The following is a 243,793-nucleotide window of genomic DNA, read 5'->3' on the forward strand; positions in this document are numbered from 1 at the left end:
AGTTTTAGTCCAGTGGGTTCAGTTGCTGTAACCACAGGAAGTGTCAATGAGGTTATCTTGGAGGCCTCAAGCCATCATTTGGGAACTGTGGGACCTCTTTCTGCTAAGAATCGTGGCTTTACGTGCCCTCTGCTCTGGGCAGGAGAGTTTCCTTCTCGCTGTCCAAGCTCTTCTTGGATGGAGGCACTCAGCAGAGGAGACCTGAGCCGGCTGGCATGTGGCTGTTCCCATCCTGACTAACCTGTTCTCTCCCCACCCAGAGAAGCCCACATCCACTACCCATTTTCCACTGTATAAAACTGTGCCTGATGGTAGAAATCAGTTACGTGGGGAGCCATGTTTCTGCCTTTGGGTTGTCACCCTTTCAAGCATGGCTCTGTTGTTAACCAGCGTAGAAAATCATAAACCTCTGACCTTTGCTATAGCCATCATGTTTTGTACACACTCATCCATGCGAGGGAACCACTTAGCCTGTCTGTGGAAACTACAGTAGGCTCGTGGAGTCTGTGGGCCCCTAAGAGCTCCACTCACAGCAGCACATGTAGAGCAGTGTGTCCGTTTCTGTGCTTCTCAGACTAAGGTTGGGCCAACCAGCTTCCTTTCCTGGAAGGGTTCAAGAACTCTCTGTATCCCACATAATCACTGGGTCGTCTCAAAACGTCTGGTCCTTGATATGTGGCAGGAAGAAAGGGGAGAATAGGACCAACCAAGTCCCCTCACCTGGGAAAGTATAGATTTGTCGCCGTTTAATCCATCCCCAGAAATGGTGTATAAAACTGACAAATGCCAGTAAATGCCCGAAGTTAGAGCTATTATCATACAATAGTTTAAAAGCCATGCTTGGTGAAATCAAAATGCTACTTCCTCAGTTTCTTCCTTTATGAGACATAAACATAAATGACCTGGTCAGTAAAAAATACATTTAAATAACACTTCTGGGTTGTCAAAGTACTTTCACATGGGTCATCTTATTTGATCTTCAGACCTAGGAATGAATGAGGTTAAGTGACTTGCCCAGGTCAAACCTCCAGGCAGGACAAGAACCTGGGTCTTCCCACATGTCACCCACCCTGGAGGGCTCCAAGCCTGGAAACAATCAAGATGTGGGGAGACTGAACAATTGAAAGTTCCAGGGTAGGAAAAATACATTTCCCCCAAATGTTTATGGGTTTGATGGGCCTTCCTGACTCGGCTCGGCCCTCATGAGGACACGGTGGAGTGTTATGAGGCACTTGAAAAATCAAAGGACGTCTTCAGCTGTCCTGCCCAGCCCCATCGCCCCAGAGCAGCAAGGAAGTGTTGGGCTGCAGAGAGATGCCACCGAGGCTCCTGCAGGAAATCCACAACCGTTTTCAGAAAGAGTGGCTTTTGGAAAAACTCTGTTTAGCCTGCAGAGTTGGCATCAGGCTTGCCCACATTTACCAGATCCGTTCCCCAGATGCCCCCACTTTCTACTACCCCTGGAGCCTGCTGAGAGAGGATGTGAGCTCCATGTCACAGCTAGATGGCACGTCCCCTCCCAGATGGGACTTCTCCCTGGGGAATACCTAAGGCAGGATGTCAGAACTCGCTTCTCTGGCCCGACTTATGAAGCGCTGCTGGATTTCCCAGCAGCCACAACTGTCTTGACAGCCGCTCTCGGGACGCCATTCAGAATCCCGACCACGTAGGCCTCCGCCAGGTGAGTCGGGACGGTTTCCCAAGTGAATGAGTGATGAGCGGGGCACCGAGAAGGTGCTTACACACAGCCCGTCTGATGCTGCCCTCAGCCATCAGCACCTTGCTTGGCAGTTAGAAGGGAATTTGGGAGCAACAGATGTGCTTCCTTCTCAGTTTGGTCATCTGTCGTGGTCAAAACAAGCAAGCCTCAAGCCAGGGTTCCTAATACATTCTGTGGGGTTCGTTTGTCCCTGGAACGTGAGCTGTGGAGCGGTGTCCCAGCCCAGGCCTGTGCCTCTGCTATTGCGATTAAAAAAAAAAAAATGTTCAGAATAAAATTACAACATGTGATTAGGCAGCACCAAAATAGCCACACAGGCAGAACATTCATAGATAGCGACCCGGTGAGTTTTGCCCAAGGCTAGGGAGCAAGTCACAGAAGAGGTGAGGGAGGGTCTCTTAGTCCCCTTGCTTCAGAGAGCAAGCCCTTCTCTTCCAGCAAAGGATAGGAAAGGAAGTACGTCTGGGACTTCCCTGGTGGTCCAGTGGTTAGGACTCCATGCTTCCCCTGCAGGGGGCACGGGTTCAATCCCTGGTCAGAGAACTAAGATCCCGCATGCCACGCAGCGTGACCAACAAAAAAGAGGAAAGGAAGCACATCCGGCTTCTGCCCCGCCCAGCACACGAGGGGGGGTCCAGGGAAGCACCCCTTCCCTCCCTGCCTCACTTCATCACATCACAGCCGGCTCCATGTGGCTGCCCTCCCCGTGGGCCTGGTGCCAGCGGACAAGTTTGGGAATCAGTCGCTGCTAACTAAAGCCTCAGAGCAGAGTTGGAGTGTATGGCAGTAAATAATTTACCAGTTGTGGGATTTAGCGGAATTACACTGCCTGAGAGACCCTCTGAAGCCCTGGGAGAGCGGCCTCTCAGGCTCAGCTGCAGATGCGGGCCGGGCTGCCGGTCTCTCACGCACCTGGGGCCCAGGGAGGTGTCAGTGTGTGTGACAGGCCAGCCTCCCGCCCGGGGCCTGATACTGGCCCAGGGCATGCGCTCCCGCAGCTCCTTCTCTACCTCTTAGCATCTAACGCCTTGTCACAGGGTTCGGGCTTTCCACTTTGGGGGCTGCCTGAAGAATTTATCAACGTTTATCTATCAGAGCCTTCACCGTGGCTAGTGGCTAGAGAAAGTGGAAGATCAAAGGGGAGTTTCACTGTGATACGGGTTTGCACTTAGGCAGACCCAAGTCAGAGCCTTGTGTGGATTATCACGGCTCTATGCCCCTTGTGCTGGTCAGGCCTGACACATTAAAGGAAAATGGGAGATTTTCACCTGCCCCCCCAACTCTATTTTAATACTGTTAACGGCAGTCTGCCCTTCAGAGAAGACATTTCTACCAGAAATACAGGCAATAACTTTATTGGTGAATTTGTAATTATTTACCCCACCTTTTCTACTCTTAAGCATGGAGATCTTTCACAGAAATCAGAAAGTGAAATCGCAAAGTCTGTGTCCTTTGATTTGATGCTATTCACTTTGAACTGTCTGCTATGAAATGATTTGAAGAGAAGACCCCAGGGTTCTTGCCTCTCCCAGTGCAGCCGGTTCCATTAATACTTCCCAGCTGCCCTGACTTCTGACCTCATAGACAGAGAGCAGAACATCAGATTCCTCAGACTGAAAACACGAGGCGAGCTCCCAGCCCAAGCACCAAGACTGGGTGTCTCGAGGGGGTGCTGAGACTGCCATCCCTTGGCCCCTGATAGCCAAGGTGGCCCAGGCCAGCTGTGAGCAGCTTCTTCCGCTTCCCTCATCATTTCTTTAAGAGGTTTGGGAAGCGGTGGTCTAGGCTGGGAAACAGACCTGTCGCCTCAGGTCATTCTTAATCTGTCAGTACGTGAACTTAAATGGCTCTGTCAAAATTTAGAGGAGTGGAATCCATGAAGAACATTGCCTTTACAACTGACCCAAAGGAACTGGCCTTTCATTTTACTGGATTTCGTTCAATGGAATATTACTTGAAATTAGCAGGTCATTAACTGAGAACTGGAAATCTCCCTTTACCCAGGAGACTTTGAATTAGTGGCATTTGGAATAATGGGGTTTGACATGTATTAAAATTTCTACCAGGGGACTGTGCATTTTCATTAATCCTAGCAGGTCTGAGCTGAAAACAGAGAATTCTGTCAAGAATTGTAATGAAATTTCTTCCTCTTACTGGGTTAGGGAACCCTTCACTCTGACATGGCAAAAGATCTGGACTGTTGGGGCCTTTAGTCGAACTCATCCCTGGTCCCTCAAGGTAAGAGGAGCAAGGAGGGGACCCACAGAGGCTGAGGGATTCGCCCTCCAGCTCTGAGCATGGCCTGGCTGCCCTGTGGGAAAGCCGTTAGAGCAAAGAGCCATGAGCGCAGGGTTTGTAGCTGTTCTCAAGTGAACAGTAAGTGGCCAAACCTCAGCTGAAGTGAGAGAAAAGGAAATTTTTCCAAGACTGGCAAAGGAAAGAGCTTGTTTTATAAACAGGATCAGTGAATAGCTTGGTGGTTAAGAGCGAGGCTGTGACTCTGACTCCCTGGACTCCAATCCTGGCTCAAGCACAGGGCAGCTGTGTGACCTTGGGAAAAACTCCTTAACCTCCCTGTGCCTCGGTGGCCTTGTCTAGGAACTGAGGATAAAAGCCATGCCTGATTCCCTAGTATTGTGACAATTAATGATCTCCTACAAGTAAGCTCTTAGCACATAGTAAGTACTCAAAACGGATTTGCTATAGTAGCAATAATAACTATATCAATTACTCTTATTATTATATAATTATTAACATATTAACATTACATTACTATTAAATAATTGCCCTTATTCTTACTAAAAGAGAGAACAAGGAAAGGGGCTGGCCCTTTTCAGTTTTTTCATCCTCTTGATTCAGTGAAACTGTATTAGGCTCACTCTCCTCCTAAGGAATTGTTAGCTCCTGTCCCTAAACTGTGTTGCCTGATTCCTGGAGAAAGATGTGTGGGTGTCACTTGGGAATAGTCTGGCATGTTTATTAAATTCAAAACTGAACTTCACAGGTCCTGACTATGTTGGGCCAAACCCAGTCTGAACATTGTGTTTTGATGAAGATAATAAATGTCTAACACATCCTCAATGTACTTAGATAAATGGTAAACAAATGCATAGTAAAGAGCTTTATAATGAGGGTGGGGTTTCATTTTCAATCCAAACAAAACTGTGTTCCAGATTGAAGGTTTTCACTTCCTCAGGATTTTATGCATCAGTCCTTACCCGGGGCTTTTGTTGTTTTTCAGGTGCAATTGCTGGTATAGTTGATCAGCCAATGCAGAACTTCCAGAAAACATCGGAGGCTCATGGTTCAGCAGGACACAAGGCCAAGGGCGTTATCTCCGGCGTGGGGAAAGGAATCATGGGGGTGTTCACGAAGCCTATTGGAGGGGCTGCTGAGCTCGTGTCACAGACTGGCTATGGTGAGTCCTGGAGAACCAGCCAACTCAGACATCACCGATAAATTTGCGTTATTATACCAAGGTTTCCCTAAGATAATCTAGCCCCTCACATGACAGAGGAGTGAAAAATAAGATAGATAAATCTATAAATAAACAGTCCTTTTTCTTACTTCTTTATGCTTATTTACACAAAGAGTTGAATTGGACTATGACTAATAAATTACGATTATAAAGCCAGGAAGTCAATTAATAATTTCAGTCTATATAGGTCACAGAATCTTTTTACAGTCATTTAATAAAATCGACTTTAATGAATAGTAACCAGTTAGAGGTTGAGGGCAATAAATACAATATACTGAAGCAGAAAGTAGACTTACTTTTTCTGGTGAGCAATTTGAAAAGAAAAAAATAAGTTATAAAGCAGGAAGATATCTTTAAAAGACAATGCGTCTGTATTTGGAGAATGAGAGAGAGAGGAGCATGCGTGCATCGGTGGGTGCGTGCACATTTGCCCATGCAGCCTGGCGTCAGGCATGGCTTTCTCACCAGCAACTGTGCTGCTCTTGCAGCCAGGCCCAGTCTCCTGGCCAGTGTCAACAAAGGTGCATGATCTGCCACTGAAAACCCTTCCCTGAGCAGACAGGTGCGGAGAACTTGGACTCATGGAACTACTGCTTTAGGCTGGTGCCAGGCCTCTCCACGCACACACGTGCGCGCAGGAGCAGTGGATGCGTGGGAGAGGAAGTGCCTCCTCCTGTGCTAATTTTCTGCATTCTTGGCAGAGCACATTAAAGTGACTTTACAGAACTAGGCAACTGGAATTGTTACCTTTTTCTTTTTTTTGGCCGGACCTCGCGTCTTGCAGAATCTTAGTTCCCCGACCAGGGACTGAACACAGGGCCCTTGGCAGTGAAAGTGCAGAGTCCTAACCACTGGACCGCCAGGGACCCTGGAATTGTTAACCTTTTTACCTAAAATCGGTATCATCATTTTGGTCATGAAGTGGCTGGCTGGCTGGAACCACAAACTACGGGCAGGAGCTTTGCATCTGTATCTGCATCTGGCCATAAAGTCTGCAGGGTGCATTTGACTGCGGCCTCCTGCGCCTCACTAGGTCTGACAAGAGACAGCCCAGATTAGGGCATAAAACCCGTGTCTGAAAGGAAGAGAGTGGGAGACGAGTGCCCACACTCAGGCAACCATCCGGAGAGGCTCCTTTAAGAGACCACACAGACAGGAACATGTGTTCCTCTCGCTCTTCCCCTCACCTCCTCCCCCTCAAGTTCGGTCTCTCACTCCTTCTGTGAATGACATTTTCACTCACAGGGAAACTGACAAAAAGAACTACTGCAAATTATAACTGGACAAAGTTAAATGCTCCCTTATCAAATACTTAACACGTTAATAAAAACAGTGTTCCTTTTTGCTACAGACTGCAGTGAGGTAAAGTCAACCTATACTTCATAAATTTCTCTGGTCTTGAAAATGCCACTGTCCCTCACTGTGTTTCCCAAGGCTGAGGAACTCTCCCTTATGGAAGAGCACCTCAGAACAGAGCTTCACGTGGGCCTTGCTGGTTTCCATCATTCCTGTAAAACTTTTATTACTGCACTGAAGGTTTTACAAACCACTAACTCTTAGTCTAATGACTGTGCCTCGTTTATAAACATTTACAAGCCCTCAGAAAGCACACATGCTGTACCATCTCTGGTTCTGAAGAGTCTCTTTGGAGGACTGCATGGCTGCTGCTGGGTACCCTCGTTCGGTGCTGGCACCAGGGAGAGCATGTAATAAACCAGAGGCCCCAAGAGCACTCATAAATGTATATGGATTCATGTTTAACAGCTGGATTAAGTCACTTAAATACTGTATCTAGGCAAACCATGTGCCTTTGTGTGCATCTCTGCGTGTTGTTTTCTATTTCACCAGCCACAGCCCAGATACAGAAGTATTGTAATATTCAGCAAGGAAGTCAACTAACAATCTTGACTTTGTGTCACATAAATTGTAAATGATGTGTAAGCTATTGCTCCAGACTGATTACTCCCAGGAGCATTATGCATCCTCTAATTGCCAGTCTATGCTTGGACTGTAGCTCATTCATATTTCAGTTTGCAGCTAATATAAGATCACCAGGGTTAAGAGCATTGCAATGTTTAATGATTATCTATGTACTTGATTCCAAAGATGTGACATCATTTTGGATCTGTAGCATTTTATGGGTGGCTTTAAGCAGATGACATCACTGTAGCATGAAACTGTTTTCCAGAAAACAGCTAGTAAAACTCCCTTACTTCTCTTACCACAGGTATTTTACACGGAGCTGGACTTTCTCAGCTTCCCAAACAGCGCTATCAGCCAAGTGATCTGCATGCTGACCAAGCTCCAAACAGCCACGTCAAATACGTCTGGTAAAATTATCTAGACACTTGTTCAACTATACACGTGCACTGTATGTTATTAACAGGGCCTGGCTTGCTCTCAAGCTAACGGGACACACTTCCAGGGGAGCCCAAGAGGAGCAGCTGTTTTCGGGGAAAGGCTGCCATCCACAGATCTGGGCTGGCAGCAGGACGCCCCTGCCCCACACACACGTCCCACTCAGGGAAGGATGCGCACTGGCAGAGGTGCCCGGGCCTGCAAGAGGGCCTGAGATTCTCTATGGAGCCAGTATTCTAATTAGGGGTGACATTTCTAATGGGAAGAAAAGGAATTGCCAAAGCCAAGGGATATCTTTGTCTCCAGGAGGAGCTGGGTTCTGTTGACCAGAATCAGAATTAAAGTGACAATTACATTTTAAACTGAAATAAATAATCAGATTGGTGAGGGCCTTTGCCTTGGTACAAACAGTGAGCCCTGATAAGTGACCATCTTTTCTAAGCTGGCTTTGGCCTCATTTTTCTCCTTTGAAACAGGAAAATGCTTCAGTCTCTCGGCAGACCAGAAGTCCACATGGCCCTGGATGTGGTTCTGGTGAGGGGCTCGGGCCAGGAGCACGAAGGGTGCTTGCTGCTGACGTCAGAAGTGCTCTTCGTGGTGAGCGTCAGCGAGGACACCCAGCAGCAGGCCTTCCCTGTCACGGAGATCGACTGTGCGCAGGACAGCAAGCAAAGCAACCTGCTCATCGTGCAGCTTAAGCAGCCAAGAGTGGCCTGTGACGTAGAGGTACATTTCGGAAAACAGGGTGACCAGGGTTAGCTGCCGGCAAAGTTGAGACACAGGGTGACCGCAGGTACCAGGCATTTATGAGCCAGCAGCGTCTGGAGTGGATGCTGGAGACCAGGAGGGCTGCCAGGGGAAGGGGTGTGGGCAGCAAGGAGGCTGATGGACTCGGAGCTGGGGCTAAGCCACCATAGGAATTGAAGGTTGGCTGTCATGGAGCTGGGGTGCTGGAGCTCCAAAACAAGCAGGTCTGAAGAAGGGCCAGGACCAAGGCAGCAATTCTATGCAAATACTCCATGAAGGAGGCCTCTTGGTCTGAGCACAGAGCAGGCCCAAGTCTGCACGTGGCCTGGGAGTGACTGCAGCAGATCACTTTAGCAGGGACAGGAGAGGACCACCATAAAAGTGAGGGGTGTCATGAGGGAAACAAGGCACAAGCAGTAGGCCTGACCTTTGCAAGCTCACAAACCAGGAGGCCTGACTCACTCCCCTCCCTCATTCCCAACTCCTCAGAGTTCAGGGTCAAAATTTTGTCAACTCCCTCCCATCCCCTGCTCTATATTGTGTGGCTCTGTGTTCCCTTTCCAATAGGACGCTTTCCCATCCCCTAAGTACCACAAGGTGCCTCCTGGGGATGCTGCTCAGGCTCTTGGGGCAGCTCCCTGGCCACACAGCTCCTGAGATGTGCTGGCTGCTGGCTCCACATAAGTTGATGTAGAATGGATGTTCAGGTGGGGCATTCTGGGTGTCAGGGGTCAGACGTGAGCAGCAGTGCAGCCCGGGGTGAGCAGGTGCGCCCACTGCAAAACTGCTCTGCCTCTGCCCTCCCTGCTGACTGCCTGATCCATGGGGCCCTGAGAGTTGACCTCAGACACAGACATCTTTTTTTTCCCCACACAGCTTGATGGGGATGGATCAGAGGCAAGGTGTAGCCTGCCTAACTTAGGGTCTGAGTAGCCCCAGGAAAAGGACAGTAAACCTGCCTCCAGCAGGTCCTGCCTGATTCCTTCTTTCATTATTTTCCTCCTGGTATGGAAGCCTGCGTCTCCCTCACACCACTGTTTGCGTAAAATTATTTGAGAAGATGGAAGGTAGCCAACCACAACAACTCTGAGATTTCTCTAGTTTCTTGGATCGTAATCAGTCAGGCTTTAAGCTGGGGCTTGGCACTAAGACTACATTGCTGGTTCGAGTTGATGACTTTCTGGGAATAAACAGAGGTCAGATGTCCAGCCTGACTTTATTAGATCTGCCAAAATCTTCTGATCCAGATGACAATAAAGCAGCAGTGATCTGGCTACAGGCCTTGGCAGGGGATAGTATCATTATCTTCAAGTCCTTGGTTCTTAACGAGAAGCTCCCAAAGCCCTGAGGAATATCTGTGACCATTGTTATTCCTTAGTTGCTTGGGAAATATTTCAGATCTTAAACTATTGAGACTAGAGAATCATCTTTAGCTGTTAAACTGTCTTCAACTGTGATCCTTCTCTTTGGCTTTTCTGCTTGAGGAGGGGGTACTGTGGGGAATTACAGCTGGAGGGGAACAGACCTCAGTTTCTCCAGGGGTTACCGAGATGACAGGTGGAGTCACCCCTCCCCACCCCCGGAAGTTGCCATGGCTAATTGAGACCATGGGATCAGTGAGTGAGAGGCAGAAGCACTAACACTCCGGACGCCATGCTCACCACTCGTTTTCCATTGGTGTTCGGTGATAACAGGGTCGGGGTGAAGGGGTGGCTGAAACAGGCAGGAAGAGATGACAGAGCAGGAATACTGCAGGTTAGCTACTGAGCTTACACAGCAGCACCTGGCACTGGGCAGACCTGGGCAAACTGGTAGATACCAAGCATGCTTTCAGCCTCCAAGTTGCACTTTCTCACTGTCTGTTTCCTTTACCTCTAAACCCCAACTCCTTATTAACAAAAAGTAACTGCCCAATTAATCCTGTGTCCAAACCCTAACCTCCTCCCTCACCTCAATGGAGAGCCAAGCTGCAGAACAAAATGGTCTTTTTTTTTTGAGAGAGAGATAGTAGACCCTTCCTGAATAGTGCTATATATAATCCAGTGTATTTTCAAAATGGGAGTAGGGGAGTCACTCAGCAGTGCTGCCTGACACTGCATTTTCCTCAGTGGCCATACCTAACCTAATCCACAGATATTAAGCTGGGCTGGGAAGCCTACCCATTATCTTCCAGTGAAAACTAAAGAATAGTATTTTAAAATCTTTACATGAAATGGCTTTTCTGGGATTTTTGCTCTAGATGCTAGGAAACACAGCTCCTTTGAATTTTGGAAGGAATTAATTTGTAGATGACATCATTCGGTATATTCAAATATGGCAGGATTTTTTTAAAAACCAGCATTTGCTTTTCTTAGTTAAATGCAGCCATTTTTAGGGTAATAATTGCTTAATATGCCTGGCACATTATTGAAATCCCTTATGAGAGGCTCACAATGAGTCAGAAGGTCAATTTATTCCTTGGCCATGTTCCTTTCACAACACGGGTTTTCCTGTGCTGCTGTTCAGGAGGAGCAATTAAGACTCTTGTGTATTCAGAGCTTTCCAGCTGAATCCTGACCCCATCAAATGATATCATCAGAGCTCTGGCTTTTGCCTGGTGGTGCACAGCTTTCATCTGTCAGTGAATCTTTGGGGGCCTTTCTTTCCCAAGCTTAAAAATATGAGACTGAACTCTAATGGATGCCCTACTTATTCCTTATTTCTCTGGCAGGCAGACCTCTCTCTTTACCATCCCACTGGCTTTCTGCAGCTTTTAAGACACCCTTGGCTGCATCGTCTCTGTGCCCTACACAGAAATATATAAATTCTTTACTACGATTTCAAAACCTAAAAAGCCCTAATTAAAATGTTTATAATTCTCCCAGAGTGGTCTTCCCAACATTTGGTAGGTAAAGACCACTGAAAGGTCAGTGGCTACCTGATCCCCACAGGTCAGTGGCTTATACTGGAGACTTCCCACTCCACTCAATTTACACAGTAGATAGCTACAGCACTTCAGGATGGGAGGAATTTATAGCTCCACTTGCCTTTGATGGGTACTTTCTCAGAGAATCTCTCTTAAGAACTTAGGTAGTATATCTCAGTTCTCCTATTTGAGTTCCACTGAAGATGAGCCAGACTTTTATGAACCATAAATGTACTTTGCATCCTCCCTCTTTTCCATAAAAATTTCCCCTTCCTCTGCCCAGTTTATTTTCTCTGGCTTTAAATCCTAGTATTTATAAAAGCAGAAAATGTTACAGTTCAAAAGGTATTTGTTTTTCTAATGCTCTGTCCAAAGCCACTGGGTTTGAAAGAGGTAAAGAGGTTCTGTCTGGAGAGGTTTGCGGAGACAAGCAAACAGAGCTTTTATCTCAGAGTTTAACGTTGATTAGATTCAAGCAGAGGAAAGACTTTTCTCCTTTGTTCCTGGACTAGGCTAGTAAAGAGCCAGTGACAGATGTTTTGAGAGTTAATGAGTAAAATATTCTGAAATCGTCAACTTCAAACAAACATGGGAGTTTTACACAACACCAAATGCTTATTCGGTGGCTTTATTAGATAACCTAAAAGGCACAACATCCAATGTCTCAAGGCAAGAGAAGGAATGATTTTGTTATGGAAGTCTCCTTATGAGTGTTTGGCAACTAAAAAAATCTTTTTTTGGAACCCAGGTGGATGGAGTTCGAGAGAGACTATCAGAGCAACAGTATAACAGACTTGTGGACTATATCACAAAGACATCTTGTCACCTGGCCCCCAGCTGCTCTTCCATGCAGACACTATGCCCTGTGGTGACTGTGGAACCTCTCCCTTCCACTGTGAAAACATACCATTATATGGTTGAGCCACACTTTGGCCAAGTCTTCATCAGTAAATTTACCATGGTGAAAAATAAAGCCCTGAGGAAAGGGTTCCCTTGAGTCCCCTCTGAGGTGTTGATTCCTGCTTGTGCAATTTATTTCTGAAAAAGAAACCTAATGAGCTCTAACAACATCTAATGTGGACAAAACCCACTGTTCTATAGTTGTTATAGTAATTTCCTAGCCTCTTCCAAAACTAATTCAGGTTCTTCCTTTTTCCCACAACTAAGATACTTCAAAATTGAGTCATTGATTGATTAAAAAACCTATTCTTTTCCCATTTGGGGACAATGAACAGAATCCTATTATTAATCTTATCACGTGCAGAAAATCCTTTTTGCTGTTTGCTAAAATTTCGACTATAATTAGGCTCTGTTAACTCTAACACAAAACATGGTCAGGCCTCGGAAACAACAGATTAAAACTTCATCCCCAGTTGCATCTGTTTTTAGGCTGAGACAACTGCCTAATACCCTCATCTGCAGAGGTTCAGATTCTTTGTATGAAATTAAATGCTTAGGAGCTTACTGTTTAACTTGTTAATAAATTTGTTACTTAAATGTGATGCTCTTTCTTTAAGTGAATACATTCCTAAACCTTTATGGAAATTTACAAAACATTCTGATGACTGTCCAGGTACATTTTTGGAAAAAATGTTTTTTCTAGTTTGTTTTACTAGGCAAGCTTAGAGAATCTTTTGTCTACTGATAAAAACAGACCCCAGGTGCTCAGGTGAGTTTCTTAAGCAAAACACTACTGGGGAACTCCCACTACTGGATATTCTTGTGGAAGGACTCACCCTGATGCACTGACTGACAGACTCAAGAACCCAAACATTAACCTGAATAATAGTTTATTTTGCTGACTTGGCTTGATCAAGCATAAAGATATCCCCAGTAACTGACACTCTTTTGTATTTAAAGATGGATTTGGCTTAAGATCCTGGGTCACCAGGTACCACCTTTAATATTCAGTAAAAATTTGATACTCCAATTAAAACACATTTTTACTCATTACATCCAAACTTGGGCCTACAACCTGATACCTACAATTGGGAGATGCTAAGAAAATTCAGTTTCAAATGCCCACTTTTAACTTTCTTTAAACTTAATAAGCCTCACATGTTATTGGGCATAAGGAGTCACTGCATACTTGTTTGCTGTTGATGGAAATTCAGGCTGAATATGGAAAACATGGTTCCATCATTTGCTGTAATCATACTCATTTAGGAAAGTTTTGTCAACCTCGAGTAACTATTTTTAAGATTGTAAATATGTATTAAGTCGTATGGTAATTTTGCATACTACTTTAAGAATTGTTATATGATATTGTTTAAAATAAAAGGAATCCTTGAATTACTGATAACACATAAATGTGGGTTCTTAAAATGCAGCTTTTCACTGATACTTGGGTTTATTACAGTTTACATCATTGGAACTCAGGAATTTTGCGTGAGTTAAAAAGAAAATTTTTGTTAACATAATAAAAGAACTGGTGATTAAATTAGCTGTGGCTAAAATACACTTAATTCTTAAAGCTCTCTGTAGTATCACTTTGATCACAACAAAACCACAATTATTAAAGGGGAGAAAGGTCCTAAGACCTCCCTGAGAAAATGTTATTACCACACTTTAAATTAGCAGACATTACTCAATTGCAATTCCAATTAAATAACACAACTTTTTCTAGACTAGATGTATATTCCATATTGTACAGTTAGGTCTTCAATAAAGTAATACTGAGTAAAAAACCTTAAATTTTAATTACCTACTATTACATCTGTCCAGTGGTTGGATCCAGTAGGGCAATTCAGTGACAATGAAGTCCAAAGACGTTTTATTGGAAAGGCAAGTCTCTGTTCCTTTTAAGAGCCCACAGTATAGTAGTCATGTAGGCTCATGCAGACCCCTTAAACCCATGGCCCAGGCAGTTACCTCAGTGAAATGGACAAAATGTGAGGAATCAAAAATGTCCTAAAACAATGAAAATTTTAAAAAATATTGAAATCAGGTTATCGTCGTAAGATTCATAAAGTTAAAAATCCCTGACCAATTCTAATGCAAGTACCCTGAACTGTAAGTATCAGCAAGAGTAACTGCACAAAAATTTAGTGTCCACAGTATTTGTTAATCGTTTATTTATCACGAGAAACTATTCCTTAGCCCAGATATTAGTAGTTCATAGTGCAGGAACACAGGTAAGTGACACACTTCCATGGAACTCAACCCAAAGAAATTCTGTGGAGAAAAACAGAGTGGCCAAGTTAATGACAATCGTTCTCTTAATAGCTCACCACCCTGGAGAACCCCTGAGGTCTACTGCTACCAGTGGAAGCCACACTTTGATCACTCACCCTTAGCCCAGCAGCAGCCCTGTTCAGGCTGCCTGGGCTCCAGGTCCATTCTCCCCCATGCTCCCTAACCTCCCTGACCAGCCTCTTTTCCATTTGGGACATTCACACCTTACTTTGGGGTTTTTGCTTTTATTTACCAAATTCTGCTTTTTTTCTTCAAGTCCACCCCACTCTGTTCCCTTCTCATACCCGTACTGTTCTTAAAAACCAGTAGCCCATCTGTCCTAAACATTTCTATTCCTATCTCCAAATCTGTTCCTTTTTCTTGTTGTTTTTTAAACAATCAACTTCTTGTAAGTAAAAGGTAAAAAAAAATATTTTAAAAAATCAGCCTGTTAACATCTGATTATGAAATGCATACCCACTGTGGAAGTTTTGAAAATCTCAAAGGTACAAGAAAACAGCAATGTTAAGATTCCACACACAACCACTAATATTTTCTTGATCTTTTTACCTTCAGCCTTTTTTTCTGTGCACTCTTTAACATAGATCACCCTTTACAAAATACATTCTTAGTTTTCTATTCTACTAATTTCTGTTACTTTGTGATTACCAACTCTAAGGGACATAATAGTCCATGATATGAATGTCATAAATTCCTTATCAATTTTCCAACCACTGGGAATAAAGTTGTTTTTCTACTATTATGTATTATATATATTAAACTGTGGCATGTATCTATCTGACTCAGATACCTACTTAATATAAACTATAGAAATGGAATGTAATAGAATTGAATCTTATATTAAGCAAAAGTTATTCATAGTCAAAATTATCCTTAAATCTTTTAGAAAACTGATCTGAGTCCAGTACAGCAGGTCTCCCCCACACCCCAGATCTTGGGAAAGATCACACACACACACTCTCACACATACATACATATGGCAGTTGGAATGCTCCTTCAGGAACAGTCTGCCTGAAAAAAAAAATAGCACATTCACATTCCCCTTGTCACAGCAAACTCACACTGGGGTGGTAGACAGGATCTTTAACTCTACTTGAATTGTTCTACCTTACTATTTTGTTGAGCTTGAATGAAGTTAAATACATGAATTACAAGACTCCATAGTACAAACAGTTTCATCAGGTACTGGACACATGCTTTCAAGTCAATTTAACAGATGACCTTTCATCAGCACACAAGCCAGTCCTCTTCTAGACACAGAACCGTAATCACACTATCCATAAGGCAGTGGACCTTAACCACCCAAACCAGAATCTCTGGAAAGCCACCAAGTCACCTACGAACATCCAAATAACAAACTATAAAAGGTGTCCAAAACTTGTTTTTTAAAGCACTTCTAAAAATGTGATTTTCCTGATGCAAATCTAGCAGTAATAGCACAACATGCAAAATGATTCTGAACATAAAATTAACTTCATGTCAGCAAGATGGTGCAATAACGAAGCTCCATACCCCTACTCCCTGAGAGAAAAAGCAAAGACACATGGACCAAAGTGTCTTTGTGAGAACTGCAGAAATCAATTAAGCTGCAACAACCAAGCAAACACCTAATATGAAAAAGCTGCACTCAAAATGGCAGGAAATGTCATGCACTTTTTTCTCACCCTTGCCCCACCCCCTTCTCAATGCAGGAGTGTGGTCAGGAGGAAAGTGACCAATTTCTGACTCCTCCTTCAGGGCAGAAGGAAAAGAGAAGACCCTACATGCAATGTTCTAGCTTATTTGAGGGCTTCCCAAGGGACTGCTTCTATCTTTATCTCAGAGCACTGATGAGAATGGTGACAGAGTTTAACTAACTTATGAGACACCACCAAAAAGACCAACCTATGTACTCTGGAAGTGCGAGAAGGGGCAGAGAGTTTATTTGAAGAAATAATGGCCAAAACCGTCCCAAATTTGAGGAAAGAAATGGATATATAAATACAAGATGTTACTGGAAGTCAGATGAACCCAAAGAGACCCAACACCAAGACACAGTATAATCCAACTGTCAAAAACCAAAGACAATGGATCTTGGAAGCACCAAGAAAAAAATGATTCATTGCCTCTGTAAGATTATCAGTGGATTTCTCAGGAGAAACCTTGCAGGTCACAAGGATTTCAGATGGTAAATACAAAGTGCCCCCCCCCCCACACACACACAAATTACCAACCAAGAATACTATAACCAGCAAAAATGTCCTTCAAAAATCAGGAAGAAAATTAAGACATTCCTAGATTTTAAAAAAACCTAAAAGATAAGGAGTTCATTACTTCTAGATCTGCAATGAGAGTTCTTCAAGTTGCAACAAAATTACACTAGACAGGGACTTCCCTGGTGGCGCAGTGGTTAAGAATCCGCCTGCCAATGCAGGGGACACGAGTTGGATCCCTGGTCCGGGAAAATCCCACATGCTGCGGACCAACTAAGCCCGTGCACCACAACTACTGAGCCTGCGCTCTAGAGCCCGCAAGCCACAACTACTGAATCCCGTGCACCTACAGCTCACGCTCCGCAACAAGAGAAGCCACTGCAATGAGAAGCCCGAGCACCGCAACACGAAGAGTAGCCCCCCCTCACTGCCACTAGAGAAAGCACATGCGCAGCAACAAAGACCCAACACAGCCAAAAATAAATAATAAATAATAAATAAATTACACTAGGCAGTAACTCAAAAGCCATGTGGAAATATAGAGTTCACTGGCGAAGGCAAATATATGAATAAATATAAAAGCCAGTGTTGTAACTGTTTCATATCCCCACTTTTAATTTTGTAGGATTTAGAGACAAAAGCTCTAAAAAAAAAGAAATCTATGTTAATGGGTACACAATATCTAAAAATACAATTTGTGGCATTAGTAACAAAGTAGGGGAGCAGAGTTGTAAAAGAGAATTTTTGTATGTGATTGAAATAAGTTGTTACCACTTCAAAATAGATTATAACAATAGGTTGGTTTAAACTCCCCAAAAGTCATAGATCTGAGGAATGGATACAAAACAAGGTCCAACTGTGAGCTGTCTACAGGAGATTCACTTTAGATCCAAGGACACACATAGTTTAAAAGCTAAGGATGGAAAATGATTCCATACAAACAGCAATCAAGAGAGCACGAGTGGCTATACCATTAGCAGACAAAACAGACTTTAAGTCAAAAAATGTTACAAAGACAAAGGACATTATATAATGATTCACCAAGAAGACAGATTATAAATATCAATATATATGCACCAAACATCAGAGCTTTGAAATATATGAAGCAAATATGAAGCAAATGCTAACAGAATTGAAGGGAGAAATAGACAGATCTACAGTAATAGTGGGTGACTTAAAATACTTTCAATAATGGCTATAAGAACCAGACAGAAGATCATTAAGAAAATAAGTGGACTTGAACACTACAGACCAATCAGATATAAGAGACAAATACAGAACATTCTACCTAACATGAGAATACACATTTTTTTTCTCAAGTGCATATGGATTAATTTCCATGTTAGGCCATAAAACCAGACAACAGATTTTAAAATACTGAAGTCACATAAAGTATCTTTTCTGGTCACGAAAGATGAAACTAGAAATTTATACCAGAAGGAAAACAGAAAAATCCACAAATATGTTGAAATTAAACATACCCTCCAACAATCAGTGGGTCAAAGTGGATATCAGAAAAGAAATTTAGGACCTCCCTGGTGGTGCAGTGGTTAAGAATCTACCTGCCAATGCAGGGGACACAGGTTTGACCCCTGGTCCAGGAAGATCCCACATGCTGTGGAGCAACTAAGCCCATGCACCACAACTACTGAGCCCGTGCTCTAGAGCCTGTGAGCCACAGCTACTGAGCCCATGTGCTCTAGGATCCACATGCCACAACTACTGAGCCCACGTGCTGCAACTACTGAAGCCCACGCACTTAGAGCCCGTGCTCTGCAACGAGAAGCCACCGCTATGAGAAGCCCACACACCGCAACAAAGAGTAGCCCCCACTCGCCACAAATAGAGAAAGCCCACGCGCAGCAAAAAAGACCCAATGCAGACAAAAAATAAAGAATAAAGAAATTTAAAAAGAAGATCAAGTCAACAAGCTAAGTTTACACCTTAAAAAGGTAGAAAAAGGGGCTTCCCTGGTGGCGCTGTGGTTGAGAGTCCACCTGCCGATGCAGGGGACACAGGTTCGTGCCCTGGTCCAGGAAGATCCCACATGCCACGGAGCGGCTAGGCCCGTGAGCCGTGGCCGCTGAGCCTGCGCGCCTGGAGCCTGTGCTCTGCAAGGGGAGAGGCCGCAACAGTGAGAGGCCCGCATACCGCAAAAAAAAGGCAGAAAAATAAAAGCAAGCTAAACAAAAGCTAGCAGGAAATAAAGATTAAACAAAACAGGGAACAGAAAAACACTAGAGATACATCAACAAAATCAAAAGAGCTAGTTATTTGCAAAGATAACCAATATAACAAACCTTTAGTCAGACTAAGAAAAAAGAAGACTCAACTAAAAACAAATTAAAGAAGGGACATTATGTCACCAAATTAGGTCACCCACATGAAATGGAATAATTCCTATAAACACACAACCTACAAGAAACAGATTAACAGACTTATAACTAAGTAAGGAGATTAAATCAGCAATCAATAACCTCCCAACAAAGAAAAGCCCAGGATCAGATGGCTTCACAGGAAAATTCTACCAAACACCTAAAGAGTTAACACCAATCCTCCTCAAGCTCTTCCAAAAAACTGAAGGGGAGTGGGGGGGTGGGGAACATTTCCAAATTCACTCTATGTATTTTTTGTTTTCTATATATTTATATTAAGACATCTTAAACATTTCTGTATGATGGAGAGACTGCCCCCACCATGTTTTCCTGATCCTCTCACATGTCTCTTGTGGCCACATCTGACTCACTAACTCATTTAGGAATATAAAACATTCTATAAGACCAACATTACCCTGATATCAAAGTCAGACAAATATAACACAAGAAACTAGAGAGTAATATCCCAAATACAGATGCAAAAATCCTTCATAAAATACTAGCAAACAATTCAGCAGCTCATTAAAAGGATAACACACCATGACCAACGATGATTCAACATATGAAAATATACCACAGAGCCACATGATCTCAACTAATTCAGAAAACGCATCTGAAAATTTCAATACCTTTTCATGATTAAAAAAAATTCAAATAAAGAACAGAAAGAAACTACCTCAATAAAGGTGATACATGAGAAACCCACAGCTAATATACTCAATAGTGAAAAGCTTCTCCAGGGCTTCCCTGGTGGCGCAGTGGTTGAGAGTCTGCCTGACGATGCAGGGGACACGGGTTCGTGCCCCGGTCCAGGAAGATCCCACATGCCGCGGAGCAGCTAGGCCCGTGAGCCTGGCCTGCGTAATGCAAAAAAAAAAAAAAAAAAAAAAAAGCTTCTCCAAGGTCAGAAAAAAAACCCAACAAGGATGCCCATTCTTACCCCTTCTCTTCAACATAGTACTGGAAGTCCTAGTCAGAGCAATTAGGGAAGAAAAAGAAATAAAAGACATCCAAATTGGAAAGGAAGAAGTAAAACTATCTCTGCAGATGACCTGATCTTATATGCAGAAATCCCAAAAAGATTTCACACACACACACACAAAAAACTGTTAGAATAAATTTGGCAAAGCTGCAGGATACAAAATCAACGCACGAAATCAGCTGTGTTTCTAGATACTAACAATGAATAATCAGAAAAGCAAATTAAGGAAACAATCCCAATTACATTAGCATTAAAAAAAAAATACAATTCTTAGGAATACACTTCACCAAGGAGGCAAAAGACTTGTATACTGAAAGATACAAAACACTGCTGAAATTAAAGAAACAAATGGAAAGACATCCTGTGTTCATGTTCCCTTAACATCATATCCAAAAATTAACAGAATGGATCAAAGACCTAAAGGTAAGAGCTAATAAAACTATAAAACTTTCGCAGAAAATATAATACTTTACAACACTGGATTTGTCAATGATTTCTTAAACATGACACCAAAAGCACAGGCAACAAAAGAAAAACTACATAAATTAGACTCCATCAAAATTTCAAATGTCTGTGCATCAAAGGACACAACAGACTGAAAAGGCAATCCATAGAATGGGAGAAAATATCTAAATCATATCTGATAATGAGTTTTAAATAACTCCCACAACTCAACAAAAACAATCCAATTAAAAGTGGGCAAAGGACTTGAATAGACATTTCTCCAGAGAACATACACAAATGGCTAAAAAGCATGGGAAAAGATGCTCAACATCGTTAACCATTAGGGAAAAGCAAACGAAGACCAAAATAAAACAACACCTCACACCCATTTGGATGTCTATCAAAAAACCAGAAAACAAGTGTTCACAAGGATGTGGAGTAATTGGGACCCTTGTGAACAGAAGTTGGTGAAGTATAAAATGGTGCAGCCACTATGTAAAATAGTATGGCGGTTCCTTAAAAAATTAAAAACAGAACTACCATATGATTTAGCAACTCCACTTCTGAGTATATACTCAAAAAAGTATTAAAGCAGGGTATCAGAGATATCTGCACACAAAGCAGTAGCATTATTCACAGTAGCCAAAAGCAATCCAAGTATCCATTAACATGATTAAACAAAATGTGGTATATAGATAAAATTGACTACTTAGATGAAAAGAGTTCTGAAGACTGGCTGTACAACAATATAAATGTCCTTGACAATACTGAACTGTACACTTAAAAATAAAGACTGTATATTTTATATATATTGCCACAGTTAAAAAAGATTTTAAACAGTAATTTCAAATAACCATATTACCTTTATATTCCAAAATCACTTTGCACTCTGAAAGACACCAGCCTTCCTCATCTCCTCAAAATCTTTCATAGAATCATAATTTCTGTAGAAATCTGCATATGCCTTCTTTCTTGGTTCAGCCACAGCAAACTAAAAGGTAACGTATCACATTTAGGACTTTTCTTAATTATTAGAAACAGTATCTAAAGACAACATAAATCACCAAGTTTTTGTTCACCTTGAATCCTACTTATCTTGAATCGTATTATTAAGGCCCTTAAAGAGGTAATTAAGTTAAAATGAAGTCTTTAGTGTGGGTCCTAACCCAACATGACTAGCATCCTTAGAAGAGAAGAAAATTCAGACAGGAACAATGCTAACACACAGAGGACCATGTGATGAGAGGGAGAAGACAGGAATACAAAGCCAAGGAAAGAGGCCTCAGAAATCAACCCCACAGCCAACTTTTTTTTTGGCCGCGGCGCAGGGCATGCAGGATCTTATTTCCCCAACCAGGGATCGAACCAGTGCCTCCTGCAGTGGAAGCACGGAGTCTCAACCACTGGACTGCTGGGGAAGTCCCCCACAGCTATCTTGATCTTGGATTTTCAGCCTTGAAAAAAAAAAAAATCTCTATTGTGGAAGCCACCCAGTTTGTGGTATTTTGATATGGCAGCCCTAGCAAACCAAGACAGCTTCATTTAAAGATGGAGGACAAGCTACCTGGGGAATAAGGTACTTTCCTATCACACTGAGGTGGGTCAAGAAAGGGTAAGAGGAAAGGAGCACATTAAAGAGGGAATTTCTTTTAAAGACTCTAGGGACTTCCCTGGCGGTCCAGTGGTTAAGACTTCGCCTTCCAATGCAGGGGGTGCGGGTTCGATCCCTGGTTGGGGAGCTAAGATCCCACATGCCTCGTGGCCAAAAAACCAAAACATAAAACAGAAGCGGGGGCTTCCCTGGTGGCGCAGTGGTTGGGAGTCCGCCTGCCGATGCAGGGGACACAAGTTCGTGCCCCGGTCTGGGAAGATCCCACATGCCGCAGAGCGGCTGGGCCCGTGAGCCATGGCCAATGAGCCTGCGCGTCCGGAGCCTGTGCTCCGCAATGGGAGAGGCCACAAGAGTGAGAAGCCCGCGTACCGTAAAAAAAAAAAACAAAAAAAAAACAGAAGCGGTATTGTAACACGCTGAATAAAGAATTTTAAAATGGCCCACGTCAAAAAAAATCTTTAAAAAACAAAAGACTCTATATGTTTCTATGAAAATAAAATACATTTTCAAATTTAAAACACATTTTTGGACCATGAGCACAAAGTAAAAATAAAACATACATACCTTATAGAAAGCTGCAACTCCCAGGGAGACAATGAATGCTCCAACAATATGAAATCGCAGACGCTTGCCCAGAAGGCCACGCATCTGAGGTTTTGTCAAAGAACTGGAAGCCATGGTAGTTTTTCTCCTTGACAGCTAAAATAATAAGAGACAACTCTTAGAACATAAAATACCTAAAGAACTCTTCTGCATAATGCATTTTAGTACTCAGAGAGGCACAGGCAGGACAGTGGACCGACTCCTCTCCCAAACCCTAAGGTCTTTACTGGCTTCACGGTTTCATCTTCTCACACGGTGAACGACCACCCTAAATAAGCAAGATGATCGCAGCCCAACAGTAGTAACCAGGGAACAAGAACTACAAAAACCTCACCCAACTACAGGGAAGATTAGCAGCGGCTCTGGATGGGGAATCACAAGTGCAAACATTCCTAGCATTTACTCTACAAGCTTACTACCAATTCATTTCAGCCTGTGAGACAGCTGTTTTCCCATTTTATTGAGAAAACCGGGCTGCAGAAAGGTTACCGGACTATTTCAAGGTCACGCAATCAAAACTAACACTCGGGCGGGACCCCAGCACGTCCCGCAGGGCCCACTTTGTGACCCGGGCCTGAAAGCCGCCGCGCGCGGGCCGGCCTCCCGACCTTCGGCGAGCGCGGCCCGGGCAGGGTCGGAAAGGTCGTGGGCGCGCGCAGGGGGCTGCCGGGAGCCCACCCCTGCCCTCCTACCACAGGCCCGGTGACCCTCCTGCAGCTTCCCAACTCCAATCACAAACGCTACCACAAAGCTGACGCCCACTAAGAGCCGACGGTGCTCCAAGCCTCGGGAACGGATAAGGAAGAACCCACCTTCCCTTTTTGTAGGTAAAGACACTGGGACCAAACAGGTCAAAAGACGCAACCAAGGTCACGCTAAACGCGGTAAAAAAGCAGCGGCCACCGGGCCCGGGCCGGCTGTCTCAAAAGCCCGGGGGTCCCTCGAGGCCCCCTCAGCAAACCCGGCCCCCGTGGGACCCGCGCCGCCGGCCCGCCTCCCCTAAAAGGCCGCAACGCGGGCCTGCTGGGGTCGACGAGGGCGAGAGGTCCGAGGTTTTCCGCCCCAGAGATGCAGAGTAACGATTTAGCTCCAAGGTAGACCAACAGCAGGCAGCGGGAGGCGGCAAGTACGGGAATCCGAACGAGGAACACAAAACGCCCAAGACTCACCTCTACAACGACGCCCTTGGAGAAATGGACGGCGTTCCAGCAGCGCGCAGGCGCATAAATAGAGGGAACGGAGCGAGGATCCGGCTACGGTGGCCCAAAGAGTACAAAAGGCCTCCAGCGCACGTCCCGCCGTTCAGAGCTGAAGATAACCTGCGCATTTAGCCTCTTCTCTGTGTAACCTTGGATTCAGGGTTTGAACTTGTGAGTCAGTTTCCTTAGTCAAGTCGAGATATTGATCTTACTCATACACAGAGTTGATATGAACTTATTGGAGAATTCAAAGATTTTTAATATGTGAATTTTTTTTTTAATGTACCCTACAGATACAGCACAAATCATCCTGGGCATGGATTGCTCCAACTATGTGCACAAACCAACATTTTCATTATGACTATCCTTATGCATCTAGCCACTTGTTTGTGTAAAGAGTGAATAAGACAGCCAAGTTCCAGGAACTCACAGCCCAGCAGATGAGACAGACATAAACTGAGTAACATCAATCCCAAGCAGTAGGCGCTACCGTAGACACGTGACCCTGGTGCTGCAGAAGCAATTACCTGCTTGGAAAAGCTGAGCAAGTTTGGATGGAAGTATTTGTGTGGACTTTTAGTAAAAGACAAGTATTTTAAAGCAAGGCATGTGGAAGTTTATGGAAAGTAGTGTGTAAAGTAAGGCTCTTGTGCCTTAGGGTTGTCAGACTTGGTTTTTATTGAAATAACCTGGATTTGTACTGCATTATTCAACTCAGCAAGTACTGTGAAAGGTTCATAGGATACATGATATTGATTCAACATATATAGGTTGAGCAATTACTAGGTACCAGGCTCTGCTATTAGCAGGGAAGATCATCAAGGAGGTCACGGAGTCTTTGTCCTCATCTTGTTAACAGATGGCTCTGGGGAGTGAAACCTTTCAGCCACACAGAAATGGTGCTAATTGAAGATCAAAGTGGACTTGTACCTCAACAACACTTTTTTTCAGACTTCTTATTGTTGTCGAAGACAAGTTCGTGTGCCTGAGAAATGGTGAGACCAAACAAACTGAGATGTCAGAGTTTAGAGCAGAGAAAGGTTTATTGCAAGGGCCAACCAAGGAGAACAGGCAGCCCGTGCTCAAAAAAACCCGAATTCTTCAATGGTTTGGGAGGAAGAGTTTTTAAGGGCAAAATTTGGGGTGAGGGCTGCAGAGTATGTGACTTTCCTGTGATTGGCTGGTGGTGAAGAAACAAGGTGGTGTTCCGGGAATCTTATGCTCAGCCTGAAGTTACGTTCCTCCAGGAACTGAGTGGGGGCCTTAGTTCCTACCGAAGAACTCAAAGACATATTATATATCTGGGAGGTGAGTCTTAGAGAGTAAATACAGACCTCAAGTAACAGAACTAGAATTTAATATCCATTGAAACATAATCTTTTTCTTTCTAAAATTACCCTTTTACCAAATATAGCCGAATTAAGACTAATTTGTTTACCAAATAAGTCTGGTTAATTGGTCACATAGGGTTTTTTACACTGGCTGTACTGGAACTTTTCATAAGGAGTCTCAGACAACTTCTTTTTTTGAATTTTTGAATTTTATTTTATTGATTTTTTTATACAGCAGGTTCTTATTAATTATCTATTTTATACATATTAGTGTATATATGTCAATCCCAATCTCCCAGTTCATCACACCACCACCACCTGCCACACCACTTTCCCCCCTTGGTGTCCATATGTTTGTTCAGACAACTTTTAATAGGCCTCTCAAGGCCGGGAAAGTCATGCCAAGGACTTGCCATTAGATTCTGCCTGGGTGAACTTCTCTCCTCTAGAGTTCCCCAAAATATCAAGATTCCTGTACCTGCCAGGAGGCAGCCTTTCTTGTTCACCTGATAAGTCTGTTCAGAACCTAAGAGTTTCCGATTTCTGGATGGATCAGGTAGAGAGAAAAAATTAACGTTTTAGTTCTACTTACAGAGGGGTAATTTACCAAATTGCGTTGTCATAATTAGCATGAGGGGAAGGGTTTCCTTATATCTGGAAAACACAGATCAAAACCAATAATATTCCAGGGCTTCCCTGGTGGCGCAGTGGTTGAGAGTCCGTCTGCCGATGCAAGGGACGCGGGTTTGTGCCCCGGTCCGGGAAGATCCCACATGCCGCGGAGCGGCTGGGCCCGTGAGCCATGGCCGCTGAGCCTGCGCGTCCGGAGCCTGTGCTCCGCAACGGGAGAGGCCACAACAGTGAGAGGCCCGTGTACCGCAAAAATAATAATAATAATAAAAGAAATAAAAAACTGTTTGACTCAGGATCCAAATAAGGGCTACATGTTGCAACTGCTTGAAATGTCTTTTACTTCTATTTTAATTTATAGGTTTCCCCGTCTCTTTTTTTTAATTCTTGCAATTTATGTGATTTGTTTTGTTTTGTTTGTTTAGTGCAGTGGCTGTGTACCACTTAAAATCCTCTTGCAGTGAATTGTCCCATACCTGGGGGAACACTGACTCTCTGGTCAATAATTGTAATACACTAACGTTTTCAGCACATAGGAAACACTCATAAATATTTGTTGAGGGAGAGAAAGGAAGAGGAAGGAAGGTAGGGAGGGTTGGGAATAAGCCAGAGCTAGAGGCAATACTGGGCCCCCTCCCAGCCTAAGGGAGGCTTCATAAGGGACTCCTATGTTGGCTATCCCCACACAACTGACAATTTCCTTCCCAGATTAAGATTGTCAAGGCCTTCTCATAGCTTGCATGTCAAGATCATGCTCCTAACATAGGGAAAGAGCAAGTTCTAGTCTGCTCCAGTCTACCTTTTCAGTTTCTTGCCCAGAGTCACCTAATAAGGAAACTAATCCATGCTCATGGTTATAAAGTTCTCTCTCTTGATAAGCCCCACTGACATCCTTCTTTCCAGAAGTAATTACTTTGACCATTTCTTTGGTTGATTAGCTTTACATTTACGAATCATAGCTATCACTATGCAATCATATGCTATCATGTGAAAGCACTAATACTATTCTATCATCATGCAATAATGTGCTATCATATTATAGGGAAGGAAAACTTTTCCTTTCTTCCCTTCTATTGGCTGGTCTAATAATTAAATTGACATAAGACAAATTAACAGGAGAAACACAAATTTAATTTCATATGTATAGGAGCTCATAAAAAATATGTGACTCAAAGAAATGACCAAAGCAGGCAGCTTTTATACCTTTTAGACAAAGACAATAAATTTGTGAAGAACTGACAAGATAAAGAAAATTGGACTTGAGGTAGTAAATTAGTGAAGTATCAATAATAAGATTTGTTTATACAGCCTTCTAGAGAGTTCTAAATCCTCTACCTCTAGTGATAAGGATGTCTCTCTAGCTCCTGCTACAGGGAGGGTGCCTTTCACATGGGAGACTTATTTCCTGCTTTCAGAGGGATAAAGAAAAGTCAGCATGTCCTTCTTGCCCACCTGTTTCTTGAGTAACTTTAATTCAAAATAATCAATATGCCAAAGTGGTATATTTTGGGGTGGCATATTTGGCTCCCCTTCAGTATCATAGCATAACATGCTATCAAATAAATTTCTTGATCTATCAATATAAGACATTATCTATTAACTTCCTACTATGATAGATAAGCATTGAGCTCAGTTATATCTCCTTACTACCCCTCCTCTGCTTCTCCCAGTATCACCTTCTTAGTTACTCTACTGGTTACTAATAGATAAAAAATATATATGCCTCATTCCATGTGTTGAATGCTCTTGTCCCCTCTCCCCTTTTTTCATAATGTGTGTTTTAAGTTCCTCAAGCTGATTGTCCCCATCAGTGGTAACAATGATATTCTAAATGTTTGCCCTTAGTGAAAGAAATCTAAAAAGATAAGAAAAAGAAAAATTCTCATTCTTCCCAGAGGAGATATTAAGACTTTTTGAGACAAGGTATCTTATTTATTATGCCAGATAGGGCATGGTATGACCAGAACAATCAGTAGACCTTGCCATGGCCCAGGGGCTCAATGTCAGCCAGTCCTGCCTCTTCCCTGGAGGCTAGAGAAAAGCAGAAATCTTCTGCATCACAGAGCTCTTTCCTCAGAAGTGGTGACTTGATAACAGGCCCTATCTTACTTTCTTCAATGTGGAAATCTGTGTGAAAATAGATAATCCTATTCTGTTTTCTGTTACTAAAACTTTCCTTGTAAGTGATTTGTACAAACAAGTCTTAAGAACCATGATCTTTAAAGTTTATGTCCTGTGAGATGTAACCCTGACCCTTATAAGTCTGCAGTGATCATTGATTATCTTAATAAATTGGGGGACTTCCCTGGTGGCACAGTGGTTAAGAATCCACCTGCCAATGCAGGGGACATGGGTTCGAGCCCTGGTCCGGGAAGATCCCACATGCCACGGAGCGGCTGGGCCCGTGCACCGCAACTACAGAGCCTGCGTGCCACAACTACTGAAGCTCGCATGCCTAGAGTCCGTGCTCCGCAACAAGAGAAGCCACCGCAATGAGAAGCCCGCACACTGCAACGAAGAGTAACCCCCGCTCGCCGCAACTAGAGAAAGCCCGTGGGCATTAACGAAGACCCAACGCAGCCAAAAATAAATAAATTTATTAAAAAATAAAATAAAATAAAATAAATTGGGCCCTACTGCTAATACTTTAATTGATATCACTGTTTTCTGAAAGTGTAAACAACTAGGACACTTCTTTTACAAATTCCCTGCTCTTCCTTTATGCATGAAGGTAAAATTGATTCTATGTCTGTGCTGAAGTTTTATTCAAATAAAGAGTTTGAAAACTTTGTTTCACTTTAACTAAGTTGCATTAGTAACTTTAATATATTTTGACTTTTATTTCTGGGTCTATCAATTTTTAACAACACTTCTATACCCTTTTTAGATCATGATATTAATGATCCTACCCTTCCCTTCAGCTATCTTCATCCCCTCCTACCTCCCAAATCTTTTATAACCTATACTTTGGATGTGGGAAGGAATTCTGCCTGTAAGCATCTTTTGTTATTGTGATTATTAAAATTATGTTAAAATACACATAACATAAAATTTACCATCTTAGCCATTTTTAAATGTACAGTTCAGTAGTAGTAAGTATATTTACATTGTTTTGCAACCAGTCTCCAAAACCTTTTCGTCTTACAAGGCTGAAAATCCTCACCCATCAAACAACTCCCTATTCCACGCCCACTCCATCCCACATCACCCTACCCCTCCCTATAGCCCCGGGCAACCACCTGTTCTACTTTTCTGGGGGGATCTTAGTTCCCCCACCAGGGATTAAATCCACATCCTCAGCATGGAGTCCTATCCACTGGACCACCAGGGATTCCCCAACTGCTCTAGTTTCTAGCTCTATGAATTTGACTACTCTAAGTATCTCATATACGTAGAATCATACCGTGTTTGTCTCTTTCTGACTGTCTTACTTCACTTAGTATAATGTCCTCAAGGTTCATTCACGTTGTCAAATTTCCTTTCTTTCCTTTCTTTTTATGACCATTGTTCACATATACCACATTTTGTTTATATATTCATGGGTCTGTCAATGGACACTGAGGTTGTTTTCACCTTTGGCTATTGTGCACAATGCTGCTATGAACATGGGTGTATAGATATCAGTTTGAGACTCTAATTTCGATTCTTTTGTTTCCTGGGATCTCTCTCTCTCTCCCTCTCAGTTATAGATATAGATATATCTGAGGACACTCATTGTAAAGTTTTTAAAGTTGTTTTTTTCCATGAATCAACTCCTAGGGAGTAATTTTTGTTTTGTTTTTCTTTAATGTTGCACACTTCTAGCTCCGAAGATTTTCGGTTGCCCATGCATAGTTAAGAATGAGGCAATATAAAAGTTCACTGCCAGCTCTGTGTCCATGGCAGGGCTTGTCAACTGGCAGGTGTCACTTTAGGTGAGCAGACAGGGAGCAGCCATTAGGCTTTCATTTATAAAATTTAATGAGAAGGTCATGTGCTGATCAAGGCACTAATTCACATGCTCACTGCTCAGTCTCTCACCAGACAATTCTTTTCATTTCTTTTGTGTGTTGGTGTTTGGTTTTTGGTCTTATGAATTTGTTTAAATTCCTTTTCCCCCAACTTTATTGGGGTATAATTGACAAATAAAAATTGTATAAACTTAGGTTGTACAATGTGATTTTTTTTGTTCTTGTTAAAGTGTGCAATGTGATACTTTAATGTATGCATACACTGTGAAATTATATACAATGGAATATTATTCAGCCATAAAAAGGAAATCCCCCCCATTTGCAACAACACGGATAAACCTGGAGGGCATTATGCTAAGTGAAATAAGACAGACACAGAAAGACAAATATTGTATGATCTCATTTCTATGTGAAATCTAAAAAAAAGTCAAAGTCATAGAATCAGAGAGAAGAATGGTGGTTGCCAGGGGCTGAGGGGTGAAAATGGGGAAATGGGGAGATACAGTCAAATGGTTACAAACTTTCAGTTTGTACTAAGATGAATCAGTTCTGAGCATCTAATGTACAGCATGGTGACTATAGTTAACAATACTGTATTATGTTCTTGAAATTTACTGAGAGAGTGGATCTTAAGTGTTTTCACCACACACAAAAAAGAAACAAATGGCATCTTTCCATTTCTTTCGAAATGAAATCAATCAGTCAATCTTTCCCTCTCACTCTTGCTTTCTCTGTCTCTCTTTCTCCGCTTGGGGAGAATGGGTCCTTCTCTACAGAGATGCATGTGTGTTAAATGTTTTGCCTACAAACTTTACAGTAACTCTTCTATTTTCAGCCCCCATATTTTGCTGTCTCAGAAGACCTGGCACTTCTGAGTCCTCAGCCTCTCCAGGTTTATGAGAAGTAGTTGTACAGTCTCCTCAACTACAATATCCACCATGCCTTCTTTTAAGTGAGGTTTCTTCCTCTCTGCCTCATTAAGTATTTACCCCATCACCCACCTCAGTCTTAAGAAATTTGTTGAAACCTCTGGTCACCTGATGCCCTCTATTTATTTTTGCGGGTTTATAACTTTATCCTTTACAGTAGTTTTTAGGGGTTTGGAGGAAGAGGAGCTAAACACATGTGCTTAATCCACCATATAGAATTACAAGTCTGAAAGTGCTGTTTAGAAATCTTACCATTTCCAGTGCTTTTCTTCTTTCCTGCAGATGCAGGCTCCCATCTGGGATCATTTCTATCCAGTCCTGGGAACTTCCTAAGTATTTCCTGCACTGCAGGTCTACTGCCAACAAATTTCCTTAGCTTTTGTTTTTCTGAAAATGTCTATATTTAGCCATCATTCTTCTATTTTTAAAATTTTACTTTGAATTAATTTTAAGCTTACAGAAAATTGCAAGAATAGTACAAAGAACTCCCAAGTACTCTTCTTAACTGGTAACATTTAATTTTTAACCTTTTGCCACATTTGCTTAGTTATTCTATCTTTCTAATCTCCCTCTGTTCCTAGGTCTCTGTATATGTATATATATTATACATAACTTTTGATATTATACGTAATTTTGTATAATATAATTTTTTAACAATTTGAAAGTAAGCTGTAGATATAATGACCCAGATTCAGGGAATTAACACTGAAACAATACTACCGTCTAATCCACAGATCCCGCTCAAATTTCACTGATTGTCCTGACAATGTTCTTTACAAGTCTACAATCCAATCCAGGATCACATATCGCATTTAGTTATCATGTCCCTTTAATTTCCTTCAGTCTGGAAGATGGCCTCTTTGTCTTTCATGCCCTTGACATTTTTATTTATTTATTTATTTACTTACTTATTTATTTTTGTTTGCATTGCTGCGCACGGGCTTTCTCTATTTGTGGCGAGTGGGGGCTACTATTCCTTGCGATGCGCGGGCTTCTCATTACGGTGGCATCTCTTGCTGCGAAGCACCGGCTCTAGGTGCGCGGGCTTCAGTAGTTGTGGATTGCAGGCTCTAGAGTGCAGGCTCAGTAGTTGTGGCGCACGGGCTTAGCTGCTCTGCGGCATGTGGGATGTTCCCGGACCAGGGTTCAAACCCCTGTCCCCTGCATTGGCAGGCGGCTTCTTAACCACTGCGCCACCAGGGAAGCCCGCTCTTGACATTTTTTTTTTGAAAGTTTGATGTATTCTCATTTTTCAGGAGAGGTTTTTTGTTTGTTCGTTTGGCAGGAATAACACAGAAGTGATCATATGTCCTTCTCTGTGCATCCTTTCAGGAGGGGCACAATGTCAGCTGTCCTCATTTCTTGTAATGTTAACTTTTACTACTTGGTTAAGGTGGTGTATGTCCATAAATAGCCAAACAAAGTTGAAAAAGAAGGACAAAGATGGAGGATGCACACTTCCCAATTACAAAAATATGTGGTACTTGCATAAAGACAGACATATAGACCAATGCAATAGACTAGAGCACCGCTCCCCCCTAAAATCCCCTCACATATACAGTGAAATGACTTTCCATAAGGGTGCCAAGACCGTTCAATTTTGAAAGGACAGTCTTTTCAACAAATGGTGTTGGGAATATTGCAAAAAAAAAAAAAAGAATTTGGACCCTTTCCATATCTTTTACAAAAATTAACTCAAATTGAATCAAAGACCTAAAGGTAAGAGCTAAAACTATAAAACTCAGAAGAAAATACAAGAGAAGCTTCATGACATTGGATTTTGCAATGATTTCTTGGATATGACATCAAAAGCACAAGCAACAAAAGAAGAATTAGATAAAGCAGACTATATCAAAATTTCAAATTTGGGGCATCAAAAGACTCAATCAACAGAGTATAAGGCAACCTACAGAATAAGAGAAAATATTTGCAGATCCTATGTCTGATAAGCTGTTAGCCTCAGAATACATAAAGAACTCCAACAATTCAACAACAACAACAAAAAAAAAAACAAATTAAAAAATGGGCACAGAACTGGAATAGACATTTCTCCAAGAAGATGTCCAAATGGCCAATTAGATGCTCAACGTCACTAATCATTTGGGAAATTCAAGTCAAAACCACAATGAGATACCATTTCATACCCATCATGATGGATATTATTTTTTTTTAAATAGAAAATAACCAGTGTTGGGAAGGATGTGGAAAAATTGGAACTCTTCTGTCCTGTTGGTAAGAATATAAAATGTTGTAGTCACTATGGAAAATGGTATGGTATTTCCTCAAAAAAATAATTAAACATAGAATTACCATATGATGCCGCCAAAGTTTGGGGAATAGACTCTTGGATTCACATGACACACCTAAAGAAAGCACCAAATCTTGACTGGACCTGCACATAATCTGGTGAGCTGAAAGTAAGGATTTCCCAGAATTGAAGCAGATGACACCTGATGAGACAGCTTTCCCAACATTTCTGACCAGGCCTCTTGGAAGGTTGCCACCAAACCTTTGATAATGACATAACACTTCAGATCTCCAGCGTCTATAATCTGTTAACAGGACTTCAGATAAAAAGTGCCTGAGAGTCCTCCCTCCCACCTCTTCTTGCTACACAAATGTGATCTCAATAGGTTTCCAGTCTGTGTACTTTCCTTCTGACGTGAGACACTACACCCAGGAAAGATCCTTCCTGGCACTGAGGGACGAAAAGCCACTGAAACTGAAAACCTGACTCCTGATCAGTGATGCTTTCAGAGAAAGATCTTGATTAAAAGGGGGAAATGTAAAAAATTAATAAATAGAAACCTCAATTAAATAGAGCAAGGAGGGCTGAAGGGGAAGTTCTCACACCCTGTGATAATAGCAGAGCCCAACAGGAAGAAGAAAGACTCCTCTTCCTTCCTGGCAATAACTCAGCTAATGAAAAGCTATAGGGTCTTTGTTTACTATAGCCCTTCCAACCTCCTTTTCCCCTCTATAAAGGAGTTCTCCTTCCCTTACTGTGCGGGGACTTGCACATGGCTTGCCATGGTTGCAGACCCGAAATTGTAATTCTCTGCTGATGCTGAAAACCACCTCCTTTCTTTTTGCTGGAGAAATAAATGGCAGTCTATTTGCTTTAGGTCAAAAGATTAATAGTTGTTTATGGCAGAAGAGGAGGTCTGATACTAGTTACTTCATCATGTCCAGTGCCAGAAGTCCACAAATATTTCTTAGGTTCTTATAGCTCAATCTTATATTTATGCAGTAAAAAATTAAAGGTAAGCAAACCTATATGGTGTGATTTCCAGTTTAGTTCTGTGCAGGACAGGAAACATGTGCGATCCCTGTCTGCATGCTTCCTGTAACTTTAGTAATCTCAACTTGCACCGAGGATACAGAAAGGATGATTTATAAATTCATAAAAACAGAGCTAAAACTTCAAGAATCCACCTAAATCATACCCAAGTACCATTCAGCTTTTTATTTTAAGCCACTTAGATTTCAGGGTTTTTTATAATAGTATGGCCTGGCCTAGCTTGACCAATGTTCCAATCAAACAATATCATAAAATTATTTTTGACAAGTAAAATGGAAGCTATACAACATCCATATTGTTATCACCCATGAACAACAGTATCATGAGCATATGTATTAGTATTTAGATGAAAACTTATACCCATGCACACACACATATACATGAACATTTAACTTGCCATGCCATAAAGTACATCTCAGAGATCATTCAAAAAATAACTTCCACATTAAAAAAAAAAGACCTTCTCACTTCATTGGTTGAGAGTTCAAGTGGCTAATCAATTCTTACATGACCAAAAATACAAAAGTATAATCTAAGCATTGTATTATCAAAATATATTGTATCAATGTCAGTATCTTAAGGCCAAGTATACCCAAAGCCAAGCATCACATTTTAGAAAAATCAAATACTTCTAGAGAGATTATTCTACTTATCTGCCACAGAGGGATGAGACCTGCATTTACTACTTAAGCATCTATTCCGTTTCTAGGAAATAAGCAATGTTATTATTCATATCAAATGAGAAGACTAATCTGCTTCATATGAGGCTTGGACTTTAATTCTCCCTTGACACTGAGGCTAGGTGTATTAATGATAGTTGGACAGGCTCAAAAGGGAATTAATGCTGGAAGTCATCATGGTTTCATGATATAAGCTGTTAGCAGTGTAACCATGGATAAACTAACCTCTTTGTGCCCACGTTGTCTAATCGGTAAAATAATAACTTTTATTGATGGTTCTGGTTCTTGTAAGGAATGTAGAAAAAGCTGGTAATTAATAACCATTTAATAAATGTTTGCGAACATCATCATGGTCATTATCATCATAACTATAGTAAGGAAATTCAGATATTATTAGTGCTGACCACAACTTAGTCATTCACTTTGTACAAGAACGTGAACAAGAATGTAAGCAATAGGTTTTATCATTTTGGCCCTTTCTTTTTACCTCCTTTAGTAAAGTAGGAGTATTGCTATACGTGGCATACTGAGAATTGTGATATATGTTTTAAAAGTAGAAGTCAGGACTTCCCTGGTGGCACAGTGGTTAAGAATCTGCCTGCTAGGACAGGAATAAAGACACAGATCTAGAGAATGGACTTGAGGTCACGGGGAGGGGTTAAGGTAAGCTGGGACGAAGTAAGAGAGTGGCATGGACATATATACACTACCAAATGTAAAATAGATATCTAGTGGGAAACAGCCGCATAGCACAGGGAAATCAGCTCAGTGCTTTGTGACCACCTAGAGGGATGGGATAGGGAGGGTGGGAGGGAGACGCAAGAGGGAGGAGATATGGGGATATATGTCTATGTATAGCTGATTCACTCTGTTTTAAAGCAGAAACTAACACACCATTGTAAAAAAATTATACTCCAATAAAGATGTTAAAAAAAAAAAAAAGAATCTGCCTGCTAATTGCAGGGGACATTCGATCCCTGGTCCAGGATGATCCCACATGCCACGGAGCAACTAAGCCTGTGCACCACAACTACTGAGCCTGCTCTCTAGAGCCCTCAAGCCACAACTACTGAGCCCATGCACCACAGCTACTGAAGTCCACACGCTCTAGGGCCCGGATGCTGCAACTACTGAAGCCCATGTGCCTAAAGCCCGTGCTCCACAACAAGAGAAGCCACTGCAATGAGAAGCCCATACACTGCAATGAAGAACCAATGAAGCCAATAAATAAATAGATAGACAAATAAATAAATAATGTTAAAAAGTAGAAATCAAGGAATACATTTCTGAACCAGGTTTCTCTATATTTCAAAAGAAGCTTTCAGGTAAATATTAGAAAAATCAGAACACGCCATCTTGGAAGAGATATTTTTAAACTGTGAGGAAAACAGCCTTAAGCAAGCCACATACATTTTTAAACTGTTTTTTTTTCCTCATACATTTTTAAACTTGTTTTGGAACCAACTTGTCGTTCTTTTATGTTTGCACACACACACATTAGACGAAACACAGGGGCTATGTTAACACAAACACTGCCGTCAGAGCTCAAGGTAAATGTATTATAAATTAACTTTTCATTATTTAATCTTGGATCCCCAGGTTCTTGGAAGTATGGTGGAATCACATTCATCAAAATGTCTCAAGGGACACATAAAGCTTTCAAATTCGTGAGGATTTGGATAAGGTAACTTGGCAAACAGAGCTTGAACTTGGCAGTGTAGGTTGCTACATCTACAGCACAGATTCACAAAGTATCCTTTCCATCTCCTTTGGTTGATGACCAACTAACGTGGCCAAGTCAGCTCACTAAACAAGGGTGTTATATTCCAGGCACACTGAATTCAGAATTTCAAGAGTTGCTTGTTTTTCCTCTTTATCAGTTAGCTAGAGTTGGGGAAATCCAAAAATTGAAAATTTTTGTTTATTTTTTTTAAGGTCACACTGTCTTTTACCAAGAATCAAAAATTTAACTATAACCTCAGGAGCGACAAAGTATGGTGCTTATAAAACCATCCAGCTATTTCTTCAAAGGTTTTAAACCTACTAAAAGCCTGGACCCTACATGCTGCTCAAAAAAACACTGAATGGATTTGTACCGGCACCGTCACAAAATGGCATGCAAATAAAGTGACCCTAATTAGACTCAATAAAAAATATATGGCACTTTCTGGACCTGTTAAAAGCATAGTAGGCATATTAACACAAGTATTTTTAACTTTATTCAATTCCAACTAAAATATGATGGATATACCATAGCACTAACCAAGATTTTTCGAGAAGATGGTCACCAAAAAACCTTCTTCAAGCATAAAGCTGCAGATCAGAGCTGGGTTGCCAATACAGGATTCTCAGACAGGCCAAAGACCTATGGAACTGGAATTTCTCCCTTAAATTGGTCATTCTTAACGCATTCATAAGAGATTTACAAAGCCCATGGAATTGTCCATTTTATAAAGCTGGAATGCTGTTGGCTTAAGCATTACTTGGGACTTAAAAAAAAATCATAAAATAACCTGTTTTTACTTTATTGTTTTTTCTTGAAAAAAATCTAAGTAGGAAAAAGTAGATCTCATATTTCTGTTGCACTGAAAGGCTTGCGCTTCACGATTAATAGTATTGGCAGCAGATAGTGTAAACAGTCCTCCTTAAATGCATTTTGATTAAATGCATTTAGAGTTCCACTTAAGATGCATTTTGCCATGTTCAGTATGGTGCTAGACATGGGGTGGAAAAACAACAGATATTTTTCCAACCAGGAGGCATGAGATTGCTAAAATCCTCAGCCCCTACCACAACATTAATTAGTGTGTTTCACCAACCAAGGCTGTAAGATTTGTAAATGAAATTCTAGAAGGGGCATCAAGCTAAAACAGGATATGGAAGCCAAATGGAAAACATGAACCAATAAAAGAAAAAAGCTAAACTAGCTAGAAGTCTAAGTCTAGTCTTTGAAGTCAGTTCAAGTCCTGCATGCTTTAATTCTGATGTAATCTTAAAATGGTGGGTACAAACAAGAACTCAGAAACAGCTTTTGTAACTTTTGGACCAACTGCACATGAATCAGTTTGTTGATGGCTATAATGATTACACAGTGGTCTTTGCTGAATTACATCTGAATTAAAACCGTCATTCTCCTTAGGCTGAAATATAATAATGAATATTATCAACAAGGATAGCCATCCTGCAAACAATACACACCTCATGCTTACAAAAATTTTTACATAGTATATTACATTTTGTTGATATATCACATTATTTGTCTTAACAACAGTAATGCATAAGCTCTTACACGCTAGCACATTCTTCCTGTATGACAATGTGTTTGTTCCTTTTTTGTCCTGTCATTTGTCTCATTTCACATTCTAGTTAAAGAGATGATTGCTTTTCTGCATGAAAGAATATTTTTCTGAGACGAGAAAATTCTCTGGATTTAAAAAAACTATATTTCTGGCAAGATGGGAACTTCAAACACATATGGCATAAAAAGACTATGTCCATAATAGTTTTAGTGGACAAAAAAATTCTTCAAGTAGAAGCAAAATTGGATTAAGTGCACTTTTTCTTGTCTGCTAACAGCCTTAAAAATGAATAGTACACACACACACACACACAAAGGAAAATGATTTTTTTGTAACAATCCATTAAAATCCTCAGATGGAGTGTTATCAATATGTTGTAAAGTGCTTTTCATATTAGCCAAATTAATTATTCTTTGAAAGAAACGAAAGTTATTTTCTTTTGATGATAAGTGGAAAAGTTAACTACATAAACATTACTTTAACTTAAAAAGAAGGGCTTTTTGATAAAAACTTTATATACATAATTTCAGTACATTTTTTTAAAACATCTTTATTGGAGTATAATTGCTATACAATGGTGTGTTTTATAACAAAGTGAATCAGCTATACATATACCTATATATATATATACATATATCCTGATATCTCCTCGCTCTCCTCCCTCTTGCGTCTCCCTCCCACACTCCCTATCCCACCCCTCTAGATGGTCACAAAGCACCGAGCTGATCTCCCTGTGCTATGCAGCTGCTTCCCACTAGCTATCTATTTTACATTTGGTAGTATATATTAGTCCATGCCACTCTCTCACTTCGTCCCAGCTTATCCTTCCCCCTCCCCGTGTCCTCAAGTCCATTCTTTACAACTGCGTCATTATTACTGTCCTGCCCCTAGGTTCTTCATAACCAGCTTTTGTTTTTTAGATTCCATAAATATGTGTTAGCACACAGTATTTGTTTTTCTCTTTCTGACTTACTTCACTCTGTATGACAGACTCTAGGTCCATCCACCTCACTAAAAATGACTCAATTTCGTTTCTTATTACGGCTGAGTAATATTCCATTGTATATATGTGCCACATCTTCTTTATCCATTTATCTCTCTGGACACTTAGACGGATTCCATGTCCTGGTTATTCTATATAGAGCTGCAATGAACATTGTGGTACCTGACTCTTTTGAATTATGGTTTTCTCAGGGTATATGCACTGTAGTGGGAGTGCTGGGTGTATGGTAGTTCTATTTTTAGTATTTTAAGGAACTTCCATACTATTCTACAGGGTGGCTGTATCAATTTACATTCCCACCAACAGTGCAAGACGGTTCCCTTTACTCCACACCCTCTCCAGCATTTATTGTTTGTAGAATTTTGATGATGTCCATTCTGACTGGTGTGAGGTGATACCTCATTGTAGTTTTGATTTGCATTTCTCTAATGATTAATGATGTTGAGCATTCTTTCATGTGTTTGTTGGCAATCTGTATATCTTCTTTCAAGAAATGTCTATTTAGGTCTTCTGCCCATTTTTGGATTGGATTGTTTGTTTTTTTCATACTAAGCTGCATGAGCTGCTTGTAAATTTTGGAGATTAATTCTTTGTCATTTGCTTCATTTGCAAATATGTTTTCCCATTCTGAAGGTTCTTTTCGTCTTGTTTATGTTTTCCTTTGCTGTGCAAAAGCTTTTAAGTTTCATTAGGTCCCATTTGTTTCTTTTTACTGCCATTTCTCTAGGAGGTGGCTCAAAAAGAATCTTGCTGTGATTTATGTCATAGAGTGTTCTGCCTATGTTTTCCTCTAAGAGTTTTATAGTGTCTGGCCTTACATTTAGGTCTTTCATCCATTTTGAGTTTATTTCTGTGTATGGTGTTAGGAAGTGTTCTAGTTTCATTCTTTTACATGTAGCTGTCCAGTTTTCCCAGCACCACTTATTGAAGAGATTGTCTTTTCTCGATTGTATATCCTTGCCTCCTTCGTCATAGATTAGTTGACCATAGGTGTGTGGGTTTATCCTAGGCTTTCTATCTTGTTCCATTGATCTATGTCTCTGTTTCTGGGCCAGTACCACATTGTCTTGAATACTGTAGCTTTGTAGTATAGTCTGAAGTCAAGGAGCCTGATTCCTCCAGCTGCGTTTTTCTTTCTCAAGATTGCTTTGGCTATTCAGGGTCTTTTGTGTTTCCATACAAATTGTGAAATTTTTTGTCCTAGTTCTTTGAAAAATGGCATTGGTAGTTTGATGGGGATGGCATGGAATCTGTAGATTGCTTTGGGTAGTATAGTCATTTGCAAAATGTTGATTCTTCCAATCCAAGAACATGGTATATATCTCCATCTGTTTGTATCATCTTTAATTTCTTTCATCAGTGTCTTATAGTTTTCTGCATACAGGTCTTTTGTCTCCTTAGGTAGGTTTATTCCTAGGTATTTTATTCTTTTTGTTGCCATGGTAAATGGGAATGTTTTCTTAATTTCTCTTTCAGATTTTTCATCATTGGTGTATAGGAATGCAAGAGATTTCTGTGCATTAATTTTGTATCCTGCTACTTTACCAAATTCATTGATTAGCTCTAGTAGCTTTCTGGTAGCATCTTTAGGATTCTCTACATATAGTATCATGTCACCTGCAAACAGTGACAGATTGACTTCTTCTATTCCAATTTGGATTCCTTTTATTTCTTTTTCTTCTCTGATTGCTGTGGCTAAAACTCCCAAAACTATGTTTAACAATAGTGGTGAGAAAGGTTTCAGTTTTTCACCATTGAGAACAATGTCGGTTGTGGGTTTGTCATATATGGCCTTTATTATGTTGAGGTAAGTTCCCTCTATGCCTACTTTCTAGAGGGTTTTTATCATAACTGGGTGTTGAATTTTGTTGAAAGCTCTTTCTGCATCTATTGAGATGATCATATGGTTTTTATCCTTCAGTGAGTTAATATGGTGTATCACATTGATTAATTTGCATATATTGAAGAATCCTTGTATTCCTGGGATAAATTCCACTTGATCATGTTGTAGGACCCTTTTAATGTGCTGTTGGATTCTGTTTCTAGTATTTTGTTGAGGATTTTTGCATCTATGTTCATCAGTGATATTGGCCTGTAGTTTTTTTTGTGTGTGTGACAGCTTTGTCTGGTTTCGGAAACAGGGTGATGGTAGCCTTGTAGAATGAGTTGGGGAGTGCTCCTCCCTCTGCTATATTTTGGAAGAGTTTGAGAAGGATAGCTGTTAGCTCTTCTCTGAATGTTTGATGGAATTCGCCTGTGGAGCCATCTGGTCCTGGGCTTTTGTTTGTTGGAAGATTTTTAAACACAGTTTCAATTTCAGTGCTTGTGATTGGTCAGTTTATATTTTCTATTTCTGCCTGGTTCACTCTCAGAAGGTTGTGCTTTTCCAAGAATTTGTCCATTTCTTCCAGGTTGTCCATTTCATTGGCATATAGCTGCTTGCAGTAATCTCTCATGATCCTTTGTATTTCTGCAGTGTCAGTTGTTACTTCTCCCTTTTTATTTCTAATTCTATTGATTTTGTCTTCTTTTTTTTCTTGATGAATCTGGCTAATGGCTTATCAACTTTGTCTAACCTCTCAAAGAACAAGTTTATTGTTCTTTGCTATTGTTTCCTTCATTTGTTTTTCATTTATTTCTGATCTGATCTTTATGATTTCTTTCCTTCTGCTAACTTTGGGGTTTTTTGTTCTTCTTTCTCTAATAGCTTTAGGTGTAAAGTTAGATTGTTTATTTGAGATGTTTCTCATTTCTTGAGGTAGGATTGTATTGCTATAAACGTCCCTCTTAGAACTGCTTTTGCTGAATCCCATAGATTTTGGGTCGTCGTGTTTTCATTGTCATTTGTTTCTAAGTATTTTTTGGTTCCCTCTTTGATTTCTTCAGTGATCTCCTGGTTATTAAGTAGTGTATTGTTTAGCCTCCATGTGTTTGTATTTTTTACCAATTTTTCCTGTAATTGAGATATAGTCTCATAGCATTGCTGTCAGAAAATATACTTGATATGATTTGAATTTTCTTAAATTTACCAAGGCCTGATTTGTGACCCAAGATGTGATCTATCCTGGAGAATGTTTCATGAGCACTTGAGAAGAAAGTGTATTCTGTTATTTTTGGATGGAATATCCTATAAATATCAGTTAAGCCCATCTTGTTTAATGTGTCATCTAAAGCTTGTGTTTCCTTCTTTATTTTCATTTTGGATGATCTGTCCACTGGTGAAAGTTGGGTGTTAAAGTCCCCTACTATGATTGTGTTACTGTCAACTTCCCCTTTATGGCTGTTAGCATTTGCCTTATGTATTGAGGTGCTCCTATATTGAGTGTATAAATATTTACAATTGTTATATCTTCTTCTTGGATTGAGCCCTTGATCATTATGTAGTGTCCTTCTTTGTCTCTTGTAACAGTCTTTATTTTAAAGTCTATTTTTTCTGATATGAGAATTGCTACTTCAGCTTTATTTTGATTTCCATTTTCATGGAATATCTTTTTCCATCCCCTCACTTTCAGTGTGTATGTGTCCCTAGGTCTGAAGTGCGTCTCTTGTAGACAGTGTACATATGGGTCTTGTTTTTGTAAACATTCAGCCAGTCTATGTCTTTTGGTTGTAGTTTTTAATCCATTTACATTTAAGGTAATTATTGATATGTATATCCCTATTACCATTTTCTTAATTGTTTTGGGTTTGTTATTGTAGGTCTTTTCCTTCTCTTGTGTTTCCTGCCTAGAGAATTTCCTTTAGCATTTGTTGTAAAGCTTGTTTGGTGGTGCTGAATTCTCTTAGCTTTTGCTTGTCTGTAAAGGTTTTAATTTTCCTGTCGAATGTGAATGAGATCCTTGCTGCGTAGAGTAATCTTGGTTGTAGGTTCTTCCCTTTCATCACTTTAAATATGTCCTGCCTCTCCCTTCTTTTTTGCAGAGGTTCTGCTGAAAGATCAGCTGTTAACCTTGTGGGGATTCCCTTGTATGTTACTTATTGTTTTTCCCTTACTGCTTTTAGTATTTTTTCTTTGTATTTAATTTTTGATAGTTTGATTAGTATGTGTCTTGGCTTGTTTCTCCTTGGATTTATCCTGTATGGGACTCTCTGTGCTTCCTGGACTTGATTGACTATTTCCTTTCCCATATTAGGGAAGTTTTCTACTATAATCTCTTCAAATATTTTCTCATTCCCTTTCTTTTTCTCTTCTTCTTCTGGGACCCCTATAATTCGAATGTTGGTGCATTTAATGTTGTCCCAGAGGTCTCTGAGACTGTCCTCAATTCTTTTCATTCTTTTTTCTTTATTCTGCTCTGCAGTTGTTATTTCCACTATTTTATCTTCCAGGTCACTTATCTGTTCTTTTGCCTCAGTTATTCTGCTATTGATTCCTTCTAGAGAATTTTTAATTTCATTTATTGTGTTGTTCATCATTGTTTGTTTGCTCTTAATTCTTCTAGGTCCTTGTTAAACGTTTCTTGTATCTTCTCCATGCTATTTCCAAGAGGTTGGATCATCTTTACTGTCATTATTCTGAATTCTTTTTCAGGTAGACTGCCTATTTTCTCTTCATTTGTTTGATCTGGTGGGTTTTTACCTCTCTCCTTCATCTGCTGTGTATTTCTCTGTCTTCTCATTTTGCTTACTTACTGTGTTTCGGGTCTCCTTTTCACAGGCTGCAGGTTCATAGTTCCTATTGTTTTTGGTGTCTGCCCCCAGGGGGTAAGGATGGTTCAGTGGGTTGTTCAGGCTTTCTGGTAGAGGGGACTAGTGCCTGTGTTCTGGTGCATGAGACTGGATCTTGTCTTTCTGGTGGGCAGGACCTCGTCCGGTTTTTTGTTTTGGGGTGTCTGTGACCTTATTATGATTTTAGGCAACCTCTCTGCTAATTTGTGGGGTTGTGTTCCTGTCTTGCTAGTTGTTTGGCATAGGGTGTCCAGCACTGTAGCTTGCTGCTCATTGAGTGGAGCTGGGTCTTAGCGTTCAGATGGAGATCTCTTGGAGAGCTTTTGCCATTTGATATTATGTGGAGCCAGGAGGTCTCTGGTGGACCAATGTCCTGAACTCAGCTCTCCCACCTCAGAGTCACTGGCCTGACACCTGGCCAGAGCATGAAGACCCTGTCAGCCACACAGCTTTGGGGAAGTCTGAGGTCTTCTGCCAGCATTCAGTAGGTATTTTGTAGGGGTTGTTCCACATGTAGATGTATTTCTGATGTATTTGTGGGGAGGAAGGTGATTGCCACATCTTACTCCTCTGCCATCTTGAAGGTCTCCCTCTCTGAGATTTCTTTAGAGCTAAGTTCTGTAGGTCAGAAATACAGCATGGCCTGGCTAGGTTCTCTCCTCAGAGTATTGCAAGGTACAACTCTGGAGGCTGGGAAGTCCAAAATCAAGACATTCAGTGTCTGGTAAGAACTCACTTCTTGCTTTGTCCTCATGTAGTGGAAGGAGCCAATTTCAGTAGTTTTATGATGGAAACTGTATAGGTGGGTTTATGTTTATTTATAGAATCTATATGTGAATAACTAATAAGGGCTCCCAACTAAGCATGTTCAGTATTTTGACCACACACATTCAATTAATTTATTTTTAATTGAGCTATAGTAGATTTACAATGTTGTGTTAATTTCTGTTATACAGCAAAGTGATTCAATTATACATATATATCCTTTTTAAAATATTCTTTTCCATTATGGTTCATCATAGAATACTGAATATAGTTCCCTGTGCTATACAGTAGAATCTTGTTATTTATTCATTCTATATATATTAGCTTACACCTGCTAATTCCAAACTCCAACTCCATCCCTCCTCCACCCCCTTCCCCTTGGCAACCACAAATCTGTTCTCTCTGTCTGCAAGTCTGTTTTTGTTTTGTAGATAGCTTCATTTGTGTCATATTTTAGATTCCACATATAAGTGATATCATATGGTATTTGTCTTTCTCTTTCTGACTTACTTCACTTATTATGGTCATCTCTGGTTCCATCCATGTTGCTGCAAATGGCATTATTGGGTTCTTTTTATGCTGAGTAGTATTCCATTGCATATATATACCACAGCTTCTTTATCCATTCATCTGTTGATGGACATTTAGGTTGTTTCCATGTCTTGGCTATTGTGAATAGTGTTGCTATGCATATAGGATGCATGTATTTTTTTGAATTTGAGTTTTGTTTGGATTTTTGCCCAGGAGTGGGATTGCTGGATCATATGGTAATTCTATTTTTATTTTTTTGAGGAACCTCCATACTGTTTTCCATAATGGCTGCACCAATTTACATTCCCACAAACAGTGTAGGAGAGTTCCCTTTTCCCCACATCCTCTCCAGCACTTGTTATCTGTAGACTTTTTAGTGATGGTCATTCAGACCAGTGTGAGGTGGTACTTCATTCTAGATTTTTTGTTTGTTCTTCTAAAATTTTTATTGCAGTATAGTTGCTCTACAGTGTTGTGTTAGTTTCTACTGTATAGCAAACTGAAGCAGATATACATATACATATATCCCCTGTTTTTTGGATTTCCTTCCCATTTAGGTCACCACAGAGCATTGAATAGAATTCCCTGAGCTATACAGTAGGTTCTCATTCGTTATCTACTTTATACATAGTATCAGTAGTGTATATATGTCAATCCCAATCTCCCAATTCATCCCACCACCCCTCTTCCCCCATGCTATCCATACGTTTGTTCTCTATGTGTGTCTCTACTTCTGCTTTGTAAATAAGATCGTCTATACCAATTTTTTCAGATTCCACATATATGTGTTAATATATGATATTTGTTTTTCTGACTTACTTCACTCTGTATGACAGACTCTAGGTCCATCCACATCTCTACAAATGACCCAATTTTGTTCCTTTTTATGGCTGAGTAATATTCTATTGTACATATGTACCACATCTTCTTTATCCATTACTCTGTTGATGGACATCATAAAATCTACAAACAATAAATGTTGGAGACAGTGTGGAGAAAAGGGAACCCTCCTACACTGCTGGTGGGAATGTAAATTGATACAGCCACTATGGAGAACTATGGAGGTTCCTTAAAAAACTAAATATAGAACTACCATGTAACCCAGCAATATCACTACTGGGCATATACTCAGAGAAAACCATAATTCAAAAAGACACATGCATCCCAATGTTAATTGCAGCACTATTTACAATAGCCAGGACATGGAAGCAACCTCATTGTAGTTTTGATTTGCATTTCTCTAATAATTAGCAATGTTGAGCATCTTTTCATGTGACTATTGGCTATCTGTATTTCTTCTTTGGACAAATGTCTATTTAGGTCTTCTGTCCATTTTTTTGATTGGGTTGTTTGTTTTGTTGTTGTTGAGTTGTAGGTGCTGTTTGTATATTTTGGAAATGAAGCCCTTGTTGGTCGCATCGTTTGCAAATATTTTCTCCCATTCCATAGGTTGTATTTTTGTTTTGTTTATGGTTTCCTTTGCCATACAAAAGCTTGTCAGTTTGATTAGGTCCCATTTGTTTATTTTTGTTTTTACTTCTATTGCCTTAGGAGAGTGACCTAAGAAAACATTGGTACAATTTATATCAGAGAATGTTTTGCCTAAGATCACTTCTAGGGAGCTTTATGGTGTCATGCCTTATGTTTAAGTCTTTAAACCATTTTGAGTTAATTTTTGTGTATGGTGTGAGGCTGTGTTCTAACTTCACTGGTTTACATGCGAATGTCCAACTTTCCCAACACCACTTGCTGAAGAGACTGTCTTCTTCCCATTGTATATCCTGGCCTCCTTTGTCAAAGATTAATTGACCATAGGTGTGTGGGTTTATTTCTGGGCTCTCTATACCATGCCATTTTGATTACTATAGCTTTGTAGCATTGTCTGAAATCTGGGAGGGTTATGCCTCTTACTTTGTTCTTTTTCTTTAGGATTGCTTTGGAAATTCTGTTGTTTTTTTTAAAGGAATTTTTCCTGTAATTGATATCTATTCTCATAGGGTTCTGGTCAGAAAAGATGCTTGATACTATTTCAGTTTTCTTAGATTTACCAAGGGTTGATTTGTGACCCAGGATGTGATCTATCCTGGAGACTGTTCCCTGTGCACTTGAGATGAAAGTGTATTCTGCTGCACTTGGATGGAATGTCCTGAAGATATCTATTAAGTCCACTGGTCTAATGTGTCATTTTAGGCTTTCTTCTTCCCCCCTTTTTTTTTATACAGCAGGTCCTTATTAGTCATCAATTTTACACACATCAGTGTATACATGTCAATCCCAATCTCCCAATTCATCACACTCCCACCCCCACCCACCCGCAGCTTTCCCACCTTGGTGTCCATACGTTTGTTCTCTACATCTGTGTCTCAATTTCTGCCCTGCAAACTGGTTCATCTGTACCATTTTTCTAAGTTACACATATATGCATTAACATATGATATTTGTTTTTCTCTTTCTGACTTACTTCATTCTGTATGACAGTCTATAGATCCATCCACATCTCAACAAATGACCTAATTTCGTTCCTTTTTATGGCTGAATGATATTCCATTGTATATATGCACCACATCTTCTTTATTCATTCATCTGTCGATGGGCATTTAGGTTGCTTCCATTCCTGGCTATCGTAAATAGTGCTGCAATGAACGTTGGGGTGAATGTGTCTTTTTGAATTATGGTTTTCTCTGGGTATATGCCCAGTAGTGGGATTGCTGGATCATATGGTAATTCTATTCTTAGTTTTTTAAGGAACCTCCATACTGTTCTCTATAGTGGCTGTATCAGTTTACACTCCCACCAACACTGCAAGAGGGTACCATTTTCTCCACACCCTTGCCAGCATTTGTTGTTTGCAGATTTTCTGATAAAGCCCATTCTAACTGGAGTGAGGTGATACATCATTGTAGTTGTGATTTGCATTTCTCTAATAATTAGTGATGTTAGCGGCTTCTCATGTGCTTCTTAAAAATTTTAAGATTTTTCATTCTAGTTCTGTAAAAATTGCCATTGGTAATTTGACAGGGATCGCATTGAATCTGTAGATTCTCTCTCTCTTCTCCTTCTGGGACCGCTATAATGCGAATGTTGTTGCGTTTAATGTTGTCCCAGAGGTCTCTTAGGCTGTCTTCATTTCTTTTCATTCTTTTTTCTTTATTCTGTTCCACAGAATTGAATTCCACCATTCTGTCTTCCAGGTCACTTATCCATTCTGCTGCCTGTTATTCGGCTCTTGATTCCTTCTAGTGTAGTTTTCATTTCAGTTATTGTATTGTTCATCTCTGTTTGTTTGGTCTTTAGTTCTTCTAGGTCTTTGTTAAACATTTTTCCACCTTCTTGCTCTTTGCCTCCATTGTTTTTCTGAGGTCCAGGATCATCTTCATTATCATTATTCTGAATTCTTTTTCTGGAAGGTTCCCTATCTCCACTTCATTTAGTTGTTTTTCTGGGATTTTTTTCTTGTTCCTTCATCTGGTACATAGCTCTCTGCGTTTTCATCTTTCTATCTTTCTATGAATGTGGTTTTTGTTCCACAGGCTGCAGGATGGTAGTTCTTGTTGCTTCTGCTGTCTGCCATGTGGTGGATGAGGCTATCTAAGAGGCTTGTGCAGGTTTCCTGATGGGAGGGACTGGTGGAGGGTAGAGCTGGGTGTTGCTCTGGTGGGCAGAGCTCTGTAATATTTTAATCCATTTGACCTCTGATGGGTGGGGCCAGGTTCCTGCCCTGTTGGTTGTTTGGCATGAGGCAACACAACCCTGGATCCTACCTGGGCTCTTTGGTGGGGCTAGTGGCAGACTCTGGGAGGGCTCAAGCAAAGGAGTACTTCCCAGAACTTCTGCTGCCAGTGTCCTTTTCCCCACGGTGAGCCACAGCCACCCCCAGCCTCTGCAGGAGACCCTCCAACACTAGCAGGTAGGTCTGCTTCAATCTCCCCTGGGGTCACTGCTCCTTACCCTGAGTCCTGATGCACACACTATTTTGTGTGTGCCCTCCAAGAGTGGAGTCTCTTTTTCTCCCAGTCCTGTCAAAGTCCTGAAATCAAATCCCATTAGCCTTCAAAGTCTGATTCTCTAGGAATTCCTCCTCCCGTTGCCAGACCCCCAGGTTGGGAAGCCTCACGTGGGGCTCAGAACCTTCACTCCAGTGGGTGGACTTCTGTGGTACAAGTGTTCTCCAGTCTGTGAGTCACTGACCCAGCAGTTATGGGATTTGATTTTGCTGTGATTGCACCCCTCCTACCATCTCATTGTGGCTTCTGCTTTGTCTTTGGTTGTGGGGTATCTTTTTTGGTGAGTTCCAGTGTCTTCCTGTCGATGATTGTCCAGCAGCTATTTGTGATTCTGGTGTTCTCACAAGAGTAAGTGAGAGGACGTCCTACCACTCTGCCATCTTTGTTCAGCTCCAAGTCTTTCTTCTTTAAAGTGGCCATTATTTCTTAAATTGTTTTTCTGCACTTTTCTCTTCTTCCTTTTGGTGGCTCCTTTTATGTATGTTGTATACTTGATGGTGTTCCACAGTTCCCTGAGACTCTGGTAGTTTGTTTTCATTCTTTTTTGCTTTCTATCCTTATGATTGACTAATCTCTATTGATCTATCTTCAAGTTCATTGATTCTTTTCTCTGCCAGCACAGATCTGCTGTTGAACTCCCCTAGTGAATTTTTCTTTTCTGACATTTTCAACTCCCTGAATTTCCATTAAATTTTTTTTTCTTTTTATTGATATTCTTTATTTAATGAAGTATTGTCAGCAGTCCTTCCTTTACTTATTTAAAGTTTCCTTTAGTTATTTAAGCATGTTTATAATAGCTGATTAAAGTCTTAGTCTGTAGGTCTAATACCTGGGTCCTCTTAGAGACAGTTTCTATTGACTAGTTTTCTTCCTTTGTAGAGGTTATACTTTCCTTTTTCTTTGCATCTCTTGTACTTTTTGTTGAAAACTTGACATTTTAGATAATATATTGTAGAATCTCTGCATTGCAATTCACCCCCTATCCCAGGGGTTTGTTTTTGTTCTGTTTGTTAATTGCTTAGTGATTTACCTGGTCTAATTCTATAGAGGTTATCTCCCCTGCAGTGTGAAGCTACTTATGTCTCTGCTCATTGTTTTTACATTTATGCTTTGCTTCCTAGAGGTCACCACTGGGTCAGCACAACTTAGTGGTCAGCCAATGACTGGTCAGAAGTTGCACTTCAATACTTTGAGCTAGTAAGTTTTCCACTCGTTTCTGATGCATCAAAGTGTGGTTTAGGGACTGCATTCAAAGTTTACTTAGCCTCTAAGTTTGCTCCAACTCTTACTTTCTGAGTAAACAGGCCTCATATTCAACTAGAGATGGGTATTTAGCTAGGGTTCTTTCTGATCTCTCTTGAGCATGTGTGCAGCCTTCTACAAGCCCGCCAGCTTCCAAACCACCAGGAATATGTAAAATTTTATCAATGGCCATCATGGCTCTCTAATTCTGATTTTTATTATATTTCTGGCTGGTATGCTAGTATGTTGCTTGCCACAAACAGTGGCATGACCTCAGTCAAGCTATGAGATTGGCCTTCCTGGATGTTTGCTCTTGTTCTTGGATTATTCCACTGTATTGACAAAACTCCTGGGAATGAGTTTTTCTACATTCCAATCTAAATCAAATCACTGCCCTCTGGCAGCAAGGTTGCTGGTCCTATGGACTGTCCCACCCTAGTAGAACTACTACATTATGGAACAGGATTGGCAGAATGGAAGCAGGCTTAGATCAAAATTCCACAAACTCCCAACTATTCCTCTTGAGGTTCAGTAGTTTTTCCTGAATAATGTTTCTCAATTTATTATATATCTTTTTTCAATTTCTAGAATCTGAAGTAGTTGTTTTGACAATTTTGTCCAGTTTTATTGTTTCTTTTTGGTGAGATGATTTGCTAAACTTCTCACTCAGCCATTCTACAAGTCCTACCCTATCAACAAGTAATTTTTAAAAAGTTGCTAAACTTTTCTTAAACTTTTTTTTTTACCATATTTGAGACGTCAAAACTAAGTATATGCTTTCTAACATCTTCTGAAATTCCTACAGATAGGATAATAAAGAAGGTCAAAGAGAATAAACATATAATAGTAAGGTCAAAGAGAATAAGCATATAATAGTATTAAGGATTGGAAAGGAATTCATCTGTGGACCAGAGGTTTTAACAATATTTATAAGGGAGAAAGCTATTTGGATAATATTGACATATAAACCAGAGCATAGAAAAGAAACAGTATAATTATGATGGTTTGAAAGGGCAATACATAGTAGTCACAATTCATCTTCTTGGCTAGAAATGTGAAGATACCTTGTGCAATTGACTGGGTATTTATGTCCCCCCCCAAATTTATACTTTGAAAACTTAATTCCCAGTGTGATGGTACAGGAGTAGGGCCTTTGGGAGATTATTAGGTCATGAGGCTAGAGTCCTAATAAATGGTATTAGTGCCTTTACAAAATAGACCCCCAAAAGCTCCCTTCTCCTTTCTGCCATGTGCACAAAGAGCAAGAAGACAGTTATTTATATACCAAAAGTGGGTTCTCACCAGACATAGAAGCTGCTGGTGCCTTAATCTTGGACTTCTCAGCCTCCAGAACTGGCAGAAATAAATTTCTGTTGTTTACAAGCTAGCCAGTCAATGGTATTCTATTATAGAAGCCTGAACTAAGACACTTCGTTAGATCCTGATTCTATTCTATGGGAGAAACTCCCTTGTCTCTAGTCCTCTGGGGCTTGTGACTTTGCCTTCTGAGACAAATTTCCTTATCTATTTTCCTCTAGGCCACATCTGAAGTTGGAATTGGAAAGTGGGCCTCTTTGGAGGTTGTATAAATTTCACAGCCTGCTTTCTAATGCAAGTTTGGGGGCTGGTGGTTGTTTTATAGACTGAAAAATTACTGGCATTTTCAGGCCAGATTTGTGGTTTTGTTGAGAATACAATTCCATCAAAATTTAGTAAGCTTTCTATCTATTTACTACCAGTTGGTTCCATGTCAAAATTTCTTCTTGTCATGGTTCTTAAGCCTTCTAACTCTCTTATTTATTCACTTCTGTGCTTAGCAAATTTAATTCTCTGTTATTTTAACGGTGGCTATTTTAAGGTCATCTAAAACAACAGGCTGGATTAGGAAGGCATCACATCTACAGGGCCACCACAGTCCACATGAGAAGTCTTAATGAGCAATTTTTGAAAATGGTACTGACCAAAGTCTCTACTTTATGAGGCATAGCTGCAGTTGACTTTCCCAGCTTTGAGGGTCCAAATTATTAGATGTTATATTAGTTTAAATTGTAAGCCACAGTCAGAGAATGTGACTCCCTTAGTTTTCATTTTTACTTGTAAATGGGTTAATTCTTGCCTGATATATCTCTCATGATACCTTGCTAAAAGCAGCATGGAACAGTTAACACATAAACACACACCAACATTCTATCTTTTTGTTTTGTTTTGTTTTTTGGACCACTTCCTTTAGAAAACTATGGGTACAACAAGCACATGGTCGGCTCTCCACGTTATCAGCAGTAACAGGTTCACCAAATATTCTTCTATGACATTACAAATGTAACCACCTTTCTAACCTTCCATTATATGTTTCCTTGCTGCATAGTGACTGATTAATCAATGTCACATATTTTAGGTTTTTGTTATGGCAGTACTCTACTCTTGGTAGCAGTTTTTGTATCACTTAAGGTAAAGTATAAGCTGCTATAATAAAAAGGCACAAAATAAAGTTACTCAAATGAGATAGGGATTTTTCTCTCACCTAACAGTCCAGAGCAAGGCATCTCTTCTTCACGAGGTCATCCAGAGACACAGGCTATATAATTCCTTAGGAAGTTGCCCCATCTATACGGTGGGACCTTGTCAGCCAGCACTATAATTGTGATCCAGCTTACAAAAAGAGGAAAGAGAAAATGGTTGGCAAGCATTTTCATTCTTAAAAGACTTGAATGGATATTTCACACTTTTATTAGATACCCTTGGCCTGACATTGGTCAAATGGCCATATCTACTTCAAGGGAGACTGGGAAATGACAATTAATTCCAGTTAGGTAGTCATGGGCACAGCTAAAACTTGGTGATTCCATTATTAAGAGTAATGTGTTAGATAGATGTTGGGAAACAGCAAAGTATCACAGTGGGTTTGAGAAGGTTGATTACCACTTAACATGATATACTGTTGATTTTTTTTTTAAAAAAGGAGCACATACACATTAGTTTTATAAAAATTACTTTAAAGAAGATGTTTCTAAAATAATAGCTATTTCAGGTCAGGCCTACACCTTAGGCAACTGACTCTGGAAGAGAAAACGGTGTAGAATTTTATAAACTTTTAAAAAATTATATGATTTAGGTGTACAGAATTTTAATTTAATGTTGATATATACTACAAAGTGATCACCATCACAAGTCTAGTTGCCATCCATCACCATACAGTTGATCCCCTTCACCCACTTTGCCCACCTTCCAATCCCCTTTCCCTTTGGTAACTGTTAATCTGTTCTCTGTATCTATGAGTTGTTTTTGTTTTATTTTGTTTGCTCATTGTTTCTTTTTGGTTCCACATATGAGTGAAATCATATGGTATCTGTCTTTGTCTGACTTATTTCACTTAATACATTCAAGGTCCATCCATGTTGTCTCAAATGGCAGAATTTCATTCTTTTATGGCTGAATAGTATTCCATTGTGTATATATAAATATACACCATATCTTCTTTATCCATTCATCCATCGATGGATACTTTGGTTTTTTTCCATTTCTTGGCTATTGTAAATAATGCTGCAATGAACATAGGGAATATATTTTTCAAATTAGTGTTTTCATATTCTTCAGATATATACCTAGAAGTGGAATAGTGGGGTCATACAGTAGTTATATTCATAATCTTTTGAGGAATCTCCATACTGTTTTCCATAGTAGCTGCACCAATCTACAGTCCCACCAACAGTGTATAAGAGTTCCCTTTTCTCCACATCCTCTCCAACATGTGTTATTTCTTGTCTTTTTGGTAATAGCCATTCTATTGGTGTGAGGTGATACTTCATTGTGGTTTTGATTTGCATTTCCCTAATAATTAGTAATGTTGAACATCTTTCCATGTGCCTGTTGGTCATCTGTATGTCTTCTTTGGAAAAATGTCAATTCAGGTCCTCTGCCTATTTTAAAATCATGTTGTTTGCCTTTTTTGTTGAATTGTATGAATTCTTCATATATTTTGGATATTAACCCCTTATCAAATATATGATTTACAAATATCTTCTCTCTTTAAGTAGATTGTGGAGTCAGGTCCACAAAAACATGCTAAGATTGATGTCAAAGAAGATACTGCCTGTTTTCTTCTAGGAATTTTATGATTTTAGGTCTTACATTCAATACTTTAATTCATTTTGAGTTAATTCTTGTATGTGGTATAAGATAGTGATCCAGTTTTCCCAACACTATTTATTGAAAAGGCTGTTTTTTTGTCATTGTATATTCTTACTTCCCTTGTTGTAAATTAATTGTCCATATATGTGTGGATTTATATCTGGACTCTCTATTCTGTTCCATTGATCTGTGTGTCTGTTTTTGTGAGAGTACCATCTTGTTTTGATTATTGTAGCTTTGTAGTATAGCTTGAAATCAGGGAGCATGATGCCTCCTGTTTAGTTCTTTATTCTCAAGATTGTTTTGGCTATTTGGGTCTTTTGTGGTTCCACACAGATTTTAGGATTATTTGTTCTAGTTCTGTGAAATATGCCATTGGAATTTTGATAGGGAGTACACTGAATCTGTAGACTGTTTTAGGTACTATGGACATTTTAACAATATTAATTCTTCCAATGCATAAGCACAATATTTTTCCATTTATTTGTGTCTTCTTCAATTTCTTTCAGCAGTGTTGTATAGTTTTCAGTGAACATGTCCTTTACCTCCTTGCTTAAATTTATTCCTAGGTATTTTATTATTTTTGATGCAATTGTAAAAGGGATTGTTTTCTTAATTTCTCTTTCTGAAAGTTATTTATTAGTTTATGGAAAAATAAGAGATTTCTGTATATTGATATTGTATCCCGTGACTTTATTAAATTCACTAGTTACAACATTTTTCTTTCTTTTTTTTTTTTTGGTGGACTGTTTAGGGTTTTCTATATATAGTATCATGCCATAGGCAAAGAGAGAAAGTTTTACTTCTTCCTTTCCAATTTGGATTCCTTTATTTCTTTCTCTTACCTAATTGCTATGGCTAGAACCTCCACTACAAGATTGAATAAAAGTAGTGATAGTGGGTATCCTTGTCTTGGTCCTGATCTTAGAGGAAATGCTTTCAGCTTTTCACAGTTGTTGTGAAACTGTTGTGAGTATGTTGGCTGTGGATTTGTCACATATGGTCTTTATAATGCCGAGGTATGTACCCACTATACCCACTTTGTTGAGTGTTTTTTTTTTTAATCATAAATGGATGTTGAATTTTGTCAAATATTTTTTCTACATCTATTGAGATGATATGATTTTTATTCTTCATTTTGTTAATGTGATGTACCATGTTGATTGATTTGCAGATGTTGAGCCATCCTTGCATCCTTAGAATAAATCCCACTTGGTCATGGTGTATGATTGTTTTAATGTATTGTTGGATTTGGTTTATTAATATTTTGTTGAGGATTTTTGCATCTATGTTCAGCAAGGATATTGGCCTGTAATTTTCTTTTTTGGTCCTTTTGGTATCAGGGTAATGCTTGCTTTGTAAAATGTACTTGGATGTGTTCCTTCTGCTTCAATTTTTTTGGAACAGATTGAGGATAGATGTTAACTCTTCTTTGAGTGTTTTGTGGAATTCACCAGTGAAGTCATCTAGTCTGGGGATTTTCTTTGTTGGGAGAATTTTTATTACTGTTTCAACCTCCTTACTAGTAATCAATCTATTCATATTTTCTATTTATTCCTGAGTCTTGGAAGATTGTACATTTATAGGAGTTTATCTATTTCTTCTAGGTTATCCAATTTTTTGACATGAACTTGTTTATAGTAGTCTCTTATGATTCCTTGTATTTCTGCAGTATCAGTTGTAACTTCTTTCATCTCTAACTTTATTTATTTAAATCCTCTCTTTTTCTTGGTCAGTCTAGCTAAAGATTTGTCAATTTTTCCCCCAAAGAATCAGCTCTTAATTTAATCAATTTTTTCTACAGTTCTTTTTATTTGTTTTATACAGCAGGTTCTTATTAGTCATCAATTTTATACACATCAGTGTATACATGTCAATCTCAATCGCCCAATTATAGATTTTTAAAGTTTCTATTTTATTTATTTCTGCTCTGATCTTCATTATTTTCTCCTTCTACTAATCTTGGGTTTCATTTGTTCATCTTGTAGTTCCTTTAGGCATAAGGTCAGGTTAATTATTTGACATGTTTGTTGTTTCCTGAGGTAGGCTTGTATTGCTATAAACTTCCATCTTAGAACTACATTTGCTGTGTCCTATAGATGTTTGGTCATTGTGTTTCTATTTTCATTGACTCCAGGCATTTAAAAAATATTTCCTCTTTTGTTTCTTCAGTGACCCATTGCTTAGCCTCCACATGTTTTGTTTTGCTTTATTTTTGCATTTTTTCCTTGTAGTTGATTTCTAGTCTCATACAGTTGTTGGAAAAGATGCTTGATAGTATTTCAATTTTCTTAAGTTTATTGAGACTTGTTTTGTGGCCTATCATGTGATTTATCCTGGAGAATATTCCATATGCACTTGAGAAGAATGTATTCTGCACCTTTTGGGTGGGATGTTCTATATATCTATTAAGTCCATCTGATATCATGTGTCATTTAAGGTCAGTGTTTCATTATTGACAATCTGTTTGGTTGATCTGTACATTTTTGTTAGTGGAGTTAAAGTTGCCTGCTATTATTACGCTACTCTCAATTTCTCCCCTTATGTCTGTTAATATTTGCTTTATATATTTAGGTGTTCCTGTGTTGGGTGCATATATATTTACAATTATTATATCTTATTGTTGGGTTGGTCCCTTTATCATTATGTAATGTCCTTGTCTCTTGTTACAGACTCTGTTTTAAGGTCTATTTTGTCTGATATAAGTATTGCTACCCCAGCTTTCTTTTCGTTTCCATTTGAATGGAATATTTTTCCATCCCCTCACTTTCAGTTTATGTGTGTCTTTTGATCTAAGTGAGTCTCTTATAGGCAGCATTTATGTGCGTCTTGTTTTCTTGTATCCATTCAGCCACTCTATGGCTTTTGATTGGAACATTTAGTCCATTTACATTTAAAGTAATTTTTGACATCCTTATTGCCATTTTATTTGTTTTAGGATTGTTTTTGCTCTCTTTCCTTGTGATTTGATGACTATCTTTAGTGTTATGTTTGGATTCCTTTCTTTTTCTGGTATATCTATTACATATTTTTGGTTTGTGATTACCATGAGGTTTATGTGTGCATCCCTGAACTACTTATTGTGGATGTAGACAATTTTACTACTGTCTTTTAACCTTCCTACTACCTTATAAATTGCAGATCTAGTCCCTTTACTGTATGTTTGCCTTTACTAATGATATTGTGTGTTTGTAATTTTCATATTTCTAGTTGTGGCCTTTTCTTTTCCACTTAGAGAGGTCTCTTTAACATTTCTTGTAAAGTTGGTTTAGTGGTACTGAACTCTTTTAGGTTTCTATTATGAAACTCTTTATCTTTCTTTTAAATCTAAATGAAAGCCTTGCCAGTTAAAGTATACTTGGTTGTAGATTTTTTTGCCTTTCATCATTTTAAATATCATGTCTCTCCATTATAGCCTGCAAAGTTCCTGCTTAAAAGTCAGCTGAGAGTCTTATGGGAGTTCCCTTATTCATAACTAGTTGCTTTTTCCTTGTTGTTTCAAAAATTCTCTTTCATTTTTGCCATTCTGATTACAACTTGTCTTAGTGTAGATCTCTTTGGTTTCATTTTGTTTGAAACTCTCTGGACTTCCTGGACTTGGATATCTGTTTCCTTCCCCAGGTTAGGGAAGTTTACCATTATATATCTTCATAGAAGTTCTCTGCCCCTTTCTCTTTCTCTATTCTCTTTATGCACACTTATAATGCAAATGTTAGTACACGTGATGTTGTCCCAGACATCTCTTAAACTATCCTCAGTTTTAAAAATTCTTTTTTCTGTTCACCTTGGGTGATTTCCACCACTCTGTCTTCCAGTTTGCTGATTCTTTCTTCTGTATCATCTAATCTACTGTTGACTTCTAGTGTATTTTTTTCACTTATTGTATTTTTTGGTTCTGTTAGATTCTTCTTCATAATTTCTCTTCTTTGAAAATCCCACTGTGTTTTCCATTCTTTTCCCAAGTTTGGTAGGCAATTTTATGATCATTACCTTGAATTCTATATTGGGTGGATTGCTTATCATCACCTCATATAGTTCTTTTTCTGAGGTTATGTCTTGTTCCTCCTTTTGGAAGATATTCCTCTGTCTCCTCATTTTTCCCAATCCTCTCTGTTTATTTCTATTTTTAGGTTGGTCAGTTATATTTCCCAATATTGGAGAAGTGGTCTTATGTAGAAGTGGTCCTATGGGGCCCAGCAGAATGCTCCCCTCTGGTCATCAGTTATATGCTCTAGAAGAGCCCATGATGTGGGCTGTGTGTGCCCTTAGGTTGCAGTGGGGCTGACTACGCTGGGTGTCCTCATAGGCAGGGCTGGACCCTGGCTCAGCTGGCTGAGTCTGTGTCTTTTGAAGAGGCTGTTGGCCTACTGGAGGTCAGAACCTGGTCCTCATGCAGCTATCTACATGGCCTGAGGGGAGTTGAGGCTGGTACCGGCCTGCTGGTGGGCAGTGCTGGGTCCCTGTGTGGTTGACTGCTTGGCCTTGGGGGGACTTGATACTGGTGCCATCCTGCTGGTGGACATGTTAGCATCCAGTGCTACTAGGCTAGAGGGATTATTCCAAAGTGGCATTTGCCATCACCATTGTTATTGCAGTAAAATGATTACCACCAAATGGCTGCTGCCATGTTTCCATCCCCAAGGGGAGTCCGAGCCAACTCCTGCCTCTCCAGGATGTTGTCCATGATCAATAAATGGGTTGGACACAGGCTCCTTTCAAACTACTGCCTCCATGGTGGAACTCAGAGCCTGTGAGATTTTTTGCATGGCTTTAAGAATGGAGTCCCTTCCTGGGAAAGAAAAACAGGACTGGAGGGATCAGGCGCCCTGACTCCAGAGTATACTACAAAACTACAGTTATCAAAACAGTATGGTAGGGCTTCCCTGGTGGTGCACTGGTTGAGGGTCCACCTGCCGATGCAGGGAACACGGGTTCATGCCCCAGTCCAGGAGGATCCCACATGCCGCAGAGCAGCTGGGCCCATGAGCCATGGCCGCTGAGCCTGCGCATCCAGAGCCTGTGCTCCGCAACGGGAGAGGCCACAGCAGTGAGAGGTCCGCGTACTGCAGAAAAAACAAACAAACAAAAAAAACCACCAAAAACATTATGGTACTGGCACAAAAATAGAAATGTAGATCAATGGAAAAGGATAGAAAGCCTAGAAATAAACTCATGTACCTATGGTAAATTAACCTATAACAAAGGAGGCAAGAATATACAATGGAGAAAAGACAGTCTCTTCAATAAGTGGTGCTGGGAAAACCAGACAGGTACATGTAAAAGAATAAAATTATAACATTCTTTAACACAATACACAAAAATAAACTCAAAATGGATTAAAGACCTAAATGTAAGACTGAATATTATTAAACTCTTAGAGGAAAACATAGCTAGAACACTCTTTGACATAAACTGCAGCAATATCTTTTTGAATCCACCTCTTAATGAAAATAAAACAAAAATAAACAAATGGTACCCAATTAAACTTAAAAGCTTTTAGCACAGAAAAAGAAACCATAATCAAAACGAAAAGATAACCCACGTAATGGTAGAAAATATCTGCAAATGAAGCGACCAACAAGGGATTAATCTCCCAAATATACAAACAGCTCATGCAGCTCAATATCAAAAAAACAAACAACCCAATTAAAAATGGGCAGAAGACATAAATAGACACTTCTCCAAAGAAGACATACAGGTGGCCAAAAGGCACATGAAAAGATGTTCAACATCACTAATTATTAGAGAAATGCAAGTCAAAACTACAATGAGGTACCATCTCAGACCAGTCAGAATGGCCATCATCATAAAGCCTACAAACAATAAATGCTGGAGATGGTGTGGAGAAAAGGGAATCCTCCTACACTGTTGGAGGGAATGTAAATTGGTACAACCACTGTGTAGAACAGTATAAAGGTACCTTAAAAAACTAAAAATAGAACTACCATATGATCCAGCAGTCCCACTCCTGAGCATATATCCAAAGAAAACCATAATTCAAAAAGACACATGCACCCCAATGTTCATTGCAGCACTATTTACAATAGCTAAGACATGGAAGTAAGCTAAATGTACATCGACAGACGAATGGATAAAGAGGATGTGGTACATATATACAATGGAATATTACTCAGCCATAAAAATGAAATAATGTCATTTGCAGCAATATGGATGGACCTAGAGATTATCATACTAAGTGAAGTAAGTCAGAGGAAGACAAATATGATATCACTTATATGTGGATCTAAAAAAATGATACAAATGAACTTATTTACAAAACAGAAAGAGATTCACAGACTCTGAAAACACACTTATGGTTACCAAAGTGGAAAGGAGGGGTGTGGGAATAAATTAGGAGTTTGGGATTAACATATACACACTAAGACTTCCAAAAGTAATTATCGGGCTTCCCTGGTGATGCAGTGGTTGAGAGTCCGCCTGCCAATGCAGGGGACATGTGTTCGTGCCCCAGTCCGGGAAGATCCCACATGCCGCAGAGCAGTTGGGCCTGTGAGCCATGGCCGCTGAGCCTGTGCATCCGGAGCCTGTGCTCCACAACGTGAGAGGCCACAACAGTGAGAGGCCCATGTACCGCAAAAAAAAAAAAAAAAAAAAAAGTAATTGTCTTTTCTTTATGCTTCTTGACAAAAGCAAGCAGCATATCAGATGTAAACATATAGCACAGTTAGAATTTATTTAGTTATTTGTACAAATCCAAGGCAGATTTTTGTTTTGTTTGGTTTTGGTTTTGGCTGTGTTGGGCCTTCATTGCTGCATGTAGGCTTTCTCTAGTTGTGGCGAGTGGGGGCTACTCTTCATTGCGGTGCACAGGCTTCTTATTGTGGTGGCTTCTCATTGTGAACATGGGCTCTAGGCACACAGGCTTCAGTAGTTGTGGCACACAGGCTCAGTTGTCCTGTGGCATGTGGAGTCTTCCCAGACCAGGGCTCGAACCCGTGTCCCCTGCATTGGCAGGCAGGTTCTTAACCACTGTACCAGCAGGGAAGTCCCCCAAGACAGATTTAATGGCACTTTTAAGATTACCTAAAATATAGTATATGTTACATTAAATCTAAGTAAGGAATTTATTTTATGTTTTATTAATTCAATAAATATTGCCTGAGTATCTCCTTCAGGCATTATACTTCCAAAGATGATGTAAAAGGAGAAATTATTCAAGTGGATGTAATACACATATTCACTAAAACAAGTAAGTTGTCGTTAATTAGAAGGCACTGTTGGTAGTGTTATGGAGTTAGCAGGTGTGATACTTTATACAAAAACGATATGCTAGAGAACAAGAATTTGAAGATTCCATTGTAATTAGGGATTTCAAAAAGTAAAACATAAAAATATTCCAAAGTCTAAAGTAGTAGTTCTCAATTAGGGATGATTTGGCAATGTCTAGAGATAGTCTGGGTTGTCACAACTGGGGAGGTGCTACCAGCCCACTACTTCTACCTACTTCTACCAGTAGGTAGAAGCCAGGGATATTGTTAAACATCCTCCATTGCATAGAACAGCCCTTCACAGCAAAGAATTAGTTGGCCAAAAATGTCAACAGTGCCAAGGTTGAGAAACCCAGGTCTAAAGTGACGTAAGTGATTGAATGTGATTTCATAAGTATTAATTTATTCTCTGAAAGACACAATGACATGTAAGTGTATTTTCATAAATATGAAAAATGATGTAGTCAGAACAAACATAATATATTTTATACAACATAGACCCATTGCTGTGCATTTATAATTACAAAAATACCAATGGAAAAAAATTTTGAATAGCATTATATTGACTTTCTTAGATGAGCAGTGATTTTTACCTTCTGAAGATTTTACAATGCAGATATTTCTTTCATTTCTTCAGCAAATTTTTAAAGAACATCTATTTTCTAGATGTTCTATGTAAGATGCTGAAATTCAACTAACAGCTTTAATCGGAAACTAAACAGAAAATTACAATCAATGTGACTAGTGCTATTATAGAGTAATGAACAAGCTATAGTGTTAGGACAGAAGAGGGAGTGATAACTCATGTAGCTGTTCAAGAAATCTGGGGTAAGAGAAGAATATCAAAGATAGCATCCCAGAGGAACAAATGTCTGATCTGAATCAATGTTTATATCTGAAGATAGGAGGGCCTTATATGTATGTCATGCTAAATAAAAAACTTCTATTTTAGAGATACTAATTAAAACTCACATCCAAGGTGGTAAGAATCTGAAATAAGGCAGTCATCCAGTGGGGGGATGAGGGGAGGAGAAGGTGCACGGAAGATATGTTAAGAAGAATCAGTAGAACCAGTCAGAAGATACTTCCTGAGAACTAATATAAAGAAATTGACCCTAGTGGTAAAAAGTAAGACTAAACAATGCTGTGAGATGCTTTGAGGGTAAGCCAAAATGAACATGTAAATATTCATAATATAAAAATTTCCATCAACATATATATTTATTTATTGTGTCATTAATAATTAATTAGGAAATTAATTATTCTTAATTTTATTTTAAGAATAAAACTGACTATAGAATACTTTAAAATATTGGCATGAAGCTTCAGAGTCCCCATCCGACATGTAAAGAGCTTAGAAGTTATCATTACCACCCTCACAAAAAGAAAAAAACGAAACAAACTGAAAATCAAGAACTCTTCTTGTACCCTACTAACAACTGTGGTAACAGGGTAAACTGCTGCTCCTAAAACTGGAGAGGTAGACAGGCAGAAACAGAATCACAGCTTACCAGAAGCAGAAACCCAGGAGCAGAAGCCAGCAGCTGGACCTAATTTCAGTAGGAAAACTTTATTTATTTATTTAAATTTTTATTTTATTTTTTTATACAGCGGGTTCTAATTAGTCATCCATTTTACACACATCAGTGTATACATGTCAATCCCAATCTCCCAATTCATCATACGCCAACCCCCCCGACCCCCCCCCCCCCGCCGCTTTATCCCCTTGGTATCCATATGTTTTTTCTCTATTTCTGTGTCTCAATTTCTGCTCTGCAAACCTGTTCATCTGCACCATATTCTAGGTTCCACATATATGCGTTAATATATGATATTTGTTCTTCTTTTTCTGACTTACTTCACTCTGTATGACACTCTCTAGATGCATCCATGTCTCTACAAATGACCCAATTTCATTCCTTTTTATGGCTGAGTAATATTCCATTGTATACATGTACCACATCTTCTATATCCATTCATCTGTCGATGGGCATTTAGGTTGCTTCCATGACCTGACTATTGTAAACAGTGCTGCAATGATCATTGGGGCACATGTGTCTCTTTGAATTATAGTTTTCTCTGGCTATATGCCCAGTAGTGACATTGCTGGGTCATAGGGTAATTCTACTTTTAGTTTTGTAAGGAACCTCCATACTGTTCTCCATAGTGGCTGTATCAATGTACATTCCCACTAACAGTGCAAGACGGTTCCCTTTTCTCCACACCCTTTCCAGCATTTGTTGTTTGTAGATTTTCTAATGATGCCTATGCTAACTGGTGTGAGGTGATACTTGATTGTAGTTTGGATTTGCATTTCTCTAATAATTAGTGATGTTGAGCAGCTTTTCATGTGCTTCTTGGCCATCTGTATGTCTTCTTTGGAGAAAAGCCTATTTAGTTTTCTGCCCATTTTTGGATTGGATTGTTTTTTTTTTAATATTGAGCTGCATGAGCTGTTTATATAGTTTGGAGATTAATCCTTTGTCCGATGATTCATTCGCAAATATTTTCTCCCATTGAGGGTTGTCTTTTGGTCTTGTTTATGTTTTCCTTTGCTGTGCAAAAGCTTTTAAGTTTTATTAGGTCCCATTTGTTTACTTTTGTTTTTATTTCCATTACTCTAGGAGCTGGATCAAAAAATACATTGCTGTGATTTATGACAAAGAGATTTCTTCCCATGTTTTCCTCTAAGAGTTTTATAGTGCCCAGTCTTATATTTAGGTCTCTAATGCATTGTGAATTTATTTTTGTGTATGTTATTAAGGAGTGTTCTAATTCATTCTTTTACATGTAGCTGCCCAGTTTTCCCAGCACGACTTATTGAGGAGGCTGTCTTTCTCGCTTATATATCCAGGCCTCCTTTGTCATAGATTAGTTGACATAGGTGTGTAGGATTATCTATGGGCTTCCTATCCTGTTCCATTGATCTATATTTCTGTTTTTGTGCCAGCACCATATTGTCTTGATTACTGTAGCTTTGTAGTATAGTCTGAAGTCAGGGAGTCTGATTCTTCCAGCTCCGCTTTCTTCCCTCAAGACTGCTTTGGATATTGGGGGTCTTTTGAATCTCCATGCAAATTTTAAGATTTTTTTTCTTGTACTTCTGTTAAAAATGCCATTGGTAATTTGATAGGGACTGCAGTGAATCTGTAGATTGCTTTCAGTAGTATAGTCATTTTAACAATATTGATTTTTCCAATCTAAGAACATGGTATATCTCTCCATCTGTTGGTATCAGCTTTAATTTCTTTCATCAGTGTCTTACAGTTTTCTGCAGACAGGTCTTTTGTCTCCCTAGGTAGGTTTATTCCTAGGTATTTTATTCTTTTTGTTACAATGGTAAATGGGAGTGTTTCCTTAATTTCTCTTTCAGATTTTTCATCAGTAATGTATAGTAATGCAAGAGATTTCTGTGCATTAATTTTGTATCCTGAAACTTTACCAAATTCATTGATTAGCTCTTGTAGTTTTCTGGTGGCATTTTTAGGATTCTCTATGTATAGTATAATGTCAAATGTAAACAGTGACAGTTTTACTCGTTCTTTTCCAATTTGTATTACTTTTATTTCTTTTTCTTCTCTGATTGCCATGGCTAGGACTACCAAAACTATGTTGAATAATAGTGGTAAGAGTGGACATCCTTGTCTCGTTCCTGATCTTAGAGGAAATGCTTTCAGTTTTTCACCATTGAGAATGATGTTTGCTGTGGTTTTGTCATATATGGCTATCATTATGTTGAAGTAGGTTCCCTCTATGCCAATTTTCGGAGAGTATTTAGCATAAATGGTGGTTGAAATTTATCAAAAGTTTTTTCTGCATCTATTGAGATGATCATATGGTTTTTATTCTTCAACTTGTTAATATAGTGTTTCACATTGATTGTGTATATTGAAGAATCCTTGCATCCCTGGGATAAATCCCACTTGATCATGGTGTATGATCCTTTTCATGTGTTGTTGGATTCTGTTTGCTACTATTTTGCTGAGGATTTTTGCATCTATATTCATCAGTGATATTGGTCAGTAATTATTTTTTTTTGTCGTATCTTTGTCTGATTTTGGTATCAGGGTGAATGTGGCCTCATAGAATGAGTTTGGGAGTGTTCCTCCCTCTGCAATCTTTTGGAAGAATTTGAGAAGGATGGGTGTTGGCTCTTCTATAAATGTTTGATAGAATTCCCCTGTGAAGCCATCTGGTCCTGGACTTCTGTTTGTTGGAATATTTTTAAACACAGTTTCAAATTCTTCACTTGTGACTGGTTGGGTCATATTTTCTATTTCTTCCTGGTTCAGTCGTGGAAGGTTATACCTTTCTAAGAATTTTTCCATTTCTTCCAGGTTGTTCATTTTATTGGCATAGAGTTGCTTATAGTGGTCTCTTAGGATGCTTTGTATTTATGCAGTGTCTGTTGTAACTTCTACTTTTTGATTTCTAATTTTGATTTGAGTCCTCGCCCTCTTTTTCTTCATGAGTTTGGCTAATGGTTTATCAATTTTGTTTATCTTCTCAAAGAATCAGCTTTTGGTTTCTTGGTCTTTGCTATTGTTTCCTTTGTTCCTATTTCATTTCTTTCTGCTTGGATCTTTATGATTTCTTTCCTTCTGCTAACTTTGGGTTTTGTTTGTTCTTCTTTGTCTAGTTCCTTTAGGTGTATGGTTAGATTGTTTATTTGAATTTCTTTCTTGTTTCTTGAGGTAGGCTTGTATAGCTATACACTTCCCTCTTAGAAGCGCTTTTGCTGCATCCCATAGGTTTTGGATCATTGGGTTTTCATTTTCATTTGTCTCTAGGTATTTTTTGATTTTCTCTTTGATTCCTTCAGTGACCTCTTGGCTATCTAGTAACGTATTGTTTATCCTCCATATGTCTGTGTTTTTTACGTTTTTTCCCTTCTAATTGATTTCTAATCACAAAGTGTTGTTTGTGGTCAGAAAAGAGGCTTGATATAATTTCAATTTTCTTAAATTTTCCGGTGCTTGATTTGTAACCCAAGACGTGATCTATCCTGGAGAATGTTCCATGTGCAGTAGAGAAGAAAGTGTAATCGGACAACAGAGGTAAAAAGAACTGCCATCCTGCAGCCTGTGGAACAAAAACCACATTCACAGAAAGATAGACAAGATGAAAAGGCAGAGGACTATGTACCAGATGAAGGAACAAGAAAAAACCTCATAAAAACAACTAAATGAAGTGGAGATAGGCAACCTTCCAGAAAAAGAATTCAGAATAATGATAGTGAAGATGATCCAGGACCTTGGAAAAACAATGGAGGCAAAGATCCAGAAAATGCAAGAAATGTTTAACAAAGACCTAGAAGAATTAAAGAACAAAGAAACAGAGATGAACAATACAATAACTGAAATGAAAACTAAACTAGAAGGAATCAATAGCAGAAAACACTGAAGCAGAAGAAGGGATATGTGACCTGGAAGACAGAATGGTGGAATTCCCTGCTGTGGTACAGAATAAAGAAAAAAGAATGAAAAGAAATGAAGACAGCCTAAGAGACCTCTGGGACAACATTAAACGCAACAACATTCGCATTACAGGGGAACAAGAGAGAGAGAAAGGACCAGAGAAAACTTCCATAGAAAAGGAAAGGAAATAGCCACCCAAGTCCAGGAAGTGCATAGAGTCCCATACAGGATAAACCCAAGGAGAAACACACTGAGACACGTAATAATCAAATTTGCAAAAATTAAACACAAAGAAAAATTATTGAAAGCAGCAAGGGAAAAATGACAAATAACATACAAGGGAACTCCCATAAGGTTAACAGCTGATTTCTCAGCAGAAACTCTAGAAGCCAGAATGGACTGGCATGATATACTTAAAGTGATAAAAGGGAAGAACCTACAACCAAGATTACCTGGCAAGGATCTCATTCAGATTCGATGGAGAAATCAAAAGCTTTACAGACAAGCAAAAGGTAAGACAATTAAGCACCACCAAACCAGGTCTACAACAAATGCTAAAGGAATTTCTCTAAGTGGGAAACACAAGAGAAGACAAGGACCTACAAAAACAAACCCAAAACAATTAGGAAAATGGTTACAGGAACATACATATTAATAATTACGTTAAATGTGAATGGATTAAATGCTCCAACCAAAAGACACAGGCTTGCTGAATGGATACAAAAATAAGACCCATATATATGCTGTCTACAAGAGACCCACTTCAGACCTAGGGACACATACAGACTGAAAGTGAGGAGATGGAAAAAGTTATTCCATGCAAATGGAAATCAAAAGAAAGCTGGAATAGCAATACTCATATCAGACAAAATAGGCTTTAAAATAAAGACTACATAAGGCCACTGCTAACAGCTATAAAAGAGGAAATCGACAGTAACTCAATAATAGTGGGGGACTTTAACACTTCACTTACACTGATGGACAGATAATCCAAAATGAAAATAAATACGGAAACAGAAGCTTTAAATGACAGAAAAGACCAGATAGATTTAATTGATATTTATTGGACATTCCATACAAAAACAGCAGATTACACTTTCTTCTCAAGTGCGCATGGAACATTCTCCAGGATAGATCATATCTTGGCTCACAAATCAAGCCTCAGTAAGTTTAATAAAATTGAAATCATACCAAGCATCTTTTCTGACCACAAACAACACTTTGTGATTAGAAATCAATTAGAGGGGAAAAAACATAAAAAACACAAACACATGGAGGTTAAACAATACGTTACTAAATAACCAAGAGATCACTGAATAAATCAAAGAGGAAATCAAAAAATACCTAGAGACAAATGAAAATGAAAACCCAATGATCCAAAACCTATGGGATGCAGCAAAAGCACTTCTAAGAGGGAAGTGTATAGCTATACAAGCCTACCTCAAGAAACAAGAAAAAACCTCAAATAAACAATCTAACCATACACCTAAAGGAACTAGACAAAGAAGAACAAACAAAACCCAAGTTAGCAGAAGGAAAGAAATCATAAAGATCCGAGCAGAAAGAAATGAAATAGGAACAAAGGAAACAATAGCAAAGACCAGGAAACCAAAAGCTGATTCTTTGAGAAGATAAACAAAATTGATAAACCATTAGCCAGACTCATCAAGAATAAGATGGTGAGGACTCAAATCAAAATTAGAAATAAAAAGTAGAAGTTACAACAGACACTGCATAAATACAAATCATCCTAAGAGACCACTATAAGCAACTCTATGCCAATAAAATGAACAACCTGGAAGAAATGGAAAAATTCTTAGAAAGGTATAACCTTCCACGACTGAACCAGGAAGAAATAGAAAATATGACCCAACCAGTCACAAGTAAAGAATTTGAAACTGTGTTTAAAAATATTCCAACAAACAGAAGTCCAGGACCAGATGGCTTCACAGGGGAATTCTATCAAACATTTATAGAAGAGCCAACACCCATCCTTCTCAAATTCTTCCAAAAGATTGCAGAGGGAGGAACACTCCCAAACTCATTCTATGAGGCCACATTCACCCTGATACCAAAATCAGACAAAGATACGACAAAAAAAAATAATTACTGACCAATATCACTGATGAATATAGACGCAAAAATCCAGAACAAAGTAGTAGCAAACAGAATCCAACAACACATTAAAAGGATCATACACCATGATCAAGTGGGGTTTATCCCAGGGATGCAAGTATTCTCCAATATACGCAAATCAATCAATGTGATACACCATATCAACAAATTGAAGAAGAAAAACCATATGATCATCTCAATAGATGCAGAAAAATATTTTGACAAAATGCAATACCCATTTAAAATAAAAACTCTCCAGTAAGTGGGCATAGAGGGAACCTACCTCAACATAATAAAGGCCATATACGACAAACCCACAGCAAACATCATTCTCAATTGTGAAAAACTGAAAGCATTTCCTCTAAGATCAGGAACGAGACAAGGATGTCCACTCTTACCACTATTATTCAACATAGTTTTCAAAGTCCTAGCTACGGCAATCAGAAAAGAAAAAGGAATAAAAGTAATAAAAATTGGAAAAGAAGAAGTAAAACTATCACTGTTCTCAGATGACATTATACTATACATAGAGAATCCTAAAAATGCCACCAGGAAACTACTAGAGCTAACCAATGTATCTGGTAAAGTTGCAGGATACAAAATTAATGCACAGAAATCTCTTGAATTCCTACGCACTAATGATGAAAAATCTGAAAAAGAAATTAAGGAAACACTCCCATTTACCATGGCAACAAAAAGAATAAAATACCTAGGAATAAACCTACCTAGGGAGACAAAAGACCTGTACGCAGAAACCTATAAGACACTGATGAAAGAAATTAAAGATACCAACAGATGGAGAGACATACCATGTTCTTGGATTGGAAGAATCAATATTGTGCAAATGACTATACTACTGAAAGCAATCTACAGATTCACTGCAATCCCTATCAAATTACCAATGGCATTTTTTATGGAACTAGAACAAATCACCTTAAAATTTATGTGGAGACACAAAAGACTCTGAATAGCCAAAGCAGTCTTGAAGGAAAACAACGGAGCTGGAGGAATCAGACTCCCTAACTTCAGAGTATATTACAAAGCTACAGTAATCAAGACAATATGGTACTGGCACAAAAACAGAAACATAGATCAATGGAACAAGATAGAAAGCCCAGAGGTAAACCCACACATTTATGGTCAACTAATCTATGACAAAGGAGGCAAGGATATACAATGGAGAAAATACAGTGTCTGCAATAAGTGGTGCTGGGAAAAGTGGACAGCTACGTGTAAAAGAATGAATTAGAACACTCCCTAACATCATACACAAAAATAAACTCAAAGTGGATTAGACCTAAATGTAAGACCAGATACTATAAAACTCTTAGAGGAAAACATAGGAAGAACACTCTTTGACATAAATCACAGGAAGATCTTTTTTGATCCACCTCCTAGAGTAATGGAAATAAAAACAAAAATAAATAAATGGGACCTAATGAAACTTAAAAGCTTTTGCACAGCAAAGGAAACCATAAACAAGACGAAAAGGCAACCCACAGAATGGGAGAATATATTTGCAAATGAATCATTGGGCAAAGGATTAATCTCCAAAAATATAAATGGCTCATGCAGCTCAATATTAATGAAACAAACAACTCAATTCAAAAATAGGCAGAATACTTAAATAGACATTTCTCCATAGAAGACATACAGATGGCCAAGAAGCACATGAAAAGCTGCTCAACATCACTAATTATTAGAGAAATGCAAAGCAAAACTACAATGAGAGGGGCTACCCTGTTGGCGCAGTGGTTGAGAGTCCGCCTGCCGATGGAGGGGGCACAGGTTTGTGCCCCAGTCCGGGAGGATTCCACATGCCGTGGAGCGGCTAGGCCAGTGAGCCATGGGCGCTGAGCCTGCGCATCCGGAGCCTGTGCTCTGCAATGGGAGAGGCCACAAGAGTGAGAGGCCCGCGTACCACAAAACAAACAAACAAGCAAAAACTACAATGAGGTATCACTTCACACCAGTTAGAATGGGTATCATCAGAAAATCTACAAACAACAAATGCTGGCGAGGGTGTGGAGAAAAGGGAACCCTATTGCACTGTTGGTGGCAATGTAAATTGATACAGCCACTATGGAGAACAGTATGGATGTTCCTTAAAAACTAAAAATAGGGCTTCCCTGGTGGCGCAGGGTTTGAAAGTCCGCCTGTCGATGCAGGGGACATGGGTTCATGCCCTGGTCCAGGAAGATCCCACATGCCGCAGAGTGGCTGGGCCTGTGAGCCATGGCCACTGAGCCTGTGCGTCCGGAGCCTGTGCTCCACAACAGGAGAGGCCACAACAGTGAGAGGCCCGCATACTGAAAAAAACAAACAAACAAACAAAAAGTAGAATTACCATATGATCCAGCAATCCCACTACTGGGCATATACCCAGAGAAAACCATAATTCCAAAAGACACATGCACCCCAATGTTCATTGCAGCACTATTTACAATAGGCAAGTCATGGAAGCAACATAAATGCCCATCGACAGATGAATGGATAAAGAAGTTGTGGTACATATAAACAATGGAATATTACTCAGCCATATAAAGGAATGAAATTGAGTCATTTGTTGAAATGTGGATGGATCTAGAGACTGTCAAACAGAGTGAAGTAAGTCAGAAAGAGAAAAACAAGTATCGTATATTAATGCATGTATGTTGAACCTAGAAAAATGGTACAGATGAACCGGTTTGCAGGGAAGAAGTTGAGACAGAGATGTAGAGAACAAACGTATGGACACCAAGGGGGGAAAACCACGGTGGGTTTGGGATTGTTGTGTGCTCTATTGGGCGATTGGGAATGACATGTATACACTGATGTGAATAAAATTGATGACTAAGAAGAACCTACAGTATAAAAAAACATACAAACAAAAAGACAACTAGTGCTAAACTTTCTTTGGGTTATTTGTATGGAAATATGTTAATATAAATGTTTCAGACATTACATGAAATTTCTAAAAATCTTATATGTTCTGGTATAATGTTACAAGTCATAATTCTAGTTATTACTTTAAAATGTATATCTCAGAAATAACTACAAAAAGAAGAAGAAAGTGTAATCTGCTGTTTTTTGGTGGAATGTCCTATAAATATCAATTAAATCTATCTGGTCTATTGTGTCATTTAAAGCTTGTGTTTCCTCATTAATTTTCTGTTTGGATGTTCTGTCCATTGGTGCACGTGAGGTGTTAAAGTCCCCCACTATTATTGTGTTACTGTCAATTTCCTCTTTTATAGCTATTAGCAGTTGCCTTATGTATTGAGGTGTTCCTATGTTGGGCGCATACATATTTATAACTGTTATATCTTCTTGGATTGATCCCTTGAGCATTATGTAGTTTCCTTCTTTGTCTCTTGTAACATTCTTTGTTTTAGTCTATTTTATCTGAGTGTTGCTACTCCAGCTTTCTTTTGATTTCCATTTGCATGCAATATCTTTGTCCATCCCCTCACTTTCAGTCTCTATGTGTCCCTAGGTCTGAAGTGGGTCTCTTGTAGACAGCATATATATGGGTCTTGTTTGTGTATCCATTCGGCAAGCCTGTGTCTTTTGGTTGGAGCACTTAATCCATTCAGGTTTAAGGTAATTATTGATATGTATGTTGTGGTATGTATGTTGTGTACCTATGACCATTTTCTTTGTGTGATATGTATGTTGTGTACCTATGTGTGATATGTATGTTGTGTACCTATGACCATTTTCTTTGTGTGATATGTATGTTGTGTACCTATGTGTGATATGTATGTTGTGTACCTATGACCATTTTCTTAATTGTTTTGGGTTTGTTTTTGTAGGTCCTTTTCTTCTTTTGTGTTTCCCACTTAGAGAAGTTCCTTTAGCATTTGTTGTAGATCTGGTTTGGTGGTGCTGAATTCTCTTACCTTTTGTTTGTCTGTAAAGCTTTTGATTTCTCCATCGAATCTGAATGAGATCCTTGCCAGGTAATCTTGGTTGTAGGTTCTTCCCTTTTATCACTTTAAGTATATCATGCCAGTCCCTTCTGGCTTCTAGAGTTTCTGCTGAGAAATCAGCTGTTAACCTTATGGGAGCTCCCTTGTATGCTATTTGTCATTTTTCCCTTGCTGCTTTCAATAATTTTTCTTTGTGTTTAATTTTTGCCAATTTGATTATTAAGTGTCTCAGCATGTTTCTCCTTTGGTTTATCCTGTATGGGACTCTCTGTGCTTCCTGGACTTGGGTGGCTATTTCCTTTCCCATGTTAGGGAAGTTTTCAATTATAATCTCTTCAAATATTTTCTCTGGTCCTTTCTCTCTCTCTTGTTCTACTGGAACCCCTGTAATGCGAATGTTGTTGCATTTAATGTTGTCCCAGAGGTCTCTTAGGCTGTCTTCATTTCTTTTCATTCTTTTTTCTTTATTCTCTTCCGCAGCAGTGAATTTCACCACTCTGTGTTCCAGGTCACTTATCCGTTCTTCTGCCTCAGTTATTCTGCTATTGATTCCTTCTAGTTTAGTTTTCATTTCAGTTGTTGTATTGTTCATCTCTGTTTGTTCTTTAATTCTTCTAGGTCTTTGTTAAACATTTCTTGTATCTTCTCCATCTTTGCCTCCATTGTTTTTCTGAGGTCCTGGATCATCTTCACTATCATTATTCTGAATTCTTTTTCTGGAAGGTTGCCTTTCTCCACTTCATTTAGTTTTTTTGAGGTTTCTTCTTGTTCCTTCATCTGGTACATAGCTCACTGCCTTTTCATCTTGTCTATTTTTCTATGAATGTGGTTTTTGTTCCACAGGCTGCAGGATTGTTGTTCTTGTTGCTTCTGCTGTCTGCCCTCTGGTGGATGAGGCTATCTAAGGGGCTTGTGTAATTTTCCTGATGGGAGGGACTGGTGGTGGGTAGAGCTGGCTGTTGCTCTGGTGGGCAGAGCACAGTAAAACTTTAATCCGCTGGTCTTCTGATGGGTGGAACTGGGTTCCCTCCCTCTTGGTTGTTTGGCCTGAGGCAACCCAACACAAGCCTACCTGGGCTCTTTGATTTCGCTAATGGCAGACTCTGGGAGGGCTCACACCAAGGAGTACTTCCCAGAGCTTCTATTGCCAGTGTCCTTGTCATCACAGTGAGGTACAGCCTCCCCCTGCCTCTGCAGGAGACCCTCCAACACTAGCCAGTAGGTCTAGTTCCATCTCCTATGGGGTCACTGCTCCTTCCCCTGTGTCCCAGTGTGCACACTACTTTGTGTGTGCCCTACAAGAGTGGAGTCTCTGTTTCCCCAAGTTCTGTTGAAGTTCTACAATCAGATCCCACTAACCTTCAATGTCTGATTCTCTAGGAATTCTTCCTCCCGTTGCCGGACCCCCCAGGTTCAGAAGCCTGACGTGGGGCTCAGAACCTTCACTTCAGTGGGTGGACTTCTGTGGTATAAGTGTTCTCCAGTTTGTAAGTCACCCACCCAGCAGTTCTGGGATTTGATTTTATTGTGATTGCATCCCTCCTACCATCTCATTGTGGCTTCTCCTTTGTCTTTGCATGTGGGGTATCTTTTTTGGTGAGTTCCAGTGTCTTCTTGTTGATGATTGTTCAGCAGTTAGTTGTGATTCTGGTGTTCTCAAAAGAGGTAGTGAGAGCATGTCCTTCTAGTCTGCCATCTTGAGCCAATCTCCTCAGTAGGAAAACTTTAAATGGTAGTTGATGAATTTCTCAAGGCTCAGTGTAGAATAGCTTGAGAGTTAAAAATCCAAGGGGGCCCTTAGCTTCCATACCCTCCTCCCTGCCCCATCACCACATTCTTGAATTTTACTTCCAGGAGCTCCACTGGGTTCTCATTGTAAAGATCAGAGAAAAATCCCCTCCTGCTTCTGGTATGGGGAAGGATAGAGGAACCATATTGGAATACACCCAGAGTTCTCTGGTCTTCCTAACAAGGCCTGCCCTCAAGGGAAACTATTTTGCCAAAGTCTAACAGACTGTTGTTTTCCCATAGCCTAACTGACACGGGAGAAGGGAAATATCCAACTCAGGCTCACTAACGGACTGAGATCTACTCAGGGGACTAGAAAACACTTTTTATCTCACATTCTACTACCACATTAATAGTGCTCCTGTATAATAACAGGGATTACAGATAAAAGAACTGCAAACCTCAGACCCTATGAAGGAATCTCTAGGAAAACCCAAAACAACAGAGGAGATAAAAAATGAGAGGAAGTTTCAGCCACTAACACCACAGCTATAGCAAACATTAAATACAGCCTAACTCCTAGCTAGATAAACATAAAACCTCACACACTAAGTGCCCATATGCCTCAGTTCCTTTTACCTGATGCATCATATGTTACTTTCAACAAAATGCTATAAAGCATGCTAAAAGGCAAAAAAAAAAAAACCCACAGTATGAAGAGACAAAAAGCAAGCATCAGAATCAGACTCAGATATGGCAGAGATTTTGGAATTATCAGACCAGCAATTTATAATAACTATGATTAATATGCTAACAGATCTAATAAAAAAAGTGTACAATATGTAAGAACGTCTGAATAATGTAAGCAGAGAGATGGACATTCAAACAGAGAATCAAAAGGAAATGCTAGTAATTGAAAACACTGAAATAGAAATGAAGAATGCCTTGGATGGGTTCATCAATAGACTAGATACAGCTGTGGGAAGAATCAGTGAGCTTGAAAAGAGGTCAGTAGAAAATTCCAAAACTGAAATGCAAAGAGGAAAAAAGCAATGAAAGAGACAGAATAGAATATCCAAGAACTATGGGACAATTACAAAAGGTACAAGATATATGTAATAGAAATAGCGGAAGAAAAAAAAGAAAGGAACAGAGGAAATATTTGAAGTAATAATGACAGAGTTTTTCAAAATTAATGACAGACATGAAACTACTGATCCAGTAATCTCAGAGATCACAAGCAGGACATATACAAAAAAATCTACACCTAGACATATAGTATTTGAATTGTGGAAAATCAAAGATGAAGAGAAAATCTTGAAAGAAGCCGGGGGACAAGAAAAGAATTGCATTTGCCTTCTCTTCAGAAACCATGCAAGCAAGAAGAAAGTGAAGTATTTGAAGGGTTGAAAGAAAAAACCCCACTAACCTATAATTTTTTATCTGGTGAAATTATCCTTCAAAAGTTAAGGAGAAATAAAGATGTCCTAAGGCAAACAACAGACCTTCTTTGAAAGAAATTTTAAAAGAAGTTCTTCAGAGAGAAGGAAAATGGTATGTCAGAAACTCAGATCTACACAAAGAAGAAAAGACCATTAGAGAAGGAATAAATGAAGGTAAAATAATAACTTTTATTTTTCTTATTCTTTATTGACCTAGGAGAAAACAGTTTGCTCAAAATAATGACAGCAATAATGCATTCAGTGATTACAGCTTATGGATAAGTGAATTCATTGACAGCAATATGATAAGCGACAGGAGGGAGAAATTGGAAAATTCTGTTAAAAGGTACTTGCATTACCCATGAAGCAGCAGAGTATTATTTGAAAGTGGATTTTTATTAGCTGTAAATGTATATTGCAAACTCTAGGGGCAACCAACAAGAAAATTTTAAGAAGAAGTATAATTGATATGCTGAGAGAAAATGGAATCACATAAAATGATCAGTTAAAATCAAAAGAAGGCAGAAAAGGAATGCAATCAAAAAAAAAAAAAAAAACAAAGGCAATGAATGGAAAAGAGATTCAAACTTCTTGGCCAATATGGGGTATAGAGGAGTATGGGAGCAGAGGCAACTACAGGGTTCCAATGCTTTAAAAAAAAGTGTCCAAAAAACCACTGCTTTAGAAGAAAAATGATCTTTGAAGTGTGCCTCCTGATACTTCCCCTCTTTACAATGTCTAACTCTTTAGAGAATTAGGAATGGTAGTTCCTATTTTGAATATACTTTCTGGGATCATAATAAGGTGAAAGTCTAAGGCTTCCAACCTGCTAAGCCAGGTCACAGTCCTTGGAGCTTCTGAGTCCTGAGGCCAACAGATGGTGAAGGTTCATCCTCCCAGATCATTTACTTCAGATTCTCCTTTCCCTCCAGGAAAGAGGATAGGAGGATGTATGTCTGGGTTCTCTCTGCTATAAGTGTAACTCCAGTTAATAAGAGGACTTTTGCCTTTTAAAGGTCTTCTCTTGCTACCCTAACAGTTTATCTCAAAGAGTGGCTCTGTGGAATGCCCATATCACACACACAACTAGGATGTCCATTAAAGAGGGAGATTCCTGGGTTCTGCTCAAGAACTACTGAATCAGACTCTCAGAGAGTGAGCCCAGGAATCGGCATTGCTAGCAAATGTTACAGTGAGTCTTATGCACACTAAAGTCTGGTTCTCACTGCTTTAATACACGGTTTCTTTAGAGTCGGATAGGGATAGGGATAAGGTAGGGAAGGCTTTTCCCTCTATGTTTTGGGTCAATTTATTGCTAGGAATGTTAGTCCCCTAAGCACTTGCTGAATATACCTGCTAACCAAATACAGCTAACCCTTGAACAACACAGAGGGTAGGGGTACTGAACCCTTCACAAAGTTGAAAATCTGTGTATAACTTATAGTAAGCCCCTGTATCCACGGTTCCTCTGTATGCGCAGTTCTGCATCTGTGGATTCAACCAACCACAGATCTTGTAGTAATGTAATGTTTACTATTGAAAAATATCTGCATATAAGTGGACCTGTGCAGTTCAAACCTGTGTTGTGCAAGGGTCAACTGTATAGTGAGTGCTCAAGGAATATTTCTTGGAAGACTACTTGAGGAGCAAAACATAGTTCCTTAACGTGGGTGATAAGCAAAACATTTTGATTCTTCTAACCTAGATAGAAGTCATTTTATCCTAAATAAGTTAAAAAAATTTTATAGTCTTGTATGTCGTGTGTACAGAAGAGACGTCGTTTTCAAACTGTGAAAGTAAAACAAGCTAAACTTTATTTAGATGATAGGCTTGCTCTAAAGCAGACCGTCAAAAACTCACTTGAGCTTCCATGTTAGTTAAATTTGGTTTAAAGAATTCCTGCAAAAGAAGAAGAAGAAGAAATGATTGAAACATAAGCTGCTAGAGAAAATTTAAATCCCAACCAACAAAAACAGAAACATACACAGAGTTGTAAGAAGGATCAAAAAAGTTAACAAATGTGTCAGCACACCCTAAATGTTGGAGGGACTGTGAGGTTGGTCTATGGGGTGGGGGAACTGACAGAGGGCACAGTGAGTAGGATAAATCAGAAGAGAAAAAAGATGAGCAGGCTAAGAGCATAAAGGCCTGCTCATCAAACCCTCCCAAGAACCAGAAAATTAAGGATTTTCAGAAACAAAAATCTAAGCTACAAGATGGAAGATAAGAGAAAGGGGGCTTTTACAGGGTTCTTTAAGTATTAGGTCAATGGGTTACACATACATTACATTATACTAGTATACTACTCTGTAAGGGCATTGTTAAATTCTAACGCTAGTATCAAAACTGTATAATCACATCAGTATCTGTATGAGAGAAGGACCCCAGTTTGATTTTCAGTTCTTTCTTATATTCCCATCTTGGGAAAGTGGAACTTAGAAAAATTCAGCTTGGGAAACCTTGGGAAACTAAGCCCACTCTTCCATAAATGTTCTTTGTGGAAGAGAAGACTAGATAAGGAGCAGATAGAAGCAATCAATTATCATTCCCCAGGGGCCTTTCTATTCAGGAGACTGTGCCATTCAGAAGGGAGGCAAGGTGCTCCTAGCCATCAGTTTGTTACTGGAGAGTGTAAGTGTATGTGTGTGTGTGTGTGTGTGTGTGCACTGTGCAGGTGTGCACGTGCATTAGTGTGTGAGTCAGAGAGACATGGATGGGACTGATCAATTCAGTCTATGACTTATCTTGTACCTATCAGCAGCAGTGTATACACTTCCATGAGTGCTGTCACTCTGGAAATAGGATGTAGTGTTGGGTGTATGTCATAGTCTTTCCTCATCAGCAGAGGAGAAAAAAACAGAGACAGACGGAACACACACACTCTGAAATTCTCCTAACTTGGGAGTCAGAGCAGTTGGGAAGGAATCAGTCCTCATCCCTTCCTACCCTCTTCAGATGGCCAAGTGACAGGTAGAGTTCTAACAATAAGGAAGAAAGAACTGAAGATAGACTATCACATGAAACTCACTCTGAATGTTGTGGGAAGATATGGTCTTTTTCAAAGACAGCGGAAGCAGTAGACTTGAAATTTGTAAAAGATGGTGTGGCTGCACAAAAATAAGAGAAATAAGGGAAACAGTGAAGTAATAATTAACAAAGTCCCCTAATATTAATCTGTAATAGAAGATAACAAAGCAACCCTGTAAGCAAAGAGCAAAAATTACCTGCAAACAACTTTCTTTCTAGTTCTTCTTGAATTTTAAGAAGAATCCTTTCCTGTTCTAAGGCTTCTATGTACTTTGAGTAGAACCAGGTTGGCTAAGAAAACAATTTTCAAAATTAATTTTGGAAATATTTGCCCCAGTAAATAAACTGAAGGTAAGATAATATCAGCTCCCTCATTTAAACCATTTATGCTAGAAGAAAACATATAAAGAAATGTGCACATTTCAAAAATTTATATGAATTTTCATAAACAGAACTTACTGATTTAAACTTTTAACTGGGTACCAAAAATTATTACGGATCTACATTTATGTAGATATGTTTATGATGAAGTAAAGGGATTTTTCTATAGCCTTGACCTAAATTTTTAATAATTTAAATTTTGTTCTAGTTTTATTGAGATGTAATTGACATATAGCACTGTTTAAGTTAAAGGTGTACAATAATAATGATTTGACTTACACACATCATGAAATGATCACAAGAGGTTTGGAAAACACCTATCATCTCATATAAATATAATATTAAAGAAATAGAAAAAAGAATTTTTTCCTTATGATGAGAAGTCTTAGGATTTACTCTCTTAACAGTTTTCATTTGTAACATACAGCAGTGTTCACTATTTTTATCATGTTGTACATTACCTACTTAGTACTTACCTTATAACTGAAAACTTGTACTTTAGATTACATTCATCTAATTCACCCTCCCTCCACCCTCCACCTCTGGTAGCCACAAATCTGATCTCTTTTTCACCGAGTTTGTTTGTTTTGGAAGTATAATTGACCTACAACACCACGCTAGTTCCTGGTGCACAACACAGTGATTCCATATTTCTATATGTTAAAAATGATCACCATGATAAGTCTGGTTGTCATCTGTCACAATAAAGATATTACATAATTATTGACTATATTCCCACACTACACATTTCATACCTGTGACTCATTTATTTTGTAACTGAAAGTTCGTACCTCTCACTACCACTTACCTATTTCTCTCCTCCTACCAATACCCTCCCCTCTGGCACCTGTTTGTTCTCTGTATCTAAGACTGTTTCTGTTTGGTTCCGTTTGTTCATTTGTCTATCTCTGACTTATTTCACTTAGCGTAATACACCATAGGTCCATCATGTTATCACAAATGGCAGGATTTCATTCATTTTATGGCTGAGTAATATTCTGGTGTGTGTGTGTGTGTGTGTACCACTTCTTCTTTATCCATTCATATATTGATTGGCACTTAGGTTGCTTCCATATCTTGGCTACTGTAAATAATCTTGCAATGAACATAGGGGTGAATGTATCTTTTAGAACCGGTGTTTTTGTTTTCTTCACAAATACTCAGTAGTGGAACTGCTGGATTCTATGGTAGTTCTAGTTTTATGTTTTTGAGGACTCTCCGTACTGTTTTTCAGAGTGGTTACACCAATTTACATTCTCACCAACAGTGTACAAGTGTTACATTTTCTGCACATCCTTGAAAAACTTATTTGTTGTTTCTTGTTTTGTTTTTTAATTTACTTATTTTTTAACATCTTTCTTGGAGTACAATTGCTTTACAATGGTGTTAGTTTCTGCTGTATAACAAAGTGAATCAGCTAAATGTATACATATATCCCCATATCTCCTCCCACTTGCGTCTCCCTCCAACCCTCCCTATACCACCCCTCTAGGAGGACACAAAGTACCTAGCTGATATCCCTGTGCTATGCAGCTGCTTCCCACTAGCTAACTGTTTTACAATTGGTAATGTATATATGTCCATGCCACTCTCTCACTTCGTCCCAGATTACCCTTCCCCTTCCTCATGTCCTCAAGTCCATTATCTATTTCTGCGTCTTTATTCCTGTCCTGACCCTATGTTCTTCAGAACCATTTGTTTTCTTTTCCCTTTTTTTTAAAGAATCCATATATATGTGTTAACATATGGTATTTGTATTTATCTGACTTACTTCCGTCTGTATGACACTCTCTCGGTCCATCCAACTCACTGCAAATAACGCAATTTCAGTTCTTTTTATGGCTGAGTAATATTCCATTGTATATATGTGACACATCTTCTTTATCCATTCATGTGTTGATGGACACTTAGGTTGCTTACATGTCCTGGCTACTGTAAATAGTCCTGCAATGAACATTGTGCTACATGACTCTTTTTGACTTATGGTTTTCTCAGGGTATATGCCCAGTAGTGGGATTGCTGGGTCGTATGGTAGTTCTTTTTTAGTTTTTTAAGGAACCTCGATAATGTTCTCCATAGTGGCTGTATCAATTTACATTCCCAACAACAGTGCAAGAGGGTTCCCTTTTCTCCACACCCTCTCCAGCATTTATGTTTGTAGATTTCATGATGATGGCCATTCTGCCTGATGTGAGGTGATATCTCATTGTAGTTCTGATTTGCATTTCTCTAATGGTTAGAGATGTTGAGCATCCTGTCATGTGTATCTTGGCAATCTGTATATCTTCTATGGAGAAATGTCGATTTAGGTCTTCTGCCCATTTTTGGATTGGGTTGTTTGTTTCTTTGATATTGAGCTGCATGAGCTGCTTGTATATTTTGGAGATTAATCCTTTGTCAGTGGCTTGGTTTGCAAATGTTTTCTCCCATTCTGAGGGTTGTCTTTTCGTCTTGTATATAGTTTCCTTTGCTCTGCAAAGCTTTTAAGTTTCATAGGTTCCATTTGTTTATTTTTGTTTTTATTTCCATTTCTCTAAGAGGTGGGTCAAAAAGGATCTTGCTGTGATTTATGTCATAGAGTGTTCTGCCTATGTTTTCCTCTAAGAGTTTTATAGTGTCTGGCCTTACATTTAGGTCTTCAATCCATTTTGTGCATTTCTGTGTATGGTGTTAGGGAGTGTTCTAGTTTCATTCTTTTACATGTAGCTGTCCAGTTTTCCCAGCACCACTTATTGAAGAGGCTGTCTTTTCTCAAATGTATATTCTTGCCCCGTTTATCAAAGACAAGGTGACCATATGTGTGTGAGTTTATCTCTGGGCTTTCTATCCTTTTCCATCAATCTATATTTCTGTTTTTGTGCCAGTACCATACTGTCTTGATTACTGTAGCTTTAGAGTATACTCTGAAGTCAGGGAGCCTGGCTCCTCCAGCTCCATTTTTCTTTCTCAAGATTGTTTTGGCTATTCGGGGACTTTTGTATTTCCATACAAATTGTGAAATTTTTTGTCCCAGTTTTTTGAAAAATGCCATTGGTGGTTTGATAAGGATTGCATTGAATCTGTAGATTGTTTGGGTAGTATAGTCATTTTCACAATGTTGATTCTTCCAATCCAAGAACATGGTATATCTCTCCATCTGTTTCTATCATCTTTCATTTCTTTCAACAGTGTCTTATAGTTTTCTGCATACAGGTCTTTGTTTCCTTAGGTAGGTTTATTCCTAGGTATTTTATTCTTTTTGTTGCAATGGTAAATGGGAGTGTTTTCTTAATTTCTCTTTCAGGTTTTTCATCATTAGTGTATAGGAATGCAAGAGATTTCTGTGCATTAATTTTGTATCCTGCTACTTTACCAAATTCATTGATTAGCTCTAGTAGTTTTCTGGTGGCGTCTTTAGGATTCTCTATGTACAGCACCATGTCATCTGCAAACAGTGTCAGTTTTACTTCTTCTTTTCCAATTTGGATTCCTTTTATTTCTTTTTCTTCTCTGATATCTGTGGCTAAGACTTCCAAAACTATGTTGAATAATAGTGGTGAGAGTGGGCAACCTTGTCTTGTTCCTGACCTTAGTGGAAATAGTTTCAATTTTTCACCATTGAGAACGATGCTGGCTCTTGGTTTGTCATATATGGCCTTTATTACGTTGAGGTACGTTCCCTCTATGCCTACTTTCTGGATGGTGTTTTATCATAAATCGATGTTGAATTTTGTCAAAAGCTTTTTCTGCATCTATTGAGATGATCATATGGTTTTCATCCTTCAGTTTGGTAATATGGTGTATCACATTGATTGATTTGCGTATATTGATGAATCCTTGCACTTCTGGGATAAACCCTGCTTGATCATGGTTTATGATCCCTTTAATGTGCTGTTGGATTCTCTTTGCTAGTATTTTGTTGAGGATTTTTGCATCTATTTTCATCAGTGATATTGGCCTGTAGTTTTTTTTGTGACATCTTTGTCTGGTTTTGGTATCAGGGTGATGGTGGCCTAATAGAATGCGTTTCAGAGTGTTCCTCCCTCTGTTATATTTTGGAAGAGTTTGAGAAGGATAGGTGTTAGCTCTTCTCTAAATGTGAGATAGAATTCGCCTGTGAAGCAATCTGGTCCTGGGTTTTTGTTTGTTGGAAGATTTTGAATCACAGTTTCAATTTCAGTGCTTGTGTTTGGTCTGTTTATATTTTCTATTTCATCCTGTTTCAGTCTCAGAAGGTTGTGCTTTTCTAAGAATTTGTACATTTCTTCCATGTTGTCCATTTTATTGGCATAGAGTTGCTTGTAGTAATCTCTCATGATCCTTTGCATTCTGCTATCCATTGCTCTACAGAAGAAGTGATATCTTTCCTGCTTACCTGTTGGCCGTATGCTTGCTGGCCTAAACCTGGGTCACTGATTAAAGCAGCTGTTTTGATAGCAGATCCTGAAGTACTTGGATATTGTTTGATTCCATCCTGTAATTATATTAAATTAAATTATTCCAAAAAATGGGTAACACTATATTAACATAAACTTACAGTTCAGAAGTCATAACATCTTATGAAAAAATATTTTTTGGTAAGCACCACACCACAAGGTTTCATCAAGTCAATGTCATGAATATGACATATTCTACTGTTATGATCTTTAATTTCTTTCATACTAATATAAAAATATTAAAAAATAAATGAGAGAAATTATAAAGTAGAATGTAATAATCACCTCCAAATTCTAGCTTCCAAGAAAAACCACTACATTTTCATGAACATCCATCCAAACTTCTCACTAGACAAATGCTTAGATATAATCTATAACTTGAATATTGATATTTTATTAGCTAAATTTCATATAAATGGAATCACAGTATACAAACTTTTAAAATCTGCTTTTTCATGAAAAATATCATGAAAACATTTCTCTGTGAATAAATAAAGAACAGGAATATAAGGGCAGGGTCTTTGTATCATTCACCAAGTATGCCTACTGCAGAACACAGAGTATATACTTAAATATTTGTTGGATGATGGAATGCATAAATTACATCATCATTTTCACTGGATGAATGGTCTTTTTAAAAAAAATTATTTAATTTTATTTTTGGCTGTGTTGGGTCTTCATTGCTGCACACGGGCTTTCTCTAGTTGCAGCGAGCGGGGGTTACTCTTCCTTGCTGTGTGCGGGCTTCCCATTGCGGTGGCTTCTCTTGTTGTGGAACACGGGCTCTAGGCATGTGAGCTTCAGTAGTTGTGGCACGTGGGCTCAGTAGTTGTGGCTCTTGCGCTCTAGAGTGCAGGCTCAGTACTTGTGGCACATGGGCTTAGTTGCTCCGTGGCATGTGGGATCTTCCTGGACCAGGGCTTGAACCCGTGTTCCCTGCATTCGCAGGCAGATTCTTAAGCACTGTGCCATCATAGAAGACCTGAATGGTCTCATACACTCAAATATTTGTTGGATGATTAAAGAATAAACTACATTATCAGTTAAACAGGTGAATAATATTCTAGTAAAGGAATGTACCATAGATGATTTAACCAATACCTGCTATTAGAAATTTAAGTCATTAAAAATTTTTACTATTATAAACAATGCTGTATACAAACATCTTTCTGCACTTTAAAATTCTCTCCTTTAGAATAAATGTCTAGAAGTCTATCTGCCGGATTAAAAAGAATGAACATTTTAAACAATAAAAGTTGTCAAATTGCCCTTCAGAAACAAAGCACCATTTTACACTTTCTCCAATAATGCATGAATTTGCAGGCCTCTTCCTCATACCCTCAACCAACACTGGATATTTTCTTCTTTGCCAGTCTACATGTCTTTGGTTACTACTGAGGTTGAACACCTTTTAATGCCTTTTTTTTTTTCTTTTTCCGTTACGCGGGCCTCTCACTGTTGTGGCCTCTCCCGTTGCGGAGCACAGGCTCCGGACGCGCAGGCTCAGTGGCCATGGCTCACGGGCCTAGCCACTCCGCGGCATGTGGGATCTTCCCGGACCGGGGCACGAACCCGTGTCCCCTGCATCGGCAGGCAGACTCTCAACCACTGCGCCACCAGGGAAGCCCCCTTTTAATGCTTTTAATCATTTGTATTTCTTTTGAGAATTGCCTGTTGATGCCCTTTGCCCTATTTTTTTTTAAGAGTATTTATGATTTATTTTTATAACGTATCATACATTTTATGTTTTCCCAATTTGTCTTTTAACCTTGTTTTTTGCCATTTAAAATTTAAAAAATTTTACTGATCCTTTGTTAATGAATTTGCCACTGTTCATTTTAAGTATTTGATATTAAACTACATGAAAGTTTTCCATGAGATTGATTCTCCTGTCATAACTTTCTTCAGATTACCCAGTTTCATTTGATTCCTTTATAAGAATGAGAGATGAAGGATATAATTGATATTAGTATTTTTATTATAAAGAAGGCCAATTACTGCTACGATATTAAAAAGATAATAACTAACATTTACTTTATGACATGTATTACTCTTCACATACTATATTTAATTCTACCTTGTGATGTAATTTCTATTACTATTTTCATTTTCCTGAAAAAAAAAAGAGGTTTTTGGAAGTGAACTGGTTTCCCTGAGATATTAGAACTGATCGATGATAAGGCTAGGATTCAAAACCAGGCAGTCTGACTCTAGAAACTGCACTCCTAACCACTATACTATGTTATCTCAGATCAAATGATACCTTACAATTGTATAGTGGAATACCTTACATGTTCTTCTATTCATATCATTTCAATGAATCCCTCTCAAATCATATGAGATTAATATCATCACCATTAGGTGATAGATGAATTTGAGGTTAAGAGGGTTATGAGTCATGCCCATGGTTACCTAGGGAAATCCAATATTTTTCATAGTAAGTGATTTTTTTCAGAGGACACATTTTCACGTTACAAAAAAAATTATGAGTTTCCCATATTCACTTTTTCCAACATTTCCTCATATGTCTTTATTGACAATAAAATCCTGGAACAAATGTCGACTCTACTGGTCTTCCTTAGCTTACACTTTCTGTGTTAAAATAAATGCATGTGCAAAATTTGTAGTTACTAATAAGTGATGGCAATATGTTTATTGTGTAAAATAAGAATATTCAGAAGTAGAATTCCTATGTTTTCTTTAGGATTATTCACCCTACAAAACGAACGTCAACATTTGTACCTAACCCTATTAGCAGTTACCAGTTGACAGATATGGACAGATCAGAAGATCACTTAAGGACATTTGCATTTCCATAACTGAAGTATAATATGGACGATATAAAGATACATCTTGGATTTTCTGAAAAAGCAGCAATTTCAGATTTTCTCTACACTCATCACACTGTATATTTCAACTTTTGTTTCAGACAATATGTTTGTCATATATCTAAGCAAACTGAAAATACTTGGGATGACACTTAGAGAGCTGTGAAGTTCTTCCTAAGTGTTTAGGATACAGTAAGAGATCTTTATATCCTCCTTACTTCTATATCCTTTATTCAATAAGTATATATTTAGAACCATTTGTTAAAATCCTACTATTTAAGACTAACTCAAATTTACCTTTTCTTTGAGATCCTTTACCTTTCCCCCACAAATAATTCCTCATTTTCTGGGATTTCAGTTTTTGTTTATATTCTTTTCAGTTAAGTGTATGTGTGTATCTATCTATCCTTACACTATATATAAATTATATTCATATCCCTAGCATATGTAGTAGGGATCAATATGAATAGATGATCAATAAAACTCTATGTAGTAGATGATCAGTAAAAGTCTGGTGAAAGAAGCAGGAAAAGGATTAGGAGGGGAAGCTCTTTAGAGAGAATATTTAGGCCACATTAGTAGAAAATGCAGCAGACTCACGTGAGACTCATCTGATTGGTGAAGTTATTCATGTGCCACAGGTGGAATCAGAAAAGAGCTCCAAGCATACATGTTAGACAACATTCTAATTTTTTCTCCCTACATCAACCCTTCAAATATATTTCCTTCCTGAGCCTACCAACTTAGGATCACATTCAAGCAGCTCAGTCAGACATGGACTTGCCTCAGGGACTGGAGAAGGTAAATGAGAGGATTTTTATTCAGTGAACTCTGTTTTTTGTCAGATTACATAGATTGGGCCAGATGCATAGTTGGTTTGAGGGGGAAATCAGCTTTTGTATTATTTGATCTATCATTTATCACCTAAACCACTGGAAGGGAAATAACTGCAGAAATTGTTAAAATAAATAATCCAAAAATAATTATATTTAAGTTTAATAACATTTCATTTCCATACATGGGATATATATGTGTATATATTTGCTCCATGGTTAAAGAACTCAAAATACATCTACAAAAATATGTGAAGCCACACTGAAGAACTGATTCAGTAGAAGCAAGATTTTGCAGACACCTCTTCCTAGTTTCTCACTCTTATGTCTTCCCTGATTCTCATTCCCTGAGTGTACTGGAAATACCCTCAACCTCCGGATGATAGAATATATCAACCAAAGATAAGCTTCTGAAAATATGATAATTTTTTGTAGCACCATTCATATAAAAATGTTATATACTAAATACTTACAAAAACATTTATAACACTCACATAAGATATGAATAACAACAATACCACCAAAGCTTAAGAAATGCAATATCACCAGTATCTCTGCTCCCCTTTGTGTCACTCTCCAATCCCATCATCTATCTCCACCCAACCCATGAAGGTAACCGCTATACTGAATTTTTACGTTTATCATTCCTTTTTCTTATTTATAGTTTCCCACATTTGTACTGATTAGTTTTATATAAATTTTAACTTTATATAAGCAGAATTGACTGGTTCTATTCATTTGAAAATTTTCCACTCAACATTATGCTCCTGCTATACATCTATGTTTATTATTGTGGTTAGTTTATTTGTTTTCCATCACAGCACAGTATCCTACTACATGAATTTGCTTTTCCAGTCTCCTGTTAACAGACATTTGAATAGCTTCTGATTTTTTTGCTATAGAATGCCATGGGTGCTATAAACCATGTGCATGTCTCCTGATATCTGTGTCCATAAATTATTCAAGGAGATTTGATAAGTTGAAGGCTAAGTGCATCTTTTAATTTACTGGATAAAGTCAAATTGTTTTCTAAAGTGACTATCAATGTACAGTCCCATCCATAGTGTATAAGAGTTCTGATTGCTCCCTATTATTGGTGGTTGAGGAAAATATAAGACATTTCAAAATGAGCAGAAAATGGCAGGTGATATGCATATAAAACCATTACAAGAATAAAACAGAAAATGAGAACTCCAATATTTTAGCTGATGACACTACTGTCCAAGAAATCTAAGCATGAATCAGAGGAAAACTCTAACATAGGAGTCCAAAGTGGATAAAATATCCCTACACGAACATTTTCATATATGAAATACTCCAAATCATAAATGCAGAAACTCAGGAACACCAAATAGCCAAAGCAATCTTTTTTTTTTTACTTTATTTATTTTAAATATATTTATTCTTTTTGGCTGAGTTGGGTCTTTGTTGCTGCGCGCAGGCTTTCTCTAATTGCAGTGAGCGGTGGCTGCTCTTTGTTGCGGTGCATGGGTTTCTCATTGCAGTGGCTTCTCTTGTTCCGGAGCACAGGCTCTAGGAGTGTGGGCTTTCAGTAGTTGTGGCTCGCGGGCTTCAGTAGTTGTGGCTTGTGGGCTGTAGAGTGCAGGCTCAGTAGTTGTGGCACACAGGCTTAGCTGCTTCGCAGCATGTGGGATCTTCCCGGACCAGAGCTCAAACCCGTGTCCCCCGCATTGGCAGGCGGATTCTTAACCACTGCACTACCAGGGAGGTCCCCAAAACAATCTTGAGAAAGAAAAATGGAGCTGGAGGAGCCAGGCTCCCTGACTTCAGGCTATACTACAAAGCTACAGTAATCAAGACAGTATGGTACTGGCACAAAAACAGAAATACAGATCAATGGAACAGGATAGAAAGCCCAGAGATAAACCCACACACATATGGCCACCTTATCTTTGATAAACGAGGCAAGAATATACAATGGAGAAAAGACAGCCTCTTCAATAAGTGGTGCTGGGAAAACTGGACAGCTTAATGTAAAAGAATGAAATTAGAACACTCCCTAACACCATACACAAAAATAAACTGAAAATGGATTGAAGACCTAAATGTAAGGCCAGACACTATCAAACTCTTAGAGGAAAACATAGGCAGAACACTCTATGACATAAATCACAGCAAGATCCTTTTTGACCCACCTCTTAGAGAAATGGAAATAAAAACAAAAATAAACAAATGGGACCTAATGAAACTTCAAAGCTTTTGCACAGCAAAGGAAAGCATAAACAGGATGAAAAGACAACCCTCAGAATGGGAGAAAATATTTGCAAATGAAGCAACTGACAAAGGATTAATCTCCAAAATTTACAAGCAGCTTATGCAGCTCAATATCAAAAAAACCAAACAACCCAATCCAAAAATGGGCAAAAGACCTAAACAGACATTTCTCCAAAGAAGATATACAGATTGCCAACAAACACATGAAAGGATGTTCAATATCACTAATCATTAGAGAAATGCAAATCAAAACTACAATGAGGTATCACCTCACACCGGTCAGAATGGCCATCATCAAAAAATCTACAAACAATAAATGCTAGAGAGGGTGTGGAAAAAAGGGAACCCTCTTGCACTGTTGGTGGGAATGTAAATTGATACAACCACTATGGAGAACAATATCGAGGTTCCTTAAAAAACAACAAATATAACTACCATACAATCCAGCAATCCCAGTACTGGGCATATACCCTAAGAAAACCATAATTCAGAAAGAGTCATGTACCACAATGTTCACTGCAGCTCTATTTACAATAGCCAGGACATGGAAGTAACCTAAGTGTCCATCGACAGATGAATGGATAAAGAAGATGTGGCACATATATACAATGGAATATTAGCCATTAAAAAGAAACGAAATTGAGTTATTTGTAGTTAGGTGGATGGACCTAGAGTCTGTCACACAGAGTGAAGTAAGTCAGAAAGAGAAAAACAAATACCATATGCTAACACATATATATGGAATCTAATAAAAAAAAAAAGGGTTCTGAAGGACCTAGGGGCAGGACAGGAATAAAGATGCAGAAGTAGAGAATGGACTTGAGGACACTGGGAGGGGAAAGGTAAGCTGGGGTGAAGTAAGAGAGTGGCATTGACATATATACACTACCAAATGTAAAAGAGATAGCTAGTGGGAAGCAGCCACATAGCACAGGGAGATCAGCTCGGTGTTTTGTGACCACCTAGAGGGGTGGGATAGGGAGGGTGGGAGGGAGATGCAAGAGGGAGGAGATATGGGGATATATGTTTATGTATAGCTGTTTCATTTTGTTATAAAGCAGAAACTAACACACCACTGTAAAGCAATTATACGCCAATAAAGATGTTAAAAAAAAGAAACTCAGAACAGAAACAGATAAATTTTAAAAGCCAGTGTAAAATGACAGTTTACTGAACTTAAAAAAAGACTGAAAAAAATAAAAATCTCTCAGAAATGAAGCTATAAGGTACCCAAGGGTTCATGAATATCGATCATAAAGAAAGTGTATATATACATATATACACACACATATATAATATGAATATAAATTCCCCTCTTCCAAAGTTGGCAGAAGATATAAACATACAGACTCAAGAACTTGAGTAATGTTCAAACAGAATCAACCCAAAGAAATCTGCACAAGGCACATCATAATCAAAATTCTGAAAACTAAAGACAAAGAAAAGAATTTTGAAAGCAGTAAGTGAGAAACAGTACCTTACTTACAGGGAAAAAAGAAAGAAGAAAATAATAAATCTTGGAACATCAAAAAGGAAGAAAAATAGCAAGAGCAAAAGTAAGGGTAAATACAGTAGACTTTTCACCTTGAGTTTCCTGATTTATGTTTGATGGTTGAAGAAAAAATTATACAATTGTCTGATGTGGTTCTCAATATATGTTGAGAAATAGTTAGGATAATTATAAACAGGTGAGGGGAAAGAGACTTAAAGGGAGGTAGTTTCTAGACTCAATCTGGTAAAATGTCAACACCAATAGACTGCGATAAGTTATGCATGTATAATGTGATATCTAAAGCAACCACTGAAACATCCAAACAGAGATACAGCAAAATGAAATTCTAAGAAATGTTCAAGTAAATCCACAGGAATGCGAGACAAAGGAAATAGAACAAAAGAAACAGGGAACAAATAAAACAAAAAATAAAATGGCAGAGTTAAGAACTAACAAATCAATAATGACATTAAAGATACACAGACTAAATACACCAATTAAAAAACAGAAATTCGTAGAGTAGACTAAAAACAAAAACCAAACACCACCACGACACAACTATATGCTGTTTACAGGAAACTTAATTAAAATATAATGATGTAGGCAGTAAAGGAATGGAAAAATATACCATGTGAAAATCAAGATAGCAAGATGGTTCTGTAGCTTTGCAGAAGTTTGGCAGTTCCTCAAAAGGAGCCAACAATTCAACTTCTAGGTCCCAAGAAAAATAAAAACATGTCTATACATAAGGTTGTACAGAATGTTCATAGCAGCATTATTAATAATAGCCAAAAAGTACATTAACTGATGAATGGATAAGCAAACTGTAGTACAGCCATATAGTACAATATTAGTCGGCCGTAAGAAGAATAAAGTAGTGAAACATGCTACAAAATGGATGAACCTTGAAAATATCACGCTAAGTGAAAGAAGCCAGCCATGAAAGGCCACATGCTGTATGATTTAATTTACATGAAATGTCCAGATATAGAAAGTAGATTAGTGGCTTCCAGAGGCTGAGAGGGAAGGAGTAAAGGGGAGTGACTGCTAATGGGTACAGTTTCTTTTGGAGGTGATGAAAATGTTCTAAAATTAAGTAGTAGTGATGGTTGCACAACTCCGTAAATATACTAAAAGCACAAAATTGTATATTTTAACAGTGTGAATTTTATGGTATGTGAATTAAATTTCAGTAAAGCTATTATTAAATAAAAGCATGCAAATAAAAGAAGAAGAAGAAGGAGGAGGAGGAGGAGAAGAAGAAGGCAAGAGTGACTACATTAGCATTTTATTGTAATAGCCCAAAATAGAAACCAACTCAAATGTCCTCTAATGAGTGAATGGTTAAAATGTGGTACAATGTACCACAGAGCACTACTCAGCAGTTAAAGAGAACGAACTACGGATATACACAACAACGTGGATGGATCTCAAGGGTATTTATGTAGAGTGAAAACTGCCAGTCTCAAAGAGTCACATATTGTACGATTCTATTTATATAACATTCTCAAAACGACAAAATTTTCTAAATGGGGAACAGATCCATGGCTAACAGACATTATAATGGGTAATGGGATGGATATGACTTATAGTCACGAGGGACATCTTTGTGGTGCATCTTGAATATCGTTTTGGTTACTTGAATCTACATATGTGACAAAATGGCATAGAACTATACACACACCTTGTATCAATATCAATTTCCTGATTTTACTATTGTATATAGTTAATGTAAGGTGTAGCCACTGGGGGAAACTGGGTGATGGGTACATGGGACTTCTCTACTATCTTTGCAACTTCCTGTGAATGTTAATTATTTCAAAATAAAAATTTTTCTAAAAAATAATTTGGAATTTTAAATTTAAAAATATTATAGCAATAGCATTATTTTGAACATGAAATACTTTGGTATAAATTTCACAAAATATACTCAAGACCTGTCATTGAAAATGACAAATCATCGATGAGAGAAATGAAAGAATAACTAAACAGAGATAAACTGTGTTCACGGAGCAGAAGACACAGTATTGTTACGACATCAGTTCTCAAACTGACCTATATGTTCATTACAATCCTGATCAAAATATCTGAATAGTGAACATGTGGAAAGTTGTTCCACCTTACTAATAATTAGGTGAACGTAAATAAAGGCATCAGCATGACGACATACCACTTGTCATCAACAGACTGACAAAAATTTCAAAGTCTGAACAAACCAAATGGGGAGAAGTAGGAATATAGATTGACACACGCTCATACTCTCTTACTCAGCCATTCCAAAAACATTTTTATACATGTGAATATGAAGACGTTTACAGGAATGTTGTCTGCAGTGCTGTTTGCAATGGTAAAAATTGAAAAAACTCCAACAATAAAGAAATAGGGACTTCCCTGGTGGTGCAGTGGTTAAGAATCCGCCTGCCAATGCCGGGGACACGGGTTCGATCCCTGGTCCGGTAAGATCCCACATGCCGCGGAGCAACTAAATCTGTGCGCCACAACTACTGAGCCTGCGCTCTAGAGCCCGCGAGCCACAACTACTGAAACCCTCACACCTAGAGCCTGTGCTCGGCAACAAGAGAAGCCACCGCAATGAGGAACCCGCGCACCGCAACGAAGAGTAGCCCCCACTCACCACTACTAGAGAAAGGCCGTGTGCAGCAGTGAAGATCCAACGCAGCCAAAACTTAAAAAAAAAAGTTAAATAAAAATAGTATATTTATTCATATGATGGAAATGCAGCAATTAAACTGAATAAATGAGATCTAAGTAGAGCAGTGTGGGTAGAATTAAAAGACAAAATTGAATTTTAAATGCAAGATGTAGAAAGCACAATATGTGCTATGGAATGAATTGTGTCTCCTCAAATTCATATGTTGGTGCCCTAACTTCCACTGTGTCTGTATCATGAGATAGGGTTTTTAAGAGGTACTTAAGGTTAAATGAGGTCATAAAGGTAGGGTCCTAATCCAAAGAAACTGTGGCTTTATAAGAAGAGGAAGAGAGAGAGAACTCTTTTTCTCCCCAACTTGTGAGGACACAACAAGAAGGTGGCCATTTTCAAGCCAGGAGGAGAGGTCTCACCAAGAATCGTATTAGCTGGCACCTTGATCTGGGACTCTAGTCTCCAGAACTATGAGGAAATTAATTTCTGTTGTTTAAGCCATCCAGTCTCTGATATTTTGCTATGGTAGCCTGAGAAGACTAATAAAATATGGTACCATTACGTAAGTTAAAATACACACAAAACAGTCCTCTGGATTGTTTATGACTCCATACACCATATAAAACACTATCTTAAAAAGGAGCTGTGAGAACATACCCCAAACTTAATGGTTGCTCTTGGAGATGGGGAGGGTAATAGAACTCAGGGCTGGAGTTAAGAGAGTTTACTGTTCTGCAGTATTTCACTTCTTAAGGAAAAATGAAAAGCAAATGAGGAAAATGTTAACAGTGTTTATTTTGACCTGTGCAAATATGGGTGTTATAATTATATTACTTTTATATCTTTAGATCTTTTTTTTTTTTTTGCGGTACGCAGGCCTCTCTCACTGTTGTGGCCTCTCCAGTTGCGGAGCACAGGCTCCGGACGCGCAGGCTCAGCGGCCATGGCTCACGGGCCCAGCCGCTCCGCGGCATGTAGGATCCTCCTGGACCGGGGCACGAACCCGTGTCCCCTGCATCGGCAGGCGGACTCTCAACCACTGCGCCACCAGGGAAGCCCCTAGATTATCTTTTAAATTTCTTTTTAAAAACACAATAGGGATAAACTTACAAATAAGATGAAATATATTACTTGTTATCCCTTTTCAAGTCAAGGAAAATAGATAAATATAAAGACAGAGGAACTGATAAATGAATGGTCAGACTAAAAGACAAATAGGCAGGCTGGACAGTTTATGACTTACATTTGTAAATTTCACAGTCATATATCATTCTCTAATTTTAATATTGAAAATGCTGCCCCCAGTACATAGTATTTTTTCATTCATTCCCATATTTATTTGGTAAACAATAATTTATAATTGAGCATGTGCTGGATAGTGGTAGAACTGTTTAATAAGACAGATGGTATCTTTGAGGATCTCAGTCCAGTGAGAAAAACAAATGCAAAAATTTATTCACAAGACAATATAAAGTGTTCTCCAAGAGAGGTACATAGAAGAGATGACATTTGAGATAAATTTTTTAAAATTCAAAAACAAGTCTGAAACCTCTGACTGAAGCCTTTAAAAACCACTAAAATCTGTATTCTATAACTTCTCTGTATTTTTGCTCAGCCTAAATTCTTCTACACATATCACATAACTTTTAAAAGTCTGATTAAACCCAAAATGATTCTTGTCTCACCTTTGCAAATTTTTCGTCTTCCGTGACTACCGATTTTTTTTCTTGCTTCCTATATTCTTGTCTTCTCTCCAAAACACTCATAATTTTTTTATCAGTTAAGTTCTTCCTAAACTCACAAAACTGAGGCCAAAATTTAAACAGAACTCCAAAAATTGTCATCTGTATATAAAACAAAAGTATGTCTCAGATTACAGTTTTATACAAATGTACCAATTTAAACTCTAATTCACCATAATAATGGATTAACTATTCTATTCTTTAATATACAGCATGTTTCCTCCAACTTATTGTCTCCAGACATCTTGGTATAGTTTAGTTCAGCACATGCTTATCATCAATGTTATTTTACTACCAATGAGAAGTCTTTCTTTTAAGAAAAACATACTCTTAAATACAGTTAAAAGTCACTTTATGCTTTATGTTTCCCTATCCAGTTGATTGTATTAATAAAGAATCCATTAGGTCTTTTTAAATAAGAAATTTATGTTTTCTTTGAAAACATACACCAGTTGATCTGCCACACACTCTGCTGTTTTATGCAAGTATTCCAAATATTCAGTTCATCAAGGGGAACTCCTCTCCGGTCCCCTTTCCCTTCTTTTAGAGAAAGAAAATACCATTTTGCCTCTGGAAAAGCTCTTAAACAAAGCTGCAGATCTAAGAATAAATCTTGAGTAACTTTTAAATGATACAATCTCTCTTTTATGTGAGAGCAAGAAAAGTAACATTTAAAAAGCAGAGTGGTATCCTGCACAAATGCTTTCTTAGGACACTCTACATTAAGTGATTAATTGTGATATTTAAAGAGATAAGAATTGTTGCTCAAATTCCCATGCCAAGTTTTTCCATTAGTTCCAGAGGCATACATTACTTCCTAGAAGGTAGGACTTGCCACATCAGATCAAGTCCAACGTTTTGTTGCTGGGAATGGCCTATACCTAATGCCCTGGAGAAAAATGAACTAACCCATTAGGCTCTAAGCCAGCTCTTCAGGGGGAAAGTGGAATTTTTAAAAAGTAAATGCTGCAGTGACCAACAGCGTCCTGAATTGATATATTTCACGACTCCTCGTTTCTGTACGTGAGTATCATTAGTAAAACTATTTACTCCCTTTACAATACTATCTTGTCATTAAATTCTATAGCCTCTTGGGATTGTGAACACAAAAGCTAAACATACTTTATTTGATGAAGTGCAGGCTTTTAAAAAATTTTCATTTACATTTATCTGCCATGCATTTAATTAAGTAATCCCCTTCTCCAATGTTAAATGATCATGGTACTTTTTATATGCACTTTGTAAACTTAAATACTCCTCCACCTCTATTTACCAACTATATTGACCCTACTTCTCAGTTACCCCTCCAAAACCTGAGTCATTCCCAGCTCTCAAATATATTTATTTTCATTTAGAAGGCTTTCCAGTAAAAGTCACCCTATTAGGACACAATTTTTCAAGGTAGACATAAAAGTGCTCTATTTCTAAAAGTTGCAATTAAGGTTAATAACATACATGTTATTCATGAAAATTGTCCTGTACCTCCAAAACCTTAAAAGATAACCAAACTGTGGATAAGTAAATGTTTTAATAAATATAGAGCTACTTTGCTCACTGCCAGCAGATGGGCAATGCTCTAGTATGAGTGAGAAGGGTCAGTGAAAATATGGCTGGGTGATGAAAACTTTCAAGCTATTAGGAATGCAGATGGGGGACAGGCAGACGCTATATTGCAGCGGTCCCCAACCCCCGGGCCATGGACAGGACCGCACAGCAGGAGATGAGTGGCAGGTGAGCCAGCAAAACTTCATCTGTATTTACAGCCGCTCCCCATCATTCACAGTACTGCTTGAGCTCCGCCTACCGTCAGATCAGCTGCGGCATTAGATTCTCAAAGGAGCGTGACCCCTTACTGTGAACTGCGCATGTGAGGGATCTAGGTTGTGCGTTCTTTATGAGAATCTAATGCCTGATGATCTGAGGTGGAGCTTAGGCGGTGATGCTAGCACTGGGGAGTGGCTGCAAATACAGATTATCATTAGCAGAGAGGTTTGACTGCACAGAGACCATAATAAATCAACTGCTTGCAGATTCATATCGAAACCCTATCAGTGAGTAGCAAGTGAAAACAAGCTCAGGGTTCCCACTGATTCTGCATTATAGTGACTTGTATAATTATTTCATTATATATTCCAATGTAATAATAATACAAATAAAGTGCACAATAAATGTAATGTGCTTGAATCATCTCAAAACCATCCACGCACGCCCCCGCCCCCGGTCCGTGGAAAAACTGTCTTCCATGAAACCGGACCCTGGTGCCAAAAAGGTTGGGGACCACTGCTATAGTGAAAACAATACTAAAACAGGCATTTTTTACATTTATTATTCAGCCCTTTTGCTCAACTTTGCTCTCATGTCCAATTTGATCTATTCCTGTCATGATCCATCTATTCTCACATCACTCATTCATATGTTCAAAAATGTTACTGAGTGTCGCGCACCCAGGCCACAAAGGCAAATAAGAAACATTCCCTACGCTCAAAGACCTTACAGTCCGATGGGAAAGTGAAGCATGAGAATAGCCATTTTCAATTCTGTGTGATAAGTGTTCTGACAGGGACAAATACAAGATACAATAGAAGCATAAGAGAGAGAAGATGATACTGTAAAAAGCTCTGGAAGCAAGAAAGTAAGCCCTCTTTATGGAAGTACAAATATTTCAGTAAGACTGGGAGACAGATGGCAGGGAGTGGGAAGACATGTGGCTAGAGAAATATGTAGTAAGGAGCTTGGTCTTCATTCTGAAGACAATGGGGAGTAATTGAAATTGAAAGCAGAGGAGTGACATGATCAAATATACATTTTGAAAAGATGGATCTGTCTGCAGTGAGTTAAATGGTTTTGAGAGAGCCTAGAGGCAGGGAATTCTGGTAATCAATGTGAGACATTGCAGATGTGAACTGAGGTAGCAACATGGAGTTGGAGAAAAGTAGATAGAATAACAGATAAGAAGGAGACAAATGGATACATATTAGTGACTGAAGATCTCCAAAGGTAAGGAATGAAGGATAGGGAAGACATGAAGATGGCAACCAGATCTCTGGCTTGCATACCTGGGTAGGAGATATGCCATTCTCTGAGCTTCCTTACAGAACACAGAAACAATAGATTTGGTGAGGTAAGGCCCCTAAATATTTTCTTGTTTTCTGATACTCCAAAGTCCATATTTAAGATATGTTTGGGACTTTGTTTTGGGAAATCAGGTAGGAGGCCTAAACTAGAGGACTCCAATAAAGTTCACTGGCTGCAATCCCTGGACAGTGCAGTGGAACCAACCTACGTAAGCAGCTCCAGACATTCACCATCAGACTTGAGGCTAGACGGTCTCCCGGCTATCAGGAGACCTAGGCTAGGCTAAGTGATCTTTTAATTAACAGATGCTACAATTCTGACACCATGTTTTTTCTATTTCTCTCTAGCACATCCTCAATCATTCTTCTTTATTTTTGCCTATTCAATGCATAATTGGATTGTGAGTCTACTTTCAGTTCCTTTTAGGACTTAGAACACAGCTGGCTTGCAAATGAGTATTAAGGAATAATGGTCTTTTTCCATGCTCAAAGGCAATCATACCCTAAATCTCTGTTTCATATCACTTAAATTGTGACATGGCCTTCCCTATTACCCCTATTATTATGTATTTTTCTTAATCATTTTTCAGGAACATCACTAAAAGGCTTTTCAAAACGCAAATAAATTATGTTCAGCAAATCACTGTTTTCTATTATTTACCCTAAAAAGAAGTAACTTGAGTAGGTTAACAGCCATGATTTTCCTTTCATGAGCTTGTGTACTTTATGTTGGTTGGGTACTTAAATCTCCTCTCACTTATTTTATGAGCTATGTGAATATTCCAACCTTTAAAAATACACAAATCTTGGGACACACATTTTACACATTTTTGTGGTAGCAGACATTTTAAAAGGAAATATGAATGGTGGGAAAGGAAGGAGGAATTAGCTGTAGTTTTATAAGTTAGAAATAAAATGATAACCATGCAAAGTCAAAGTACAGAATTTAAATAATTGTATTTGCTGTATACTATCATGAACAAAATAGTAAGTTACTAGTTTCTATGTTCTGTGGCATATGCAATATTTTTTAAATTAAATAGAATAACCCAGGATTAGGAGGATTAGAGCCTTGCCAAATATGAATAATGCAAAAACTTTTAAAGAATATCTAGATTGTTTATCTATTTTAAAGTATGCTTACTACATGACCTGATTTCTTACCTGTGCCTCTCTAAATACATATGGTCCCAACTCCTTCCTGTGTTCAATAATCTTCTGGGCTTGCTCTAATGGAATGTCAATTTGTAAAGCTGGTGGAATACTGGAATTAATAAAGCAGTTGATAATAGTCATGATCTTCTTGTGGATGAGGGATTCACTACAATGAGAATGGCACAAGTCCTAAACAAGGAGGAAAGATAGAACAATATATGATTAATGCATTAATAGAATACTTTATAGAATGTGTCAATATGTCTGTCAGTAAATATATATATATATTTTAACTTCAGGTCAAGAGGTTACTAGGACATGTCAAGACTATCTTAAAAGATCATAGCTTTTATTTCACTTGGATTTGAAAAACCTAAGAAATTTTTTTCTTTATTGCTCCTACCCTGTGTCTTCATATCTATGTGTGTCTCACTGATAGCATCTAGTTCCATGTTTTTCCCACCTATTCTGTCAATCTCTGTCTTTTAAAGGAACCTAAGACTTTGATGCACATACCTTACGTAAATACGGGTTTCATTTAATCCTGATTGTTTCTTCTCCTGGCAAAGGAGCAGCTTTAGTGTCTACTTTGACTCATTTAACAAATTCATATTAAGTTCCTGCTACATGCCAGCTGAGCCCCAAGACACAGCACCTGTCCTGTAAAGCCTCAATATCTACTGGCATCATAAAAATCAGATCAGAAATTAATGAAAAAGAAATGAAGGAAACAATAGCAAAGATCAATAAAATTAAAAGCTGGTTCTTTGAGAAGATAAACAAAATTGATAAACCATTAGCCAGACTCATCAAGAAAAAAAGGGAGAAGACTCAAATCAACAGAATTACAAATGAAAAAGGAGAGGTAACAACTGACACTGCAGAAATACAAAGGATCATAAGAGATTGCTACAAGCAACTCTATGTCAATAAAATAGACAACCTGGAAGAAATGGAAAAATTCTTATAAAAGCACAACCTTCCGAGACTGAACCAGGAAGAAACAGAAAACATAAACAGACCAATCACAAGTAATGAAATTGAAACTGTGATTAAAAATCTTCCAACAAACAAAAGCCCAGGACCAGATGGCTTCACAGGTGAATTCTATCAAACATTTAGAGAAAAGCTAACACCTATCCTTCTCAAACTCTTCCAAAATATAGCAGAGGGAGGAACACTCCCAAACTCATTCTAGGGGGCCCCTATCACTCTGATACCAAAACTAGATAAAAGATGTTACAAAAAAAGAAAACTACAGGCCAATATCACTGATGAACATACATGCAAAAATCCTCAATAAAATACCAGTAAACAGAATCCAACAGCACATTAAAAGTATCATACACCATGATCAAGTGGGGTTTAGTCCAGGAATTCAAGGATTCTTCAATATACACAAATCAATCACTGTGATACACCATATTAACAAACTAAAGGATAAAACCCATAGGACAATCTCAATAGATGCAGAAAAAGCTTTTGCCAAAATTCAACACCCATTTATGATAAAAAGTCTCCAGAAAGTAGGCGTAGAGGGAACTTACCTCAACATAATAAAGGCCATATATGACAAACCCACAGCCAACATTTTTCTCAATGGTGAAAAACTGAAACCATTTCCTCTAAGATCAGGAAAAGACAAGGTTACCCATTCTCCCTGCTATTATTCAACACAGTTTTGGAAGTTTTAGCTACAGCAATCAGAGAAGAAAAAGAAATAAAAGGAATCCAAATCAGAAAAGAAGTAAAGCTATCAGTGTTTGCAGATGACATGATACTATACATAGAGAATCCTAAAGATGCTACCAGAAAACTACTAGAGCTAATCAATGAATTTGGTAAAGTAGCAGGATACAAAATTAATGCACAGAAATCTCTTGCATTCCTATACACTAATGATGAAAAACCTGAAAGAGAAATTAAGGAAACACTCCCCATTACCATTACAACAAAAAGAATAAAATAGCTGGAATAAACCTACTTAAGGAGACAAAAGACCTGTATGCAGAAAACTATAAGACACTGTTGAAAGAAATTAAAGATGATACAAACAGATGGAGACATATATACCATGTTCTCGGATTAGAAGAATCAACACTGTGAAAATGACTACCTACCCAAAACAATCTACAGATTTCATGAAATCCCTATCAAACTACCAATGGCATTTTTCACAGAACTAGAACAAAAAGTTTCACAATTTGTATGGAAACACAAAAGACCCCAAATAGCCAAAGCAATCTTGAGAAAGAAAAACGGAGCAGGAGGAATCAGGCTCCCTGACTTCAGACTATACCTCAAATCTACAGTAATCAAGACAGTATGGTACTGGCACAAAAGCAGAAATATAGATCAATGGAACAGGATAGAAAGCCCAGAGATAAACCCACGCACATATGGTCACCTTATCTTTGATAAAGGAAGCAAGAATATACAATGGAGAAAAGACAGCTTCTTCAATAAGTGGTACTGGGAAAACTGGACAGCTACACGTAAAAGAATGATATTAGAACACTCCCTTACACCATACACAAAAATAAACTGAAAATGGATTAAAGACCTAAATGTAAGGCCAGACACTATCAAACTCTTAGAGGAAAACATAGGCAGAACACTCTATGACATAAATCACAGCAAGATCCTTTTTGACCCACCTCCTAGAGAAATGGAAATAAAAACAAAAATAAACAAATGCGACCTAATGAAACTTCAAAGCTTTTGCACAGCAAAGGAAACCATAAACAAGATGAAAAGACAACCCTCAGAATGGGAGAAAATATTTGCAAATGAAGCAACTGACAAAGGATTAATCTCCAAAATATATAAACAGCTCAGGCAGCTCAATATCAAAAAAACAAACAACTCAATCCAAAAATGGGCAGAAGACCTAAACAGACATTTCTCCAAAGAAGATATACAGATTGCCAACAAACACATGACAGGATGTTCAATATCACTAATCATTAGAGAAATGCAAATCAAAACTACAATGAGGTATCACCTCACACCGGTCAAAATGGCCATCATCAAAAAATATACAAACAATAAATGCTGGAGAGGGTGTGGAGAAAAGGGAACCCTCTTGCACTGTTGGTGGGAATGTAAATTGATACAGCCACTATGGAGAACAGTATCGAGGTTCCTTAAAAAAATTAAAAATATAACTAACATAGGACCCAGCAATACCACTACTGGGCATATACCCTGAGAAGACCATAATTCAAAAAGAGTCATGTACCACAATGTTCATTGCAGCTCTATTTACAATAGCCAGGTCATGGAAGCAACCTAAGTGTCCATCGACAGATGAATGGATAAAGAAGATGTGGCACATATATACAATGGAATATTACTCAACCATAAAAAGAAATGAAATTGAGTTACGTGTAGTGAGGTGGATGGACCTAGAGTCTGTCATACAGAGTGAAGTAAGTCAGAAAGAGAAAAACAAATACCGTATGCTAACGTATATATATGGAATCGAAAAAAAAGTGGTTCTGAGGAACCTAGGGGCAGGACAGGAATAAAGACGCAGACGTAGAGAATGGACTTGAAGATGTGGGGAGGGGGAAGGGTAAGCTGGGATGAAATGAGAGAGTAGCAATGACATATATACATGACCAAATGTAAAATAGATAGCTAGTGGGAAGAAGCTGCATTGCACAGCGAGATCAGCTCAGTGTTTTGTGACCACCTAGAGGGGTGGGATAGGGAGGGTGGGAGGGAGACTCAAGAGGGAGGGCGGGAGGGAGACTCAAGAGGGAGGGCATATGGGGATATATGTATACATCTAGCTGATTCACTTAGTTATATAGCAGAAACTAACACACCATTTTAAAGAAATTATACTCCAATAAAGATGTTCAAAAAAAATTTCTACTGGAAGAGAAGCATGAAAAACATTTTTCCAATCCGAGATAGTTAATAAGTGGTAATGATAAAGGTATACACAGGACCCTAGGAGAGCACCCTACTCAACTTACTGGTGGATGCAAAAGCTTTTTCTACCATAACTGCTTCTACAGCAAGGTGATTTAGGCTCAAAAAGGCTAGCAACAGAAGCGGGAATGCTGGTGGTTACAGGTGTATTATTATGCATCTCTTAGGATCTATATTTTTTCAGATAACCTATTATATTTTCATCTTTATAGCTAAAGAATTTAAAAATAGTAATTGTACATTAAAAAGACCCAGTTTTATGTCACAGATGTAAGGCTATCACTTTTTAAAATAAAGAGGTAGCTTAGCTTGAATTATGACATTTTTTATCAAAGACATTCTCTAAATCACTAGAAAGCACACAAATTTGGAAACTTGTAATTCTAGGCTGGAAATAAGCCAACATTTATTAAGTAGTTACTGTATGACAGGCATTGTAATAACTATCTTACGGACAGTATTAAAGAAAGAAAATTTCTAGAGCTTGCCATATAAAACTTTACATATATAAATTTGGCATAAGTTATATGTGAAAAAATCTTGATATAAATGTTACACTGAGATAACAGTTAGCATTTTTTACTCAATTTAGTATTCCCTCTGAAAATGCCTATTTATAACACATATGTTTGGTATGTTACCAAAAATTAAATTTTTTGCCATTACTAGGGAAATGATCATATATTTGGTGAGCCTGGCTTATTATTATGGAATATAAGGATTATGAAATAAAAACAAATTTGTGAAATTATACGGTTTTAATTTTAAGAGTATAGAGATAGAATTTAGATAGAATCAGGATTGGTATTTTTTCTAGTTGTTCTGCCCTACTATACCTTTAGCGAGTTCACTTTTACCTATCATTGAGGCCTATGTGTTAAGCACATAGTTGACCGTTGAACAACGTGGGGGTTAGGGGCACCAACCCTGCCTAGCAGTTGGAAATCCACGTATAACTTTAGTTGGCCATCTGCTTCTGTGGTTCCACATCCTTGGATTCAACCAACAGTGGATTGTGAAGTACTGTAGTCTGAATTTATTGAAAAAAATTCAGATATAAGCGGACCTTGCAGTTCAAACCTGTGTTGTTCAAGGTTCAACTGTACTGTCCTCTAGTAAACTTTCTGTGTCTACTTCAGTCCAGGAGATGGCCATCTTAGGTATTTCCATTTTACCCTGTGCTTCTCCCACCACTACACTAATCACGCTCTTATAATCACTTTGCCTATCACTTGTCTGTCCCTCCCCTAACACTGTAAGCCCTGACAGAAAAGACTGTTTTGATCACAGTTGTATCCTCAGGATTTAGCCTGGCCCTTGATAGGTGCTGAAAAAGTATTTCTTGGATGTATATTTCCTTCAGGTCTTTTCTCTATGGGGACGGACACACACACACACACACACACACACACTTTGTATTAAATCATACTGCTTTCTAGTAGCTAGGTTTTAAAAAAATCAGTAAGATGAATACCTTTTTTCATTGATTAATCTCCTATAGCATAATTTTTAATGGCTGCAGAGTATTCTACTGTATAGATGTATCATAATTAAAATAACCAATGTCCTGTTGTTGTACATCAGGGTTCTTTCCAATTTTTCACAATTCAGAATAATGTTTGATTAAGATCACTGTAGTCATCTCTTTACATATTACTACAATCATCACTGGGAGGGAGCATAACTTAGTGATTAAGGGCAGAAGCTTTAGCAATAGAATGTCTTAGTTCAAAGTCCAGCTCTACTACTTAATTAGCTGTATGATGTCAGAAGTTTCTTAACTTCTCTGTGCCTTAGCTTCTTCATCTGTAAAATGGTGAGAATTAACAGTTTTGACCTAGGATTCTTATAAAGAATAAAGTCGTTATTACATGAAAAGCATTAAGGTAATATCTGACAGATGTGAACACTTAATATGAGTAAGCCATATAAAAGTGAGCACAGTAGGGGCTTCCCTGGTGGTGCAGTGGTTGAGAGTCCGCCTGCCGATGCAGGGGACACGGGTTCGTGCCCCGGTCCGGGAAGATCCCACATGCCGCGGAGCAGCTAGGCCCGTGAGCCATGGCCACTGAGCCTGCGCGTCTGGAGCCTGTGCTCCGCAACGGGAAAGGCCAAAACAGTGAGAGGCCCGCGTACCGCAGAAAAAGAAAAAAATAAAAGTGAGCACAGTAAGACTTGCTAGGTGGAATGCTTTCCCCCTGGTAAACTTCTTCAAGACCCATTTCAAGTATCATCACTTCTTATTTATTTATTTTTAATTAATTTATTTATTTATTTTTGGCTGTTTGGGTCTTCGTTGCTGCGCATGGGCTTTCTCTAGTTGCAGTGAGCAGGGGCTAATCTTTGTTGCAGTGCGCGGGCTTCTCACTGTGGTGGCTTCTCTTGTTGCAGAGCACGGGCTCTAGGCACGTGGGCTTTAGTAGTTGTGGCACATGGGCTCAGCAGTTGTGGCTCACGGGCTCTAGAGTGCAGGCTCAGTAGTTGTGGTGCACAGGCTTAGTTGCTCTGCGGCATGTGGGATCTTCCGGGACCAGGGCTCGGGCCCATTTCCCCTGCACTGGCAGGCGGATTCTTAACCACTGCGCCACCAGGAAAGTCCCACTTCTTTTTTAAAAAATTTTTGTTGGAGTATAGCTGATTTACAATGTTGTGTTAGTTTCTGCTGTACAGCGAAGTGAATCCGTTATGCATATATACATAACCACTCTTTTTCAGATTCTTTTCCCATATAGGTCATTACACACTATTGAGTAGAGTTCCCTATAAGTATCGTCACTTCTGTTGAGACCTCTCTGAGCTACCACCCTCCCTGAATCATCTTCCCCTCTGTGCCCAAATTATAACTAGTTAGAACAGGGATCATAATCAATGTTATTTCATGATATTTTGTTTTCATGGATGATTCCCTCCTCAAAGGAGGGCAGTGTATTTTATCCATTTTTTTATTCCTACAATCTAGCATAATAGTTGGCACATTAGTGATTTAGTAAATGCTTACTGAATAAACAAATTTACCCTTGAAGCATGATTTTTAAAAGCTACCTAGTATTATATCCTCCGTTCTATACCACAGAAAAGATATTTAAATGAAGACCAAGGGCAGCCTTGAAGGAGAAACAGTCACAAAGTTAAGGGCTGACTATGTATGAGTCTGTTTTCTTAAATGCTTATTTTGCACAGTTTATCTCATTACCTCTTATCCTAGCAGGGTTGGACTTACTCATGTTCATTTTAGCTTAAAGACTGTTCTGCTCACTCATAATAATTTCCTGTTATGGAAAACAGACTCTACCTCCTTTTTAATTTTCAAAAAAATTATCTTAGTATTACTTATCTTGTGATAGATTTTAAAAAAACTTATCTCAAAATACTTTTTTTTTTCTGAGGAAATTTCCATGTTGACAAAGGTACAAAAACTGGTGATAACAGAAAAGGGTAGAAAACAGTTTCATGGAATGCTGGAGAAAGTCTGGAAGTAAGATTGTATTGAGCAACTATTAACTATATAGAATAAATATGCTGCAGAGTATTAGTACTGCATAATATTATACATACGTAGATTATAGGCCAATTGAAAGCATTATCCTCTTAAATTCCAGCTTTAGTTTTACTCCCTACTTTTATAATGGGATTAAATAGGCTGCTTGCAAGGAAATGAGCCTGCTAACCCTGGGAGCAAGGATGCCTACTCTTAGGTATTTCTAGACAACATTCCTGTATTCAAGTCTAGATTACATAACCTAGGAAGTCCTTTCCTCCTCCTCAATGCACAGATTCTATATGATTCCATCAAACACTTAAACCTGACAATAAAATGCTTTTGCACCTAATAACTTGTTCTTTCACTTATTTATTTCAAGAATTTGGCCATTCTAATAGTAAAGCCTCTCTCATCTCTGTTGTTTATTTATCTGTAATCCACTATCTTTTATTACTATTGCTGCAAATATGGTTAGGAGGAATTCTTGTAAACAGGTCTTGGTTAAAGTACTGAATATGAATATCTTCAGCAAAAATGTGTATAGTACATTTATAGATAAGCAATATGCAAAAATATAGTTAAAACTTTTCAGGAAGATTCTCATTAGATCATAATATACGTGAAACCTTGAAAAACCTAATACTATCATTTCAGGGCTAACTCTTACTTTTCACTGTATAATAATAAATGTATCTCACACAGAACAATAGATACCTCAATATTTACACATTGGTATGAAAACATCGAAGTTGGGATATCTTATACAAATTTTGTCCAAAAAGTTAGGAAACTGATATGTTAATGCATCTCCTCCTTGAAAAGAGGTGGTTTTCTCCAGCTTCGAATACAATACCTTATACTTTTGTACTTCTTGCCAAAAGAGCACCCCATTTTCCAATAAATCTCCTTTTAGAGCCACAAACTGTTGAAACTGTCTTGCGGTAATTGGATTCAATAATGCTTTACGGAAAGCAATGATATCACAAGATGACGATATCCACTTACTCTCCACAGGCTGTCCAAATCAGAGAATACAGAAAATTAGCTGTGTTCTAAAAGTTAATAATAAAGTCATTTATTAGGCTGAAAATTACCAACTTCTATCTCCTTTATTTTTGGCGGTTGAAATTTACGGCATGGATAAATAGAATTTGGCAGCTCTCCTCTGTTCTCCCTTTTGTCTCCTTTGTATTTTTATGGCATCAGTTTTTTAAGAGGTGGAGAGAAAAAGAAATGATTGGATGACTTAGAACATATGAGTACATTAAGAATGTTAACAATCATTACAGTTTGGGACTATGGTGAAAAACTACACTTTGGCGTACAGTATGAGTTCTGTGCTTAAACAGAACAAAGTAATCATAATGTTATAATTATTATTTTATAATTATATATATTATATGTTATACATTAATATGCAATTTTCCTGTCTTTTAAAAAGTAAAAACAGTTGAACATTTAAGATATTTTTCAAAAATTTTAGAAAAAATTACCAATTAATCTTATTAATTTAAATAGGAAATTTACTGTGGAGCTTCACTATAATTCTATCCTAGAAAGATCATGGTTTTTTTTGGCCACGCTGTGCTGCTTGTGGGACTTTAGTTTCCTGACCAGGGATTGAACCTGGGCCACAGCAGTGAAAGTGCTGAGTCCTAACCACTGGACTGTCACGGAATTCCCAAAAGATCATGTTTTTAGGCAAGACATCTTTATATTATTTTAATAATAAATTACTATTAATAATTAATAACTGGAGGAAATAATTATCAGTGCATATTTTTAAAAATAAACTTTCTCTGACCCAGGATTCACTTTACACAACAAAAAAGTCATGTTGTTTTACTAATGCTTAAAGGTATTACTTATTTTATCTTCACAATTCTGAAGTATACGATGTCTACTTTTTTTACCTTGACCATTTTAGATCACATATTCATCCTCTTTTAGCCTCTCAGATTAAGAAAAATAATAGATTTTATTGAATTTACTGAATAGATTTTTTTTCATTTGATAAATTTATTGAAGTGCCCCAAATCTGAGTTTAGCCTACAACCATGAAAGGAAGCATCACTCTAAAGGTAATATTTTAGATGAACTTAGGAATTATAGTAACAATCAATGACAAATATCCATTGCACACGATAAATACCCATTACTGACAATGCATAAAATAAGTTCCTTGAAACAAATCATGTGTGACCAACAATATAAGCGTTTTAAGAGAGTTATGTAAAAAGTCTATGGGAATGCAAAGGAAGGAGTAACTAATTCTGCCTGGAGGAGTAAGAGCTTTACAGAGAAGGGCTTTGAGGATGACATCTGAGCTGGAAACTGAAAAGCGAAGGCAACTCCAGGCACTCTAGATGAACGGTGGTGCTTTTACCCCAGATAAAGTGAATAGATGTCTATCACTATTTTAGTGAGGCACATGTGGTGTTCCAAGGACAAAAAGTTAAGACCATCACCAGATGGTCCATATTAAAATTATAGCCCTATAAATAGGAACAACTATGTATTAGACTGGGATGTTTATTTAAAACCCACTCAACAAATAATGTTTTAAGACCTGCTTCTTAAGATACTAAAACTTAGTAATTTAACTAAAACCCGTAATTTAACTAAACAGAAAATACCATAATATATAATGTACGATAATATGACATATAAGCCCATTCTATTTAGTATTTTTAAAAAAATACATAGCAAAGGACAAATATAAGAACAGTTTGTTTCCTTTCAAGAGGAAAATACAAGAAAAAAGCATCCTAACAGATACATACACTCCTCTAACAGTCGAATAGATTTTTATCTTTGTTAGGTTGTAGGGGGTCACCTGGGTCTAGTTTGACATTTTATCAAGACCTATAGAAGGACAAATACACATACATTTGTAGGCTCAAAAAGACTGTTTATCATGCTTGTTAAGAAGCAAAACAGGCGATTTCTAGGAAGGTATCATATTGTAGTGGTTTAAATAAGCGCCAAAATGATAGCTATCTTAATTCTTTTAAAGTTAAAATGTAATTCTAAATAAAGAGGATAATGTAAGATAATTTAAGTTGCTGATTCTGCTGCATACTCCCCATTCTTTTTGTGTAAACCACTCCCAATAATAAATAAACTACCATATGCTGGAATGATCAGCCTGTCTCAATAAATCCATCACAAGCAAAACAACTAAAAATACACATTTACAGTCCAATCCCACACTTCTAGGGTTGAGCAGGCTAAGGGACTCTTTAAGAAGAGGGCTCTAGTAGAATCACACTTCCCTGCAGATTCCATTAGCGAGTTAAGAACAGTGTCAGCATCTGTGGCTTAGAAAACAGCATTATCTACAATGAGGGTCTCTGTACAAGAAGAGGAAGAAAAACAATACTTTGACAGTGGAACTTACAAGAGGAAGAACATAACAAACAAATATTACTTGCCTTCCAGACTCCAATCTTCCTTTCATGCTTCTGTAGTAAAAGTTCTTCAGCTATGTCTCTCACCTGTACCTAGAAGCAAACCAATGATTTTATCCGAGTTATTCAGAATGTCTACAGTATTGAAATCATTTACTGATTTAACAGCTTTAAAAAATGAGGTAAAGGTCAGTGTGGATAAGAGAAAGAACAGGAGAAAGAGGATAAGACTTAGAAATGGAAGCCCTGTCCATGTCCCCGGGCAAGTCACTCAAATTCTCTTAACAGTCTCCTCATCTGCAAAATGGAGATAATACCTGAGTGTATTGCCCCAAAGGTAGACAACAGTTTCACTTGGGCCCCATAGAAACTGAAGCGGGAAGGATGATTAGGACTTCCCAAATTTTTGTGTATTTTCTAGCCACGACTAATTTTAGATGAGCACAAAAGTTACTCAACACAGGGAGGTAATACAGTAGATATTTCTCGAGGTTATTGCCTATTCACAATATTTTCCCTTTTTTGGGAACCACTCCTGCCAAATCTGTGCTATGTGACTCTACCTCCCTGTCTATAGCAGGTAGATCCAGGAGCTGACCCAGACAGACAGGGACTAGAATCACTGCTGCTCAGTCTTTTGGTAGCCACAGCCTGGAGAAAAGATCTGAGAATTCTTCTTGCTGGGTTCCCAGGGCTGTCCTGGCCCCTGGCCTTTGCAAAGCTTGGGTGCCAACTCTTTCCCTAAATGTGTGAGATGCTCCAGCATCATTTTATTAAAAATTCTCGATCTTCCTTCTCTTCTGTCTTTGGCTTTAAGGTTGCCAGAATCAGTGAATGTTGCTGGCCACACACAGAATTGCTAAGTTAGGAAGGAGCTGTAAATTACAATAAAGTTATTGTGGTAAACGTAGTGAGAAAACACGGTAAACAATATTAATGAGCCAAATATCTTTCTACTTGGCTTTGGATAGACAATTAGAGTTAGCCTGAAGAAAGGAAATGAGGAAATCTGAGTTGTCCCAAAGCTTACTTCCAGGAACTTTTTGCCTAAAACAAGTCAGGTCTTCTTCCCCATACTATAAGTTCTATGTTCCCAGCTGTACTGTGTTTTCCATAACTTAAGGTGTTAAGAAGACTAAGGATATTTCCAGATAAGTAAGACTCAAAGTGTTTGATAAAATAAATATGGAGGGCAGCTTTTTTACATTCTTCCTGATCAATACTAATGGCATGTGCTTTGCACACTGAAGTCCAAAATTACATGCTCTCTACTCCTTGTGTTCTTTTTGTAAAGATCAGGTTTGCCTGTTTTTAGGTGTGATAATGACATTTAAAATTATTGAAGCAATACATGCTTCTTATAAAATAAAAACTAAACAAAGCAAAACAACAAAAACCCTACTTTACAAAGTAAAAATCCTTCACACTACCCATACCCATTCCCAGGAGGCAGATCTTTTCTTTCATCTTTGTTCATAAACATAAATATAGACAGAGGGAAGGAGAAAGAGAAATGCATAAATAGACAGATATACAGATATAAGTACATATAATGGGATTATCTTCTATGTATTGTTCTGCATCCTGCTTGTTTCACTCAATAAATAACATCTTTCATTACCAATATATGTGGAAATCTCATTTTTATAATCTCATTTTATATGGAAAACTGCATAGGTATCCATAGTATGGAATTCTTATAATTCATTTAACTATTCCCCTTTGTACATCCTTGCCCATTTATATGAAGACTCAATAATAATAATGTAAAAAATAATAATGATATTAATAGACAGTATGTGAGTGTTTGCTGTGTACCAGGCACCACGCTAAGAAACTACACATATATCATTTCGTTTCCTCTTCATAACAATCTTACGAAGCTATTACTCTTATTATCTCCATTTCTTTTCCAAATGAGAAAACTGAGGTTGTAAAACTTATTGTTGTACAATTAATATGTGGCAGTGTTGAGATTAAAACTTGGGAAGTCTGACTTCCTGCTCTTAACCACTATGCCATGGAAGTACAGTGGCTTAGTCAGGCTTTCACATTTGAGGCTTTGAGAGGTGCTGTCAGTTGCTATCCCAAGATTATACTAATTTACATACCTTTATCTTTTGACGTGCTGCAAACTGTTCACTTGCAAGAAACAATGGCAACCACACATTTTCTAGCCTATTTAGGACATGCTTCTGAATTTCAATTAGAACAGCTGCATCAAGCTGCTCATGGAGAATCTTTCCCCAGCCACCACTTAAATGCATTATCTAAGGAAATAAAAATGAAACAGAAACAACAAACTTCTGTTTAGGTAAAGAAATGCTAGTAGTCATTAATTTATTCATTCACCCCAAGACTATTTGCTGAGCACCTGATAGGTGCCAGAATTTTCATTTTCTGTAAAATAGCTCCTGGCTTTGCTGTGTAGAGTAAAGACAAATAACTTCCCTAACATCAAACAGAGAATTGTGGTTTATGTGATGGTTGTTTTAGATGTATGATTTTGCTTATGATAATATATTTCAAAGAACACAGGGATTTCTATCCTGTGTGACAACTGCAGTGCCATTTTTTTCTCCATGGCTTCAGTTTCTTCAACTGTAAAATAAGGGCATTAGACTTTTAGTTTTCTAAGGGCTCTTCTAGGTCTAATATTCTATGAATCTCTGATTCTACTCAAATGGACTTGTTTGAGAAGGCATTTTCTTTTGTGTCTGAGAAAAATAAGGCATTAATTAGTTAAGAGACAACCTTGACTCAGACATTATAAATATGCATATTACCAATAAACATTGGGTTGGACATGGTGGAATGATGGTGGTGGTAGCAATGTAGGGCTGTTCCAACAACTTCAAAGAAGAAAACAGAGATAGCAGGAAGTAGAAAAAGGCCAGGTTATACAGACAATAGTCTCTGACTTGCACAGGTAGCCCTTTTATAAGACAATTTCTCTGTGGCCAAAATGTTCCTTCTATATAATTACTGGCTTCCACGATACTAATGGCCATAAAAATTAATTAATTAAAAAACAATACTAATGGCCAATTCCTACTATAAATCATCCTGTTTCTGCATATATACCACTCAAAATTGGTGAGTTTTTTGTACACAGAAAAAAATTGGACTCCTCATTGGAGGCTTAGCTCTCCTTTGACTAATAAGATTAACTTAATCCTAATAATAATATTGTTTTATATAAAAAGAGAAACTCTCTCAGCCATCCTTTAATAATATTAATCAAATAATATTAACAATAATATGGTTTCTGTATAAAAATAAGAAGAAAAGAGAATAAGAGAAAAGACTGCTTTGCTAATCAAACTGCAAATTGGCCACACAACTAGGATTAGAACTAGCATGGTCTGTATAAAACATAAGGCGATGCAGAAATCCTTAAGTATAAAATAGGTAAATAAAAATAAAAGTGAAGACAAAGATGAGGAAGAAGGGTCATTTGGAAAACTCCTCTATAGTAAGCACAATCATTTGCTATGACAGCAATGGATGACTTTTTCCACTGAATTTTTAATTCTCAGCAAGTTTTTCTATGGAAGGTTCACACAGTAGCATCAGATACCATGAAACCTCACACAATGTAGCACAAGCCAAATAGAAAACAAATGCTTTCCATGTGTTTATTTCATACTTATGCTTATTGAGATACTCCCAGCCACTTTTGCTAATACATCCCAGATTTGTATCTCAGGGAACTAATGGCAAGACATTTTTGTTAAAGTTGCTTAATTCTAGAATTTCTTCTCCCTCTTACTCCCAAGGACTTTTGTTTATTTTCCCCCCAAAGATTTGGATTTTTAATTTGGTATGCCCTACTTATGAATAGCTCTGAATTTTTCTTTAATTTACTGAATTAATCTGAGATTTGTATTTTACAAACGTATGCCATCAGGGTACACATCCTTTTAAACTACGAAAATAAAGAACTCAAATGCTACACATTTGATCTAGCAAACTTCTAATATTAGCAAATTTCAGGTTAAATAAATTACAACAATTTTATATTTCAAAGGCATTAAAATTGAGCCATATCTCATGTGATCAATTACATGAACACTCAAAACCACTGTTGAATCCCAATCTGACATTTTTGCTGTAAATAATGACACCGTCTAGTTATTAATAAGTTGTGACTAAAGCCATATGATCTTGGCTCAACAAAATGGAAAATCTATGTTCCTGGTCAATAAAAATTGTTTTGGGAGACAGTACAATGGCAAACAGGATTTTTCAAAAATCAGTTATGTCTGGAGTAATTTCAGGTAAGACAAGAACAGAAAAGAGGTAGAGATGGGGTTTAATGGCTGATAATGGCTGCTTTTCTGCTTTTGAAAGGTGCAAGGACTTTGTCCTCCTTGTTTACCACTTATCCTGAGCACCTAGAACAGCGTCAGGCATATCACAGGCACCCATACTTGCTGAATGAATGGGTGAGTGGATGAATGAAAGTTATTTTTATTCCACAGATTACTTTAAAAATAACACAGTTTTAATAATATATAATACTTGAGTGAATTTTAAGGTATCTGTAGAGGGACTTCCCTGGTGGTCCAGTGGTTAAGACTCCACGCTCCCAATGCAGGGGGCCAGGGTTCGACCCCTGGTCAGGGAACTACAGCCCACATACTGCAACTAAGAGTTCGCATGGCTCAACTAAAGATCCCACATGCCGCAAGTAAAGACTCCGCATGCTGCAACTGAGACCTGGTGCAGCCAAATAAATAAATGAATAAATAAATTTTTTAAATAAGTAAATAAAGGAAAGCAGCCTTTATTTAAAAAAAGACATTTGTAGATAATTATGAATACCTAAAAAAAAAGATATCAAAAGTGTCGAACATATAAGTCATAAAAGCAAAAGAAAAAAGACGACGTTGAGATTGTTGGCAAAAAGAAATAAATTACTAGTTTTCATACTTAAATGTAGAAAATATGTCTCCATGTTGATACCTGGTCCTGTTGATACAGAGAAGCTGGACTGTTGGGTCCAAAGAAATATTTTTTATTAAGGTACTTGTTTTTAATGTACATAGATTCTGCCTCCCTTCGCTTTCGATCTCTGTAAGTTATTCTTCGGAACTGTTCAATGTCTGTCCAGCACATAAGGTCCATGCTAAAATGAAAAAGTACAGCCCTTCTTATTTATTTCTTTCAATTCTATTAAACACCAAACAAGTTGTTGTTTTGACAGAATTTAGAAAGTGCTGTATTGAGCAGTTAGCACAACCGATTAGACCATGGAACTAATGAGTATGATATTATTAATATTATTATTAATATTGTCTTATCCTGGCTAAATATATGAATGAATACAAGGAGTGCTGGGATCAGAGAAGAATCTACCATCATACTGGTAGGGTGGGTCTCAGAGTTCTTCCATTAATGATGAACTAGTATTATAAATTTCAAATATGGAAAAATTTCCACCTATTGCATGTCTATTTGGCAACCTGCTAAATTTAGAATGATTATCATCACAAAGGGGAACTATATAGGTGAAATTTGGCTCCCAGGTCTAACCTGTTTTTGTTAACTTGGGAGAAAATTATTGGAAAAAATATGATTAACACTTCAGTTTATATTAGATAAATATGTCATAAGGTACCAAGATTCTATGCAGAACTATAATGTTTCATTTATGTATTAACTAATGAAAATCACAAAATAGTAATTTCAATAGCTTAGTAAAATATAAAAGAGAAACTTCTCAGAAAGAGTCATTAGAGCACCTGTTTAGAAAAATGCAAAAGAAACATGAGAATAGGCAAAAATAAAACATACTGGTGTTTTAATTTAGCCAATGGTAAAAGTATCAACAAATATTGTTTGACCACTTAAAATAACATTTTGGAGGCTGTTATCAAAATGCAATTCCCAACAAAAGGTTATTGTACAGGTTTCATTAATCTTTACTGAAATGGGTAAAATCTAGCACCAAACCATTTTTATCATATGTTGAATCAAAACAAGTTTCTAACAGTTTAGAAGAATATTTTAAGAGAGAAATAAATTTTAAAATGGTTATGTTCCTTACCTTGAAGAATGAGCCTCAAGAAACTGATGAAAATGTTCAAACTCCAGTTTGTTGTTAAGCAGATCATTAAAATTAAAATGCCTATATTCTGCAGGAACATTATTCCAGTATTCTGTTTGTTTAGAGACATGAGGAAGTGGTGAAATACCAGATCCAATTTCACAAGTAGTGTCCTAGTGAAATAACACTTTTCATAAAAATCTCTTAAATACAACAAATTATTTTCCAAATTTAAAGAGAAACTGAAATAAAAATTAACTATTAGGCCAATGGCATTTATCAGTCCAATGGTAGAACTGGGTAAAGAATCCAGAATCTGGTTCTAACTCACATCAAATTCTGTTCTGTTCCTTTCCATTCCATTCCCTTCTTTTCAGGAACATTAGTAAGTATTTACTATACACTTGCTTATAAAATATTAATTTTATTATTTTTGTTGGTACAGAAGTAATATGTCTTTTGTAATAAAAAGAAAACAAAAAGCAGACATTGTACTACCATTCAGAGATAACCACCACAAACATTTTTATGTGTATCCTTTTAGTCTTTTTTGTACACACATGTAGTTTATTACAAACGGAAACAGGACTATACAACCATGTATGGTTTTTGGTTCTTTTTCTTAACGATATATCATGAACATAAAACATTAGTTTGTCTATAAAAGTTTTTTATGTTATAGAGTAGTAAAAGATACTTTAGATGTAATCTCCTTCATATAACAGTTAATTGTTAGGTATTTTTAATACCTCTGATGTTTTGCGAACAGTTTACAAGTCCTTCAGGGCAAAGAGCTAGAGAGGCTTATTCTTCAGAAATCCTTCCTATGTAACTCCCTATATAATTAATTCACCTCCCTATTTGTTTTTGAAAAGCATCAGACCATGAGATAAACTACCTATATTTAAAAAATCAATTTTTGATAGGTATAAGTATTATGAATAGTATTATAAATTAAAAAAAATTTAAAGATACTTTATGAATTTTTATGTATCCTTTCCAGATATTAATTAATAGAATTTCAAATAAAGAATTTCTGTGTTTATAAGGCAATAACATGAAGGTTACATTTAAAAAACAGCTTTACTGTTTGTGAAAAACTTTATTGCAAAAGAATAAAGATTTCAGATAGCTACAAAGTAGAAAATTAAAAAATCACCTGAAACCTTACCACTCAGAGCTAACTATTTTTAATATTTTGATGAACATTTTTCCAGACAGCCCTCTTTGCATACATGTATACACCTAGGAATGCATGTATAATTTTAGGTGAATAGGATTAACCAATACCAGTGTTTTTGTTCCCCACATTTTTATAAAATAATATGTCGGGGGCATTTTCCATGTCAATAAATATGAATCTAAACTGTCATTTCTAAGTAGATACACACATTTAATCTTATGGCCTTATGGATCTATCATGGTTTACTTAGCCAATCACAAATTTGCAAATAACACTTTAATATCCTAGTCAATCCTATGATATTTTTATTGACTCTGTTAAAGCCTTTCCATATTTTTTCTTTATTATTTTGCTTACTGCTATCACACAACACTTCTTTTTCTGTTTGGAAAACTCAATTTAATTCTTTTGTGACTTGAACAAATAGCGCTGCTGCCATACAGAAAATAACCAGTAACATTCAAAGGAATATAATGTGGCTTGAAGGCTCTTAGCTAAGGCAAACCTGTATCTTGGCTCCCTATGCTACTTCAACTGCTTTATTTTTCTGGCTTTGTTGTTAAATGTGTCAAAAAAATGTGATACCTGTCAAATGCAGCATGTTGGGCAAAGAAGCAGCAGAAAATGAAACTGCCTGACCCCTACTTTATCAATACATGATTTCCTCAATATATGATTCCTACTCCCCCCGGCTCCCCCCCAATATATGCAGTGATAATCCTTTCTAGGTTAAAATCTTTGTTTTTCTAAGTAGAGAGTTTCTTACCTCAGCTTTCTTGGAAACTGTCTCTTTATGCAAAGCCTGTAGCTTTCTGAAGTACGTGGAATTTAGCTGTCGAGTTTCCTCCACCAGCTCCACCTATAATAACACAATAATAAAGTTTGTAACATCAAAAGAATGTGCATTATGAAAAAGTGGGGAAAGCGTGCACAATTTGCCAATAACAGTGGGCTAAAAAACAAATACACTTGCCAATAAAGTAATTTAGTTTGGAGGCAGAAGCAAGAAGACCCACATAGTGAAAAACATTAGCTACAGGGCTTCCCAGGTGGCGCAGTGGTTTAGAGTCCGCCTGCCGATGCAGGAGACACGGGATCGTGGCCTGGTCTGGGAAAATCCCACATGCTGCAGAGTGGCTAGACCTGTGAGCCATGGCCACTAAGCCTGTGCGTCCAGAGCCTGTGCTCCGCAACGGGAGAGGCCACAACAGTGAGAGGCCTGCGTACCGCAAAAAACAAACAAACAAAAAAAAACATTAGCTACAATTGCTATAGGTGCAAGGTTAGGTTGTTTTATTGGGATGTTTCCTGTTTCTTAAGGTAGGACTGCATTGCTATAAACTCCCCTCTTAGAACTGCTTTTGCTGCATCCCGTAGGTTTTGGGTCGTCTTGTTTTCATTGTCATTTGTTTCTAGGTATTTTTTGATTTCCTCTTTGATTTCTTCAGTAATCTCTTGGTTGTTAAGTAGTGTATTGTTTAGCCTCCAAGTGTTTGTATTTTTTACAGATCTTTTCCTGTAATTGATATCTAGTCTCATAGCATTGTGGTCAGAAAAGATACTTGATAAAATTTCAATTTTCTTAAATTTACCAAGGCTTGATTTGTGACCCAAGATATGATCTATCCTGGAGAATGTTCCATGAGCACTTGAGAAAAATGTGTATTCTGTTATTTTTGGATGGAGTGTCCTATAAATATCAATTAAGGCCATCTTGTTTAATGTATCATTTAAAGCTTGTGTTTCCTTATTTATTTTCATTTTGGATGATCTGTCCATTGGTGAAGTGGGGTGTTAAAGTCCCCTACTATGATTGTGTTACTGTCAATTTCCCCTTTTGTGGTTGTTAGTATTTGCCTTATGTATTGAGGCGCTTCTATGTTGGGTGCATAAATATTTACAATTGTTATACCTTCTTCTTGGATCGATCCCTTCATCATTATGTACTATCCTTCTCTGTCTCTTGTAATAGTCTTTATTTTAAAGTCTATTTTGTCTGATATGAGAATTGCTACTCTAGCTTTCTTTTGATTTCCATTGGCATGGAATATCGTTTTCCATCCCCTCACTTTCAGTGTGTATGTGTCCCTAGGTCTGAAGTGGGTCTCTTGTAGACAGCATAAATATGGGTCTTGTTTTTGTATCCATTCAGCCAGTCTGTGTCTTTTGGTGGGAACATTTTATCCATTTACATTTTTTTTTTTTTTTTTTTGCAGTACGCAGGCCTCTCACTGTTGTGGCCTTTCCCGTTGCAGAGCACAGGCTCCAGACGCGCAGGCTTAGCGGCCATGGCTCACGGGCCTAGCCGCTCTGCAGCATGTGGGATCTTCCTGGACGGGGGCATGAACCCGTGACCCCCACATCAGCAGGCAGACTCTCAACCACTGCACTACCAGGGAAGCCCAATCCATTTACATTTAAGGTAATTATTGATATGTATGTTCCTATTCCTATTTCCTTAATTGTTTTGGGTTTGTTATTGTAGGTCTTTTCCTTCTCTTGTGTTTCTTGCCTAGAGAAGTTTTCTTTAGCATTTGTTGTAAAGCTGGTTTGCTGGTACTGAGCAGAAGGAAAGAGATCATAAAGATTAGATCAGAAATAAATGAAAAAGAAATGAAGGAAACAATAGCAAAGATCAATAAAATTAAAAGCTGGTTCTTTGAGAAGATAAACAAAATTGATAAACCATTAGCCAGACTCATCAAGAAAAAAAGGGAGAAGACTCACATCAATACAATTAGAAATGAAAAAGGAGAAGTAACAACTGACACTGCAGAAATACAAAGGATCGTGAGAGATTACTACAAGCAACTATATGCCAATAAAATGGACAACCTGGAAGAAATGGAAAAATTCTTAGAAATGCACAACCTTCCGAGACTGAACCAGGAAGAAATATTAAATATGAACAGACCAATCACAAGCACTGAAATTGAAACTGTGATTAAAAATATCCCAACAAACAAAAGCCCAGGACCTGATGGCTTCACAGGCGAATTCTATCAAACACTTAAGGAAGAGCTAACACCTATCCTACTCAAACTCTTCAAAAATACAGCAGAGCGAGGAACACTCCCAAATTCATTCTACGAGGCCACCATCACCCTGATACCAAAACCAGACAAAGATGTCACAAAGAAAGAAAACTACAGGCCAATATCACTGATGAACATAGATGGAAAAATCCTCAACAAAATACTAGCAAACAGAATCCAACAGCACATTAAAAGGATCATACACATGATCAAGTGGGGTTTAGTCCAGGAATTCAAGGATTCTTCAATATACACAAATCAATCACTGTGATACACCATATTAACAAACTAAAGGATAAAACCCATAGCACAATCTCAATAGATGCAGAAAAAGCTTTTGACAAAATTCAACACCCATTTATGATAAAAAGTCTCCAGAAAGTAGGCGGAGAGGGAACTTTCCTCAATATGATAAAGGCCATATATGACAAACCCACAGCCAACATCATCCTCAATGGTGAAAAACTGAAAGCATTTCCACTAAGATCAGGAACAAGACAAGGTTGCCCACTCTCACCACTCTTATTCAACATAGTTTGGGAAGTTTTAGCCACAGCAATCAGAGAAGAAAAGGAAATAAAAGGAATCCAAATTGGAAAAGAAGAAGTAAAGCTGTCACTGTTTGCAGATGACATGATACTATACATAAAGAATCCTAAAGATGCTACCAAAAACTACTAGAGTTAATCAATGAATTTGGTAAAGTTGCAGGATATAAAATTAATGCACAGAAATCTCTGGCATTTCTATACACTAATGATGAAAAATCTGAAAGTGAAATCAAGAAAACACTCCCATTTACCACTGCATCAAAAAATCTAGAAACAGGGCTTCCCTGGTGGCACAGTGGTTGAGAGTCTGCCTGCTGATGCAGGGGACACGGGTTCATGTCCCGGTCCGGGATGATCCCACATGCCGTGGAGCGGCTAGGCCCGTGAGCCATGGCCGCTGAGCCTGTGCGTCTGGAGCCTGTGCTCTGCAACAGGAGAGGCCACAACAGTGAGAGGCCCGCGTACCGCAAAGAAAAAAAAATCTAGAAACAATAAATGCTGGAGAGGGTGTGGAGAAAAGGGAACACTCTTGCACTGTTGGTGGGAATGTAAATTGATACAGCCACTATGGAGAACAGCATGAAGGTTCCTTAAAAATCTAAAAATAGAACTACCATACGACCCAGCAATCCCACTACTGGGCATATACCCTGAGAAAACCATAATTCAAAAAGCGTCATGTACCAAAATGTTCATTGCAGCACTATTTACAATAGCCAGGTCATGGAAGCAACCTAAGTGTCCATCATTGAATAAATGGATAAAGAAGATGTGGCACATATATACAATGGAATATTACTCAGCCATAAAAAGAAACGAAATTGAGATATCTGTAGTGAGGTGGATGGACCCAGAGTCTGTCATTCAGAGTGAAGTAAGTCAGAAAGAGAAAAACAAATACCGTATGCTAACACATATATATGGAATCTAAGAAAAAAAAATAGGTCATGAAGAAACTAGGGGTAAGACGGGAATAAAGACACAGACGTACTAGTGAATAGACTTGAGGATATGGGAATAGGGAAGGGTAAGCTGTGACAAAGTGAGAGAGTGGCATGGACATATATACACTACCAAACGTAAAATAGATAGCTAGTGGGAAGCAGCCGCGTAGCACAGGGAGATCATCTCGGTGGTTTGTGACCATCTAGAGGGGTGAGATAGGGAGGGTGGGAGGCAGGGAGATGCAAGAGGGAAGAGATATGGGAACATATATATATGTATAACTGATTCACTTTGTTATAAAGCAGAAACTAACACACCACTGTATAGCAATTATACTCCAATCAATATGTTAAAAAAAACAACAACAAAACAAAACATTAGCTACAGCAAAGTCAGGCTTCAAATGTTAAAAAAGGTATACATTTCTATGTAATGATATAATGCCACCAAAGATCATTCCTCTTTTCTGGACACCCCATGTGAACTAGCAGACAGTGCAAACATGTTGGGTGGATCACTTTTCCATCTTCTATTCTTTATAACTGGATAATAGTCATGAAGATAGGCATTCTTAGCTTTAGGGACCAAATAATCCACAGTAGAACAAAAAAATGATTGGATGCTATTGTTATCAGTCTGTGAGCAAAGGTTTTATTGCTATAGCAAGAGAGGGGAGAGTCAATCATCAAATTAAACCTCACAGTAGGACTTAGCCTTCAGAGTGTGTATTGCACTGCTTCATACAGTCAGGAGAACAAGATCATTTTCCATTTCTCTATTGAGAAAGATCAGTTTAGCCGACTGAGAACTCCTGTATTTAATAATTAATTTTGGTTAAATCTTCTTGTTTATCCTTTTTGGGAAAGAGTCTACATAATCCAGTCAGCTGGACTTTTAGAGAAGTCCTCTGGGCTGAACTTAAGAAGTTTATAGAATTAAGAGAAATTTATTTTTCCTCTTATTAAAAAGAGTGTATAATTTGTCCCAGGCATTTCGTAAGAATCACTGCTAATGCTAAAACTTCTTGGTTTAGGGAAGTCAGTTATAATTCTGAATCTGTTTTGTCATCCTAGGACCATATCTTATATCCATTTTCCTCTATACCATATACTGTATTTAAAATCATGACTGGGGACTTCCCTGGCTGTCCAGTGCTTAGGACTCTGCGATTTCACTGCGGAAGGCATGGGTTCGATCCCTGGTTGGGTAACTAAGATCCCGCAAGCTGGGAGGCGTGGCCAAAAAAAATTTAATTAGTTTAAAAAATAATAAAATCATGACTGGAGAGAATTTTTCTTTTCTTAAAAAAATATTTATTTATTTGGCTTCGTCAGGTCTTAGTTGCGGCACACAGGATCTCTGCTGTCACGTGTGGGATCTTCATTGCGGTGTGTGGGATCTTCATTGCGGCATGCGGTATCTAGTTCCCTGACAGGATCGAACCTGGGCCCCCTGCATTGGGAGCACGGTGTCTTAACCACTGGACCACGAGGGAAGTCCCTGGAGATATTTTTTTTTTAATTTCATATAATATCTCAATTTTCCTAGTGTAAAATATGTATTTTTGTAGTAGAAAGGATACAAGTGTTAATTTTTCAGGACAAAAAGAAATCAGGACTGAAAAATTCATTAGTTTGGTCAATGAATTTAGTAAGCCGTGGGGTTGTGTTGGTCACTATCCAATAAGGTGGCTCTATCCGAGGTGCTTGGTATTAATTTCATCTTAATTACCTCACCCATCCTTTCTGCAAGAAGACATGACCAAGACGTTGTTCAGGAGATCTGAATGAAGAAGTGCAATACAGAGACAGCAGGGATCCACCTGAAATGACCTCATGTACAGGGTACATGCATTAACTTAATATTAAAAATACCCACAAATGGTTTTAATTTGTGATTCAAAATAAACATTTAAAGAAATTTCCTCCACCCATCAATAAGCATAGTGAAAATAGTCAAGCCCTGAGACTTAAAATGACCTCTTTTGGAATGAAAAAAGATGTGTTGACACTTTTATCAAATCAAGCAGTCTGACCTGATGAACATCTGAGGGTGCTTTAAGTCAGAGAATGTGCTTTCCACAGTATATATGAAACGTTTATATTTTCCATGGATGTAATATTTACTGTAATTCATCCAGAATAAAAATAAACAGCCTCCTTCCATTAATCAAAATTAAAGCCACTGCTGAGAAATGGCAAGAAGTGACAAAGCCAGTATATTAACATGGCATATTTTATTGGTTCACAGGAAACCAAAACTCAAATTTTTCTCTGCTGACATATTTGTAGACAGACTTAAAAATGACATCAATTTTAGCCTTTTGTTAGGACACAACAGGGAAACTGGCAAAAACTAAGTTAATAAATACTTTCCCTGCCCCAATTTTGTGTCTGCCCAAATCTTAACTCTGAGTCCCTGGCCCACATGAAATCTTTTCCAGCTTTTCTCTCTTGCGAGTTAACAATGTTGCCCATCATCAGTTTTGGGGTAAACCTGAATTGTTCACACAGAATTCATCAGTGCCACAATACCTTTCTGTAAGCAACTTGGTCTGATTTTACCATCTTTGTCCAAGGCTCAAGAAGGAGGAGAAGGATATATTCTTCTGCTGTGTCGAAAAGGTCTTCAAATGGCGGCTGTATTTTCATATAAATTTCTTTTTTCTTTTCCTGTTGGAGTCCAATGTCAAGAGTGGCTGAAGGAGCAATGTATGTGGCAAAAAGATACTAAGGGAGAAGGGAGAGAAAGGAGAGGATATTGGAAGAAACCATAATGGTTAGTAGATTCCTCAGCAAAGCCATTTTTAGAAAGTTAAGAGAAGGCAAATAAGCTCAAGTAATTTTTTTTCTTGAAAAGGTGTGTGAAACTACTTAGGACAAAGCAACGTGTTTATTCAAAGCCTTTGCTTTTCATTTTCTTTTCCTATTTCTTTGTTGGTTATTAGTCAACTAGTCACTGGATCTTGTATAAGTGTACGTGATTTGGGTATTCTATTTTTTCTCAGATTACTACTATGTATTATTATGATTGACTCCAGGTTATACGTCTCCTTTCCTTATGTTCATGACATTTCTAACACATTTGTGTTACTTTCCAAAGTGGTTTGAAATGCCTTTTAGGGAAAAAGAGGCAAGAATTCACCAGGGCTGAAAACTGACTATCAGTCTAGAGACCCAACAGACTACCTCCCCTACCCAACTGAGTTCCAGAGTTCTTAAATGTCTCCATCTGGTGTCCAATGCTGTGGAAGAGATACAAGAAGGAAACAAAAGTGAATGGAAAGATGTACATGGAACTTCTAGCTTCCTAGACAAAGCTGCATAAATGTCTATTCCATTCTACTCATTTGTCTTGTCTCTCAATAACAGCTATTTAAATCTGAGAAGCAATTTAATAACATTTAATTTTTAAAATGTTACATACTGGATATGTCATGCCCTGCACATCACATTTAACTGAAGTTTTTGTTATTGTTTCATACTTAAAATTAATGAATTTTATGGCATGTAAATTAAACCTCAATAAAGCTGTTAAAAATAAAAATTAAAAAAAGAAAGACTATTGGTGATTTCTCCCAAAAGCGACACACTCCTTCCTCCATTTTAAAGATTATCTGATCTCTATCGTAATTTTTTCTTCATTCTGTTCTATTTACATCACTATATCAAAATAAATAGTTATCTAAAACAAAAGAATCTCTAATTAATCGCATTTTATTTCAATTTTATTTTTATACTTAGACTTTGGAACTGATAATGCCTAGATTCGACCCAGGCAATAAGATAGATAGGTAGACAGATAGAAAGATATTTGTACCAAATACCAAATAATAGTCTTATGTAAAATAATCTTTTAAAAGTTTTAAAGGGTTCACATTAATAACATAAGCATTTACCATGTATCCACTACAGCTTAGACACTTGGATAGGTGCTGTGTATGTAAAGATTAATGAATGCCTGCCCTGAAGGAGCCATTTGGTGTGACAAAGAGATGAAAACCAGTGGCTACAACACAGTATGATAAGTACTACAATAAAGGTATGCATTGAAAATAAGATCTTCAATAATTGCCTTTCTTTTTAAGCTCACCTCCATTAATCACCTTTTCAACTTTACACTCAGATACGCATTTTTCTGTAATTCCCTAAACCTTGATGTTTGCCATTCTATACCATTGCACACATTGTTCCTTCAATTTTGTATATATGCCCTACCCCATGCACCTTGTCTGCCTCATAAACTCTGATTTATTCTTAAAAACCGACATGGATTTCTCCTCTTCTAGGAGCCCTTCATTCATACCCTCCTCCCAAGATCATGCTTTTTACTACTACACTTATCACACTATAATGCAATCATGTATCATGTGTCTTCTCTTCTAGAACAAGGATCTTGAGGGCAAATACTGCAGTTTAGTCCTCTCTGATTCTCCAACTCCTAAAAACTGTTTTGGTAGAGAGCAGATGTTATAAATGTTTATTGATTTGTACTGAATCCACAGAAAAGACTCATTTTTGTCTTGGAATGGGGAAGGAAAAGGTTCAGAAACTCTTGCAAGAGAAAGATAAGCTCCTTCCTAGTCTTTAATCTGAATCTTTAAATATGAGTTGGAGTAAGTCAGACAAGATAGGGGAGTTGATGAGAAGGACAGTCCAAGAAGAAGGAAAACATGGCCCAAGGCATGGAGGCCTAAGGGGGTTTTATAACCTTATAGAGAGCGTTTAGGCTCCAAGTAGAGAACACTGGCTAAAGGAAAGAGGTAGAATAAGAGAGGAGGATATAAAGGGAGGAAGGCTCCACAGCATGGATATCATCTGTTTTCCTTTGGTAAGGAATTTGAATTTTACCTAAAGATATAAAATGGGGAATCTCTGAGAAGTGACATCTTTAGATATGAATTTTAGAAATAAATCACTGTGGCATCATACGGGAAAAACGGTTTGAGTAGATCAAGATTTGAGGCAGTTTGGAAGTTATTTTAATAGCCAGACAAAAAATTACAGGCCACCCTCATCTCTTGTTTGCTTTTTTGCAATAGCCTCCTAACTGGTCTTCTCAGGTTCTTCTTTGCTTCTTCATGGTCTTCCTTTTTTTAAACCACAGCAAACAGAGAAATTCTTTTGTGTATCACTCCTCCATTCAAACTCTCCAGTGACTTCCCACCTCACACAGAATAACAGCCAAAGTCCTTATAATTACCTATAATTGGAGTATTTGGACGTTTCTCAGCGCTGAGAGGACAAGGGTTATAGTTCATGATCTGCCAGTAGGGAAGCCCCTATAAACACCCCAGGCTCTCAAAACACTCTAAGAGCAGGGGTGGACCTGATATAGACTCTTGCCTTGAGTCTTTAAAGGGCCCAAAGAAAATAACTGCTAACCTATACTTCTATACCTGGTAAAAAAAAAAAAATACCCTTCTAAAATAAAAAGGAAATAAAGATGTCGTAAGTCAATAAACAAAACCAGAATTCGTCACCAGCAGACCTACACTAAATTAATTAATTAAAGGGAGGTCCTAGACAAAAGCAGGATGGAATATAGAACAATATAAAGCATAAACATGTAGGGAAATATCAATACATATTGATTGTAAAATATAATAATAATGGATAAGGTCAGAGGAAATCATAAAAGAGTCTAAGGAAAAGAAGTCAGAATTGAAGGTTCAGATTTAAAGTGCAGTTGAAATGACCAACCATGAGGTCCATTATAGGTAGAAAAGCACATGAGATTAGAGTCAGGGTAGTAATATAATAACAAGCAGGGCAGAGTATCAAAGAACTAGAAGTGAAGATAAAGGAGAAGCCCATGTATCATAGTTAAAAGAGAGGACTATAAAGTTCAGTGTATAATAGGCACTCAATAAATATTTGCTAAATGAATGAATGGAAGATAGTGGCCTAATCTGAAATTACGATCTGAAAGGGAAATTTCAGAGTTCAAAAATTTTAAGCTGGAGTAGTTCCAAATTATGATGAATTCTGGTATATGGCCATCCCTATAGTTAACTTAGGAGAAATGGAGATAAAAGACATTGGAATTGGGTAAATTAAGAAACACTCTAGCACATATGTTATAAGGATTATTAGCTTGGGTACTGGAAAAGCTTCAAGGTGATAAAAAAGAAAAAGGTTTTCTTTTTTAAAGAAAAAGAAAGAAATTTCATGAGTCATGTATTGAAATTTTCTAGGAAGATAAAGAGAACTGAAAAGGTCTTTAGATAACATTAATGAGGTTAAGGAGGGGGGAAATGAGCAGATGGAGCCAACTCCAAATTTTTTTTTTTCTTTTTTTTGTGGTACGCGGGCCTCTCACTGCTGTGGCCTCTCCCGTTGCGGAGCACAGCCTCCAGACGCGCAGGCTCAGTGGCCATGGCTCACAGGCGCAGCCGCTCCACGGCATGTGGGATCTTCCCAGACCGGGGCACAAACCCGTGTCCCCTGCATCGGCAGGCAGACTCTCAACCACTGCGCCACCAGGGAAGCCCTGACTCCAAAATTTTTGAAGCTATTAAAAGATGAGTCCTGAAGCGCAGCAAAGAACATCTCTTTCTTCCTAAGGGTTGTGAAATACGGGAGAAGGGGCATATTTAAAAGCCATTCTAGATGTTCTATTTAATTAGATAACCTGCAGTCTGGAAACTCCCTTCCCTAAAATATAGGTACATAGCCTGCTGGATTTAATAGTCTAAAGTGAACCATACTCTTACCAAATGATTCTAAAATATTTTAAATGAAATTTGCTTCAGATACACATGGCAATTTTTCCTAACCTTGGGAGTTATTTAGAAGAATGACCTAAATTTAACCTGTTTAACAAGCTAAGATTGTATCAGATTAAAATCTACTCTTAGGGCTTCCCTGGTGGCACAGTGGTTGAGAGTCCGCCAATGCAGGGGACACGGGTTCGTGCCCCGGTCCGGGAAGATCCCACATGCTGCGGAGTGCCTGGGCCCGTGAGCCATGGCCGCTGAGCCTGCGCGTCCGGAGTCTGTGCTCCGCAACGGGAGAGGTCACAGCAGTGAGAGGCCCGCGTATCGCAAAAAACAAACAAACAAACAAAAATCTACTCTTAAACATTTTCTAAACTGGAAGTTTTAAAAAGTGAACTAATTAAAATAATGTCTATACTAAGGTAAATTAAGAAACTAAAAACTAACGTGATCAAATTAACAACATTAAAAAATGCCTCTAGAATTTGTTTCAGTAATTTCAAATTTGCCCCAAAGGAAAGTAAATCTGACCCCCCAAATCACTTAAGTTAAAATCAGTTCCTACTTAGCAAAAAAAAAAAAAAAAGAAAAGAAAAAAAATCAGTAGTCAGGTTTTATTGGGGCAGGAATATCCTCTAATGGCAAAATAAAGCAACTGTTTTATCACTGAGTCAGCTACGTTCAGAACTGTAGTTTAAGGAGACTTGGTGTGCCACATACCAAACTCTTTGTACAGACATCAAGGTGATTCCTTTGATTTAAAAGCATAACAGTGAAGAGGGTAATGTACAAAAGAGGCTGAAATGGTGACTAGAATAACAGTGATAGAAGTGACTGTCAGCTTCTGGTGGACACCCAAATCTACTCCTTTCCTTTACACTCCCAGTCTTGCCTTCACTCCTCATGTCTTTTAAAATCTACTGCTACCCACAGTCCTATGAGACCCTAGATGCCATTTATATACTCTATCATACCTTCTGGAATTTTGCTTTATGATTTTCTTCAGAATGACCTTCACTTCACTTTACCATTTACTGTATTAATAGCACAGCTTTCTCGCTCTGACCATTACTCTTCATCTTTTTGTACCTCTCACCAAGCTTTGCTTTACTTTCAGCACAATCTGCGGTTTCTTCCTGTCCTCTAAATAAATCATGCACCACCTACTTTGTCTTACTTTCTTACACAATTTGGACTGAAAACTGCCCATCATTTCAACTACACTTTTAAAACATTCTTAATTCCTCCCACCTCGATCTTCTGCCTTGTTGAGGCCAAATTCTGGGTCACCTTAATCATTCGTTCATTTTTCCAATTCTATACTCAAGCTCCCAATAAAAGCTATGATAGTTGGTTCAATTATAAATACTCTTCAAAATAAAAACAAACAACAACAATGACAAAAAAACAACAACAAAAAAACCCCACCTCAGCTGTGACCACAAAACTTGGCAAGATTTTGTTTCTTTCTAAACTTTGCCATGCTCCTTAGAGCTCCCAACTGTACCCTTAGGCTTCTCCACATTCAGTGGACTTTATCTTCCACTCAACTGGGAGAAACCACTGGTATGGATGCCCTCAACTGTCCCCTCAAGAGCTTTCTTCTAAATCTTTCTCTTTCTCTGATGTTTCAAAATTCTCCTTCCCAAGGCTAAATGATTCATGCGTGCTGTTGACTCCATTTCCCCAGCACCACGCAACACCAATTATGCCCTTAATCTACCTTTCCTTTGATTTCATCTCCTTTCTAATGCTTCAAAGGTGTTCTAACAAAGAATCTCTCCTATTCTAATTGTCACCATTTTGTCCACAAACTATCACCCTTTCTCTCTTTCCCTTCCCAACAAATCTTCATACTCACTTTTCTATCATTTCTCAATCTATTGCAATCTGGTTCTCATGCCAAAGAAGCTAATGTCTCAGATTACTAAGAACCATGTAATTGCCAATTCAATGGTTTCTCTCCTTAATCTTCATCCTACTTAATTCCTTACACAGCATTTTTTGCTTTGTTTTGTTTTTAATTCTTGGCTGCGTTGGGTCTTCGTTGCTGCGCACAGGCCTTCTCTAGTTGTGGTGAGCAGGGGCTACTCTTTGTTGAGGTGCATGGGCTTCTCACTGCGGTGGCTTCTCTTGTTGCGGAGCATGGGCTCTAGGCATGGGGCTTCAGCAGTTGTAGTACGTGGGCTCAGTAGTTGTGGCACACGGGCCCTAGAGCATGCGGGCTTCAGTAGTTGTGGTGCATGGGCTCAGTAGTTGTGGCTCACGGGCTCTAGAGCGCAGGCTTGGTAGTTGTGGCGCACGGGCTTAGTTGCTCCACGGCATGTGGGATCTTCCCGGACCAGGGCTCGAACCTGTGTCCCCTGCATTGGCAGGCGGATTCTTAACCACTGCACCACCAGGGAAGTTCCCTTACGCAGCTTTAACACTGTTGACTCTCTCCTCTGCCTTCAACACTTTCTCCTGATTCGCTGCCTATTTCCATACTCAGGCTCCTTTGTTGATTCCTCTTCCTCCATATCCCCCCCTTAAAGGAAGGCATTCATTAAAGTTCTATGTTCAACTATATTTTCTTCCTAATTCACACTCTTTCGGTTTCTCACACATGCCAGGCACTCTCTCACAGGACTTTCACAGTATGTGCTCTGTGCCCTCTCTGAACTCCACCCTCCTCCTCTCTTCCCCTTTGCTGGGCTTCTATTCATCCTAAAGGACTGAGTCTTCCTTGACTCCTGAAGTCTGGCTTAGGTATCATTCTTATGTGTGCCCATAGGTCCCTGTATTTGTATGTTTCTCGCACTGGACTATAAACTCTATGAAGACAGATTTGGTCTGCTTTGTTTATTACTGTATCCCTAGCATCTAGCATAATGATAAGTTTAGAATGAATTAATGAATTAAAGACTTCATCCATTCTCAGAGACTTAACAATCAACTATATGTGGAAGAAACACAAATATATACAGCTTTAGACCTGATTTCCTTCCTGAACTGAAAACCTTTGCTTCTAGCTGCCTACTTATTATAGCTACATGGATAGCCTATGGACCCTCCAACTCAATGACTCAGTAATATAACACATTATCTTTTCCTTTTCCAGTTTTCATATGATTCACAGAACATTCTTTGACTCTTCCCCACTTTCCTCTCCTTCTTCCTCAAATGCAAGTCCTATGAATTTAATTCTCTACAATAAAACAAGGAAAAACTGACAAATATAAAAATATGAGGAGGAAATAAGGGGCAGCAGTTCCATCCCAACAAAAACCATAATAAAACACAGTCTTCTGTCCAAGCTAGATCAGACCCTTTCCAGGCTACTGCCTACTTCCTGACCTCACACTCTTACTGTGCTCTATAAAGCCACAGGGCTCCATGTACACTTTTTGTTGCTGTTCGACTATTTTGTTCCAGTTTTATTGAGATATAATTGACATATAGCACTGTAAAACTTTAAGGTGTACAGCATAATGATTTGACTTACATACATCATGAAATAATTATCACAATAAGTTAACATCCATCATCTCATATAGAAACAAAAAGAAAAGACAAAGAATTTTTTCCCTGTGATGAGAACTATTAGGATCTACTCTCAACTTCCATATATACCATATAGCAATGCTAACTATAGTCATCATGTTGTACATTACATCCCTCGTACTTATTTATCTCATAACTGGAAGTTTGTACCTTTTGACCACCTTCATCCAATTTTCCCTCCCCACACTCTGCCCACCTCTGGTGACCACAAATCTGATCTCTCTTTCTCTGAGTCTGTTTTTTTCCACAAACGATTTAACTGCATATCCCACGACCCCAAGGAGCTACAATTAGGGTAGCCATATAACTTCATTCTGGTTTAAGCCTACTATCCTGGCATAATTATTAATATTTCCCCTTTTATTTTCAAAAGAATCCTGATTTAGATGATAAATTATATGGTCTCTCTATATTTAACTGCCACCAGTTAGACAAAATGAAACTTTCTCTAAAACAAGACTCCTGGAGGTGCTCAACACATATTTAAAGCTAAAAATAAAGGAAAGAAAGGCAGAGGAAACTCCTTTCTAAGGAACACACATTTGTCTAATTTGAAATCATATGAATTGAATAGCTGATATCAAAAGCCAAAAATCCCAAAGCAGGAATATTTTATTTAGAACTTGGATTGAAGTTTCACAGACTTCCCTGTTAAGAAAAGACAACCCTCAGAATGGGAGAAAATATTTGCAAATGAAGCAACTGACAAAGGATTAATCTCCAAAATTTACAGCAGCTCATGCAGCTCAATAACAAAAAAACAAACAACCCAATCTAAAAATGGGCAGAAGACCTAAATAGACGTTTCTCCAAAGAAGATATACAGACTGCCAACAAACACATGAAAGAATGCTCAACATCATTAATCATTAGAGAAATGCAAATCAAAACTACAATGAGATATCATCACACCGGTCAGAATGGCCGTCATTAAAAAATCTAGAAACAATAAATGCTGGAGAGGGTGTGGAGAAAAGGGGACCCTCTTGCACTGTTGGTGGGAATGTAAATTGATACAGCCACTATGGAGAACAGTATGGAGCTTCCTTAAAAAACTACAAATAGGGCTTCCCTGGTGGTGCAGCAGTTGAGAGTCCACCTGCCGATGCAGGGGACATGGGTTCGTGCCCCGGTCCGGGAAGATCCCACGTGCCGCGGAGTGGCTGGGCCCGTGAGCCATGGCCGCTGAGCCTGTGCGTCCGGAGCCTGTGCCCCGCAACGGGAGAGGCCACAACAGTGAGAGGCCTGCGTACAGCAAAAAAAAAAAAAAAAAAAAAAAACTACAAATAGAACTACCATACCACCCAGCAATCCCACTACTGGGCATATTCCTTGAGAAAACCATAATTCAAAAAGAGTCATGTACCAAAATGTTCACTGCAGCTCTATTTACAATAGCCAGGACATGGAAGCAACCTAAGTGTCCATCAACAGATGAATGGATAAAGAAGATGTGGCACATATATACAATGGAATATTACTCAGCCATAAAAAGAAATGAAATTGAGTTATTTGTAGTGAGGTGGATGGACCTAGAGTCTATCATACATAGTGAAGTAAGTCAGAAAGAGAGAAACAAATACCGTACGCTAACACATATATATGGAATCTAAGAAAAAAAAAAAAGGTCATGAAGAACCTAGGGGTAAGACAGGAATAAAGACACAGACCTACTAGAGAATGAACTTGAGGATATGGGGAGGGGGAAGGGGAAGCTGGGGCAAAGTGAGAGAGTGGCATGGACATATATACACTACCAAACGTAAAATAGATAGCTAATGGGAAGCAGCCGCATAGCACAGGGAGATCAGCTCGGTGCTTTGTGACCACCTAGAGGGGTGGGATAGGGAGGGTGGGAGGGAGGGAGACGCAAGTGGGAAGAGATATGGGAACATATGTATATGTATAACTGATTCACTTTGTTATAAAGCAGAAACTAACACATCATTGTAAAGCAATTATACTCCAATAAAGATGTTAAAAAAAATAAATGCTCTAAATCAAAATCTTAAAAGAAATTTTAAAATATTTCTTCTCTCTGATTGTACCTAAATGTAGGTATATTTGTTTGCCCTCCCACTTTTTTTTTTTTTTTGCTTTCTTGCAGCCAGTTTATCAGAACATTGTTCGTTATCACCTAAGTAACTTCTCTTTGTTCAATTATCAACCCCCGCTATGATAACTAGCATAATCCTTAAGAGTAACATACTCCCCTCGCCTTCTTGACTCTTTACCAGTTTTATTATAAAATCACAGAACTGGAAGCATTAGAAAGGGTCTTGAAAGCCCACATTGTGTGTGTTTATTGGCTTCCTTTGAGGCTTGGTCTCTGGTCTCTCCCTCTTCCTCACCTCCCTAGGAGGGTGGGGACAAAAGTGGTTACAGGGGTAAGGAGAAAAAAACTGATTTATCCATCCTTAATTAGGCCACACAGTAAAATTGTAGCACATTCAACTTAATTTTGCCATTACATCTGAGAATGTCTTTCTAATATGTGTTTCTAATAATCCAGAGATAATCTTTAAGTGGATAACTGACCAACTGACTATATAATAACAAACATAATGGATGTAATCATATATATGGAACAAAATTAAAAAGCTAAACAACACATTTAAGGTCTATATAAAGATGGTGAAAATCATTTGTAAGTTGATATTAATTGCCTTTATAATGAAATATAAAGATTATGCTTTGTTATAGCTAAGTAATATAGTCTAATCACAGGTTAGAAACATCGTTTAAGTATCCTGTATCATTTGCTTTCTTATTGGCCACCCAGTTCTTCCTTTTCAGCCACTGACTAAATAACAATGTAGCTAATGTTGGAGGGGACAATGCTCCCTTCATATATTAGTCAGCTACTCAGATTCACATTAAAGTGGAGATTCACTCACAAACAGCTGTGGCCGACATGATTCCAGTTTAAACATTAACCTATGATTCTTTAACAACCCAGCAGGGAAGTTTCTGAGAAGGGATACAAGCCTGTCTGTGATCAGACTGCCTGGCACTGCACTCAGCATGGCTCTCTCTAAACCCCATCTCTCCTGGAGACACTCAAAGGTTATGTAAGCAGGAAATGCACAATGGGCAGCTTGCCCGGCCCTGCTCTATACCTGTGCCTGTGACTCACTTTTCCTGGCATCTGTATCAGATATGCAAAAAAAAGCCCTGCCTCCCCCTGAAACATCTCTTACAGTCTTGAAATGCTGGGAGTTAATTCTCTTGTTTAGCTAAACTCTCAAGGCTATGAAGAAAAAGAGGTGTAGGATAGATACCTTGGAGACAGGAGGAAGAATGGAACTGGAAAGTGGAATGGAGAAACAAACTGGGAGAAATGAAGACAGAGAGAGAGAGATTTTGATACACATTTGCCTTCTAAACGATAGTGAGATGACTAACAATATTTAATTTAAATTATTTTTAATACACATGACCTTGTTGGAATTATAGGAAAAAATACAAAAATGTTTCTGCTTGCCTTTCAAGGAAATCTCAGATGCTTCATTACTTAGAGCTAATATCCTGCACACAACAACTGTATTGCACTACATAGGAGACGGCTCAAATTAAAATATGATATTTCCCATTGCAATTTATATTTTTTCCAATGCTAAAATATTTTCCATGCAAGGTTTCAGCATTGCCACTTAATAGCTTTCAAAATCATTTTGAAAGTGTATGTGATGAGCATATTCTTGGATGAAAGTGGATTCCAATCTCCTTTCAAATATATCATAATGCATTCCAGGCTTGGCTTTCCGACATTATATTGATTTTCATAGACCCTGAAATGTATTGATGTTTTCTTACTGCATCATAAAGTCTAGATGAACATACCTGAGGAAGGAGAATTTGGGGTTTATTGAGTTTATTCTTGTTTTTAACAGTGTAAAAAGCAAAAAAATAATGAAATAGCCTCCAAAACTTTCTGTGCTATTTGGGTTTCTCTTTGTACCAAAGACTAAATGATGTCAGCTATGGGGTTAGATTCCAATTATCATGCTGTACCCAACGAAGTACTTTCGCTGTGCCAAAGGTGAGCACAGTCTTTGGGAAAGCATCTTTTCCATAAGTAGGGGCCATTGGATGAGCTGCAGCTTGATACTCATCTGTGTTCCAACGAAAATAAGAACAATTTCTGGGGAGCCTTAAAAGGCAAAGTCAAGAATAACACCAAATGCTGTAGCACATGTGTTGATCTGCTATGTTACATTTCAGCTGTTAGTTATGTTAATGGAACAGTTTCACATAATTTGTCTTGATGTATTTATTTTAATGATCATGTATATGTATCTTTCTATGACTGCCTGGTAACACTGATTGCATGATGTTCTGCTGTCACCTCCAGGCTAACTGCAGAACTGTATGATGTAAAATGAGTCCCTCAGTAAACTAGGTACAAGATGTGTAAAAACCTATATGCTGTGAGATCTTAATACCGGATTACAGGACAACTAGCAGAGCATATCACCAGGTTAATAAAACTGGGGACATTTAAAAAGAAGATTTTCAAAATAACTTATGAAAGTATTCCAGAGATTAGGAGAAAACATTCATGCTTCAGCATTTGGCGTTTTTAGCAAATCCTTTTTTCTTAGACCCATTACTCCACTGCAATAGTAAAAGAAGTAACTCTAATCATGTAAGGCTACACAAAGATATGTATCTTTCACCATCTTCTAGTAACTGTCCAACATGCCCACCAAGAGAGTAGAGGAAATATAAGGCTGTCTGCTGTTGCTATTTCCTTCTACTTATTGGGAGGTAGCATTAGGATCCTGCCAGATGGACTGACAGGGTAGTATCAACAAAGACCTCACTGGCCCCTGAGAAGAAGAAATATCCCATAAAACCCATGACACTATTTCATACACTAGAAAGATAAAAGACGAAAACAACTTTGGCTACTGAAATATACAAAGATTTTTCTTAAACTCCTTTTATTTTCAGTTTATACTAAACAAACTGTGCAGGCTGTGGAGATTCTGGAGCAAAGATACCATGCTTTCTTTGCTAGGTACAAGCGAGGCATTCACTGGCAGTCTCTAAAGGGTAGAGGAAAAATGTGAAGGTGGAGGGTCAGGGTCTCCAGCGATAACATTAGAGAAATATACGATTGAGAGGATCAGAGTGATCCTTTACCCTTGTCATTATCTCTTCCTCCATTGTAAACTGAAGCCAGCTTACAAGAGCTAATTCACGAATTTTCAGGAACTTGGTGAGTAGGTTGTTAAATTCAGTCACTATCAAAAATTATATAAACTTACAATTAAGCAAATTATATTAAAAACAAAGATGATGAATACTCAAAACCGATTACTTCCTAATGATTTTACTGTTTTACGACTGTCCATGCTCTTGGGGTTATTTACCTCTATTCTATCTGTCTGGTGGAAAATACTGTATAACGGTGGGCTGCTGCACCTCTCCTCCCAACTCTGTGCTCAGTAACGCCATGTTGGCAGCTTGTAATCATCCACGGAGAGAGTATTTACACGCAGAGATCAGCAAAAGCTACAAATCAGGGCTGCTTATCCACCGCCCAGAGAGGTGGTTATTAAACATTTATCATCATACCACTGAGTATAAGGCAAAGATAATTCTCTTTTCCTATCACGATTACCAAACAAAGAGAAATAAAGTAGGAAAAAAGCAAATGACACCAACTAATTCAAGTACTCACTGGAGGCAAAGCCACATACCAGAATAAACTAATTCGGGCCAGAATATGCCAGTTTATAACACAGTTTACTTGAATACTGTATAACTGGCATCCATTTTTAAAAATACGGCTACAGTAAAGTTCTGTCTTTCTTTCTTTCTTTCTTTCTTTCTTTCTTTTTGGCTGTATTGGGTCTTCATTTCTGTGCGAAGGCATTCTCTAGCTGTGGCAAGCTCTTCATCGCGGTGCGCGGGCCTCTCACTATCGCGGCCTCTCTTGCTGAGGAGCACAGGCTCCAGACGCGCAGGCTCAGTAGTTGTGGCTCATGGGCCTAGTTGCTCCGCGGCATGTGGGATCTTCCCAGACCAGGGCTCGAACCCGTGTCCCCTGCATTAGCAGGCAGATTCTCAACCACTGCGCCCCCAGGGAAGCCCAAGTTCTTTTTAATAGTTAAATTAAAGTCAAACTACAGGAGCAGGGCAAGTAAGTTTTTCTTTAACATTGTTTGTTTACATCCTGAATAGTCTTTATTTGGAAAAGGGCAAAGTTAAACTTCAAATGTTAAATTTAACTTCAGTCGGATTAGGAAACCAGAAGAGGTAAGAGTTTAGTTGGGAAAAGCTTGTTAACTTGTCCTCATGAGAAAGTATAAGGAGAAGCTATGAAGGAGAAACATTAAAGCATCATGAGAAATAAAACTAACTGGTACTAATGGATCTTGATGCAGTGTCTGGACCACAAAGAGACCAAAATCACTTCACAAATAATCTTGTACACAACAGAACAGATGTCCACTATGCTGTAACAACAACAAAAAACATATTACTGTACTTGAAGGCAAATAGCAAGTCACATGGGATCTTCTCAACTGAGCTCAATAATTTCATCCTTGGAGTTCATATAAAAAAATGAAATGAAACTGTGCTCCAAAAAGCTAAGGCAAAGAGTTCCTAGAGGAGTTTACAAAAGGAATGTAAATGCCCTGATATGGGACACTTTCAGAAATCACAAAATATTTACTTCAGCAAAAAGAGAAGTCTGTTTTCATAACTTCACAGCTCTAGCAGACATAGAACATCATTATCTGAGTTCATATGAGGAAGAAGAAAAATAACGAGCAAGTTCAAGCAATCCAATGTTTTTTTTTTTTCCCTGCGAAAGGAGGAAAAAATGATGATTTATAACGACCTCTCATACCCCACAAGGAGCTCAAAAACATTATTGAGGAGCTATGCCGAGAGGGAATAAATTACAGATGGAGCTTTCCACAAATGGATTTTCATGTGAAGGACCTTGGGTTTTTTCAATTAGGAATCTTAAAGATGGGATCTAGAGATTGAAACATCCTGATACTGAGAGGCAAACTACTGCAGAGATCAACACAAGATGGAGTTGCACAAAAAAGATAATGTGATGACAATCAAATAGAGAATTTCTGGCAATTACTCAGACCCTACTAAGCAGAATTCAGTGCAAAAGAGAACGTAAGAAAATGGCAATAGGATAAAAGAGTAAAACAAACTTGAATCATTTTGGACAGAATGAAAAATCAAAAGGGAAAACAACATGTTAAATAAAGCCCAAAACAAACCACAAACTCAAGGGACAAAACAGACTAGGCTTAAGACTGACTCGGGCCATTGCTTAAGGTATTTTAAGCAAAATCGACTCAGTATATGATGGAATAAAATTCAAATACAAAAAAGAGTTATTATTAAGCAGTTTAGGCAACCTAAGCAACAAACAAGGATTTTATTTTTATAATTTTTGGATTCAATTTAAAAAACATTTTAACAGACAAAAGCAAAATAGATATTTAAACTAATGGAATTATTTAACCTCTAATAAAAATAATTTCTTGAAAATCAGTGAACAAAGAATAATTCAGAAAGAAAACCATGACTATATTAACATTTTGGACCTAAAAAACCTGCCTCACAGAGAAGCTAACCCAGGCCAACAAAGCACAAGAAACTGATACTAAAACCAGGGCGTTGAGGAATTACTTTACAATGAGAAAATCAACCACCAAACAGATGGGATATTTACGTTCACCGGCACCTTGGAAAGCAAGCTCAAATGTAGCAGGTTGCTTGGAGTCAAAACAAGGGAAGTTAACTATGACCCTATGAATGTTCTTTCCTTCCAGATCTGTCAGGCTGACCAGCTGCTCACAGGAGCAGCTGGCTGAGGACAGCGCTTCAAGGGCATGGTCAAGGACTGCCTCTGTAACACCTCTCTTTCTGGATGCTGCTGCTGATCAATGCCTCTTCTTGCCCAGAACACTCTTTTTTTTAGATGTACTGGCATGTTCATTAGAAGTCTTGAGGTCTGTGAAGCCATTCTGTCTCTAGACAACTGCTCATATCCATTCTGAATTATTACACACTGATTTCATAGTTTAAGTTTCAGAAAGCAACCTTATTTTTAAGTTCCTTGAGTGAGGTGGGAGGAGACAGGGAGATTTCACTGTTGCTCCAGGGAAGCTTGTTAAGGGCTCCTTACTAAGAGAAATCTTGGACTATAAACACAGTATGTCTGGAAAGACAGAATTTTGATCATTGTTGAAGCTGGGTGACGGTATATGGGGGCTTATGAAGCTTTTTTTTTTTTTTTTTTTTTTTGCAGTACGCGGGCCTCTCACTGTTGTGGCCTCTCCCATTGCGGAGCACAGGCTCCAGACGCGCAGGCTCAGCAGCCATGGCTCATGGGCCCAGCCACTCCACGGCATGTGGGATCTTCCCAGACCGGGGCACGAACCCGTGTCCCCTGCATCGGCAGGCGGACTCTCAAACACTGCGCCACCAGGGAAGCCCCATGAAGCTATTTTATTTAAAAATTTTTTAACAATTAAAAGCACCCGGCTGGCAGTCATTTATAAATAATCAATTATTATCTATAATTAGGCTTACAATATGTTGCTAAGAATATAAGCATGCCAATGAGTTCATTCAAAAAATATTACAGCATCTTTTATATGCCAGCTCCAGTTCTGAATATATGAGGTAAACAAAGCAGACTGTCTTCTTGGAACTTATAGTCCAGTGGGGGAAACTATTAAGGGTGAAATTCGATATTCAACATTCATAAAGATATTTTAAGATACCAAAGTGAAAAATTAAACAAGGTGATAAACAGATACTCCTTTTTTTCTAGAGACAATTAATCAGAAAGCAATGACTTAGAAGTTAAGAGTACAGAGTCTGCAGTCAGAATACTTGGTTCTAATTCCAAGCTCACTAATTGCTAAATGGAAGGTATTGCCTTAGGTAATTACTCAACTCTAAATCTCAGTTTCCTAATCTGTAAAATGGAGAGAACACCAATATCTACCTCTTAGAATTGTCAAGAACTAAATAAAATTATCCATGTAAAGTGATTTCCATAGAACCTGACAGATAGTAAACATTAAATAAATGTCAGGTATAATGATAATTATGGTTTAGAGAAGTTCAGGTGTTGATTTTTCTGGAAACAAAAGGATTAAAAAAGGATCTCTTTTGGTCCATAATCCTATAATATTCAAAATCTTAGGACTGAACACGGGTAGCTCGTATGAACGTCAGGAACAGGGGAAACAAATGAATAACTGTAAGCCAGACAGCTGGCTGCTACATGTGTTCTTCCTGAGTCCAGTTCACCAGCAAGTGCCACAAAATGGGATGCAGGACAAGAACCCTGTGGATTCCGTGCTCAGTGATTCATAGTGCTCAACAGTCCAGGCCGGAGTGGTACTCGAGACACCATCTCTCTGGTAACAAAAACAAATAATGTAACAAAGCCTGAATAAGTAACAGGCCTGATACTCAGAAACAACCTAATTACGAAGATTCTGAAATTTACCATTAAGCTATAAAGAGGTACAGGATTTTCCACATTTAATCATCACCCCAACCTGACCCCTCACCCATGCCCATTCATCTTTTAAGAAACACAGCTTGATTCTTAATACTACTGCTGTATGAAGAAATAATGATCTCTGTTAGTGCACCTGAAAATACACCATCAGCCTAGAGAAGGAGCATTTAGCTCATACCACTTTAATGAAAATGTCAGGACCACCCTGAAGTATTTAAGTCCTGTAAATGCCAAGTAAAGAGAGGAGCTAAACAATTAAGGTAATGGATGACAGCAAGCAAAGAAAAAACTAAGCTGATTATCAAAAAAATCTTCAACACTGCCCCTCTTATGCCATAACATTTTTTCAAAGGAATTTGTGGTTAACACCCAAGGTTTTGGTAACCTAAAATTAGCTCAGACTTCATTGGAAAACATTGTCAGTACAATGCAAATTTCATAGAGAAAGAGCTACATGGTCTCTTCTTTCTCAATCTTTCTAGCACTCTCTGGAAAAGTAGGCAAAAAAAAGAGAGCATATTCTTGAACTTTGATAGTATTTGGGCGGTAGCACCTGTATGTGTTTTGTTCCTCAAAGTGCTCCCAGCATGGATCAGAGCCTCATGTATACTAGATGTTTATGATAAATATTTGTGGAAATATCTGCAACATTTTTAGGCAAGGGCAAATGTGCTTGTAACTGCTGGTCTAAGTGCTACCCAGTTTATGTTTCTTTCCTGTTTCTACAGTAATAAAAAATGGAGCAGGAGCAAAGGGGCCAAGTACATGGACATTACTGTAGAACCCTGAGGTAGGGCACAACCTGGAATGAACTTCATTTGGATCCACACTGTGCCTAAGATCACCTAATGGAAAATTTAAACGATTTGGGGCCAGAGAGGTTGAGAAGGACAGCAATAAAACATTGTTGAATGAAAACATTAATGAATTCTGCATTATTATTATATCACAACTTACAGCTTCCTAAAAACACCAAGAGATGGTATAGGCCTGATGACATTAATTGACTTAGGTTTTTAGTTTCCTTTCTCTCTTGTGAAGTTGTGCAAATGTAAGAGTAAATCCGATCAAGCCACAGTAAATTTAAGAAAACTGAAATCATATCAAGCATCTTTTCCGAACATAACTCTATGAGATTAGAAGTAAATTACAGGGAAAAAAACATAAAAAACACAAAAACATGGAGCCTAAACAATACGTTACTAAATAACCAAGAGATCACTGAAGAAATCAAAGAGGAAATCAAGAAATACCTAGAGACAAATGACAACAAAAACACGATGATCCAAAACCTACGGGATGCAGCAAAAGCAGATCTAAGAGGGAAGTTTATAGCAATACAATCCTACCTCAACAAACAAGAAAAATCTCGGGGCTTCCCTGGTGGCGCAGTGGTTGAGAGTCCGCCTGCCGATGCAGGGGACATGGGTTCGTGCCCTGGTTCAGGAAGATCACACATGCCGCGGAGCGGCTGGGCCCGTGAGCCGTGGCCGCTGAGCCCGCACGTCCGGAGCCTGTGCTCCGCAACGGGAGAGGCCACAACAGTGAGAGGCCTGCATACCGCAAAAAAAAAAAAAAGAAAAACCTCAAAGAAACAGTCTAACCTTCTGCCTAAAGGAACTAGAGAAAGAACAAACAAAACCCAAAGTCAGTAGAAGGAAAGAAATCATAAAGATCAGAGCAGAAATAAATGAAATAGAAACAAAGAAAACAACAGCAAAGATCAATAAAACTAAAAGCTGGTTCTTTGAGAAGATAAATAAAATTGATAAACCTTTAGCTAGACTCATCAAGAAAAAGGGAGAGAGGACTCAAATCAATAAAATTAGAAATGAAAAAGGAGAAGTTACAACAGACACTGCAGAAATACAAAGCATCCAAAGAGACAATTACAAGCAACTCTATGCCACTAAAATGGACAACCTGGGGCTTCCTTGGTAACGCAGTGCTTGAGAGTCCACCTGCCAATGCAGGGGACACAGGTTTGTGCCCCGGTCCGGGAAGACCCCACATGCCACGGAGCGGGTGGGCCCGTGAGCCATGGCCGCTGAGCCTGCACATCCGGAGCCTGTGCTCCGCAACGGGAGAGGCCACAACAGTGAGAGGCCCGTGTACCGCAAAAAAAAAAAAAAAAAAAAAAAAAAAAAGGACAAACTGGAAGAAATGGACAGATTCTTAGAAAAGTATAACCTTCCAAGACTGAACCAGGAAGAAATACAAAACATGAACAGACCAATCACAAGTAATGAAATTGAAACTGTGCTTAAAAATCTTCCAAGAAACAAAAGTCCAGGACCAGATGGATTCACAGGTGAATTCTATCAAACATTTAGAGAAGAGCTAACACCCATCCTTCTCAAACTCTTCCAAAAAATTGCAGAGGAAGGAACACTCCCAAACTCATTCTGTGAGGCCACCATAACCCTGATACCAAAACCAGACAAAGATAATACCAAGAAAGAAAATTACAGACCAATATCACGGATGAATACAGATGCAAAAATCCTCAACAAAATACTAGCAAACAGTGCTTCCCTGGTGGCGCAGTGGTTGAGAATCTGCCTGTCAATGCAGGGGAGACGGGTTTGAGCCCTGGTCTGGGAAGATCCTACATGCCGTGGAGCAACTGGGCCCGTGAGCCACAATTACTGAGCCTGCGCGTCTGGAGCCTGTGCTCCGCAACAAGAGAGGCCGTGATAGTGAGAGGCCCGCACAACGCGATGAAAAGTGGCCACCACTTGCCACAACTAGAGAAAGCCCTCACATAGAAACGAAGACCCAACACAGCCATTAATAAATAAATAAATAAATTTTAAAATTCACGACATATGTCAATATTAAAAAAAAATACTAGCAAACAGAATCCAACAACACATTAAAAGGATCATACACCATGATCAAGTGGGTTTTATCCCAGGGATTCAAGGATTCGTCAATATACACAAAGCAATCATATTAACAAACTGAAGAATAAAAACCATATGATCATCTCAATAGAAGCAGAAAAAGCTTCTGACAAAATTCAACACCCATTTATGATAAAAACTCTCCAGAAAGTGGGAATAGAGGGAACCTACCTCAACATAATAAAGGCCATATACAACAAACCCACAGCAAACACCATTCTCAATGGTGAAAAATTGAAAGCATTTCCTCTAAGATCAGGGACAAGACAAGGATTTGGAAGTCCTAGCTACAGCAATCCGAGAGGAAAAAGAAATAAAAGGAATACAAATTGGAAAAGAAGAAGTAAAACTGTCACTGTTTGCAGATGACATGATACGATACATAGAGAATCCTAAATATGCCACCAGAAAACTACTAGAGCTAATCGATGAATCTGGTAAAGTTGCAGGATACAAAATTAATGCACAGAAATCTCTTGCATTCCTATATACTAACAATGAAAGATCAGAAAGAGAAATTAAGGAAACAATCCCATTCACCATTGCAACAAAAAGAATAAAATACCTAGGAATAAGCCTAACTAAGGAGGTAGAAGACTCACAAGACTACAAGACACTGGAGAAAGAAATCAAAGATGACACAAACAGATGGAGAGATATACCATGTTCTTGGATTGGAAGAATCAATATTGTGAAAATGACTATACTACACAAAGCAATCTACAGAGTCAATGCAATTCATATAAAATTATCAATGGCATGCTTTATAGAACTAGAACAAAAAATCTTAAAATTTGTATGGAGATACAAATGAACCTGAAGAGCCAAAGCAATCTTGAGGGAGAAAAATGGAGCTGGAGATCTCAGACTCCCTGACTTCAGACTATACTACAAAGCTACAGTAATCAAGACAATATGGTACTGGCACAAAAACGGAAATATAAATCAATGGAACAGGATAGAAAGCCCAGAGATAAACTCACGCACCTATGGTCAACTAATCTATGACAAAGGAGGCAAGAATATACAAGGGAGAAAAGACAGTCTCTTCAATAAGTGGTCCTGGGAAAACTGGACAGCTACATATAAAAGAATGAAATAAGAACAATCCCTAACGCCATACACATAAATAAACTCAAAGTGGATTAAAGACCTAAATGTAAGACCGGACACTATAAAACTCTTAGAGGAAAACATAGGAAGAACACTCTTTGATATAAATCACAGCAAGATATTTTTTGACCCACCTCCCAGAGTAATGGAAATAAAACCAAAAATAAACAAATGGGACCTAACGAAACTTCAAAGCTTTTGCACAGCAAAGGAAACTCTAAACAAGACAAAAAGACAACCCTCAGAACGGGAGAAAATATTTCCAAACGAATCAACAGACAAAGGATTAATGCCCATTATATATAAACAGCTCATGCAGCTCAATATTAAAAAAACAAACAAAACAGTCAAAAAATGGGCAAAAGACCTAAATAGTCATCTCTCCAAAGAAGACATACAGATGACCATGAGGCACATGAAAAGCTGCTCAACATCACTAATTATTAGAGAAATGCAAATGAAAACTACAATGAGGTATCACCTCACACCAGTCAGAATGGGTATCATTAGAAAATCTACAAACAACAAATGCCGGAGAGGCTGTGGAGAAAAGGGACCCCTCTTGCACTGTTGGTGGGAATGTAAATTGATACTGCCACTATGGAGAACAGTATGGAGGTTCCTTAAAAAACTAAACATAGAATTACCATATGACCCAGCAATCCCACTACTGGACATATACCCAAAGAAAGTCATAACTCAAAAAGACACATGTACCACAATGTTCATTGCAGCACTATTTACAATAGCCAGGTCATGGAAGCAACCTAAATACCCATTGAAAGACGAATGGATAAAGAAGATGTGGTATATATATACAATGGAACATCACTAAGCCATAAAAAGGAATGAAATTGGGTCATTTGTAGAGACATGGATGGACACAGAGACTGCCATACAGAGTGAAGTAAATCTGAAAGAGAAAAACAAATATTGTATATTAACACATATATGTGGAATCTAGAAAAATGGTACAGATGAACCGGTTTGCAAGGCAGAAATAGAGACACAGATGTAGAGAACAAACGTATGGACACCAAGGGGGGAAAGCGGCATCGGGGGGGGGGGGTCGTTGGTGGTGGGATGAACTGGGAGATTGGGATTGACGTATATACATTAATATGTATAAAATAGATAAGTAATAAGAACCTGCTGTATATATAAAATAGAATAAAATAAAATTCCAAAAAAAATAGAGTAAACCCTTAGAGATCCTGGGTGAATAGGGGTAATCACTTAGACTGACTTATTTGCCATGGGACCCATCAACTGATTTCTTTGTAGGGATTAGAGGCACAACCGTTGCTCACTAGAGCATTAGGCCAGAATATTTATGAGCTGTCAAATTACTGGGTGGAGATGTCAGGAATGGGACTTCCAAATGTCAAGATTTCATCTAGCTAAGATTAAAGACCTAAATCTCAAATGTAAAAGATTTGAGATTTAGTCTAAAGTTGTTGAGAGGAGTAAAACAGGACAGTATAATATTTTTGTTTGAAGAGTTGTCACCCGAAAGACAGAGATTTATTTTGTATTGCTTCACAGAGCAGGAATAAGACTAAAGGATTAAAGCGTTCGGCTCAAAAAATGGGAAAAAAAAAAAGGAAATAGTTCTCTCCCTTCTACAGGTATTTGAAAAGATGTTGATTTAAAAAAATAAAAACGATAACCAACTTTTATCTGCCAGTAAAGGCAGAACTTATTTAATTTCCAGTTAAGATGCTATTATCTGGTTTTATTTTAAATGTGACTGAAGTACCTCCATAATTCTCTCTCTCTCCCACTACAGAGTGAGCTCTTTAAGCCAAGAACTTTGTCCTAATTATCTTTGCATTCACAGAACATTACTTGGCACATACCAGGCTCTTTGTGAATGTTAACTAAGAAGTGAGTAACAGAATATTATAAAATACAGCTTAAAAGTTTGTAATTATATGAAGCACATTTTGATTTAAGTGGTATTTTTAATCTCAGAATAAGTTATGGTATTGGTTAAATGAATAGCTGTTGGTTTAGGAGCTGCTGTTCTTCTATCTTATTTTCTTCAAATTCCTATCTTCGTTCTCCATTAACCAGGCAATTGATAGACCCGTAAGTATTGACTCTAATAATAATAATACCTACTTATTTCATAGAGTGCCCTACATTAAACTACAAAATATTTCCATCTACATTATCTTATACAGACCTTACAAAGTCCTCTGCGGTAGACGTGATGAACTTTTATATGTAGAGCAGAGAAGGCAAAGTACAGCACTGAAGTAGGTTTTGCACCTCAAGTTTGAGCTTAAGTTTGTTCCCAGCTATGAAACTTTGGCAAAGTTAACATTTCAGAGATCTAGATTCTTTTTTTTTTTTTTTTGCGGTACACGGGCCTCTCACTGTTGCGGCCTCTCCCGTTGCGGAGCACAGGCTCCGGACGCACAGGCTTAGAGGCCATGGCTCACGGGCCTAGCCGCTCCGCGGCATGTGGGATCTTCCCGGATTGGGGCACGAACCCGTGTCCCCTGCATCGGCAGGCGGACTCCCAACCACTGCGCCACCAGGGAAGCCTTAGGTTCTTTTTTATCTATAAAAAATAGGATAAAAATACCTCCCATTCTTACTATGGGTATTAAATTAGAAAATATATGACTGCTTCTTGCAGAGACTCCCTTTTTTGATATGTTGGCAGGCTAGATTACTTGAATCTTTTTCTCTATAAACTGCCTAGAAGCACTGGATAAAGGATAACTAATATCCTTTTAAATGCATAGCTGCGGTAGTAAGGAAAATTACCATGGGTCAAAATTAAGGAGTGTACTGAAAACCAGGGTGCTAAGCATGAGCTGATGATGAGACTACCATGGGGTGAATCAAGGATGTGGGTTATAAGAGCCACAGGGTACAGGAGATAGGGCCTTGGACCCTCACAAAGTGAAAATGTAACACTGAGACCCATATGTACACCATGGTCCTTGAAGGGGTACACACAAAGTGAAACATAGAGTGGGAAAAAATGTACATATATACAACTACCGAACCTAGGAAACAAAAAAGAAGCATGCTTGTCTTGGCTTATACTCTATGTAAAAGAAAAATATCTCCTGAGGATGCACTATCATGAGTTTACCATCATGTGGGTGTGGTTTTCAAGATTACACTTGGCAAATGAGGAAACCCCAAGACGACAAATTAGCATTAAAAATGTGCCTAGCAGAAGCACCCCAGATAAAAACTTTACTATAAGAGCTCATAATTCAACATTACAAAACACAGAAGGAAAGAATCCACCATGTCAGCAGAAATAATAAATAGCAGAATTAGTTCTCCCAAGAACTGCAAATCATGGAATTATTGGATATTGTAGCAGCCAGACTCTAGGGTGGCACCCATGAACAGTGTCTCCTAGTGTTCATTCCCTTTCATAACCCTCTCCCCCTAAGTGTGGGCATATGTATGGCTTGCTTCTAACCAACAGAATGCAGCAACAATGATGAGATTTATGTGATTACGTGTACATGATTATGTTACATAAGACGGTAATGCCAGTCTTACTAAGAAACTCCCTCCCTTGCTGGTTTTGGAGAAGCAAGCTGCCATGTTGTGAGCTACCATATGGAGAGGACCACATGGCACAGAGCCGAAGTGGCTGCTAGCTGACAGCTAACAAAAAATGAGTTCTTATTTTGGTGGTCTGCAAGGAACTGAATGCTGCTAACAACCATGTGAGCACTGAAGAAGACTGTTCCCCAGGTGAGCCCCAGATGAGAAACCAGCCCTGGTCAATATCCTGATTTACAGCCTTGTGGAGGACCCAGCAAAGCTGTGCCCAGACTCCTTATCCGTATAAACTGTGAGGTAATAAAGGTGTGTTGTTTAAGCCACAAAGTTGTGATAATACCCTTATGTAGGAATAGATACCTAACACAGCTACAGACTATAAAATATGTTTAAAATGCTTAAGACATAAAAGGAGAACTAAAAACATGAAGAAAAATAAGACAAAAAGATAAATCACCAGGAAGATTTAAAAAACACAAGTAGAATGTCTAATAATAATAAAAAGTAATTCCTTAAATGATTTAACTCAATGGATGGGTTAAACAGCAGATTGAAATCTGCTGAAGAAATAAAATATGAACTGGAAAACAGATCAAAGAAAATTGATCTTGTTCAGTTTTAAAACATATAACACAGATATTACAAGATGGAGAAACTTGAGAGATTAAGAGAGATATGGGATAGACTGAAAAGCACCAACATTGACCAGAGAATCCAGAAAAGAGAAGTAGAAAGACTGAAAGAAATAATGGCTGAGAATTTTCCAGAATTGATGAAAGACATGACTCCTCAGATTCTAGAAGCAACTTAGACCCAAGAAAGATAATTGTAGTAATAAACACATTGAGGTGACATACAGAACCCCAAAGTCAAAGGGAAGATTATAAAAGGAATGAGAAAAAACATCCTCCCTCAAGGGAGCAAAAGCAGACTCTTCAACAATAGCAATAGAAACCAGAAGACAGTAGAATAATATCTGCAAAGTGCTGAGAGAAAATTGTCCACCTAGAATTCTATATTCAGCTAAATGATCAATGAGAGAAGAAAATACACATTTTCAGACCAAAAAAATCTGATTTTTACCACTAGTAAATCCTAATGAAAAACCTATTAAAAGCTATTCTTCAGAAATCAAACCCAAAGGAAGGAATGTGATGCAAAAACCAATGGTAAGCAAGAAATTTGTGCGTGATATGTATAGCTGATTCACTTTGTTACAAAGCAGAAACTAACACACCATTGTAAAGCAGTTAAACTCCAATAAAGATGTTAAATAAATAACTAAATAAATCTATACATCATTGATGGTAATAAAAAAATAGTTGAGACTACTTACTGGGTATAAACAAAATTAATATATATATATTCTGAATCACACTGCTGTACACTTGAAACATTGTAAATAAACTATACTTCAGTTTAAAAATGTGTTACCCTGATGTTCAATTCAATAAGGCAAAAATCTCACATTGCTGCAAGAACATCTTTAGATTCAATAGCACTCTGTGGTAAAAGTGCCGTGGATTTACCTAGCAATCCTCTTATTCCTCACTTTCATTTCATTCTTATCTACCCTCTCTACTCATTAATTCCTACATTCTCCACATAATTTTGCTCCTAGGCTCTAATTTTTACTCTTTTTTTCTCTCTTCCTCCTTCCAACTGATTTTTTATTTTGAACATGTTTGTGTGTATGTATACATATGTGTAAACATGTATAATAATTATGCATGTATAATACATTTACTAATTTTTTTAAAATCCCAATGTATATGCTTTGGAGAGTGGTAAATTCTAAATGTGTAGTTTTTGTTGGGATACAGTTTGAAAGGTTTCTACAAAGATGGAAGAACTTACAAAAGACTGTGGTACCCAGATCCACTTCATTCTATTGTAATGGTCTCACTGAAGCAAGTATGTAATGTTAAAAAAACAGTAGGACTATTGGCAGAAATCTTGGTTCCAAATCTTGGCAGTGATAGATGGTCCACTGGCAAGTTGTTGCTAGGATCAAAGACTATATCTTTGCACTCTGGTGGTGCTTCTCTTCCTCCTTGCCAAGACCATTTCATTTGGTTCCTAACTGAACGATTCTATCTGGAAGCTGTGCAATGAAACCTTCAGGATGTGCCCAAGACTGTCGTTCAAACTCCTGGACCACAGTTAGTCATGCTAAATCACTATCATTGACCTCCCATCTAGTCTGCCCACAGATATTTCTGCAATACTTCTTGAGGTAATAAAACTTCAAGGTATGTAATGTGTCGATCAGCATACAGAAAAGCATGTAAGTCTTTTGTAATCAACCCCTGGTCTCTTACCACGCAGCTCATCAGATGTACAAAGACAATATAAAAATCAAGTTAGGGCCTCCCTGGTGGCACAGTGGTTGAGAGTCTGCCTGCCGACGCAGGGGACACAGGTTCATGCCCTGGTCCGGGAAGATCCCACATGCCGCAGAGCAGCTGGGCCCGTGAGCCATGGCTGCTGAGCCTGCGCGTCCGGAGCCTGTGCTCCGCAACGGGAGAGGCCACACAGTGAGAGGCCCACGTACCGCAAAAAAAAAAAAAAAAAATCAAGTTAATGGCAACTTTAACACAGTGCCAGCTGATTATATTCTGCCATTGGCTTGATCAATCCAAAGATCTGTATTGTACATGTACCCTTGAAGGAAGTTATACAGCATTTCTATTATAAAGAAACCAATGGTATTTCATGTTGTGAAACAAATCTATAGGACCATGGTATTAGAAGCAATTCTTATATCTGGGGGCAGAAATCTTGGATAATTAAAACCTAAACCAATTTAGACAATTGCTCCACTAACCAAAAAATAAAATAACCACAGATGCAAAAAGCAAGCAAGTCAAAAAGATTACATGATTTGCTCCTTTTATTTCCCCCAGTTAAACTAAAACCAATGTCTCCATCACTCCCTTCCCCCCATACTGTTTTGACTCTTCAAAAGAGAAGCTACGGAAGGATAAAAAGCTTATGGGCCTCGATAATCCCCAAACAGAATATCTCAGAGTAACAAAATTGTGAGTGTATCCTGTTTCACAATCATTTATAGCTGGTTGAATACCATTACAAAGAATTAACGTCTACCAAGCTCAAACAGAATTTCCCCTTTTACAAGTATATGGAAATATTGTGATTACAACAGCAACAAAAAAACCTACTTAACTGAGTGAGCTGCTGAAGATTTTTAGAGGAGTCAGCCTTGTAGTGGTGAAAACATAAAAAAAATGGTGGCACTTTAGCAGTCAGAGGCAATAGGTTAGGGAAAGGAGGATAAGTAGAGAATTACAGGTAAAGGATTAACAAGCAGAAGAGCCAATTGTGTGGTCTCAGAAAATGGTACTGGCAAATTAGAGATACAGTTTCATGATTTCATGGAGCCAGATCTGGGCTCTGTAGGAACCGAAGCCCTAATTCTCATGGTAAAAAGTACAAAGTTCTGTCAGCTGATTTATAAAACATAGTTATTAATGCCAAAGTCAGGGTGGTGGAGGTAACAGCAAACACCCAGGAGTACTCTCTGATGTCCTGAATAAGATTATAATACGATAATAAACAATATGACGAAGCTAATCTCCTCAGCATTGCTCAAGGAAAGGTCCCCTGGAATGGGGTTATTTCAGACTATAAGAACCACTTAAGTGGTCAACAGATATAGAAGTGATCAGCAGTTTTCTAGGCTTGAGGACCTCTCTCCATAAAAGATTAGGAGAGCCTAAGAATAAAAACTGAAAAGATAAGTTAGCTTGAGTCATAATTCTATTCCCTTTCTTTCTCCCCTCAAAAAATGGCTACTCTCTCTTTCTCTTTGCAGAGAATCCTCTGTTCTCCGTCCTCTATTTTGCTTTGGAGAGGTCTTAAGATGTTCTTTCCTCCAACTCTGAGTATCTGTCTTACATTAGCATGTAGCACAGAAGGCCAGGTGATGACACAGGGCCTATGCCACACAGAATCAGTCAACATTCTTTCCCCATCTTTAGACGGTCCAATAGCCTAAGTATCTCCAACAGCTGATTGCTGCAGGAAGCTCAGAGAACATCTTTGGTCAATGCCTCTGCTCCCAATCACTTCAATGATTCATTACAAGTCCTCTCTCAGGGTTCTCTTTTAAATTACTCACAACCAAACCAAAAAGGCATAAATTAGAAAAAAAGATAAGATGTCCTTTGTTGGAAGAGCAATTAATCGGCAGCAAAGAGAAAATAAGGCATACCAAATAAAATAGATAAAACTGAGAACCCACAAATCAGATTATAAAACAATATTCTGCTGACATTTAAATAAAGTAACTCAATGGCAACAATTTAGCTGCTGCCTTTCTGCCCACACTCCCAGATTTCTCTTGTTTGAGGCTGGACACAACTTTTCATTTCTGTGTACTTAGTGCTTCACATTGAACCAACATTATTTACTACTTACTTGAGCTTGCTTGCATACTTTAAAAGGGTGAATTGTTTCTTGGTAGAAAAGCTGATGATAAGCTTGTAGGTCAAACCAAAAGTACACACTGTTCTTCCAAAACTGCAGATGGAAAAAGTACATAAATTACTACCACCCAATTATTAAAGCTCTACAAAGCTCTAATTTCAAATAAAAATAATTGTTTAGCTCCTTGGTGTTACTATAAATCAGGTTCAATTTAAGGTGGTTTTATCTTATATCACAAACTGGCAACATACAAATTATTTATTGGTATTGTCACTGGATCATTATATTTTTGTATATACGTTTCTCACATAATTGGTCATTAAAATAGTAAGTGTTCTAGTTAATAATTTAAAAGTAATCACATTATCTCTGGCATGAAACCAAAATCTGAAGGTATTCTGATATATGTGGGCAAATGTATATTATACCAGAAGCAAACACAACTCTAATAATTGAGCTAGTGAAATACTTTTCATTTGAGCAAAATAAAGACTGTTTGTGACAACTAAAAAACAAGCAAACAAAAAACCTAGAAAAAGTTTGTTACTATTCATTGCAACTGTCATTGTTAGACTTATTAAAAATAAAACGTAAAGGATTGATAGAAATCAGCACTGAAGTTAATATACATTACACTGAAACAAAGTTATATGAAAGTAATCTATTATTAATAATGCAAGTCAATTCTTGTCTATCTGTATTTTACTTTTCTTTGTAATTTTAGTAGGAAAATGAACCAAAGAGAATTATAATTAAGATATTTAAAATTTTACTAAATATTTAACATGAGATTTCTTACCAGAGGAGATGGGAATTTTAACATCAAATATAACTATCTGAGCATTAAATTATTTCAATCTCTCATTTTAAATGAAGTAAAAGTATAAAATTAGATTTAAAATAATTATCTTCTACCTTGTTCCCTGAGTTCTCACAGAATTTAGTAAAGAAGAATCCAGCTCTATTTTCTACATACAAAGATTGCAACAAATTTTCCATGTGAAATCCTCCCAAGGCACCATCTGCCATGGTTTTAATCTAGATAACAAAACAGAAGTACATTATCCACCCAGAAACATTGTTATTTTTTTATGGCATTGTACAACAACAGGGTTTCATAAATTCTACCAAGCTGTCATTTCCCCACTGGACTATTTTATTTTATTTTTGTACCATATATGTAATTAATGCAGTATGTTTGCATCTGCCTGTCCCACAAGATTCGTTTATGGAGCCAACTATAGCAGCAGAGTTCATTCTATTATAAACTAATCTGATTTCAAACTTAATATTAAACTGACTTCCCAACCTCAACTATTTTCACATTTCAGGCACCGTGACACCATTTTAGGAGTCTTCCAAATCTCTGTTGGTGGCCTCTTTCCTACGTATTTACTGTTATTTTAGCCTTGAACCGCTGCTATAATAGCTACAAGAGAGTTATAAAAAGAAATATCTTCAAGGCCTCTCAGTGATGCTCATTAACTGTCCTTACGGGGTCCCTCTTTGGACAGTCTCACTCCATACAGGTCACGGCCTTCAGAGTGTAAATGGCAGTATAAGTTCTCATAAAACTTTGCTATTTATGGGCTTCTCTGCCAACAGTGCTGGCAAGCCTAACACCGTTCTTGAAACACAGAAAGCTGGCTATTTCTCCAAGCACAAGAGTAACTCTAGAATAAGGAAGGGCGTCCATATTCACATGAGCTCTTTGCTATCTGTTGTGTGGAACTCAGACTACTTCTTTGTAATCTTAAGATAACTGTGGAATGGACGATTTAGGGTTTAAGTCAGGTTCTTGCTCTCTCTGTTATAGTGTCTCTCTGCCTCTCCCTTTATCCCCCTACTAAACAAATTCTGAGGTGAAAATTTAATGTTTTTATGATGTTTAACCATTAGCATTCCAAAGCTAAAAAATCATTATTTGGGTAGGAAATAATACTAAATAGAGGAAAAGGAGAACTGTTTTCTTAGAATAAAATAAATAGTCCAAAATTATATGCAAATGTTCAGTCCATACTAGGACTACGAAAGTTTCTACCTAAAGTATAATTGCTAAAGAATGTGAAATTTTCATTTAGAACTGGTGTATTAAATCCATATTATCAAAGTAACCACACACTGGAAATACTCTGCTTTATAAAAGTTCTAAACATACTTCCAAAACATAACATAGAATATTACTTTTTATAAAATGTTAAAAATGTAATAAAAATCCTAGAGGGCTTTATTTTGTGTCTGAGGTGTGATCATACCAAAACGAGAATGTAGCTGTTTTTGAAAACAGTAATCAACAGAGTACACAGCAACATGGTACTACAAAAGGAAATAGAAAGTTTCTGCATAAAAATCCTTTTGTAAGGAAAAAATAATTCTTTTGTTCAGTAAAGAAAAAAGTCATTATGGTAAATCACTAAAAATTCTCTAAAATCAGGGGACACTGAATAGGTTAAATGAGGAATCAAATTACTCAGTTCTCAAAATACTTACCACAGGTTCTTCTGTATAAGTATATCTTCTACCCAGCTGGGGCTTCAGACATTCAGAAATGTCAGTAAAAGATGCTAAACAAATAATTTTGCTGCTTTCTGACATGTGCCTTGACCTAAATTATAGGGATGAGAACGAATTGATCAACAAATATTTTGAGCACCTTTGGTATACATTCACTGAATCTTAGGCATGCTCCTAAGCATTGTGAGAGAATTAGAAAAAAAAGTATCAGCATCAAGTCCAGCCCTCAAGAGGCAGTTGAGAAAATGAGGTACAGTCATACATAAAGACAACTCTCAATAAAATAACTGCTGGTTGAATGAATTCGTGAACATATCACAGATGCCAAATGTCTGGGACGGATAATAAAACTATGGGTGTGTAAGAATGAGAAGTCCCTTGGAGCTATATTAGTAATTAAAGAAATGAGCTTCTTCCTGAGTAATGGGTGGAAGATAAATTCTGTGTGTATGTATGTGGGGGGGCTGTGTTTAGAGGGGTTCTTCAGATGGTGAGAAGAGTGAACAATGTATGAAGGTAAGTAGGCAAAGTCTTGTTTAAAATGCAGCAAGTTAACTAATTTTCTTAGGGCAAGAGAACACTAACAGCTAAACTACATACCAAACATTGTGCCAAATATAATTCATATGATCATATTTAATCCTCACAACAGGTGGGATTCATAAGGGTTTATATGTGGTGGTTTGAGATGAGATGATGGAAGACTCTGGAGTTAGACTAATGACTTTCAACATTAGCTTTTTATATTTTCTCATCCAGCTCCCTCTCCCATAGCCCACTGCAATTCTTCCAAACCTCATTTTCCAGCTCCATAACCCATGCCTGTTCCAACTCATCAGCCTTCCTCCACGCCAATCCACCAGCAGATTACTCTGCAGGTTCTTCTCAGACAAAATGTAGGTACATCATGCTTCAGTTTCCCCTGTGCCATGTAGCAGACACTATTAATTGACTGGCTAACTCAACACCCATTTCTGACAACATGATTCTATCACCAGCATCACTAAAATACTGAAAAAGCTGAATATTCACTTATCAAGACTCCAGGTAGGGAGGGGTTGTCATGTAACAGTTATGACTGAGATATAAAACGATGTCTGCTGGGGAGCTTCTATGAAAGCCTGCTTTCCTGACTACAGGGAGAGAATTAATGGATATTGCCCCTCCTCCTTCTTTATGATTTGAAAGCCTGATGTCAGGAGCTGTAACACCACTGACTATAAAGGAATGGCCAAGAGCATTACAAAGACTTAGGCCTCAATACTCCTGATCTGGTGAACCAATACTGGCAGTTGCCTACACTCAGATTTCTTGCTCTGTGAAAAACATAATTCCATTTGTCTAGGCCATTGTTAGTCAACTTTTCTGTTATTTGCAGCTGAAAGCATTCAAATTTATCTATCAACAGATATATTTACCTACACCCACCCATACTTCCTTCCATCCTGTCTCAGGAAGAAGTGTCCTATTTCCTGTCCAAGGTAGCCCCATTGCCTTGGTTACTGAACCCTTCCCTCTCTTCTCCTTTGAAGGGAAAGGTACAGAGAGTAGATGACGTTACCGGGGGTTGGGGGAGGGAAGAGTGAGGAGTGATTGTTAATGAGATGGAGCTTCTCTTTTGGCTGATGAGTTGTTGTAGAATTATATAGTGGTGATGGTTTTACAACTTTGTGCATATACTAAAAGTCACTGAATTGTATACCTGAACATGATTAAAACAGTGAATTTTACGACAGGTAAATTTTATCTCAATAAAGAAGAATAAAAGTGAAGTAATAAATCCTTAAACAAATCATTATCCACCAGCAGACTACACACCAAAGTTAACACCAAAGGGTACTTCTTCAAGCTGAAGGAAAATAACTCCGTTTGAAATAAAGAACAATGAAAAGCGTAAATAGGTGGGCAAATCTAAATGAATTTTTAAAATATACTGTATTAAATAAGTACAATATTATTGAGGGTATTTTGAGTTCTCAAGCTTGAGAAATATTACTGAGCAGGGAAAAGAAAGAATTGAAGGGCAATCTTCTCAGAGACGTCTTTTGATTGTACAGCTCATGAGAAGCTAGAGATCATAACTACCACGTCTTTAAAATTACCAGTCTTAGGCGTTCTACGATTAGAGTATGCATGGGAAATACAACCCTCTAATATCTATCCCTGAAATATAAGAACTCATGTAAAAAAAGAAAAGTATTAGTTTTCAATTTCTATTTAATTTTTAAATTCTTCAAAAATCTTATCATTGCAGAAAAGCACTTGGGACACAAAAAGCTGCACCTACCCTTTCTTAATCACATCATCCTTAGGAAAAACTGGATTCAAAGACTCACTCTTCCAAGGTTTTTGAATTGCTGTTTTTACTCTAGGTGGTTTCTTGAGAGATTTAGAAAGTTGTAATAAACTGGATTCTTCTTTCTAAAAAGTAGTAAGATAATGAACAAAGTGAAAAATGGGCAAAATGGGATAAAAAGGACAGAGAATAAAGCACAGCTCTCCAAAAATACCTCAAAATTGTTTTGATTGGAGGATTTCTTTCCTCACTCTACCACTTACCATACTATGTTTGAGACGGAGAATATTTTTTATTCTCCGTCTCAAACTCCAACTTTCATGTAACCAGCAGGCTGAAATCCCTATACCTATTGAGAGTATTAAAAAAACAAGGCCAAAGGCTTTATGTTATTATGAAAAAAGACTCTTTCCTGGAGGAAGAACTTTGTAAAAACTTTTCTTTATTCTGTAACTGAATAAGTTTTAGTGCCCTGTGTGTGTGTGTATGCGTGTGTGGTGGGGTAGGGAATGCAGGTAGCAGGGCGGGAAAAGATGTGTGGACACCATTGGTCCATAAGAGACTTATATCTTAACAGAACTATTTCCTTCCATTTTTGGATATTTTATTTTCATGCGTATTCTTCTCATTCTTAAATGTTCTTTATGGCAAAAGTTAATTATTTAAATCTAGAACATGAGATGCTACATACATGAATCAAAAAAATACAAACACCTAAATGTCCAAAGAGAGGAGAAAGAAACAATTATATATACTTATACATGTATTTATATATATAATATATAAATGTAACATTATATAATACTTAAAAGTAAGGATTATGAAAATTATGAAAAAATACTGATGAAGAAATTACCAGAATCGAAAGATATAAGTATATTACAATTAAAAATTGTATATTATACAATTAAAAATATAAGTATATTAAAAATATAAGTATATTACAATTAAAAATTCACAAAAAGCCTAAGAGAAAATAGGTTAATAGTTGTCTAGAAGTCGGTGAGATCAGAGTGATTTGTCTCTTCAGTTTCCACATTTACAGTAGTTTTATTATTTTTATAATTTGAAAAAGAAACAAACTTTTCTTACATGTCAACTTCAATTAGAATGTAATATGTGCTGCTGGAGAGCAAGAAATTTATTTGTGATGCTTTATTATCCAGAACAAACAATAAAATCTCATATACACTCTAGGTGCCTAACAGCTACTAATATTTTTTTAAGAATTCTATAAACAAAATTAATTACTTAAGTATGTTTTACTTATAACATTCTAGGTGTCAGGGCTCACATCTGTTTTAGTAATTCGGAACAAAGCATGACATTAACCAATACTCACTAAATGAGTGGGACCACAGGGGACTGGGCTTACGAAAAGTGTATCATACAGAAGTGGCAAATTCATAGACACAAGGTAGAATGGTGGTTACCAGGGGATGCAGGAGGGGTTGGTTAATGGGTATATAGTTTCAAATTTGCAAGATAAAATAGTTCTGAAGACTTGTTTCACAGCAATGCAAATATACTTACTACCTCAGTGTACACTTGAAAATGGTTAAGACGGTAAATTTTGTTATGTGCTTTTTACCATACCACAATAAAAAAGTTTCCTTAATATAAAAAAAAATTTTAAGTGTATTATACTTAAAATGAGAGGATGGCCTAAATTAGAATTTTTGAGCTTTCTGGCTTGGGAGAAAGCAAGAAAAGTAGCCAAAAAGAAACTGATAGAGAAAAAACTGACAAAAGGGCACAGTAGAATTGGGGGGTGGGTTAAGGAGCTGCTCTATATCATGACTGTGATGGTAGCTACACAATGTATATATTTGTCAAAAATTAGAGAACAGTACACTAAAAAGGGTGAATTTTACTCTACATAAATGATATCTCAACTTTTAAAACAGGAAAAATAAAGAAAACAGAATCGAGTTCCATTCCTTACACTGTTTTCTGCGGGGGAAACAGAATGAGATCAGAATTAGTTATCCAACTAGAAAACACCGATGACAACATATGGTGATGGTACTCAGAAAGCCAAATGTTATCAGATGATGTGCTCCCTACACCACACCTCTAAGGTTTGTGACTGGGTCACAAAGTCACATGGGCTAACAAGGAAGCTCAGATTTATCAGTAGAGTGGCATACAAAAAGGCCACAAGTGCAAAGGAGGTCAGAAAAATGTCTAAACAATGGATAAGAAACCATTAGCTCACTACAGTGACACTAACTCAAAGTGTGGTCCCCAGACCAGCAGCAAAAACATCACGTGGGAGGGAGCTTGTTAGATATGCAAATCCTTGGGCCCCATCCCAGACCTACTGAATATTGATCTTTAAGTGCAGCCCTGAAGTCTCTGTTCGGACTCAGGTGACTCACACATGCTGAAGCTTGAGAACCACCAGCCTGTAGCAATGCTTTGCCTACACATCACCTAGGAGTCTTATTAAAATGTAGGTTCTAAAATGTGATTCTAATGTTCAGGCAGGATGAGAACTTCAATTCTAAGCCAACCTCCTGATTTTACAGTGACTCTCACCCAGTCTATATCAATTAAATCAGACTCTCTGAAGGTGGGACCCAGGCACCAGTATGTTTAAAAACTCTCTATGTGATTCTAGTATGTATACAGGATTAAGAAATCACTAATAGAAAAACTGTAAGGTATTTCCAGCTCTAAAGCACTACTTGTAGAAGCAGAATTTTAAAAACTGTAATTATACATCTTCCTGACTTTTAAAAATAAGATATCCTGATCATAAAGTAATCTTTTTTTTGAAGGGTTTGTGTGTGGCTATGGCTAATAACACTTAACATTCTGTGACACCTTTAAAGCTAGAAAGATTAATAAGGCTCCTTACTTCTGAAATGCAGGTGTTAGCTACATTTATTATATCTCTATGCCAAAGCATATAGGATTATTTACTTCTTCTCTGTAAAGCTGGTTAACTTTTCTTCTCTTTGTGGACTTTTCCCCATTTTTTGTACTATCTTATTCTTCCCCATTGTGAAAAAATGCTCACTATTTCTAATTTTGCTGTTGCTACTTTTCACTCATTTGTTCAGTTTACATTTATTAAGCACCAGGCACTGTTCTAGGCACTGAGGAAAAGCAGTTAACAAAGAAAAATCCCTTATATTCTAGTAGGAGCTGAAAGACAATAAACATAGATCACATGGTCTTAAGTACAATAAAGCAAAATAAAGCAGAGCAGAGGGCTCCGATAGTGAGGGAGGGTATCTGTGCTGTCCTACACAAGTGTGCTTACATGGAAGAGTCAAGGATAGCCTCTCTGATTAAGGGATATCTGAGCAGACACAAAGTGAGTGAGGGGCAACACATCCGGAGGAAGGGTGCTGCAAGTGAAGGGAACAGCAAGTGCAGCCCTCCCAGGTTTTTGCTTGGTGTGTTCCAAGAACAGCAAAGAGGCCAGTGTGGAGTGGTGTAAGCTAGAGAAGAATGCTAGGAAATAAGGTCAGGAAGTTAGCAGGGGTGTGAACAGCTGTGTAAAGACTTTGGCTTGTATTCTCAGTGAGAGAGGAGGCCACTAGAGAGTTTTTGAGCAAGTGAGTACATGATCATGCATTTTTAAAAGATCACATTGGCTGATTGGTGGAGAACAAACCATAGGTTTTCTTATTTCCTAATTGTTGCAGCATGTACATTAACGACAAGCAAAAACAACAACAAAAGGTTTATGATGAAACTTAAGTATTAGTGTACAAAACCCAAGCATGGATATTTTATTACAAACTTAAGAGATCAAAGTATCAATGTACATCCTACCTGCGTCTCAGGTATCTGTGGAATGCAAGATTTAGGTCTTAATGGCAAGAGGGTTGCCATTTGTGGAAAAGGGTCGACATCCTTCCTTGGTTTCTCTTGACGAAGGTGCCAGAATTTCAGTTCAGCACTAGCATGTTTTGTTGAGGATGAATGAGTAACACAGAATCTCGGTGCCCTAGTTGGAGGAAAAACAAATTTAAGATTAAACTAGACAATAAGCCTCAAAAATCAAAACGCTACCAAATGTATAATATCTACGCTCACAACTATCAGTCTTGCCACATCTCTTTTCTAATAATTTCTTCTTTTTCTGCTGCCTAGCCCCTCCCTCCAACGTTATTCTATGATATATCAACTGCCTGAAATCACATTCACTTATACAATATAAAGAGGCAATATACACGAAGAAAAAATAATTAATAAAATTACATTCAAATTATTATCTGCTTGATAAGAAAAAGAAACCTATATATCTATTTGATGAAGGAATTTTAAAAAATAATTTACAGTTTCTAGTAAAACAAAAATAGAATGCACCTGTGATCTGTTTTAAAGCAGTTTACAATTTATCTATAATACCAAATAAAAACTAGTGGATTAAATTAACATTTAAAAATATATAAACATTTTTATAATGCTTAAGTATACTACTGAAGTGGATTATGAATCATATGATCTATTTTCAAGCCTTAAATTTAAAGGTAAGAATTAATTTTATAACAATTTAGATAATAAATGAAAGACCTACACTACTGCCAGAAATTTAGGAAAAAGAATGTTTGGCACAGTATCAAGGCCCCACTTAACTTGATGGATATTCCCATATTGCCTATGGGGTTAACTCCAGCTGTCAGGGCCTGTTGTTAATTACTTCTTGGACTAGGTTTTCCCCCTGGTGCCATGGTCCAAACACTAATTTCACTTCATATTTCAGGTCCTGGTAGAAAATTGCCTCCCTTTAAAAACAGGAAGATGGTAGATACTTCCCTGATGTAAACACAGGTTAGGAGTGGAAGAGAACCCAAAGTCCATAATTAGTTCAGGATCAGAAAGCACCCTGTAAAGATCTGGGTGGTCATTTTACACCATATTTCAAAACCTTTACTTGCAGACTTGGAAATGTCTAAAATTACCTCTTATTTTCATGCCAATTAGTAAGTGGGCATATTTACAAGACCCTGATCAAATAAATCATACATGTGCTGGACAGGAAATCTGGGCATATCAATTTTCAAATTCCCATCATTACAGTATATTCACATGGCCCCATTTTAATCTTGCACTCTTATTTAATTCATTGTATTCATTTTTTATTAGCCACTATGTGAATCCATCAAATACTGTGGACTACATTTCACAGTCAATCCTAAACAGGTATTGTATTCTTTTTCACACTTCCATCATACAGGTTCTCAGGTACATTGATTGTACACCTCTTAATCTGAAGGTCTAGAGAGTGGGAGAAGGTATTTGCCACGTAAATCACCAAAGGAACTCCATCCAATATATGTGTGTGTAAACACGTGTATATATATATATATGTATATACATGTGTGTGTATGTGAATGTGTGTATATCTATCTATATCTATTTATCTATCCATCTATCTATGTATCTCACAATAGAAAAATGGGCAAGGAAGATAAACAAGCAATTCATGAAAGTTGAAATCCAAATGACCACTCAATATTGAAAAGGTTATCAACCTCACCAATAATCAGGGAAATGCAAGTGAAAACGCACAAAACACCAATGACATACCAAATACATAGGCAAAAATTTAAGACTCTGACAATATTAAATGTTACCATGGATTTGTAGCCATGGATACTGTCATATTCTGGTTGGTGGGAATGCAAATTAGTACAACTAGTTTGGAAAAATGGATATGTGTACAGCATTGCTTGCAATTGTGAAAAGAGAAAATGACACCAATTTTTTTAAACACTAAATAAATTATGGTATATTCATGCACTGGAATGCCATATACAACAGTGAAAATTAATAAAACTCTTAAATACAGTTACAGTCAAATCTTACAAATATATTGTTGATAGAAGACACAAAGAAGGCATACAACATGATTCCATTTTTATAAAGTTGTAGAACAGGCAGATAAAAATACATGCTTAGGGATTTATTTGCATACATCGTTGGTAAAACTACAAAGAAAAGCAAGGCAATAATCACAGAAGTCAAGATACTGGCTACCCCCAAGTGGGAGTAAGGATGGTGTAATCAGGAAGGCAACTTCAGGGGTCTCGGTAATGCTTTATTTCCCAAGCAACATGATGGTGACATGAATGTTTGTTTGTGTTTACGTTTGAATTTTAAAGAATATACAGGATTTAGCTAGATCAAGAAAAAAGGTTAAGAAAGAATTCTGAGAAAATGGCAAAGTCAGCAATACTGTTCTTCTACCTCTCAGAATCCCTTCATAAAAACAGACAGCACAGCTAGATGGCAAAACCAAAAACTCACGGACGACATTTAGAACAAAATGTTAATGTGACACGGTATCCTCCCAAACCCCAATATACAAGCAGGTGGGTACAAAAGATCAGCCATAAGACTTGCAAGACGTTGGTGTGTAGGTGAGAAGAAGGCAGTGCCTGATGGACCTGAGAATGCAACAGCACCAAAAGAGCCAGAAAAGCATAGCAGGCCTGTCTGAGGTTAGCAGTTGAGCCTGGAAGGGCTTTTGCCCTCTCCAACACTGAGTGAGTACACACAAATTCAATCACATTTCTACTTACCAACAAAGAACCACCGGAAAGCCCAAATAACAAAATGTATGAACTACGGTACATGTAACAGTTGGGATGCATTATGCTTCAGTGGCATTATGCTGACCAACAGAAGTTAATGCTGTATAATTATATGACATTCTAAAAAGACAAAACTATAGTGACAAAGGACAGATCAGTGGCTGCCAGGGGTTGGGAGTGGGGGAAGAGTCTAATGACAAAAGGGTGGTGTGAGAGTTTCTTAAGATGATAGAATTGTTTGTACACTGATTGTCATGGTGGTTATGTGAATCTATACAGTTTGCTTTCATTGTATGTTAATGAAAAACATAGAAAAGAAGGAAAGAGGAAAAACAGCCTTTTCAATAAATGAGGAGGAGCAACTGGATATCCATAAGCAAGAAAAAAAAAAACCAAACTGAACCTTGACCTAAACCTCACACCATATGTAAAAAATAACTCAAAATGGGCCACGGACTTAAATGTAAAACATAAAATTATAAGGTTTTTAGGAAAAACATAGGAGAAAATCTTCAGAATATAGCGTTAGGCAAAGAGTTCTCAGGTTTGACACCACAGGCATGATCCATAAAAGGAAGGCCTCATCAGAATTCAAAAACTTTGCTCTATAAAAGACTCACTTTTTTTGGTTTTTCAGATACGGTTATATTTATTCTTAATAGTAGGTGTATTTGACATAGGGAAGTTTGCATTAGGTGAATAAACTTGGCTCAAGAGGATAATTGCCTTTACTCTAATGAAACATTTGTAGTAAAAATTATGTGGAACCCTTCATTTAGAGAGTCCTCCAATATATTCCCCTCCCCCTCCCAGGGAAAATCCCACACACGTTTAATTTCAGATTTTCTCTTGCAAGTTGTTTTCTTTCTTGTCTACATGGTCTTCTGTTGTTTGATTTGTCCTGTTTTTTCTTCAGTGAATTAGTCTTCATAATTAGTATGGTAACATGAATTTGTGAAAGCTGCATTTTCCATTTGCACCTCTAATTCCAGTTCATCACCACAGGATTCACTCTTTTCTCTTCTATATTTGTAACTCTCTTCCACATTGATGAGAATTCTGGTTCCCATTATCCACAATATTTTTGTTTGCTTAATCTACATGACTGGCTTACTATAAAAGGATATAACTCAGAAATAGCCAGATGGAAGAGAAGCATAGGGCAAGGGATGTGGGTGCACCTCTACATGTTCACCCATCCAGAAGGTATGAAAGACCCTTTTAAGAAGACTTCAGAAAGCTTGTCTTTAAGAAGACAAGCTAAAAACTGGAAGAAAATATTTGCAAACTATATACCTGACTAATGGCTAGTATCTAGAACATAAAAATAACTCTAAAACTCAATAATAAGAAAGAACACAATCAGAAAATGTACAAAACACACAGATATGTCACTGAAGTGTATATGCAAATGACAAATAAGCATATAAAACACATTCAGCATCATTAACAACTGGAGAGTTTCAAAGTAAAACTACAATGAGATATCACTACACACTTATAAAAATAAGTAAATAAGTATTTACTGGCTAAAACAGAAAACTGTGACAACATCAAACAATTGCAAGGATGCAGAAAAACTGGATCATTCATACACTGCTGGTGGGAATGTAAAAGGGTACATCCACCCTGGAAAACAGTTTGGCAGTTGCTGCTGAAACTAAAAAAAGACTATGTATGACCCACTAATTTCACTCTAGGACATTTATCCCAGAGAAAGGAAGACTTACGTTCATGCAGAAACCTGTACATCAATGTTCATAGCAACTTTATTAATAATATCAAAAGACTGGAAACAACCCTAATGTCCTTCAATGAGTGAATGAATGTATAACATCCATAAAACAGAATACTACTCAGCAATGAAAAAGAACAAAACAACTTGGATGGATATCAAAGGAATTATGCTGAATGAAAAAACCAGTCCCCGAAGATTACATATTGTGTTAGTTCATTTATATAATAGATTAGTAGTTTCCAGGAATTATGAGAAAGGGGGAAGGAAAGAGGTAGGTATGGTTATAAGAGAGCAGTACAAAGAGAGGCATGTGGTAATGTAACTGCTCTGTATCTTGACTGTAACAGCAAATGCATGTGATAAAACTATATAGAACTAACTATACACAGAGAAATAAATGCTTGTAAAACTGGCAAAATATGAAAAAAGACTGGAGAGTTATATCAATGTCAATTTCCTCATTGCAATATTGCACTGAAGTTATGCAAGATGTTACCATTGGAAGAAACTGGGTGAAAGGTATACAGAATCTCTGTATTATTTCTAACAGCTGCATATGAATCTACAATTATCTCAAAACAAAAAGTTAAATTTAAAAAAGGAAAACTTCCACTGTATTAGTAATGATTTTTTAAGTTGGGTGGTGTGTATACAGGTGTCTATTTTAGTATAATTTATACCTTTCTGCATTTCTTATTTAAGAATATAAGTTTACAGAGAAAGAGAAAAACAACATTCTCTTTATATATGGAAAAATAAAAAGTTTACAAGTAATCTGGAATACCTAGATGAGACATAATGCCAAAGACATAGGCAGGGACAAATCATGATAATCTCAGGGTATATGTCCAGTAGTGGGATTGCTGGGTCATATGGTAGTTCTATTTTTAGTTTTTTAAGGAACCTCATACCTTCTCCATAGTGGCTGTATCAATTTACATTCCCACCAACAGTGCAAGAGGGTTCCCTTTTCTCCACACCCTCTCCAGCATTTATTGTTTCTAGATTTTTTGATGATGGCCATTCTGACCGGTGTTAGATGATATCTCATTGTAGTTTTGATTTGCATTTCTCTAATGATTAATGATGTTGAGCATTCTTTCATATGTTTGTTGGCAATTTGTACATCTTCTTTGGAGAAATGTCTATTTAGGTCTTCTGCCCATTTTTGGATTGGATTGTTTTTTTGTTATTGAGCTGCATGAGCTGCTTGTAAATTTTGGAGACTAATTCTTTGTCAGTTGCTTCATTTGCAAATATTTTCTCCCATTCTGAGGGTTGCCTTTTCATCTTGTTTATGGTTTCCTTTGCTGTGCAAAAGCTTTGAAGTTTCATTAGGTCGCATTTGTTTATTTTTGTTTTTATTTCCATTTCTCTAGGAGGTGGGTCAAAAAGGATCTTGCTGTGATTTATGTCATAGAGTGCTCTGCCTATGTTTTCCTCTAAGAGTTTTACAGTGTCTGGCCTTACATTTAGGTCTTCAATCCATTTTCAGTTTATTTTTGTGTATGGTGTTAGGGAGTGCTCTAATTTCATTCTTTTACATGTAGCTGTCCAGTTTTCCCAGCACCACTTATTGAAGAGGCTGTCTTTTCTCCTTTGTATATTCTTGCCTCCTTTATCAAAGATAAGGTGACCACATGTGCGTGGGTTTATCTCTGGGCTTTCTATCCTGTTCCATTGATCTATATTTCTGTTTTTGTGCCAGTACCATACTGTCTTGATTACTGTAGCTTTATAGTATAGTCTGAAGTCAGGGAGCCTGATTCCTCCAGCTCCGTTTTTCTTTCTCAGGATTGCTTTGGCTATTTGGCGTCTTTTGTGTTTCCATACAAATTGTGAAATTTTTTGTTCCAGTTCTGTGAAAAATGCCATTGGTAGTTTGATAGGGATTGCATTGAACCTGTAGATTGCTTTGTGTAGTAGAGTCATTTTCACAATGTTGATTCTTCCAATCCAAGAACATGGTATATCTCTCCATCTATTTGTATCATCTTTAATTTCTTTCATCAGTGTCTTATAATTTTCTGCATACAGGTCTTTTGTCTCCTTAGGTAGGTTTATTCCTTCAAAGAGAGTCATGTACCACAATGTTCACTGCAGCTCTATTTACAATAGCCAGGACTTGGAAGCAACCTAAGTGTCCATCGACAGATGAATGGATAAAGAAGATGTGGCACATATATACAATGGAATATTACTCAGGCATAAAAAGAAATGAAATTGAGTTATTTGTAGTGAGGTGGATGGACCTAGAGTCTGTCATACAGAGTGAAGTAAGTCAGAAAGACAAAAACAAATACCATATGCTAACACATATACATGGAATCAAAAAAAAAAAAAAAAAAGGTCATGAAGAACCTAAGGGCAAGACAGGAATAAAGACGCAGATCTACTAGAGAATGGACCTGAGGACACAAGGAGGGGAAAGGGTAAGCTGGGACAAAGTGAGAGAGTGGCATGGACATATATACACTACCAAATGTGAAACTGATAGCTAGTGGGAAGCAGCCGCATAGCACAGAGAGATCAGCTCGGTGCTTTGTGATCACCTGGAGGGGTGGGATAGGGAGGGTAGGAGGGAGGGAGACGCAAGAGGGAAGAGATATGGGGATATAAGTATATGTATAACTGATTCACTTTGTTATAAAGCAGAAACTAACATACCATTGTAAAACAATTATACTCCAATAAGGTTGTTAAGAAAAAAAAAGGGGATGTGATTGAGCTAATTAAAGAAACACATATCATTGAAAAAAATCATGATGATCTTTTTGTTGTTGTTGTTTTGTTTTGTTTTGTTTTGCGGTATGCGGGCCTCTCACTGTTGTGGCCTCTCCCGTTGCGGTCACAGGCTCCGGACGTGCAGGCTCAGTGGCCATGGCTCACGGGCCCAGCCGCTCCGCGGCATGTGGGATCCTCCCGGACCGCGGCATGAACCCTTGTCCCCTGCATCGGGAGGCGGACTCTCAACCACTGCGCCGCCAGGGAAGCCCATGATAATCTTATTTGTTAACTTAAGGAATTTGAACCTTACACTGAAAGCTTTGGGGTAACTAGTTAAAGACTTAAAGCAGAGAAGTAACATGATCAGATCCATCACAGCCACGCTGGACAGCTCACTGATCCTCAGAAGGCACACATTTTCTCCACTAGGTCCATTCTCTTTCTCTTGTTTAGAGTCCCTTGAGTCCCAGGTGAAATATTACCTCTTCTCTGTATCCTGTATATTCACCACACTTTCTTTTACTACACTCATTTTATATGTATGTTCCTCCCACTAGACTAGGATCACTAGACTTGACTGTGTTTTTTACCCTTGTATCCTTAGCACAACACTTGGCCCATAGAAAGTGTTCATGGAATGTTTATTGAGACAAATCCAACTCAAGCTACATGTACACACACACACAAATGCACACACACACACATCAATTTGATGAGGTCCTGAGCGTAAGAAGGTCAGGGGTAGAAGGATATGCTCACAAAGTTCAAATGGAGCTTAAGTACTGTCTAGTCTTATTACGGATTTAAAGTCCCTCAAATATCAAAATTATCTACAGGATAGGTACTTTAGAGAAGGCCAAAGATATAATAATCTTGTCATTCAAAATTTCCATAAATGTTACAGCCTTAAGACAAAAAAGTATAACTTGTAACTAGCTTAAGAAAAGTGAAAGCAAATAACTTTGATTCATATTATTTTTTCTTACCAATAAAGAAGTAAGGGTTTTACAACCTCAGTCTGAATATTTTTTAAGTGTTCTTCATTCCACTGAGATCCATCTAGCAGTTTAAATTTTGATAAGATTTCTGCAGAAAGGTAGCAGTCTCCACTGCTCACTAGATAGCATTTTTTCATCTTCTCAATATGTCTGAAATAATACACACACATTGACACAATATTCAACTAGCCAAATATTTTCACTTCCAAAATGTTTCAGGCAATTAATGAACTATCTTAAAACCAAAAGTGAGTTACAGGGAGATATAAATATTTCTCACAGATATGGGAATGGGAAGGGTATTTTTGGTAGGCTGAACAATGGCCTTACAAAGATGTCCATATCCTAATCTCCAGAACCTAAGAATGTTACCTTACATGACAGAAGGGACTCTGCAGATGTGATTAGGATTTTGAGGAGATCATCCTGGCTTATCTAATTGGTGCTAATGTAATCTTAACAGTCCTTCTAAGATGGAGGCAGGAGGGTAATAGTCATAGAGAAAAGAAGTGAGGATAGAAGCAGCAGTCAGAGAAGAGAAAAGATGTCATGCTGCCGGCTTTGGAGATGGAGGAAGGGGGCATAAGCCCAGGAAAGTAGGTGGCCTCAGAAGCTGGAAAAGGCAAGGAAATGGATTTTCCCCTAGAGTGTTCAGAAGGAACGCAGCCCTGCATACCCATTTTAGATTTCTAACCTTTCAACTGTAAGAGAATTAATTCGTGTTGATTTAAGCCACTTAGTTTGTGGTAATTTATTACAGCAACAATAGGAACTAATACAGTATTAATTCTGAAGAATCTATGTAGGTTGCTTGCATATCCCTTCCCTAACATGTCTTGGCAAGTGGTAGTGGCCTTCTACCCTGGGATCAATCAGGTCATGCTTCATAATCAACCATTTGGTAATCCCTGAGCTTATAACTGTGTACAACAATGACGTTATGATCATTATGATCAACAACAGTGGCATTGCGATCTGAATGCCACTGAGATAACTGGAATAATCCAGTCACTAGTACTTACTCAGTCAAACCTTTAATGGGAACTGCAGTCTACTACAGTGGATCTGCTTCAGAGTTCAGAGCAGATCAGGAAAACACAAGATAAGGACTTTCCTAAAGCAGGGTCCTCTTAAGGTTCTTAAGACTTATAGTGACCTAAAACATCTGGAGCAGCTGAAGACCTGTGCCCCATCAGACTTTTAAGAGGCTCTCTAGAGGATATCCAGCATCATATCTAGCAGCTATCACATTCAGATATGAATGTCGAAGTGGCATCTGACTAAAGACCATAGAATTTGTTAACTGAGCAGGCTGTTAGGAAGAGCCAGCCCCTTACACTGGCATAAGGTATCTTTTACATAAATCAATATTATAATAATAAAATAAATCTTATTATTATTCATTCCTCTAAAAGTATAAATTACATTTAAATATTTATTTCAGGCTTTCTGCCGGTGCTTACATGACCCAAACTAATATTCTATAATTTGGTTTTAAAACTATTGAAAAATAAAAAAGTAGAAATACCTTTGATGTCTTCCACAATCCTTAAGAACTTTTAACCTCTCAATATCCATCCAGAGCCACCAATATCTCTCCCCTAATGTACCTTTAATAAATTTCTTAAATCTTTCGAACTCCTTTCTATTGCCAATGTCATAAGTTTTGTGAGAAATACACCAATTAGCCCTGCTTTCTAGTCCAACGCTCTCAGTTTTTGAAACTGCTTGTGCTAACATGTCTTCCGACTTTTCCTTTAGCATTTCACTCCGCAAAACATTCTTGCCAGAGGTAGTCCCCAAACACTCATCAAATACCACTTCTGTTACATTTCTGAAATTTATATAATCTGGGCTTTCTCTAAGTGGTGCTCCAAGAATTTGATGAATTGCCACTCTCAAAATAAAGTTTATATAAGATCTTAAAAATTCTTCACATGTTGAGAAATGCAATGTCAGGCTTTCATCAACATCCTGTTGCTTTTCAAGGTATGTCCTCAGAAGAGCTTGAGAAGGAGTGTCTTGTAGAGATACAGGCCCATCTTCTTCAAATTCGGAAATTAACCTAGTGGCTGTAGATGGGCTCTTTTTCGTCCTGGGGTGAACTCCATCATCAAAGATAAAACTCTCTGTATTAAATCATAAAAGGCTATTAGATCAGATATAAATGTAAAAGTTTTCTTTTAATTATTAACTAGATGTTATAGAGCTAGGATGGCAAATGGGTTTATCATCGGTAGTGACTGCAGGGACCAACCAGTGTCAATGAGGAGTCTAAGGCTACATTTGGAATCAGTAGAGAGAAAAACTGCCAACAGGGATTAGCCATGTCTTCCCTGGACATGAAAGGGGATATTGGTGGCAGATGAATTAAATATTTGATATCCTTAATAAAGAGGGATCTTCAAAAAGACATTATACACTTTTAAAATGTAATATTCCAGGCTGAAAATGTCAACATACAAAGGCCAAATCTATTAAAGAATTAGAATGTGTACATCAAACAACTGTATGTACTTTAATATTTCATGTTCTATGGTAAAATAAAATTAGCTGCCATAGGTGATGAGATGATAGAAGAACAGACCAGAACTGGAGTCATAATAGCAATTAAAAAAATTCACTATTTTATCAGAAAGATTCAATTACTACTATACTTACAACCTATCATTAAAATTACAAAATTGCATAAGGCCCTTGTGAAGACTTACAAATACAAATGGATTGCTTTTACACTTTTTCTAAAGATATAGTCTAGCCCCTATTCTTCTTTCAGAAATCAGTGAAATATCTGATATCAGTGCTTTATTTCACATGGCAAATCTACCCCTTGCAAAGCCGTGGATCAGGAAAACCCTGACCCATGTGTCCCACTCTCAGTTTTCTCAGTAATAGATTTCAAGTCTCAATGAACTGGAAATGTTTCATTACAATTTTAATTGAAAATAAATATACTAAACTTCCCCAAAATTGAGATTAGACTTTTGTAAACCTGTGAAAGGATACTGGGTATACACTCAACCCCACAGACTTGGAGGTAAAGTGCAAGCCTGGCACTTCTGCTCACTGCCTTCCTGCTATCCTTTCTCTTCCTGCTTACTAACGTCACTCTCCAATTTTCTACTTTACTATTTGGGGAAAATAGTAAGAAATCTATAAATTCAGCAATTTCCAATTAGGAAGATGATTTTCCCCTTTACCTAGATTTGGGTTCAATCCTAGAGAATCCAGACTTATCACCTCCAGAGGTTGCTTATACTTTTCAAAGGAATTATGTAAGAATTGTTAGTGAATTTCTGAGTTCCTCTCTTGAATCACATTGCAAGATTTTTTCTCCCTCTAGCAATATCGTATTTAATTACTCCCATTTCTGGAAGGTTCCCTTTATTTATGAAAAGTTTGTATCACCCACAAAAGTTCCCCACAGTAGAAATTTATCTGCTTTTCAAAGTGAGAAACAGTCTGAACTTAAAAACAGAAGGAAAACTCAAGTTCCGTAAATCACTATTTACTTTGGGGAGAAGAGAAAGGTTGCACCCACTTCGTTTCAAAGGATTAATAATAAGAATTTGTAAACTGTGACAGGAAATAATGACAAGACAAATATTTATTGACTGTCCATTAGGTATGAAGCACTAAGCATTTTCTATACATTCAGTATGTATGCATCATTAGTTTAATCTTACAGATGACAAAAGCAAAGCTCCCAGAAGTGGAATAATTTGCAGAAGTCACAAACTAATAAGTATCAGAGTTGGGTTCTAAACTCATGCTCTTTTCACTATATCAGGTTGTCTCTTGAAAAACAGTAGAAAGTGGTGTTGCAGGGGAGATAATTTTTTCTCCCCATCCACTAAGTGTTGTACTGTAAGTTTACAATAACAACAAAAGATGTAAAAAGGAGTTCTGAGGCCATTCTTGTCCTTTTCTGCTTACCAGAAACAGATGAATTAACTGGTGATCCAATTTTGTTGTGTAATACACAAGAAGGTAATGAAAAGGTTGATACTGTTTGCTGATTTTGTTTTGCTAATGCAAACCAATCTTTTGTTTGAGTATAGGAGGCCTAGGAAGAAAGGAGCACATTTGTTTAACATAAGATTAGCAGTATTCTTCCAGTCATGAATCTGGACAAGTCATTATGATAATATTCATTTGCATAGTGCAATATGTAAAGGAAAAATTATGCCGTGAAAGAAAAGAATGTTGTACACAGAAAAACTCATTAGCTGAGAATAATGGTAAGGAAATTTCAATTCAGATTATTTTCATATTAGATGATCAAAGGAAAGAAATGAGCTCACTACCCATCAAATTCTTCACTCTTCCACCAGAAGCATGCAATCCTACTTCCTGGATTCACTACAAATTCACACCATCTAACTTTAACTTGGCAGTCACCATGGCTCATCAGTCTTTGGATGCATCTTTTGCCAGCTACTCCCATTCACAACTTTCCCAGTTATTTCATGCCCCCAATTCTGTCTGGCCTGGCTCAGTGTTTTTAACAACTCCTCCCTAATATGACAAAAACTTAACTCTCAATAGCACTGGAAACCTCTCCATGCTCAACTTCCCCTTTACCTTAGATTCAGTTTTCACAACTTTGCTTGGATTGGATGCTTCCTGAAGGCTGATTCCTGACTCACCTGCCCCTGGATGAAGCCTTCAATGTTTCCTTTCTTTTGTGTACTCCTGAACCAGCTGACCCAATTCTCAACCTGACACACAGCTTCTAGAACCCCAGTCCTAAGAAACTCCATCTCAGATTTCCTGGGAAGATTCTTCTTCCTGCTTCTTAGTCATGTCCTCACCTACTCTTCTAGGATAATCCAGCTTGTTCAACAGAAGCAGAAAAGGGAGTGCCCAGCATTACTCTCATTTCTCCTTTCTCCAACCTGGTTGGCCCTTAGCCTAAGGAACACTCACAGAGGAGGCAAGGCTCAAATGGAATAGAATTGTTCCCTGACTATTATGCAGAATTAGCAGGGTACGTCAGGCCACACAATAAGACCAAAAGCAAGAGAAAGAAATATCAGGTGTCATCAGTGTACTCACTGCCCGTCTTAGAAGTAAGGTTTCCTTGGTAGATAAAAGCTTTGAATCTAATTGCCTTTTGTTTCCTCTTTTCCTTCCTCTAAAACCAAGTCATTTATTACTGACTACATGTTCATTCAACATATTTATTGAATGACTACTCTATTACAAGTAGTATCCTAAGCACTGAGAGGAGACCAAAATAATTAAGGAACTTGCAAGGAATAGAGAGAGACCAACATACAAGAGTCCTTGCTATTTCAACTGCACAAAAAAGATGAGAGAGTAGAAGACAGGGGAGAAAGAAGTAGTTAGCCAGACATAAAAGCAGTTAACTATTCTACTTTGTACTCTTAAAAGATGGGTCAATTGTTTGTGTTTAGACGGTATAACTGAAGACTCAAAGAAATATTACCAATTATCATATGGATTAATCCCTATCTATAGTCATGGTTTAGTGATTTAAGGTCCCAAAGAAAACTGAGTCCTCAAAGTTTAAAGGCTATTAAAAAAAATATATAGTTCAAATATTACTCAAGTTGACAGAAATGAGCTTTTTCCATCACAGAAACTAGTAAAAGTAAACTAGCTTGGATTTTTATTCTCTTATATTTGATTAAATTTACCTGTAAGGAATCAGAACTTATTCCCCTAGATTGATTCTTTCCTTTGTATGTTTATTGACCCCTACTATCAGTATATTTTTTGACATCCCTAACATTATTATAACATATGGGTTAAGATAAAAAATAAATACCTAAAAATAAATATAAGAGAAAAGAAAAATGTGCTTTCAGTACATCCCTGAGCATTATTCAGAGGAAATAATGGGACTGGCATAATTTTTTAACATTTTTGCCAAATATTGCTGATAGGACTGTCAAACTACAAAATTAAATAGGAGCTTACACATGAAAAAAATGTTCAAATAAGATAGGAGAAGGATATCCATTCCAACAGAGATGGCAAATAGTTTTCCTCTTGTATGACATCTTTGATCACTTGGAAGTGCCTGCCTAGAATGCTGTGTTGAAAAAGAATTTGGAGCCAAGTCCTAGCTCAGCAGGAAAATTGCCATAATTGATTAGCAATCTCTGTCATGAATGCAAACTAGGAGAATAGCAACACATGGGTAACATATTTGCAAATCCTGGTTTTGTAAAGAACTGTGTATTAGAGATGTCTTCCCAGAGAGAAGATCTGATAATTAGAGGCTAAAGAGAAGCAGAATACGTGACCCCAAAATATGCCATGGCATTGTGGATTATTGTGAGCTGAAGGAGATCACGACCCAAGAGACTCAAGAAAAACACTTACCTCTCCTTTAACTACCTAAAAGAATTTACATAGGGGGCCTGGCTCAGAGACAGCCAGCACCAGAGATAACTTTTATCTGAATGACCGACCTATCTATATGGCAGGTAAACATCTAATTACCAAACATCTGGTCTTCTTATAGTCCTGTGAATTACCCTCCTCCACTTTGAAGCCCCAGGCCCCTACCCCATTCCTTAGCTCAGGATGGCATATATGTCTCAACTGCCCAACTTGCTCTTGGGTCTTATATTCTTATAGGGTTCCCATACATACTAAATTACATTTGTTTTTTCCTGTTACCCTGTCTTATGTCATTTTTTTGTTTGTTTTTAATAGATCAGCCAAAGAACCTAGGAGGGTAGAAGGAAAATTGTTCCGCCCTGGCAGAGGCAAAGATCAAACAACAGTATTCACTAAACTGTGATTCCCCAAAAGGACATTTGATTCTAGGTTAGATCTCTTCAAACGTACCCATACCACCCAACATTCTCCAAGTGTGAAGGGCAAATTTATCTGGTAACAGCTAAACAGTTATGCATTTTATTACTGAAGAATAATCTTGACAATAGGGAAGAGAAGGCCCAATTTATTGTTGTTTTGTACAAAAATTACAAATTCCAAATAATAAAAAATTTGGAATGAACAATGAAACCCTTGCTTCCCAGGTGACATTGGGGATGTTCTTCAATTGTGCATTTTTCCTTTGTACACATGAGGATAATAATTCTAATTACATTTCAGGTGAAAGAGTGTAGGGCAAATAAGTCAGCATAAACCTAAGAGAATATTTGCTAAATCTACTTCAGAAGTATTTGAAATCATTTTCCTATTCAAGTGGTACATGAAATTCATATCCCTAAAATGAGGAGTTTCACTGAAGTGCCAAGACACAAAGAAACACTCACACTTTTACCTTGCCAAGAGAAATGCAGAACTTTTTCATACTTATAACATCATCTTCTTCAACAGGAGGAGGTGGTGGACTGGTTGGTTTTTTCAGGACCCAGGGAGAAAAATCTGCACCTAATGTGATATTCATGCCTGATTCACTCCATCTTACTTGTGAAACCAATTTGGCTAACCTGCATTTCAGAAATCATACAAACTAGAAATAAGTTTCAAATATGGTAGAATTTAGAAAAAAAAAAAAATTTTGTTTTATGTATTCAAATCAATCTCCCGTCCTAACTCTGCAGGATGATTCTCTTAGGATCTGCTAAAATTAATGGCCTATTCATAGAATTACTGATTAATAATTATTCTATTTTATTTTATTTTTATTTAAAAAAACAGTTGTTCTAAGCAAAAGTCAAATTTTAGTAAAACTTCAGAATGTTTAGGTACTTAAACTTTAGAAGTCAGGGAGCATAAAAGAAAAACATGGCCCTGCACTACAACATTCTGTCTTTTTTATGACACTCATATTCATTTTTTAACACCCTGAACATAAATACCTTTACAGAAGTAGAAAAAAATTTTAAATATAATGATCAAAGAAGCAGAATTGAAATACATTTATTAGGTACTGTTTCTACAAAATCTCTTTGCAAAAGTTAAGTGATTTTTACCAATGCTCTATCTTATACTATATAGCAAGTGGAATATAAACTCAAATGAGTTTAAAGGTATACAATTTTATTAAGGAAGTACAGAAAAATTATTTTTGGTGAACAAAAATCATTTAAAAATATGTATATTGATGGGATTACAATACCTGTATTCAAAGTAGCAATCACTTTCCAGAAATGCTGGAAGTCTTTCTTTTTTCACCCAGTGAATACCTTGTTCACGATTGAGACACTATTAGAGGACAAGTGAAAAAGAAAAAGTGTGTCAAAGAAATTCACCATTCAGGACAATGATGGCCTAATCACTAGAGCAATATTACCTCTAGCTCTTACAGGGAGCCCTGCCTGTACCTTCTATTTGGATGGGAGAGAGTAAGAACCCTGAGTCACAAGTACTTCTTCAATTCTCTCAACAATCCTGTATCAACTATTATCTATGTTTTACGGATTAACAAGCTGAATCCAGAAAACTTAAGTAACTTACTGAAAGAGAAAGAGTGACAAAAAATTCAGTCTCAGTATTTTCACAGTCATAAAATGGGTGAAAAATAATCACAAACAGAAAAAGAACTAACCAGAAAACTTGGTAAGACTGCTAGAGTGACTGCAAGCCCTTTGTCCTTCCAATTTTAGGAAATTTTGTTAAATATTTAACATCACCAGGCATTATCATTGAGGATACCAAGGTTAACAAGAAAGAGAAGGCCCTTCCTTTAAGGAGTTTGCAGATAATTCAATAAGCAATAATAACAGAGTGCTATAAGCACCAGAAGTTCAGGATTCTGTGGGAAGCCACATGGGCATGAAAACCAGCAAAGGTTTCCCACAGAACATGACTGGGGGGATGGGGGACAGAGTCAAGATGGAGGAATAGGAGGATGTGCAGTTCGCCTCTCCCCACAAGTACATCAAGAATACATCTACATCTACAAATGGAACAATTCTCATAGAGCACCTGCTGAACACTAGCAGAGGACCCTGGACACCTGAAAGGGCAAGAAAAATCCCCACGCAACCGGGTAGGACTTAAGAAAGAAAAAAAGAAGAGGAAACAGGACGGGACCTGCACCCTTGCAGGGGAGCTGAAGGAGAGGAGAGGTTCCCGCACGCAGGGAAGCCCCCTCACCGGTGGGGAGACCAGCTGGGACAGAGAGGGAGCTTCAGGGGCTCGGAGGAGAGGGCAGCAACCAGTCTGTGGCAGACAGGACAGAGTAAGACCTACACGGATGGTCCAGATGGTCCATGCCGCAGCCCTGAGCTCCCCAGACCGAGTCCTGTGTCTGCTGGTGCGGAGCAGGGCTGCATGATGGAACATGGGGTCTGGAGAGTGGACTCAGGGAGGGGACAGCTGTTGGCTGTGAAGGGACAGCCTGAAGGGACGGGAGTAAAGAGCTCCACGATTGGGAATGTTCATGGAAGAAGCCCAGGCTGCCATAAAAGCAGAGTGCCATTGTTGAGTGGCATGCAAGGGGTGAGGCCACCATTGCAGCCCCCTTCCCTATGCACTGGCCCCTGCCTCTGGGGGCATTAGGATGGTCACCTGCCTGAGCAGGCTCGCGTGCCCCACCTGTTGCCGCCTCCACTCCCGCCCACCTGAGTGGGTGCATGCGCTCTGGGACAGCCTGAAGAACAGATGCTAGCAGGAGGAACACATGCGGAGGTGGGGCTGAAACCACAGCTGAGCCCCAGAGGCAATGCAACTAAGGAAGAAGAGCTGAAATCTCTCCTTGAGGCTGCAGGAACCACGGATTTACATCCCCGCTGTCAGCACTGTAAACTCAGCAACTGAGGAACGTCCAAATGGACGAGTGCTCCCATAGCTGAGACGGGTCTAGCTTTACAGCTGTGGGCTTTGTGGGCACGTACACACGGAGATTGGACCAGGCCAGAATCTGAGCTGCCTCCACAGCTACCACAGTGGGTCCAGGTACACGACTACTGCAGTCCTGGGATATGACTTCGGTGGATCTGCACTGGTGGCCTGGTGAAAACAACGCCTGAGAGATGCCAGGGCCAACTGCTGGCATACCCAGTTAAGGGGGTGCTGAGAGCAGTTCCAATGACAGTGTAATTTGTGAGCCAACACAATGGGTGAAAAGTGACACAACAGAGTTCACTCACAGGTGAACAGTTCCAGAGGAGGAAAACTCAGTGGCTTCTCTCCCAGCGGGAGAGCTCCAATCTCACCTACTGCATACCACAATTAGAAACACAGCTCAGAAACAGATCTGAGGGCCGCAGACCCTGCCCCTGGCAGGGAATTAACAACCACAGAGCAAAGAGGAGGCTCCGCTCAATATCCAGTGCAGGCTTAGGTCACCACAACATCAGTCACACCTCGTATCAAGGGGATAACGGCCAGCATACACTGAGGAAAGAGGGGGCAGACATCCATACTAAAAACAGCCCTTGCACCAAAAAATATTAAACACACAGAGACTACATAGGGACATTCCCACATAAAAATAGCCCTTCAAGACAGTCTCAGAGTCAGGCATTAGGAGGAAGAACCCCAGAGTGCAGGAGCTCCACAGGGCTGGAAGAAACAGACACTCTACTCTTGGAGGGTGTACACAAGACCTCGTGTGCTGGGACAGAGCACAAAGCAATACCTCCATAGGAATCACAGCTAGACCTAACTAGGGTCTGAGAGGGTTTCCTGGGGAGGTGGGGGTTGGCTGCAGCTCACTGTCAGGGCAGGGACACTGGTGGCGGAGGTGGGGCTTTGTGGGCACCAGAGAATACTGGACCCCAGAGAATACTGATCAGTGTGAGCTCTCCTGGAGGTCCCCACTTTGCACTAAGACCTGGCCACACCCAACAGCCTACAGGCTGCAGAGTTGGAATGCTTCAGACCAAACAACCAGCAGGACAGGAACACAGCCCCACCCATCAGCAGACAGGCTGCCTAAAGTCATACTGAGCTCATAGCTACCTCAAAACACACCCCTTGTCACAACCCTGCCCATCAGACGGACAAGGCCCAGCTCCACTCACCAAAGGGCAAGCACCAGTCCCTCCCACCAGGAAGCCTGCATAAGCCTCTGGACCAACCTCACCCACCAGGGGGCAGACACCAGAAGCAATAAGAACTATGGTCCTGCAACCTGTGGAAAGGAGACCACAAACACAGAAAGTTCAACAAAATGAGATGACAGAGAAATATGTTGCAAAAAAAGGAACAAGATAAAACCACACAAGAACAACTAAATGAAGAGGAAATAGGCAATCTACCTGAAAAAGAATTCACAGTAATGATAGTAAAGATGATCCAAGATCTCATAAAAAAAAATGGAAGCACAGATCAAGAAGACACAAGAAAAGTTTAACAAGGAGTTAGAAGATATAAAGAACAAACAAACAGATGAACAATACAATAACTAAAATGACAAAGCACACTAGAAGGGATCAGTAGCAGAGTAACTGAGGCAAAGGAACGAATAAGTGAGCTGGAACACAGAGTGGTGGAAATCACTGCCACAGAACAGAATAAAGAAAAAAGAATGAAAAGAAATGAGGACAGTCTCAGAGACATCTGGGACAACATTAAACACACCAACATTCATTTTATCGGGTCCCAGAAGGAGAATAGAAAGAAAAAGGACCTGAGGAAATTTTTGAAGATATTATAGCCAAAAATTTCCCTAACATGAGAAAGGAAACACTCAAGTCCAGAAAGTGCAGAGAGTCCCATACAGGATGAACCCAAGGAGGAAAATGCCAAGACACATATTAATGAAACTGACAAAAATTAAAGACAAAGAAAAAATATTAAGAGCAACAAGGAAAAAGCAACAAATAACATACAAGGGGATCTCCATGAGGTTATCAGCTGATTTTTAAGCCAGAAACTCTGCAGGCCAGAAGGGAGTGGCACAATATATTTCAAGGGATGAAAGGGAAAAAAACCAACAACAAAGAATACTCTACCCAGCAAGGTTCTCTTTCAGATTCAACAGAAAAAACAAAAGTTTTAGAGACAAGCAAAAGCTAAGAGAATTCAGCACCACCAAACAAGCTTTACAACAAATGCTAAAGGAACTTCTCTAGGTGGGAAAGAGACCAGCAACTTAAAACAACCTTGTACCTATATAGACTGCTGTATCAAAACCTCATGGGAACAGCAAACCCCAAAACTGCAATAGATACACAAACGAAAAAGAAAAGGCAACTCAAACACAATACCAAAGATAGTCAACAAATTACAAGAGAAGAGAACAAAAGAGGAAGGGAAGAAAAAAGACCTACAAAAACAAATCCAAAACAATTAAGAAAATGTCAGTAGGAACATACATATCAATAATTACCTTAAATGTAAAAGGATTAAATGCTCCAAACAAAAGATACAGACTGGCTGAATGGATACAAAAACAAGACCCATATATATGCTGTCTACAAGAAACCCATTTCAGATCTAGGGACACAAACAGACTGAAAGTGAGGGGATGGAAAAAGGTATTCTATGCAAATGGAAACTGAACATTATGGGATTAGAAATCAATTACAGGAAAAAAAACTGTAAAAAACACAAACATGTAGAGACTAAATAATACGTTACTAAACAACCAATAGATCACCAAAGAAATAAAAAATATCTAGAGACAAATGACAATGAAAACAAAACGATCCAAAACCTATGGGATGCAGCAAAAGCAGTTCTAAGAGGGCAGTGTATAGCTATACAAGCCTACCTCAAGAAACAAGAAAAACCTCAAAAAAAAAAAAAAAAGCCTAACCTTACACCTAAAGCAACTAGAGAAAGAGAACAAATAAAACCCAAAGTTAGCGGAAGGAAAGATATCATAAAGATCAGAACAGAAATAAATGAAATAGAGACAAAGAAAACAATAGATAAGATCAATGAAACTATAAGCTGGTTCTTTGAAAAGATAAACAAATTGATAAACCTTTAGCTAAACTCATCAAAAAAAAAGGAATATGGCTCAAATCAATAAAATTAGAAATGAACAAGGAGAAGTTATAACATCACGGAATATCACGGAAATACAAAGGATCATAAGAATCTACTACAAGCAACTATATGCCAATAAAATGGACAGCCTAGAAGAAATGGACAAATTCTTAGAAAGGTACAACCCTCCAAGACTGAACCAGGAGGAAATAGAAAATATGAACAGACCAATCGCAAGTACTGAAATTGAAACTATACTTTAAAAACTTCCAACACACAGAGGTCCAGGACTAGATGTCTTCACAGGGGAATTCTATCAAACATTTAGAGAAGAGTTAACACCTATCCTTCTCAAACTCTTCCAAAAAATTGCAGATGAGGGAACACTCCCAAGGTCATCTATGAGGCCACCATCACCCTGATACCAAAACCAGACAAAGATACAACAATAAGAGAAGATTACAGGCCAATATCACTGATGAACATTGACACAAAAATCCTCAACAAAATACTAGCAAACAGAATCCAACAACACATTAAAAGGATCATACACCATGATCAAGTGGAATTTATCCCAGGGATTCAAGGATTTTTCAATATACACAAATCAATCAATGTGATATACCACATTAACAAACTGAAGAATAAAAACCATACAATCCCAATAGATTCAGAAAAAGCTTTTGACAAAATTCAACACCCAATTATGACAAAAACTCTCCAGAAAATGGGCATAGAGAGAACCTACCACAACATAATAAGGGCCATATACAACAAACCCACAGCAAACATCATTCTCAATGGTGAAAAACTGAAAGCATCTCCTCTAAGATCAGGAACAAGACAAGGATGTCCACTCTCACCACTTTTACTCAACATAGTTTTGGAAGTCCTGGCCATGGCAATCAGAGAAGAAAAAGAAATCAAATGAATCCAAATTTGAAAAGAAGTAAAACCATCACTGTTTGCAGATGACATGATGCTATACATAGAAAATCCTAAAGATGCTACCAGAAAACAACTAGAGCTCATCAATGAATTTGGCAAAGTTTCAGGATACAAAATTAATGCGCAGAAATCTCTTCTATTCCCGTACACTAACAACGAAAGATCAGAAAGAGAAATTAAGCAAACAATCCCATTCACCAGTGCAACAAAAAGAATAAAATACCTAGGAATAAACCTACCTAAGGAGGTAAAAGACTCAGAAGACTATAAGACACTGATGGAAGAAATCAAAGATGACACAAACAGATGGAGAGATATACCATTTTCCTGGATTGGAAGAATCAATATTATCAAAATGACTATACTACCCAAAGCAATCTACAGGTTCAATGCAATCCCTATCAAACTACCAATGGCATTTTTCACAGAACTAGGACAAAAATTTTTTAAATTTGTATGGAAACACGAAAGACCCCAAAGAGCCAAAGCAATCTTGAGAAAGAAAAAAGGAGCTGGAGAAATCAAGCTCCTTGACTTCAGAGTATACTATAAAGTTACAGTAATCAAAACAGTATGGTACTGGCACAAAAACTGAAATATAGATCAATGGAACAGGATAGAAAGTCCAGAGATAAACCCACACACCTATGGCCAACTAATCTATGACAAAGGAGGCAAGAATACACAAGGGAGAAAAGACAGTTCTTCAATAAGTGGTGCTGGGAAAACTGGAGAGCCACATGTAAAAGGATGAAATTAGAACACTCTCTAACACCATACACAAAAATAAACTCAAAATGGATTAAAGACCTAAATGTTAGGCTGATACTATAAAACTCTTAGAGGAAAACATAGAACACTCTCTGACATAAATTGCAGAAATATCTTTTTGGATCCACCTCCTCGAGTAATGAAAATAAAAACAAAAATAAACAAATGGACGTAATTAAACTTAACAGTGTTTGCACAGCAAAGAAAACCATAAATGAGACAAAAAGACAACCAACAGAGTGGGAGAAAATATTTGCAAACCTAAGTGACCAACACGGCATTAACCTCCAAAATATACAAACAGCTCATGCAGCTCAATAACAAAAAACAAACATCCCAGTCAAAAAATGGGGAGGACATCTAAATAGAAATTTCTCCAAAGAAGATATACAGATGGCCAAAAAGGCACATGAAAAGATGCTGAACATCACTAATTATCAGAGAAATGCAAATCAAAACTACAGTGAGGTATCACTGCACACTGGTCAGAATAGCCATCAACAAAACATCTACAAACAGTAAATGCTGGGGAGGGTGTGGAGAAAAGGAACCCTTCTACACTGTTGGTGGGAATGCAAATTGGTACAGCCACTATGGAGAACAGTATGGAGTTTCCTTAACAAACTAGAAATAGAGCTACCATGCCATCCAGCGATCCCACTCCTGGGCATAAACCCTGAGAAGACCATAATTCAAAAAGATACATGCACCCCAGTGTTCACTGCAGCATTATTTACAATATCCAGGACTGGAAGCAACCTAAATGTCCATTGACTGAAGAAGAGATAAAGAAGATGTGGTACATATATGCAATGGAATATTACTCAGCCATTAAAAAAGAATGAAACAATGCCATTTGCAGCCACATATGGACCTAGAGACTGTCATATGACAGTCAGACAGAGAAGGACAAATATCATATGATATCACTTATATGTAGAATCTAAAAAAATGGTACAAATGAACTTATTTACAAAACAGAAATAGAGTCATAGATGTAGAAACAGTCTTACGGTTATGGAGGGAAGGGGGAAAGGATAAACTGAGAGATTGGGATTGACATATACACACTACTATTATATATAAAATAGATAACTAATAAGGACCTACTGTATAGCACAGGGAACTCTACTCAATACTCTGTAATGACCTATATGGGAAAAGAATTTGAAAAAGAATACTTGTGTATGTATAACTGAATCACTTTGCTGTACACCTGAAACTAACACAACATTGTTAATCAACTATAATCCAATAAAAATTTTTAAAAATTATAATTGACTGGAAGCATGATTAGCTAGGTTGAAGAGAGAAGGAGGAAAGAAATAAAGATAAGTTTAATAGATCACAGGGTAAGATTTGAGAGATGGAGGGAGGAAGGCTGGAGAAGTAGGCAGGGCCCTGATTATGAGTAGTCTTTTAAATAACATTATGGAGTTTAGATTTTATCTTAAGGTTGTGAGGGTCACATGAATTTACAGAAGAGTTACTAAGTTGCTATTCATCCTAAGACATTTATATACTGTTGTTTCTATTTTGTCTTATATTCATTTTTTCCAGAATTCTAATCAATGCCAGTACCTTGGACACTAAACAAATGCTAATAAGAAGTAAAACAACCAATAAAGTACACATTTCAGTGGGGCAAATGTGTCTGCACTATGTGGCTTCCACTGACTGTCTGCTAAAGCAAAAATTTTGCTGTGATATTAACATCAGAGTCAACGCAGACCACTGCTATCTCCTTTGAGGAACTCGCAGGCTCACACAGCAGTGCTTCCACCATCTGAGAAGCTAATGTTCTTGGGGGTGCACCTGTGCTCAGCAATGCTGACATGTGGCACCAAGTCATTAGGCTCCCCAGGACTGGAAAACTGAGCAAACAATGGTTTCCTCCTGTTTAGCCAAAAACACCCACTTGCCTTCACCAAAGACTATCTTCTGGGTACTTAAAGAATAGAAGAAACTTTGGAAACAGCCAGCACCTTAACAGTAGCATCTTGTTGACTGCTTATCAGTGAGATCTGAAGGACATTTGGATCTTGAGTAAGAAGGATTCCACATATGCTACACACTGACAACCAACCACACAGGAGTCTTGAATTCTCATGAGCAATGTATTCAATGTATCACAGAAAGACACCAGACCGCACATAAAAATCGACATAAACACTTGAGGAATTCTACAAGGCCGTGGAACTACTCAGTTCATACAAAATCAGTTTGCCTAATATTTACCTAATGAACAGTTCACCTATAACTCTTTCCTTTTTGTATGTTTTGCATCTATTTGACCTAAAAATTAATGAAAAGTATAAAAAAATAAAATCAAAATTGAAGAAAAGTCTTTAGTCAAACTGCTAAAAAATCCTTTCAAGGTGTTTTCAAGTAACTAAAATATAAAGACCAAAAAGATACAAAACAACCCTGCCAACCATAGAAGGATAAATTAATAAATACTATAAGAAACACAAAAATAATTTACCTAGAATAAAATTATTTAATCCTTAAAACTAAAAAAAATGTTAAGAAAAACAGATAACCAAAAGGTTAGGGGAAACTGGCTGTCGGTAGGTAAATCATTCTAGAACTACTTCCAATTAGCCATATACAAGCTCTTTAAACTGTCACCAGGATTAAATTAATAAAAATTATATTTATATGTATGAGCAACTAAATAAAGCATGGCTATCTGCCAATGGACTAGATTTTCTGTCTAGTCATTTACTGAAGTATAAATTACATAGAGTAAAATCCATCCTTTTTAGTACACAGTGCTACAAGTTTTGACAATTACATACAGTCATGTAACCATGACTACAATCAAGATGTAGAATAGTTCCAACAGCTCCAAACTTCCTCATGACACTTTGCAGTCAATGACTCCCTCTAACCCCAGGCCCTGGCAACCACTGACAGGTTCTCTATATAGTTTTGCCTTTCCCAGAATGTCATATAAATGGAATCAATATAGTATGTAGCCTTTGACTCTGGCTTCTTTCATTTAGCATAATGCATGTGAGATTGATCTATGTTCTTCCATGGATCACTAGTCCATTCCTCTTCATTGCTGAGTAGTACTCCACTGTACTGATGAACCACATTTTATTTATCCATTCCCAGTAAGGAAATTTGGGTTGTTTCTAGCTTTTGGTGATTATAATAAAACAACTAGAGACATTCACATACAGGTTTTTGTTTTTAATTAATTAATTTATTTATTTTTGGCTGCGTTGGGTCTTTGTTGCGGTGAGTGGGGGCTACTCTTCATCGCGGTGTGCGGACTTCTCACTGCAGTGGCTTCTCTTGTTCCGGAGCACGGGCTCTAGGCGCCCAGGCTTCAGTAGTTGTGGCACATGGGCTCAGTAGTTGTGGCTTGCAGGCTCTAGAGCTCAGGTTCTGTAGTTGTGGCGCACAGGCTTAGTTGCTCCGCGGCATGTGGGATCTTCCCGGACCAGGGCTCGAACCTGTGTCCCCTGCATTGGCAGGCGGATTCTTAACCACTGTGCCACCAGGGGAATCCCTCACATACAGGTTTTTATGTGAACATAACTGTCTATTTCTCTTGGGGTAATATATAGGAATAAGATAGATAGGTAGTATGGTATGTGTTTAACTTAGGAAGAACTGCCAAACTGTTTTCCCAAATGTAATTTGCATCAACAATGTAAGAGTTCTAGATGCTCTGCATCCTGGCTAGCATTTTGTATTGTCAATATTTATTTGTTGTTTATTTTGTACATCATAATAGGTGAGTAGAAATAGTTCATCGTGATGTGTGTATGTGCGAACACTTTTTTTTAATAACAGCTTTGAGATATAGCTTATGTTTCACACAACTCATCCATTTAAAGTATAAGCCAATGATTTTAGTATATTCAGAAACCATCACCACAAATTTAGAACATTTTCATCACCCTCTCCAAAAAACCCATACCCATTAGCAATCACTCTCCATTCATTCCAACTCCTCCACCTCACCTTCCAATGTTGAACGCACTTCTCTTATGACTAAAGATGTTGAGCATCTTTTCATATGTGTATTGGTCATTTTTACATCTTCTTTGGAGAAACACCTATTCAGATCCTTTGTCCATTTTTAAATTGGGTAGTCCTTTTATTGTTGAGTTGTAAGAGCTCTTTACAGAGTCTAGATACACAGTCCTTATCAGATATATGATTGGCAAATATTTTCTCCCATTCTGTGGGTTGTCTTTTCACTTTCTTTAGACCATAAAAGTTTTATATTTTTATTTATCTGTTTTTTTCTTTTGTTGTTTATGCTTTTGGTGTGATATCTAAAATACCAATGCCTATATAAGGTCATGAAGATTTACATTTGTGTTTTCTTCTAAAATATGCTTCATTATTAGTATTTTTTGCATTGCTAGATTCAGTCTGCTGTTTTTGAACTTTTTTGTGCCTATGTTCATGAGGGATATTAGTTTGTAAGCTCTTCTTTTCTTTGAAATTTCTTTATCTAGTGCTGGTATAAGGATAATGCTGGAATGAGTTGGAAATTGATCCCTCTTCTTTTTTTTTTTTTTGGAAGAGTTTTCATAAATTTAGTATTACTTCATCTTTAAAGGTTTGACAGAATTCACCAGTGAAGTCATCTGGACCTAGAGTTTTCTTTGTGGAAATCTTCTTCCCTCAAGACTTATTTTTTTGGAGCAGTTTTAGGTTTACAACAAAACTGAGAAGATAAAGATTTCCTATATATCTCCTGCATCCACACATGCATAGCCTCCCCCTTTATGAACATCACTCACAGAATGGTACATTTTTTACCAAGAATGAACCTACACGGACACATCATAATCACCCCAAATCCATTGTTTACCTTAGGGTTCACTCTTGGTGTTGTATGTTCTATGGGTTTGGACAAATGTATAACGACATATATCCATCAGTGTAATATCATACAGAGTATTTTCACTACCCTAAAAGTCCTCTATGCTCTGCCTATTCACCTCTGGCCCCTGGAACCCCTAGTAATCACTAATCTTTTTTTTTTGATATTCTTAGGTGCTTGATTTTATTCTGTATTTTTTTGAATTCTATTTATTTTTTTATACAGCAGGTTCTTATCAGTTATCCAGTTTGTACAAAACCACTAATCTTTTCATTGTCTACATAGATGTGCCTTTTCCAGAATATTATATAGTTGGAATCATACAGTATGTAGCCTTTTTCAAATTGGCTTCTTTCACATGGAAATATGTATTTAAGGTCCCTCCATGTATTTTTTGTGGATTGAAAGCTCATTTCTTCTTACCACTCTATAATATCCCATTGTCTGGATGTACACAGTTTAGTTATCCACTCATCTAATGAAGGGCATCTTACTTGCTTCCAAGTTTTGACAATTATGAATAAAGCTACTATAAACATCCATATGCAGGTTTCTGTGTGGGCATATATTTTCAACTCCTTTGGGTAAATAACCAGGGAGTATGATTGCTGAAATGTATGCTAAGAGTATGTTAGTTTTATAAGAAACCATCAAAATGTCCTCCAAAGTGGCTGTACCACTTTTGCATTTCCACCAGCAATGTATGTGATTTCCTGTTGCTCCACATCTTCATTAACATTTGGTGTTGTCAGTGTTCTGGATTTTGGCCATTCTAATAGGTGTGTACTAGTATCTTACTGTTGTTTTAATTTGCATTTTCCTGATGACATATAATGTGGACCATCTTTTATATACTTACTTGCCATTTCTATATCTTCTTTGGCCCATTTTAAAATCAGGTTGTTTGTTTTCTTATTGTTTGGATAACAGTCCTCTATCAGATGTGTCTTTTGCTAATATTTTCTTCAAGTCTTTGGCTAGTCTTTTAATTCTCTTGATAATAATGTCTTATGCAGAGCAGAAATTTTTAAATTTAATGAAATTCAGCTTAACAATGATTTCTTTCATGGATCATGTCTCTGATATTGTATCTAAAAAGTCACCTTACCAAAGGTTATCTAGGTTTTCTGCTGTATTATCATCTAGCAGTTTTATAGTTTTGTGTTTTGCATTTAGGACTATGATCTACTTTTGAGTTAATTTCTGTGAAGGGTGTCAAGTCTGTGTCTAGATTCATTTCTTTTGCACTGGATGTCCAGTTGTTGCTGCACCATTTGTTGAAAGGAGTGTTTTTTGAAATAAGCCTGCTTTCACTTAAAAATAAAAAGACTGTTTTGCTCCACTGTATTAACTTTGCTCCTTTGTCAAAGATCAGTTGACTATATTTATGGGAGTCTATTTTGGGGCTCTCTATTCTGTTCCATTGATCTATTTGTGTTTTCTTTCACTGATACCACACTGTATTGGTTAGTGTAACTTTACAGTAAGTCTTGAAGTTGGGTTAGCATCAGTCCTCCAACTCTTTTGGCTCCCTACAAAAAATTTAGAATCAGTTTGTTAATATCCATTAAAAAATTTGCTGGGATTTTAATTGAGATTGCATTGAATCTATAAATCAAGTTGGGAAAAACTGATATCTTGACAATATCAAGTCTTTCAATCCAGGAACATAGAATATCTCTATTTGGTTCCTTAATTTCATTCATCAGAGTTTTATAGTTTTCCTCATATAGATCTTGTACATATTTTGTTAGATTTATACCTAAGTATTTCATTTGGGGGGATGCTAGTGGTATTATGTTTATTATTATGGTAAATGTTATTATTATTATAAATGGTATTGTGGTTTTATTTTCAAATTCCACTTGTTCATTGTTAGTATATAGGAAAGCAATTGTCATTTGTATGTTAACCTCGTATCCTGCAATGTTGCTATAATTGCTTATTAGTTCCAGGAGTTTTTTTGTTTATTCTTTCAGATTTTCTATATAGATGATCATGTCATCTGTGAACAAAGACATTTTTATGCCTTTCTTCTCAATCTGTATAACTTGTATTTCCTTTTCTTGCCTTATTGCATTAGCAAGGACTTCCATTACAATGTTGAAAGGGATTGGTGGGAGGAGACATCCTTGCCTTGTATCTGATCTTAGTGAGAAAACTTGGGTTTCTCACCATTAAGTATGATGTAGGAAGATTTTAAACTATGAATCCAATTTCTTTAATAGATTTAGAACTATTCAGATTACATATATCCTTTTGAGTTAGCACTGGTAATTTATATCTTTCAAGGAATATGTCTATTTCATTTAATTACTGAGTTTATGGACATAAAGCTGTTTGTATTCTCTTATCTTCTTTGAATGTCTGTAGTATCCATACTGCTGTCCCCTCTTTCATTTGTGATACTGATCAGTTATTTCTTCTCATATTTTTTCCTCATCATTCTGGCTAAAAGTTTATCAATTTCATTGATTTTTTTTCAGAGAACTAGCCTTTATTTTCATTGATTTTCTCTCTTGTCTTTCTGTTTTCCATTTAACTGATTATGTCATTTATTTATTTAATTTGGGCTTAATTTTCTATTTCTGGTTTCCTAAGGTAGAAGCTTAGATCATTGATTTGCGATCTTTAGTCTTTTCTAACATAAGCACTTAATGCTATAAATTTATCTCTAAAGAATTATTTAGTTGCATCGCACAAATTTTATGTTGCATTTTAATTTTTATTCAATTCCCCATAATTTCTAACTTCCCTTGGGACTTACTCTTTGAGCTATAGGCTGTTTAGAAGTCTGTTGTTTAATTACATATTTGGGGATTTTTCAGGTGTCTTTCTGTTACTGACTTATAGTTTAATTTTGTTATGGTCAGAGAACTCATTTTGCACGGTTTCAAATCTTTCAAATTTGTTGAAATTTGTATTACAGCCCAGAATTGGTCTATTTTGGTAAATATTCCAAGTGTACTTGAAAAAGACTGTGTACTCTGCAGTTGTGAGGTGAATTATTCTAGAAACATCAATTAGATTGACTGGATTCCTAGTGTTGTTCAGATTTCCTATATCCTTACTGATCTTCTGTTTTTTTTTTATTGGATTACTGGGAGAACAGTGTTTAAGTCTTTAACTATAACTATGGATTGTCTATTTCGCTTTCCAGTGCTACCAGCTTTTATTTCATGTATTCTGAAGGTCTTTTGTAAGGTGCATAATTATGGGTTGTTATGCTTTCTTGGTGAATTGATCCCTTTATCACTATGTGATGTCTCTTTATATCCATAGCAAGATGCCTTCTTCTGAAGTCTACTCTGATATTAATCCAGTCAATCCAGCTTTCTTTCAATTAGTAATTGTATGGTATAGCTTTTTGCATTCTTTTACTTACAACAAAATTTTGTATTATATTTAAGGTGATGTTCTTATAGACAGAAAATAGTGGTGGGTCTTTTTTTTAACCCATCTGACTCTGACTCTTAATTGGGGTGTGTAAGCCATTTAAATTTAATGTAATTATTTATGTATATGATTAAGGTGCTACTAATTACTGATGTGGTTTGCTCAAAATCTACCATCTTGTTTTCTGCTTGTTCCGTATATCCTTTATTTCTTTTTTCCTCATTTTCTGCCTGTTTTTGGTTTGAGTACTTTCTTATTCCTTTTTGTCTCCACTATTATTATATGATTTATACCTCTTTAAAATATTTTTAAATTGTTGCCCTGTTGTTTACAGTATGTATATTTAATGAATCACAGTCTACCTCAAATATATCGAGTAAGATCACCTTTTAGATCTTTCTGAGAGGCTGTGTCAAAATACATAACTCAAGTTAGAAGCTCCTTGTACACCGATATTGAATCATTATGTTGTACACCTGAAATTAATATAATGTTCTATGTCAACTGTACCTCAATAAAAAAATAAGAAGCTCCTAATAAACAGTTTTTAACAATAAAGAAATAGGTTATAAAGACTTCCATGAAATAAAAAATTTCTGTTCACTGAAGAAACTGAATAAACCAATAAATATCACTGTCCCAACTAGGGAAAAAAGTTTTTAACTAAATGTTTATACAGTGCTAAACTGTCCATAATAGATTTCCTTGTTTTCAATTCAAAACAATGCTATAACATAGTTGTTATTACTATTTTTATTTTTGTATTTATAAACAATATTTATAAATACTGTTATTATTATTAATACATTTAATTTGATGAAATTAAACAAGAAAGACAGAAATATATCTGAATTCAGTAAAAGAAAAATTGAAGACTTTCCAGGCTGGAGAAGAGCTATGTTTTAAGTATTAGATATATGTTAGCTTAAAATGTCCATCAGACATTTTAAATCAAGAGAAAACAGTATTGTTACACATTATTATTTTCATTTGATTCACATAACAAACCTAAGCAGTAGGTATTGAAGGCATCATTTGACAGATGAGGAAAATGAGGCTCATCAAAATGACTTGTATAAAAGCACAGTCTAGTAAGTTGAAGAGCCAATATCAGAACCCAAGTTCTTATACATCATGCTAGGGAGACAAAATTCAGAAGCTGAGAGAATTTAACGTCAGGGACTCAGAGCCACACAATGTAATTTCAATCTCAACCCCATGCAGTGCAACCTGGGAATACTCAACCTGCACCCACTCCAGCTACAGTTATCTTGCTAGAGCAGCCCTGGAGAGGCACGTCTGGGGAAACCTTGGCATGGGCCTACTCCAACTCCAACCATCCTACCAAGGGAGCCCCGATGCTGTATGCCCTAGGGACACCCCCCCCCCCATCCCAGTCCACATCCTCTCCAGCTCCAGTTGGCATTCCAAAGCTTCCTAGCACAAGCACTTTACACAAGGAATGCTCCTACACAAGGCCACATCTTCAACATCAGAAGAGGTAGCTGTTTGGCCTGATTCACAGAATCAAATACAGAAATTCACTGAACCAAGATGGCAGAGTAGAAGGACATGCTCTCACTCCATCTTGCAAGAACACCAGAATCACAACTAGCTGCTGAACAATCATCAACAGGAAGACACTGGAACTCACCAAAAAAGATACCCCACATCCAAAGACAAAGGAGAAGCCACAATGAGATGGGGGCAGGGGAGCAATCACAGTAAAATCAAATCTCATAACTGATGGGTGGGTGACACACAGACTGGAGAACACTAATCCCACAGAAGTTCACCCACTGGAGTGGAGGTTCTGAGCCTCACGTCAGGCTTCCAAACCTGGGGGTCCGGCAACAGGACCTAGAGAATCAGACATTGAAGGCTAGCGGGATTTGACTGCAGGACTTCGACAGGACTGGGGGAAACAGGCACTCCACTCTGGAGGGCACACACAAAGTAGTGTACAAATCGGGACCCAGGGGAAGGAGCAGTGACCCCAAGGGAGACTGAACTAGATCTACCTGCTAGTGTTGGAGGGTCTCCTGCACAGGTGGAGGGTGGCTGTGGCTCACCGTGAGGACAAGGAAACTGGCAGCAGAGGTTCTGGGAAGTACTCCTAGGCATGAGCTCTCCCAGAGTCTGCCACTAACCCCACCAAAGAGCCCAGGTAGGTTCCAGTGTGGGGTTGCCTTAGGCCAAACAAACAACAGGTAGGGAACCCAGCCCCACCCATCAGCAGTCAAGCAGATTAAAGTTTTACTGAGCTCTGCCCACCAGAGCAATACCCAGCTCTACCTATCACCAGTCCCCCCAGTCAGGAAGCTTGCACAAGCCTCTTAGATAGTCTCATCCACCAGAGGGCAGACAGCAAAAGCAAGAAGAACTACAATCCTGCAGCCTGTGGAACAAAAACCACATTCCCAGAAAGATAGAAAGGAAGAAAAGGCAGAGGGCTATGTACCAGATGAAGGAACAAGATAAAGCTCCAGAAAAACAACTCAATGAAGTGGAGATAGGCAACCTTCCAGAAAAAGAATTCAGAATAATGATAGTGAAGATGATCCAGGACCTCAGAAAAAGAATGGAGGCAAAGATCGAGATGATGCAAGAAATGTTTAACAAAGACCTAGAAGAATTAAAGAACAAACAAACAGAGATGAACAGTAGAATAACTGAAATGAAAACTACACTAGAATGAAACAATAGCAGAATAACTAAGGCAGAAGAACGGATAAGTGACCTGGAAGAGAGACTGGTGGAATTCACTGCTGCGTAAGAGAATAAAGAAAAAAGAATGAAAAGAAATGAAGACAGCTTAAGAGACCTCTGGGACAACATTAAATGCAACAACATTCGCATTATAGGGGTCCCAGAAGGAGAAGAGAGAGAGAAAGGACCAGAGAAAATATTTGAAGAGATTATAGTCGAAAACTTCCCTAACATGGGAAAGGAAATAGCCACCCAAGTTCAGGAAGCACAGAGTCCCATACAGGATAAACCCAAGGAGAAACACACTGAAACACATACTAATCAAATTGGCAAAAATTAAAGACAAAGAAAAATTATTGAAAGCAGCGAGGGAAAAATGACAAATAACATACAAGGGAAATCCCATAAGGTTAATGGCTGATTTCTCAGCAGAAACTCTACAAGCCAGAAGGGAGTGGCATGATATATTTAAAGTGATGAAAGGGAAGAACCTACAAGCAAGATTACTCTACCTGGCAAGGATCTCATTCAGATTCGATGAAGAAATCAAAAGCTTTACTGACAAGCAAAAGTTAAGAGAATTCAGCACCACTAAACCAGCTCTACAACAAATGCTAAAGGAACTTCTCTAAGTGAGAAACACAGGAGAAGAAAAGGACCTACAAAAACAAACCCAAAACAATTAGGAAAATGGTCATAGGAACATACATATCGATAATTACCTTAAACATAAATGGATTAAATGCTCCAACCAAAAGACACAGGCTTGCTGAATGGATACAAAAGCAAGACCCATATGTATGCTGTCCACGAGAGACCCACTTCAGACCTAGGGACACATACATATTGAAAGTGAGGGGATGGAAAAAGATATTCCATGCAAATGGAAATTAAGAGAAAGCTGGAGTAGCAATACTCGTATCAGAAAAAATAGACTTTAAAATAAAGAATGTTACAAGAGACAAGGAAGGACACTACACAATGATCAGCGGATCGATCCAAGAAGATGATATAACAATTATAAATATATATGCATCCAACATAGAAGCACCTCAACATAAGGCAACTGCTAACAGCTATAAAAGAGGAAATCGACAGAAACACAATAATCGTGGGGGACTTTAAAAAAAAGTTTATAGCTATACAAGCCTACCTCAAGAAACAAGAAAAATCTCAAATAAACAATCTAACCTTACACCTAAAGGAACTAGAGAAGGCAAAACAAACAAAACCCAAAGTTAGCAGAAGGAAAGAAATCATAAAGATAGAGCAAAAATAAATGAAATAGAAACAAAGAAAACAATATAGCAAATATAAATAAAACTAAAAGCTGGTTCTTTGAGAAGATAAACAAAATTGATAAACCATTAGCCAGACTCCTCAAGAAAAAGAGGGAGAGGACTCAAATCAATAAAATCAGAAATGAAAAAGGAGTAGTTACAACAGACACTGCAGAAAGACAAAGCATCCTAAGACACTACTACAAGCAACTCTGTGCCAATAAAATGGACAACCTGGAAGAAATGGACAGATTCTTAGAAAGGTATAACCTTCCAAGACTGAACCAGGAAGAAACAGAAAATAAGAACAGACCAATCATAAGTAATGAAATTGAAACTGTGATTAAAAATCTTCCAGCAGGGGCTTCCCTGGTGGCGCAGTGGTTCAGAGTCCACCTGCCAATGCAGGGGACACGGATTCGTGCCCTGGTCCGGGAAGATCCCACATACCACGGAGCAACTGGGCCCGTAAGCCCTGGCCGCTGAGCCTGCACATCCGGAGCCTGTGCTCCACAACAGGAGAGGCCACGGCAGTGAGAAGCCCGCGTACCGCAAAAAAAAAAAAAAATTTCCAACAAACAAAAGTCCAGGACCAGATGGCTTCACAGGTGAATTCTATCAAACATTTAGAGAAGAGCTAACACCCATCCTACTCAAACTATTCCAAAAAATTGCAGAGGAAAGAACACTCCCAAGCTCATTCTATGAAGCCACCATCACCCTGATACCAAAACCAGACAAAGATACTACAAAAAAGGAAATTACAGACCAATATCACTGACGAATATAGATGCAAAAATCCTCAACAAAATACTAGCAAACAGAATCCAACAAGACATTAAAAGGATCATAAACCATGATCAAGTGGGATTTATCCCAGGGATGCAAGGATTCTTCAATATATGCAAATCAATCAATGTGATACACCATATTAACAAATTGAAGAAAAACCATATGATCATCTCAATAGATGCAGAGAAAGCTTTTCACAAAATTCAATACCCATTTATGATAAAACTCCAGAAAGTGGGCATAGGGAAACCTACCTCAACATAATAAAGGTCATATACAACAAACCCACAGCAAACATCATTCTCAATGGTGAAAAACTGAAAGCATTTCCTCTAATATCAGGAACGAGACAAGGATGTCCACTCTCACCACTATTATTCAACATAGTTTTGGAAGTCCTAGCCACGGCAATCAGAGAAGAAAAAGAAATAAAAGGAATACAAATTGGAAAAGAATGAATAAAACTGTCACTGTTTGCAGATGACATGATACTATACACAGAGAATCCTAAAGATGCCACCAGAAAACTACTAGAGCTAATCAATGAATTTGGTAAAGTTTCAGGATACAATATTAATTCACAGAAATCTCTTGCATTCTTTTACACTAATGATGAAAAATCCGAAAGAGAAATTAAGGAAACACTCCCATTTACCATGGCAACAAAAAGAATAAAATACCTAGGAATAAACCTACCTAGGGAGACAAAAGACCTGTATGCAGAAAACTATAAGACACTGATGAAAGAAATTAATGATGATACCAATAGATGTACCATGATATACCATGTTCTTGGATTGGAAGAATCAATATTGTGAAAATGACTATACTACCCAACACAATCTACAGATTCAATGCAATCCCTATCAAATTACCAATGGCGTTTTTTACAGAACTAGAACAAAAAATCTTAAAATTTGTATGGAGACACAAAAGATCCCAAAAAGCCAAAGCAGTCTTGAGGGAAAAGAACAGAGCTGGAAGAATCAGACTCCCTGACTTCAGACTATACTACAAAGCTACAGTAATCAAGACAATATGGTACTGGCACAAAAACAGAAACATAGATGAATGGAAGAAGATAGAAAGGCCACAGATAAACCCACACACCTATGGTCAACTAGTCTATGACAAAGGAGGCAAGGATATACAATGGAGAAAAGACAGTCTCTTCAATAAATGGTGCTGGGAAAACTGGACAGCTACATGTAAAAGAATGAAATTAGAACACTCCCTCACACCATACACAAAAATAAACTCAAAATGTATTAGAGCCCTAAATGTAAGACCGGACACTATAAAACTCTTAGAGAAAAACATAGGAAGAACACTCTTTGACATGAATCACAGCAAGACCTTTTTTGATCTACCTCCTAAAGTAATGGAAATAAAAACAAAGATAAATGGGACCTAATGAAACTTCAAAGCTTTAGCACAGCAAAGGAAACCATAAACAAGACGAAAAGACAACCCTCAGAATGGGAGAAAATATCTGCAAACAAATCAACAGACAAAGGATTAATCTCCAAAATATATAAACAGCTCATGCAGCTCAATATTAAAAAAACAAAGAACCCAATCCAAAAATGGGCAGAAGACCTAAACAGACATTTCTCAAAAGAAGACATACAGATGGCCAAGTAGCACATGAAAAGCTGCTCAAGATCACTACTGGAGAAATGGAAATCAAAACTACGATGAGGTACCACCTCACATCAGTTAGAATGGGCATCTTCAGAAAATCTACAAACAACATATGCTGGATAGGGTGTGCAGAAAGGGAACCCTCTTGTACTGTTGGTGGGAATGTAAATTGATACAGCCACTATGGAGAACAGTATGGGGGTTCCTTAAAAAAGTAAAAATAGAATTACCATATGATCCAGCAATCCCACTACTGGGCATAAACCCAGAGAAAACCATAATTCAAAAAATACACATGCACCCCAATGTTCATTGTAGCACCATTTACAATAGGCAGGTCATGGAAGCAACCTAAATGCCCATCGACAGATGAATGGATAAAGAAGATGTGGTACATATATAAAATGGAATATTACTCAGCCATAAAAAGGAACAAAATTGGGTCATTTGTTAAGACAGGGATGGATCTAGAGACTGTCGTACAGAGTGAAGTAAGTCAGAAAGAGAAAAACAAATATCATATATTAAGGTATATATGTGAAACCTAGAAAAATGGTACAGATGAACCGGTTTGCAGGGCAGAAACTGAGACACAGATGTAGAGAACAAACGTATGGAAACCAATGGGGGAAAGTGGCAGGGGGTGGTGGTGGTGGTGTGCTGAATTGGGTGATTGGGATTGACATGTACACACTGATGTGTATAAAATTGATGACTAATAAGAACCTGCTGTATAAAAAAATAAATAAAATTAAATTAAAAAAATACAGAAAGTCAAACAGAGGAGACAGAGGAATATGTTCCAAAAAAAGAGAACAAGCTAAAACTTCAGGAAAAAAAAAAGCTTAACAAAATGGAGATAAGAAAGGTACCTTGTAAATAGTTCAAAGTAATAATAATAAAGGTGCTCACTGAACTTGGGAGAAGAAAGGAGAAACACACTGAGAACTTCAACAGAGTCAGAAAATATAAGAAAGAACCAATCAGAGCTGAAGTATACAATAACTGAAATGAAAAATACACTAGAGGGGATTGATAGCCAAATAGATGATATGGAAGAAGAGATCAGCGATCTGGAAGACAGAAAAGTGGATATCACCCAATCAGAAGAGAAAAAAGCTTTTTTAAAAAAATGAGGATAGTTTATGGGACCTCTGAGACAACATCAGGCATACTAAAATTTGTAGATGACTCAGAAGGAAGAGAGAGAGAGAAAGGGGCAAAAGCTTACTTGAAGAAATAATGGCTGAAAACTTCCCTAACCTGGAGAAGGACATAGATATTGAGAACCAGGAAGCACACAGAGTCCCAAAGAAGATGAACCCAAAGAGATCCACACCAAAACATACCATAATTAAAATGGCAAAATTAAAGATAACAGAAGAATTTTAAAGGCAGCAAGAGAAAAATAACTAGTCACATACGAGGGAACTTCCATAAGACTACAAGCTTATTTTTCAGCAGTACCTTTTCAGGCCAGAAGAGAGTGGCATAATATATTAAAGGGCTGAAAAATAAAAACTTACAACCACGAATGCTCTACTTGGCAAGATTATCATTCAGAATTAAAGGAGAGATAAAGAGTTTCTAAGAGAAGCAAAAGATAAAGGAGTTCATCACTTCTAAACCACCCTTATGAGAAATGTTAAAGGATCTTCTTTAAGTGGAAAAGAAAAGGCCATAAATAGAGATAAAATATTTGAAAGAAAAAAATTACACCAGTAAAGGCAAAAATTGTATATAGTAAAGGCAATATCAGCTACTTAAAAAGCTAGTATGATGCCTAAAAGACCAAAGTAGTAAAATCAACTATAACTACAATAAAATTAAAAGGTATAAAATATGATGTCAAAAACATAAAACATGGGGGAGTAGTAACAATATGATGCTTTTATTTTATTTTTATTTATTTATTTTTTTTGTGGTACGTGGGCCTCTCACTGTTGTGGCCTCTCCCATTGCGGAGCACAGGCTCCAGACACTCAGGCTCAGCGGCCATGGCTCATGGGCCCAACCGCTCTGTGGCATGTGGGATCTTCCTGGACCGGGGCACGAACCCGTGTCCCCTGCATCAGCAGGCGGACTCTCAACCACTGTGCCACCAGGGAAGCCCAATGATGCTTTTAGAATGCATTTGAACTTAAGCAACTATCACTTAAAATAAACTGCCATGTATATATAGGTTATATTCATGAACCTCATGGGAATCACAAACGAAAACCTATGATAAATACACAAAAAATAAAGATAAAAGAACCCAAGCATAACATCAAAGAAAGCCATCAAGTCACAAAGGAAGAGAGCAAGAGAGAAGAAAGGAACGAACAAGAACTACAAAAAGAACCAGAAAAAAATTAATAAGTACATACCTATCAATAATGACTTTAAATGTAAATAGACTACATGCTCCAATCAAAAGACATGGGGTGGCTGAATGGATAAGAAAACAAGACCCATCTATATGCTACCTACAGGAGATTCACTTCAGATCTAAAGACACACACAGACGGAAAGTTAAAGGATGGAAAAGATATTCCATACAAATGGAAACCAAAAGAAAGCTGGGATAACAATACTCATATCAGATAAAATAGACTTTATTTTTTTTAATCTGGCCAGAACCTTTATTATTTCAGAAATAAGCATCCTATGTAACTTGAAGTGGTTAGAATAGTTATTTATGGATTACTGTAACAAATATTTGTCAAAACACCAACTATCTCAATAATCATACACTTATTCATAAGAATGTCCAAAAATAACTCTTCAGTATCAAAAAATTTACAAATGGCACAAGAGAGTTAAATAATGGTCTGTGGAGGAGAGAAGAAAAATTCTGCTAGGGGAAACTCTAATGAAGCATTTCCTCCATTACATTTTTGATTGATATGGTTCATGAAAGAAGCCTTGCTTTGCCTTCCTTTTTTTAGTGATTCCTCTGAGAGGGAATGCAAGAAACCAAATCTGAGGGGAAAAACTGCTTTCATAGTCTCAAGTGTAAACCACAAACAGGCTTCTCTGATAAAAGCTTTAAAGCCGGAAGAGATGAGAAAGGCAAGCATGTATTCCTTTAAACATTTCAATAAATTTGCAAAAACATTCAGCAATTATGCACATGTTGTTTGTATACTTAAAAATGCAACAATTTTCATGCTTTGAATATTTTTTCCTGAATGTTTTAAGGATATTTTGTTCTAGACAACTCAAAAGTAAGGCTTACACACACACATAATATATATAACAGGAATTCTCCACATGATTAGCACTGTGGACTCTCCTGACAGTGTCAAACAATGAAAAGCCAAATATGATCACATCTATACTGTAAGGAGAGCCTGGAGAATCGCCTATGCCTTTGTTTTCTGCTCAACACTTCTGACAAGTTCAGCAGATGTACAGCCATGACTTGTTTCCAAACATCCAGACCCCTTCACTGGCTCACCACAATTACACGACTGTTAAGTTCTAAGTATTCAGAGAAAGACTGCAGGTGTCCCTTTACTTCTCTCTGGTCCCTTTACCAAACCCCTATATCGCTTATGACATTACTTGTTAATATTCCACATTCCAAATGAAAGATGCAGGTACACAGTTTGCTAAATTTCACTTAACCAAATAAATTTAATAATAGATAAAATACTTAAATTCCTGCAGCACAGAACTTGGTTTTCACATTCATTAGAACATTTTAGAATTACTCAAACATGAGAATTGAAAATGTGTGTGCTTTTTGGAAGAGAACTACTGAGTTTATTCTCCAGAAGAAAAAGCAGACCTGAAGCATCACATTACTGGAACACTTGAAACATGTTGACAAGTTCTTATCTTCTAAACTTCCATGAAAGCTGCTTGCACAAACTATTTAAAGAATATTTGCCCCTATTAGACAAGCCAGATATCTGATGTATTAAGGAAGTCAGAAGCTGAGTCACTTCACTTCTTTCTGTTGCCTCCAGTTGCTAGAATACTGGCAACTTGCATAAATATGTTTAAAATGTCCATGTAGATTCCCAACATCGAATTGATGGGATCATATTTTTTAACTCCATATGCTGGTACTACTTCTGCATGCCTGATTACTTTCTATGTGTCATACAGGAGAAACGTGCTGAAAAGAACTAATCCACCATAAATTGCCACTGGGTACAGAGTGGCACCAGCCACAGTGGTAGGTGGAAGAAACACAGATCCTAGTGAGGACACAAAGACAACACCCTGGCCCACACCCAGGGGTGCTCCCATGTTCACAAACTTCTCACTGGGCGCACACATAGCCATGGTGGAGAGGCCTCCCACAATGCCAGCCGTGTACCATACAGCTCTGACAAGAAGAGGCCCCCCTAACATCATCAGAAGAGCCACCACTGCACCCATCACACCAGAATGTAGTAACCAAGCAAGACGCTTTGGGCCTGGGCTCCGTACCAGCATTCCAGCTTCAATCATGCATGCAAAGGTTGCACCAGCTGTCACCCAACAGCCTCTCATCATGAAGTTCATGAGAGCAGGAGTTCTGCTCATAGCCAGGGAAGACAAAGCTGTTATGCCAATACTTCCTGCTAAGTACATATAGATGGAATGCATTCTATCCTTCACATACTGAGGCCAAATTACAGCTTTTTCAATAGCTCCAATCTCATTAGACATTGGCATTCCCAAGCCATAGTAGCACAAAGCTCCAAGAGCAACTGCAGCAATAAACCATCTTTCCATCTGATCAATTTAAAATATTTTTTCCAATGATTGTTCCAAAGCTGTCTCCTTGAGTTCTTGGCTGGTTTTCCCATGCCGAATTCCAATTCTTGTCTTGGTGGCATATTCCCTGCTGGGTGTTAAGAGCCACTGATTCTTTGTGATGGAATTCTTCACAACAGGGGAGGCCCTGGTGAAACCTTGGCGGAAAACCCTGGAAGGTAGTGTCTGGAGACACACAAGTCTTGTGGCCAGCATGGTGATGCACCAGGTTTACCAAGCACATCTGAAATGCTCAGTCCCTGGTCACCTCAAGCATGCAGTTCCCCTTCTGGGCCTGCGAAACGCAGCCACACACATCTCCCGCATCCTCTGCCCACCTCTTACTGACTGCACATGCCTAAAATAGACTTTAAAACAAACACTGCAACAAAAGACAAAGGAAGGCATTACATAATGATAAAAAGGGTCAATCCAAGAAAAGGATATAACATTCATAAATATTTAAGCACCAACATAGGAGCGTCTAAGTATATAAAGCAAATATTAACACACACAAAAGGAGAAATAGACAGTAACACAATAATAGTAGGGGAATTTAGTGCCCAACATACATGAACAGACAGATCATCCAGATAGAAAATCAGTAAGAAAACATCGGCTTTAAATGACACAGTAGACCTGATACACCTAACAGACAGATACAGAACATTCCACCCAAAAATTTCATAATACACATTTTTTTTCAAGTACACATGGAACATTACTCAGGATAGCTCACATGTTAGGCCACAAAACAATTCTCAATAAATTTAAGAAGACTGAAATCACATCAATCATCTTTTCTGACCACAATGGTATGAAACTAGACATCAAGTACAAGAAGAAAACTGGAAAAGACACAAACATGGAGGGACCAAATAACATGCTACTAAACCACCAGTGGATCAGTGAAGAAATCAAAGAGGAAATAAAAAATACCTTGAAACAAATGAAAATGAAAACACAACTTTCCAAAGTCTATGGGACATAGCAAAAGCAGTTCTAAGAGGGAAGTTCATGGTGATACAGGCCTTCCTCAAGAAATAAGAAAAATCTCAAATAAGCAATGTATCTTTACAGCTAAAGGAACTAGAAAAAGAAGAAAAACGAAGCCCAAAGTTAGTACAAAGAAGAAAATAATAAATATCAGAGCAGGAATACATGAAATAGAGGCTTAAAAAAAGAAAAGATCAATGAAGAGCTAGTTCTTTGAAAAGATAAACAAAATTGATAAACTTTACCCAGACTCATCAAGAAATAAGAGAGATCCCAAATAAATAAAATCAGAAATGAAAGAGAAGTTACAACAAATATCACAGAAATACAAAGAATCATAAGAGACTAGTACAATTATTTGTCAATAAGCTGGACAACCTAGAAGAGATGGATAAATTCCTAAAAATATACAATCTTCTAAGACTCAATCATGAAGAAATAGAAAATCTTAACAGACAAATTACCAATAATGAAATTGAATTAGCAATAATAAAAAAAAAAACACCTCCCAACAAACAAAAGTCAAAGACCAGAAGCCTTCACAGGGGAATTCTACCAAACATTTTAAAAAGAGTTAACACCTATCCTCAAACTATTCCAAAAATTGAAGAGGAAGGAACACTTCCAAACTCATCCAACAAGGCCAGCATTACCCTGATACCAAAATCAAAGACACTACAAAAAAAAAAAGAAAAGAAAAAGAAAATTACAGGCCAATATACCTGATGAACAAAGATGCAAAAATCCCCAATAAAACACAGAGGGTGAATTCAATAACACATTAAAAGAATCATAAATCAGATCAAGTGGGATTTATCCCAGGGATGTAAGGATGGTTCAATATTGACAAATCAATATGATATACCATATTAACAAATGAATAAAAATCATATGATCATCTCAATAGATGCAGAAAAAGCATTTGACAAAATTCAACATCGATTTACCATTAAAAAAAACCAACTCTCAACAAAGTGGGCACAGAGGGAACATACCTTAACATAATAAAGGCCATGTGACAAACCCACAGCTAACATCATACTCAATGGTGAAAATTCTTCCTCTAAGATCAGGAACAAGACAAGGATACTCACTCTTGCCACTTTTATTCAACATAATATTGGAACTCCTAGTGACAGCAACCAGACAAGAAAAAGAAATAAAAGACACAAAAACTGGAAAAAAAGAAGTAAAACGGTCACTATTTGCAGATGACATGATACTATATATAGAATACCCTAAAGACTCTGCCAAAAATTATTAGAACAAATAAATTCAGTAAAGTTGCAGGGTACAAAATTAATATACAGAAATATGTTGCATTTCTATACTCTAATAATGAACTACCAGAAAGAAAAATTAAGAAAACAATCACATTTACAACAGCATCAAAAAGAATAAAATACATAGGAATAAATTTAACTAAGGAGGTGAAAGACCTGTACTCTGAAAACTATAAGATATTGATGAAAGAAATTAAAGATGAACAAATAAATGGAAAGATATACCATGCCTGTGGATGGGAAGAATTAATATTGTTAACACATACATACTACCCAAAGCATTCTATAGATTCAAAGTAATCCCTAGCAAAACACCCATGGCATTTTCCCTAGAACTAGAATAATCCTATAATTTGTATGAAACCACAAAAGACCCCAAATATCCAAAGCAATCTTAAGAAAGAAGAACAGGGCTTCCCTTGTGGTGCAGTGGTTGAGAATCCGCCTGTCAGTGCAGGGGACACAGGTTCGATCCCTGGTCCAGGAAGATCCCACATGCTGCGGAGCAACTAAGCCCGCGAGCCACAACTACTGAAGGCCGCGTGCCTAGAGCCCGTGCTCCACAACAAGAGAAGCCACCAGAATGAGAAGCCCACGAACCACAATGAAGAGTAGTCCCCACTTGCCACAACCAGAGAAAAACCCGTGCACAGCAACAAAGATCCAATGCAGCCAGAAAAAACAAATAAATAAAATAAAATAATAAAATAAATAAATTTTAAAAAAAAGAACAAAGCAGGAGGTATTACATTCCCTGATTTCAAACTATACTACAAAGCTACAGTAATCAAAACAGGATGGTATTGTCACAAAAACAAACATATAGATCAATGGAACAGAATAGGGAGCCCAGAAATAAACCCATACTTATGTGGTCAATTAATCCATGACAAAGGAGGCAAGACTATACCATGGGGAAAAGACAGTGTCTTCAATAAATGGTGTTGAGAAAACTGGACAACTATATGCAAAAGAATGAAACTAGACCACTTTCTTACACCATATACAAAAATAAACTCAAAATGGATTAAGGACTTAAATGTAAGACCCGAAAGCATAGAACTCCTAAAAGAAAACATAAGCAATATGCTCTCTGAAACTGGTCTTAGCAATATTTTTTTTTTTTTTTTGGATCTGTCACCTCAGGCAAGGGCAGCAAAAGCAAAAGTAAACAAATGGGACTACATCAAACTAAAAAGTTTTGCACAGCAAAAGAAACCATGAACAAAGCAAAAAGGCCACTTACTGAATGAGAGAAGATATCTGCAAATGATACATCTGATAAGGGATTAATATCCAAATTATATGAAGAACTCATACAACTCAACAACAACAACAACAAAATCCAATTTTAAAAATTGGCTAAGGACCTTAATAGACATTTTTCCAGAGAGGACATACAGATGTCCAACAGGTACATGAAAAGATGCTCAAGATCACTAACTGGATGGGAAATGCAAATCAAAACCACAATGAGATATCACCTCACACCTGTCAGAATGGCTATTATCAAAAAAGACAACAAATAAAGTGTTGGCGAGGACGTGGAGAAAAAGAAACTCTCGCGCACTGTAAATTGGTACAACTACTATGGAAAACAGGATGGAGTTTCCTCAAAGAATTAAAACTAGAACTACCATATGATCCAGCAATTCCACCTCTGGGGGCGGGGGAAAGGGCAAAATAGGTAAAGGGAATTAAGCCGTACAAACTTCCAATTATAAAATAAGTCTCAGGGATAAAAAGTATAGCATAGGGAACATACTTAATAATACTGTAATAACTTTGTATAGTGACAGATGGTAACTAGACTTATTGTGGTTTTCATTTCACAATGTATAAAAACATCAAATCACTGTGTTGTATACCTGAAACTAATAATAATTAAAAGACAGAAATCTCAATTCCCAAATGCTTGATAGGATAGAACTCAAATGAAATAAATTCACTGCACAGACATAACTTGTTTTATTGTGCTTTGCTTTATTGTGCCTCACGGATACTGTGTTTTTCACAAACTGAAGGTTAGTGGCATCCCTGTGGCAGGCGAGTCTATCAGCACCATTCTTCCCACAGTATTTGCTCACTTCATGTTTCTGTGTCACATTTTGGTAATTCTTGCAATATTTCAATCATGTTCATTATTATTACATTTGTTATGGTGATCTGTGATCAGTTATCTTTGATGTTACTACTATGACTTGCTGAAGGCTCAGATGATGGTTAGTGTTTTTTAGCGGTAAAGTATTTTTTAAATTAAGGTATGTACATTGTTTTTTAAGACACAATGCCATGATACACTTAATAGACTACAGTGTAGTGTAAACATAATTTTTATATGCACTGGGAAACCAAAATAATTGTATGACTTGCTTTATCATGATATTCACTTTGTTGTGGTGGTCTGGAGCCAAACGTGCAATATCTCCAAGGTACGCCTATATACCCACACTTTCTAGAATGCATCTAAACTGTAAAGCATACATATATTTATACTGCCCCAAATTAAACTTATTTTCTAAATATTCAAAGTAAATTACATGAACTTTCTCATATTGATAATCAAATATCAACAAACTGCTAGACTAAACTGGCCATTTGATATGAATAAGATTATACAGTAACTAACAAATACTTTGTACAAGTACAATAAAATTTAATAGATACAGTTACACTTCAGAAAGGGAAGCCCAAGGAACCTGATATTAATCTCACTTAATGCTTTATCTACCTAGCAAGATATAAACTCAAATATACTTTCTTACCATGATATTGTAGTTGACACTAATGGTCTCATCTTCATAAGGGGCATTCACTTGAACAGGTTTAATATCACTCCTTCCTTTTCTTACAACATCATAGATGGGATTTCGAGGTTGCTGGTTGAAGAGAATTTTTTTCAGTTGCTTTTCCAGAAGTTGTGGAGCATTGTTAACTACTTCAAAAACTCCATAGTCCACATTAAATCTAATTGCCTCTGAAAAGGTCTGCAAAATAAATTTGTGGAAATATGTCTTACAATTTTAAAAACCAGAAACTCACTGTCTCCAAGAAGACTTGATATTTACATGTATGCATATATACTTACACAAAGTTTTGTCTTCTTAATCATTACCTCTTTCATTTTAGAAGCCTTAGAAATCTCTTGACTACAGGTAAGGGAACCCACTGAATCCTTCTTTTCCAAGTGTATTTATGCCATGAGATAAGTGTCAGGATATATTATGGCAGAAATTCCTTTTGCATAAACCTCTTATCTCTGTGCTTCTTTGGAACTGGAAAGAAATACACACCTGGTCTCTATGAAGCAATGTTATTCTCTTAGAAGGGGGTGGATTACTAGGGAAGAATGAGTAAAGTAAGAAGAAATAACACTCCTGTTGTCTCTTTCATTCCCAGGAGCCATGAAAGCTAAGTCTCCCTTGCCCAAAAGGAGAAAATTAAGTAAAATGTGTTCTTCATTTAAGACTATTTCAACACCGTTCCATTCACTGTGACCAAAAAAAGGAGAGAGAGTGAAAGACAATATTTCTGAGCTTTTCTCAGTAATTACTAAATGCTGCCAACTTTTATTTAAAGTCAGTCAGTTAATATACAACAGTCAGGAGTCTTGAGTTTGAATACCAGCTTGCCAATAAGTAGCTCTGTGACTCTGGGTAAATCACTAACATGTTTGGGGCCTCTATCTCCATAGCAAGTATATGGTGGATTGGCTGTGTCTTTTCTCATTTTGCCCTCCAAATCCAGAATCAGGTCCCTTTTCCAGAATATTAATTTATTTTAGGATTCCTCCAGAGAACTGCATACTCATGTGGATTAATTTATATATATTTAGCCAGGTAGTAGAAGACATTAAGTCCTTTCCCTTGGATCAGTAAGTGTACTAGGGAGAGCATCAGTTCTCCCAAGTTTTACTAACAGATTGCTAGATATACTATAGTTAAAATTTAATAAATGGCAGGATGTTATAAAATTGGAGTTAGAAATATATGTGTATATGTATAAATACCTATTATGTGTTTGTGTGGGTATATGTGGGTGTATATATATATATATGTATATATATATATATATACACATATATATATATATACACACACACATATTTTTTAATAAAAACTCATCCTACAGTAAGATGGCAGCTTAGGAAGATCCTGAATATGTCTCCTCCAGTGGACACACTAAGTCCACAGCTACATATGGAACAATTTCCTCATAAAGAAGCCAAAAGGCTGGCTGAGTGATGACTACACACTGGGCAAACAAGATGTAAACCACATCAAACAGGTAGGAGAAGCTGGGACACAACCTTGCCATAAACCCCACCCCTGGTGCAGTGACCCTGCGAGGCAACTCGAAACCCAGAGCTTCTCCATGAGGAGCAAAGGGTTCAAACCCCACATCAGGCATCCCAACTTTAAAGACCTGCGCATGAGAGATGAGCCCCTGATTTTGAAAATCAACAGGGCTCACATCCCAAGACATGAACTGAGATGTGAGACAAGGAAAAGTGGTCCTACAGTCAGCACATAAGGTGAAATCATATTTAGTCAAAACTATCCCTTGAAATCCTTGGAAACACTTAGTATCGTGTTGTTCTATCTTTCAAGAAGTTTATCACAGTCCATTTTTCCTCTGACATTGAAATGTGTCACTACTTCTGTATTTAGCGACCAGATAAAGTGGTGGCCTTGTGTTTAAAGCTCATGTTTACCACGAGAATCACCCTCAGCATAAGAAGATGACTACACTAAGAGGCAAGAGGGATAAGAGCCACTAAGGGAGTGGCAGATTCTCATTTTCATCTCACACGCTCTCTAGGATGTTCACAGACTGGTCTATGTGTGTTTGTGGACTGGTAAACAGTCACATCACCCTCGCTCACTCTGCAGAGCACGAATAATTCATTTTGAGTAATAACGTGTGTATAAGGCAAGTCCACTTTAACCCACAATAACTACAATAGAAGTATATACAAATTAGAGTGATGGCACAGAAGGATTTGTTAACTATCTTTAGGAAATTAAGGAAGTTGTATAGAGAAACCTGAGTCTGGAAGAATAAACAGGCAGTCTCAACAGCCAGATGAGGGAGAGAAGGGAATTCAGCAAAAGAAATAGCAAGTGTATCGAGATACATGCACCAACAATGGACAAGGAGGGGCTTCCCTGGTGGTGCAGTGGTTGAGAATCTGCCTGCTAATGCAGGGGACACAGGTTCGAGCCCTGGTCTGGGAGGATCCCACATGCCGTGGAGCAACTAAGCCCGTGAGCCACAACTACTGAGCCTGCGCGTCAGGAGCCTGTGCTCCGCAACAAGAGAGGCCGCGATAGTGAGAGGCCCGCGCACTGCGATGAAGAGTGGCCCCCACTTGCCACAACTAGAGAAAGCCCTCGCACAGAAATGAAGACCCAACACAGCCCAAAATTAATTAATTAATTAATTTTTTAAAAAAATCAGAGAGAACATTTTCCGGCCGTGGTCAGAGGAAGTCCCGACTACTGAATAAAGGCACAGAGAGATGCAACATTGGTGCCTTTGAAGATGGGAGAATGAGGCTAAGAGCCAGGGAAGGCAAGGCTTAAAAAAAAGAAAAGAAAAGAACAATAGACAAGGAGCACCAGACAACAGGCTGCTTTTGAGGACCTGCAAGCAGTTTGACGTTGCTGAAGCTTAATATTCGGGGGGAGAATAACATGATGGAAGCCTGGAGAGAAAGGCAGAGGACAAGTTCACCAAGGACTTTCTATTTATGCCATAACTCTCAACTTACTCTCTCAAATCAGTGATTCTCAGAGGGTGTCCCTGGACCAGCAGCATCAGCATCACCTAGGAACCTGTTAGAAATGCAGATTCTTGGGCCTCACCCCATAATCAGAAACTCTGAGGGTGGGTCCCAGTAGTCTGTGTTTAACAAGCCCTCAGTGATTCTGATGCATGCTCAAGTTTGAGAATCATTGCTTTAGAATGATGGGGAGCCACTGCAGAGTTTTTAACTGGGGGGAGACAGAATCCAGGTTGAGCAAACTTCAAAGCCCACATTCTGTTTCCTACTTCATGCTGACTTTCATGCGTGTTCACACACACGGAAGGGCTGGCCATCTATGGTCTATAGGAGAAAGAACCCTGGGCTTTATTCTCCGAAGTCCTGTTGTCTGCTTAAGAAGAATCTCTCTCACACGTCATGTCCTCTTGTTTTTAACCGTTTCTAAGCTTATCTACAAAATTGCTCAAATTAGTTTAGTATGTGACAATAAAAGACACGTAAAGTGGGGGAGATAGAAATGAACGATGGAGGAAGACTTTCCCTCAGAAAGCTGAGTAGGCTGATTTAGAGAACACTCAGCTTTTAATCATATGATAGGAAAAATTTTCAGTTTGAGCCTCAAACCCAATCCTCTGCAAGCTGTTACAGACTGCTCTTTCCCTTACTTAATTTTCTTATTTCAAGGGTATCATTTTCCAAATGTTCTAAAACGAATTGACCTGAAGGTGGTGAAAGCTAACTTTGTAGTACCAGTCATCCATGTGCGAAAAATATTTTCACAGAAAAAGCAAGTGCATGAAAATATTTTTACCACAATAAATTGCTGGTTCCACATTTCTTTGAAAAGAGGAGGAAAAAAAACCTGTGAATAATTAGTGATGTGCTTTAACTGCCAGCCCAGCACCACTGAAACTTACCGGGTGCCAAATTATTTAGCTGAACAGTATTTAAATTAAAAACTAATGACTAGGTTAATTTAATACATGTTCATCTCTGCTCCAACTCTGTCTCTACTAATTGAGCTCCAAAGCTGTATTTTAAACATGCATCTTAGTCAGTGAATGAGAAACATCTGACAACTTGAATATAACAAGTCAGTTACCAATAACAACTTCTTTTAATCTAAGTTTTATTGTCATTTTAGATGCTTAACCATAAACTATTTACTGGACATATTCACCAGTGGGATGGAAGGAATAATGTGCCACATAAAATGCATAGGAAATATCCTTAGTTCAAAAATGAGTTACATTAGGTAATTTGAGTGCTTTATGTTTGAGCTACAAGGCTTATCAAAACACCCATAGGAACAAATGCTGAACTAAGCAGTACTACCTAGTGCTCCAACAACACCTTCAAAAATCAGTCTCTGAGTATTTAAATCTTGGCAGGGGAAGACCCAAGTCCTTCATCCCCACTTCATCCCACCCATTCCCCAAATCCATACTCTCTCTCTTTCTCTCTCGCTCTCCCCTTACCCAACAATCTAACATATAACTCCTTCATAAAGCTGCAAGAAATTATAATAGTTTACAGATTTTAAAAAAGTGTGGAGAATCATTCCAAAAAGAGAAGTTATGGTAAAATTCCAAAGGCACATAGCTAAGCATGGTCTGGCAAACACATGACATACCTATCCTTGCAAGGAGGGTAGAGAATAGGCCACCCCTTCAGCTTCTGCAAACCATAAATGTCACAAACATTCTAAACCACCCACAGAGGACCAACCTAAATCTGTATGTGGGCTCATCTACTCAATCCCACAACAGTCACTGAGCATAAAACACACAAAGCAAAACCAAAAGGAAAAAAAAGTGTTTTCACACTATAGCATAGAAGAAAATTTAATAAGCAAACACTTGTCCATAAAGAGTTGACAGCAAAAAAAAAAAAAACCTCCCAGACACCAAATGAAAACAATATCTGAAAGTGAACCTGGCACCAGAACAAACGGAATGAAGTTATGAAAGCTAGGATTTGGAAAGTGCCATAATCATTTATAATAGCAGCAACTGTCCTGGATTCCCCTCGTCAAAAAATAACATGGAGGCAGGCTACCAGCCGTCAATTTCTGGATCTTACAATGTGTCCCAAGGGTGTTATGGTGTAATAGAAAGAAATGGTGTAGGAGACAGAAAGCCTGATTCCTAGGCCCATTTGCGCCACAATCCAGTTATGGGACCTTGGGCATTGCACTACAGATGTGAAGGAAATCTCAGAAATCTAGACGACTTAAGAGCTCTTTCAGAGAGAGAATGTTATAACATGTGTCTACACTCTCGAGCTTAGGTGTTGGGCCTTTTTTTTTTTGGAAGGTGCAGGTGGTAGAGAAGTGGAGGCAGATTAGAAGGTTTATTTATTTATTTCAAGGATCTTACATGGAAGACATAAAAATAAAAAGAAAATCGTCCTCAAGAAGTTTAGGGAGATACAGAAGAAAGGGACCTATCCTGGCCCCAGGAAATTTACAGTGTAACTCCTGAGATTAAGAAATACACACTTAGAGGAGAAGAAATTAATCAAATTTTCTTTGGCTGACAAAGTCTAATCTCCCACCCAGTACATATATCCCCTATAAAATACTGCCCCAAATGATTACCTATACCTGAATATCTTCAATCACAGGGAGTTTGGTTCTGCACAAGCCAGCCCATTCTATTGTTAGCAAACAATCTTTAAACATTTTTCTTCTACTGAGTGAAAATCAATTTCCTCATAAATGCTGGCCCTGGTTCTGCCCTCTAGCTTCACAGAATATGTTAACCCTTCTTCCTCAATCAGAGCTTCAAATACTTGGAAAGAGCTCTTCATTACAACACTTTTACCCATTCCCAAGCCATGTTCAACACCCACTCATCTTTCAACCCTCACTCATCTGACATGGTTTCCAGAGCATCCATTAACTGAATCTTATTGAGTCTGGTTTGGCAGAGCAACTCTTAACATACCGCATCAAGAATGCAACACAATATTCCAAATGAGGTCTGACAATTCAATCCGATTCAAAAAACCATTTACTGAGCGCCTGCTATGCTCCAGACTAATATTTTTCTTGATCTTAACTACATTTCTATTAATGCACCCTAAAAACACATTAGCTTTGTTTGTTTTAGCCCATTTCAGACTACCATGACAAAAATGAGACCAGATTCTGTTATCCAAACTATTAGTTTATCCCTCTGCTGCCATTTCTATAGTCACTACAGTGCAGTAAGACAAGTTTTTGAGCCATGTGGACCTGAGTGGACCCTGTCACTTACTAGCTGAGTGACCTTAAGCTGGAAAAACACTGGTTCACTTGCAATGTTTCATCCAAGTCTCCGATAAAAAATAATTTTTAAACGTCAAAGCCAATGACAGATTTGCATGGGACAGACTATTCTCTAGAATGACAATGATCCATCAATCCAATTAAAGAGTGACCACGCCTCATGTTTCAGGAATGGAAGACAAGATGGGCTAGTCAGTGAGGGAAAGGAAAGAGAAGCACTAATTCTGTGCCAGGCACTTAATGTACATTACCTCGTTTCATAACAATCTTGTATGATAGTTGTATTGTTTTGATAGAGAAAGGAATCGAAGAATTAGGTAATTAAGGAATGTGTCTAAGATCACATGAGGAATGAGTGGAGGGGCTGAGCGCAAACAGTTCTGCCTGCCCCCCTTTCCTAGCCACTACACTGGGAGATGAGCACAGGAAGAGCACGTGTGGTTAAGGTGAGGAGGGTAATTGGGGGAAGCAGGAAAGAGCGCACAGGGTGACATAAGAAGTACGAAGCTAGAGACAAAGCTAGAAAGGCTCTATTGAGGTCATGTTGCAAAGAGTCCATATTAAGGAATCTGGATTTCAACCTGTCATCTGTTAAGAGTCAACCCCTTCTAGTTGTGATTAGTGAACTCTTTCAAATATTTCAGAACGAATTTCACAGATCATGATAGGGCTTTGCAGACAAATACAGCAGCATAAGTGGAGCATGTGTTTGGTGTATTGTTTTAGACGAGGTTGGGAGGGAAGGCTTCCTGAACAGAAGTGATAAAAATCAGAGAGAAAGTGATACAGATATCTCAGGGAAGAGCCTTCCAGGCTGAAAGGCCCTGAGTACCATTGGCATGTTCATGTCTGAGAAACATAAAGAAGGCCAAGTTTTCCAGTTAGGCTGGAAAAGAATTAACAAGGGGAAGAGGCATAGGAAATAAAGACCAAGAGATGGCAAGAGTCAGGTCATAGAGGATTTTAGATTTTATTCTTAGTGTAATGAGAATCCGCTAGACAAAGTTCTGAGCAGGAAGTAACATGGTTCAATTTGCTATCATTACTATTATTTACTGAAATCCTAATACATTAAATTTATTGTTCCCTAAAGGGCCAGTTCAAAACTATCCAAAAAAAAAGAGGCAGAGATTAGTTTGGCTCACTAATTCTCAGTAAACCCATGCTGGCTTCTAATTCTTAGCTAAGTGCTCATAAACCAAACATTACTAATCTGTTCTAGAATCTTGCTAGGAACTTGGTGTAAGAATCCATTATTCCTTCTCCTCCCTGCCTCCAAATTCTTTTTGAAAACCTGTGACGTTTCCCCTCCTCCCATCTTGTGGCATGAAGCATGGGTAGTTAATAAGTAGATTGTGTGGTACCAAATGTAAATGCAAAGGAAGGAGAGGAAGAGAAACAGAGACAGAGAGAGACAGAAAGAGAGAGAGACAGAGAATGTAAAAGCAGAAGAATTTGGAGAGACAGAAAAGAGAGCGGAGTGGCCCAGGTGGGCTGCATGGGACATATGAAGGGGCGGAAACTGCTGGGGAGGGATGAAAAACATTATTGCAGAGACAGAGTTCAACAGAAACCACATTCAGTCAATTCAACTAAAGCCTTGAAGCAAATGTACAAAAAAAGGTCACGTCTATTCTAACTGGATGGCAGGACTTCAGCTGAGTTTTTCTTACGTTTGAAGTTAATTTTCTATACTATTGTAATATTTCTTCTATAATTTAAAAATATTTTTAGAAAGAAAGTTAGGCAGGGGAATTTATTTTCTAAAGCAAGTCAAAGTCAAGATAATCATAAATCTTGAGACAATGAAATGTAAATCTTGAGAAACTGAAATTAGACCCAATATAAAGATTTTCCTTTTTAAAACTTCACAAAAATGTACTTGTTTTGGAGGAAGAATGGAGAATGCAGAGCCTAGAGGAAAGACTACACAATCCAGAAGAGCAAAATTCCGACAACTTTGTGACTTGGCTGGGTTTTTTATAATATACAATTAGACAATGAAAGCTGAAGAGTCAGACCACAAAAGAAGCTCCAGGGGTGTCCGTAATGTGGCTCAAGCCTGATGCTGGAAGGGGAGAGCGTGGCTTGGTGTCTCAACCTGACCCCCATAATGGTCCCAAACACCTAGCATGCCAGGTGGAGGAGAAATCGCAGATTCTTTTTGGAAAAAAGGAAACACAACAAACATGCATGCATAGATACATACATATACACAAAAGCTAATCTAGACAAAAAAATACATCTAATACGTTCCCTTCAAAAATCATTTTCAGTGGTTGGGCTTTAAGAGATTACTCATTTTAGGGTCCAGTCCCTTTAAAATTATTTGTGACTTTTTATATTTCAAATTTTGCCTAGTAAGAATTTGAATGAAAAAAGTTTCCATAACAATAATAAAACCCTTTTCTTATCTAACTTTCTTTCATCTGACATTCCTGATGAACTTTATTTCTATACAACAGTATAAGTGGTTTTTTTTGTTTGTTTGTTTGTTTTTGTGTGTGGTACGCGGGTCTCTCACTGTTGTGGCCTCTCCCGTTGTGGAGCACAGGCTCCGGACGCGCAGGCCCAGTGGCCCTGGCTCACGGGCCCAGCCGCTCCACGGCATGTGGGATCCTCCCAGACCGGGGCACGAACCCACGTCCCCTGCATCGGCAGGCGGACTCCCAACCGCTGCGCCACCAGGGAAGCCCAGTAGAAGTGTTTTTAATGCATCCCCATCTCACTTTTTCTAAATCCCTCAATACTTACTCTACCAGTCGCTCTAAGACCAAAAATCTCTTATTTGGCATCTACCTATGTTACACCAACATCTCGAGTCTTATTTACTATCGATATAAAACGCTAGTTTCCTTAAACACAAATTCCACTTTAATATCTGTCCAAGAGGATGACAATAATTGCCTAGAGGCAAGAAATTCAGTTTCTTAATTTTATATTCTCTCCTTATCACCTCAGTTCAAAGCGTAAAATGATACCCAAATACAACTGTATCTGATTTTGTACAGAATGCTTTTGATTGTTCGAAAAATTCCAGGTTTTTTTTTCTTTTCTTTATTTATTTACTTTTATTGTAGTATAACTGACCCAGCTTCTTCAATTCCCAAATATGATTCAAACCCAAATGATTAACTCCATAAAAAGGCAAAACTTTATCTAAATGCTTTAATTAGTATTTTAAAAAATATCATCCCTGATAAATTTGTTTCACAAGATAATCCAGTGTTTACAATATTTTGCTTTGATAATATATTCCATAGAACATAATAATATACTCACTGGAAGGCTTAGGAATTCATTAAAGTAGTCCACAAGGAAATCATCTGTTGCCAAAGAATCTTCCTGCAAAAAAACAGAAACAATATTATGCTTACACTAAAATGTCTTAAAACATGCCAATATTATTCTCTAATTCTGATACCAACAGATTATAATGTAGATCTTCAAATCGTTTTCAGTCAGTCAAGAGTGAACCCTCACTATAAATGGAACACAGTATTACAATCTCTGGAAGGAAGAAATAAGAAAATAGAATGGAGCATCCTCTTAAAAGGCCTTGCCACTGTACTTAGCTGGAAAACAGAACACATAAGAAATACAGCACGATGCTTAAAGAAACGTCAACAAGTACAAAATACTACACACAGCAAATTTCCCATGGACTTATTAAAAATATTTATTTCATAAAAATAAAGGCAGAGTCAATAAAGACAGAACCAGTGTTTGGGGTTAAGATGAAACTCAGAATGAAGAATTTCATGAATTGCCTAAAAGAAGTGATAAACTAAGTGAAGAAAATATTCCACTGCCTCCCCCTTAGAATGAGACAGTTTTAGTAATCTGGGTCCTGCGTAACTTTTGCATGAAGAAACTTTCACAATGCATGTGTTCTAAGAATAAGGATTTATACATTTTTTTCCCATAACTATCTCATCCACCAACATAGTCACTTTTAAAGTTGGCAAAATTGGAAAGCCACTGCCAATAACAAAGTCTCTCTTCCAAATAAAACACCTTATTTTATTAGTAATTGTTTCTATTGTGTCAAAATCACATCATCACATGCCCTGTTGTACAGTACATGTGTTTATTTTGTTATTCATAATTATATTTCAGTTTCACAAATCTAACATGAAAGTTGACAATATGACACAATGCTATTATTTCCATATGGCTGATTATTTTCTTCTTATACAGGTCAACTTTTAAAAATTTGTTGAAGTATAGTGTGAAAGTATAAGGAAGATATTATAATATATTAACACCTACTTTGGAAAACAGATTTTCAGGGTAGTTTCTTTAAGTAATTGCAGTATCAGAATAGCGTTATGAACAATCACTTATAGGATTTATATCAAAGAACTTAGTAAAGATCTGAACTGGTTAGAACAACAACTAAGGATTTAGTTTACTAAAAATCTCAGCTGATTAAAACAACAACAATATAAAACTCAGGATCTCACAAACATACTATCCTCATAGTGGTACTTTAGTAATACATGCTCAGAAAAATTCTGATTGGCAAAGGTCAAATACAGCAGAACAAGGCAGATAACATTTGGTGGAGGCTAAAAGTCTAATCATCTTTCGAATTTCACCTTTCAGAGTTACTTTAATTTTCATTTAGCAACCTAATAAAGAATTCAATAAATATTTTTAGGATTTCCTGGGTAAATTTCCTAGGTAAAGACATTGTACTACAATAAGGGTGGCCAAATTTCACACCACTGGGCTCATGATCAAAAATCCACAGATGGGAAGTCCCGCACCTCTCTAAATAATTGAGCATATTTTCCCACTGCAGTTTCTAGTTCACTGTGTCCTGATATCTTGTCACATCAGTAACAAAGTCTTGTGAACCTATGAGGATCTGATAAACCCTTTATTCTCCAAACCCTTTAGTTTAAAAAAAAATTTTTTTAAGGCCTTGATCTGGAGAAGCAGCTCAGTTACTCTCAATAAATTTCCACAATCCAGTCACTTGGCTGTAGTAAAATGAACTAAGTCTCCATATTCAGGTTTAATATCTTCCAAATAACCAATAAACTGGTGATGGTTAGTGGTACAATCAAGGAGAAAATTGAGTTACAATCAATTCCTCCATTACATCATTCCATGAACCTGGCTGCAAATTTTGCAACACAGATTCTCTGCAGAATGATGCAATGGAAGGCAGGAACACTTTTTCAGAATTGGATGCACTCTTGAAAAACCTGTTTTTTCATGTATTACAGGTGTGCCATCTGTGAAAGTGAAGTCAGCTTTTCCATTTTTAGTCCAAACTTCTCCAATTTCTCCCTGACAGAGGGTTAAACAAAATAGTTTATATGTGCTTGCTAATTATAATAGGTAAAAAATTTTATTGCTTAAAAAATCATTTTGCTGGACTCTCAAATGAGATAAACTACAACTTCTTCACAACTCTAAAAGATGCAAGATATACAGAGACCTTCTAAACAAGGAAGAGGAAATGAGATAAAGACAGACAAAAACCATAGTCCAAGAAAGAATACAATACATGCCATAAGAAAATTACAACATAAAACGTTTCCTCCCAAAGGAGGGAAAGATATTATTTGGTAGGGGGAATCAGAAAAGAATCAAGTGGGGAAAATGGCATTTGAATTGCATTTCAAATAACTTCAAATTCTATATTTAGAAGTATACACATGAGAGGCAGTAATGCAGAGTAAAGAGAGAAATGCATGAGGAAAGAGAGGTTGGAAAGCAAAACACAGTAAAGGTAATCAGTTACCTAATGGCACAACTAGAAAAATAATCCAAGTTTCCAACTTCCTTTTAAGCCATTCACACATTAGCCAAAGCCATTCATCTAATTTCCAATGCAGAATCCTAAACTGACACACTTTAGACTGGGAATGCTATCATCGATCAGGAGATAGGTATAATTTTGGAAATAAGGTCTAAGCCTATCAGGATGGACCTATTTTTGCTTCTTCTTCCTAAAGTACATATAAATTCTTTCTTTTCTCCTTTCTAAACATGCCAGTCACTAGACCAGAGCCTCCCACCCGGTATGGCCATGACACGTGGTGGTGTGCAGACAATGGAATTCAATGGGTCAAGTGAAAGTGGACCTCTTCAGACCTCAAGGCTACCAGGCACAGTCAGGGATGGCTGGTGCTCCCAGGATGGTGACCTCTGGTTGTGAGCAAACTTGTTTGGGACTCCTCAGATCCAACTCCTTTCCCTGGAGTCTGTGATTTATCGGCCACATCCCACACCCAGACACTGAGCATAGCCAGAGAGCTGCTCAAGCCCCTGGACGTGGATTTATTAGCTAGCTGCAGAGCATACCACTGCGCTATGAAGCTGCTGGAGGAGTTTCTGTTTGAGATGTCCAAGAAGACGGTTCACAGTCAAAAGGTGTTAACAGCTTGAACGAAAGGGGGAGGGGAGACCCTGGAAGGATGATGGCCCCAAATCTGGCCTTCACATACAACAGATATTTCTGTCTACTGGCAACTGATGGATCCTTGTAGTAGTATACCAGCTAGATACAAGGCAATCACTTGAAAAATATATGCATATACTGCATTATAGAGTTTCATCATTATTTTGAAATAACTGAAACATTTTACTGACTTCTAAATTTGTTTTTCCTAAGAATTTTTAACATTATATTTGTCATGAAAAGAGGGAGTACTGTTAAATTTAAAACTTAATTTCAACTTCTGCAGTTTTGAATGGTTGTAAGAAAGTCTAAAAAATGTTAATACCTATTAGGAGATACAGTTCCTCACCAAGAGAGACTATACAAGAATATTAAAAGATCAACATTGGAAGTCTTGATTAGAAATTACATACAGTCATCTCAAGCATAAAACCTAATATTAAAAAGTTATGCACCTCAGGGGACTGCCCTGGTGGTCCAGTGGTTAAGAATCTGCCTTCCAATGCAGGGGACGTGGGTTCGATCCCTGATCAGGGAATTAAGATCCCACATGCTGAGGGGCAACTAAGCCCGTGCGCCACAACTAGAGAGCCCCGCGTGCCACGACGACAGAGTCCAAGCAGTCTGGAGCCCACATGCCACAATTACTGAGCCCATGCCCTCTGGAGCCCACATGCCACAACTAGAGAGAAGCCCATGCACAACTAGAGAGAAGCCTGCGTGCTGCAACGAAGACCCCGTGCACTGCAACGAAGAGCCTGTGCACCACAACGAAGAGCCCACGTGCCAAAACGAAATGATCCCACGTGCCACAACTAAGACCTGATGCCGCCAAAAATAAATAAATAAATAAATAAATAATTTTTTAAAAAGTTATGTGCATCAAAAAAGGAAATTAAGAAAATAATTCATTTCAGTAGCAGAGAAAAGAATAACAACCAAGGAGGCAAAGACCTGTACACTGAACTAAAAAACTGCTGAAAGCAATTAGAGAAGATATAAATAAATGGAAACACATGCCATGTTCATGGACTGAAAGACCATATTGCTAAGATGACAATACTACCCAAAGCAATCTACAGATTTGATACACTCTCCATCAAAATCCCAATGCCTTTTTTTTTTTTTTGCAGAAATGAAAAACCCATCCTAAAATTCACAATGAATTTCAAGGGACTGCAAACATCCAAAATAATATTGAAAAAGAACAAAAACTGAAGGATTCATATATCCTGATTTCAATACTTACTACAAAACTACAGTTATCAAAATAAAGTGGTACTGGCATAAAGACAGACATACAGACCATTGGAATAGAAAAGAGTCCAGAAATAAATCCTCTCATATATGGTCAAATAATTTTCAACAAGGGTGCCATGACAATCCAGTGGAGAAAGGACATTCTTTTCAACAAATGGTGCTAGGAAAACTGGATAGCCACATGCCAAAGAATGAAGTTGGACCATTCCCTTATACCATATACAAAAATTAACTCAAAATGGATCAAAGACCTAAACATAAGGGCTAAAACTATAAAATACTTAGAAGAAAACATAAGGATAAACCTTCATGACCTTGGATTTGGCAATGGATTCTTAAATATGACATCTAAAGCATGAGCAAAAAATAAATAAATAAATGGGACTTCATGAAAATTAAAAACTTTTGAATCAAAGGACTCTACTAGGAAAGTAAAAAGACACACTACAGAATGTGAGAAAATATTTGCAAATCATATAGCTGATAAGGGTTTAATATCCAGAATATATAAAGAACTAAGCTAGAAAAAGATAAAAAACCACAAATTTTTTAACGGGAAAAGGACTTGAATAGACATTTCTCCAAAGAAGATATACAAATGGTCAATAAGCACATGAAAAGATACTCAACAACAATAGCAACAAGAGACTGCAAATCAAAACCACAACAAGATATCACTTCACATCTACTAGGATGGCTATGATCTTTTTAAAAAAATGAAAATAACAAGTGCTGGTGAGAATGTGGAGAAATTGGAACCCTTGTGCATTGCTGACAGGAATGTGAAATGGTACAGCCACAATTCCTCAAAAAGTTAAACATATAATTACCATATAATCCAGCAATCTACTTCTGGGTATAAGAAGAACTGAAAGCAGGGTCTCATACAGATATTTGTACACCTGTGTTCCTAGCACCATTATTCACAACAGTCAAAAGGTGGAAATAACCCAAATGTCCACTGATGTGTGAAAGTATAAACAAAATATGGTATGTATATATAATGGAATTATTCAAACTTAAAAAGGAATGAAATTCTGATACATGCAATGACATGGATGATCCTTGAAAATGTCAAGCTAAATGACATAAGCCGTACACAGAAGGACAAATATTGTATTATTCCACTTATGTGAGTTACCTAGACTAGGCAAATCCATAAAGGCAGAAAGTAGAATAATGGTAACTGGAGGCTAGAGGAGGGGTAATGGGAAGTTATTGTTTAAAGGGTACAGAGTTTCAGTTTGGGATGATGAAAAAGTTCTAGAGATGGATAGTGGTGATGGTTACACAATGTGAATGTGCTTAATGCCATTGAAATCATACACTTAAAAATGGTTAAAATGTTAAGTTTAATTTTATGTATATTTTACCACAATAAAAAATTATGTACATGCCAGAATCATGCAACAACGTGGAGAATCTCAAAAACATGCTGAGCAAAAGTAATGTTACGCAAAAGAAAACTGTATGATTCCATTTATATGAATTTGAATCTATAATCCAATGGTGAAAAAATAGGACAGTGGTCTTTGGGGAATGGAGGAAGAATCAACTGGAAGGAGGCATGAAAGAACTTTCTAAGATTATGGAAATGTTCTATATTTCATGGAGGTTTGGATTACACAGGTATATACATTTGTCAAAATTTGTCAAATGGGACTCAAAAGTTTTCCATTTCCCTGTGCATAAATTTTACCTCAACATAAGAACCATAAACTAATATTGAACACTAGTTTATGATATAAAATGCTGAAATACTTAGGGGTGATCTGTATCATATCAATGTCTGCAGCTTATACTCTGAAATGCATAAAAAAATAAAATGGATTGATGGACGAATGGTGTGATGGACAGAAGGACAGAAACATGAAAAAGCAAATGTAGCAAAATGCTAATAACTCTGAAACCTTGGTGATGGGTATATAGGTATTCACCATACAGTTCTTTTAACTCTCCTATATGTTTAAATTTTTTTCATTAAAAAAATGTTGGGATGGGGGGACTTATGTACAAGGAAACAATATCATGTTTCTCTGCACCTATGGACAGACTTCTTAGCCTCCTGTGTACTAAATGACAGATCCCAAATCATTATCATCACATCTAGAATCAGTCTCTGGTTATCTGACAATCTTCTGACCACTACCCTGCCATCCCATGCACTAATGGTCAGACCCCTGGGACCTCTGCTTCACCCTTCTGCCCATAACATGCCAAACCTCATCTTCCTATCTCTCCTTATCACCATTACAGTATAGATCAATCTTCCTAACAACACCACAATCAATACAAGAGTTCCACCTGTCTCCCAATCCCCCATCCTTTTCTAACACAAAAAAAATGGCTTATGATGAATGCAATTTGGTTCCTGCCCAGCTGTCTAGCCTCATCTCATACTACCATGCTCCAGTCATAGCAATTTTTTTAATAGTTCTGCACCTTGGCGCATGCTGATTATTCTACTTGGAAAATCTTTTCTCCTCTTATTTACCCATCTATTCTTTTTTCTTCTCCAAAAGAAGAGAACTATGATATGTTTCCCCTATCATAACTTTTAATATTTCAGACTATAATTGTGTGTTTAGATATCTCACTCTCTGGACTGTGAATTTCTGGAGGAAAAAGACTGTTTCTTACTCACTTTGAAAATTCCCAATGCTAAAAGAATCTGAAAAAGAATATATATGTATAACTGAATCACTTTGCTGTACTCCTGAAACTGACATATCATTGTAAATAAACTATACTGCAATTAAAAAAAACTCCCAAAGCTTCAGATAATAGATGCTTACACTTTTGTTGAGTGAATGCTTGAATGATTATACTGAGGACATGAAACCTAAAGAGTGATAACCTAAGAAAGACACTAATAAAGCAACATCAATAAAATAAAAAGCAGAGATGTTGCCAAAAAAGAAAAACAAAAAGAGAACACAAGGGGAAACAAACTTCACAAAGTGGCTTGTTGAAAGTATATCTTGCATAGATCCAAGGCACTCTGGAAACTTAAGAGCCAAAAGACCATTTATCAGATCCTCATGGGATGACATAATTGTATATTGTATTATGAATATAGTTTATGAAGGAAGGAGAAAATATGAGTGGCTCAAGCAATGAAGAACAAAAGTATGGATCTCCTTTTATACCAAGGGTTATCATCACATATTACAATCAGCATCTACCCAGCGGTACTTTTCCATTTGGTTTCTGTTCTCACGCTCTCTCCTGGAGGAAATTCTCAAAGGCCTGGAGAAGGTAAAGGAAACTCTCAATTCCGTTTTTATCCAATCACACTGTCTAATTATACCTACTTGGCTTCAGTCAATTCATTTGGCGAAATACCCTAAGGCTTTCTCCCTGTACAAAAGTTCTTACAATCTGGTATCCTAATTTAAAAGAGTATCTCACACTCTTTATCACCTTTTCTCCCATGCCACAACTTACCTACGGATAGAAAGCTTCTCTAAATGTGCTTTTGGTTCAAACCTCAAAATTCATACTTAAATATAAACTGTGTGTCCTCATTAAAGGCCACCTCGCCAATCAGAAGGTATACAACTTTTGGGAATAGTGACAGACAGTGTGTGTCCCCAGTAGTGCCTAATACAATGAGAAGTGCAAGTTGTTGCTTAAAAATATACTTGTTGACTATCATATTGATGGAACTTCTAACGCACTTTCTGCAGTTCCAAAAAGCATTAGAGAATTTGATTCCAACCAGAGAACTGGACTCCACAGAGATGGAAGGATTCCAAACTGCCTACACTTTCCAAAGGACCTCTAGGACCAGTCTGTTTCCGAATGACTTGTTGGAAACACTTCTCGCACCTCGCTCTGCACCCTCTTAAAAGAAAGTGAGCAGGGAAGCAGGATGGTACCTCCATCCACCTGCCCCTGCCCTCCACCACTTCCACATAACGCCACCTAGCGTGTCAACCGAGTGTGCTCTCACAGTTCATTCAACCAACTGATGTGCAGTCAGCCGTATTTACAATATGAAAAGACAAATACCAATTGGTCATTAATGTTCATATAATTAGACAGTCTTGTTCATGAGGACTGGAACATATGGATTTTTTTGCATATTACATTAGAATAATGAGAATATCCTCATGCTTGGGAAATGCTCTGTGTTTATAATAAATTCATTCACCCTATACAAATAACAGAATATGAATTTAAACAAACTAAAGATTAACTAAAAATAAATACCATTTTTAACAAGTAAAATACAGAAAATACTGCTTGAAACTACAGTCTCAATTTTATGGTATAAATAAAGAGCATCTGCTTTTTTAAAAAACACTCTTTTCTTTTTTAAATGGCATCTGCTTTTAAAGTTGAAACTGTGAGTTTTATATATCAGAAATCCTTCAACAAAATAGATCAGTATACTACAAAATTTTTACTCTACAAAGACTATTTTTGAAGCATGACATATCTATCTGCATAGTTTCAATTTTTAAGGCACAATAAAAAAATATTATTTTGAATTTAAAGAGTCAAGTACTTAAGTCTTTAATACTAATTTATTTTCTATTTTAAAGTCAAAAAGAATTTTAGGGGTCACTCTAAAATTTAAACTTTTCTCAATGTATACCTAACACATAATCAAATCTCAATGTATCATAAAGCGGTCTGAACTCTACTATTCTTGCTATGACAGATTTATATTTCAATTTTTATGGAATATGAAAAAGAGTATGGCATTGAGGGAAGTAATGAAGAGAAGCATTCACTTTATCACTTTTATTATTTGAATTATTTACAGGAATGTTTTTATACATTGCTTATATAATTAAAAATATATCCCCAAAGGAACTAATGAGAAAACTGAATATGTAAGCTTTTTGTATATATTTTCCCTGAGAAAATTATCAAAGACCAAAGTACACTAAAGTAGAAAAAATGCTACTTAAAAATGCTAAAGTAGAAAATATAGAATATATATCAAATGAAGCTTTGCAAAAAATTGATAAGTGAAGCAATTACACTAATTTATCAATCATCTAATAACATATTCTGGGAATTGTGCTATTAACTATAGGGAATATTAAGGTGTACTGAGTCACAACACTAGCCCTCCAGGAGTTCACAATTTTGTTAAGAAATTGCAAAATTTACAAACAAAAAGTTAAAATATATACAAGGCAATGTGTCCCTGACAACAAATGATTTATTCTAAATGTTATTCTCTCATTTGAAGACGTAGGGTTAAACTATTTTGCAGACATACTTAATAGCACTGTAGTTTTTAGATCACTGGTTGAGAAAATGCAATAAGCAAAAAGTGCCTATGACTATGGAAGCACTTTATATTAGAATAGGACTCTGCTGCCAGTAATGGAAAACCAAGATAACACTATTTAAATAACACAAAAGTTTATTTCTCTCATGTAATTATAAGCAGTTCAGAACTGGCAGACTGGCTTCCCAACATATCAGGAACCCAGGCTCCTTTGATCTTGTGACTGTGTCATCCTCAAGATGCCACTTCTACCTCAGGATCCAAGATGACTGCTTCAGCTCCAGGATCACATCCTCATTTCAGCCAGCAAGAAACAAGACGAAGGGCATGTTCTCTCCCTTTACATTTATCTGAGTAGTACAGTTAGAATGACACAGGTTCTAATTGTGGCCTGACCAGTTACTAGCTGTGTGACCCAGGGGTTAGTTATTTAATGTCTGTAAACATCAGCTTTTCAGAAGTATGACACAACACTTCTGCTTACGTTCCATTGTAAGCAGAATTTGGTTACATTTAGCTGCAAGGGAGGCTAGAAAGTGTTGTAATTATTTTGGACAGTAATATGTCTGGTATGTATTATGGAAAATGGTAGAATGGATTTTGGGGAACCAGAGATCTCTGTCACACAATTTCTTCTAAAAATATTAATGAGAAAAAAATACTTTTATACTTCTGAAAAACAGATAAATATTATGTGCAAGACATATGAATTAAATAATCTATAGATAATGCTTGGTGAGCATATGAATTTGAGGATCTGGTCACAAACTGGCCACAACTGAAAGCTGCACAGGGCTCAAAGGCAATCTGGATGATTTTAGGTTGGAAAGGTTTCATGCAGGAGATGAGCTGAACCTTGAAGCACGTGCAAGACTGTGAAATGGATGGGGAAGGGCAACTGAGACAAAACTCAACAGCAAAGGCAACGAAGCAAGCAGGGCAGTTTGGCTGGAGCAGAGGGCATGCGGAAGTACTTTATAAACCTAAAATGGTATGAACATTGTCTTTATCACATAAAAGTATTGGAAGGTAAGGTTTAAAGAAGGCTGAAACGTTGTAGGAAAGATTTTGAATGCTAAAGGGAGGCTTTTGACATTGTGGCTCTGCCAGTTACTAGATGTGTGGCCCCAAGCCAAGTTAGTTAGCTTCTGTGAACACTGACTTCCTCATCTGTGAAATGTGGGTGTTAATAACCACCTAATAGAGTTGTTTTGAGGTTAAATATTAACATGCAGCCAGCATTCAGTAAATAGTAGGATTAATAAAGCTCAATTAAGTAACATGGTAATTTTTTAAAGAGTTAACAGCAATCTGATAGCCAAGGTAGGACTGATGAGAGAAGGAAAAATATAAAGGCAGAGCAAAGCCACAGCAAGTAATCCAGCATAGCTGACGTGCAGGAGTCTGCTCTTTAAGCCTTAGGCAAGGGAAAATTGAAGTTGGCAGAGGGAATATTGGAGGCAGTGATATCTGGGAGGACTACTGCCAAAGTCCATGCTCAGGGCCTGAATAAGACAGCGCTGAGGATGGAGAAAAAGATCTGGCTATGAAAGGAACCTGCTAAATGACTGCAGGTGGGAGGTGAAGAAAAGGGAAGAAAGGTTCTGATGTGGGTGACTGAATGGTCAGTGGCATCATTAACCAAAATAAGAAAAAGAGGAAGATAGATAGAATGGGGTGGGGTGATTAATTCAGTTTAGACTACTGAAGTGATGCAGGGACATCCAGATGATGTAGGTGTCCAATAACCCAATAAATACAGAGTTCTAGCATCATAAGAGGTGTGTGGGCTGGAGATGTGTAGATTTGGGAGTCCTGTGAAATAAGAGTAGCTGAAGCCATAGGAGGAGAAGAGGAGTCCTCCCAGAGAATCCTGAAGAAGGTCAACACTTTCATGGGTAAGGAAGAAAGAGAAGCCAGAAAGAGGGACATAAAAATGAGAGATGGGAGAACTCGGAGACAGTGGTACAAAGAAACCAAGAGAAAGTGTAGTGGCTAATAGAATCTTCAAGATGTTATGAGTTCCCATAAGTTGGGAAAAGACCTGGAGAGGTTAGCAGACAGCTCAAAGGGTAATGTCGCTGGGTGCTTGTCAGAGAGTTAGTGCTGGAGTTGTATGGGAAAGGGTTATCTCCAGAAACGCTTACCTACCTCCTGCTGATGTGAAGAACAGTTCAGGAAGCAGATTAAGAAATATGCCACTACACTGAGTGATGCCAAGGCAACAGGAAGATGGTTGGAGTTTCTGACACACTCTTCGTGCCTCTATTTTGGTCTCCCTCTCTCAGTGGTGGACCAAAGGTCTGGAAGGGTGAAAGTGGAACGTACTAGCAAATGAAGCTAGCAGAGAGCCTCCATTCTCATAGCCCCTACTAGACTGTGAACTTTTGGAGACTTATCCTCAGCATCTAGCACTGCACTGTGAATATAGAGGCGCTCACGTTTGTTGAATAAAAAGTCAAAAGCAAATAAGATAATTGACCAAGAAGAGAAATAAGTGCTGTAGGACATAAGCAAATAATCTAGAGAAGTGGTTAGAACTGCTGGAATCAAACCTTAGTAGGAATGAGGCTCTACTGCCTCCTAGCTAATGTATAAACTTGGGCAAGTTCCTTAAATACACTGCGGGAACCACAGCAGAGCCCACCACCCTAGGTATAACACTCACCTAAATGACAACAATTACGATGTACTTGGCCAAGTACTTATTATTACTCAACTCTCCAGAAGTCTGACCTAAGAACATATTTAGCACATTTTTAAAGGAATTGCAACTGTAAATAGACCACTTATCATCAATCAATGCCACCTACTAATGTTTACTGTAACCAGGAACTGCACAGCCCCATCACAATAAAACCATGGAGATGAAGTCTACCTCTCATGGAGTCATTAACAAGTTCAGCAAAATTAAATGAGGCCATTTATGTAAAAGAACTTTAACAATGAAGAGCATCCACCATAAACGTCAGATGGCCCCTTCTTGAAAATGTACCTGTTAAAAAATAAGCAATTCTTGTACTCAGCACCCTTGTTATGAAATGGAAGCCTCTATTATACTCATTTGGCAAAAAGAAGAAACAGCTTTTTTTTTCCAATGATCTATGATTTGCTATTTTTTAAAAAAGCCAAGAAAAGAAAAAGTAGCTCTCTAAATTGTACTTACAAATGCTTCTTCTGTAATAGTTGGTGGCTCTGAAACAAGATAAAATATTACATTATCTCACTCAAATCTGATTTCCTTTTAAAGTAAATGAAATAATTTGAGACAGCACTTAGCCCAGCTTTATACGTGGGCAAGCTCAGTAAAATCTTGGCCCTCTGTTCATTTTCTGCACATGGACTGAATTTTAAGTTGGAATTCAAGGTGGAAGTGGGGAGGAAAGGCCTCTGGAATTCAGCTTGGTCACTAATTGACTGTGACCCTGGAGTTAACCTTAATAGACGAAGGCCTCCATTACTCCCGCTGCAAAACGGAGAATTAAGCAAGATAAAACAGGACGGGGCCAACGAAGCACTGGGAAAAGGGTGAGGGTTTAAATTCCTTACAAAATGCGGTGAGAGAACTCTGGAGCCAGTGCTACGGGACGCACGGGCAGAGAAGGGAACCCAGAGGCGGTGCGCAGTGGGGCCGCCCCGCGGGCGAGAGCAGCGGCCCGCGCGCCTCGGCCCCGACACCGACCCCGGCCGCCCCACCTACCGGCGGTGAGCCGCCTCTCGGTCATGCCGCCGCCGCTGCCCGCGCCCCCGTCAGCCGTGCGGGAACGGATGACGACGCGGAGCGGCGCGCGGCCCCGGACTACGCCGGCCGCTGTGGCCCCGCCCGGCCCGAGTTGCTATGGAGCTGAGACAATGCGGGCGCCGAGCAGCGGGCAGTCACGCGCCTCTCGGGCCCCCCGGTGCCGAGGAAAGTACGCCGTCTGCCCCCGCCCGTCCTCCTTCGGGCCAGGGGCCGGCCCCACCGCCAACGGCCGCGGAACGACGGGCGCCCAGACCCCGGCGCTGCCACCGCTAGGGCCCTGGAGACGCATCGCCCTCAGAGCCCGAACTAGCTGGGGTCTCGTTCCTGTGGTGACTGCTGCTCAGGCCTGCTCTCCCCGCACAAGCTCCCGCACAAGCTCCGCCCACACCGTGCACAGTAAGAAAAGACCGGCTCCGAGCGGGTGCGGGGATGGAGGACCCTCTGGCTAGTCCTGGGAAGACGAGGAAGGAAGGGAAGAGTTTTCTAGATACCGAAGGAGGCGGAGTACTCGCCACACACAGCTCTTGAGCGCGTTCAGTTCTATGAATGCCTGTATAAAAAGTTAAATATTCACGTGCTTTAGGAACCAGATTTTCCTCACACTTTTCCTCCAATCGGTTAGGGCAGCCAAATTCTCAAGACAGCTAAGATTTTAAAATTACCGAAGGAATCATGAAGAGGGGACAATATACTGAGGTTGCCCATAGTGTATGTTCCCGGAAAAGTTATGATAGAGGAGTTTAAGTGAAGAGTGAAATTTGAAAAAAGAAAACCAATACCTCTAATTAGGAAAAAGTGAGCGTTTCTAGCAACGTCGTGGCTAACTCAGAGTTCCAGCCCAGACCTCTCCCCCTGAACCTGAGAATCCTAAATCCAGTTTCTACCCGTGGTAGCTCTTCTTGGATGCTCCCAAATCAAAATGTCCAAAGGGAAATTCACATTTTTTCCCATTTCTTATTTTCAAATTTCATCTTCTTACATAAATCCCATATTCAGTAAGCGATACCTTCTTCCACCAAGTGACTCAAGCCAGAAACACCATATTCACCCAAACACTAGGTCCTGCCAATTCTACCTTGAAGTATTTCTGGAATCTGGAATCTTCTCTCCTTTCCCACTAACAACCAGAGTCCTAGCACAGGCTGCCATTTGGACTGTTGTAAAATACTTCCTAACTTGTCTCTCGGCCGTTGCTTCCAGTGGAGTTCCCCTTGAGTCCATTCTCCATGCTGAAAGCAAAATTATCCAATTGCAAATCTGACCTACTTGAAACCCTCAGTGGCTCCACATTTGCCTCCTAGGGCCTGCAGGTGTGTGAGTGCTTAAGCAAACAAGGAGTAAGACAAGGGGTGCTGGTACTGCAAGAAACCGTAACACCTGCTTAGTTATATTTATTTCCTCTTCAGCAGTACATAGGCAAAGACAAAAAAATAAAGCAATAAACCACTACCTTGGCCAAACAGAATCAGCGGGCCAAATGAAGTCAAGGGAGACTAGTGAGGAGAACAGGAAGGGGATGCGTGAGGGAACAAATCAGCAATGGCTTTGTCGGCCCTCGTAAGGACGCTGGCTTCCATTCTGAGTGAAACACAAGCTATAGGAGTTTGAACAAAGAAGTACCACGATTTTACTTTTATTTGAAAATGATCACTCTGGGTGCTGTATAGCGAATGCAGATGGGCCAGGTAGTAGCAGGCAAGAGCGGGTGGCTCAGAGCAGGGTAGTAGCAGGTTTGAGTAACAGGTTTGAGATGGACTCATGGATTCTGCATATATTTAAAGGTAGGGCCAAGATGATTCCCTGACAAAGTGGATGTTGGAATGAAAGTAGTTGAGAATAATTCCAAGTTTTTTGCCATGAGCAGCCGGGAGGATGGAGTTGCAATCATTGGAGATGAAGAAAGCTGTGAGAGGAACACAGGTAGGAAAGAGGTTAAGAAGCCTATTAGCCATCCAAAGCAAAGATTTTGAGTTTGCAGTTGATATAGAAGCCTGGAATTTGGGAGATATAAATTTAAGAGTTGACATACAAACGGGCTTTTCAGGCATTTCCTTGCACCATTTTTCTGTCACCAGGGAAGCCCTTCTGGCCTTTCTTTATCAGGCTAAATTTTCTCATTCTTCAATACTCAGCTTGAGTGTCATCTCCAGAATACCTTCACGTGAGCTCCTTTCATTGACCTCTCCCTCTTACTCCTATGTAGTTAGTACAAACTCATGTCTTAAAGGGATACCCTCTACTCTCGGTGCCACTCATCAGACAGTAAACTCCTGGGGGTGAAGGAGATTCATGTTCTTTTAACCACCCAGCACCCACTACTGAGTGCCACTGCTCAGTACATATTTGTTGAAACATCTCTCCATTGCAGTCATTCTGCCCTGCTCACAGACAAGATATGTTAATTCCTGTTTTAGGTAGCCATACTGATGAGAAGTCAATAATTTGTTTTCACATTAAGTGTGGCTAACACTTATTGCACATGCTGTGGGCCTCTAATAATAACCATAACCATGGGAGATTGATATTATCCTCAACAATTTAAGAAACTGAGACTTGGACCTATAAAATTTGCTCAAAGACAAGCAAAGCCTGAAAGTGTTGAAACCACCAACTGATCCAGGCCTGTCTCATCCAAAGCCTTTGCTCTAACAACCAGGCTAGGCAGCTTTTCTCATTAAAAATAATCTCATTAGCGATTTAGAAAAACAGCATAAGAATCATAGAGGCAGTTACTTGAACCCAAATGCTTAGATAAGAAGCTATTCTAATGTTTTGATGATTTTTTTTTGGTAACAGTTTTATTGAGATGGAATTCACATATCATAAAATTCACCTATTTAAACTGTATGATTCAGTGGTTTTTAGTATATTCAGAGTTGTGCAACCATCACCACAATCAATTTTAGAACATTTTCATCACCTCAAAGAAACCTCATACTCTTAGCTGTCACCCCTATTATCCCGTCCCCACCCAAACCCTATGCACCCACTAATCTACCTTCTGTCTCTATATATTTGCCTATTCTGGACATTTCATATAAACGGAATCACACCACATGTTGGTCTTTTGTGACAGGTTTCTTTCACTTAGCATAATGTTTTTAAGATTCATCCATGTTGTGGCATGAATCAGTTCTTCATTCCTTTTTGTTGATGAATAATATTCAATTGTATGGCTATGCCACAATTTGTCCATTCATCAGTTGATAGTCATTTGGATTATTTCTACTTTTTAGCTATTATGAATAATGCTGCTATGAGCATTTGTATACAGGTCTTTGTGTGGACATGTTTTCATTTCTCTTGGATATATACCTAGGAGTGAAATTGCTAGGTAATGTGGTAATTCTATGTTTGTTTGGCAACCCTGTTTAATTTTTAAGGAACTACAAGACTATTTTCCAAATTGGCTGTACCATCTTATATTACCACCAGCAGTGGATGAGGGTTCTGATTTTACCACAGCTTCACTCACACTTGTTATCATCTGTCTTTTTGATTCTAGCCATCCTACTGGGTGTGAAGTGGTATCTCTTTGTGGTTTTAATTTGTATTCCCCAGATGACTGTGTTTTACTTACTTTTAACACATTTTATTATGTTTCTGCTCCCCAAACTAGCTAGTATTTCCAAAAAGGCCTTTTTTTTTTTTTTTTTTTACTACTAGTCTATACCATTGTTGAAAACCTAGGCAGTTCAAAACCACAAGTTTGTAATAAGACCTATATCTACATAAATGGAATTAAGTTTTTGTTTATTCTCTTCTGATTCTGGACATATTATTAGAGAATTTGAAGGATGTATTTGGGATAGACTTACTAAAACATAGACTTTGTAGTACACCTAAAGTCAATTGGGGGGAATCTTGGAGAGCATAAAACTGTGATGCAACTGCGGAACAGGACAGGAGTGATATCATGTAAAGGTGCTGTAGACAAAGAAAAATGATCAGGTCTCCAAATATGAATCCTAAACCAAAAGTCACAAGGGCTGATCTGAATTGCAAGGATTAATTTGCATGAGGGCTACTCTTTGTAGCCTACTCATGGTGAGAAGCTACAGGGATTTATCCAACGATTCTCACAGGTACTGCTGGAGAGACTGTAGTGTATGTGTATATATCTCCTTGACAATCAAGAGCAGATTTTTCAGGCATCCTACCTGTTTAGTGATTTAAACATATTGGTCCTTGCTTGGGTTTGGTGTGGTAGAGTCAAACTTAAGCCTAGTTCCAAACCTTTCTAAATGTGAACAGGAATAGCATCAATGGGATGAAATTCATATTACCATTGTGATTTTAATTTTTGATAGTAATGGGATATTTAATAGAAAGTCTGACTGTACAAATGGACAATGGCCAGACCATATATGACAACAGAACTTTAATAACCTCTGTAGCAACCAGCCTGGGAAGCCAAGCCACAACTTCTGTAGCAATAAGCCCCAAATGGTCAGAACTTCTTCAATAGCTGCCAGTTTCTCTCATTTTTGCCCTCACTTCCAACTCAGGACGAATCAGAGAAAACCAAATATGCTTCCCTAACTAGTAACATAGGATGCCTGTTGGATTCTAGATAGCCCACTTCCAGCTTCCCCTGTTAACAAACTCCAATCAGAGCATACCAGAAGTTCTCCCTTCTTTTCGCTATACAGCTTTCCCACTCTCTTGCCTGCCTTTGAGCCACTGCCACATGCAAATGATGGTGGCTGACTCCTTTGCTAAAACAAGCTCTGAATAAATAGCCTTTGCTTGTTCTCATTTGGGTTGTTTTCACTTATTTCCACATAGCTAAACTATATCCTTAATTTTTACATGAATCATTTTTATTCATGAATAAATGAATCAAAATGACAGGATAATGCAGTAGAATGTTTTTCCTAGGAGCTGGATGGCAACTCAACATCTGATGATATACAATACCATCCCCCATTCCAATCCCTAAAATAACTGCAGTTGTGGCAGTTGTAACATTTACATATTGTTTCTTTACATTTTCTTTTTGATAATCACTGATTCTTTCCTTTTTGTGAAATTACATATCAATACTGGATAACAACTACATATACTCCGTATCACATTTAACTAGAAAACAGCATTCTTTTTTTAATTTTTTCATTTAACAGTTTAATAATTTTTTGAAGAAGGAACATAATTAGTTTAATACATTCATTAGGCAATTTCTTAACTTATTCAAGATAACTACCCTCTGGACCTGCTGGTTTAGATTTATTCTAATTGTTAATATATTCCATTACATTACTTTGTTTCTTTGACAAACTGATGAGATAATTCAGTTTTTTAATGCTTCCCTAAAGTTTTAAAACTCTAATATTGCTCTAGGGTTTTGTAATTTTTACAAATAGAGAATACATTATTTTTTTCTTTTTCTCCTCCTTTTTTTTCTCCCCTCCTCTACTTTTTCTTAAAAATGAATTTGAGCTCTAAGGGATTTTTGGACCTGTGTGGGGCTCTCCTGCAGGCCCAGCACCTAGAACAAAACCTGCCATGATATAGTAAATGCTCAATAAATATGTGTTAAATTAGTGAATTATATTTAATGAAGAAATAAAGATTTTATTATTGGAAGTTATAAAATAAAACAACAATAAGATACCACTACAGACCTTTTCAAAAGGTCAAAATCCAAACACTGACAACACCAAATGCTGGTGAGGATGTGGACCAACAGGAACTAACCACAACATTGCTGGTGAGATGGCAAAATGTTATAGCCACTTTGGAAGACAGTTTGGTGTTTTCTTATAAAACTAAACATACTCTTACCATATGATCCAACAGTTGTGCTCCTTGGTATTTACCCAAAGGAGCTGAAAACTTATGTCCACACAAAAACCTTCACATGGATGTTTATAGCAGCTTTATTCATAATTGGCAAAACTTGGAAGCAACTAAGATGCCCTTCGGTAGATAGATAAACTCTGGTACATGCAGACAATGGAATATTACTCGGTGCTAAAAAGAAATGAGCTATCAAGCCACAAAAAAACATGGAAGTACCTTAAATGCACATTACTAAGTAAAAAGCCAACCTGAAAAAGGTTACATACCGTATGATTCCAACTACATGACATTCTGGAAACGGGAAAACTATGGAGACAGTAAAAAGATGGGTGGTTGCCAGAGGTTAGTGGAGAGAGAGGTGAATAGGCAGAGCACCGAGGATTTTTTAGGGCAGTGGCACTACTCTGTATGATACTATAATGGTGGATACGAGTCATTATACATTTGTCCAAACCCATAGAATGTACACCACCAAGAGTGAACCCTACCTAAGGTAAACTATGGACTTTGGGTGATTATAATGGTATATGTAGATTCATCAAATGATTACAGCAAATGTACCGCTCTGGTGGGGATGTTGATAATGGGGTGGCTATGCAAGTGTGGGGACAGGGAGTCTATGGGAAATCTCTGTAACTTCCTCTTAATTTTGCTGTGAACCTAAAACTGCTCTAAAAAAGTCTTTTTAAAAAAGTTATAAAGAACATTAGTAGATTGGTCAAAATAAAAGATCTCTTAATTTTTAAAAATTGAAGTATAGTTAATTTACAGTATTGTATTAGTTTCAGGTGTACGGCAAAGTGATTCGGTTATACATATATGTGTCTATACATATATTTTATTCTTTTCCATTATAGTTTATTACAAGACACTGAATATAGCTCCCTGTGCTATACAGTAAATCCTTCTTGTTTATCTATTTTATATATGGTAGTGTGCATCCCATACTCCCAAATTATCCCTCCCCCCCTTCCCCTTTGGTAACCAAAAGTTTGTTTTCTATGTCTGTGAGTCTGTTTCTGTTTTGTAAATAAGTTCATTTGTACTGTTTTTTAGATTCCACATATCATATAATACTTGTCTTTGTCTGACTTATTTCACTTAGTATGATCATCTCTAGGTCCATCCATATTGCTGCAAATGGCATTATTTCATTCTTTTTTATGGCTGAGTAATATTCCATTGTGTGTGTGTGTGTGTGTGTGTGTGTGTGTGTGTGTGTACCACATCTTCTTTATACATTCATCTGTTGATGGATACTTAGGTTGCTTCCATGTTTTGGCTATTGTAAATAGTGCCACTATGAACATTGGGGTGCATTATCTTTTCAAATTAGAGCTTTCCTCTTTTCTGGATATATGCCCAGGAGTGGGATTGCTGGAAGATCTTAATTTTTGTGTGTGTGTGTGTGGTACACGGGCCTTTCACTGTTGTGGCCTCTCCCGGAGCACAGGCTCCGGACGTGCAGGCTCAGTGGCCATGGCTCATGGGCCCAGCCTCTCCGCGACATGTGGGATCTTCCCGGACCGAGGCACGAACCCGTGTCCCCTGGATCGTCAGGCAGACTCTCAACCACTGCGCCACCAGGGAAGCCCGATCTTAATTTTTGATCTGCCAGTCAGGCATCAGTGATCAGGAAAAATAAAATGTCCATTAGCTTGAATTTCCTATCTCCTTACCTGAAACCAAACCAACAGCAAGTGATTCTCTAATAATCAGGGAGCAGGAGAACCAAAGGTTTGCTGCCATAGGAGAGGGATACTACTCAGGTTAGTATGAGCAGGCAGAAAGTCAAGTCCAAATATCTGGAGTCAAAAAGCCATCATTTTAACCTCAGCCCTAAATTCACTAGTGGGGATGAACACAATTTTAAACTCTTCTAAGCCTTATCTGAAAGGGGAAAAAAAAGAAAATAATAATGGTACCACTCTCATAGCATTGCTCTTAATATAATGAGATAATGTCTGTAATATACATGGTTCACTTCCTGGCCAAATTAAAAATCAGCCACCAACAATAAAGATCTATAAATATTTTAAACTGAGGTCACTGTCTCAGGATTCCACAGCCCATTTAGTCAACATTTACTGTGTCTCTGATTATACTAGTAGACTCTAGAGCACTAGAGAGTGGTAAGAAAAAACAGCCCCTGCCCTTGGCACATTTACACTCCTCATGAAACAATTCAAAAGCACTTACAAAGTAACTTGAAAATGAGTGCAGATTATCCTCTGTGTCAGTACAAAAGGAGAGTGGCAGCAGGTGTACATTTCCCTGGCAGCAGAGAATAAGGGAAAAAGAGGCCTTTCATGACAGCAGTCTTGACAGCCCCTCGTTTTCAACAATGACACAGAGCTCCCGCTCTCTGCACCCCAGGGCATCCCATGTATATCTAACCCAGGCTAGGCATAGGAGAGGTGGCACGGAAGACTTTTGGCAAACAGTGAACTTCTATTCGGTGCTTAGGGACTAGACTAAGTACTGGGGACTCAGACACAGGTCAGAGGACTTCACTGGCTAACAAGGAAACATAAAAGTTCTGATAAATGCTGTGAGAACACAGATACAAAGGGTCTCCAGAGAGTGACATAACCAGCCAGGGAGTGGGGGGAAGGTGATCAGCCCTGGTGTCCACTGAGCAGAGTTTTAAAAGGCAAACAGGAGTGAGGCAGAGGGGAAGAGAGAGAATGACAATCTGAAGGAGAAAGCAGCATTGCCATGGGAGAGGGATACTGGTTAGAGGGCTGGAGCAAAGGGAGTATGAAAGGGGCAGTGGCTCGGTTTCAACCCTCTCAAAAGCAAACAACTATATTCGAAGTACTCTAGCATATCAGCTTAAAGAGTAAACTGAGATTTGGATAAATTTATTTGATATCAGCTGAAAAAGAAAACAGATTTGGATAAAATTTATCTTATATGGTAACCAATTATTATTAATTCATCAATTCAATTAAGATTTTAAACAAATGAGAGACACACTCAAGATGTGTACTTCAATAAGATCACCCAGATCATAATTTTTCTTAACCCATGACTTTATTTTTATTAAAATATTTATTTTAAACATATAAGATCATTCAGCTCTCCTCAGGTGACACCCAAATAAGCTTCAAGTCATTAATATTTACCAAAACACATGAAAACATTAAAGAAATAAAATTACATTCAGTTAATCTAAGATTAACAAGTTCTGGGGATCTAATGTACAGCATGGTGATTATAGCTAATAATACTGTATTATATACTTGAAAGTTGCTAATAGGGACTTCCCTGGTGGCTCAGTGGTTAAAAATCCACCTGCCAATGCAGAGGACACAGGTTTGAGCCCTGATCCGGGAAGATCCCACACACCGTGGAGCAACTGAGCCCGTGCGCCACAACTACTGAGCCTGCACTCTAGAGCTCGCGAGCCACAACTACTGAGCCTGAGTGCCACAACTACTGAAGCCCATGCGCCGAGAGCCCGTGCTCCACAACAAGAGAAGCCACCACAATGAGAAGCCCACGCACAGCAACAAAGAGTAGCCCCCACTCGCCGCAGCTAGAGAAAGCCTGCATGCAGCAACAAAGACCCAACGCAGCCAAAAATAAAACATAAGTTAATTAATTAATTTTTTAAAAAAAGAAAGTTGCTAAGAGAGTAAATCTTAAATGTTCTCACCAACAAAAAAAGAAGTAGTAATTATGTGATGAGATGGAGATGTTAGCTAATAGTATGGTGGTAATCATTTTGCAATATATAAGTGTATCAAAATAACATGTTGTACAACTTAAACTTACATGATGTTATATGTCAATTCTACCCCAACAAAGCTGGAGAAAAAAAAGAAATAAAATACTTTTTTCCTTTAAAACAAGTACTATAGGGCTTCCCTGGTGGCACAGTGGTTAAGAACCCACCTGACAATGCAGAGGACACGGGTTTGAGCCCTGATCTGGGAAGATCCCACATGGCGTGGAGCAACTAAGCCCATGTGCCACAACTACTGAGCCTGCACTCTAGAGCCCGTGAGCCACAACTACTGAGCTCACATGCCACAACTACTGAAGCCCGCATGCCTAGAGCCCGTGCTCCGCAACAAGAGAAGCCACCACAATAAGAAGCCCGCACACCGCAAAGAAGAGTAGCCCCTGCTCATTGCAACTAAAGAAAGCCTGGGAAAAAAAATAAATAAATAAAAAGTAAAGAAAGCCTGCATGCAGCAATGAAGACCCGACGCAGCCAAAAATAAATAAATAAATAAATAGTTTTTTTAAGTACTGTGTTTTGAACATATACTTCCCTCTCTTGAATAATAACACACAAAAAAATTAAATATCTTTGCCACCCTAGCCCATAAAAATTGGAATGTATTGTTTACTTTCTGCATGTAGTAATATACCACTTAGTCATAAAGTGATGCATATTTCAACCCTAAAGGCCAAAATCCTCTGCCCTTAAACACCTAACATATGTGTATGTATATACATATACATGCATGCATATCTTAATTCTCATTCATCATAACTATTATATATCATTATCATATGATTCATTATCATATCGTGATAATCATTATTAATTCAGCAATTCAATTAATACTTGCTGCATCGTCTATCATGCACAAGATATTCTGCTAAATGAGGCAGAGAGGTGAATAAAACAATTCTGCATTTAAGGAACTTGCTAATGGTGGAAAACAAGAATTTAATACAAATAAAACATGCCATAAATACCGTAAGAAAGGTATGAATAAACACTAGATCTCGCCTTCCCTGGTGGTGCAGTGGTTGAGAATCTTCCTGCCAATGCAGGGGACACTGGTTCGAGCCCTGGTCTGGGAGGATCCCACATGCCGCGGAGAACTACGCCC

General features: G+C 38.0%; 3 protein-coding genes and 1 pseudogene across 13 annotated transcripts in view; 1 reads left to right on the forward strand and 3 right to left on the reverse strand.

Annotated features, from left to right (window-relative positions):
* The window catches only part of VPS13B (vacuolar protein sorting 13 homolog B), a 798,456-nt gene extending 784,777 nt beyond the window's left edge, over nt 1-13,679 (forward strand). For all 10 annotated transcript variants that reach the window (XM_059994971.1, XM_059994970.1, XM_059994972.1 and 7 more), the window contains 4 exons: nt 4,962-5,138; nt 7,426-7,528; nt 8,033-8,282; nt 11,957-13,679. In XM_059994971.1, coding sequence (XP_059850954.1) covers nt 4,962-5,138; nt 7,426-7,528; nt 8,033-8,282; nt 11,957-12,205 — 779 coding nt within the window. In that variant the 3' untranslated portion in view covers nt 12,206-13,679. The remainder of the gene's footprint in view (nt 1-4,961; nt 5,139-7,425; nt 7,529-8,032; nt 8,283-11,956) is intronic.
* A 586-nt stretch (nt 13,680-14,265) lies between these two features.
* Nucleotides 14,266-23,838, reverse strand: COX6C (cytochrome c oxidase subunit 6C). Of its 2 annotated transcripts, XR_011246783.1 has the most exons (5): nt 23,781-23,838; nt 22,573-22,707; nt 21,259-21,387; nt 15,378-15,414; nt 14,266-14,382 (listed from the first exon to the last, which is right to left on the reverse strand). XR_011246783.1 is itself a non-coding variant. In XM_059994982.1 (4 exons), the coding sequence occupies exons 2-3, from the start codon at nt 22,684-22,686 to the stop codon at nt 21,274-21,276; spliced, it is 228 nt and encodes a 75-aa protein (XP_059850965.1). In that variant the 5' UTR covers nt 22,687-22,707; nt 23,781-23,838; the 3' UTR covers nt 14,266-14,382; nt 21,259-21,273. The 2 variants fall into 2 exon arrangements, 1 of the variants encoding a protein (XP_059850965.1); XM_059994982.1 differs by lacking the exon at nt 15,378-15,414.
* Nucleotides 23,839-77,941: 54,103 nt separating this feature from the next.
* Nucleotides 77,942-233,121, reverse strand: RGS22 (regulator of G protein signaling 22). Its single transcript, XM_060035274.1, has 26 exons — nt 232,981-233,121; nt 219,750-219,812; nt 210,195-210,416; nt 179,256-179,341; nt 178,455-178,623; nt 175,124-175,253; nt 172,716-173,316; nt 171,176-171,337; nt 162,957-163,131; nt 159,159-159,292; nt 156,848-156,962; nt 155,273-155,395; nt 154,349-154,450; nt 125,094-125,288; nt 118,795-118,887; nt 116,846-117,018; nt 115,762-115,924; nt 112,905-113,063; nt 110,818-110,886; nt 108,237-108,398; nt 99,970-100,149; nt 95,675-95,833; nt 83,876-83,974; nt 79,338-79,431; nt 79,142-79,220; nt 77,942-78,012 (listed from the first exon to the last, which is right to left on the reverse strand). The coding sequence occupies exons 1-26, from the start codon at nt 233,119-233,121 to the stop codon at nt 77,991-77,993; spliced, it is 3,870 nt and encodes a 1,289-aa protein (XP_059891257.1). The 3' UTR covers nt 77,942-77,990.
* On the reverse strand, nt 204,350-205,366 carry LOC132440258 (growth hormone-inducible transmembrane protein pseudogene; annotated as a pseudogene).
* Nucleotides 233,122-243,793: the final 10,672 nt, after the last annotated feature.

The sequence above is a fragment of the Delphinus delphis genome, chromosome 17 (genome assembly GCF_949987515.2).
Source record: "Delphinus delphis chromosome 17, mDelDel1.2, whole genome shotgun sequence".
Classification (NCBI taxonomy): Eukaryota; Metazoa; Chordata; class Mammalia; order Artiodactyla; family Delphinidae; genus Delphinus; species Delphinus delphis.

What these genes read in the sequence shown, in the direction of transcription:
- COX6C (XM_059994982.1), bottom strand. Translation starts at nt 22,686, where the DNA reads ATGGCTTCCAGTTCTTTGACAAAACCTCAGATGCGTGGCCTTCTGGGC. An exon ending in GAGTTGCAGCTTTCTATAAG is followed by an intron (nt 21,388 to 22,572) that starts GTATGTATGTTT and finishes GTTACCTTTTAG; the next exon opens with TTTGCTGTGGCTGAACCAAG.
- RGS22 (XM_060035274.1), bottom strand. Translation starts at nt 233,121, where the DNA reads ATGACCGAGAGGCGGCTCACCGCCGGTAGGTGGGGCGGCCGGGGTCGG. An exon ending in CTTGAGGCTCATTCTTCAAG is followed by an intron (nt 115,925 to 116,845) that starts GTAAGGAACATA and finishes TTTTCATTTTAG; the next exon opens with CATGGACCTTATGTGCTGGA. An exon ending in CTCTGTATCAACAGGACCAG is followed by an intron (nt 113,064 to 115,761) that starts GTATCAACATGG and finishes TTATTTCCTTAG; the next exon opens with ATAATGCATTTAAGTGGTGG.